This window comes from Callorhinchus milii, unplaced genomic scaffold, assembly GCF_018977255.1.
Source record: "Callorhinchus milii isolate IMCB2004 unplaced genomic scaffold, IMCB_Cmil_1.0 Scaffold3, whole genome shotgun sequence".
Taxonomy (NCBI): Eukaryota; Metazoa; Chordata; class Chondrichthyes; order Chimaeriformes; family Callorhinchidae; genus Callorhinchus; species Callorhinchus milii.
The window spans coordinates 73,821,078-74,026,649 of record NW_024704744.1 but is presented as its reverse complement, the minus strand read 5'-3'; the positions used below and the strand labels follow the sequence as shown (position 1 = coordinate 74,026,649).

Sequence of the window (205,572 nt, the reverse complement as noted above, 5' to 3'; positions counted from 1 at the left end):
GCTTGTTTTAGGATGATCCTTGCCAGGAATATTCTGTCCAGAACAGAGACACGATTAGCTGAAACTCAAGAAACACTGATAACCATCACGCCTTTTACAATAGTCAACTTTTCCTTTTGCAACTGTCGTCTGTTCATTTTAAAATCTTTCAAAAGAGCACAAAACAGTCGGGGATACATTTCGTTTCCATGTGTTGCATCCAGTTACATCCATCAGAACAGGCAACTTGGACCTCGTTTGACAAAATGATGTGCATCTTGGCTTCAATCCTATCGGTGGCTATTTCGAACAGTTACCTACTTCACATCAGTAACTGTAAGGATGGTTGGGGGGAAAGAAAGCGAGATTGGAAGTTGTTAGGGAGTAGAGGTGGGCATTTGAACTTGTATATGGCTCACACTATACCTGGTCAGTGAATGATTGATGCCTACACTGGCTTCCCAAAGCGGAAACATCTTCCATTCTCTTTTGTGAACATCCTTAACATTGACAGGCACACAAAAAACACGAACAGCTTAGAAACTTTGAGCCAAAGTGCCACATAGTTGTCCCATAAATTACATGGTTGCCTGCACTAAATGAAACGATCACAAAGGAGAAAGAGGCTGACATCACACACAATTATGCACGCAACTTTAATGGTCACATACGGATCTCCACATAGAAATCTGCAAACATTTTCTATATTGTTGCATCATACCACTATATATATATATATGTGAATATATATATTATATATATATACATACATAGAGAGAGAGGGGGAACATTTCCCAATACTTCATGGAATAGGAGCGGTTAGGAAACAGCTGCAGTAATGAATGAACCAGATTGCGACCTTCAATAAATGTTATTGACACAAGGAGAATGTCAGATTACAGTGTTTGTTCACACAGCTTCTCATCTCCTTGTTCGGCCGCTGTTCTAAATTTCACCATTCAGCAGGTTGATTTATTTAGTGTTTTATTAATTTATCTCATTTAATATACATTATTTTATCCTTCGATTGTTTTAGGAATTGATTTTGACACATATGATATATGACTCAGCCTAAACCCTTCTTTTTCTTGACATTTTATGAGGAGGAATTAAGTTACAAAGTTCATTTAAAACAAGATTGGAACTGCTGACGATCTATTCGTTTTAAATCAATTTACCCACTCGGGTGGAAGTTTAGCTCTTGTGAAAATGGGCCCTTTGCACATTGATCAGCAGCACATACTAACTTTAAAAATCAAATTCAGATTTATTTGATGCTTATCGTTGAAGTGAATAGAATTCCAAAAAAAATTACTACAAAAATGTGATGAGGATATATTGAGTGTTTTTCATACCTGGCATCACTCTCCACTGTGAGGACTGGGGGCACTTGCTCTCACTCATCATACAGACCAAATACAGCATTCCTACTCTGACTGTTAATCTTTGCGATTCAGTTTGCTTACTGTGTTCTATTTTTTCACTTTTTAGTTTACAAATATTAATTTGTGACAGTTCCTAATGGTAATGCTGAACCCCAAACTCTGCCAAAGTCCAGCAACAAAAACCCACAAATAAAATGCCAGGTTTTCTACAATGGGCAGCATCCATCAAACACTGGGGAAGCAAAAATAGTGAAGTGTGGTGCTGTTATTTTGTGCCAAGATCAGCTAAATTTACTATAGTTGTTTACTGTATAGAAGGTGTAACAATATATTAACTGTTAAAAAGCAAAGCTTTAATGGCAAAGCACTTTGAGTGGGGTAGGCATCTGTGGATATTTTCTTGTGGTATGGTACAGAAGGTTGAATATGTCACGGATATGGGACCAGGTACAAAGGGAATCTTTAAATTAGAGCTAAATTGATAAATGAGAAAACATAACTATGCACAGAAGGTGGTGAAAGGCTTTAAAGGAAGAATCATTTAAGATGCTTAAAAGAGTGCCAAATATTTTGGAAGTATGATTTCATAAATTGTCCTAACAGGATGAAGGGCTACCTTCTGCACCTATACTGTATTGCTAAGAGCAATGACTCGAAGGAGCAGGGTGAGGTTTGTGACCATGTGCTTTGTGTTATCTGTGAAAGACCTGTTGGACTAAATGGCCTTTGGTTGATGTGGTGGAGTGGGGCTTCCATTACGAGAAATCCTTGTTCACTCACTTCGCAGATTTCAATAGGGACCGTAATGAAAACCTAGACACAGTCCAACACATAAATTCCGTCAGTCAACCGATTTGTCTCATCCTTTATTCTGTTACTGTATTTTCAAATATTTGCCCAGAACCTGAGAATCTCGACAACAACAACATGCATTTATATAACGCCCTTCAGATGGGGTAGTGTCCCCGAAAGGCAAGACTTCCATCAATATGGTATTGCAGTGGCTACCAAACACTGGCTGGGAACACATGCACGTGAGAGTACAAAGTTGAGCAGCTGGGTTCTCAGTAAATGGGGTGGAGAAGGTAAGGAAAATAGCTATAATGAAAAAGTGGCAATAAAATAATATGAAAAGTCAACAAAATCAAGAGAAAAGCAAAACTGACTGGCCAAGAAAGTGGCATATAGATTTCAATTTGGCTCATTTAGTAGCATTCTTACCCCTGGACTAGAAGATGGTGAGTTAAAGCTTAACGTTGGGTCTTTGAACTTAATGTAGACCAACATTCCCACTCCAGTGTAGGACTGGGGCAGTGCTGCAACGTTAGAGGTGCATGCTTCAGCTGAGATGTTAAAGTTGTTTCTTTGGGTGGACGTTAAAGCACTCATAACACTTTAGAAAAGAGAGGGAGGTTCTCCTGGTGTCCTGGTCAATAATCATTTCATGGCTGATTGTTATTCATTTCATGGCAGTTTGTGGAACCTTGCTGTGCACAAATTGGTTTGCCTACACTTACCCAGCCGCAGCATTTACAGCAATTTCCTGTGAAATGTTTTGAGACATTGAGGCATTAAAGAGATATCAATGCAAGGATTATTATGAAAATCAAAGAGAAATAGGAGTACAGTTACTTGTTTTGTAAACTGTGTGATATTTTCTCTTAGAATCTGTTGGTGATTGCTGTACTTCAACACACACTGATTAGCATATCGCAGCTTACTTCAATGTTTTTGGATATCACAAGAGAGGTTCAGCATATTGTTGAAGAGCTGCAGGTAGATGTTTCCACATTTAACATGAAAACGCATCTCCATCCATTGTACGAAACTAGTAGAGTTTTTGAACATCCCCCTTGGTGTAACTTCTATCCCATTCATGTGCCTCCTAATTTTCTTATGTGTTCTGGCAAGGATGCTAACATTTTTAGGCAAAGGGTAGACAATATTTAAATATTTTTTGATAAGAGTTTTGTAAGCAGCATTTAAAATCGCTTGTCATGATGATCTGCCACATTTTCCATGCAAGTTATGTTGAATACATCTGAACACTGTCCTTTCACTTCTGGGACCTGGCCTTAGAATGTGACACTGCAGTAATGTTGTTTTCATCCTGAACATTAGTCTGGGAGTTCTTAATGAAAGCTCCATTGTGTGGTTAAATAGTTTTTAAAAATTCATTCCTAAGCATCAACATCTTGCATTTGGGACACAACCAAATAATTACAATTGATAGAATTAATAACTCCTTCATTATAAATCCATCAGAGAATGTTTTGAAGCGCTATCAATGAGTGAGTGCATACTGCAAAGTCTTCTGCATTATGACTATCACTACTTTGCATATATGTTACGCTCTATAAGATAAATCAATGTTATATATTTGAAAAGGTTTTACATGAATTTCTGTTGATACAACAACAAAGTTACATTTATATAGCACCTTTCACTTCGTGAGGACATTCTAAAGCGCTGGACAGTCAGAGTTTTGGACCCGAGCTAAGGGTTGGGAGTGGGGAGGGTGGAGGGCAGGTGAGGGGAAGCAGGGTGGTCGAAAGCACGGTCAAAGAGGAGGGTCTTGAGATGGGTCTTGAAGGAGGCAAGGGAGAGGGCGAGGCGGAGGGACTGTGGGATAGAGTTCCAGAGGGTGGAGGCAGAGTGGCAAAAGGCCTGCCCACCAATAGTGGGGTGGGCGAAGCGGGGGACATGAATCAGGCCGGAGCCCGCTGAGCGGAGGGAGCGGCCAGGATGGTAGAGGTTAGGAAGTCGCAGAGGTAGGTGGGAGCAAGACCATGGAGAGCTTTGAAGGTGACGACCAGGAACGTGAACTGTATCCTTTGTGTGATACAAACCACAAGCATTTATATAGCACCCTTCACACTGGGTAGCATCTTGGAGTGCTTAACTGTGGCTTGATGCTAAGCCAGGGAGAGGAGAAGTGACCATAGACACAGTCAAAGAGGAAGGGCTTTGGGGATGGTCTGAAGATGGGCAAGGATGGGGCAAGGCAGAAGGATTGGAGCAAGGAGTTCCAGGATTTGGTGGGTAGTGGCTGAAAAGACAGTCACCAGTGGTGGAGGGGACCAGCAGAAAGCCGGAGCTGGCCAAGTGAAGGGGGTGTGTAGAGCAAGTTGGAGAGGTGGCATGCATTAACACATGTGGATCATCAAATAACACATGTAGAATGGTAATACAAAAAATAAAATCAGGGTTTAAGCTACTTTATATTGTCTCTTTAAATTGCAACAGTAAAAACTTTTATTACCTGCAGCAAGTAGAGCAGGCAGTTAAACACATTAGAGGGTCATGTTAAAGGCCATTAAGGAGGAATGACTTGTTAATTCTACCTGCGCAAGTGGAGAATTTTAAGACACTAAAACTGACTAGTTTTGTTAAGTCACTTTTCACAAAATAAGCCCCTTTTCAGTTGGATTGAATGAACTCTAAATTCTGTAAAGAACATTATTTCTGTGTAGAACATTAATACTGTAAATTAAGATGGATGATATCATTTGTGGACTTAATGAGAAAAACATGGGTTAATCATATACCCTAAGTTCCTGAGAGGATTTTTGCACCTGTTTATTGTTAAAAAGTCTTTGTTTTTAGCTATTAGGAACTAAGTGCTCTGAGACGCAACTTCTGTGAAGAAGCTATATAACTGCAAATTGTTGTTGTAGTTTTGTGCAAGTTTTGAGCTAATTATTATAGGTCAAAAATTATATAAATATATGGGTTTTTGGAACCACATAAACTAAACTTTGTATTGTTGGCAAACGCAAAATAACAAGTGAAATCTAGCTGTGTAGTAAATATGAACAAGCAGAATAAATGACTAAAACGAGTTATGCATTTACATTAATTATATTAACTAAAAGAAAAAATAAACTATTTGGATCTCCAATAATCAGCCTGGGTCAGTTGATAGCATTCTTGCCTTTGAGTCAGAAGGTCCTGGGTTCAAGCCCCACATGGGGACTTGGAAGTCATATTGTCCAGGCTGACACCAATGCAGTGTTGTGGTGTGTGTGCTGCATTTCTGAAGGTGCCAAGATCCTTGTCTGCCTGTTCACGTGGACATTAAATATCTCATGATACAATTCAAAAACAGAAGATTGTTTCTCTTGGTGCCTTGGCAAACAATCCTCCAAATAAAAATTGCTTATCCACTCCATGACTGTTTGTGGGACACTACTGTTTGCAAATTAACTCCAGTGACACCAATTTACAGTAGCTCCAGTGAAGCACTTTCAATAACGTGATAATTATGCCAAATGCAAATAACTATGCCAAATGCAAGATTATTATTCCTAGATCCCAATCCAATGCCTTCTCTGACATGTGTGGTCACTCACCTGAGAATGGAACCTCTGACAATGTTTTCCCCAGGCTAGAGGGAGAGGGAGTGGAGGCAGAGATGAACGACCTCTCCCACCTCCACCCATTCATAAACAAGACATCTTGCAGGTCTGCTACATCTCCAGACCGCTTTCCTCATCTCTCCAGTATTTGGGCTGTCATGTGTTGCTCCATCTTAACTTTTCCCTCTGACATTCCACGGAAGTGGTGCGGTGCAGTTGCATTGCTTGCTGTAGAGTGGGACCCGTGGGGCTAAGGCTTTAGGAATGAGGATGTCAGAGAGCCATTGTTCCCCTCAGCCTCTCCACCCTCTTTGTTGGTGTCATCATTGTGGAGTCCTGTAGCTCAGTGGTTAGAGCACTCGCTTCGCAAGTGAGAGACCTGAGTTCAATTCCAGGCAGAGGGCGAAACCTTGGGCAAGTTTCCTTACTCCACACAGAGCCTAATAATAATACCTCCAAAAAAAACCAATAATAAATTGGTCATTTTCAATCTACGACTGTTTGTGGGACATTGCTGTGCGCAATTGGCTGCCGCGTTCGCCCACAAACATACAGTCGATTCATTTTACAGTGTGTTCTGTGAAGCGCTTTGGGACGTCCTCCCGACGTGAAAAGCGCTATATCAAATGCAAGGATTATTATTATTATTATTATCATCATTTGCATTCAAATCTCCCTGTGGGGAACAATGCTACTGACATCCTCCTTACAGGTGTCCCTCCTGCTGCTGATTATGCTGAGGTGTAAGTGCTTGGGCTCTTAGAAACAAGGTACAAATCTGAAACTTAAAGCTAAATGATTATCATTAACAATATACCTGGTCAGCCATAGTTTGAAGCTTTCTGATATTTTCCTCTCCCACCGGGGTTACCACTTGAGCTATGATCTCCTTCACTGTTGTCAGCTCTTGTATCTGTGGAACCTCTCCACCTACCTACTGAAAAATTGCTTTAAGATTTAAAAAATTATATTGGATCACAGTCCAGGCCCCTTTACTCAAATATCTTTTGTCTACTGGAATTTTGACCCTATTGAATGGAGCTGACCTAGGAGCACGAGGAACCACCACATGTTGACCAGCTGTGAGTGAACCTTTTGAAAAGATTGGTTCGTAAAGAAGCAGCCCGGCAGCATCTTATTTTCTCTTGACAGCAGATGCTTTCAGCACTTCCTGCAGCACATCAAACAATCCTGAATCACCTCAAGAATCAGTCTGCAGCATTTCACTTTTTCCAATATCACAAGTGTAATAGAATCCCAAAGGTGTTGCTTTCCAAAGCAGTGATCGTGACAATTGAGAAACAGCAGGTTGCCAGGCTAAATGAGTGTCTTGTCCCTCCTGCCAGTTTACTATTATGTGAAATCTTCTTTCCAGAGGATTACAGAAGCTGAATTCACATTACAGCAATCACACTCCTGCATGTTTATATTTAGATCAATTTTCACTGTATGATTTCCTGTTATACAAATGTTCAGCATTATATCTGAAATAGGTAAGAAACAATAAATACGTTCTACTGCAATTTATATTTTGGTTGCTATTGTACTGTACTAACATAATTGCTGCATTAATGTAAGTTCGTAGGCAGGATTCTGTAAATACTACAGAAGAGCCAAGTCCATTTAGCAGCATGAAGCATAAAAATGCTTTAGAGGGATTTCAGTGCTTCAGAGCGAGAGATCAGGGTCATTCATTCCTGTTAAGTCTGTAACCCTGCAAATAGTACTGTCATTTCTTTAGCAACACATATGCATTATCCTGGTGGCAGAGGCAACCCACTTTGGAGGGCAGAGTCTGAATAAAATGTGAGAATTCTCCATATCTGCTTTTTTGATCAGCGGACAGAGCTTGCATATACATACCAAATGGGAAAATCACATTTGCATAACTTAGTTTTATTGGACCATCGATGTATTAAAACAAAGGTTTCGCCTTTTTGCACTTTAAATGCATTGGGAATCTGATTCGTTTACACGAGAAGCAATCATAAAGTCGATATTCACACAAATACAAATTAGGTTGAAACCGTTATTTTTATTGAAATCATTCTTCATCACAATTCGCATAACAAAGGTATCCTGAACTTTCATTTTAAAAACATTATTTGATATATTAACAGTGAGCTGTTCTCAATTTACAAATCATATTTTCCAGGCTGCAAAACAGAGGGATTCTGAATGAATAATTCATATAATATCAAAATGGACGTTTGAGATCAACACTGGTTGATTTCATACATTTTTGATGAAAAACAGATTTTTAAGATAAAATCTTTGCATACACTTTAAGATACCTTAATCCCACGTGGAGTTTAACTGACTGGTCTAGATCATTTCGCCTTCCAATCAATTAGTTTAGCCACTTGTTTTAATTCAGTTTATAATATTTAAGCAGAAGAGAGGAGCTGCAACTTCTGAACACAGCACAGCTTGTAATGCCTGGAACACATGGCAATTCTTACTTTCTCATTCAATAATTGTGCAAGTGACTTGTGTTTGGTGGCATTCATGATCAGTGCACGTTAGACCACTCTGTGGGAAATATTTAATCATTATGAGACAGTAAATTAAGAAATCTTCAGGAGCCAGGCAAATAAAATGAATACAGTAAATCTTAAGAAGACTTTTAAAGCTTCCCTGATATGCTAATGGATAAAGGCACTGCCATAAACTCAGTTGTATAGGGTGCAGTTTAAATTGTTGCTTGTGCTGTTAGCTGATCTTCATTGAGGGAGCAACTGAAGTTGGCACAATTGGCTGCAGTTCCTCTGGGTTAGAGTAGGGGAAAATGAGTCAGGGTTGCTGTTCCTGATCCCTGTCCAGAGGCGAGATAATATAGCAGAACCGTCCCCCACACAAAAAAAGGAATCAACCATAATTAGAGGAGGAAGGAAATTGAAAGAAAGAATGAGGGTCTTCCTGTTCACAAAGACAACTTAATAGCACTGGATTCCTGTTTCCTACCACGCTGAGCCTCAGAGTAGCAGAAAGTCGTGCTTTCACATGGGTAGAAGAGAGAGAATCATCTCTAGGAAGCTGCTGGACATCAAACCACTGGCTACAGAGAAGTATTGGCATAGTTTAGGAAGCTTGCCATCTACACATTTTACATTCTTTTTTGTAGAAATAGTGTATAGGGATCGATCTTACTTTCCAATTATACCGTACTGTTTTGATGCCAAATGTGTAGCACAATGCTGCTGATGGTGTTTGACTTGTGTGGTGGGACCACCTGGAAAAGCTTGTTACACTGTCAATGCTACATGTCGGTAACAGTATAACTTCCCTTGTTCTGCCGCCAATGTTTTTTTTAATAAGCATTTAACATTGGAAAGCTCAGGCCTGGTGCATTGACTAACCCATCCACTAACTTTAGAAACCTTCCTGACAGGTGGAGGCTGATAAGCTGAGCTTTGTGTAGCGTAACAGAGAGAAATAATAGTGAGAGTTTGATGAACAAAATTCTGTTCACAAAATAATATAGACAAAAAGGTGCTGCTGCGCCAGCTAAGAAATAACTCCAATGTTAATATTTTATATAGTTGATAACATGGATAACCTGCTAATGCTCCCACTCTAATTTAGCCCAGCAAATGTTTCTACAAATGCAGAAAAGCACTTACTCAAAAACTTTGGTCACGAAAAATAGATATGTTGTGATGAAATTTGGAAATACAGTTTTCAGACTTGGAAGTTAAGATTTTAGAAAGCTCAGGATCATTTGAATATCAACCTTTACCTTATCACATATCTCTGCTGTGTCTTCAAAAGTTTCAGCAGATTGAAGGTCAAAGTTATAGTATCTGACCTGTAATAGAAACCACAAATTTGTTGCTTATAACTTTTCAGTGAATTAACTACACACAGTATTACAGCACTAATTATTGGTTTTGAGTAAGTCTGGACAGCTGGACAGGATGAATCTATTTCACTTCAAATGCAACTCTTATTCTTCCGTTTCCACCCCAAATCAGGGACGTGATTTATTGGAGGCTGTAAACTGAAGTAACACGATCCAAAGAACTAGTAGTGTCTTATGTGAGGCACAAAAGGATCATGCGATCCTAAATGCAGTTATTCAAAATCTGAATGCTACTTTGAATCGACATTAAAATGTGCGTTCAGTGAAACACACAATATTTTCCTGGGTATGATTTCTGTAATTAGAAATTAATTTTCTAAGCAACTAGCGAAGCAATCCACATACACAGCTATAGAATTAGGGCAGTAGTATAATATACAAGCAGAGTTGAGGATATCAATGTGAAACGTTGGAATGAGAGTTATAGGATGAAACTGTAGTCAATATTTGATTTACTAAATCTTTTGTCTATTTGACAGTGGCAAGACAAACCAGACAAGCATATAAAAAGTTTGGCGTTAAGCACTAAATATCTTCTATTGCTTTTTATGCCTCCAAAATAGCAAACCAAACTCATTCTGCCAAGTATTGCACTCAAGAAAATAAAACTCAATAGGTTATATACAGACGGTTGTACTTAACATCAATTAGAGCGAAAAAAAATCCGAACAGGCCCAATATGCTTTGTAAATAATTATCTGCACAGGATTAATTATAGTTCAAATTTGGAACCAGTTTTAAATGACAGCTGAAATAAAAATTACATTTTCCCTGTTACTGTATTTAGTGCTATTGCAACGGCAATCCTATAATTTTATGAAGTTATAAGATCAATGTATTGACATATGTAGTTTCAATTTATAGCCTTAAGAATTTGCATTTGCAACAGTAAAATAAATAGAGATACAAAATATTGGTTTGTCATTAGTTGGATATTGCTTAAACCCAGGGTTTCCAAACTGGAGCTGGCAGAGCCCTGGGGTCTGTGAGATGGTTTCAGAGGCCATGTGTTTCATTTGTCAAGTGGCGATATGTCCTTCCCCGCTGGTGGATGAAGGCAATGGGTTTTTGAGGAAGTCGGTCCAGAAAGCCAAACTGAAGCGAGCGCAGAGCTTCTCGCAGTACAGGTCTCCAGGCAAAACCATAGCCCTGAGCCCTCTATCTCTGCCCAAAGCTAAGGGAAAAACAAGGGCTCTGTTTCAGCATCAGGCATAGCATCTCAATATTTCATTGCTTTATTTACTTTTTAAAAAAATTCCATTCAGCTCTTATTGCCTGGGCTCTAGGCCGCCAAATATGTTGTCTGTGTGAAAATACTTTGGGGTAAAAGGGAATCATCATCAGTAAAAATATAACTAGTAAAATGTTGAAATGACTTCTTCAATTAAACCTAGGGTTGGTGACTAAAGGAATACTATGGAGTTCAGGCTTTTTGAGGGTTGCGTAGTTAGATAATAGAGAAAAGTACAAATTTGCAGAGAGCAATGATTGTGTATTTGTTTCTTTCTCTCCCCTCCCCACTTCACCTGTCCCTTATAATTTGAGAAGTGTTATAATGAACCAACTCAAGTTCTTACCTAACCTTACAATTGTTAGAGCACTTCTGCATCTGGAAAGTGACTTGCGAGTATCATTGACTGGAATTAAACCACGATATGATGACTTGTGCAGAGATTACCAGGCACACCATCCCATTATGCATGCAGAAGCCAGAGTTTGTGTGATATCTACATTAAAATTGCAAGCATTACTTTTATTTATTTTCTTTAATTCTTTTAAAATGTTGTTGCAATTAAAGTAAGGTACTCAATTTCTCTGGATTTATTGTATGGGTATCCTCAGTCAGGATGCCTAATGTCAAGGGAGGTTCTTGAGCCCAAAATATTTGAGAACCCCTAGCTTAAACCTTTTAGCAACTAAAGATTTCAATAGAAAATTAAAAGAAGCACATTACCTTTGTCCAAGAATGCTGTGAAATTAAGAAATGTCTGAGGTTATGCACAATTCTTTAATTCTACTTTGCAATATTTATCATTAGAAAGTTACACAAACATTACTTAAGAAAACATTGTCCTTTACAAAAAAAAGCCTCTAAGAATATTCATTATTCGGGTTTAAAAAAAGGGATTAAGGAAACAAATAAACTAACTTAAACTAACAACAAATCCCAATCTGTAAAGGTACATTTTCCAGTTGTAGCATTGTATGCAAGGATGCCACATGAAACGGGAATTACTTTATCACTGAGACTGTGTCTCCAATTGTATGATCATATATACTGAGTACATTGGGTGGTAGATCGCCTGAGGCTCTGCTGTGTTTTCAAAGCACAAAAATTCACTCAAGCTAACAGCACATGGTGAAAGAATCGAATTATAACTTAAAAAGACTGCCTTTTATAATCTGCTTATCAAATATTACTCCATATTTACATATAATAAAAATAAAGTGTTGTCCATTGGACAACTGAAGAGCACATTCACTTGACGTGTACACAAAGAACAAGTGCAACAGAAACAGTACTGCCACATAATCCATTGAGAAACACATTGGTTACATCACTGCAGAACATTTGAATTCCCATCACATACACATAAAATAATCCCTTTCTGTAGGTAACAAACCTTGGAAATTTAAAATGGAAAGCACAATTTTTTTCTCAGTTTACAGAGTCCTCAACATAGATATAGTTTCTAATAATAAACTACAACCCTTATGTCAACTGAAGGAAGCATACAGGAACACAAGGATACAAAATGAAGTGCTCTGAGAGCAAACATTTGCATACAAAAGGTTAACAGAACTACTGTTCCAATTGTGACAATCTTCAAGCACTATGATGATATTCCTCACTATAAACAAAGCTCCACATTAAGAAATTACACCAAATGGAGCTGTGCTTCCTCTATTTCTTCTTTATTGGTTCCATGCATCAAAATGGTGAAAAATTACAATTCGGAAACAATTGCCAACATGCAATGTTTTTGTTGTTGTGGCTCAGATTAGATTTTAATCCCCAAGGGCCTTGTTGGTAATGAGGACGCAAAACCTCAAACTGCATAATGATCATCTATTGAAAACATTGACAATGAGCAAAATTGGAATGATGTTTTTACTGGAGCATCACAAAGGTATTATAATGTTTGTGACAATAATGGTCCAATTGGGAATGGCGACTAAGTGTTTAAACATAACATGGAAAAGTTGAAGAATGCAACACCGAGAACAGGAACCATACATTTTATTCGTCAGTGATGGGTGAGATTTTAAATTTAGATATACGATTTGCAACAGGCACCCAATTAACTGGCAGAACTACACATAAATCGTCCTTACAACTTACCACATCATATTCCAATCTGCTATCCATGATATGGTTTAAATTTCTGATTTAATTCTGATAAAGGGTCACATCCCAGACATTACCCCATCTTTCACTTTCCGATTAACCTGCTGTGCGTTTCCTGCACAGTGAGGAATTATTCCACTTTGTTTGGATATTTGGTATGTACCATTCTCCTGTGATACTTGTGCTTGTAAATCTTTAAAACGGCAACATATTTCATGTTCAACATGTATTAAAAAGACCAAAGTTTGGCCTCATAAGAATCTGAACATTATTCTTTCCTTGATTTAATGTTACAAATGTGTAAAATATTTGAAGCAAAATGCAGTGCAGACTTATTTTATAACAACCAGAACAAATAAAAATAAAGCCTTTTTCTAAGCTTTCCCAATATACAACTCCTCAAGTTGAATGCAAATTTCCTAGCAAGAGACTCAGGGTGAGAAGGTGTGACCAGGCAGCTGAGATTCTTCCAATGATTCTGGTGCTTTTCCCAGTCGGTCTAGCAGCAATTTTCAAGGAATAAACAAGTAGGAGAAAATAATTTAGAAGTATGGGGGCGCGGGGGTGGGGTACACGAGGAAACTGGGTAAACGAGACAAGGTAAACACAAAATCTATTTTGCAGATATTGAATATACTGAGCACATATTTGTATTAAAAGAACAAAAGCACAAGAACAATCTGTGCCTGTTGAACAAAGCCTTTCTTCTGCCAGGGGTGTGACACCCACACACACATACACAGACTAAGAACCCTCTCTTAACGTCTCCCCTGTCCAATCCTTTAACTTTTTAAAATATAAAGAAACACAAACTTCAATTTGGAATTAGAGCTCAACCAATAAACTGTCACTTTTTTTTAAAAAAAAGTCCCGTCTATTGTTCATATACATTTCAGATAAGAAGTGTTTTTCCACTTGGTTACAATATTGATAAAAGACTTCAACCAACAATAGTTAAGCTTCATGTTGCACAGTTTAGAGTGTCCAAACTGAGCCACATTCATTTGTAGTGTCTCAGACACCAAACATACCACAGTAAACAGGCAAGTGTGATAACTTCTGATATCGTCTTCATGTGGCTTCTGGGTCAACAGAAACATAATAATGTTACACATGACATTCCATACCATGATTAGTGAAACAGCCCAACCAGAAAAATCAGGCATCCTCCCAAATATGGCTAATGGGATTACCATAAGGCCTTTAAACCATAATGGCTTCCTCTGAAATGTACAGTGTTTGAACTCTGAATAGACTAACATTGGGCATCTTCTGCTGAAAGAGTAAGATCTGGAACACTGCTTTCCTGCACCTGGATTACATTTTACATCAAAGAAAGATGAAGGCTTCAAATTCCATTTGAAGTGGATGTTATTTTAAGACAGAAAATTAGTTAGAAAAACAAAGAGGCTGAAAAGCAGGCCTCTGTTTATCACAGGTCCATTTGAGGTCCTTCAGTTTGAAGATTTGCTGAGTGAACTGGCAGAGCGGCGAAGTTTCCCAGAGACTCTGCTTTTTGTGGCACGTGGCAGTGGTGGGGAGGACTGATCCACTGGGTCAGGTCCCACAGTTATCGACACTTCAGTGCTGAGACTTCTGCTAAGAGAACCTGAAAAAGCATAATCATTTGGTGAATTAAGGTCCATTTCCCCAAAAAATGAACAAATGTGTCAAAGCAATTATTAAAGAAATGCTTGAGTGATAAACATATTTGCCACCATAAAATATGAAATATTAGTATTGCACATCTGGTTTGCTTAAACTGCTTACAGTAATGGCTGAAATAAAATAACGATGTAGAAATTATCTTGTGAAATAATTTAAGCATATCCAACTCAAAGTGCCACCAGTTTATTACAGTAAAACTCGCATAAGTCTGATCTGCATAAATTGTATAATTGTCATACATCTGCCCAAGTCCCGTTCAAGAGTTTATATTCTGTGGAACGTTGATAGAACTCATATTTTGCATAAGTCATGTTAAACGTATGGTCCCAAATGATGCGTCATACGAGGTTTACTGTAATCACTTCCGAATACAATGTGTACATTTTAGCATTAAACATTTTCTTGATAAGTTTGTGTAAGATGTTCACAGGAGAATTGATTTGTTACAGTCTAAGACTTGCAGTATTTTTTGAATTGGTACAGTTTTAATAGAGCGTCTAAAGTTTCTCACCTTTTGATGACGGTTTCTGAGGGAAATTCTACAGAAATGCATTTGGAATAACAGACAGAAGAAATCACAAAACTTTGGAGAAATTCCAAATACTCTTTGGACTGTTTGATTTGAAACAAGATACATGTAGTGATATATGTAGTTTGCTTATTTACAAAACAAAGGGAAATTCCAGATTGCGTTCTTTAAATAAGCTAAAATGTGTTAGAGCCAACAGCAGATTGTAGTCTACTCAAGGTGAAAACATTTAAAAAGGCTTATAGGCAAACATGTCTTTTACCAAGTGTAAAAATTGTGTGAAATGTTATAAAACAACAGGAGAGTGTAAGCTAGCAACATGCCAATCCTTTCAGAATGCACTACAAGAAGCAGCAGCAAAGGTAGCCCCAGGAGAAATAGCAAGAAAGAAAACAATTTCTCTGCAAGAGAGCAGCATAAGGTTGACAATACTTGTGGACAAATTATTGCATGTTTATGGCTTTTTAGTTACACCATCAATAACTGACTAGGGAACACACTCAACCTTGCTAGTCTACTAATGGACTGTTCTTTTATAAAGAAAGAACATGTTTACATTCTATAACTTTCAACTATCTGAGTTGCAATAAAGCTCAAAGTAGAGATTCGGGGCAGTTTTGTGCTGTGAACACAAAATCACCATGAAAGAAGGCAAGGAATCTAAATTTTGTTTTGAATTTTACATAAATACCCGTGACCCATGCCTCCTTTGGAAAACTGAATTCAAACTCAGGTCTTTACAGTTGAGCATTAACAATGTTAGTCAGCTGCATCGCAACAATTCTCAATATGCAATTCTAAAAGGATTTGTTTAAAAAAAGGTAAAATTTACAATGCAATCAATCCCTCATCTCCATTCTATCCACTCATATACTCAGTAAATCTGCCAGCAATGCTGGTGGGAGTATGTTTACCCTTAATTTACCATTGACATACATGACTGGATTGGACAAATGAATGCATGCAGGCTGTTTGACCTAGAGTGGTTTCACAGTTGAGTTCAAACCTGTTCCCACCAAAGCTTCACAGGTGCATGGCTCCCAGAAAGACACATTACTATTTAACCAGAATTTTGTTTGGTGGCTTTCATTGAGTTGCTAACCACATCCAAATCACACTGGGACTAAAGATGGATTTGAAAGGTGCAAGAAGACTGTGAAGCTTTAAAGGAAGCTACACCCTGCTCACCTCTGACAACTTCAAAATTTGTCAAGGATAATATATTACCTAGTGGTCGAATTTAGTAGGAGCCCTGCTTGTTAGTCTGCAGAGGAAATCTCTTGGACTTGGTGTTAGTCTATCCTTTAGGTAGTAGTGGAGCTGTGTCTAACCTCTGCAAGATTATAACTGAGGCAACAACATGATAACTGTTGTTATCATATAAGTTTCACACTCTGGTGTGAAACTACCCCAGATAGTATAATCACCTGAATCTTGTCCCTTCTATGTACCGATGACCATTATTTGCATGAACACACAGGAAATGTGTGGCTTGTATATTGCCAATTCAATTCCATGTACAATTCATTTCTGATTGAGGAAGTCCTGCAAATGTCTTTGTGTTATGGCACAAAAATGAACGTTTTCTGAGAATTTTGTTCAAACAATCCTCACAAAATTGCGTATTGCCTTTCAGCATTTGACTACCATCAACTGTGACCATTACTGCTGTTAACATGTCAATCCCTTCGGTTCACCTGTTCATTAGTCACAAGTTTCTTTCAACGTACTCCAGAAAACCCCTCCATACATCCTCAATCCATCTGCTTCCCACGACTTATTTTTAATACCAAAGATTGTTTTTCCCTCCGATTGTTTTCATATGTAAATTTTACTTGCTCATCTTTCATTACAGAAATTAGAGTGTCCCATGGTTTCAAAGAATGCAGATCCACTGCTGTCCTGACAGAACATCTGTCTGACATCAAGTCCTGGATGAGAGCTAACTCACTACAGTTGAATGTCAACAAGACCAACCTGATTGGCTCCCGTCAATGCCTCCGCACCTCAGGCACTCGCAGCATTAGCATTCAAGGATGCACACTCCACCTCACTGAGCCAGTCTGGAAACTTGGCGCCTTGTTTGACCCCAACTATTCTTTCTACCCCACATCTGTGCCATGACCTGCTGTGTTTTCCTCCACCTCCACAACATTGCCCAGCTCCGCAACTGTCTCACACTGCAGGCCGCTGAGACCCTCATACACGCTTTCATAACATCCAGGGTCGACTACGCAAACTCCATTTATTGGCCTCCCCAATTCCTCCTTCCATAGGCTGCTGAACATCCAAACTCTGCATCCCATGTCCTCTCCCTCACCAGGTTGTGCGATCCTATCACACCCATCCTTGCCAGACTCCACTAGCTTTCCATCACACAAAGGATACAGTTCAAGATCCTGGTCCTCACATTCAAATTCTCCATGACATTGCTCCCTCCTAGCACTGCGGCCTCCTAGGCCCCTCCCAACCTGCCCACTCCCTCCGCTCAGTGGGCTCTGGCCTGCTTCACATCCTCTGCCTTGCCCGCCCCACCATTGGCGGGCGGGCCTTCAGCCACACTGCCCCCACCCTCTGGAACTCCATCCCGCAGTCCCTCCGTCTCGCCCCACCTCCCTTGCCAACTTCAAGACCTTCTCAAGACCCTTCTCTTCAACCATGCCTTCGGTCACCCTCCTTTCCTGCCTGCCCTCCACCCTCACTGATCCCAACCCCCAGCTCTGGTCTGAAATACTGATTGTTCAGCGCCTTGGGACATCCTCCCAACGTGAAAGGCGCTATACAAATGTAATTTTGTTGCTGTTCAAAGCCTTTTCATGCAACTAGTAAAGCCCTCTTCAATCATTAAGCTTCTCAGCAATTGTAACAGGAACATATTCAGTTTTTTGCAGTCAAACATCCATTCTTTAAAACAACTTCTACAATTTGAGAAATACATTTTAGTGAATGGACTGGCAAATCTTTATAATATAATAGTTTTGGTTTACAGTACAGGCAATGGAATGGGTTAGAAAATCAAACGCTGAAATATTTAAATATAAATTTACAGAAGTGAAGGTGGAAGAGGGGAAAAGTAGTATCCAGAACCATTTTCACAAATGTGAAAATTTCAGGACTAAGGATTTTTTCCTTTCATTACAAAATTACTGTAATTCCAACATCACCTTTCATCCCTGGATTAGATTAGGATGACATTTCACATAATTAAAACTAATTAGATTAAATAATTGTTTTGAGTGACTGCATTGCAGAAAAAATAGCATTTGGTTTTCTGATCCTTTATCATGCAAAATTACCATTTATAACCCAATAATCAAAATTGGCCAATGTCATTAGTAAGTTGCTTTACAAAGAGAGAATTTGCATTTTGCAGAGTGGAGTTCTCTGGCTGAATGGTTAGAGCACTCGCCTCACAAGCAAGAGACCTTAGTTCGATTCCTGGGCATGGCAAAATGTTGGGCAAGTTTCCTTTCTCCACACACCTTTGTTTACTAGTAGTAAGTAGGAACCCGATTATTAGTCAATTGGCGAATCGCTTTTCCAGGGTAATAATCCCTTAATAATAATTTGACTGCTTGTGGGACACTGCTGTGCGCAATTGGCTGCCATGTTTCGTCCACAAAAATATACAGTGAATTCACTTTAGAGTACTTTCTGTGAAGCGCTTTGAGACATCTTGAAGATGTGATAAGGTGCTATATCAAATGCAAGGAATAATATGTATAAAAAGCTCCTGGCCCACTAGGAAATGTTGATGCCATGGGGAGATGCAGCAAGTTACGTAAACGAGATTGTGACTTAAGAGTTTTTTTAAATAAAGTGCTCCACTGTTACTCGTCTTCAATTTGATCATCCCTGAACATACTAACTACAGGTAGTACTACAGCATTTGTACAGGAAGCCACTACAGCACTTGTTTAAAATGGTAGACTTTCAGCTCACAATCTCAATCGCCATTCCAGTGGAGTATTAAGGGAGTGCTGCATTGCCAGAAGTGACGTCCTTTGGATAAAATAAGAAACAAATCTGCCTGTTAAGCAACTCATGATACTGTTCAAAAATGGAAGGAAGCTTCTTCCGGTTTCCTTGCCTTCGATTAAGATCACGATAAGTAAGTCACTTCACACTGTTCATCGAAATTGTTGTGCACATCTACAAAAACAATCACTACTGTTGACTGTAATCACTTATGAAGCACTTGGGAGAAATTTTGACATATGGACAATATTAACTGTAAGTATCATATTAAATGTGAACTGTATGTTTACAGAGTTAATGACTCTCCCTTTTCTAGTAGCAGTGTAAGCTATGACTAACCAGGCACTGAAATGGGGCCCACAATTATGTCGGCATGTCAGAAGTTAATAACAACATTTTAAGAATGGAGCAGTGGAAGTGGCTCATGTGGAATCTAAATACCAGGATGGACTGTTTGGTCAGAAAGGCCTATTTCTGAGCACGTAATTCAATGCAAATCAAGGGACACTATTTTGTCATGTTGCTTATTCTTCATAAAATAACTGCTTCAGGACATTGCTGTGCATAATTGACTGTCACGTTTTCCCCACAAAATATACAATCCACTTTACAACACATTCTGTGAAGTGCTTTGAGATGTCTCAACGGTGTGATATGGCGCTATATCAAATGCAAGGATTATTATTTGTATTGTTATTAAAAGGAAAGTTAGTTAATAAAGCATTTTCTCATGTCATTTGTCACAGCTTATCCACCTGTGATCTCCATTACACAATCAAGAATAGTGTTTTCCTACCAGGACAAGAGAATCAGGCTGGAATTTCTAAGTGGATGAATGCCAAAGGCATCTGAAGATTAAACAAGAAACCTGCAGTATCCTGTGAATAACAGATCACGTGTCTCTTGCTCTCACAGCCTTCCTCTCCCCCACTCCAAGCACACTTTTGCATTTGGGTCTGGGCATGCAGATGCTTGGATATCTGAGCAGAAACCCCCTTGTGGGATGCATATGGAGTTTATATATCCAGAGCCTGTGTAAATGCGAAACCAAAAATCTGGGTTGAGTCTAAACTGCAGAACACTAGTAGTCATAATTTAATATACACCAAAAAGATGATAATAAACTGAAATGGCACAGTTGTCATTCAAAAATGGTTGTTCAAAACTTTAATGGCTGTTTGCTATTTAAGCCTTCCCATTGAAAGTAGAAAGGTTAACTGTTTCCCATCCAGGAGTGCAATGGGTAGAAGGAAAATTGAGTGGATTCATACTTCTGACAGTCTGATCGACTTAGCAATTGAAAATAAACTTTTTAAAAAGTTTTTTTGATGTGGTATTTTAGAAGGATTTATCCCCCCTCCATGCATTTCAGTTGTAATGATTACCACTTTGACCATATTAAAAAGAACTCAAAGAATGTCGATAGGAAACTCTTAAGGTTGGTAAAAATTCAAACGCGATGATGCATTCAGGTTAAAGGAAAGGATTATTTTATGCACACTATTTGGGAATCGTCTGGAGTAGCTTATAATTCGGTAGTCTATTTTAAGTCAGTGGAGTGGAGGTAAAAGGAGAATTTATTGCTGTGCTTTTCTTGTATTGTTTAAAAATTATTGAAAGATTGCAGAGTTTAGATTACAAAACAATCACACTGCATATTGTAAGAAACTGTACATTTCATAGAAACAGAATTTGACATCATTTAAACGTTGGAATGTATTCTAAATAATTTTCTTCGGATTTCAAAAGGGGAAAATATGCTTAACAGCATGTCTAATCCTGATTATTACTTAGTGGAATAAGAAGAATTTAGGAAATCTTGGTACTGAAGATGACTGTGATCTCAACTGCTAAACTTGCAGTCATTAAATTTTGTTCCAACAATATCACTGAAGCACGTAGGTGCAGGCAGTCAATATAATACACGGAGCAGGCCTTATTTAATAAATCAGACTATATTTACTGTGACCATCTGCTGATAGGTACTGTACCACATACTTGCAATTTTGTGCAACTGGTGCAATTTTATTTAAAGTGTTTTTGAGGTAAAAGCAAACTGCACTTGTGAATTTTGGAAATCGCAGTTCTTGGTCCACAGAATCCCAAATCAGATGATCAGCAGGTGCTGCAGCGACATGCAAGTGCCTCCATTATCCAGCTGTCTACCATTCTGCAGAAAGCATTTTAATTGAAATTCATAGATACTTATTCATCAAGGTTGTGTCCCATTGTAAAAATTTGTTTTCTTTGTTCAAAATGTATTTCTCCATTTGGAGGTTCAATTAACAAGGGCAACAAAAGACAATCCCCACTACAATTTAACATCTTCATAAAACAATGGAATAAAATAAACAACTGCGCTGAAGTACATCTTATAACACAGACTTTATGCTACTAATTTTGTTCTAGCGGCAACTAATATTGCAAATGGCTGTTTTTTATTGTTCCGGATCTGTTCAAGATTCAATTGATCTGCTGGTGCCTATTCATACAGGAGATTTTAGTCAATAAGGAAAAGTTGCCGAGTCAGAGGTAGTAGGCCCTGCTACGCAAGCCTACTCGATGAAGATGTTGTGCACACATCAATAGGCATTAGAATGTCTTAATGATCTCTGTTGGCAGAAGTAACAGAATAACAAAACTGGAGCAATGTCACTTTAATTTCATGCAAATCTCAAGCTTCTGCTAGTTATTTGACTGGCAAAGAAAATTACAGAATGTTCCTATGACATTTGCAAACATCTCAACTTTGTTTAATACTTATATGGCTCTGGACCCAGGGTATAAAAACAATTTAAACATTCTAGGCCCTAGAATCTAAGGGAATCAAAAGAAAATTTCAGCTGTGCTCAAATGCTCAGACTTGTCCGTTGGTGCATTCTGAATTAAGTATGAAGTACGAAAAAAGTGAAAAGCTCTCACTTGCACTGATCCACATCTGCAATTTAGCTTGACACTGAAGCTTTTCCTACATTTGTATCCGCTATGCTCAACATTCACTTCTCAATTCAGTGGTAAACGTGCAACAGCTTTGGCTGTCTGTCTGCTGTTATTGGCCTGTTAGGTCCTGTAGCCGATGGCAGATGGTCCGAAGAACACAATCTCACCAGGCAAGCATGAGCAACTTTCCTGCAAGATCCTTCACAACAAAGAGACTGATTGCATTTATAAGTCTGTGGTACAAACAGGCAGGCATATGTAGCGCAGACACACCTAGTTAGTTTTAAGCACCCACAACATTCCATTAGCCTTTATACAAGCACATTCCATCAGTCAAACTTTCCTTCTGGCTACTCGTGCCATGCAATCAACCCTGAAACACTCTGTGATCCAAATCTGATTGACTGTTAGGGCAACAGCTGCAGAATAGAGGAGAGATAACCGCAAACTGATAAATGCTTCCTTTCATAAAATATCATAATTCTACCCACAATCTGTCTCACACAAACTAATTGCTTGGTCCCTTTGTTACACTAAAGTTATGTTAGAATGGGGGGGGGGGGGGGGCAGAAAAAACATTGTTTATTCATCTCATCTAATCTAAATCTGAACAATTATTGAAAGCAAACACATATACTGCTATTCAATGAGTGTTAATACAAACTCCAAAAGTTTAAGGAGCATAGCTGATTTGTGAATAATCAATATGTAGTACTATGAAACTAAATGATCAAACAGTGGTACTGTGAAACTGACATTTGTTCCAACTGTAGGTATAGAAGATGTTTTATAACACTGGAAATGGGTCCTGAAAAAATTATTTTTCATAGTACAACTATATAAATGACATTCAGTCCTGTTGCTGGCACAGATGATGGGTCTCTATGCCAATAATTACAGAAGCTGTTATTTTTATTCCCCTATCTCTTCGAGCGTTAAGGAGATTGTCACAAGTAAATAACAAAATATCGCATTTGATATTGTGCCTAATCGCACTGTCAAAACATCTCAAAGTGCTTCAAAGGATTTATTGTAAAGTATCCTAGCTATGTTTGGAGATAGGCAGACAGAGAAGAGCAGTACATGATAACAACCTTACCATTTTACTAAATATTTTAAACTGAGAAACTTAAATTGAGACTGATGTGGACTATGCAGAGTGGTGAGAATTGGGTTTGCTGGGAGTCAGAACTGTGGCGATATTAGGACATTGCAGTATTCTGAAGAGTTCCTTGAGAGCACACAACATACAGCAGAGATGTGTGGAGCAGTGGTAAACAACAGTAGCGTCGGACTCCTTCATGTTAGAAAATGTCTCTCTCCACTGACTCGCCAAGTCCCTCCCAATTCCGCAGGCCTCACTATGCTCCACCAATCCTCTGCTCTTCTTCTGTGTGTATATATGCGCACACATGCCTCTGGCTGTCAACCTGACCGGAGCTGATTATCTCATGACCTTGCCCAATCTCTTTTTCCTATCTCCTTTCCATCCCCCAGTCACCATGCACCTTTCTGTGCCACACCACCCCCCCCCCACTCTCACTACCCCCACCCTCTTCACCTATTCTCCCGACCATCCCACAGCCTCCCCCTGCTGCAGCCTGAACATCATCTGCGTGCTCACCACAGTACCCACCAATGGCTATCCGTCTGGCCTATGCCCCCAATCTCACCATAAGGACCCCTACCCCATCATATTACTTGGGTGTAGACCTTTCCTTCCCCCTTCCCCAGTAAAACTCCTCTGCTGTCCAAACCCTTCACATTCGCCCTCAAAAATGTCTGGTTTTGGCCTTGGCCAGCCCCCAACACCGCCCAATACGATTTCTAAATCATCCAGAACTCTGCAGCCAACATCATAGCAGGAAAATCAGACTACCCCTAAACATATCTGAATATCAAACTTTCCCCACTATAATCAACTGGGCACAATTGATGAAATAATACAATATCATCACTTGCAAAACAAATTGTGGCAAAATATAATGATCTCTGCATTTTGATATAATGCCCGAACACATCAAATATTTCCTTCAGAGTTTACTCTGAAGTGCAGTGTATATGTAGGCAAATGCATCATTCAATTTGCATCAGCAATTTAATTTGGAAGATTGTTGGCTGTAATACATCTGTCTGAGTTTGTTTTAAGATCTCCTCTGAAGGATAGCACCTCTGACAATGCAGCGCTCCTCCAGCAATACAGTTTACTGTTATCTTAGACCATAATTTTAAAGTCACAGCATGAGGCTTAAACCCACAATCTCCCGACTCACAGGTAAGTGTACAACCAACTGAGCCAGATAGACACACAGAATGGTTAAACAGCTTTCATATGGCCTCCAGTACCAAGTAGAATAAGAGTCCTATAATTGTCAGCCATTCCTTGTTATTATTTTGCATATATTACAATTTATGGAAGAATTAACACTTTTGGTGCAATTAATGCAACTCCACTAAAAATTAAATCCTAATAATAATGCTTGCAATTGATATTACGCTATTCATATTGGAAGGACGTCTCTCTTTACAGGATTGACTATAAAGTGCACTGACTGTGCTACTTGCCCCAGATTCTCTTTGGAAAATATTTCTATTACATACCAATCTTCCCAATGACAGACTAATAATACCAGGGGATTATTATGTTGGGTAAGAATAAAAATAAATAAACCTAGTTTGGCATTTCAAAATAAGGTTGCCAGTTCAGCAGAAATAAAGATGAAAAATGAAAACAAAATTTGCCTAACAGATAACAGAACACTAGTACCAGAGGCCATTAAGCCCGTTAATTTTATTTTTTGGTTATTAAATGCAATTAGTTTTAAAGGAATCAATTTTGGAGGACACTTTTTCAAATAAAATGCATACATCTTTTAACGTAAATATTACATGTATCTTGTGATGGATTCTTTTATCTAGCTCATCTCACACAACTCCAACTGGAGTAATAGATGATGCTAAACCCATGTGAGATTTGTCACTGTCCCATGTGCTAACCTGGAATGCGGTCAGGCTGCAGGGTGAGAATGCACAGCTGCAGACTGCCCAGTCTCTCATGTAAAACATGGCGCCCCCTGGCAGGGGCAGCTAGAATGCCGTGTTGGTTGAAGAATTTGGCTTATTATTAATGATACGATCACAATATTAACACTATGTTCATTCACTTTACTACTCTGGATCAATAATTCAGATTATAAAAACTGAAAAAATATAGAAAAAAGTTTAAAAGAAAGTACACAAGTGTAACATTTTCAACAGTAGTTTAGAAGAATCAAATATTTAACCAAAGAAACACTGTGTTTTATTATTTATTAATTCTTACAGTTTTTTAGGATCTTACCCTCAATAGCTTTATGTCCTGTTCACCATTGTTTTTTGGGGGAAATCAAATCTACATTTTGCATTTTCAAAATTTCTACATTTTCCCCAGTTCAAGACTTTACACAATAATCTACACTTTGAAATTTGATATGGCCATGGATAAATGCCTTTCTGGTATTACTTTTTTCTAACTTTCGTTGTGAAAGGCTGATAATCTGCCCTCGTCCTAATTCAGTGTATTGTTGAAACAGTCCAGGATGGATAAGGTGATCTGCCCCATTCTGTTCTCATGCCACATTAGTACACATTGCTACAATTAAATAACAGGGTCCAAATTGCAGTGTTTTCCAATAGAATATCTTAAGGAATTGTTTAGAAGTCTTTGACTCATGGAAACTCTGAACACTTTTGGCTACTGTAAGGAGATACCAGTAGCCTGTTTTGAATTTCTTATTGAGGAAGTTTGTTTGCTGCATTTTAGAACCCAATTTTTAAACAAGGGACATGAATGTAATAAATGGAAGCTTTCGTTTGCAAAACACTGAACAAGTTTTTTTTCTCTTCTAATATGAGAGGATTCAATGCTTTTTCACAACTTGCCCTTTTGGGACTGATTATATTTTATTTCGGACCACTGTGACCTCGGTAAAGATTAACACAAACACAGCAGTTCTTGGTTTGTGTAATTGATTGCGTTCTTTAAAAAAAGTCAGAGAAATCCTACAAACTGCTTGCACATGCCCTTTGGTGGTTGCAGTATCTTCTCTCCACTGGGTGACATCTGTTCAGGGGACTTGGTTACCAAATTAAGCAGAATGATAAATATTACAAAAAAGGTCAATCTAGCTTGAAGTACATTACCATCTTTCACAAAAAATCCTACACCTGTCATGCTCTTAGATGAGGTGCTAATATGCTAATGAAGTCCTTAGAGGGTTAATCACTGCAGTCCATCAGCTTCGGGCTGGCTCCTCCTATTTCTGGCAGCAGCAAGCAGACTGTCACATTCCTCATTTCTATCAGTGAGTTTTAAATTGACCAGACAAACAAGCAGAACCAACGAGCTAGAAAAGGTCACACCTGGCGTGTGGTCGGCCTGCTCCCTGTGTCCAACGCCCCACCCACAATTCTCCAGGTTTATGCCACTCTGTCTACTTCTCTTTTGTGTTTCCTTCCTTCCCCAGCTGTTCCATTCAGAAACCCAGGCTCAGCAATCTGCCCTCCTGAAACTACTTATTAAGCCAAGCTGGCTCGAAAGACGGGCTCAGCACGTGCCACTTCTTATCTCTCCAGTTTCAAAATCCAATTGCGTGGTGCTTAAAATACAAAACGTAAATGGACTTAACTCCCAGTGGTTCCCCTGAAGCAATCCAAACAAAAGCATGAGTGACAAAGACATTCTCCAATATGGCAGGTGTTAATGTCAGATTCAGCCCCGGGCACACAGGCAAAAGTATTAGCTTTCAGTTAAAGCTCAGACATGCAGAAAAAGGGAAGTACCATTAGTATAGCAGTATTGTTATTGCTACTACCTAGTCAGGTGTTAATTCCCAGCACCACTCGTTTCAAAGCACATCATTTTTAATTAGTAGCTGTGATAAGGTAGCAGTGAAGCTAGCTTTGCTCGCAACATAAAGGACAAGTTTATTAGTAAAGCATAATCAACAAACTGGCGTGATGCACTTATTGTACCCAATATAGTGGGAGCCTTACCTTTAACAATTACTGTAATCAGACCTTTAAATATTTAAATCTGAAGAGAGAGGGAGAGACACACAAAATACAAAATGAATTGAATACAAACAAAGCAGTTCTAACCAAATACACTAGGATTGAAATACAAATGTCAATTTTAAAATAAAAAAGGATGCAAGCCTAATGGGAATGTTTTATTCAAAATACTCCCAGATTGCTTAGAGGAAATGACTAGGTTTTTCTTTTTTTCCCTGTCATAAATGACAAAATCTTTACTTGCCCTCCCTTAGGTCAGTCTGATGATGACACAATGGGAGGGAAGCTTGGACATATATCCAAACTGACTTTGTAGGAAATAGTGGGGAGTGTAACTTCAAATAGACTTGAGTGTAGAACTAGAACAACAGGACACCATGCCATTGTCTGGGGTAGCAAAGAACCTCACATTCAGCTTGCCTTCTCATACCTCCAGGTTCGTTCTTAGGCACGTTTGAAGTGTTATTTTGGAAGCAGGAGGTGCATCAGTGGTATCACTGGACCTGACTGGCAGGGAGGGAAGATCTGATCTATACAAAACCATGACAAAAAGTTTAGGAGTTATATAATTTTTTTCTTATAATTTGGGAGAGTACTTTGAATAAAACTCAACTATGCACCATCCCTGACCCTGTATTTATAATCACATATTCAACACATAAGTTAGATTTAAATGATGCAATTCAACATTGAAAGGAAATTATCTAACTTTTTTTAAAAACTGAGAATTAAATTAATAATATTAAATCCTAATAAAGTTTTACCTTAGTCATGTATGCCTTTTCAAGTACACAATTAAAGTTAAATATTTAAAAAGAACACAAAATTAATAATGGATAATGTATTGTAAACGATCAACTAGTGATCACTTTTTGTCACATAAGGTTAATTCAGGGAAGAAAAACATTGTATAACTGAAGTGTAAATGTACTGCTTGTACAAACCACAAATGGAGAGGAATGATTGACTCCCAAGTCACATACAGCTAGTGGAAAAGTCTTCTTCATAACACTGCCATTTTCCCTATTGTAGGTTTCCTTAAAGGGCAAGATTAAAACCTAATTGGCAGTAGTCTGTAAAATGTTACTATAATATGTTGTATCCATAACAATTACAGCAGTATTCAGAAAGGGAGAGGGAAAGGAGGTGACACCTGCTTCAAACACAGTCATCATACATGAAGGTACATGCATACATACACATTTTAAAGCATTTACTGAACTCAGAAGATGAAAATTGCTTCAAATTGCTCGCTTTACCACATTCTACAGACAGGGATGTTTGTTCCACTCTAAAACAAGACATTTTCCACTGCAATTAAAAACGGTCACATTGACAGAATATGAAAACAACATAAATGTAACTTGCAGGTAAACAATTACATGGGGGGGGGGGGTGGGAATGGGGTTGTCCTGAAAAGAAAGTGATAATTAATAATACTTGTCAGTTGAAAGCCATCTTCCCCCTTGAGAATAGCAGTGAACACTGCTGTGTAATTTCAACACACTCTTTTCTGAACGACTTTGAATAGGGCCTTTGTAACGCCAGAGTACGACAATTTCTACTGCGTACTGTTAAATCATCAAAACAGTGACAATTAGACATTTTAATCAACAACAGAGATTATTATATTCTTCTCTTCCTTTTCAATACTATGTGAAAAAAAATTCTGAATCATCTCTTCCACACAAAATACAGTACATCACAACACCAGTGAATATGAAACCAGATTGGCTTTGTTTTACCATAGCTGCTGCTTTCTCATATGCATTATGTATGAACCACATATAACTACAAAAACAAAACCTCAGCAATCTCATTGCTGTCTTGGTTAAGATGTAATTAAGTAATGAACCACAATGTTCAATGGAGCAATGAAAGTTTAACCCTTGAGCAGCTCTGTAGGCACTGAGCCACTTATGGCCGCTTGTGCTCGAGAATGATCTACATTTGGACCATTACAATCTACATTACATCTACTTTGCTGATCAATTTATTTTACATTCAATTAAAGTACCTGGAGATTTGTTAAAAAAGAAATTTGAATGCAATAATTTCTACATCCTCATGATTACGAAAAATCTCTTTTAACAAAAAGCCTCCAACTCTTTTTTTTTTGGGGGGGGGGTGAGGAGGAGAGAGGGGAACAGTGCTGGGAGGCTATTTGACTGCTCATAGGAGAAGAGAGGGGGCAAAAAGAGGAGACTCACAAGCAATGTGATAGTTCCCATGATAGTCCATACAAAGTTACCCCATCTTAGCCAACCAAGGTAGTGCTGGGGCATGAGAATGGATTTCAGTATCCATTAGTGAGGTTTCCATCTGTACACTCTTCTGAAAATATGCATACAGATGTCAGGTTAAGAACTCAGCTGTGATGGTCCTCCTTGGTTGAATAGCCTGCCAGCATGTACTGTCTGGCTCAAGTTTCTGAAGCTTGCTGGTACCTGTAGAATTCTAGCATGAACGTCAGTAAGTTACAGAAAACTGAAGGCATTTAAAAAAACAATTGTAGCCTTTGTGGTACACCTCTCGAGCTTGAGGTAATATTCAAATATTTCAAGGTGTTATATAAATGCAATATGGAATGGTATAAATGCTCTCCAAGTACTTTAAAGAAAGCAAGATGAAATATCTCATCTCGAAAATAATATTTTATGGCTTTGTGGAGTATCAATAACAAATGGAAATTCTTTAACCAGGGGAGCTAAATGGAGCACCATGAATCAACAACAACTTGCATTTATATAGTGCTCTTCATGGAGGATAATGTCTTGGAGCACTTTAACTGGGGTACTGAGTCAAAGGCACTTTACAGTGAACAATATGACAGTAATTAAATCAGCTCCTCCACAAGACAAACACCACAGGTTGTGCATAACATGACAATTTTGAATCTGAAGTCTTTTTAGGTCATCTATTTATGGATGTTGAGTCTTTTGTACACTGGATAACGCAATGTCAGTAAAGAACATAATTGAAAATGACACCAATCTTTTTATTGCCTTAGCAACCTCAGAAACTAAATCTCCAGTATAGACTCAAAAAGCACAATCTCCTATTAACTGACTGCACTATGGAACTGTTTTTTTAAAAAAACACCATATTCCACGTTGACTGTCTTACCGTAACTGCCCTACATTTCAAAATCTAAAGCCCATGGCTACCTGGACTTTCTGTGAAAAATTAACAGTAAAGTTTCTTACCTTTCTCTACTCTACCTGATTCAAAGCTCAATAAAACATTGGTAAATGAGCGTAATGAGGTCCATTATGTTTATTCACGACAATGCACTCACTATGCAATGAACAAAAGGCCTAACAGCCATAAATAGATGACCTGAAAAGACTTCAGACTCAATACGTAAAACAGCTGCTATATTTGAAACTAGTTTCATTCAGATCATTTAATTTTTCTACATATTGCAGCTTTGAAAATGACAGAAATTTGTCCCATTCGATATTATTATTAAATAAACCTCCAAAGAACCACTTCTACTTTACCAATTGCTGATTGCTACCCTGTGTTGGAGGGCAGCTCTGCATTACAAATGTAAAGGTGCTGTTGTTTCAGTGCCCATGGATCGAAAACCTAATTTGCAGCTGAAGTTCCATCTGAGAGTTTGGACAATAACTGGAAGTGCATCAGGCTGATCTATGGGAACTCCATTCTGAGTACTAATACATTAGAGTAATAAACATGTGGGGACTCTGCTGTACTTGTGGTAATGAACTTGATTCACTATTGTCAATCTAGGCAACTCCAGATGCAAATATTGTATTTTTTTTACTCTAATGCTAATCAATATTGTAATTATCTGAAATAAAGACTCCCTGTTACTGTACTGAAGCTACTTCTACGGTTCTATGGTTCTTTTTACCAACTGCTAATGCTCCATGAAACCAGAGCAACACACCACTCTGCCAACTATGCGAATAAGCTTGACAATGATTCATAAACCAAATCATTCTTCTGTTACAGCAGATTGAAGGCATATAAGCAGCAGATTATCAACACATTTCACTGTTCATCAATAGTTCAGTCCTCCAATTAAAGGCACTATGTCAGCTGCTGGGGAAGAAATAGGTTCCTGGTAGCAATTTAGTCCAGCATCACCATAAATGCACATTACATGAATGTTTTCTCTTGTAAAATTTATCAGAGACATTTTGGAAAAGCTTCAAAGTGGTTATTCTCATTAAATAGATTTGATATTGCACTTTTGAAACTCTACAGAAAACTCTTCTTATATTAGCAAAGGATAATTCACATTTTTATCTCCTTCATCATCAAATGTTGTCCTCTGAAATGCTATTTCTTTTCTCATACTACTTTTCTGTCCTCCTCACTTTCTCTTGAAAATGTTAAACTTTTTTTTAAACTTCTACTGGAGTATGCTCTGCAAGGCATTGCTGTGCAATTGGCTGTGTATGAATCTTGAAAGTGCGTGCTGGTAGCTATTTGTGCATCATAGCTGAAACCCATCATGTCCAGCACGCAGACTTTGCATAGCAATCTGGTGCAGGAACCCAAAGAGTACTCAGCAGATATGAATTTCGAGTCAAGAATTCAATACGACCACTACCAATGCTACTACCAGGCTTGCCCTTTCTCCTCTTTTTGTAAGGCGATTCTGGGTGTCATTAAAGCTATTCAGTTGTCCTCTTGCAGTAATGGAATACATAGCTCCTATGTTTCTGAAGCTGTAATGAAAGTGCAATAGAAGTGAGACAGTTTTTTTCCCGCTCTGTTCCTCTTCCTGTTCCTAAGAGAATGATTATGCGATTAATGCTGGCTATCTTTGGTTCTGCCAGTGTCAGTAAGCTTATCTGCAAAGCCTGCTGCTATGGACGACCAATACAAGCATGCAACTCTTATCTACTTACAAAGCCACAAATGCACACTGACATTAGCAAACAGTGCGCTACAATGACGCATGGCTGATCGTATTAGTCAACGTTTTATACTTCAATCCAAATTTCTAAATGGGTTGCAGTGAATTTAATTTATTTTCTTTATTTTATGGCTTTAATGTAGAGTGTTTATTAACAAATATGTGAAGCTGAACAAGAGCAAATAATTGAATAACACGCAGAACTTTATTTAAGCCTCAAAGCTGAAGAATTAAGTGTCTCATTACAAAAGGGGCTGACTAGTTATGCATTTTCTTTGCTTGACAACTGAACGTTTACAAATGTTTCTACACTGGCATCCAAACAGCTTCATTTTATCAATGCTTATAATGCATCCTCATTGGAACAAAGTCTTGAGAACCAAAATATTTTACATGATACAATATAGTGGGGGTAATCACAATAATTGCTTCATAACATACAGTAAAGAAGCATATTGGAAGGTATCCCTAGTTTTATAGGCCAGATAGTGTAATAATGCATTAGACTTTCTTCCCTGGATTTCCTGAATATATAATGCTATTAGAGTGAACAGTTTATTAATTGCTGTTTAATTAATAAAGATTTACTTCTCCAATTAGATGTTAGTAACTGTCCAAACGTCACTTGTTGTCAGAAAGTATGATTTTCTTTTGGACATACTATTGCTACGAGGGATACCCCAAAAGTAATGCCTCCTATTTTCTCACAATTCTTTAATTGTTACTTTACAAAACTTAACATAGACCCAAAAGAAACGGTTTTTAAATACACCAGTGCAGATATTTTCCCACAAAATCACCATCACGATCTGCACACTTCGCCAATGTGAAATCAATGCCGTTATAGTAAAATAATGTGCCAATGGCCTTTCTGGTTTCCTGTGAGACACGGCTAACATTTGTGGAACACACCGTGCACAAACTTTAGAGTAACCAAGGTTACCAATAATCATGTCTACGGCACAATGACCGATACCGAGACTCTCACTCAACTCCTGCTGAGTGATGCGTCGATCTTTGTGGATCAGTTCATCACCTTTCTGGGTATTCTCTTCATTAACAACTGTTGCCGCCCGCCCACTGGGAGACCCATCTTGAAGTTCAGTTTCTCCACTTTTCACATGATTTATCCAGCAGTTTACAGTACTCGCATCAACACATAACTGTCCATACACTTTCATCGAGCAATGGTGAATCTCAATCGGTGATATCCCCTGAGTAAATTCAATTACTGTTGTCTGCTTAACACGAGTATCAATGCTAGGTGCCATTTTGGACTGCTTTCACATACCTCCATCTGGTTAGAAGTAAACAAAACTTTCACAGCAGGGGCGGGATATATCAAAGTATCTTGTGTATGTTTTTCATTACTAGATCACTTACCAATCTTCTCAAAATAAATAAGAGACATTACTTTTGGGGTGTCCCTCACATTACTAAAACTGCACAATTGGCAATTAAATACTAATGCAAATACAGTGAACTCCTGATAATTTGACCCTTGTTTAACTTGCCGCTATGGTTTAAGTCATCAAGCTATCAATATCCCAGCTGCATTTATTTATTTTATTATTTATACAGATGCTCTAACTGGCCACTCTGGATAACTCGTCACTAAATCATTTACCCTTGGAGTGATGAGCTGGGCCAATAGAAAAGTACAGCTGCACCTTTTACGCTACAAAGACCCTCGCAAGCTACAAACCCAGCATAAATGTAGTTTCTGGCCCACGGCTCTCTCCCGCTGTTTAACTGACGTCACTGTGCACGGAGCAGCTCCGGAATCACATGTGCAGTGTGGTGCAAGTAGCAAATGGGCTACGCTTGGGAGGCCCTGCTGTTTTGTGTGTCTCTATGTGAGTGTGCTATGTCTCTTCTATATGTGTGTATGTTTATGAGTGTCTGTGTGAATCTCTGTCTGTGTATGTCGCTTTATGTCTATACGCGTGCTTGTGTGTGGTCTCTTTCCCTGAGAATATGTCTCACTGTGTCTGTATGTCTATCTATATGTCTGTGTGTCTCTCTGTGTCTCTGAGTGTGTGTGTATGTGAGTGTGTGTCTCTCTCTCTGAGTCTGAGTGTGCGCGTGTCTCTCTCTGTCTGTGAGTGTGTGTGTCTGTGAATGTGTGTGCGTCTCTTTGTGTCTGTGAATATGTATCTCTCTCTCTGTGTCTGTGAGTGTGTGTCTCTGTCTGTGAGTGCGTGTGTCTCTCTCTGTGCATCTCTCTCTGGGTGTCTGGGTCTGTGTGTGGTGATTTGCAGGAGGTGGTGAGCTCCTGAAGACTCGCTGGCGTCCCCATTACCCCCCATAAAATTGGACCATCCAGTTTATGTTAAAGAAGTAATCAATATATAGTTTTTGTAACAATCTAATATTATTTCCTTGTTTAGTTTTCATCAACAAAGTTAAAAAATGCAGTAGTAAAATATACCTCAATAGCAGCAACACCAATCAGCTCTGCAATTTTCCCCGCAAAATTTACCAAAGCCCTCCGCAATTTCCTGCAAGGGTTTGCAAAAAAAATGCTCGCACTTTTCTATTGGTCCAGGTGATGAGTTACCAGGAATTTACTGTGCAAAGGTATCAGAAAGCTTCAGAAAACATTTCTCTGACTAGTGTGGTTTCTGTGTCTTGTAAATTCCTTCCCCCTTCCATTGGTGGTCTCAATGGGTTTCAGAAATCCAATCAATACTCTGGCTGCAGTATTAATCTTTTTTAACCAGCTAATTACAAAATGTATTTAAATCTCTAAGTTTCAAAGTTCAAGCTTTTTAAAAGCTTGTAGCACCACTGCGTCTTTAACTGCTTTTTTTAAAAAAATTAACTGATGTTCAGCACCGCAACTCATTTAAGAAACAGCTTTATGCTGTCAAGTGAAGATGGTAGGGTGAGTAGTCTGGAAGAATGAGATAAATGGGTCACAAGAGTTTCTTCATGCAAACCTCTCTTGTTGTTTGTGGAGCTTGGGGTGAGAGCTCTTCTTAGCCCCAATTAAGAGGGTCAGTCAGAGCAGAAAATGTAACCCTGGTATCCTGTTCTGAATGCTCTATGCTGGAACTAAATGTTATCACTTCCCAGGAATATTTTGTCTTAACAAAGCACAAGTAAATTTCAGCCTGAATGCAAAGATACTTAATGAATAGGAACAAAGACACGTTAAAGTCAACAAGCTAATCTAAGGATTCTACTCGTCACTTTGAAACATTTATAATATGAAGGCATATACCCTGCAGAAAGATCATGAATTTTGAAGAGCACTTGCATGATATTTTGGAAGGAAGTCAAAAGTTTAAAGCAGTCAATTGAACATTTTTAACTTTTATTTGCATTTAGCCTTGCCTCTCAATAACTGACGTGCATTTCACCTGGATTCTAGAGCATTACTGTGCAAGCCTCCTTTACAAACTGAGCAGTTGCATCATCAATATGAAATATCAACAACTCCTGTGCTGTCAGATCGTGCACCCTCAATTGACTACTAATTCAGGCAAAGTCCTGTATAACACATTCACTGCACAGCAAGTAATCCGTACCCTACACTCCATGTGAAGACATTATTCTCGGCAAGTTCATTAACCTAGCTGGATTGGAAGGTTAACCAGCCAACTGAGAGAAAAGGCTTGAAAATTGATGAAGGAACAGCTTTGATACAAAAAATTTAAATGAGCACCTTCATTTCTTTTGATATTCATTAGTTTATTATAAGGAAGAAAGATGGTCTTGAATTTGTAAGCGTTTATCTGCAGAAAATTGGTGTACATCTGTCACTGAAATGCTCCATAAATAAAAGAATAATGCAGACTTACCCATGTTACTGAGCGAGTAGCTTGGGGTAGGGGAGAAGACTTGAGCTGCAAAATCTTCAAATGTCATGATCTCTTTGTGTTGCTGAACTATTGCTTCAACGTACTGAGCTCTTTCTTCATAGCTATACAGCAGGTTAAGGATATCTCCACCAGCACAAACAAGTAAGCATATTAAAAGTCCTCAACACCATGATTAAGCCCACTTTAAAAGTGAGTCCTTAATCAAAACATATATTACATTTTGTTAAGTGAAATCAAATACTTATAATATTGCAAACTCGATTGTTCCATTATTATACATCTACTTGCAGTTTTTCCTTTTATTTAATAGCACAGGTACTATAAATTAAACTACTCAGATGAATTATGTTCACTGAAAACAGATGTCACACACAATAACCAGCATGTATAATTACATCAGTAATACAACAGTTTTGTAAATCATTTGTAGTTTCACTTCAGCAGAATATATTTTGAAATACCTAAATAGGAAATGAGCGCTTGAGTTGAGGAAAGTAAAAATGTCCACTCATATTTACAAGGCTTCTATTGTTGCACACATCCTCAGAATTTAACATGTTGACAAACATTCATCCCATACTGTAAGAAAAGGGAACATCGAGCAATATTATATTTTTTAAGGCACATATCCTCTAGATTACTTCATGGCTGTTTGTGGGACCTAGCTGGTGCATATGGTTGCTGCATTTGCCTACAAAATAGTCACTACACTTGACAGTAATTACCCATGAAGTGCTTTAAGACATTTTGACATGTTAAAGCGCTATAAAAACACATGCTCTTTCTTTCACATGCAAATCTCTGTGCAAGCAGTTCAATCCTAAGTGAGGAAGTATTTTTCCACAGTCCACCTTTTAACAAAAATCTGGCTGCTATATGCCATAAACCTTGAATCAGTCAAAACCATTTAAAATGAACTTAACATCGACATCTTAGGAAGAAGTCAATGCACCACTGCACAGTATACAATTTCAGCAGCATCAAAGTTCATAATCAATGCACATCAAACCTGCCACAAAATATTATTTAACCTAAGTTTAAAACTAAGAGAAAATAGCAGCAAAATACCACTCTCCCCCATACAAGAAATGCACTGTTAAAAATCTGATGACATTATCTGCAATAAAACACCACTGAATTGCTTTCCTATGACCAGAGTAAAACTTGGAAGTGGTGCGGTAATCAAAACCAGTCACCAATAAGTTAAAATCATGACAGGGTTCAACAACCTGGCAGCTGCCCTAATAGGACCCCTGCTTGTAGCTGCTTTTCATGATGCATTGTGGAGAGCTTTTATTTTCTCTCTTTGTGTAAAGTTCCACAGAAGCAGTAACAAAATACAGTAATAAATCATGCACAAAATCCTGCTCCTTGTAAAACCTGATGCCATCCATTCTCTTTCAGAGCGGCAAGTTGACGGACACTGATTCAGAAGCACTCAAACAAAACCAGACTACTTAAGAGCATTTCATGAAAAAAGTCTGAAAATAAAATGAATAAATTAACCTCAGCCATTTGCTCCAAATGTTTTACTTTAGTTGTGTAGTAAATGAATAATTGTCTCATTCTTCAAATGTTTATTTTTTGGGGGTGGGCTTTGGGCGATATGAAATTTAGTAGAAACATTTTCTGGTAAAAGACTTGTATGTGATATGCAAGTAGACAAGTAGAAAAATCTTAAAACAGTGCTGAGTGAAACACTCTCAAAGGGTCAAGTTGTGTAAGGTTGATCAGTGTACACCACACCCCAAGTTATTTTATTTCACAATTCTTTCTATGCTCATCAATAAACGTTATAATTGAAACATGGGCCAGAGTTTATTTATGGTTAGGCCATTGTCAAAAGAGACTCAAAATTCTGATGACCCAAGTTAATGAATAGCCTGCTTAATTTGGGAAGAGCAGGGGCACACATTCTCTGTCAATTCTGTAGGGACCAACTGATGCCATTCAGAAGTCATTAGGAGCCTTCTTTTGCTGCAATACATGCTGGCTGTTGCTAGGCCTCTTCACTCCATATTGCCACAGCAAGCCACTGGCCTCGTCAACAGCAGGCTGTTGGGCTGGTGTGTCCGTCTGGCGAACAGGCGCTTTGACACTAAGCTGGCACGTGCTGGCGCAGCAGGAGTAGGCTTGGGCGTGACAAATTGTTGAAAGAGCTCAGCTAAAGTTGAGGCCGGGAGCCACCTGAGCCTCAAGTCCTCTATAGGCCTGTCATCAGTTGCCAATTCATTGCTTGGCCAATAGTCTGTAGTCAGCTTCTGGGCTGAGTTTAAACAAGGCAGAAACAATATAAAGCCCTTTCAGGAGATGGCTAATAACACCCTGCTGTTTAATGAAAGGCCCTGCATAACTAACACATAAGCATACAATGCAGCACACAACTGCTAACAAAACAGAGACATTCACTAAATAATGTATGCAAAGACAGTAAGACTCGGGGCTCCAAATTGATGTAGACCCAAATGATCTAGTACAATAGTCAGTTCACTTATGAAGGCAAGCAGCAGCCACTAATGTGGACCGTGACAACATGCATCATTTTGAAGGAAGCAGCAGGAACAATGGTACATTGCTGCATGTATGAGGACTTTTATCCAATTTATGCCTTAACCCTTAAAGAGCTCACAAATCTATTTGTTATATATAAACCAAGATGGAACTTAAGTCAAAATAATTTAGTTCATAAAAGTAGCAGATTTTAGTTTTTCTTGAGGTTGAAGGAACAGATTAAAGCCATCCAATTTACTTTTATAACCAAAAAAAACCCTGTAAATCGAAATTTCAAGATGAGTTACTCCGAAAATGAACTTTTTCCATTTTATGTTTAAAGCAGCTTTAGAAACACAAGGATGTTTCAACCCCTTTACAAAACGTTTTTTCTCAATACTCTACATATACATATTCCAGTCAGTATGTACTTATTGGATAATAATCTAAAATACTGAGGGATGAATGAAATATTAATATTATCAGCATTAAATGTGATTACTGTTTTAAACGAGAAAGCCGATTAAATCAAAATGATGAACAGAAGGATGAGTCCGTTAACATTATCACAGCCTTAGACAATGACAATAATTCAAGATGTGATATGCAGTTACACTCAATGTAAAGAATACTGAAGACATTTAACAAGAGATAACCATTCTTCTTTATGATGCATAAATGAATTTTACAGAAGGAACGATTATCAAATTTTACATGAAAAATTCCTTTACAATTCAATTAATTCTTTATGTTGCAGCTTAGAGGCCAACACAGAGTGCAAAAGGCACATCGAGTCCAGATTGCCATAGCAACTGGTGCCAGTAAGAATGAGTCACTTTGGGGGTAAGTGCATTAGTGAACAACGTAAATACAGGCACGCAAAAAGGGCACTTAATGAGAAATCCATCAAATGATTAATACTCAATGAAAACAAGGAAAAGTAGTAAAAATGAGGAAAGGTTGGTCGTGCAGGATTTTTCCTGGTCTTTGTAAAATCAAGCTTTAATAATAATAATAAAAAAAATCAAAGCTAAATGATAAAATAACTCAACTGCATAGCACAAAATGTAAATAAAACCATATGGCACACCAGTATCATAAATGCACATGATTTTTGCAGGTCTGCTATTGAGCATTCTTGAACAAATATTGACTGAAGTAGGAACAGATGTGATTTCTGTCAGATAGGATACACCTACGCAGTAGGAACAGTTTGCTTCATGCTGGATAATTTATCAGAACTAGACAAAGCAGTGAAAGTAAAATTTGACAATATACAATACTGTGAACCCGGGGCCTATTAGAAACGGGGGGGAAAAAAATCTTGATTTGCCAAGCGATTTAAACATGGTAAAGAACAAAAAAAGCTACAACAATCTTCTTAAGTCAGCATTGGTGCAGTACTTCCTACTTAATAAAATGCTCGTTTAGCTGTCAAAATTACAACTCTACTTAAAACTGAAACAGTACCAATGAAACAAGTCATTTTGTTATATGGGACTATTTTTTTTCAACCAGATAACCTACACAGTGTGAATTAATTGGTGCAATTTCAGAAACTGCAGTACAACCTTTAGTTTTACAATAGCCATCTCGGTCTACAAAAGTGCTGAGAGACCACCTTCGGGAAGCAGGCTCATAGATCATTGGCTGCAATTTATTTGTACTGCCAGATCCTTCTGCTTCTTCCGTTGAGTTTCTTTTGACTCCACTCCTGTAAGTATTTTATCGTTCAGACTTTTACCTGAAAATCAATACTTCACATTTATTAGCGTTAAACTGCCACTCCCTTTACCCGACCATTTTCTAGTCTATCCAAAGTCCTCCTAAAGTCTGATGCAATTATTGTTTAATTCCTCCCAATTTAGTATCAACAAACTTTAATGTTTCCCTCTTATATCCACGCATATTGCAAAACACGGTGGTGCTTTATAGACACCAGAGCACAACACGAGTTCCCTTCACTTGTTCCATTCTACCAGTCTGAGAAATATCCATCATTTCCTGCTCCTCTACACTTCGTCCCTTATCTAATGTGTTCAACATATATCAAAAGAAACAGGATAGTAGAATTGGCATACTTTTCAAAAAAAGTGAGGACATTTTTGCAAAGATGACTTTCTATCTTTAACAACAAATTGCATTTATATAGCACCTTTCACATTGGATGACGTCCCAAGTTGCTGGATAGTCAAGAGTTTGCATCAGAGCTGGGAGTTGGAATCAAGTGGGGTGGGGGCGGGAGGAAGGTCTTGAGACAGGCTTTGAAGGAGGAAAGGGAAGGGGTGAGGTGAAGGGCTTCCAGGATGGAGGGTGGGGGTAGAACTGCTTGTTCCAAACAAGAATACACAAAATTTAGTTTTTAGTATCAAATAATAATGATGCTTGCTTTTGATATAGCCCCTCATCAACGTCATTGAGACAACTCAAAGCGCTTCACAGAATATATTGTAAAGTGGATTGACTGTATTTTGTGGGCGAAACATGTCAGCCAATTGTGCAGAGCAGTGTCCCATAAACAGTCATGGATTGAGTGGATTTATTTTGAATAAATAGTCTTTCGATTGCAAAGAGCAGCTCTTACAAAATAAGAATGTAGTCAAAATGTTATCCTTAGCAATACTGGTATCCTTAGCAATACTGGATAATTATATTGAGTCAGCAATTATTACTGTATCCAAATGATTATAGATGATTTCAACTAAAGGTCAGCTGTATGAGTGATGTCAGAATACAAAAGTATATCACTGGTAAGTGATGATAAATGACAGGGATTAAATGCAATAACCCAGGTTGGACTTGGAGGTCGAGGGGATGGCCGGATGAACCCCAGTGTCAATTTTAGATGCAAATTGGTTTTGCCAACATGAAGTAATTATACTGAATAGAAGTGCCCTGTGCCGATTGACCACAACAGTAACCTCAGGCTATCTGTACATCCTACCTTCTCAACAGATATTTCAGATGGCTGTGATAATTTACTTCTATCTACTTTGTTGACTGCTCTCAAATTATGTTCTGTTATTCCTCAAATGTTTGGAATGGGAGAACAGCGCCCCCCAACACTTAATATAATTAGCCTTGCATTTGATGTAGCGTAATTGAGATGTCTCAAAGCACTTCAGAGTATATACTGCAAAGTAATTTGTATTTTATAGTCATTGGGCAGCATTTCTAATCTATATGCACCTCCTTGACATCATCTGTTTATATACAAATGTCTGGTGGATTGATATCCAACTCTAACACTGCTGTCCTGACAGACTGACCGTCAGTCAGACTCATGTCCTGGATAAGCCTGAACATCCTTCAACTGAATGCCAACTAAACTGATACAATTCTGCTCAGGTGCATCCTCAATTCTGGCTCTGACTGCACCTGTCTCCCTCCGGTTGCTCAGTACATTTCATGGAAACAGAGTGCAATTGAGAGGTTTTTTTTGATCCTTGGCTTTCCCTTAAGCTTTTTAACTGGTCATTAAAAATGATCCTTGCATTTGATATAGCACTCACCACATTGTCAAGATGTCTCAAAGTGCTTCATAAGATTTACTGTCAAATATAGTGACTGTATTTTGTAGATGAACATGGCAGCCAATTTATGTGCAGGAAAGACTCATAAACAGCCTTGAAGTGAACAAACAATTTTATCTGGGGGAGTTGTTGACCAGGACATTAGAATTCTTTGAACTCTCCAACAAGGAATCCTTGATAATACTCATGAGTTTATCAATGTGCAAATTTATAAATATTTTAAAAGCCAATATCCTGCTTAAAGTGATATGAAATAATTAAAAAAACAAGGATTAAACAATGTTTTTAGATTCATTATGTGGTAATGCAAAAAAAGGTTTCCTTCTATAAGGAATTAATTATTGTGTGACATAAATCAAGTTTTGTGTTTGGTGTCCACCCCTGATATATTCTTTCCAGTCCTGAAATTTTGGGGATTTCTAACTGGTCCAGGGCAGTAAACTAAACACTTTAAAATGCAGAAGTGAGTATTTGTTTGAACATTTTATTAAAATCAGAATTTCCCTCATATCTGTCTTGTGGTTTTCTCCCTCTTCTTTCACCATGTTATATCCTCAAGAACAAAGGATTCAACCAATAATTACTATTTTAGCAGGAAAAACAAAAAGAATGTAGATTCACAATGTATAAGTAAACAAAAATTGTTGAGGTTCCCCCCGGAAATATTTATACCAGATATGACACATTTTGAATTTTCTTCAGAATGGAAAATCATCAATCCCAAGCAGATAAACAAATATGTCCAGGATTCATGACACAATCTTGCTGTAAATGGGAAGTCAACACAATGTTAATGTTCATTGCATAAGAATGAAATTACCCTGCTGTCTGCAGTCACAGGAATGAGCAGCATTATGGGTGAATGCAGACTGGAATCCATAGAATGCAGGATTTGGAAATGTCCAGCAAGGTGGCATTACTTTTCTTCCAGATGTTCATGTTGGGACTGCCTTCAGTGATAGAATACCAAGCAAGTAAATGCAGACACACGCCCTTAGCTATTGAGCCATTAAATTGTAGAAGGCTACTTCAGACACTTTTCCTTTTAACCCATTCCAGTAGTGGAATATCCTCCTTGCAAATAAATACTTCCGAATGGTGTCAAAGCATGCCTTTCAATGCCAAATCTGTGCCTTTTTTGAAAATATGATTTCTGATTTACTTTTTCAATCCCACTGGATATTGTATACATATATTTCCTCTTACCTTGCTTTTTAGAACTGTGCTCTTTATAACAATCCTCATATTTCATATAGCACCTTATGTCAAAATATTGGCAGAAGCGGTAGCCAATTTGCGTACAACAATATCCCACAAGCAGCCATAATGATCTTTTTTTCATCTAGTTGTTTCTCATAGTACATCCCTCTAATATTGGAATCAGCCTCATTGCTTTCTTCTGCACTGACTTTAGCATTCGGGCAGCTTCCGTATGTTGTAGTGGTTACCATAATTGTTTGCTTCAGGTGTTGTCAGACAGTAGACAGCTTCAGCATAAAATCCAGGAATTTGAACAGGACTTCATGCTAAATTAGCAATGCATCCCACTATGCTGTTTACTTTGTTAATGCTATGCTTTGGACATGGTAAACAATGGTCAATAAATACCCTTTGCAGTATATGTAGGATGTAGCAGTTAATGGGAATGCGTCACAGGTTCCATCTACAGCATAAACACCATATACAATTACTGTACTTCCAAAATACAGTACTTTCCTGTATTAAACTTCATTTGCCAGCTATCAGTCCAAGTGAATAATCCAATAAGCTCCTATTGTAAGGTGTTGGCTGCCTTCCCTGAATCTGCAGTCTCACAGAGTGAAGTGTCATCTGCAAATTAAACAACCTTGTACTTATGAAAATCCACATCATACCTTGCAACAGGAAGAATTCCCAACAGGAGCACCTCGATAACTACTTTATCCCCTACGACTGTACCAAAGATATGGTTTGATTCACTGTTATCAGGTAGCATTTGGAAAAAAGCAAATAGTTTTAAAAGCTTCCAGTTTTGGAGGCATTTTGCTTTTTCAAAAACATTATAGAATGATTCACTGTATAAAATGATTCAAGTACTTAACATTTTAAAATATGTTAAGTAAAACTGAAAACGCGCAACAGTAGTTTGCAATGATGATGCTGCAGGAACTAGATCTGTTAGTTGACACCAGAATCTTAATTTGTGAGATTCTGCATATATCTGTCTTAAAGGAATTGACCTGTATGTGTACATGAGACAGATTTCAACTAAAGCTAGAATATTAAATGTGTTCCATTTATTCCAATAAATATCTCTAGAATTTCCATGTATAGGTGGGATGCATGAAACTCTTGTTTGGTTACTCTGAAGCAGGGTGATGGGTTTCCGCATTGTGTCAGACACCCGGCTAATCAAAAAAAATCTTATGTTTTTTGGCCAAGCTGCTTTGCACTGAATTTTTCTTTTATTTTATTAAAGGCTCTGCTGTATAAGTTTAAAAGGCAGTGAAGCTGTGGCCAACTTTTGATGCTGGAGCAAGTAACATTTCTTCCCACCCTTGCTAATTAGTTTGAGAAATTCAATTAGCCTGTTTGCCATTTTCAGAAGACCAAATTATGGTAGACAAATAAGAGCAAAAAAAAAGCAACTGCATTACTGAAAATTTTGTAGACCATGTCCACCCAGAACATCTTATGATAACTATTAGAAAGCGCTGTATGTAGCATCTAAGTTTTTTTTACAATACATTGCCTGGGTGTACAGTTGACTAACAAGCTGTCTTGACAAAACATTTCCACCATATAGCCTTGCTGTGTGCAAATTGGATGGTAAGTTTGCCTGCAAAAGCACAGCCATTACACTCTGCAGCATTTACCTATGAAATGCTTTGAGACATTGATGTTAGACACATGCATGTGCAAGGATTATCATCTGGCTGGTCCAAAAGTATATATTCTTTTGATATTGTGCCTTATGCCAAAACTATCAAAGTAGTTCACAACATTTCTGTAAAGTGTAATGACTGCGTTATTCTAGAAAAATGCGGCAGACAATCTGCACACTGCAAAGCCCATAATCATGAAGTGATTAAGCAATTGTTTTATCTGGGGGATTGTTGGCCAGGACACTAGGAGAAACTTCTCTTTCTGAATAGGATCTTCAAAATCCCCTTGAAAAGCACCAGGACCTCAAATTAACACTCATCTGGAGTACACTGCATTTCAGTGTCAGCCAATTAAAATCTAACTAGTCAATTTACCAAATTGCTATTCAGTTCCCCTGTGAATTGTCTAAAGCAATCTGCCTCACTTTGAGATAGACTATTCCAAATGTTTCACAAATTCACTACTGTGTAGTAAAGTAACTAAATCTGAACCAGAGATGTCACCCCCGACTATTCTGAGTTGGAGACCACAACTAACTAACTTCTGGCAACAAAGAATTACCATACTAACTCCTTGTATCCAATACTATTTTCTGTACACAGTTCAACCTTCAAACATGTCTACTCTTCGGACAGGCACCTGCCTGTGGCGCTGAGACAGCATTTGGTTCCAAGTTGATGTAATCTATTGATACAGGTCAGGGAAGCCACGGAATGCTCATATGTCAGGCGCCATGAAGTACTCCCAGGAATCAGGAGGAGTGTTTAAGAATCAAATTATAGACCTTATTTTAATGCTGGTGAGGTCTGAGGTAGAATTTTACTGTTCAAGAATGTTGTACAAGTGACATTTTCTCAATTGTGGTATAACTGTCATAATCAGTACCTGTGGATCCAAATTAATTTTGTGGTTCCCAGAAAATAAGTTTCCAGGAAAACAATTAATTGTAATGACTGAAATTTTTGATCACAAAATATATATTTAGCTCAAATTATACAGACTGTCATAAACTGAGGATTTAATGGCAGTGGATAAGATAGGACTTCAAAGATGTACAAGCCATAATAAGAGTAAACATCATAGCAATAATATCCAACCTGTGTAAAATCAATTCAAATCATAACACAAACTTTTTATGCCTAATCATTTCTTCTGAGCATGAAACAATGCTTTAGTGCTACTTTGACAATAAGTGATGTACATTAAATGGCTTCAATAACATTCGATATAGCAGGAGACCTGCTCTCAAAAGGTAATTGCTTACTGAAAACAAAGGGTTAACCTGCAGTATAAACTGTGCCAATGTGAGAGCATTACCAAGCATACCGCAGATGCCCATATCCTGTATGGAATGCATCCCTCCAAGTCATTAGAATGCTGTAAACATCTAATTAATTTCATCAGATCACAAGCCTTAATGAAGTGTTAACAGCCAATGCAGTGGGAGAATATGTTCAGGAGGCATATGGAGCTGCATTCATGTATAGTAAAATAATCCCATTTCCTTCTAAATCCTTGCCCAACAGGTATTCAATAATGCCACCAGTCCATATGGCTACATTACCTCTTCCCTCTATTTTAGCTATGAAATCAGATACCTCTTCCCAAGGTTTAAAAAAAAATTCTGAGCGACTTAAAAATGACAAGGTTTGAGTTGTCAAGAAAAATAACATACTGTCTCTCTACATGGTTAATTCTAAAATGTATCCGATTGGTTATAAAAAAATGCTTTCCTTTTTGAATTCACTCAATGTTTCGAATGGGCTTTAAACAGGATGCAGGGTAAACAGCAGACAACACAACATAAAACGGCAGCATCAGCAGCAAGCATGTTTAATCAACAAATTACACTGCTATGTCTCGCTTTTCATACAAACATACTCATCTTTTGGTATTATTCAAAAGGAATCAGTGTGACCAATATTACATTTACAGTCTTTAATTTATTGAGAGAAAGCAAAACCTTTACTTTTTCTAAAAAATTTATTTACAAAATAAATGTGGTTTCAGTGGTCTGCAGAGAACCAGTGGTCTTGCCAGCACAGAAGCAGTGCATGGTTGTATGAATCTGGGGCGCTGACTGTTGTCACAAAACAACGTTAAAATGATGGAGCTCTCCCAACTACTTACTAGCACATTTATTCTGTGCTTCTCATGTCATTTTATATAAAATATACCTACTGATGCTAAAAATGCAGTACAGATTATGAGTTCCATGGAGTGAAAGTTGGCCACACTAGTATGTATTGCAGTATAAATTCAATACAGGTAAATGTAAATTCTATCATACAGAAAGCAAAATAAGAAGCACATCTACGCAACAAAATAGAATGAGTTCAGGTCAGAGGACTCATTCCTCACCATATTCAAACCGTATGGGACAGCAATGAACAAGACAAACAGGTAATATTGCCAAATCAGGGTTTCAGATGCCCAGAACTCACGCTCAGCAAATACAAGGTCCTGGTTAATTGAAGTAATAGAAGGGGATTACCTAGGCCAAAGAGACATTGCAGAGGAAATCAACAAAGCTGATCTGTGGTGGTAGAGGGATGACGTAAGCAACAATTAGATAAAATAGGGCTTCTCAGCCTTTGAAGAGACATTTTAATAACAACATCACAACCCTTAAATTTGATATAGTGCCTTCATGTTGGGAGGATGTCTCCCAAGTGCTTCACTAGATATACTGGAAAGTGGAGAGTATGTCAGGGCGAATGTGGAAGGGACCTAAAATGTTTAATAGTATTGTGAAAATCATCAGAGAACACTTTAGATATTGCCAAATTAGACAGTCAAATTGACTTCAATCAAATGCATTATTTTCATTGAAGTACTGTAGTATAGGATTTTCCTTCCAAAGTCACAATATGCCAACCTTCAAGCTCTTTTTCACTGAGCTAAAATCAAATTAAGAATCCTCGCATTCTCTCCTTACCTAATACATCTTATCTCGAGAGTTCATGACTGTAAAACATCCTCCCAATCTTTTAAAATTCAATCCTGATCTAACCTGACGGATGTGTGGTGTCCTCTCAAATTCCTTCAGCCTTGGTTATGTTCTGCACTGTAAACCTGGCGTTTTATTCAGGGTTTCAGATGAAATAAATATGCCTCGTTGCTAGGTAGCTTGCATCAGTTCATAATCATATGGTCAATGTAAATCATGTCAGCCTTCAGCACAACATAATAATAATCCCTCCAAAAACCAAAAACAATAATAAATTGGTCATTTTCAATCTACGACTGTCGTGGGACACTGCTGTGCGCAATTGGCTGCCACGTTCGCCCACAAATATACAGTCAATTCATTTTACAGTGTGTTCTATGAAGCGTTTTGGGACGTCCTCCTGACGTGAAAAGCGCTATATCAAATGTAAGGATTATTATTATTATTATAACATGGAACATCGGACAGTGTTGACTGGTGAAGCTCGTTTAGGTTTTTTTAAAATGAAATGTAATGCCAATTCAATAACAGCAACTTTGCAAAACCCATATTTTGGTATTTTTGCGAATTAACCATGTTTACATTGAAATGACTGTATTTGGCACAATAGAAATGAGTCCAGTTGTTTCTTAAATAATAGTTTCTCCTCGCTGAGTGGAGCAAGATTGAACTGTTCAGTAATGTGAAAACTGGCATGCAGGCATGTTGGTGGAAAGCTAATGTCCATTGAAGCAGTTGTCCATTACCCCACTACTCGTCAGGATCCACAGTCTCTCAGCAGATTGATTTCAAGATCCTCAACCTCACCTACAAATCCCTTCACACTCTAACACCTCCGACTCTCTGATCTCCTCCTACCTCACTCCTTTGTTTATCTCCTTTGCCTGGCTCCCTTGGTCTTGCTGTGCATACATGCTCTATCGACACAACCGTCATGGGCAGAGCTTTACAGTTCTATGCCCCTAACCTCTCCCTCGACCTCTTTGTGTCTTTAAAACCTCCCTCTTTAACTGTGCCTACGTTTACCTCCCCTTTCCGGTTGGCATCCACTCCCGCCACTGTAATACGTTTCTACGTAAAGGGTACTATATAAATGCAAACTGTTGTTTTGATGGAACCTGGTTCTCCATATTCTTATGCCAAATGGACTTCAGCCCAATATTTGCTGCCAATTATCTACTTTTTTTTTAAACAGTAGATATGTTGGCTGATGTATATATAACATGCCTTCATTACACAATATGCTAAACAAGACACTCAAAGCAGTTTACTCTGAGCGATTTCACTGTGCTGGTTTACCATGGTGCAAAGCTAGGTGTCATGTTTGTAAAACTTTACTGCACTGTTTTTTTTAAAAACAGAATAAAAGTTAGACAACTGTTCTGACTATTAGAATAATGGAATACCTAACCAAATATTTAACGTAAATAAATTCTAAATTAAAGTAAATTTTAAATTCACACCATTTAGTTTAGGTATTAAACCAAATATAAACTCTAGACAACTGTATTGACTATTAGAATGATGGAATACCTAAACCAAATACAGGTATTAGTGTGAATTTAAAAATAACTACTTTTGTCATAACAGCTAACCTCTTAGCTTTTAAAACATTCAGCGACTTACTGCAGATCATCCTGATGCAAACCCTCAGTTTTCATTGTGAACAAACCTATAAACTGGAATTTTGGTGATTAGTGCACTGTTAGGGCCCCCAAACGTAACACTAATTTAAGAGATTTTAGATATTACTTGAAAAACATTGTGGACAATTATATCACTTATACTTCAAAGTCCAATAGAGTGCCATGATTATTGAATATCTGCCCTTTTTTTAAAAAAAAATCATAGGTACGGAGCTGAAAAGATTCAATAGCTCTGCGGTCAAATGAACTGTGGTAATATTTTTAGCTTCAGTGTTCCAAATGACGTCATCAAATCCAAGGGGATTGTAGTTGAGCAATCTTGCTGTTTGAAAATCAGCAGGTACGGAGTCGTAGCCTTGCCTTCTGACTCAAGAAGTCAATTTGACTATTCCTGGGAACAGCCCTGATATTTGATTCTTAATCTCATTTGAAGCCAAAGCTGCATTTTATTTCAATTAGCTGGGATCCAATATCTCTGTATTAAGCATCAATTGAAGAGAACTAAGTTGAAGGATTTCCTTGCAGTGAAATGAATGTTCACATGGGCTCTTTGGCCTGGAAATTGTGTGATTTTGGTCATCAAACCAAACTTTTCTCATGGGACTCTATTACTGACATCCATGAGATAATTTGAAGATTTTGAAACTGGATGCGGTACTCCCAAAGTACGGAGTGAGCAAAGTAATTGAAATTCAGTCAAAAAAAAACATATGGAGACGAGAACCTAAACTGATGAATTTGCAAAGTCAGAAAACCCCCAAAAAATGTAATGTTGATTTGTAATGAAAATTTTAGTAAACGCATAAAATAATGGGAAAATAACTGATGTATGAAAAAATGAACTGCTGTAGATGGTGGGGAAAAAAGGACCTTAAACATTGATGCAGAATGAGGCTCTCTCTATCTTCTTCTATCTATTCTAATAAAGACAAAGTATCTGTGTGTCCACCAAGAACGCAATAACCGATTGACGTAGAGACACAATTTATACCTCATTGGAAAGATCTTGAATGGGGGTGCAACATGGGCATATTGTTTTTTGGGGGATCGTTGATGAGCTATATTAAAAAGTGCTTTAAGTAAGCCTCCAAAAAGGTATGCATGGTATTCTGCAAGAAAGTAGCAACACAGGTCACACATCCTTCTAGAGAGATATATCTATCTATACAAATAAAGACAAAATGTCTGTCTGTCCAACTGCTTGATGTAGAGACATTTTTTATACCTCATCGGAAAGCTCTTGCGTGGGGGTCTGCCATGGGCATATTTTTTTCCAGGAATCTCCTATCGTGACCTAAACAAGTTCATCACAAATGTACAGACTCCAAAGGAGTCCTCCCAACAGGAGTCCACTCAACAGGAGTCCACCCAACAGGAGTCCACCCAACAGGAGTCCACCCAACAGGATATGTGTGCAAATATGTGAACAAGGGATGCTGATGAGTTCAATAGCACATTTTCTTAATCTTCTTAAGGGATAAAGATGCCTAAGAAGTGAAGATCATGCCTTTCAAGGTCAAATATAAATGCCCGCTGAAAGAGAAAAAAACGTTTAAATGAAACTGGTTGCAAGCGTATACAGGCAGTGTATATATATATATAGCTAGTATATATATATATATAGCTAGTATATATATATATAGCTAGTATATATATATATACATATATATACACACACACCAGGAGGAGGCAAAGGGTGGCTCACATTGGCATAAAGCCTAGAAAGAGTGTGAAAGTGGTTCTTCTGCTTATTGGATGTACCTTATTTATTAAAGGAACATTATCCAGGATTTATTCTGCATTTAAGAATTTTAATTGAACACAACATTTAAGTGTTTGGGGGCTGATGATTTATTGCTGTGAGAACTCTATGCTTTGTTGATACTGCTTTAAAAACTGATACTGCACAAACAGCATGAGCTAATTTAGAACTTGATTATTTTTACTTCAAAACTAGCAGGATTTGAATTCGGCCATTGTTCAACTTGTTAGAGAAATACCCTATGAGAACTTTATTATGCTTTGACTGAATTCAAAACCTGCAATAGCCAGGTTAATCTTGTCTCTAATATCTGCCCAACATAAAATGAGGTTTGTAGTGCTTATGCCTCATGTTTGGTGAAGCATATATTTTCAGTAGAGCTCAGGTACATCAAAACTATTGTGCATGGGGACAGCAGGTGCTGATTGGCAATTTGCAGGCATGTGTGAAAAGGACTTGTTGTCACGCAAAGTCTTCATGTAAAAATTATTCCAGTGGAAAGATCGGGATGAAAGCACTTGCTTCTTCCCTGCGATTACAAGAGACAAATCCCTAGGCCAGCTTTCTGCTGAGATCAATGTAACAATGTAACTGGTCCCATTTTATCACTATATGTAGAGGTGCCGATGGTCATGTTGTCTAATTATCCAACATGCTCTATGAGAAAGATGCTCATCAGGGGAAACAAACTAGGAAAAAGGGTATATGTACCTTTACAGCAAATTCCCCATGCACTTTATTACAGTTTTTAATTTCAGTTAAATTGCTGACAAGATACACCTATTCCCAACATTTAATGAGCTTTCTCTCCCAAGCCTATGGCAACAGGGTTTAATTGAACCTCTGGGATATTTTTTGTCATAAACCAGTATCAAGAGTTCCTCATTTAGCAAAACCTGATAATCAGCAGATAAACCCAACATCTTAAGTAGGAAAAAGAAGCCATATTGCAATCAAATGTACTTAAGCAATCATCAGCAGCATTGAGAGGCTATGTGAATATAGTTCTTCAGGCACGATTTTCTCAAGTTATAATCACATCCCAATATTATCACCACATTCTAACACTATCAATTGGTGGGACATTTCTCCCATTACTTACACAATAATGATCCTAATAGTGCTCTCTCTCATCACATACTACGACAAACCACTCCCCACCCCACTAGCTTTGTTCATAGTGGCATTTGTCTATAATTGTCGAACAACAAGCTTCTTCATGAATGACATGTTTACTGCAGTGGCAGAAAATGTCAGAATGATCAGTTCTTGCAGTACAATGGATAGCTTGGGAGTTCTGAACATAGATTTCTATAATTATTATTTATAATATTTTTCATAATTACAATGAAACACAAAACTATCAGCAACATAAAAATTACTCCCTTTCTGTGTATGACTCCACACATTTCCATATAAACAATCTTTTTATATGCCTTTTAAGATTGCTATAGTTTAACTTGCAAGTAGATTGCTGAACATCTGTGCTCCTCATGAATTATCGTCAATATTTTCCCAAATCAAATCTAAAGCAGTCAGGATGTATACCCATCTGTACCTGGGTAATTGGCATAGAGTTGATATAGATGGAAGATGTGAGCTGTGGAGTCTTATGAGATGAATCTTGTGGATGGTGCAACTGTGGAGAACCAGTGAGGGATATATCTGAGAAGTCAAGTCAGTAATGCATTTAATGCTGGAATTCTGGCACGTGTGAATCTCAACTGGCATGCACCAAATTATAAACTACATTACTTTGACTCAAATTTTCCAAATGCGTAAGACCCAAGTTCTTCAAACAGTGCCATTACAAGAATCAAAACCTTTCTTTGCCACTCTCTTCTCAACTGAATGAAAGGTTTCCACTACATTCATTTTTGTGTAGCAACCCAATTTTCTCCATCTGCTGTGGTACATGCCAGTCTGAATGGACAATATGACCTACTGCCAAATGAATCTCTCAAAACTGCAGCAAAACATAGCAACTCAATTTGGTTTTGGAAAGGAAACGCATGATTACATGCATGATTACATGAGCATCAAGCCCCACTCTCAACAAAATGACACTCTTAATTCAATGTTTCTTTATAGAACCAAGGAAATTACAGGATTGGACAGGGCCAGGAGGCCATTTGGTTTATTGAGTCAAATCTGATGTTAGCTCATCCACTAGAGATAACTACAGTAGAGTCGATTATCCACATTAATCAGGACTGGCCCCATTGTGGATAAGCAAACAATAGAGAAAATTGGACAAAATGTAAAATAGATGTAGCTACATCTGGAGTTATACAATTACACCAGTAATATACTGTGCTAGCCATGCTTTCACTTTCTCTCCCAATTTTTCATTCTCTCTCTCTTTGTTTCTCCATTTATGAGTCTCTCTCTCTCCCTCAAGAGTCTCAAGAACTTTCTACCTCTTTCTTTACAATAAATGATGTATGCATGTCAAAATCATTTGACGTGCATTCTCTAATCTCAATTCCCTCATCTCTCTCCACATCCTTTGGTATTGTTACTCTTCAGTATACTACAATTCCCTTTTAACTGAATGGAAAAGCTTCCATAAACTAAGAGCTCTCTGCATGAAAGTTCCTTCCGACCTTCCCCAAATCCCGAATTGATGCCCCCCCTTTAGTTACCAATTTAACAAGTTTTTAAAAATAGAAGAAAAAATATTTTAAGATGAGATAATTTTGAAAAAGTGTAGCATATATTCAATACAATTGCAAATGCACTATACTATAGGTTATGATATGCAGAATATAGATTATATGCCAGTGGTTTAGTGGGTGGGAAATAAAGAAATTTGGCAAAACAGTATCATCATGTAGGAACTGCAGAAGAACTGTAGGCACATGGCCACCCATTCAGACCATCAACTTAGGCAATAGCAGCTGGAAATACTCTCAAATCAATGTTCTTACAGTTATTTCCCCATCACAACATCTACTATGCTCAGTACATTAACTATAATACTTGTTTTTTTAAAAATAATAATCCTTATGTCTTATCACGTCTTCGAGATCTCTTAAAATGCTTCACACGATATACTGTAAAGTGAATTGACTGTATAGTTTGTGGGCAAAACACGGCAGCCAATTGCGCACAGCAGTGTCCCACAAATAGTCATGGATTGAGTAACCAACTTATTATTTTAAAAAGAATTATAGTAAATAAGACAATAAATAATTCCCCTCTCCAACCCCCCCTAAAAGCATTAAGACCAACTTGTGATGAGTAATGCTCAAATTGGCATTCATAAAATAAGTTGAGCTTTGCTCTTATGCTTTGAGTTATCAAAACTGTCCAAAAAATACAAGGCATCCTATATTGGTTTCCTATATTGATAATATTAGACATGTTCAGCCATTTTACACAACACTCTGGTGCAGAGGACTATTTCTACTGATGTTGCTTTGAGGAACACTGTAATATTTTGTTGCCTGAAAAACTGATGTGCATATATAGAACACTTAATTTAAACTTTAAAAGAACTCCATAAAAGCTTTTTCCCAGGGCCACTGGGAAAGAAACAGTTGGTCAGTTTTCCTCATACTGGTTTACACTGCACAACAGAACTTTGTATAGTGGCACAGCGGAACAGAAATTAGCTGGAATTAATTTGAAGATTATATACCAAATCCTATGAAACTAAAATCTCAGGGCTAATGTGTACCAGGCTACAGCCAACATAGAACTGTGGGATGAGAAAAATGGGTCTGAAATTTCAGTGCGATGAGATTTGCAGGGTCCAAACCCTGGAATGTCCAGCGCCTTCGGACGTCCTCTCGACGTGAAAGGCACTATACAGATATAAGTTTGTTGTGCTGTTTTATGAATCATCAGATATGGGTCGTGGAGGACAAAAACACATGCCTACGCAACAAACATTTGAAAATTTTAATTAAAAGTGCAATTATGCAGCACCCATGAAGAACTGACAGTGCAGATTTCTAAAATCAGCACCATGAACAGCTCCTTTTGATAAATGCCTCAGAGCAGAGCTCTGCCACCAGAATTCAACTTCGGTAACAGCAGCTGGAGTTACTTGTTGCTGTGGTGACAAGGAACTTGGGATTACTACCGATGTAGAAGCTGCCATGAGGGAAAATGCAAGACACTGAAACAAAGACTCAGATTCATGCTTCAGATTTTTGAAACTCTAGGAAAGACTGTTCNAAAAAATTACTAATTACGATTAATTTATTTAACTTGAATGCATCAGTTAATTTTATAAACAATGTAGGGACATGTTAGATACATTTTTTGATTTTTCTAAAATGCTGAGCAAACATGCCGATTTGAGGCATATCCAAATATACGACAAGGCCAAAGATTTCATTCTCATTCACATGCCAGAAAAGGAAATAGATGGAGCTCATTACTTTGCATTGCAATCAATCAGTTTTTGCAAGTGATTTCAGAAATGATTGTTCTATTCAAACAACTTAACTTAAAACAAAATAACTTGCCAAGGACCTTGGTAACTCAATTCAATGATGAACACATTCTACTTTGACACTCCAATTGCAAACCAATTTTAATCAAGTGTAGTTCATAATTATTCAAAAATGTAAATGTTATTGTACATCTAAACAACAAAGTCAAAAGAGATTACTTTATACACAAGAACAAGTTATACTGGTATACTCCAGTTGACTAAGCACCTTTTTTCCTCAGCTAGGAGACTGACATACTTAGAAACCCCTCACCATAAAGTGTCAAATTCTAGCTGAGAACTCCTAGAAGCAGTGTTCCTGTTTGTCAGTTTTGGAGTGTGAAACCCTCTCCTGGGGTCAAGGGAAGGAACACAAAGACATAAAATATAACATGTTTATGCCTGGAGAACATAAATACATAGAAGAGAAGGCAAACAACGTCAAAATCCATACTGGATATCTCGGCACGCTTCACAGAATATACTGTAAATTGTGCTTGTGTATTTTATAGGCAAATATGGCAGCCAGTTTGCACCCAGCATTGTCCAACAAACAGCCATGAAGTGAATGATCAATTTTATTTGGGGAATTGTTGGCCAGGAGGTTGGGAGAAACTCTTCTCTTTTCGAACAGTACCATGGATCTTTAACATCCACCTGAACAGAAAGGACTTCAGTTTAACATATCATCTGAAGCACAGCACCTCCAACAATACAGCACACACCCAGCACTGGAGCACCAGCCTAGACTATATGAGATCAAAGTCCAAATATGGGACTTAAACCCAAAACCTTCTAACTCAAGGGGTGAAAGTGCTACCACCTGACACATAACTCTACAGACATCATGTGTGTTAACACCTAATGCCTAATCCAACACTGTATTAGATAATTCATCAAATATTTGAATTCAATTTACCTTATTAAAAGGGCAAATATAAGATTGCCTCAATTTGCAGAAATGCCATGAGGTCAGAATGGGGCCTAATATAATACCGTAAATGGATTGCAATTCATTGCCATTAAAAATTATCTAGATTATCGCCAGAATCATTAAATTATTTATAAAATAGGTTGTTGCAAATTGACTGGAGAATTTAGGAAACAAAAGCTTTTATTGTTACAGGTTATCTTTTCCTCATTAGTTGAAATCAGCCAAACCCTATGTAAAACATATTATTGACAAGACACACTGAAAAATTACTTAGGACAATTGCCTTTTTAAAAAAAACTATCATGCAATACTTCCATCAATCTGCTGCAATTGTAGTGCATGCCAAGTGATCAAGATGATATAAATAACAACAGGACAAGAATGTGTTGGTTGACACTAAAAAATAAACTTTGAAAGACTGGGCAGGCTTTCCATGACCTGAACCTGTAAAAAAGGATATGAAAATCCTGACTGTTTTCCCATTACTCAGATCACTAATAAATAGGAAAGGTGAATGCTTCAAGGAGAAAATTTTGTTACTCTGCTGCATCATTGACTAGATTCAGAGGAATCCTCAAACAAAGAGACAATCAGAACAGGCCAGTGGAAATATGCAAGATGTTCATTAAAGAAACAAAATAGGCATTGTTGAAGGTCCCCGGTGCGCTGTTTTCATTGAATTCACATCACAGAGGAAGAATTACAGAGGAAGATAGTTTAGTTCACAATGAGACATTTAGACAAATATTGAGTCATTATTGTACCAGCATACAAGACATAACAACTTCAAATGCAAGAAACGGAGTCTGAAATAAAAACAATTGAGTAGTGCCAAAATATTCAACTTTAAAACACCCGTGTTGCACATCAAGAAATCAATTTCAGGACTTTGTTGCTTTCTAATTTATTGCTACATTTTAATTTGTTGAGGTCACTTAGGTTTATCAACTGGTATTATTTAATTGCTGCATTGTTTTAGAAAAATAAAACCATCAAGCTTAACTCAAGTGGATTGCTGATGATTATCAAGAAGAGGCTTGCTTCCTTTATCATATACAAGCGGTGGCATGACTGGCAGAAGGGTTCAGAGAATCATTAGCAGATGGGATCTACTATCAACTTCTCATAAGCTGTTCAATCAGGCATAATTCTGGTTAAAGACCAAGATTGCAATTTATTGCCCCACACTGAGACCAAAAGAACATCTTGTACATGGACGATGCAGAAGCGTATATGAAAAAAATACCTGCACTGAGGCAGTGATAATCTAGAGCAAAATGAGGGAGAAGGAAAGAAAGGCAACTTGCACATTTGCAACAGCCTTCTAATCCTTGCCCCAAGCCATACTGTGCAGTCAGCCTGTCTATTGCAAGGCAACAATTAAGCAGCCAGAGCAGAACACCTGGTACTCACAATCCTGAGCCTTCTGTGGCAGCTGACTGCAAACAACTCCCTGCAAGGTGGTTGTGTCTCTCATACACTTGCTTGCCAGTCTGGGGGTAAATAAAGACCATTTTTCTTCATCTTGTTATTCTGAAAGTGATTCATCCTTAGAATTTGATTCAAAACTCAAAACAAGTGTCAAAGCTTAAAATCTCAATATAATGTAACTCGCCAGGATTTTGAAGTCTATTGGGTACTAAATTTCCTTTGTATTTTTCAAAACAAAATGCTGTTTTGAAGAAAGTTTTGAAAAAAAATCTGTCTAATGCTGAATGTGAAAGTAAAATTAGAGGAATGTGCAAAATGATAAATCATTATTCTATGATTAAACTGAAAACTGTAATCATAAACTCCAGTTAAAAAAGCAACCCTTCAGAGGATTCACTACACAAAAAAATTATTGGGTTACCAATAATTTATAATAGCCAAACTACAGTCTGACATCTTGAAAATTGATTTCTGGTTTTAGATTTAAGTAAGATTTGTACCAACATATTAGGATATACTGTTTTATTTGGGGTTAAGAAATTGTAATTTATATTGTTGGATGTACTTTTTAGAAACAAAGCATAAATATGCTCCAAACATTTTCAGGGTATGAAACAGGGTGCTGAACATGTTTTTTTCTGCCAGTGTAAATCATCCACTCTATTGCTGTACTTGGTTCCCCATTCATTTTTCTATTGTGAAGCTCACATGTTGAAGAATATTATCCTACCTATTGCAAGATAAGACTACAAAGTGAATAAAATGCAATGCACCAATATGCAGCACTCAAAACAGCTCAAAACAATAGATGGCACTTGGGAATGAAAAAAGCAAAAGGAAAGCATTAGCACATCAAAGCCAGCTTGTCTGAAAGGATGAAAACAAAATTGCATGATGCACACTTTAATCTTTCTAAAAATCCATGTGCAGACTGAGCCTAAATGTATTTTTCACATGCTAATGCTTACAAGGACAGTCCTTACCCAGAAGAAATGAAATATAGACAAACAGGTTATCGTGGCCTTTGAACGGTATCAAAGTGAAAATGATCAAGAATTAACTGCTGCAGTATTTCAGCACACAATAGTTGCACCCTTTTTTTTTAAAGAAGTCTACAAAAAGAAAACATGGGGCTTTGATAATTAATACAGCTGCATGACTACCAAGAGAAAAAGCACAAATCCATATACTGTATAGAAAGGCTGGCATGCAAATCCTGTGCAGGACTCTGAAAACACAGGCTGCTGGAGGCAGTGCAATAGACATGTAAAAGTTCATTAATTAAACTGTTCTCTTGAAACAGATGGAACTGGCTAGCTGGACTCTAATTACTCCTAGCAGGAGCAGAGGCTTGCAGTTCTTAATGAGGTTCAATAAAACAGCTAATTGCACATCAATGACAATTAAAAGCACCCAATAAGACGAGTTGAGTCATCCCCGCAACAGGTCAGGAAATGTGACTGAAGACCAACAGGCGGACCAAAACATAAAGGGTGTTTTTAGATACAAATGTGTATTGCAAAAATCAAACCAACTAAATATGGAAATACAGGATAGTAAAATACTACAATGCTTTATTTGTATTGGACTAGTCCTTTACCAGAGAAGGCTAAGACCTCAGAAATCATCTATTTGCCAGATTGTTAATATGAGATCAGAGCCAAACAAACGTATTCCACACAATGCAGCAGGCACTTATACCCTGCATGAAAGTTAGCTACGAATCAGATTGGCTAGCTTCATTGAAACACTGTATACTATTCAATCTGGACAATAAGTATCATTGGTTATACCACCAATAAGTACAGCTTCAATTAATTAAAATTTGTGGAATCTAACAAAAATAAAATCAATTCATTTCTATTTCTTTTTTAAATTAGGCTGTCAAAAATGATCAACCATACAGGAAATATAAAACAGCCACGGCCTCTAATTTGTGAGGTACCTTGATCTATTAAAAAAACACTTCACACTCTAGTAAGCATAGGTCCATTGGGACATCAAATTTGCTATGCTGACTAAAGAGGACACAAACTTAAAGGGTTGGAAGGGGTTCGTATTAGTAATAAAATGAATCAAATTCATGTCTGTGATTGAAGAATACTTTTGCATTTTGTATGAAGCTAGACACCATATGCCATGCGGAGACCCTATTACTATATTCTCTGCTATCACCATGAGCCAGACACAATGGTAATCCCAATGGAAACAGTCTCCTCTCTGTAGTGAAGAGCAAGATCTCGGTGATCTGTGTACATCAGATACTGTAACAATCTGCAGGAACAGCTGGTCAGCTAATAGGGAGCATCATATGAAAAGGTCTAAAATGATAAACTGACTAGGTGTTTGGACACATGTAAACAAGGAATGGGAACTGTGCCATTGTGGAACCCTTTTCCACTATGCTTTCCAATCCTATTCCCCTCGTTGCAATTTGTAAACCAAATCAAATTTCAAAAGACAAATCTCTAAAATATATAAAATGTTTGTAAGAAGGAAAAAGTGTTTCACAGCCTATAGTAAAATAAATAACTATTTAAAAAAAAGTAACTATTTTAGTTCACCCATTTCATGGGGTGAGCCTGCTTCATCTTAGTTTAAAAGAGATAAATCGTAGAACAAGAGAACAAAATAACAAGCTTCAAATGTTTAGTTTATAAAAAAAACTAGAGCAATGAACTTGTTCTTTTTGAACAAAACATAGCTGGACAATTCTGAAAGTAATGTTTAAGAACCCTGGTAAGCTCACAACTGGAAAAGTAATGGAAATAATCATTAGAAGAAAACGGAACATTGCTGACAATAGTGTAATAGACAGCCAGCATGATTTCAAAAGGTAGAACTTGCCTGACTAACCTCACATTTTGAGATAACATCCCAATTTGCCAGAGGGAAGCCAAAAGGACCAGATTTTCAATGGGCCTTTCACAAAGTAACATACGAGATGCTGCTTTTACAAGCTGATGTCACTGAGTATTGCAGAAAAAATAATAATCCCTGCACCTTCTCACGTCTTTGAGAGGTCTCAAAGCACTTCACAGAATACACTGCAAAGTGAACAGACTGTATATTCTGTGGGCGAAACGCAGCAGCCAATTGCGCACAGCAGTGTCCCACAAACAGTCGTGGACTGAGTGACCGTTTCTTTTAAAAAAGGAATTATTACCCCCGGAAAACCGACCTGCCAATTGACAACAACTGGGTTCCTACTTACTCCTAGGTAAACAGAGGCATGTGGGGTAAGCAAACTTGTCCAAAGTTTCGCCCTGCCGGGACCCAGGTCTTTCACTTGCAAAGTGAGTATCTTTCAGACATCAAGTCCTGGATAAGGGCTTGATGAAAGACCGAGGCTCCCATCAAGCGCCTCCACATCTCAGGCCCTGACAGCATCACCATCCAAGGATGCACACCCCACCTCACTGAGTCAGTCCGGAACCTTGGTGTCTTGTTTGACCCTCAACTATCCTTTCTACCCCACAACCATGCATTGACCCTGCTCTGCCTTCCCCCACATAACATCTGGGCTCAACTATGCGAACTCCCTGCTTGTTGACCTCCCCAACTCCTCCCTCCATAGGCTGCAGATCATCCATAACTGCAGCCCGTGTCCTCTCCTGTACCAGGCTGCATGACCCCCATCACCCCACTCCTCGCCCGACTCCACTAGCTTCCCATTACACAGAAGATGCAGTTCAAGATCCTGGTCCTCACCTTCAAAGGCCTCCAAGGTCTTGCTCCCCATTGGCGGAGGGACGTCCTCCCGACGTGAAAGGCGCTCAATAAATGGAATCTTGTTGTTGTTGTTGTTGTTGGAGGGGCTTCAGCCACTCTGCCCCCACCCTCTGGAACTCCACCCCGCAGTCCCTCAGCCTCACTCCCTGTTAACTCCTTCAAGACGCATCTCAAGACTCTTTGACCGTGCCCTCAATCACCCTCCTTCCCCCACTGCCCTCCATCCCCTACCCCAATCCCGACCCCCAGCTCAGGTCCAAAACACTAACTGTCCAGTGCCTTGGGACGTCCTCCCAACATGAAAGACACTATACAAATGTAATTTTGTTGTTGTTGAGCGTTCTAACCACTGAGCTACAGAATAATGGATATGGATTAGTAACTGACTAAAGGGAAGGGGGGAGACGGTAGTCGTTAGGAGAGGAAAGTCAAAATGGGAGGGGAGGGTACTGATGGGGGGACCCCAAGAGTCCATGATGTATCCCTTTGTGTTCCAAGTAATCTCAAATGACCTGGATTTTTAGGCTGGGTACGAGATTCATTTGCAAATACCACTAATCCATGGTAAGTTATAGAAAAGGAAGACGCAACTAGGATCTTATGAAAAGTTTCACAGGTTAGATACCCTCATTGATCACTGGCAAATTCCAATGCAAATGACTACAAAGTACAGAATTTAAGAAGTAAAAATAGGAGGCATGTATTCCATGGGATAGAACTTGCCAGGGGGAATTTGAAAGAGACCTGGGGTGACTCGGTGCTCACTATGTCAAAACACTGCGAGGCATCCTAGTAAGGTAAACAGGCTGCTGACTGCATCAACTCAGATGATTTCAGAATCCTTCAATGTCTCATTTGCATTGAGTTTTTATTAAGGAATTCCATTGCAATGGAAGAACCAACACCGAGTGACAAGTNAAAAAATTGTATTAATAACGTTAACAGTGAGGCAACACTTGGGAGAAAAATACCAGTGCAGACATGATGGGCAGAATGGCCTGCTTCTATGCTGCAATAATTTATAATTCTGTAAGTATTCAGGAAGAAAAAACATTTATGGAAATGATAATAAGAATATACAGGACCAATGAAGGTCATAGCAATTTATCTAATCAGTCCCAAAGTATTCTGAGAAGAGAAGTAGCTTCAACTGTTTTAATCTCATGCATTTCTTCATTAAAATTTAGGAATTTTAGATTTGTTGTTATTGGAAATCTCCAAGAAGATATTCATAACAGCATTACAAAATAATGTTTTAATCCACACAAACACTAGAAAATTTGCATTCTTAAATTCCACAAGATATATACACTATAGCATATGTTCTGTTCAAGAGTATGGATTTGCTGTTTAATTTGCAGTTTTGGAATAAAACTCCAGAATGGATTCAGAGGACAAAGACGCAAAGCTATAATCTGTTTAAGATCAAACAAGAACTTCTTGCAATTATATATTACCCTTCATGTAGGATAATGTCTCCCAGAACTTCACAATGATGGGATCGAAAGATATGCACGAAAGAAGGCGGAAGGGAGGTGACCATTGATCAAATGTCCACATACATCGCAATACAACTGATGGGTAATCTCAATATTCGGTATCAGCCATCGACTCGTTTCCTGGTCTGAGCTACATATCTGTAAATACTGTATTCATCTTTTTGGGATAGTGGTGTCAACATTTTAGGCACCCTTCAATGCTTAAGTATCATGTTGAATATTGTTCACAGAAATTTGGGGGAAGGCTAGTCTAAATTGCAATATTTTTTAAAGAATTAGTCACGTAAATGGGAACTCATTCCAGAACGAGAACACTGCCAGGCCTACCCACAGCAACTCCACTTCGAGGCGATATTATGACATGATTTTTTACTATGGAATCCCATTACGAAATACGAGTGAAGATCTCATTATTACTGCAGTCTTATACTAAAATTAAGTAGGTTATACAAAAATTCTATTAAGTGGGCAGGAGCATATTAATAGTATTAATTAATAATATTAATAATATTAATTTAATATTAATATTAATACATTAACTATGTTTAAAGCAAAACAGCAGCAAGTGTCTACATTTTATTTTCGATCTCATACACCAGTGTCTATTACCACATCATTGCTGAGGCAGACAATATTTATCTGAGAAAGTTAATTCACTCAAAAGGAGTTTTAGCATAGATTTAAACGGTTTAATAATTCTTTTGCTCAACCTCTATTCTAGTAGAGCATAATAGAGTACTTTGGAATTATTTATATTAAAAGTCAATGACACCAGGTAATAGTATATATCTGTATGAGAACAATGATGATGAGACAAATCGTGTGGTAAGGTTTTGAGAACTTTATAGCATAGAGTCTTTACAGTTTCAATAACTACATCATGAGCTCTTGTAATGGTACCTAAAAGGTTTGCCTTGCATGAGTTATTACAGAGAAGAACAGATTAGAGATATTGATTTCTGCCTGGAGATGGGACTCGGTCTGAGATCAGCAGCAAGTAGCACAGACAGTTTGCAAAACTATTGATTCACTTTGGCAGTGAACCAGCACTTCAAAATGAAGATCAGCACACTTTCATCCCGGTAATGTTGCTCACAGGAATGCTCATCGGGGTGTTCTGAGATCAGTGTGACTTGTCTCAACCCTAGCCTCGAAATCCACAAGCTGTCTTGTAGTCACTGGTTTATAATGTCTGACACTGTAGGTGGATGTGACAAGTTACATCTTAGATTTTTCACTGGACAAGCAAACAGCAAGTGACCAGGGATGATACCGTTCGTCAAACCGATTATCCAGTTTTCCGCGATGAGTTGCAATGTCTCATTAAATGCATCAGGGAAAATGTTTCATCATGACAGTTTTGTAGCTTTTTGTACAGTAAGTGCCTGAACTATATCAGTTTCTGCTGAAATCATTCAACATTCAAATTGGCAAATATTAAAAAAAGATTCTGTAGACCGAGTCAAAAATTTGGTTTCCCAATATAATTCAGACAATTTAACAAAACAGATTATTCTGGCAATATGGAATTGTGTTCAGAATGATTTTACTAAAGTTCTCCTTACATGATAATACACGATTAATTCAAATGCTCTATTTTCCATCTGGAAATGAAGTTAGCCAAGTTATGAAAAATGTAAAATAGTTACTTTAGTAAAATGTTGGGAGTTATTTGTATTGACCTGTATTCCGAAGCTTGTTGTTAGAGATCTGAGAATTTTTTGCAATGAAACATTTACTCAGTATTTTGCTCCTGAACCCCCAGAGTGTACTGTAATGAAGCAAGATAGGTTGAGTATGGGTCGTACCTAAATAAGAGAAAGTTGGTTTCAATTCAATCCATTTGACGTAACATTTCTATATCGTACCTAATAACATCCATTATCACCATTCCTGATGACATAAAGATAAACACAATAGATTCAAGAAAATATTTCCTTTTCTTCAAGGTTGAATAGATTACTGTTTACTGGCAGTTCCTGCATCCACATTAATTTAAGACTTACTATCCTGCAAGTTAAAAGAATATAGCAGCAAACTCAAGCCGACTAACACAACAATTAATCATGCATCAGGAAATTGTGGATTCTAATTGACTATATTTATGTGTATACAATATTCCTGTTCTTGTTCCTCTGCAGAAACGGCTGCAGAATTCAGCACTGTCTGATGGTCAGCACCAAGTGGAGCACCTGCTTTCCTGTGATAATGGTTCAAATGCTAAAGTTTAGCCACTCGAAGTTCACGCCTTTCCTTCAGCAACAAAGGGAGGTGCATTCCCTTGTGAACCATGCACTTGGATGGCAGTGAACGATAAATGCCGCTCAGCAGACTGTGACAGCATGTGGCTACACTTGTGTCTGTTGTGGGACCTGTGGTGGGATTTTCCAAATGCTATCGCCACCACACCAGCTTCATCCTAATTTAGATTTTATGCATGGCTGAAGCAGGGGCCACAACATGAAATTTCATAAGTGGAAACTAATTAGATCAGATAAATATGGAATGACAACAGATGTTTTCACATTTAAATAATTTACATGAAACACTCTGTGCCAAAAATCCTGAACAGGTCAGGTAACAATTATTTTTTGTGTATTTTAAAAGCCTTAAATGGTAACAATGTTGATGATATGCAGATAGTATGCACAAAGATTCAGTTGGTGTATCAATTTTAAATCTTTTTAAACACTAATTTGTTTAATTTGAAAATACTACTTCACATTATAACTACAAAACTGAACCAAAAATCTGTATATTTGCAGAGAACAATACAAAATGTAATTTACAAATCTGCCAAACATACACGCAAGTAAAACGTGTTAGAATCTTGATTGAATTAGATATGCTTCACTCTTGTTCAGATCAAATTTACTGGCAGCAATACTTCAAGTTTCTTCTGTAGACTTGCTCATATCAAGTGTGCATATTCATATACGTGTCCCCATTAGCTGAAAGCATGCTGAATTAACCAGAACTTCATGGTAACAGCACAATGTGAACTAGCATTTTAAAGTTACAACTAGCCCAATCATGTTTTTGTCATGCAAAGTATCATTAACTTCCACTGATGTTCTAATTGTAGGTAGCCTTTTGTTTTAAATCAACAGCACAAATTATTGATGGCATTGCAACATGAAGTGGTCTGTTCCAGCATCCAGTGCAAACCTACAGGGAGAGACTGTTGTGTACCTTTCAGGTTACCAATCCTCGGCTAATGAGCTTCCCCACTGGCGCTATACAGCTCTTATACCAACTCCTTACACTTTTGTATTTTGTAAATCTCAGCCTGGTGCATTGACAAATAGTACTTTGCACATATTTTCTGCCCATTTAAAGATATTTAAAAAAAAACTGAAACATAACAATTGGCTTTAAATCTTATTCAAAAATTACATTTCTTTTGAAACACAGCTGACTCGAAGCTCACTGAAAAAAAAGTAGTTTGTAAACAAAATGCCCAAGAAGAATCCCCCACTGTGCTAATTATATTAACTCATTTCAACTCATTTTTAAAAATGTCAGTGCGAGTTGGACTCTTGTTAGTATTCAATGCAAATGAAGTGTAAAGATCTACCTTGCTCAGCTTCATAGTGATAGAAGTGGGTATGTAATCGCAACTCCCTATTCATCACTTCTACAATGAACCTGGTACAAAACTGTGTGACGCAACACAAAAGGTACTTACATTTCACTGGAATAAGTGTTGTCAGAAAGATAATTTCTTCTCTTTTATTCCTCTTCCACACTTCAACCTTAAAAAATTGTTGGGACGGGAAAAGAAATAATGCAGTACGTGATGTGATACTGATCACCAATGAGCTGAAAAGTCTTTAATAAGAACCAGAAGAATTGGATTTTTTGTAGAATTATTGGTGGCTACAATTCAAAACTAAGCTTCCTCATGGAGATAAAAAATTCATACCACGAACTTCTCACCAAAATTTTCCCAACTATCTTCATTGCATGGTCTTTTTGATTGCCCAAAAACAAATGTACATGAAAATCCTGACTATGGGAAATAAGTTTGGGCAGACTTATTTATATCACACATCTGAGAACTATAGTACTGCAAAATAGGCACAATAGTGGAACTTCAGTTACAAGAACACTACATTTTGAAGAACAAATCAAATATTTAAAGCTATTGCAAATTTAACTCCTGAAGCAACAATGCAAGATCCAAAAATCTATTTTACCTACTCATTTACTAACATTAGTACATAACATTTTTTTTAAAAAAATCATCAATGCACATCCTAGCCTCAACAAAGAGCAACCAACCTTCAGGTTGCTGTGGTAACACATCCTCTGACATTGTCCTCCAGTCAGCTGGAGTATTCAGTGTTCGTGGGCTTTTTGCCTGATCAGATTTCTTGTGCAACCTGCTGGCTACAGAGTGCAATCGGTTTTCTCCTACTGCTCTCCAATTGAAATGCAAATGAATCTCCTCTGATGATTATATTCTCCTTAATCTAACTGTCAAGTGCAGATGTAATCTGAGTTTACAGTTCCAGCAATAAAAGACATCAGAATAAGGAGATACTTTGCTCTGGTGAAATATAAAGAGTAAACAAGCATATTGCGGATTTTTTACTGTAACCTTGCATTTACAATGGTTACAAGGTGTTAAATAAATACGCTGTACAGACATTCTTTAATTCTCCATGTGATATTGCTAGAATGGAATTGGATGTTCCATAAGCAAAAAATGCTGGTTTATATTGCACATTGCATTGACAGCATATAAAGTAGCAAATTAGCATCCATGTAACAATGAAATATTTGAATATACCATCATGAAAATAATATCTACACTAGAAAGCTATAATTCCTATCATTTTATCAATGACAAATTGTCTCACTTTGTAATTGTTTACCAGGGAACTGAACTTAAACTAAGCCCATAAAGTTGCCCATAAATGAAGACAGTTACATTTCACACATTTACTTGTTTTTAAGGCTGAGTGACTCCTCATTTAATACCACTATAACTGATCCTCAATTCAGTGAAAAACACAGAGATCTCACACATGGCATATTTTAGAGAAAAGATCACCCTGGACAAAGAAATTCAGGCTGCATTCTCAGTACAGGATGCAGGGTCATATGATATTATTACTGACCTATATTACTTAAACTAAAAAATCTACTGTCAGCTCAAAATGTAATGCTTAAAACCTGTACTGTATTTAAAGTAAATTTACACACATGGTGTACAATTAATGAACACATTATTAACCTATGGCAATGATACTTTGATATTTAAGTATTTAATACATCAAAATATTTTTGGGACAATTGATGTCCAAACTAGAGTGAGTACTATGTGCTCAAGTGTGAGGAAATAATCCCAAATCAGTTAAGAGAGAAAAAACACCCATTTGTCAGAAGCTATTAAATTAAATCAAAATACTTCATTTTTCAATCAGGGAGTTAAATACATTGATAACACAAGACAGATACTTTAGAATGACTCTACCAACACAGTATTTCATAGAAAAGGATACAAGCCCTGGTAGAGGGGTATGAGAGTCTTCACAGCTCGACTGGCATTGATGCCTGTGACACGGACAAGACTAGGAAGAAGTTTTCCATTCACAATAGCTCCATCAAAGAGAGGACCAAAAAATGGGACCTGAAAATAGATGCACGGTTTACATTTGTGTCATTAAATATGCATGCTAATAATTTTCCAATACATATAATCTTCCAAAGGTCGCTGATTTTGGTATTTTAATAATAATCCTTCCATTTGGTATCGGGCCTTTCACATTGGGAGGACATCTCAAAGTACTTCACAAAATTTACTATAAACTGTAGCGACTGTGAATTTTGTAGAAAAATACAACAACCAATTTTCATACAGAAATGACCTGAAAACAGACATGAAGTGAATGACCAATTTTATTTGGGGGATGGTTGGGCAGGATACCAAGAGAAACTTCCTTCTATTTTCAAAAAGTGACATGAAATCTTTAACTTCACCTGACCGGACAGATGGTTCATTAGTTTTAACAACTCATACGAAGGACTGCACCTCCAATAATTGAGCACACCTCCAGCTTTGTATTATTACAGCAATGTGAGTTAAACGTGCCGAAGTAGGGCTTGAACCCACAACCAAATTTACAAATAATCAAAAAACATTCAAATAAAATTCCAGAGTGTATATCAGTTCCCTGATCTTATTTTATAACACAGCACTGCACAGACAATAATCCCTAGTCACCCTAGTAACATAAGAATCATCACTTATCCATAATGAATTGAACAGAAATCATAGCATGAACTGCTTTTCCTAAGTCTGTTTCACTTAAGTATTACTGTGTGCGTCTGTGTATGTGCGCACGTACGTCTGTGCGTGGAGGAAGATTTTCCAACCTACAGACTCATTAATGTTGATTCTGATCTAATCTAATATTGTTCAATGCTCAGACTCAAGTCAAATAGCTTATATACATCAACATTTGTGTCTTTTGAACATGCTGCTCTTTATTCTGTGTGACAGCTGAGATTTCAAGGCAGCATGTAGAGTTTATGGATGCAAACCCATAGGGTTATTATTTTATTATCCGCAGATAAAAAGATTCATTGGTGTTCACACATGGAGTGCTGCATTGGTCAGTCTAGACAAACAGTTCCGAATTCCAACAGATTTATTATATAAGCAGCATCTTTAGTAGATTCAAACCTCTGCATTTAATCATCCCTTACATTTGAATTGCACTTATGCAGGAAAATACCACACAAATCCTCTTTTTAAGAGTGCCTGATATTACACATGACAAAACTCTTGGTCTATTTGTATCTTTTCAGTATACAACATTTTAAAAGTAATCAATTGGAAAGCTACATAAGTCGTCAACATAAGACTCAACCTAATTAAAAGTGAAATGATTATACCATTTATCCATACAGTTTCTTAATAGGACTTCTGTATTTATCCTCTGACTTACTAAGAGTAAAAGCTTTATTAAATGGAAGTTTGTTTGGAAACTACCTTGTGGGTATTTCCACTGAAGGAGTTGTCAGTTTGGTAAGTGAGCAGCTCTCCTTGTGTAAACGACAAATACTACACTACCTAATTAAATATTCTATTGTTTTTGAACCAGGTAAGTTCGGTAAATCTAAAATACATCAACCTTTAAAAATCCAATGATGTACCCAGCCAGTTTAGGCCATAGAAGTAATTACTTTGTTTTCTCTTTGCCAATGTTCATTTGGATGCATGGCACCCACCACTTGGTAATAATAATAATCTTTGCATTTGATATAGCGCATTTCACATCTTCTAAACTTCTCAAAGCATTAAAAGATCTCTAAGCATTCTGAAATATTCAGAGCAAAATCCTATTTTTCACTTCTCCACAAGTGATCTCACCACAAAAATGAATATATTTGTTAAGTAAGTCAGTGCTCAGGACAGAATACAGAAATCTTCCCTCGCTTTTCCTAAATCCTTGATTGAGATAAATCAATGAGATTAATAATTCCCATATAGAGAAGGATAAGCAACCTGCTGGTATTTTGTTTTAGTCAAGAGAAAGTTTTATGAGCAATGGCCTTAAATTGTGAAACTATACTGCAACTTTATGATTATTTGTTCAATTACACATTGATAACTTTGCATAGGTTGGTTCTTACTCATATTTTGCGATAACTTATTTTTGAGTCATAACTATCTGCAATCAACAATTTACATTAACATAGCTCCTTTCATGTTGGGAGGATGTCTCAAAACCCTTCACAAATCACTTCAACGATCCAGAATTCTGCAATCCGCAACGACCCCCGCACCCTATCCCTCTCATCGTTTGATGGTTGAAGCAGGAAGTGTTGATTCTTTCAAACACAGATGAGATAGTTTTCTTTTAGGAAATAACATTATGGGATATAGTACATAGGTAGTTTGGGACATATGTGCATGCGACCACCAGCAAGGTGGAAGGCGAACTAGATGGACCTTGGTCTTTTTTCCCTATCCCCCATCTTTAAGATACTTGTCCTTACCTTATAATAATCCTTATATTTGATATAGCCCTTTTCATGTCTTCTAGACGTCTCAAAGCAATTCACAGAATATACTGTAACATGAATTGACTTTATATTTGGGGACAATATGCGGCAGCCAATTGTGCACTGGTTGTGTCCTACAAACAGTCATGAATTGAGGGATCAAATTATTATTTTGTTTTTATTTTTTTTCTTGAGTGACTATTATCAGGTGTGTGGAATAAGGAACCTTTCCCAGCTACATCACCACTGTATGTTTCTACTATATGCCTTCAAATGCCAGCACAGCCTTGCCCACCATACCTCTGTGAAATTCGACTGCTATTCTGGCCACTCCCTCCACTCCCATCAATCCTGGCATGCTTCATGCGTCCCACCTACTCCATAATCAGCAGCCAAACTTTCAGCAATACGCCACCCCCCCACCTCACCCAGATCTCTCCACCTCAGCTCCATCCCTGCTTTCAAAGCCCATCTAAAGACTTCTAATAACTTAGTCAGGAACATTGTGATTTGTAAGTCACTGGGAAGGTTGCTCTCATATGATAGTCCTTTGATTTAGTGCCTTTCATAAGGGTGGTGGTGGTGGGGGGAGTGAACGTCTTAATTCTTTTGGCTGTAAGGATCGATTGTAAAGTGTCTTGTAGGATTGTCTAAAGTGTACTGACTATTTGTCGGCTCTCTGTTGACTGTATCTTTGGCTCCTTCAGTTCCCCCATCCCTCCCAACGCTCAAGCTCCCACTCCCTTTGTAAAGCCTTTGAGACATTCTCCTCGAGTGAAATGTGCTGTAATGAGAGCAATTGTTTTATATTAAGGCACTAGTAAATATGCTATTTTTAATTCAAGAGTTACACGGTTACAGGATTAAGATTAAGATAGTACAGGTTCACATATGCTCGTCTCAGAGGCAGTCACATGCATTTCATCAAAGCAAGTAGGCATTTTCCTCTCGACTTCTTTGCCTGCAGGATCTGACTCATGACATGTGGAACAGACAAAGTGGTACAGAAATATAATATTTTTCATGAATCTGTAACTACTCCAACAGCTGCTTATTTTTAGCAGCTTCAATCTCTTGAAGAAAAATAAACTATAAATACAAGAGAGAGTCAGGCTTCCAATAATTATCAGCATTTTAAGCCACAAATTCTTCCATCTGGACATGGACTTATTGAACAAATAAATGGCACCTATTATCCTCCTGTCGTGCAATTACTACCGGATGACTGCGACAGTCATTGAATAAGGAGACAAAAGGAATAAAAAAGATCTCTTGCACCCAGGGAATTCCTCTAATTAGAGTTGGCAGCAAATTTCAACAGGAATTCAGTTTTGCTCAACATCTGCATCTGACAGCTGTCTTTCCAAGCAGGTCTCGTCAATGTAATTCTCTCAGGTTGTGACCTAAATATCTTGACTGAAGCTAGGAAATTTGACCAAACTGAAACAGGGATGTCTGAAATAAATCCAATGCATATTGTGCCAGTTACTAATTTGCATTTTCTTTCATGAAGGTTTACAATTGTATCCTTCAATATAACTTCATACAGTGAGTTGAAAGATGGTTTCATCATTGTACTTCAAACCTGCAAAGCATCAGCCGAGGAGTAATGAAGGAGTTTAGAATATTCTCTTTAGGAATGTTACATAAAACCGAGTACAATTAATTCCTTTTTTTAAAAAAAGGAAATCACTGGTTATGCCCACAAACACATGCTTTTGCAGTAAAAGCTACATCTTCTTTTGGTTAAGTGCAGAATTTAAATCTTATCTTCTGCAAATTGATGACTATCATATGATAGCAACCTTCCCAGTGACTTACAAATCACAATGTTGTTCCTGAATAACGCATTGTATTGCTTTTAATCTTTAATGACATTAAGTCTAATATATAAACAGTATATCTGATCAAAGTATCGAAAAGAAACATTTCTAATCTGAATTGAACATACTGAACTAGCAAATTTGCTAGCTTGAAATTAATATCAAAGAGTACAAACAATAATCATCCCAAATACTCAGCTGATATATGCAAGGGATTCAGTTTCAGAAGTGCAGTTACTTCAAATAGAAGAGATTGTTGCGTGAGAAGCATATGCCCGTATTTACAGTTGCTCTGAATTTTGTAGAAAAAAAGTAAAGCGTCTGAATTAATAAGCTGATGACTCTGCCTCAATTTCATTTAACCAGAGGTCTGGTAATATTAGACAAGTGGGGCCATTAACGTGTTGAACTTTATAGCAAATGGGTGAGAATTAATCTCACTTGACTAGCTGCAAACTAACAAGGCTCTGTGTCCTGGGGAACCCATGGTATGTCCCTAGTGGTATTTGCAGTGCAGTGAGCCTGTATGACATTCTTAGTCCTATTCTGCGGGCAGCTTCTGCTCTCATTGTTTGCTCTATCCTCTGTGCATCTGTGACGCGTGGAGACCATTCGTATTGACAGATTTCCTATTCTTCTGGAGTAAGTCTTTGTTTGATGGATGGGGTTGCAGTTCATGATAATTGCATCACTTAATTATTGAAGACAAAAACTGTGCAAATCAATGAGTGGTTGCCAAGCGGTGAACATAAGACAAAAAGGTGGATATTCGTAACAAAAGTGAAGGCTATTTGATCAGAAAATTCTTCTATAATGTTAATAAATAGAATTTAAAAAAATCACTAACATTGTCTACATATCCTGCCTTCTGTGCCAACAAAAAGGCTAACATCAGTTTCACAAATAAGCAGCATGTTTGAAACCTTGTCCACAACAATGTCTGTTTCCATGGATCCTGTAACTTGATAAAGAAAACCATTTGATGAGGGAAAGCAATTTAAATGTCACAGTCCACAAAAAACACAATATGCATTACTCCTAACAAGTCTCGTCCTCCAGGTTATCACTGGGATGAATCCCTTTTAATACTTAAGTCTGCAAATACTCGTGAAATTTGCAGACTAAGTGTTAAGTCTGGGGGGTGAAGAGTTTTCTTTCTGCCCACTTTCGTTGATGAGTAGAAAGATTCATTTTATTTGGAATAAATGAATTTTATGATCACCTTCAAACCTGGGTTGCTGTCTACATCTGAGCTATCCAAGCGGGAAGATGAAAACACTTTTGGGAAAAAATGTGAAACGTGATCACTACCTGATTTTATTAATCATTTGCAAGTGTCAAAATGAATGTTCTCCCACCAATAAGGACTGGAGGGGATTAGGGGACTGGAATACAGATAGAGTGAGTGTGTACGTGTGTGTGTGAGAGAGAGAGAGAGAGAGAGAGAGAAAGTCAAAGACAGGGGGAGAGGAAACAGTAAATCAACTTTGGAGGAGGCATGGAAGAATTCTCTGATCAAATACCTTTACTTTGTAAAAAAAAACTTTTGTGTTAACCTTTTTGTCCTATACTCACTACCATATTTTAGACTTCAATAGTTAAGCTAAATGTAAAAAAAAACTAGAATAACTAAGATGCACCAAGGCAATAAGATAGTTTGAGAGTTTTCCCTTTACACATTGGAGATGGCCAACGGTTGGATTGCTCCAAGGAAAGATGGTTGAGGCCAGATCACTGAACTTATTTAAGGAACAAAGAAACAAAGGGGATCAGCTGGGTTTTTTTCTCAAGCAAGAAGCAAAAGGTAGAAAAAAGAATTCATATTCTATTCTTATTTGAATGCGCAGATCATTGAAGACACGAGGATAAAATGGATAGCTATATTTTGAAGGTTTATGTTGCTCCGCTTTTGGTATATCACTTTGCTGGGCTAGTACTGTGGAGATGCTTCATCCTTGATCAATGTCAAAACCAACTGACATAAATGTTCATGATAGGAAATGAACTAATATCTTCAAAACCTTGGATCAAATCTTTGCATCAGATATGAAAGACAAAGCAATAGTTATCGAAGAGTGGTTAACCGGCAGAAAACAGAGAGTAGGGATAAACGGGTCCTTCTCAGATTGGCAGGTTGTGACTAGTGGGGTGCCGCAAGGATCAGTGCTTGGACCTCAACTGTTTATAGTCTACATCAATGACTTAGATGAGGAAATGGAGCTTAATGTATCTAAGTTTGCAGACAATACTAAAACGAGGTGGGAAAGTAAGGTGTGAGGAGGACACAAGGAGGATGCAAAGGGTTATAGACAGGTTAAGTGAGTGGCAAGAAGTTGGCAGATGGAGTATAATGTGGGGAAGTGTGAAGTTATTCACCAAGGTAGAAAAAATAGAAAAGCAGATTATTTTCTACAGGGGGAGACGAGATAGTGTTAGTATTCAGAGGCGCTTAGATGTCCTTGTACATCAATCACAGAAATTCAGTATGCAGGTACAGCAAGCAATTAGGAAGGCTAATAGCATGTTAGCGTTTATTGCAAAGAAGTTAGAGTACAAGAGTAGGAAAGTCTTACTGCAATTGTATAGGGCCTTGGTGAGACTGCACATGGAATACTGTGGAATACCTACGAGGAGAGAAACTAGGCCTATATTCTCTGGATTATAGAAGAATTAAAGAAGAATTATGGAAACCTTTAAGATTCTTAAGGTTCTTGACAGGGTAGATAGTGTGAGACTGTTTCCCTTGGTCGAAGAATCTAAAACTAGGGGTCATAGTCTCAGGATTAAAGGTCAGCCCTTTAGAACTGACTTGAGAAAACATTTCTTCACTCAGAGTGAAGGTATGGAATTCTCTACCCCAGAAGGCTGTGGATGCTCAGTCATTGAACATATTCAAGACTGAGATCGATAAATGTTTAAATCTAAAGGGATTAAGGGATATGGTGATAGCGCGGGTAAACGGAATTAGGTTAGTAGATCAGCCATGATCTTATTAAATGGTGGGGCAGGCTTGAGGGGGCAACTGGCCTATTCCTGCTCCTATTTCGTAGGTTCTTATGTTCTTATTAGACAATGGGTCTGATCTGCACTCAATTTTTGCCAATCTGATGAGTCTTCTCATGAAGATAAATACTGTAATTCACAGTCACTTGACATCTTCAACACTCTCCAAACAAGTATGGTTTTGATGGTGCTTACCTACTATAGCAAACACAATATGGGTGAAATAGTGGCAAAGCAACACACCTTCAACTGCCTGGGTTCAATATTTGTCTCATTGTTCCCTCTCAGGTTAATTAGTGATCTTGATCTGGATCACAAACAACTCAAATCTTCACAGTTTAGAATTTTGCATATGCTTGCCCAACACTTTTTTTGATGCCAAAATAAACACTAACATCATTGGAAACTTGGATTCAGAGGAGGAGATTTTGGGCAAACTGTGTCTTTTGCAATATGTCTCCCCCAGTTTTTCATGCATGAATGAATGAGGGACATTTGGGAGCCAACTCGGCAGGNTTTTTGGACTGAAATGCAGAATGTATTGCTGCTTCAGGCGGTCTGGATTGTTCAAGCTGCTGGAACCTCAATTCCTGGACCTTCCAAGAGATCTGTAGAATTTACACAGTGCCAAGTCACAACAAACTAAAAACCATCAGTTGTGGCTGGCCATCTGTCAGAGGAGTTGATGCAGATTTTGAAAACAGAACTTGTTCTTCATTGGGAAACAAATTAATATTTATGAATGCCACATAAAATAATTTTCAGTTTCCCGAGATGTAATCTGATTATTTTAAAACAGGGTCAAGACACATCCCCGGAAACTAATCAGTTTATCATGTAGAAATAAGATTCAAAATTATTTTTAACTGATCGGATGAAAAGTACAGCTTGCTGAATGACAGCCATCGTGAATTCAAGAAGCAGAGGTCATGTTTAAGTAACCTGGTGGAATGATTCTGTAAATATTATTGAATGACAGAAATGTAGTCCATGTTGAATGCCTAAGATTTCCAAAAATAATTCATCAACTATTAATGGTTAAGGAAGCATAGAATGGAAATAGAATCCTGGATAGAAAATGGTCTCAAACAGGAATTTGAGCATCGTAAAAACTGAAAATGTTTCAAGGTGGAAAGGTGTTGCAAGGAGGCTTCTCCAAATCTTGAAGCCATTGCAATTTTATAAATTATTTAAATATGGTTAGCAAAAGCAAAATTGGAGGCAAAGTAAATAAGTACACAAGAAGTATTTAGATATTTTAGGAAATTAGGTATGTGGCCTGATTAGCTTTATAGTTTAGGAGTTTAAAAAACAAAATATTGAGTATCATACTGAATTTAAAAAAATGAAGTGTACTGATTAGCATTTGCGTGGAAAAAACATTGAACCATCTGCCCATTGTGCCACAGCATTAAAAACAGCAAAACTCTTGTGCGATTGTGAGTGGGTCTCTCTCTGCTTGTGTGTGCTTTGGAGTTTCTCTAGCCATTGTGCTTAACTGTGTCTTTATTTCCCAATCTCTTATCCCTCCGTCTCCCTCCCTCACCTCATTCAAGGTATGTCTCAAGATGCATCTCTTTTGGGCATATTTCTCCTTCCCACCCCATTTGACTTCCACACCCAGCTCTGGTGCACAGCCAGCAGTGCTAAGAGCTTTAAGACATCCCTACAGAACATGAAAGGCACGATACAAAGGTAAATTTTTCCAATTCTCAGCGCACCATTAAATTACATACAATTTATACATTTTTGCTGACATCACAGCTCGATTCCAATTCTGTGAATAAGAGGACACATGGACACGTGTGTGGTTATGCAGCATTCCAAAGGATGGATTATAAAAAGTTTGCTGTAGCACCTCATCAGGTCTCTAGTTACCAAACACTTGACTTTGAGGTCTAGTGACAGTTATGTAGTAAAATGTAAAAGCTAATCTGTACCAACCATGTCCAGACAGAAATAAGATGAATCATCCATCCTATTTATTTGATTTCAATACATTTGGATGAGGGAAGAATATTTACCAAAACACTGGGAACTACCAGCTCTTTTTGAAATGGTTTTCACAGAAATCAGCACATGTGGTGCACAATGAGAGTTCTTCAAAAGGCATAGACATCTTTTATCAAAAACACAAAGTATTACTTGAAATTTACGAAGGATGTTTTGACAGAATAGCACTGCCTAGAGTTTACTTAATGAAGGAAGTCATGTTTTACAACAACAGTGCAACTTTCAACAAAGCACAATAAAATTGAACTTACTTCTGGCTTCTTTAAAATCTGTATGTAAAACATGTGATTTTTCATTGGATAGATGATGATCAAAACATCTCCGAAATCCGTAGGAATAATGCCCCTGCGGTAGTCCCTTGTATGCTCAGACCAGATGATGTGAATTTCATCATTCCCCAGGTGACGAAGCTGCAATGGCAAATTGGTTCTTGATTAATTGTTGGGATATAATCTGGCTTGATTTTACCATATTAAAAGGTTTCAATTAATTTTCACCAAATTCTATACAAAAGTGGGATTGTTTTTCCAGAACAATGGTTTTCGAGGTTTGATGCAAATTTGGCCACTTCAATTTGCAAATCTAAGTGTGTTGTATTCAGTCAAAATATTCAACAGTGCAATGATGAATATGTTGGTAACAATAATAAAATTTCTGACTACTAAAGTCGTATGCACACATGCCTAATTATCAAGATATCAGCAGTGATTTGTTTATCAGAAATTAAGATGCTTAATAAAGTTGAACTGTAAACTTCGTTCCAGTTCATTTCTCATTTCCGATTTTTATTTGAAGGTATGTCACAGTTTGCTGACTATTAAGGAAATGTGAGATTTATCACAAAACACTTTAAAAGGCCCCACTTTGATCTTCAAGCCATTCAATCCTAGCATATAAATGATAGATGCTTGGAGTTGACTAAGTTATGCCCAGTAGCAGTATCATCAAAATGGCATTACCTGCATGACAATTTCATTGTTGAGAATTATAGAAACTGATTTAATACCAACACTCAACAATTGGATCACCAGTCACCCCATTTCACTTCCTTCATTAATCTCTCATTTTATAGACACTCATTTTACAGACAGGGCCAAGTCCCAGATACCCCAACCAAGTGCAAATTCTTCTTCTTGCATGAGCGTCTGCAGACTATTTGTCTGTAGGTAATGATAAGTTTGACCCAGTGTTCACACACATACTTCCAGCAAGGAGTCAGTGAATAGAAATCAAGAGCAACAAACTGCAATCATAATGTATCTTTCACATACGAAGAATATCTTGAAGGGCTTCAAAATCCTGAACAATTTTTTTTATTCGTTTTCACCCAGCACTTGAGATTGACTGTGGCATCCCTACTGCTGCGCATTGGAGATTAGTTCATAGCATCATCCACTTTATTTTCATTTAATGTAAAGAAACACTGGACCTTTAATCATCTTTTAATCAAAATATCATTCACCTTATTTAAAGGCTAGGCTTTTGTTCTGCTTCATGAATCTTCTGAGATGNAAAAAAATCAAGAAAAACATGATTCTGCTAAACTTAAAAAAAATCTGAATCCTTGTTTGATCAGGCGCGTGCCACAGAAATCCATTTACTAATGCTGCTATTCTGACGGCTGTGAGCCGGGTGGCTAGCAAACCATTCATGACACTGGTCAAGGCACCATGCCCAAACGCCTGACCTCTCTTCTGTTAATTGCATTACAAAGCCAGCTGGCTCAAGTATGGAGTCGTCAATTTGATTGAAAAATTCCTGCTGTCAAGTAGGCATGGTTGCCCTGTTATTCAGTCACTCTGAAGCCTGACCACCCCTTTGTTTGTGCTACAGTGCACTCTTCCTCAAAAACTGAGTTTTATTTGTAAATTAACTAAGAAACTTCCTGCCAGAATAGCAATGCCTGGAGACTGATAATGTGTGCCTTTCATTCTGCTCCATTCTCACTGTAACCCTGCCAATTTGTTTTCCTGCTCTCGTCCTGCCTCAGGCTAAAAAAAGCCTTGTAAGACATAAGTGCAATTACAGTTCTTGGAGCCAAATGAATTGTACAAATCCAATAGCACAGCTCTGTCACAGCTTGCAACCCCTGTCGCGGTAAGATTAGCTGCTAAAAATCCAATCTAACAAAGCTAACAAATTTCTACTGTAAGAGCACAGGGTTCAGCATGGGGTCGGAGGCATATAACAAAAACGAGGGCTGCAAAACTACTAAACATTTTATGACAAATCACCTTAGCAGTTTTTGCAGCTCATTTAAAAAAAACATCAACTTGGTGATTTGGTGAGAGAGTTGAAGACAACTAAATGCTGATGCACAAATTGATTTTCATTTTGATCAATCCGATCAAAAAGTTCCATGAGTAATAATGCTACACTTTACAATACCAAGGAACAATACGATCATCATCTTTTTATTGAATCTGTGATGCTTGCTACTCATTTGAATACACATAACGTTTTAGACGGTTATATTTATTTGACTACTTTCAAGAAACCTACATCATTTTATACTGATGTGAACCATTTTCAACTAACCCTTCTTGTAGTAAAGGCTCACTCCAATACTTTGTGATCCTTTGAAAGTTTATTTGTAAATTGCAATCTAACATAATTTAGTTGCTAAATTCAGCATTTGCAAGATGCAGTCACTGTTTGCATAAATTCAAGAACATTTCATTTCTATACATTTCAATTTACTACAAGACCGAGGCCCTCCTGAATGGCTCCCGTCAGCGCCTCCACACCTCAGGCACTGACAGCATCACTATCCAAGGATGCACACGCCACCTTACTAAGCCAGTCCGGAACTTTGGGGTCTTGTTTGATCCTCAACTGCCTTTTCTACTCCATATCAGTGCCATGTCCAGTGCCTTCCCCCATCTCTGCAACATTGCCCGGCTCCACCACTGTCTCAAACCGCAGGCCGTCGAGACCCTTGTATAATATTCATAATATCCATGTTTGACTATGCAAACTCCATGCTTGTTGGCCTCCGCAACTCCTCCCTCCATAGGCTGCAGAACATCCAGAACTTTGCAGCCCGTGTCCTCTCCCGCACTAGGCTCCGCGACCCCATCACCTCCATTCTCGCCAGAATCCACTGGCTTCCCATCACACAGAGGATACAGTTCAAGATCTTGGTCCTCACCTTCAAAGCACTCCATGGCCTTGCTACCCCCTACCTCTGCAACCTTCTAACCTTCTACCATCCTACCCACTCCTTCTGCACAGTGGCCTGCAGTCTACTTCATGTCCCTCACCTTGCTCATCCCACCATTGGTTGGCAGGCCTTCTGCCACTCTGCCCCACACTCTGGAACTCCACCCCGCAGTCCCTCGACCTTGCGCCCTCCTTTGGCTCTTTCAAGACCCTCCTCTTCGACCATGCCTTCCGTCACCCTCCTTCACCCCCCTCCCCTCCCCCTGCCCCCACCTCCCCATGCCACTCCTCCCCACACCTTCAAGAGTGAGGTTGATAAGATTTTTAGTAGGTCAGGGTATTAAGGGATATGGGGAGAAAGCGGGAAATTGGAATTGGAAAGATTAGTTGAGGTACAGATCAGCCATGATCTAATTAAATGGCGAAACAGGCTCGAAGGGTTGAATGGCCTACTCCTGTTCCTATGTTCCTATGAACTCATAGGCTGACACTTCAGTGCAGGGGAGTACTACATTGTCAGAGTTGACCTTTTTCAGATGAGACACTAAAACACAATCCCGTTTCTTGTTCAGGTGGATGTTAATCCCATGGTTCTACTTAAAAAGAAAAGAACATTTCTCCTGGTATCCTGCCCAACAATCATCCAGTAAAATCGATCATTCACTTTATGGCTGTTTGTTGGAAATGCCGTGTGCAAATTTGCTACTGCATTAATCTACAAGTACAATCATTATATTTTATAGAAACTTTGTGAAATGCTTTGATAAAAGTGCAAGGACTATTATTACATTTCAGTGCTGAATCAGTGCTACACTCTGTCATGGGGACAAATAATTATTGTGGAGTCCATTGACTTGTTTTTATAAGCAAACATGGCAGCCATAACAATTTACATAGATACTTTCACACAAAGCGAACGACTCAAAATGCTTTACAAAGATTAAGCAGGTATCCGAGGTGGGAGGGAGACATGAGTGATAAACAAAAGTCTGAAAGTTTAATGAAAGAGGTTTTTAGAACTGTTTTGAAAGCTGACAGGGAGAGGGCAAAGCGGATGGATCTGGAAAAAATTCCAATGGGTGTTCCAGATATCAGAGAAACAGCCATGAGGTGATTGACCAACTAATCTGGATTAACGATATTTGTCTGCTATCAACCACAAATGTAAGTTATCATGTGAGCTACAGCCTAACCAACTTTTTTGCCCAACTATTCAGTGTATAAAACTGTAGAACAAATGCATAAATAATAAGATGTTTAGTGATAAGCACAGTACACAGTAGGCAGTACACAGTACACAGTAGGCAGGGCGAAACCTTGGGCAAGTTTCCTTACTCCACACGCCTAATAATAATCCCTCCAAAAACAATAATAAATTGGTTATTTTCAATCTTCGACTGTTTGTGGAACATTGCTGTGCGCAATTGGCTGCCGCGTTCGCCCACAAATATACAGTCAATTCACTTTACAGTGTGTTCTGTGAAGCGCTTTGGGACGTCTTCCCGACGTGAAAAGCGCTATATCAAATGCAAGGATTATTATTATTATTACATTTGAATTATTATGATTTAACCTAGCGTAGCTGTATGAACTACAGGAGTCCTGTAGTTCAGTGGTTAGAGCACTCGCCTCGCAAGCGAAAGACCTGGGTTTGATTCCCGACAGGGCAAAACCTTGAGCAAGTTTCCTCACTCCACACTCCTGATAATAATCGTTCAAAAAAGAATAGTAATAAAATTGGTCACTTCAATCCACGACTGCTTATAGGACACTTGTGTACAATTGGCTGCCACGTTTGCAGACAAATATACGGTCAATTCACTTTACAGTCTATTCTGTGGAGAGCTTTGAGATGTCTAGAAGATGTAAAAAAGGGCCTTATCACATGCAAGGATTATTATTATGTATACTCAACCAATTCTAACACCGCTCAAACGATATCATTTCTGGATTTAATATAGAAGATTCTCTATGAAGCCGGTCTCAGATATGGTCATAATGGAAATCAGTGTAATGGCTTCCGAGTTCAATGCAGGATGATACAGCAATTTGCCATGAGATTGAAAAACAATAAAAGCTGCATGTTTTTAAATTACAATTGAATTAGATTGAAAGCTACCAAACCTTTTATTTAAATAAGATCAGATCTTAGTATACTCAAGTTTTGATGCAATAATACTACCACGGAGTAAAATTTTACTCATCGTAAACTTCAGCAATTTTGATGTGCACTTGTAATGGCATCTCCCAATTCTAAGTTGCTAAATCTGGTAGCAAGAGGACCTGGAGGTTGCTAGTTCAGATGGTGCGAACTACATTTTAAACTAATTTCTGTAGTTTAAAGTAATCTAATAAGAACAAACAAAATCGTTATTTTTTTCCAAAAATAAGGCCTTTGGTCAATCAAATTGGTTCAAAGGGATGCATACCTTAACATTGTGAAGTGTAATGACTATTTGTGGATAAAATAGTGAAAGCTCCTTGAGCAATTTACATGTATTAGCATACAATTGGAAGATTTTTAACATGCTTAGGCTTTTGAAAATGTCAAATGCTAAGATCTACTAAAGATATTAACTTGGATTTTTTTTATTGTGGTTGATACCTGTGTTACATTTGAGCATTTTTAAGTATGCTCCACTGAATACAATACAGAGGGAGGATACATTCTAAAGCTATGTGGAGGGGATATTTAAAATCAGATAACAGGGGTCAACATTGAGGCAGTGATTAAGAGTCATAATTTGTACAGTTACAATGTATACATTGCATAATTAAGTATTGTTGATCTGTTTTTGAACTTATAGCCCAAATCTTCATTGCACTTGTTGGAGACAGACACATACTGCACAGTGCTCTGGGATTCAGACTCTCTTTCAAGTCTATATGAACGACAAAAAATCCTTTCACAAATGTTGCACAAGATTTACAAACCCACTTTATACATTAGACTGCGTTAAGTCAAATGCACTGAGCTTCAAATATATAAGTACAGCCAGAGTTAAGGCCATGACCAGATGATTTTATTTTCATTGAAGTTACCAGTGCACTCATTAGAAGGGAATATTCTCACACCATAGTTATAGCAAGTGCATTGCAAAAGTAAACATCACAACTGTTAATGATTAATTAATTCAACTAATTTGCAGCTGCCACTACTTTAAGTTGAGAGGTTTCCTAGGTACAAGCAAACAAGTTACTCTGCTGGGTCTTTCTGGTCACTTATCCAGATGCTGTCAAAATTATGCATTTGTATGTAATAAAACAATAATTGCAGTCTCAGCAGAAAGATTAGATTATGTGATTACCTCTATCGTGGCATATTCAATATGGAACAAAACTTTTATTCTAGCTAAGGGCCTGTCAACGTGCATTGTGCCTTTCTAAGCTCCACCACTCAAAACCTTAGTTGATTAATTTTAGCAAAGTGTGTTCATGAATTCAGTAGCTTGCCCATTACAACAACACAAAATTACATTTGTATAGCGCCTTTCACGTCGGGGGGACGTCTCAAGGCGCTGGACAGTCAGAGCTTGGACTCGAGCTGGGGTTTAGGACTATGAAGTGGGATCATTGTCTTACATCTGAATTTTTTTAATCATGCATCATAGAATGGTTAATGTTAAAGGATGAACAAATGTATCATTTCTTAGTTCTGCTATTCCATTTCCTTGAATTGGTGTGGGAACACATTAAAATAATTTTCGGCAAGCTGTCAAATACATTATGCACTAGTTTACATTCCTCATTCTTACAAAGCCTACCACGAGTAATATATTTCAGGAATATTTACTCAACTTCTATACCATTCATTCATCACTTTACCTTTTTTGTTATCGAATCATCAGAGTCCGATGGCATTCTGCTGGAAACATGGAAGATGACTTCCACAGTAGAGGTAGCGTAGTAAGGTGCAGTTTGCCCTGTACTGCCATTCCGCTGCAAACCGCCCATGAAACCACAATGTGTGGACAGGTTGATCTGGAGAACAATAAATAATCTTCAGAAATAGACAAAACTCACTCTCAATTTAGAAATAAAGTTATTGCAAATATAAGAAAGATTTTCTAGATACAGCATTTTGTTATGGTTACACTATTCTTGCAGCCTCTTGTAATGTGTAAATAATATGTATATAACGATATATTTTTAAGGGAAATGGGGAAGTCTGCCCCTTTAAATGAGTTCTGTGAGATATCAAGTTGTAAGAAGCTGCTTGAAGCAGTTACCAAGCAGCCTACAGATTTTGCCACAAAGCATAGATCCAGGGCTGCTTGATGGGATAGTCAGCTAACAAGCAACTTGCAGAACAATAATACATGGGCGCTAGCGCAGGAAAATACCCTTACATTCGCATCATACGGTGGGCGGAGCCACACGCCTATATAAAGCAATGCTTGGTGTTCCTATTGTCACCAACTAATGGTCATCATCCGGTATGTACTGACATGTACAGGACTACTGTACAGTCAGGGTTGGTTTTATAGTTCTTTTCTAATGTATTATTGTGCTGCCAGTTGTTATAGTTGTGTGATAGGTTTGCTCCCATTCTTGTGTATCTTCCATTGTTGTATTCCTTATATGCAAGGAAGACTAGGGTTGCTAGGTTTTAATAAACAGCTGTTGTTTCTACCGAATGTATCCCTGACGCTCTTTAGTATTCTAGACAAAAAAAAAGGAGTAAGCACTTTGGAGGGTAGTTGTCAACCTTGAAAGTCTACTTGTGCAAGCAGACTCCGATTAGACATTCCAGTTACTGGGCATTGGGATTCACTGGAAATACCTGTCTGTGCATGACTCTGACTTGGTTGAGTCACGTTTGAAATAGGGACTCACACCAGCAGGGATAGGAGAGAAGCAAAGTCCACTTAGTACGAAAGCGTTACCGCAATTTGCATTCAAGAATGTCCATTGCAGCCACTGTGCCTGTTTAAAACTTCAAACAGTTGTAATAATAAATAAAAATCCTTGCATTTGATATAGCGCTTTATCACGTCATAGTGAGAGTTTAAACAAAAGTGCAAAGATAAGACCATTTTATATTAAATCAAATACAATTTAGCACTCTACAAGATCTTGTATTCAACCATGAATAGTGTTGGTGAAATGAGGACAATGAGATACAATGCAGTAAGATTGCAATTAGACCACACTTATCCTCTAAACTTTCCATAGGTTGCTTAAGTGGGAGTATTCACGTTTTTTATTAATGGAAAGATAAACACCAGATGTTGGCTGCAATGTGCTAAACTCATAATTTTTGCTAACCAGGTTGGGGCATCAAATTCTGCTAAGACTTTGAATTGTGACGACAGGGATGTGCAGTAATTTTTTTAAAAAAAATGAAACATGGATCGGATTAAAACTGTGGAATTTTGAGTACTCAAAGTGCACATCTGTTCTGTATGAAATGTGTCAAATATATTCTCCAAATATTTGAGATTAAATGGAAAACTATCAACTGAATAGATCTAATAACACCGAATTTTATTCAATTCTTACGTTTAAAATTTCTGTCTTCTACCGCAGCTTTTTACAATGTTACAACACTCACATATTGATATTGCTTCACCAATAAATGTTTTGATCGTATCTAAAAATAATTGAATAATAAAAATTATACCATCAAATGGGCAGATTCAGCTCATCAAGCCTAAACTTGTGCTAGATTATCCACTGGAGCTAACTCCTTATATACGTGCTCTTTCCGGATATTCTTTTATAGGTTTTCTTTTCAAATGTTCATCCAATTCTTTTGTAAATATGGTTATGGTCTCCAACCCAAAATTCACTTGTAGCAAAGCATTGCAAAACAGCTTCTTATTGATAGGTTTCTTATTCTGCAACATTCCCAAATGATGTTTTTATCTTCCATATGATTAAATATTTGAACAAGGGGAAGTATCATCCACTGCATGGGATATTCATTGCAGTTTGATGTGATAAATATCATCATGGACTAACCAGCATTTCCATGTTAGCAATTGTTTGGTGCTAACACTAATCAACCGGGATGGACAGACAACCTCGTACGTCTGGAGAATGGTTTACGGGCTGACTTTTGTCTCAGCCCAGAAAGTGATTTTCTGATTGGTTACGCCAAATAATGGGACAATTTAGTTGAATAGGATTTCCTTTTAATATCAAGAATGTTTGGATACCTCCCAGCCGAGCCCAGATACAAAATCTTCATATGCTTGGCTTCCTCTAGTGTTTGAAAGGATCGAGCACTTGTCTTCTTGTCCTTCAGCAATGTAAAACACTGCAATTTTATGAGTTTCACGACTGAAAAATAAAATATTAATAAATGTGTCTCATTAATATTAGATTTTGAACAAGGAAATAAAAACATTAGGTTCAACACTGTCGTAAGAGATTACATATCGGAATTGGAGACCAAGTTATGATAAATGTAGTCTAATGATTGCACATTTTTATGAACATATTTATGGACTAATACTTTATATTATTTATAAAATATACATTTATAATACTTAATCCTGAGAGAATATTATTTTTGTGCACAGACATTAAGATTACCTAATGAGTTACTTGTATTTATTTTAAAGGTGACATCCCAGTTAGCCTCTTCAAAGAAAATAATTAATTTTCAATTACTTCTATTTTTAAAAAACAAGGATAACAGGGGTTTCATCAAATGATGCCACAGTACTGTGTATAACTAAGCAGATAGAAATTAAGTGGAATCTGTTCCATTCAATATTTGCTCCATGGGCAATATAGTGTATTTTTTAAAAAATGATTTTGTTTGTTATTTTTAATGAGAACATCAGGGTTAAATGGCAAAGTGTGCTATGTTAAGAGATGCAAATGATATTAGATGAAAACATACATGGTATTGTATGAAAAGAATACCAAAGTAAAGCTGTGTGTTTGCACATAATAATACACAAGAGTTTGTGAAAATCTGCATCTTTTGGGCCTGCCAGTCACATTTGGGTTGCAACACATTTCCTGTCATTCATTTGATTTAGAGTTTGGTCATAGTATTGCACAAAGTAGCTTTTACAGTGAATGCTCATTTTCCTATAGTGCTAGTTATAGTTCTGATAAAAGTCTGCTGGCTCATGAATGCTAACAGTGGTTTAATTTTTTTGAATTAGTGGGCAAAAACTCTCAATCTCCTGTAGACAGATAATATGAAGTAATGTCACATTTTACTTAGTTATTCAATTGCTGCTATTTACCAGTTCATAAATTAAGCCTAAACCCAAATTCCAGGAACATTTTTAGCAGATATGAAAATGTTGCAAAATTAAGCCTACTCACCATTGCCTGGAATCCAAATTTTTTAATTCCCTTAATAGCTTTGAATTTTTCTTCAGAAGATGAAAACTGTTCCTTCAAGCAAAACATATATTGTTTAAAATGGATAAAAGAATATCAATACAACACATATCAGCTAGTTCCTATAATACCTACTTAAACATTAATACAGAAATAATTGAATGAGGATTCATACTGTACGATGGACATTGGTGCCCAAACCTTTCAATGAAACAACAGTAATAACCATTTACATTTATATAATATCTTAAAAGTAGTTCACACAAATAAGTGGGTGCGTGGAAAGCAAGGGTAAGGGGGCTGAAAGCACAGTCAAAGAGATAGTCTTCAGCTGGGCTTTGAGAGCACAAGAATCTTAAATTCAACTTTCTGCACAATGGGGAGCCAGTGGAGCTGAGCAAAGATGGGGGTGATGGGCTTGCGGAACTTGGTTTGGGAAAGGAAGTATGGTGCAGGCTTCTTGATTGTTTACAGCTTGCATAGCGAGGAGCTAGGGAATGCGACAAGCAGGGCATGAAGAGACATCAAGCTGCTGGTGATAACAGCATGCATGCGGCAGGGTAAAAGGTTAGGGAAGTAAGCAGGTGACAACAAGATGGGCCGAATGGCCTTCTTCTGCACCATAAATATAATTCTAAATATTGCAAATTGCAAGGACCCTATTATTGGCTAGAATAGAATATAGATATAAAAAATGCAAAAACTTGAATGTAATTAGAATTTTGGAACTATATTATCAATCCATACAAAATGTCTGCCATGAAAAATTTGGGGGCAGTAGCAGAGTTAACCTTATTTGATTTTTGTTGTTCTTTTTTCTATTCAAATTCTAGTATGTACAAAATATTAAAAATCTGTAAAATTGTAAACTTCATTGGCTCAAACTATTAAACAGTAATTTTTACTGTAATATTTTCTTAGAATAATTTCACTTGAAGCCTATTTGCTTAAGGTTGTTAGTGAATGACAACCAACTAATTTCACTTCACACTATACTTTAATTCTGAAAAACTGCACGCTGATACTTCTTATTCTTTAAGGACTAATATTCAAGGTATGTAAATAATATGCACATGGATTCTTAACACCTGAGCTGAGCACAGAAAAGATGAAAACGCTGTTTTATCTTTCATAAACGATTCTATTGAAATATTCATACAATTTACTGAAAAAAATGGAAAATTATCAAACCTTTGCAAACCAACATCAAAGGTTTTGCAAATGCCTTCTAGAAAAAAACTCTTTGGAAACAATTCAGTTTAATCTTGAAACAAGCTGCCACAATGTATAAAATGTCATTGATGGTTCTTTTTTTACTGCTGCTGGCATGCATCAGATGCATTAATTCAAGATGCAACCCTCTGAGTGAAGATACTCACCAACCTCTCTCCTAATTTTTTCTGTTAACAATTCAGATATTTTATCCCCTTGTCAAGGATTCCCCATCCAAATGTAATATATTTTTCCTAATTTAAATTCTGTATAAACCAAATGTAGAAGAAAGGTTTTCTTCTTTGGATGGGCCACAGTTCATATTTTTCTCCTCTTTTCATGGCCATACTTACTATTTTTCCCACTCCCTTTTAGCGAAACCGACTCAGATAACACCAATTAGCTACTGGAGTGAATGCCTTTAAGTGCACGGTTGTACTGGCTTTCTTTTATTATTACTCTTTTCTACCAGTTTCACCAGCATTGATACCATTTATGATAGTTTTAGCAGGTTGACTGTTTAAAGGGTGGCACTTCCCCCCACCCACCCCAACAAAACCCCTAAAACATACATTATCTTGACAATAGGAAAAGATTACTACTTTAAACTCAATTTTCTCTTATTGCTAAATATGCTAAAGTGGACAATCGGTTTGTTCTGAATGTGAGCATTCAGCAGAACTGGGTAAATTTATTCAGTGGATTTGATTTGATCAACCTCTGTCATATTTTCAGTTGTAAGTTGTTTGTCCCAGAACAGCAAAGTACGAAAGTTAAAAATACTGAAATGTAGAAATGTGCTCTCCATACTTGTACCACAGTGCAATATCACGATTTGATCATAAGTGAGAAACGTAAACCACAAAAATGCATAGGTGCGAAACCAGATAGCCAGGTGTCAGCCTCTCACCACTTAATAATAATAATCCTTGCATTTGATATAGAACGTTATCGGCATTGAGACATCTCAAAGCACTTCACAGTATATACTGTAAAGTGTACATTTTGGGCAGAATGCAGCACTGTTCTTCAAATGAACGTTAAAGATCTCATGACACAATTTAAAAAGAGAAGGGTGTTCGTCCCGTGTCTTGGCCAACAATGAATATATAATGCACAAAGAAGCAGATGGTTAGGGGTTGGATTACAGTCGTGCATGGGAACACTCAATGATTTTCAGCTTGTGTTTATACTTGTGGCTATGGCACTTATAAACACACTAGCCCTAACCTCAGGACTTGAGACTTAAAAATAATTCATTAATTTTTCTATCTGCACAATGTCAAAATTTCAAAGGAGCATCAAAACTTTGAGGGAGAATACAAAAAAAAACAATGTGCCATTTTAAATATTAGTACAGTTGATATTGTTGCATTGTGTATTTATAAACAAAGGCAAACAAGTCAGTTAAAAAAAATTACAACGCTGACTCTTTAAATATTGCTGAATTCATTCTGATTATTAATCTCAAACCAGTTTTGCTTTTGTTCATTATTGGTAACAAAATAGTACCAGCAAAATAGTTCTTGTGAAATTTCAGCAACTTTGAAATAAAAGATAAATAAAAATGAGTTCCATTTTTATATAATAAATATCAAAATTAAAATTGGGGAACAATCTTGCTAAATAAGATCATCACTGGTCACATCACAAATTGCACCCCCGCCCCCAACTCCACCCTATTATATATACTGCTTTGAAAATGAAAAAGCAAAATGCACCACAAAGCACACAGTGTTATGTATCCTTGCTAACTTGAGCAGAAAAGCAATGACGTAGTACAATTTCAACCAACTTTTATACAGCAATTTAAAATGTTAGGATTCATCCGAACTGAACCTGATAATCCAATCATTTTATAGCTTTATGTACATATGGATACATCAAAAATTGTATATCCAGAATTCTATAAAATAGCTTCCGTGGGGAAAATCAAGCACAACATAGACCTCCTGTGATGAAATTTTGTATAATTCTATGTACAAGACAGGTTTGCAATCTGGTCTGAGGAACACAGTATGCATACGCAATCTGTGGCAAAAAACTCTGTTGGGAAATACATATTGTAAATGGTAGCTGAGTAAGATGGCATATGATGTAAAGAGGTTATGGAACGTATACATAAATGGGTTGAACATCTGTTGAAAACTAAAGAAAACAGATACTGCTTGGAGCCGTTCAAAAGCAGACTTCTAATGTTACAAGATGAAAAAGGATATTAATTTCACAAGTAATGCTAAAAGCACTATTTAAATGTTAAATGCATTATTTCTGCCATACTTCCCACAGCAATGGCAGGACTGGATTTTTGATTAATTTAATTTTGCATTAAGGATTTAAAGATAACACACTTTTTAATTCAGGTAAAATAGTCTGCAAACTGGTATAATTGTGACTAAAATGTTGCAGCATCAGAGTTAAGGAACATCTGGGTGATTTAACTGTATTATTTTGAAACTCCCACATGATGGGCTGATTGAGTTCAGAAGACTTGAAGAGTATTGTGAACTTGAACCTAGGAATCACTCTATATAACGAGTCAACAGTAATAACAATAATCCCTGCATTTGATATAGCGCCTCATCTCAAAGCGCTTCACAGAATATACTATAAAGTGAATTAACTGTATATTCTGAGGGCAAAACGCGGCAGCCAATTGCGAGTAGCAGTGTCTCATAAACAGTCGTGGATTGAGAGGCTTTTTTTTGAAGGAGCATTACACCCAGAAAAGTGAACTGCCAATCGACCAACAACGGGCTCTTACTCACCATTGGGCAAACAGGTGTGTGGAGAGCAAAGAAACCTGCCTACCATCTCACCCTTATTTGAACAGAAATATAATGGTACCTGCAGTTCAGTCTAGCAACAGATGCAAGGATGGTGCCTGGGAAACGTCATGGGCCTGACAGATACCATTCACAAAAAAAAATGCATTTTGATAAGGGGGAATTGGTACCTTCCAGATTTTTTAGTTTTGTTCATTTAAAAAAACACATCCAAGATTTGGGGCAGGCTTGATGGTACAGTAATCAGGAACTTACAGATCAAGTGCTCATTAGGTCAATTCCTGGTCTGTGTGGAGGCTAAATTGGCCTCACCCTTCCCAAGGTTAGGGAGGGGGAAACAAGAGAGAGTTCCTGGTTCCTCATAAGGATGGCTGTCATGCTCTCCAGAGATCAGTGGCACACTGACACTCACAGCCAAGGCTCACACGTGAATAATAGCCATGCAGACTGCATCCCTTTTGTTAATTAAAATGACCCTTCAGAAGTTCAGGGCAGTTTATAATTTGTGCATCCAATAAACTGTAATACAATTTAAATAATACCTTTCATGTCCAGAAAATGTCTTAATAGCATTCATACACCTGACTAGGAGCTGTCCTTCCATAGGGCTATTTTCATAATGATACTCCAAGCTAAATTTACAATACTATTGTCTTCTGATCATTTCTCCACCGGCATAATAAGGTTTAAAAAGTGAGACTTATGGCTGGTTGTAACCAGCAACACAGAAGCTGTTTTCTTTTGGTGAGTAGAGGAGGAAGGAACACTGATCAGTCTATCTTGGGTGTTCATGGTAAAGTGGGAAACTTGGAAAGGACACTGCTACTTGAGCAGCAGAACCGATCAGGATGACTGTCAGGAACAGAGAGTGATGAGGGGAGGGAAGAAAACATTATGATCTGAGCACCACAGCTAGTTCAAATTGTGGAAAGTGCAACAAAACATTACAAGAAGCGGGGGGTGAAAAGATTCATAACAGAACACCTCAAATATAATATAAAATAATCCTTGCATTTGATATAGCGCCTTATCACATCCTCGAGAAGTCTCAAAGCACTTCACAGAATATACTATAAAGTGAATTGACAGTATATTTTGTGGGTGAAACGCAGCAGGCAATTGCACACAGCAGACTCCCACAAACAGTCATGAATTTTTTAAAAAAAAAGGAATTATTACCCCTCGAAAAGTGATCCGCCAATCGATTAGCAACCAGGTTCCTACTTGTAAGGAAACTTGCCCAACATTTCGCTCTGCTGGGAATCGAGCCCAAGTCTCTCACTTGCAAGGCGAGTGCTTTAACTACTGAGCTACAAGACTCTAAATAACTGATAAATATCATGATTGAATTTTACTTTCAATTTTATTTAGTAGACACCTGAAAGCCATTCATAATTCAGCCGGTGGACTGATATAAAAGCAGCGACACTGGCAGCAGCATGCCCAAGTAAACTAAATTCATAATTGAGAGGTAATTGGAGCCCTTTATTCATTTAAGGAAATGCATGCAATTAGCAGCAAAGGGGTATTGCAGCGTGGAGGTCTTTGCCTGAGAAGCTTTTGACGGATGAACCACTCTCCTCATAGCATTTTTCTAAGGAGATAAGGAAGTCTATTTGGATATCACGACAATTGAAGTTACCAGAGAGAAAATCGCTGTTACTGTTATTTTCTGGTCCCTTATGTGGCACCAGTACAAAATCATGAAGGTTCAGCAACACCTGAAAGCGTTCCTTCATTGCAGAAGCTGCTATAGAATCCGATGAAACAAGAATAGTGTAGGCTCATCAATCAGTTAGATCCTTTTTGTTTCTTTGTTGTATATGATCAAAGACTTGCTTAGTCTTACAATGTTGATAACATATGAATTGAACATCCAATTAGCATTGAGTGGATTGTCTGAATTAGTCATTAACATTGATTCAATAATTATGCAAAGGAACTAAACAATTCACACAAGCAAAAATGGATGTGGCAAAATGCACCAGACTTGGAAATCTCATTAAAAATCAAAGATCTGACTTCAAAGAGAAAGCCTCTGTGATATTGAAATCTGATTTTGATATAAAGAGGTCATTCTAGCAGTCATCAAGTTTTCTGATTGCCAATGCAGCAGGCAGCTTCAAACTAGATTGGTAAACTCAGATAGATGAATGAGACAAAGAATTGACCTCTTAGAACAAAATGTGAGAAAAGAAAATCAGGTGCACCTTTCATATGGTTTTAAAAGAACCCAGGTACCCAGTTGTAGCTTTAAAAGGATTGAGCCGCACGAATGGGTACATGAATTGTAAAGCATTTTCCATTTGATAATATAATATATTGCATTGAAAGCATTGTTAATTCTGTATGTAAATAAATTTGTTATCTCCCTTTAGTCTATTAACTTCTGGTCCGATGCAATATTCTGTTCAAAGTGCATATGGTTGTGGGGTACGTGATCACATAAAATCTAGTCAGAACAATTGGTACAGGATAATTAACCCCTCGGGCATGCACCAACAAGGCTGTTATGCATAAGCATAGGTTCCAAGGTAGAAGGGGGAAAAAAGAGTTTGCTTGTGGGAATGGTTGCTAGGTTGTTAGAAGAGGTAACAAAATAGAATATTCCAAAAACCGTAAACATCCATCAAGAATCCTACTCTGTATGGAGATAAGCACTCAACACCAGTGAATCTAACAGAACATTCAAGGAATTCTTCAAGTCCTGGGGGCTGGGTCGGGGATGTTTGCTTATTGCTGTAAGAAGTGTGCTGGCGTTAAGAAAAGCACTCAGCAGTCAACACCACTTATTCTGGCATGGTTTCGGTGTTGATATTGGATCCTGGCTTGAACATTGGAGCTGAGCCAGGGACCGTTACTGTAGATGGCACTAAGATCCGTAGAAATGAGGGCATAACATTCACCAGTGACTGGTACTGTATTAACAGTGTCTTTTACGGAAATATTGGTCAATTGGAAAAAGCAGTTTTGAAGATGTGAGAATGGTGCAGTTTTCTCTGAAATATCTTGTCTCATTTTAGCATAGAAGTTCATGAAATGCAGCAAATGCAGTTCAATGAAAACTGAGCTGTGAATGACACAGGAAATCAGTTACCTGAACACATCATAAAACAAGTTGGAAGTTTATGTAGATTTGCTGATCAGAAGCTAATCTATATGGACGGGTAGCCAATTTGTGCACCAGGCCATCCAGTGAAAGTCCAATTTACCTGGTGGATTGTTGGCCAGAACACAAAGAAAAAAAAATGTTTTTGAACTAGAAGAATTGTATATACAGCACAACCAGTTACATACTCAGCTTCCCAGGTAATGCACAAGTTTCACAAGTGAATCTTCAAAAAAGTCTTCTTCTGTTGTGTAACTTGGCAGGCTAACAAGTTGGGTGCAACAGAGGCCTGACAACAGGTGCTCGTTTTGTAAATTTGTACATCCAACAATCACAGGATGTACAAATTTGTAAACTGATTTCAGTGGGTGCAATCCTTATGATGATATCAAACATACCAGTGAATTTTTAATCGAGCAAAGCAGATTTCCAAAACTGAAATGTATGGGAAATCAGATACACCTAAACCAGTCTGGTTCTATTCCTCACCTCATATAATGGTAGCCATGACAGATATAATTCCATTACTATCCTTCTGCTGTTATTTTGTCTGGCTCGGTTAATTCTCATCTTTCAGTGAGAAGCCGATGGGTTCAAACTCCACGTTTGAACTTTGAGCTCACAATGTTCAAAGACAACTGTCAACCTACACTCTCCAATTCACTGCTGGGGTTGAGCTGCATAGTCAGATGTGTTGAACAACAACAACAACAAGATTCCATTTATAGAGCGCCTTTCACGTCGGGAGGACGTCCCAAGGCGCTGTACAGTTGGGTCAGGACCCGAGCAAGGGGGAAATAGTCAGGGTGAGGGGAGGGAAGGAGCGAGGAGGGGGTAGAGAGTCGAGAGGGGAGCTGAAGGCACGGTCAAAAAGAAAAGTCCTGAGACCGGCCTTGAAGGAGGAAAGGGAGGAAGCAAGGTGAAGGCTGAAGGCCCGGCTACCGATGGTAGGGCGGCTAGAGCGGGGGATGTGGAACAGACCGGAGCCAGAAGAACGGAGGGTACGGGCAGATAAGTAGGGGGATAGTAGATCAGAGATGTAGGAGGGAGCAAGGCCGTCAATGGTCTTGTAGGTGAGGATGAACTTCAGATGAAACATTACATCAAAGTCCTGTCTGCCTGTTCAGGTGGATGTTAAAGATCCCATGGCACTACTTTCTCCTGGTATCCTGGTCAACAGTCACCCAGATAATTGGTCATTCACTTGATGGCTGTATGTGGGACAATGCTGTGCACAAATTGACAGCCATGTTTGTCTAGCAATACAGAATTTACAGTAAACTCCTGTGATGTGTTTTGAGACTCCTCCCACCATGAAAGCAGCTACATTAAATGCAAAGATTATTATTATTATGAGCAATGGCCATGAGATGGACAAGCATTATTTTTGTGAGTGCCACTGAGGTGATCAGGAATAACATGACAAGTATCCCGTTAGCTTAAACTGACACTTATTTTATGCAATGTTGAAACCCCCATGCACAACACACTGATTTGTTGCACATATTGGAGTCCTGTAATTCAGTGGTTAGAGCACTCGCCTCTCAAGCGAGAGACCTGGGTTTGATTCCAATCAGGGCGAAACCTTGGGCAAGTTTCCTTACTCCACATGCCTAATAATAATCCCTCAAGAAAAAAACCCAATAATAAATTGGTCATTTTCAATCCATGACTGTTTGTGGGACACTGCTGTGCGCAATTGGCTGCCGCGTTTCGCCCACAAATATATAGTCAATTCATTTTACAGTATATTCTGTGAAGCATTTTGACACATCTAGAAGAAGTGAAAAGTGCTATATCAAATGCAAGGTTTATTATTATGTAAAAAAATGTACTTTTATAATATTGTCAGATAATAAACATGGTAAATCTTACAAAGAAGTTCTCTGTACATTTGCCATTGTATCTCACTCCCAATTTCCTTGATGTATTTTGTAGATCAGAACAGATTTTTGCTCAGATCACCCCTTCTGACTATCATGAATGGAAACAATAGACAAATCAAAAGAATACAAATCTTACTGCATCAAATACCCCTAATAATACATGGACATTCAAGCCTCATTAATTTCTGACGATAAAATTCTTAATTGTTTCATGTTCAGTAAGGGATTTTCTAATCTCTTCATGGCAGTTTCGCAAGGTTCTTTCACAAGCTAAGGCAGTAGACAGCTCCACGGACACGCATCTAAATTACATGCATTGTAATTTATGATTAAGATGGGCATTGACCAGCAAACCTCTGTGTTAAACTGCACTCATTTCTACAAGCCTCCATCCTACAGAGAAAGACAGGCTCGTAAAGTGCTTAACAAATATTGTCAGGATTAATGACTGTTTTTGTGGCCAAACGTGGCAGTTATTTGTGCCAGCAAGGTCCCACAAACAGGCATGCGATGAATGACCAATTAATCTGGAGGATTTGTGATTTTGTTGGGAAAACCACCAGCCATCCAAATCATTACAATAACAATAGGTCCATTACATGGAAAGTGAGAAACCTACTTCAAATCACTCTATAATTTTCACTAAATAATTTCCATAACCCTGCTGATAATCCCATTTTGACTTTTAGACTGATTTATAAATAGCTTGCTTACCTTCGGTCCCAGGAATTCATTCCCATATCGTTAAGAAACAATTTGCAATAGTAGAACAGTGCCTGTGGTTCATGATGAACAGATTCTTTCTGACAGGCCACACTCATACTTGGATCTCTGTTCCATCTGCGAATGTACTCCTCCTCCTGATTGTTCTGCCTGATTATAGAATCAATGATGTCTCTTTCTTGTTCACAGCTCATACCAAGTGGTGCTGGAGAAGGCTCACTTATATTTAGCTGTGGATGGGGTAGGCATTCTGGACTGCTGTTACCCAAGTCTTCAAGTAGCTTATCAAGATCATCATCTTCTTGAAAAAGACCAGGGTCTGATCTCTGTGTATCTAATTGGTTGCCAAGCATCTTATTTATGTTTGACGATACTGATGTTTTACAGTCTTTACAACAAGGCATCTGATTGTCAAAAGGTCCATACAAAATCTGACCATCCCAAGAATACTTTCCAGAGATATCACGCACAATTACCCTTACGTCTGAGGCAGGAACCTTTGGTTCACTGCTTAAAGTCCTTTCTTCCTCTGCAGGAATCTGAAGGTAGGAAATTAGGGTGCTGTCGTTAAGCACAAAGAGTTGCAAATTTGGACTTTTAAAGACCTCAGCAGACAGATCGGATGACTCGACGTGGGGATTATCATGATTCTCACTAATGAGGCTGTAAAGTATGGCCGGACCTCCACTTAGTGGGTAGTGCCCCAGATGGTTGATGAGGTGTGCCATTACCATCCGCGCTGTAAGAGGGATCAGTTCCAAACTTCGTTTCTTCTTACCTGAAATACATATTAACCATACATAAATTGTACAAACTAGTATTGCCATTTGAAAATATACCGTTTCCCCTCTTCCTAATCACACCTCTGTCCGTGATTAAGTTTTTTAGTTTAATGGCAACACAACGTATGAAGTCCACACTCATTATTACACATGCTAATTTATGTATTATTCTCAACCCAAGACCACATTCTCTTTTGCTGAAGCAACATATTATGACAGATGACAGACGTATGACAGATGTAGCATTTTCTATTTTCAAAAAGACTGGCAGAGTTGGAGGGATACAAAGTAACCAGATTCAGTCCTGTTATCTATAGGAATCCTTGTATTTCATAGGAAAATGGCTTGAATAGAGATGAAGGAAAAACAATAAGGAAAGCTGTTAACCTACAGGGAAATCAGGGTGAAAAGGAGAAAAAATGTGTTCTGTTAATCCATTAATAAGTCATTGACAGGTTGCAGTGAATTTAAAAGCAGAACATTAGAGAATGTGTTCAACAGTACAAGCAGACTGTGTAACCTCCATGGGGTGTAACCAAATTAGCAAGTTTTTAAAAAAAATAATGCATGGGAAGTGGAAATGGCACTTGTGGATTAATTAGATGCAGCAGTCTCAAACTGTCTCAAATCAACAGGATATATATTTCACCATTCAGCAAATATTGTATTCCTTCCACAGCTTCTAGGCTTTATATATAAAAAACGGCTTCTAGTTGACATAGAAAATCAACAAGAAAGCTATTTATATTTTATTGTCCGTAAGAAAGTACTCACATTTTATAGCACATGAAAAATATCTCAAAGCTCTTTTTGGTAATTGTTAAAAACACTTATTGTATTCTGAAGGCTAATGCAGCAGCTATTTGTGCAAAGATCTCACAAACAACCATAAGATAAATGGCCAAGACACTAAAAGTACTTCATTTAAAGGCAAACTATGGGTCTAATATAGGACACTGAGATAAGTACTTTTTTTTAAAAAAAAGGCAAAAGAGAACATACTATAAATGGAAGTAAAGTTCAAATTATTATTAAATTCCTCCTTTATATGCATAATTCTGTACTGCTGAGAGCCTTAACATTTTACTAAGGTGGATAAATTTTGTTGATAACATTGCTGGTGCTCTCAAGATGCAGTTTCTCAAGAAAGAATGGCATTTGACAACATTTTACATGCTAATCAGGAGTTGTGATTTGCATTATAAAGTGGTGAATAATAAAAACATTCTCAGCACTAGCTACATTATAAATCACATCTTTTCTACTTCACATTAATCTACGTTAAAATAGGTGTAGTAGTAATAAAATATAGACTTACTTCCATAATTAATATGAATAGATTGCTAACCATTATAGGCAAAGTTTGTATGTTTGTACTGTAATATTTTTATTGTACTATGAAAACCTACCATCAGAATTTGCTATACAATTTAGTTTGTGAAGATCACTATGGAATCATTCACTGAAAATAGGGCTTGGTTTTATTGTGAATATGAGGATGTAAACAGTCCAACAAGATAGCTGTTAAACAAACCTTTACAGTGAATTAATGTATAATCACGGCAACCTCTTAACTTTTAAAAAAATCAAGGTGTGTGGCTGTGGTGGTAGTAAGCTATTATTACTGTATTAAAGAATTAACATTCACAGGAAGAGGATTTATATGAATCTGAATGAAAGGACTCTAATCCGCAAGAGCTAGTACGAGGAAGCCTCTCTGCTGGAAGTAGGCTGACAAGTGCAGCTCAGGAGGAAGCATTGTAAATTTGAAAAGGTGAAAGACTTGTCAGAGATGCACACCTTCAGTGACAGTAAGAAGACTAGCAATATCCTTGGAGACGTACGAATGAGTAGATTCAGAATTCTTGACATTTCCCAATGTCAAAAATGGATCGTAGTCCGTAGAGGACACATCAGCAAGGGTCAGGAGGTATTGACTTTGTTGGGTGAAGAGGTGAGAGCCACAAACACAGGAGTGCAATACCTGTAAAACATGGAGAATAAATGTGTGTTATAAGTCTGATATAAAGCAACCTTACAATCCAATTCAAGTAAACTGTATGAGGTCCAATAACACTACTGTTCACTGTTAATTTGGTTAGCAAACAGTGCATTGAAAAAGCAGCACAGTTTCCCTCTTCTGTCAACCTTGTGCCCTTTTACTCCTCCAGGAGCTAATTAAAACCGTGGCTCAAGTACAATAATTAATCATGGCTAAGACTGCATCTAGTAATTATGATTCTCTGGCGCTGCAATTACAAGCATGTGAACAGTGTAAAGTTCATCCTAATTAAATAAAACTGAGATGGGCTTGTAATGTGGCAGCTGATGGAATTCTGAATAAATGTCCATGTGGTATTTTACATTCAAACAACATCAATACCACTCATCATGAGAAGACAGCCCCCAGACATATATATTCAATATGTTTTAAAGAGGACAGTTCAAAATGTTAGAGCACTAATTTTTAAAACTCTGAACATGATGGGATTAAATTCCTACTAAACCAATAAAAGTAGAAAAAATATAGAAATCCCAGGATCCCTTATGGCGATGGTGCTCCTGAAAACCCATGATAGCAACCCCGATCCATCACAGCCCTTTAACATTTTTTGACGTTAAGGAATGAAATATTTCCCCGATTATAGCAACGAATTAGCTGAAAAACAGCCTTTGTGAAGTCCAAAGAGCAGTATGCTCTTCCCATCATCCATTTTGGATCTGGGACCATACAGCTGAAAAGTAAAATCAGTTAGTCAAGTAAACCATTAAGGCTGGCACTACAGTTCAGTAGTGGGGGAGATCTGAATTGTCATCCTTCAGATGAGACAAGATCCTATCTACCTATTCAGGGATACGTTGGGAGTTGATATGGTTCCATTTGTTATGGTATCTCTCATTTTGAAATATCTCTAAGTTCTTCTCAGAGTTGTTGTTAAATGTAATAACGGGGAAAAACTCTCTTTTCTTTTGAATGGGGTCATGGAATATTCTACATACACCTAAACATATATATAGTTTGATGTTGTAACATCTCCTTGAAGGATGCCACCACTAACAATGCAGCACTTCCTCAGTTCTATATGAGAGTGTAAGGGTAGACTGAGATCAGGGTCCCAATGTGGGGCTTGAACCTACAACCTTCAGACCCAAAGGCAAGGTTGCTACCAATTGTGCCTGGCTGATGCCTAGATCTTATGACACCATTCTAAAAGAGAATAATAATAATAATAATAATCCTTGCATTTGATATAGCGCTTTTCACGTCGGGAGGACGTCCCAAAGTGCTTCACAGAACACACTGTAAAGTGAATTGACTATATTTGTGGGCGAACGCGGCAGCCAATTGCGCACAGCAATGTCCCACAAACAGTCGTAGTTTGAAAATGACCAATTTATTATTGTTTATGGTTTTGGAGGGATTGTTGGTATTTCCCCAGTGTCCTGGCCAACAATCCTGTAGATAAATTCACTTTATGGTTGTTTGGGGGACCTGCTGTGAGCAAATTGGCTGTTGCATTTGATGACAAATACATAGTCATTGAACTTGATAGCAATTACTTGTAAACACTTTGAGAGATTCTGATGTTATACACACTATGCCAAATGGTAGGATTATTATTACATTATGATTTAACTGATGCTATTGTTTCGACAGTGAGAAACAAAAGAAACGAAAAGGGATTTTAATAACAAAAACAGAAGTGCTGGGAACACTCAGCAGGTCAGGCAGCACCTATGGAGAATGGAAAGTAAGTCAACGTTTCAGGTCATGGAACCGAAATGCTGACTCATTTTCCTTTCTCCACAGATGCTGCCTGACCTGACGAGTGTTCCCAGTGACTTCTGTTTTCGTTTCAGATTTCCAGCATCTGCAGTATTTTGCTTTAGGGATTTTAACATATTCTGTTTACAGTTTTACGTGGATATGCAAGCACTTAATTAAGGTATGGAATAATACTAACAAAGAAATGGTCACTCTGTTCCAAATGGCAGAATCAAACCCTCAGGGTGAATAGAGCTGTCACACAGTAACACAGCTTTCCCACACCTACTGAAAATGTATCCTAGCTACAGAAAACCACCTCCAAGTATGATACTACATATCTATTTCTCACATTCCTCATCCCTGTGGATGTCATAAGCAACACTGGGAATTATAAAAGGAACGCAACAGAGTTTGTTTTCTCTATCTCCCTCTCCCCCCGACCCCTCCAGAAGTAGATAGACGACCAACCACTTTTAAAATGTTTCTACAACTGTAGCTGGACACTCAGTGTATACATACCCTGTAAATATAGTCCAGCAAAGGTGCTCTTCGTGTTATTTGGTCCTCCAGAATAGATGCACTAATAGGTTCCAGGAGGGTTTCTACAGGAATTGCCATGCACCAATCCAAAAGGCAGAGCAACAGAGATACTATTAACTGAAAGGAAGAAAGAAAATATTATGTTATGTACCTCTTACTTTGCCCCTAATGTATTATCTTGCACCTGAAAAGTAGTAATAAAGAGCCTCATGCTTACCCTTTTATCAATATCCACTGATGAATGCTCTGCACTTGGCAGAAGAAATGCAATCGTGGCTACAAGGATCTGTATATAAAAAATAGATATTTCATTAAGACACAAGTGAAAATTACTAAACGTATGCTAACCATAATATATGCTTGATTATCAAAGCAACTCTAATTTCAATACATTCAAAAATGCTTGAAAGCAAGTGACTTACTTCAGTAATTTTCTTGGGAAGCTGAAACTCATACTTCTTCATCCTTTCCCAATGAGTCACCAGCAGCTGAAGAACGTCACAAGCTACTTCTGCAACAACTTTGTTAGAAAACTAGAAAGAAATAAGTACACCATGTCTGTATACTTGTCATAAAATTGTCAATACAATCTAATCCTAATTGTATCCTACGCTTGCGCAGCAAAGATTACTCTTTTTCTATATCTATTCCTATATATTGTCTTCTATTGTTTGCTAGCTTCTTGGAATCTCAACATGAAGTGCACTTCACTATAAAAGCTTTTTCCCTCAGCAAGTCTGCATAATGTACTGTTCTCATTTTTGAAAAGGCTCCATCTGTGGCAATTTGAGTTCTGCTTGCTTGCAAATGGCCATGTTGTGTTCAACCAGCAGCTGCAAGCAGCAGAAATTCAAGTTTCAAAAAATAAGTAACTAAAGAATTGAATTCAAAAAGTAAAGTGATTAATACTTAGCTTTAGATGGACATCAAAAGTATGCAGTTAAATTGCATCAACTGGATTACTATATTTTAAACTGATAATGGAATTCATGCATCAGGACACAATGTCTCTTCTTGATGCATCACTTTATAAGAATAAGCAATTCCACAAACATCAGAAGAGTTAATACTAATGTAATACTGTTTACTAAACACAAACTATGCCTACTAATGTATATTAAAATAAGTTTACATTTTATTCCAGTTTATCACAAAACATTAAAAACACATTTTTAAAAGTATTGCTCAATGGTACACTATTTTGAACACAACACATATTCACATATTCACATATCTGATTGTAAACACATAGTAACAGGTTCTGAACACTTACTACTGTTCACACTGTAAACAATACTAATAATATTAATCTTTGCATCTGCTATAGCGCTTTATCATGTTGTTGAGACATCTCAAAATGCTTCACAGAATATACTGTGAAGTTAATTGACTTTGGATTTTGTGGTCGAAACGTGGCAGTAAAATACTAGCTTAAACCACACATACATTAAAATCAGCAAATTTTCTTTTTAATGTAAGTTAGCAGGCTCTTCTTGAACTACAACAATTTGCGTTTATATAGCACTCTTCATGTGGGGAAGCATCCCGGAGTGCTTCAGTGACTGAGTCTGACTACGAAACAGGGGAGAGAAAGGTGACTGTAAGCACGATCAAAAAAGCAAGATCTTTAGATGGGATTTCAAGGTGGGGAGAGAGGGGGTAAGTCAGTCGGATCGAGGGAGAGTATTCCAGAGTTTCGGGGCGTAGCGGCTGAAGGCACGGCCACCGATGGTGGAGCGGAGGGCATGAAGGACAATTATGAGGCCAGAGCCAGACAAGTGGCAGGTAAGTAGGTTGGATAGGTAGGGAGCACTGTTCTCTCTGAGCTGTGTGTGCGCGTGGCCATACAGCAGTCTGTTGAGTGCTGTGCACTTTTTTTTAAACGGCAGCGCACACAGCCTTTAAAAATTAGAGGGAACATAGGTAGGGAGGTGCAAGGGAATTAAGTGATTCATAAACGAGTGAGAGGATCTTGAAGTCGATCCGTTTGGTGATTGGGAACAAACACGATTCATCAAATGAAAACTAAATTCCTAAATTCAGGGGAGGGGATGAGACCGTACTTCAGTTTGAAAGTAGTTCCTCATTTTACAAAATAAATTAAGTCTAAGTTGAATACTTTGAAAGGTTTAAAAAAAATGTTACTTGCTTGGAGGAAGTCTCCTTCCCTGCAAGGTTGTCTGGTAAAATTAATGCCCTGATTAGAGCATAACAACAAACAGGGAGTACATCCAAATAGCCTGAGAGCCAAATGCACCTCAACAGGGACATGGGAAAGAATGTTGGATACACTTTATCTGCAGTCTATTAATGATTCTCTGAGATTCTTAGTCATTCTCTTCATGGCTGCAGATAGTTTCCAACTGGTTTGTGGCACAAATAGCAAAAGTTTTTAATGGAATTTCTTTGGAATGCATAGGGATATCCCTAGTTAATGACACCAGTGGACCAGTCTTACACAGGAAGGAGACTCAAGTTGTTGCTCTCCATCTGAAAATGGAATATTTCCTAAAGCTTAAAAAATGTTGTTACAAATATTTTCTTCTATAAAATCAAGAGCGCATTAAAAAAACTCAATTTGTTATTCAAAAGAGTATATCTACTGAATATTAATATCGGTATGGAAATTATTTATACTTCAAATGATAAAAACAAGTTCTAAAATCAGATAAAAATGCAGATTTGGCTACATCTGTTAAAGCTTTGTGCTTGCTAATTAGAAGAAAAATGCCGACAGTTTATAAATGTCAAGTGTATTTTCATGAGTGTCAGCATTTATTAACAGGCAGATCTGAAGAAACTGCATCCTGTGAACATTTATAGTGTACCTGAATAATCTTATTTTTCTTTGAGCCAGTCACTCCTTTTAAATGCTAAACAGCATACAGAATTACACACTTCAATATTTTTGCAACAAAGATACTGCTAATACAGTGCTCATTTTTTTAATACATTAGTTATATTTCAACACGTGCAAAAATAAAGTACGGACATGGGTTCATAACTAAACCTCTATTCCTCATCAATATGTATAATAGTTGTACGGTAGGAGACAGCCACCTTTTTGCTTGCCATTCTGTTTTGGACTTTTTCTGACTTAATGGTTTGCATTTCTTAACCCAGAAGTTGCAAATAAAATAATAACATTGTTGAAATTACCTTGCCTGTTTTCTATTGAATCATCTGCATTGAATTAAAACCAAATCTGCAATTCCAGGTTGAATCTGTCGGTAGGCCCTTTAAATGTATAGTACTGTAATACGGATTGTGAATGTTGCAAATACTGACCTCATTATAATTAAATGGAAATATCTTGCACTTGAATGTTAACTATAATGAACGATCCTAGTAACACCACTACAATTTTATTTCCTTCAAAGTATTCACAATTAAGTCTTCTTTTCATGAAGTATGGCATTTCATGGGAATGGTATAAACTATTTGCCCACAAAATACAGTCACACCACTTTATAGTATACCCTGTGAAGGGCTTTGAGACATCGACAACATGATAAAGTGCTATATCAAATCCAAGGATGGTTATTTATAATGCATACACTATGTTAAATTCAGACTTCGACACTGTTAAGCTCTCCGGGATGCTACCCCACGTGAATGGTGCTATTTAAATGCAAGTTGTTGTTGTAAATTGTTGAGCAAAGTTTCCTTGCTCCACAAATGCCTGTTTACCTAGCAGAAGACAGCAATGTGTTTGTGAGTCGATTGGTGGATCGCTTTCTGGGGGTTATAATCCCTCCAAAAAATAATAACTTGGTCACTCAATCCATGACGGTTTGTGGGACACTGCGGTACGTAACTGGCTGGTGTTTTCACCCACAAAATATACTCAATTCACTTGCAGTATATCCTGTGAAGCGCTTTGAGACGGTTCAGCGATATAAGATGCTACATCAAATGCAAGGATTATTGTTAAATTGTTGATGTACTCCATGGAACACCACTCTGTTGACTATATTCAAGTTCATTTGCTTCCTTTTTTGGTGAGGGAAACAGGCGAATTTAAAATTCTATGGAAGCACCAAAATACCACTTTGTAAGTAACATTTATATGGAACACAGCAAGAGATAAAAGCATTGTACATTTAAACTACCCACAAATAAATTTACTGGGGCATTTTGCAGAATTGGCTTTAACTCAGTGTAATTTGTTTTAAAAAAAAGCAGGCAAGATAACATCAGTAAATTCTATCATTAGTTCAATACAAAAACATCAGTTCGCATGTCACAATACTTGTGACATAATATTGCAGAGTTGAACAGAGCACAGTGACTGTAACTGTGAAACTTCCAGTCAAGCTTTTTTTTTTGCAGTTTGATGGCTCAGGATTTACAATTTGCTGGTAATGAATTTCACTGAATATTTGCAGACCAAAAGCTATAATTAATGCAACAAAACCAGTTTATGAATATCACAAATGGGACCCAAATTTTGTTTGATATTTTATTTCCAGTCTTGATTGTGTTACTAAAGCCAACAATGTGCAAGTTGCATCTTAATTCATTTTAAAAAATGATTTACCTACCGCTGGGAACAAAAATCTCATTTGATTCTATTAATCGAGTATTTGCACTTTAAATGATGAGTATGTCGTACCACATTACCTTAAGTGTCACTCCTAACACATTCAATGCATCTTTGACCTGAGCATGGTTTGTGCACTCCACCAATTCTTCACAAATCCAGATTCCAATACTGCACACTGCTATACATCTAAATACAATTTAAAAAGTTGCACATTAAAAACTCAAGTTCAACGCAACGTTCTTCTACTGGGATAGAACAGGTTTTTTGCCCATTATCATAGCCACTTATGCTCTCCCAGATCATTCAGCTCTTTTTGCGGGTGAGCAAATTGCTGACAGATAACTTACAATGTGTATTAAATTTATAAACTGGTCTTATGTACTCCATTAAAATATTCTCATTAAAACTTAATTTATTGAGTACAATATGCCTTGTACAGAACATTACATTGCACAAAATTAATGTTACAAAGATATTTTGTACCAAATAAAATCCTGTTGAATGCTGGCTCCAACAATAAATGTGCTTATAAACTAGTGGCTACCCTTGGAAGAGGGGTGGGGGGGTAGGGGTGAAGTAAGCTGTCTCCTTGGAGATGATCTGGCTTCAAGTGACGCATTTGGCAGTCTCGGTCGTTTGGTCCCTGATGCAGGCAAGTCCACAGTACTCAAATTCAAGGCCAGCCACCCTTGTTCGTCGGTAGGAAATGGAGGATCATATGGTCACTGGAAACAGGGATTCTTTCTACTTGGTTCCTGTTAACCTTGCAAGCCAAAGCCCAACAGGTAAGGTGGACTTAGCTGGATAAGTAGCTACGAGCTTGCCAGACAGTGTTTTCAATGACAATCGTTTCTGTTTAAACGTCAGGAATATTGAACATGTGGTCCCTAAGCCTTGGCCCTCACCAACCTGAACCAGATACTTAGGTAAACTGGATACCCTGCAGAGAGAGTGTCTATTCCATTATAGACAAAGTGAAATTCCATTTGTAGGCACATATATGGAACTCAGTCTAGTTTGGATATTCTTAAGCACGTTGATGAGTTTCTGTACTGTCAAAAATCTTTCTGTTCAAATTAAAACTTAAATTAAAACAAAACTTATTACCATTACAGTTTTTCTGAACTTCTATAGAACATTTGTATTAATGAACAGCATAAAATTCTCTTCTTACCGTGCAGTCTCACAAGTCTCATTCCTGGCATTCCTCATTAGAATGTTTATCAAATAATCCTAGAAATATATTGGAATATTACCATTTTTTAAGGACAACTCTCCTAACTTATTTTCAGTTTAGTCTTACATCATGAAAGTTAAAAATTAAACTTACAATTCCCAACAGAAGACTTCTCAAATAACTGTTAAATCATAACAAAATGTACACGGCACACTTTTCAAAGTTAAATACTGGAAGGAATTCATTAATGCTCATTCTACAGAAACAATAAAAGATGAGGAATAAGAGAACTTTCATTATGAGTGAAATGATTAAAAAAAACAGGAATTTATACTTAAAAACTTGTCCTTTGCAAGAATTTTTGGTAAATGTTCTTTTTTTAACAGGGAAGTAAGCATAAAGGATAGATGACAATACCAAAAACAAGGGCTTGAAGGAAATAGTTGACACAAAGCAGCAAAATGTTTCCAAAAACAGATGCTTGCTTGAAAGGGCAGATTGAAGACCCATTATTTGACAGATCAAATCACTTAAAACACTAAAGTAATCAACTGGTGCATTAAGATCCACTGACCTCATTAAAACTGTATGATAAAATAATAATTCCTAGGTACTGTAAGAAAGTACAAATTCCATTTCTACCAATTATTGCATTTTCCATCATGATGTTCATAAACTTTGGTTCTATGAAGCCTATTTTGTACTCTCAAAGGGTATTGGTGATATCTTATACCAATACAAATATTTTATGATAGAGAATTCAGAAAATGATCACTTCTCATTCTGTTTTAACATATTTTAAGGTTATTCCAAAATCTGAATATTAAACAATTCGATACGGCAGTAATCAGACAAGTTGTTCAGCCTTGCCATCTGGACATAAGTATCTAAATCCTCTTGAATTTCATTCTAGAAAATAAAAACTCAATTCAATGCCCTTAGGAAGCAGAACCTCAGTATACAAAGCTAAGCATTATCTGCATTCTCATCTTCAAGGGAAAAGTTGGTGATCCCATAACCTAAAAATGTACTTTAGAAATGCACAGCATTTAGCCATAAACATATCCTCAATATGGTGCTAAGTAAATATCTCTGAACAGCATCAAGAGGCACTGTGATAACAGAACATGATGTTCTGTTTTGTGTAACAAGATGGCTAGGTTCAAGGGCTCCTTTCCACTTATTCAAGACTGAGATTGATAGATTTCTAAAGGATAGAGGGATTAAGGGATATAGGGATAGGATGGGTAAATGGAATTAAGTTAGAAGATCAGCCATGATCTCATTAAATGGCGGGGCAGGCTCGAGGGGCCAAATGGCCTACTGCTTCTCCTACGTCTTGTAGAACCATAGAAATGTACAACACAGATAATTATTGAGAGGATAAATTTGCAAGGCTGCAGGGAGAGAGCAGGGGAGTGGATTAATTTGGATAGCTCTTTCAAGAGCCGGCATGGGCACGGTGGGCTGAATGGTCTCCTTCTGTGCTGTATAATTCTATAAATCATACCCTGTATCGGTGTTTGCTCCTCCAAGAAGCCATCCATTCTAATTCCGTTATTTCCTGTACCCTCTGATATACTGCCTCTACATGTTCTTGTCAAATTGACTGCTTTTGGCCATCTCTCCCCACCCCTTCCTCAGGTGCAAACCCTGGGCTGCCCTGCACCTCGCAATGTCCTTCCAATGTTATAGATTCTATATTGAATGGAAATTTTTATTTTTGTGTAAATTATTTTTCAAATTTCTCCATTGAACTCTACTCCAACAACCACCCCTCACAAATCATTCTATCCTCTAATAAACCTCTTAGAAAAGAATGCCTTCTGAACATCTCTTTTACTCCCTAGTCAGAATCTCAAATTCACACCCTCTTGTCCTCTAACAAAAATTAAGTATTTGTCACAATCAGTTCTTTCAAATCCTTTCATCAACTTAAATGCCTCTATCATATCACTTCTCGACCTAGTCTGTTCCAAAAGGAAGATTCCAAACCTTTCCTCATAGCTACTCTCTGCTATCACGATGATTCTAATAAACCTTTGCCACATACAGAACAAACTTGATTTCCTATTAGATTGTTCTAAAAGGTCATAGAAGCCAATTTGCATTTGTGTACCTTTCTACCATTCTGAGTGCACTATGAAAGAAAAGTTTTTAGCCCTAACTTTGTTAAATATCAGTTCTCCCATGATTTGAAACAATCATAATTCATGTCCTATGTAAAAAAGCAGTAACAAAAAATCCTTTAATCACCAATCTTGTTTCAGCATCATTGTGTATAGAGCAATTGGAAAAAAATGCGCATTACCAAATGCATTATACGAATTAATAGCAAAAAGCGCTTTGGCCCTTTCAAAATATTAATTTTAACAAAACATACAAACAATGGACCACATAGCTCAGCTCATCAAAATATTTCACCATCAGAACACAGAGTATGATGTACAATAATGCTGATGCAAGTACAACTTTAAGGTTTCAAATAATTTTCAATATTTAAAATAATGATAATAATAAAAGGATATGTGGAAAGCCTTGCGGAAGTTGCATTTTGAGGAATTTCAGTTGCACATTTTAGTGTAATTTCTTGGCAAATATTTTATTTTAATATACCAACTTATTATTCATTTGCCACACTGTCTTTAATGCACCAAAATTATGTGCGAGGACAAGAACTTACTGTTGACATGGTAAGATTTTACTTCGATCTGAAAGTTCCATCTATCCACCTGGTATGGACATTTAATTGCAAGTCACCTCAGACTCCCACAGCACAAAAAATAACAGATTAATCTTCCTGCCAAAGGAAGATTCTATCTATATGCAATTAGTAGAGCCAAATGTAACAAGATATGCAAGATCCTGATTGTGTGCATCTTTTAAGTATCTTGTAATTTGAATTGCATCATATATTACATCAACCCTCAACTCAAATAAATATGTTTCTTGCTCAAATCTTTAAATAAATAAAACAAGTTAATGGATGCAAAGCACCAGTGGAGAATTAGCATGAAAATAGCTAAAAATCTGAATTTAAAAATCTGATATTATATCTCAACTGTATCTTAGCAGCTGCAAGTACATGAGGAAAGACTTGTGTAATTTCTCGTTCCATGAAGTAGTGAATTGGATTGTACACAATCTCTGATCTGTATCCAGATAGACAAATGAAAGTTGAAATTTCATTTATAAATCCAGGGTAAGTAAATATGAGACAAAGTGGTAACATTGATGAGGTGAAACTGAAAACTAATATATGCCATTTGAAATAACAAAATAGTTTCAATATTTAAGCCTGACAATTAAGAATGTTAATTCATATACTAAAATCAAGACCTTTACTAATCAAGTTAATTCATTTTGCGGGAGTAGCCCAGTTTTCTAAGATATTCTTTACATATTTTTCCAAATTATCAAAGCAATTCTAAAATTAATAAGGCAAGCAGGTAAACAACAAACAAAAGGCTCTGAAAAAAATACATGTGGTCACAGCAACAGATTAATTGAAGCACAACACAATTTCAGATTGCAATGCTAATCTTTGGTGTAACAATTTTCCCTCTATTCCAGGCAGTTAACCTGCATTACCTTGATGTCTTCATTTCCTGTGATGATGTCAGTGGCACCAGCAACAGGCTGCAGCAGCAGCATCTGGTGGTAGAGATTAGGGAAGCAGACCAGAGAGCCAAGAAGAATCTGCGCTTCACAACGTGGAGCCTACACAATACACACCAAAATGCAGCGCATTTTAATAACAATTACATTTTTACAATAATCATATTTAGAACTGGACGGCTAAAAGAATTTATAAAAATAATTTTGATTTTTGTTTGTGTGAGAGGTGCTGTAATATTGGCAAGTATATGGTTTCTCATTCTTAGCAGTTTGATGAAACATCTTTGAGCTGTACTCTCTACCTCCCACATTAGCTGCCATGGTATCTGCTCTGAGCACCCAGTCTCACATTGCATTAATGAGAAAACACCTGTCTGAGTGGAGAAATCTGAACCTTGTTAGCTGTCGTGCAGCCCACTGGGACAAAATGATCATACTTACATCCAGGGTTTCTAAGCTGAGGACTTTTGTGGCAGCTGTGATGAAATCTCCTATCATCATGCTGAAACCAGGTAAACCAAACAGGAAAAAGCGGGGTGAACAGTGCTTAATAAGTGTATTCAGGACATCCTAGTTTGGGTAAAAAGATAAGAGGTTTATGCATTCAGAAAAATGATTAGTTACAAGATACAAAAATTAGATAATAATTGTTGCATTTGATTTTGCACCTTTCACATCACGAAGATGTCTCAAAGTGCTTCACAGGATATACTGTTAAGTGTAGAAACTGCATTTTGTAAATAAATATTTTACATTAATTTTTGTGCCTTGGGATGTCTTTCTGACATAAAAAGGCACTATACAAATGTAATTTGTTGTTTTGATTACTTTTACATTAGGAAAAAAATATACAAGAAACAATGCTTTAGAGTTAGATATTGCAATAGTTTGTAATCTCACTTTAATTAAGAGAAAACAATTGTTAAACTACAAATGTAAGCTTCATTCTAATGCAAAATGTACACATTTGTGCAATCTGACAGGATGAGCAACATATCTTGTGAAATCTAACTGAAAAGTATAAGTAGAATATGTATTAAAAAAAGCTTGATCTGACATTTTTTTCCTAATTAGAATGCAACCATCAATAGTTTCAGACCTGTCTCATTAAAACATAACCTATTTTACTGCTCTTCCTGGTATATTTTGAATGGATTAATTCCAGGGTAAAATTGATAAATTGCAAGAGGCTGATGGCAATTTCATTGGCCTAAAACTAGAACAGTCACTTAAAAACATACTAGCCAAATGTCAAATGTTTTCTTTAGCTAATCAATAGAAAACAAATAACCACTATTCAAGATAAAAAGTTGCTAACATCAAAACCTTACTCAAAGCAACAAGTGCAGTTATGTATCGAGCTTACATTTTAAAAAAAAATAGAAAGTCTACGCTGCATTTTAAATGCTAATCAGCGTACAATGTCATTCATAGAATGGGAATTGTAGCCTTAGCAAACATAGAACTTCCTTAACAAACATGATCACTCTAACTTGTTACCATAACTTGCAACTTATCTAAAAGCTGCAATTTGTCAGGGAAAACCCCAAGATGAGACCATCTGCCCTTTATCAAAAGGATCATAAAAATCAGCTATTCAAATACAGGCATGTTTTTCTTTCCTTTTAAAGCACAGTTCGGTAAATACAAAACGCAGCAGGCTGGTTGCTACCTGGTAAATGAATCACTTTAATTGAATGCTTTGTACATAGTGCTTCCAGAAATCCAAGCGGCAGTGAAAACATATGGCTGCAGCAACAGGCGGTTAGTGAGTGCACTTTGTTACTGTGGCAATCCCTTAGTTCCTGGATGATTGACCCTTGATGCACAAAATGTGCAAAACAATCCTGCTCATTATCAACTTCAAGTATTCAAATTAGTGCAGCATTTCATTTATTTGGGTGGGAAGAGAAGCAAAGTGATTGTAGAATAGCTATAATTGCCCCCATGATTGCGCATCCATGATTAGATGGGCATGTTTTTCTAAAAACAAAATTACTTTTATTACTACAGTTATTGCACAGAATTAATAAACACACACAAACACATCCCTGCGACCTTTAAACTCTAAAACAAAAATCAAAGCCCTTAAGGTAAGCAAGCCTATATGCAGATACGGGTATGAAGACCCTGCCAGCCATCATATAATTTTAAACTATTCATTTTTATCAACAGAAAAATTTCATCTGTAACCGTAGCATAAGTTATGGTGAAATATTTTAGTTCAGACTAAAGCTATCATAACATTTTTGGTCCTGTATATATATATTTCATGAAATGCTAAAAGAATATAGTCAAGAGAAATATAAAGTACATCCTTTCAGTCCAGTTAAAATAAGCTCAACACCTTGATTGGTTAATTTTGACACTGAAATGTGGGGTGGTCCACTAAATGTTATAGCATGTTTTGTGACCTTTTCCTACTGAGAAATTTCTCATTCTCATTTTGAGCTCCCAGTATCAGCATCAAACAATTCAGAGTCCAATACTGTATGTTTGAGGACAGATTCAAACTCACTCAATTCTACTGCAACTGTATCAACCCAAGAACAGCATCCACTATTGCAATACTCCGGTGCCCACTGGGATTATTATTTGACATCCTGTGCCACTCCAAATGAATACTAATAATTAAGCACAACTTTAAGCACAAGTCCACAACAAGTGGAAACTGGATTGCTGGTCCTCAAACCAATCTCACATTCCAAAAATAACTCACGGAGGCGACGTGTTTATCCCACAGACTGGGATGCAATCAAACCCAGGTACCAGGTCAAACCCACTGCACCAACCAGTCCTCTGCAATGCTACAACCAAAACCTCGGAGTAAGAAGACTAGATTCAAGTGACATGTCAGGATTTTGAGCACAATCTAGTTTGACACTCCATTATAGTGCATGGAAAATGCTGCATTGTCACCCATGCACTTTATGAAACATTAAACTGAGTTCCTATCTGCAGGTTCATGTCGACTTAAGACTCCATGCATTATTTCAAAACAGAATTTATCGTAGCATCCTGGTCAACGATCCTCTAGATAAAAATCTAGTCTTTCACTTTATAGATCTTTGTGAGACACTGTTGTGTGCAAATTGGCTGCTACGTTTGCCTGCAAACACACACAGAAAATTTCTGGAACGATTTGAGATGTCCACTCTATCAAATACAGGGATGCTTATTATTATTATTAGATTCATTGAAGAACTTTTTCCCGAGTCAGTGGGCCCCATGATAAGATAACTTTATGCAATCTGTGGAAGGGTGGGATTAAATGGCTGAATGGTCTTCTCGTTCCATGTTTTGCAGTTTTGATTGAAAAATATGCTTCAAGAATAAGTGCTCAGTGTAAAACAAAAAAGGGAAAAGAGGCAATATAATATGCTTGAAAATGATAAACTACAACTTGAGATTACACAAAGACTTCTTGTCATAAGTGTCTGCTCTACATTTATTAAGGAGCTTAATTTTATAATTAAATATTCATGGTTGGGTTTTCACAACACAGCTGCACAGAAAGTTTTTTTTAAAAAAAACACAAAAGTTCAAAAGAGCAACTGTTAGCGTTCCATACATCTTTATAAAAAAAATTCAATTTCTTTACATTCAGACTACTGTCCAAATGGCAGCAGTCTCCAATCAACTAAAGAGTCATACTCTTACAAAAATGAATGGGTTACAAAACGTCCTGTGTCATAGCACTGAATCATTCTGATGTTATCTGCTGCCAGCCTCAGGGTAAGAAAAAGGTCAGTCTTTCAAAACTGAATTTGTTTCACAGCGCACATAACGGAAACTTCAACGGTAAGACAGCTTCTTTGTTTTAAAAAAAATTAAGAGCAAAAACATGACGCCACTTAGAAGTCTGCAGGAAAATACAAGGAGAGGGATACTGAACCAGGATATTGCACTAACTCACTGGTTAGATTTAAGCACGGAGAATGGTGGCTCAAGTGAGGTACAGGAGGAATATTTGTACATGGAATCATATCAAAACATTAATTGGTGCCTTAGGGGATAATGTGTCAACTTCTAGGAAAATGAAGACTGAATTCTATAAAACATTTTATAATAATAATCCTTACATTTGGTATAGTACCTTTTTTGTGACAGGAGGAGGTCCCAAAATACTTCACAGAATATAACTGTTTTGTGGGTGAACATTGCAGCCAATTTCTGCACAGCAATGTTCCACAAACAACCATGAAGTGAATGACCAATTTTATTTGAGGGATTGTTGGCCACGACACTGGGAGAAACTCCCTCCTCTTTTGAATAATGCCACAAGATCTTTAATGTCCATTTGAACAAACTGGACCTTGTCTTAACGTCTCATCCGAACATCTCTAACAATACAACTTCCCCCTAGCATTGCATTGGACTGTCAGCTTAGACCATATGGGGCTCTTCTGACTCAGAGTCAGAATGCTACCATCTGAGCCAGCCAGTCTCACAAATGGTATTAAGTTGAGTTTACATTTGGAATAACATATAGTACAATATAATTCATGAATAACCACTTCAAAAAATAATTGGTTTATTCATTACTTGATTTGCATTACAGTAAATATGTGGCATATTTACACTTTCTATAATTCATCATGCTGAAGAAATTTCAGTCAGATCAAAGATCCACAACAACAAATTACATTTGTACAGTGCCTTTCATGTCGGAAGAACGCCCCAAGGCGCTATACAGGAATTATACAGGAGAGTAAATATGTCCACTCAGATTATACTGTGTACAAAAAATGGTTAGAAAGAGTCTCATCTGGATATAAAAATACAAACTATAAATCCTGGGAATCTAAAATAAAAACTGAAAATGCTCAACACAGAAAATGTTTTCCTTCAATTTGAATGCCACAGAAAACGCTGAGTAATGTACATATTCTCATATTTACAAATATTGTTATCCTTATTTACTGACTGTAAATATGTACATGGCCACCTGGTTCACAAGTGCATACTGCCAGTCGCGTGTATGATTTACAAAAATAAGCATGTGATATGTAGATTCAAGACATGATTCTGCCAGGTGCCTGATGGCATGCTCCCGCTCAATGCATAGTGCGGCCACTTTCTTCCCACACATGCATGTTCTGTAGAGAATTTCGTAGGGGTCCTGTAGCTCAGTGGATAGAGCACTCGCCTCGCAAGCGAGAGGCGTGAGTTCGATTCCCAGCAGGGCGAAACCTTGGGCAAGTTTCCTTACTCCATACGCCTGATAATAATCCCTCAAAAAAAATAATAAAATTGGTCACTTCAATCCATGCCTGTTTGTGGGACACTGCTGTGTGCAATTGGCTGCCGTGTTTCGCCCACAAATATACAGTCAATTCACTTTACAGTATATTCTGTGAAGCGCTTTGAGACATCTAGAAGATGTGCAAAGAGCTATATCAAATGCAAGGATTATTATATTACTGTTACTATTAGAATTGCATATGTAAGCCTGACAAGAATACTGCATGAGACCAACTCAGTTGGAGAGTAAATGGAACAGTAGCATAGAGAGCAGTGCCCAATTGCCAGGCTCCCTTCACTTTTGAGCTCTCTGAAAGTACAATATAAACATGTCATTAGGAGGCAGGCAGAGGCGGTACCACTATTGAAGGCATATGTCAACTCCATCACCACAGTGGTAAAGTCCTTCCAAGGTCACACAAGTTTCTTTTGTGAAGAGTGATGTTGAAAGCTAGGCTACTGAGACGGCAAAAAAGGGAACCAAAGTGGGATATTGTGACTAATTTTACTAGCTGCTGTGTAAATGGAGAGACCCAGCAATGCTTAAAGAGCACTGCTGTTTTAATTCACACCCCTACATTTATTATTGGCAGTTACTCATTTACAATTAATTACTGGTTGTTGATACCTCAGCCATCTGGCACCCTATGAAATGCTATTATTATCTAACAATTGCAACAGTGGATAAACTAAGCTTGAAGAATTCCCCAGATCATGTGGGAATTTAGAGTGATTGTTCATCAATCAGAACTAAAACTATTTCAGAATTTAATCTTTCTTTGTATTCTTCAGGCATATGGTTTAAAAGTTTTATTTTCAAATCATTCAATGTATGTTGTGTGCAATCAGTATTATTCTGTATATGTGTTTGTTACAATTGATCCAGGAGTTTTCTCTTGAAGCCTAGTTGTAAAATACATACATGTAAAATCAATTTTATAAGTAAATGCAATTTTCAAACAACAACAAATTTTGCACACCAGAGCTAGGATCAGGCTAATGTAGCATTGTATGCCATCTACAGGCAGAAATTAATACATCAGTGGTAGTAGGATTAAACCTGCAGAGGGGGTTTGTTATGGTACAAACACAAATTAATTCACTCCAACTTCCCTTTTCGATTTACAATTCGCATCCGAAATGTTAACCTATCTTCTCTTTCAGATGCTAATCGAGTTGCTGTGTATTTGCAGATTTCTTTTATATTCAAGAAATGAGTAACTTAATTCCTGTCAATCTCCAGGATTTCAAGCTAAAGTTTCCTGTGTGGTTTCTAATAAACTAGAATTCTCAAAACCACAAAATAAGCATTTAAAAGTAGACTGTACAGTAAACTGCAGGGTAGAGAAATATTCCATGATAAAGGCCAAGATTGTGATGGCAGAGCTGACAGACAAAGGTATAACATTTACAAAATTCAAGTCGAACAAGAGACAAGACATTCTCCATTTCGAGAGTCCTGGATAGGTTTTGATTAGTCCCTTCAAAATTCTGAACAGACATCAAATTAAGAATCAGATCAAAAGTTGTAACAACAAGTGTAGCCAGATGATCAAATGCTCCACAGAACTTAACGGCTCTACACTTGTACCGATTTTATACAAGGCCAATTGGTCAGTTAAAATAATGAAGATGCTTTTGTGCAGATATTTAATGTCACAATCAAATCAATCCCAAACAATATTTTCATACTCCATAGCAGCATTTCCAAACAATGCATCCAGCACTTAAAAATATTTTCTATATTATTTATTGCTTCATTTTAATTTTTTGAAGAAATTATTTTTCTCCTCATTCAGCCAACTATGCAGTGTTGTCACTTATCTTACAACGTATTATTAAATGCATCAATCAGGTGTGAAGTTTCCTGTTATGAAGAGTTGAATTAATATTGATATAACATCTCAAAGTTGATTTACCTGATCCTCATATACAATCCCTCTGTGCATCACATGATAAAAGTGCACTAAGAAATCGATGTTTGGCAAGACATCTTGACGCTTTGTCATTATGTCACAAATCAGCTTGTATGCCTGCAGCTTGCCCTCTTTATATTCAATGGACAGAGTTGTAGCCTAAAAATAAAGACACAATAATACAATTAAAATGCCAGTATTCTTTTCAAAAGCTGCAATTATCAATTTAATATGCTGCACCGCATTTAGAAATTCAGTCACTTTTTATGTGGCAAAAGAACAACACTGCAGAAATGAACATGTTAAATTCCAAAATTACCTGACCATTACATTAATTAAATGAAACAATAGGTAAAGTGATGGAAATTTTACAATTTCACTTCAGATCAACTTCAAAGTCTTTCTTCAAAATATGATTAGTACTGCCAATAATTATTGAAAGCGTTTTATTGTTTTTACCTTAAACAACCAGGAAACAAACATACGAAGAGGTGGAATCAACACTGGAGACTGTGGTGAAGTCTGATTATCTAGACTAATACCCAAGTTGTCTCTGATCTAAAAAGGAAACAGAAAGTCCTAATTAAACTTCTCCAACAAATAGTGACTTAATAAAATAATGAAACATACTCCATACATACTCCTTCAAATTAACCAGCTTTATTAACCAAGCAAAATCTACATTACTAATGGTTGTTCTGAAGCTTTCTTTGAGAAAATCAGTCTAATAACTTGAGAGGCCTTTAAAAGCTTTGATGCCTGAGCCTTATTTTAACCTTATTAGTAACATAGCAACACACCGCTGAATTAAATATTTTATCACAGAGCAGTGGATTTTTTTTAAATGATATTTATGCATAATAAAAAAAATCATACAAGCTGAATGACTACCGTCTCTTTAATCTAGGTTTCCTTAAATACCTTTGTTTTAAATCCAAGTTGTTTAATACTATCTTTCTTACAACACAATAGTGAAATTATAAAATCACCCAAGTAAACCAACAGAAACAGAGATAACTATCTCCTTAATTCACAGGTACACAATGTCCAAACCTTACAAAATCTATCCCAGTCAGTTAAGATTTTAACCATCTGTCTATCTTTTTCAAATACATTTAACACGAATAATTGAACACAGAATAATGACATTGAAATATTTAATACAAGTTTAGCTTGAACTAATCAGAATCGTTTTTAAATAGAACTAGGATGTGTAAATGCTTAGTTAATCGTTTAAACAACAAAATACCCTACGTTTATGTTGAAATTTTTATTCATAAACAGCGACTGTGAATTAAATGTGAGACATAGAACTCTGGATGTGATAAGAGTCTCAGGCTGCCCATAACAAACAGATCATCAAAACATCTCTGGAATTACCCGGAATTAATGTCGTCAAATTTGTATGCAAAACAATTCACAATCTGGAGATAGCTGTATATGGGTATAATAAGGAAAATACCTCTTGGTGACACGAAATAAGTAGAAGACTATGGGAGTGGGAAGTGGAAACTTGTAAAGTATAAACATCAGCATGAACTAGTTGGGTCAAATGGCTCATTTCCATGCTGCGACAGTCTACATAAATGTCTTATCCCATTTTCATTTCTATTCAAAAAAGGTTATGTACCTACACATCTGTTGCTCTACAATTTAAAAAAAATAAAATCAAAGGAATTGACAGTGTAAAAAGCCACTGCACAAGTTCACAGCAATGGGAAACATTTTGTTCCCATCTAAACATTGGCTAATCGCATGAGTCTTCAAATTCAAAGTTGCAATTGCAAATGTCAGGTACATATTCAGATTGATACTAGTGTATGCAAAGGTTCCATAAAACATGTTACAACAAATGTAAGTTTGTTTAATGACTGAGAAACAAAACAAAAAACTAAAATTGCATTTAAACTAATTACCTTAGCTAATTTCTGCCAAAGATCACAAAGATACTCAAAAACCCGAGCATGGATTTTAGGACAGCGAATGCAGTTGACATCCCCCAAGATTCCCAAAATTCTTCTCCATAACACGGCAGCTGCATCAGCATGCCAGCCAGTGAGGCTTCCTCCAGCAATGATGCTGCACTCATCTGCTAGACACTCACTACTGTCTGTAAAATGAAATAAAAATATCAAAATAGATTTTATGCTACATGAAATATTTAATTGTCCTGCATTGTATATTTTTTTTACACAGCATTACTCAAGCATTTAAATTTGCATTCATTATCAAAAGATCCAGAACATTACACGATCAATGTCTTGGTTACAATTTCCAGGTTTGTTCAAAGTGTCAATGTGTATAGGTGGCTCTGTGCGAATATGGTCTTAAACAATTGTTTGATCCAGTAAGGAGCTTTTGGAAACCGAGTAATATTGGCATTAAAAAATCCATTTGTCAATAGGTGTGAAAAGCTTGCGATACTAGATGCATAAGAATCCACTGCATAGTGCAAATGTAATCTGAAGCCCTTTCACATGAACGTTCAATGGAGATGATTCAACACAGCAGCACATTTCAAGTAAATTATGAGGAATAATGGGGGGAAAAAAATCAAATCATGCAACAAGAGCAATAATAGGCTTCCCTTTTTTTGTAAAACATTTGTCTGGAAGCAATAGTGTTGCTTTTTGGGACTAATTAAACCTATATATATATATTGTTATTGATTTCTTAAAACATCATGCACTGCATCATGCAACAGTTAGAGATACTGAATGTTACTGTTAATGCTGGTTTGAACTGCTCCCCTCAGCTAATTACATACTGTATGAAAGGTGGAACATTAGGTAGGACATGACATCAATGGAACCAAGATTATGAATGAACACACAAACTCAGATAAACAAGTTTAAAGATAGCTCTGCAAATTCTGATTCACAATTGTACACAACTGCTTGGCTTGGTAAAAAGCATAGGAGCATTCTACTACATATGTGGATTCTGACAAGACAATTAGGTTAGATTGAAAATCCATTTTTTTTCCCCATCCAAACTTCTCTTGTGATCTTGTTCAAACAAATAATATACAAGTCTACATGATGTTTATGGGCTTTAAGTTTAGAGATGCTACCCTACTTGAAAGGTGCTATATAAGTACAAGTTGTTTCTGTTTAATTCACAAAATAAATATCCATTTTTTTTCAGGTCTATTTTTTCTGTCAATAGGGTGAAAATCTGAGGAAAATCCATCGAAAATAAGTATTTATCTTCAAACATGCACTTAACATGCACATTCCGACTGTAATGCCAATTCCAGGAATAAGCAGTGTAAACTATTATGTCACTGTGCATATATTCTTGTAGCGAAGTGGATTTCAAGATGTGCATGCACTGCTGGAATCATTTTTCAAACACATTACTGGAACCAGAATTGCAACAGGGCAGGTTTTGGTTTGCACAGGCACAATTGCAACCACACCAAAAAAATAAGCTTTTAAAAATTCAATTCAGGTGAAAATCATTTTTACAAATTGACTTTCACTGAAAACAAACTCAGATTTATTAGTGCAAATTGGTTTAAAAAATGGCTAATGGTCCTTAATGATGTTGCACAATTTTTTTAGTGGTAAAGTGGAACACAAACTAACCTTAGGAATGTAAGGATCACAGTGGCAATATAATTCATTGATCGTGTTTGCATCCAATCTATATTATTTAAAAACTGATTCTAAATATTATACAATTCTAAATATTTACTCAGAAGACAAATAATTTGGGGCACATTTAAGCAATGAATGATTTTAAATAAAATTTAAAAAGATCCTGCATAGCAATCAATTGAATTTATATTTTAAAAATTACCACAAGCTGAATAATAAAACACTAACTTGTACCATTTAGGCACAAAACATATTCGCTATACAGTGACATTGTGTAGATGCAGTGATAGCAACAGAATATCTAAGCAACACCAATTCTGAACAAGTTTCTTAGATGTTTTATAATTTCGATGACCAGGGTCTAATTTTCAAAGGTTTTTTGCATTGGAACGCAGCAACCACACATCGGATATATAATAATATAATTGCAGATCTATTCTAACACATTAGAAATTGAATTGATTGTGGATTGATTATATTTTGTGGGCGAAACGCGGCAACCAATTGCTTACAGTAGTGTCCCACTAACACTTGTGGATTGAGTGTGTTCTTATCACATTTCTTTCAATTAGATAATTTTCAGCTAGCTTATTTCAACCATTTTAATACGTGCAAAAGGAGGATATCCCCAAATAGCAACCATATTCAGTTACAATCAATTTAGAATATTCTTTCCATTCTACTTGAATCTTAATTCTTAACCCCTTCTAATTTCCCCACAAGACGTCAAATATATATTTCTTCATCAACAGTATGAGATGTCAAGCCCAGGAAGAAACATATAACAATCATCAACACTACCCCATGGTTAGTCAAAGAAAGTGCACTGAGAAAACCAAATGATCAATGCCACCTTTTCGTCTGTTTCCCTCCCAAATAAATGGAAAATTTCACTATCCAATTGAAAGCTAGACTTGGCCCTTGACTACAAAAGTAGTGAGACAGGTGCTATCAATAGCTGTATGTGGAAAAAAAAGCTCGAATTTTTATCAAATGCACATGAAAAACATAAAAATGGACTTTTACGCTAATCAAACAACAGCTTTCACATTTTTTACACAGTTTCTTTACGTAATGATTGAGTTTGTTTCGTGAAGTCACACAGTATGTAGTCCAGGTTAGGATCAGGCTAAATTGGAAAATGAACAGTTTTATATGTTTGAAAAAGAGTAAGAATACTTGAAGCATAGAAGAGGCATGTCAGGTATTTTTCAAGGAAATTTTTTCTACTGAATCTGTTCACAGTAATGATTCGCCAAACTACCTACTTCGAATTTTGGGGTATTGGTAAATATTCTCTGCGTCAAACCAACCTGCATAATCAAACCTCTTAGAACAATTCAACCTTTAACACCTTCACAGCCAGTGTCAACTTATCCTGTAAACCTGCTAGAAGCTGAGCAAGATAGGAAAGTCAACTCCACAAAAGTCATCAACATCAAATACAACAAAGCTCTGTAACTCAGTTTGTCAGAGGTTCCCAATCTAGGTTTTCTATTCCCATTGCATTTCCAAATTTTAATAAAACTGGCTAATTTGTCATTAACTTCAACATTTTTAACAAAAAATGTTTATTTAACTAGCATTTTGTACCTGCAACACTCAGCTGATTATTCTAAAACTAAATTAATTTTCCCCAGAAGTGCAACTAGGGATTGAATTGTATCTTATTCAATGCCTTGATTTAGCCGCACTGTACTTACATTGCCAGGAGTGAAGCAGATTTTGGTTTTCTGTGCACAGAACACCAAATCAGGCTCTTAGCTTTTAATATTAAAGAAATGCTTGTGTGAGAATGGAATAGGCAGTAAGCTCGGTATTTTTTGCATCCAATTCCCAAGTATAAATATAGCTTGAGGAATAATTTCCTTCAGATGCTGTCAGAATCAAGTTTTAACTGTTTAACTGAAAGAAACTTCCTTTTGATAACAAATTTCACTGTCAAAACTACAGTCACACACCATAAAATGTTCACTAAAGAATTCTGCATTGCATGCCATAATAAATTTTCTCCTAACACACTACAGATACTTGGTCAATTCAGAAACAGCTTAAAGCTGGCATTCTAAGAAATTGATAACTAACAGTGAAAAAATTCAAATTCAGTAGCTGTGATTTTATAGACCATGCCATATTTATGGTGCAACATCACGGTTAACAGATTTTAAATGTTAAAAGCAAACCACATAAGAGATAGAAAAGTGAAGGAGATAGCACACTGTGAACAAGATGAAGATGTTTATAAAGAACATTTTCACCAAATCCCATTAGAAAACTTAATCCACCAGCTAAATTATGACCAAACAAAAAAAAATTGTTGTAGAAGACCCAAAAAGTACCCAGATCCTCAGGAATTTGCAAGACAGACTGGTGCAGTTTTTCATCCAGGAATGGGGGAGAGTCCTTTGATTCAGTTTGTATGGGGAAAGTTGGAGAGAGAGAAGGGAGCTGAGGCTGTGAGCAAGTTGCAGAGAGGGTAGGAAGAGCAGTATCAGAACCTATGGAGGAACAGAAAAATAGACGTTATGGATTTGTTCAAATCAATATCAGAATACTTTGCTTGCTTAGTTACTTTGTCCTAAAGTTCTTGGTATACAGGGGATGCACACAACTATTCCAAGCTACTTGCTCTTGCTGCTATTTTTCATTGGCACAAACCTACTTCATTTGGGACTCAACAAAAACCCTGTATGTTACTCAACAACAACAAAATTACATTTGTAAAGCGCCTTTCACGTCGGGAAGACGTCCCAAGGCCCTGAATTTACACACTTACTCTTCAATTCTTTCCGAATTAAATTTACAAATTAAATACAATTTACAAATTAAATTGAAAAATGACAGCAAGAAACAAAATCAGTAAAGTTAAAACTCAGAAGACATGAGAACAAAGACACAAATGCTGCTCTCTAAACACTACGGAATAATTAAAAATCTGACAAATGAGTTGCATCAATGAAAGAGTCAAATCCTTCAAACTATTTTTGGCTCCCTTTTATTAATAATGATAAAATTATTGCACCATGCAAGTTATTTCCACAGTAAATGGGATATTTGAAATTCTAGAAAGGAAAATTACATAATATAATTTACCAATAAAATGATAGATTAACTAACAAAATATATTACATTTCATATCCATCCAGTAAAGTCACTTTTTCATACCTGTTTCCATTATATCTTAAAAAAACATGAATTCAATGCACAATTTGCTGACTACTGTAAGAACTATTGTAAAAACATCAAAGCAAAATGTAACATGCTATTAATCAATATTTTAATACAACAAGTTCAATACATCTCTTGGAAGCATCCCCCTTCAAATCAGTTCAAGCAGCAAAATAGTCCAGGGTTGAATGAATCCGGTATTAGAGCCAAAATAATTCAGAATGCCCCAATTCCTTCCTCGGATTTAATATGTGAAAATTTTTTATACCATTCCTTGATAAGGATACTAAATACATCACACTACCTGCAAGAAACTACATTCCAACTCCCTCTACACCCAGAGCAAAAATTCCCGAGGTCCAAGAATTAGCAATGTTCAGCTAATTACCATCAGGCATTTCTGCTCAGATTCTTGTTGGAGAGAACCTGTGAAAGGGCAAGCTGATGGCATACAGGGGATAGAACGGTAACTTATGGTGCAGGAACACACTAGACCATGCTGAGTTGCTGGTCTCATGCGAGGCTGTCTGGGGTCAGTAAATTGGTCCTGGGCTTCTGCATATCTTTCTAAAATAAGCAATTGCATCTCTTTACAAGACTTCAGCATTTAAGAGGCGCACTTCAATGCAACCCAGTAAGTTTTCATGCACTGTAGAAACTGCACTTACAATAGGAAATCATATCATAAACAACACATTGCTAAATGAGCTAAACTCGCCAGGTGGGATGTGGAGCCTCCTTCTTCTATTCCACCTCCATTATTTTTTGGTTATGCTTCATCTAGCATGCTCAGTGTTTAAAATCACACAATTAGCCAAAGCACTCAGTAAATGTCAATTCAATGCATACATGGAGCAGCATATCAGAGACAGGTGAGGGTTTCTAGCACAAACAGCACTCACACACACACCTGCCAGCAGCTGCCTCACCCCTTCCACCCCGTGATGATTTACCTGTCTGCAACCTATTCTTCCTTTCACTGTAACATAGGTCCACTAATCTCTATTTGGCATATATTGTAGACATCACCTATAAATGTCAACCAATTGAAAACCAAAACAAAAGTTAAAATAAACCTTTACTAAAAATTGTCGCACCAGATCATAATTAGTTCATATAAAACAAATTAATGGTTTCAAATTAACTTAGACAGCTACACCTTTACTTATACAATGACATGCTGTCAATCAATTGGTGAAACCTAATAGATTCAAAAGCAAAACAGGAAGTTAGTATTTAAAAATATTGAAATGTACAGTTGATAACTCAAAAATAGATAAATCAATATCCTGCTTTACAAGTTTCATCACATGCCCTTATGCAACAAACTAACTTATCTGTTGTACATAAATACAGTATATTAATTTTAAAACTCATATATTGTAATTGGGGTTACTAGCAAACTATCAATTTATTCCATCAAAGTGGATTCCCCAACTCTATTCAATTGGAAAAAAAGAGCTTACGGAAACAAACTCCATATGAGAAAACACACATACAATTTCTACCCATACGGCAATATATTGACCATGATTATATTTTGCAACCTTAATACTAATATGTAGCTCTGTTTATTGTAGATTTGTCAGGATTATGATTCTTCAGAAAGTGGAGATATTTTGCAGAAATATTTTCAGGACAAAGTACTTTACTTATAAATGCATTATTAAAGTTAGAACACATATCTAAATTTTGTTTTCATATTTTTCTCTTCATGCCATTTCAAGTACTCAGTTGTATATGCAGACACATAGACATTCTTATCACAGTTTAAGTAAAGGTTAGGTCATGAGGTTAGTTGGCGTGGAATACAGTTTTGTCTTTGAATACCTTTTTGTACGATTCAAGTGAAGGGATGAAAATAGACACCACTAAAAATTGTAGCTGTTTTAAGTACTTACTAAAATTTATTTCAATCAAGGTGGACTTTGTGTAATGTAAATTTGAAAATTATTTTGGAAATGAGGAACTCTGGAGACCATTTCAATATTGACCATCCTTCTGAGGCAACGGAGCTTTGTGCGTGCATCTTTACAGAATCCTTTATAAAATGCCAACTGCATTCCTTAAACATGTTGTAACCTTGTTGGAAATATTCTCAATGCAAAAAAATTTCAAATTACACACCAAACATAAAGTGTCATTCCAGCACCATATTAAGTTACAAAGACCACAAGATCTTTCCTCGTCTTGAATACCTTTCTTCGCGCCAAGAAAATACGGCAACATGCAATTTATCTTCAAAACTATTAACCCCACACCTGTTTAGCTTAGAATGCATTATTGAAATTCAAGAATATCTTAATTTTGTTTACATATTTTTCTCCTCATACCATTTCAGGTCTTCAATTGTATCCATGGATTTTCTTATCATAGTTTAAGTCGAGGTTAAGTCATGAGGTTAGGTGGAGTGAAATAGTTTTAATCATTTTGTCTATCTTTCTGTACAATTCAAGTGAAGAGATGAAAATAAATACCACTAAAAATTTAAATACTTACAAAATACTTATGTTTTAAATACTTACCAAAGTGTCATCCCAGTATCATATTAAGTTACAAAGATCACAAGATTTTTGTAGAAAAGTGCAGACATATTTGCAAAACAAATTGCTGAGTGCTTTGCAAATCTTGCAGGAAATTGCACAGGGCTTCGCGAAATTTTGAGTGGGGAATTGTGGGAAAATTACGGGCATTGATTGGTGCTATTGAGGTACATTTTACTGCTACATTTTTTCACTTTATTGATAAAAACTAATAAACATATTAGATTGTTGCAAAAAAAAAATTACTTCTTTAACAAAACCTGGGTGACCGGTGGGGTTTTTTTTTTGGGAGGGGGGGGGAGACGCTTTCGTTGGAAAATGCGGAAAAGGTGTGGCTGCACTTTTCTCTATTGGCCCAGGCTTATCTGTAAACCTATAAACTGCAGAAGCTGGGCATTGGGCAACAAGACACTGTTAAAAATACAATAGTTGTGAGCATGTTCGAGGTTTCTGAAATGCTTAATGACACACTAGGCTCAACATACAAAAGTACTGTTGTATGTTGGGAAAAATTGTCCGTTTGGTTTCCAACAATGGGTAGACACAACAACCCTAACAAATTTGCATGCAACTTCGCAAAATTGTATTGCTAGGATTCAAGGCTAGGTGCGCAGTTAGAAACTGAGCCAGAAAGCTCAAACTTGACCACAAGGAAGTTGGTCCAAATATTTGGAATTTGGACATGTAGTTTTGATTAGAGATATTGTAAAGGTAGAGAAAATGAGAAAACTTTAGTGAGACTCAGACAGAATGAGACCAAGAACAAACAATTAAATGCCCACGCACTCCCACACAAAGACATTCAGAAAGAAACAAAGGAGAGAAAGAGGAAAAATAAATCAGAAAGTAGAGAGCAAGGGAGAGGGAGAGAGAAGAGCTGGCACAGTGTAGTATTGAACCCTTGATAGAACTGTTTAGTTAGCACTGCAGGCAATTTGTATTTTATGATATACCATCATCTTTTGTCCACAAAACAGTCACTGCAGTATACCAGTATATTTACAGTATATCCTGTGAAGTGCTTTGGGACACCCTCCCAAAGTGAAAGGCACAACACCAAGTGTAAGGATTGCTATTATTTATCTACACCATTTTCTTAACCAGAATTAGACCCAATTCGAACCCAGATCATGAGAGACCTGGGTTCGATTTCCAGCAGGGTGAAACCGTGGGCAAGTTTCCTTACTCCACATGCCTGATAATAATCCCTCAAGAAAATAAAACAGTAATAAATTGGTCACTTCAAACCACGACTGTTTGTGGGACACTGCTGTGCACAATTGGCTGCCGCTTTCGCCCTCAAATATAGTCAATTCACTTGACAGTCTATTCTGTAGACACCTGGAAGCCGTGAAAAGCGCTATATCAAATGCAAGGATTATTACTATTATTAATTAATCTGGATCACCTGCTGTACACAAGTCACTACACTTACAGCAATTACTATGAACCCTGGGTCACCACCCAGCATGGAGAACAACAAAGTTGTTGTTGTTGATGATGAAGCTCTGAAACGTTTCAATGTTAGGTATTATACCAGATGCAGGGATACTATAGTACTATTAAATGCTGATATCACTGGGTCTATTGGCTGTGACAAATTAAATGTTTTAAATAAGGATTCAGCAGTAGTGGCAATCACCCAGCAATGCTTCAACAGCACAAGCAAGCCATTTCTGTTGATGCGATCAACAGTATCCATAGTTTAAATTGGAAATTTCAGAATAGGGCAAATAAAAAAACAGGGAATACTAACCCAAACAGAAATTGTGATTATTATGTTTCCTCTCTGCCCAAGCTCTCCTCAAGAATTGGTGTTAAAGATCACCTGTATTCAGTCATTACAGAACAGTGGATTCATGAGAGTCATTCAGGGCAAAGGTATTTTCTTGCAGTACATCTGCTCTGAATTGTTAATGGCAATGGAAACCATGTGTTTTGGGCAGAGATATTATGTGTGTTGACTTTTTGGAAGGTTGTCAGTCCCTGCTGAGTATATGCTTTGTAAACAGACTGAAGCTGTTGCTAGCAATGATACAGAGCAGACATTTTGTAAGAGGGATCATCTTGCTCTCAATCAGTTTGACTCCTTCATAACGAATGAGCACAAAACTGTGTGTAAATTTTTGTAACTTTGATTACTGAGGAAACCTGGGGAGGAAAAAGAATAATGATCTTGGATATACTTGGGTGGGAACATACAACCTCTAAATTACACCAAAATTAAACTAAAACTAGAGCTATACAAGTTCTTGCTTTGTGATTGAACAATTAGCTTTTAAGGGGCCATGTTTTGCACATCTATCTATATTTAGTGGTGCAAACTGCTGGCCAAATGCACCCGCATGTTCGAAGGTGATCTTCGTAACTGGGCACCAGTTTGAATCACTGTGGTCATGTATCTGTGCTGTAATTTATACTGTGCTTTTCTTGACAAATCAACCTAAACATGACATCAACTGCCCATTGTATCTTTGTATTATATCTAGGTATTTAAAAAACAGGCATATAGAAGCAGAATGGTGTTAAGTATGGTTAGATGACTGAATGAGTGGGGTAAAATACAAAAGATCTGACCTATGAGGTCTTGGATCAAATATGGCCTATGACTTTCACTTGATAATTTTGGACATTTTAAAAAACATTTGGAATAACTGGAAGACATGTCTATTGTGCACTGAAGGTTTGAAATCTAGCAAGATATTTTTGAGAATTCAATAAACGCACTTCATACTGTGGCACCGAACTGCACAAAGCTAGACTATCTGTGATGAAATGTACAGTCCTAGCTGTGGAATACTACTCAGTAAAGGGGGACTTGGAGAGGACAATACTGGAATCAAGAGTACTGCAATGCTGGGACATAATCAGTCGTGTTCCCTGTTCTGGATTGCTACCTAGTAAGTCCATTTGAAAATTATCCAGTCATCCTAGCTTGAAATACACGATAAGTCAGATTCAAGATCGGTCCTGAAGACCATTTAAAAGCCTGCCATCACGCACTGCTGAGGATCACGCAGGCATTTAGATCAAGTACAGAGGACTCCCAGTGCTTATGGGTACTATACCGCAGCACGATTTACTGTAAAGAATTTTTCTAGAAAAGACAAGCCTTTTATATTACATGAGACTTAAAAGTACATTTCTGCATGAATCAAACACAAACCACATTAGCTCAATGACACACTACATTAGTGGTATACCACTCTGCTATGCTGCGGAATTGGTTGCAGATTTATTGTCTGATTCAATACTTGTCTTTCAGACCTGAGCTACACAGGAGTTCAAAATGAATCTATCAGATTTCCTGCAAGGAGAGAAGGTAGAGAAAAACTAAAATATTACAGAAAACAAACTGGAAGCAAATTTTAAGCACAAGAGCAGATTTGTCCACAAAAGCTGAGGTAGCCAACTGCACATGTGCCTAGTGAAAACAAGTATTACAACTTCATTATGGGGAGGGCGGGGGGCAGATTTTAGCCTCACTATACTGGTAGTTCAATAAACAAATCACAGGACACCCAAGAAATTACTAAAAAATCTGGTTTGATATTTAATGAATAACTCAAATTTCCAACAATGACAGAAAGGGTAAGGTTTAATCCATAAATTGAATAGTTTCAGAATATATAAACTCGTGTTCAATTACTATCACAAACTCTGCCCAACTTTATTTCATACCTGTAAGGGTGCTGGCATCAGAAGGATATAACTGCTGCCAACTGTGTGACGCATCAGCGTCAATAACAACATCAGTTACCACAGCTTCTGATTCTTCATCGAAGGTCTTCCAGGGAGGTAGGGATACATCTGTTTCATTGAAGCTACTAAAACCATTGGATGTTTCACTACTAACGCTCTCACCTAAACAGAGAACAAAGCAGTTGAGCTGTTTTCAGTTTAATATTCAGAGTGGACAGATTCCTTCTCCAATGACATTGTACTAACTCCTTTGCTAAATCTGTTTTTAAAACGTCCAAGTTATCAATGGTTAGAGAGTTCCGGCATTGTACTGCAAAAGATTGCCATCAGAACACAATTTAATTTAGTCTAAACAGCTGCTTGTTTCTTTTTTTAAAAAAATAAGTTTTTAAACAACCATTTCTTTCCAAATTATCATATTAATTCATAAGCAGACCATAATCACAAACGAAAATAGGATATTTGGGCGATCATACGGTTCCAATTACAAAATATACTGAGGAAAAATGTGGGGAAAAATTGCCATCTAGTGGCCATTCCCGGATTAACCTATTCCAATTTACCGTGCAGCTTACAAGTAACTGCAGCTCGTCCATCTCACTTGCTTCTCTATATCTTCCCCCAATCCCCATCAATCTCCATCATTTTACCCAATTATATCCAAGTCTACTTTTTGCCCACACAATGACTCCTCCTTCTCTAATGTTTGCCAGTATTCACATTGGCTGTTCATGTGACTCAAAATGGGAAGAAGACATTTAAAATGAAGTTACAAAAAGAGCTGGGTAAAGGTCCTGAGAAACACACAGGAAAGCAATAAAAAACAGACAGGAGGACAAAACAATAAGGAAAATACTGCAGACAAAAAGAGCAGCAACATGGACAGCAAAAAATTATGACCCGAATATTACAAGCAATGGAAAGAACCTTCAACCGCTTTGATCTCAATCTTCAAAACTCTCCCTGCTGTTTTCTCATTACAGTATAGAGTTTCTTAAATGAGTCGAGTCTTCAGATCATTCACCCACAAACACAGAAGTTATTCAAGCTCATCCTCCATGGGGATTTGGGGGAAATTATGGCTATGGAAAGCATTAGTCATCTCAAAGGGCTCAGATTTTCAATATCAACCAACTACCTGAACTAGAGCCCAGCAGTCCCATTCCAAAACATAATTCATCATCAAACAGGAGGTGAACAAACATGGATTTGTTAAGAAAAAGAAGCAACATTTCAAAACTCACTTTTATTTCTCAATCTGAATTTTGCTTGAGATGGCTGGACAGTATCTGCATTACTTTCTAGCTCACCGGGGCTACTGCTCCTCCGTATTGTTATCTATAATAAGAGTTATGCAGATTGTTCTTGTTTAAATCCAATGACAGGCCTTTTACTACACATATTGCATATTTTATAGACCAACAGAATTCCATACCTTTCACATGGATGTCATGTTTAACCAAAGATTAGTGTAGTCAAACAATTTAATGTATAGGTAGGGCTTCTGATTTTCGGTTATAACTGAAAAGCCCTGATAACCACCCCTCCATACAAAAAATATTTTAATTGGTGTTTATCCAAAACATACCTATCCTGACATCGACTGTGCATGTATTACTCTCTTTCGCCACCTCTTCCTCGCCCCTCTGTGTTTGTTGGTGTGTCTCGTGATGCGTTTGTAAGAGGAGGGAGGCAATGTGCATGTGTAAAGGTGCCTTTCTCCCCCTCCTTGTGCGCAGGCGCGTTTGAATCTTATATCAATTAAGTGAAAGCATCCTCGCCCCAACCCCCGACTTTTTTAGAACTCAAAAAAAATTGCGAGAAAGAAATCCTGAAAAATCAAATTTTTTTAATCCCTATATCCAGAAGCCCTATCTATACATAGGGCTCATTTTTCAGGGTTTAAAATGTTAATTTTTCAGAGTATTTTGGAGTTCTTAAAAAAGAGGTATTTTCAGGGCTTACAGTTAATTGCAATGAGAAGATTCAGATGTGCCTGTGTACATGGAGGTATAGCCGCATGCCTTCACATGAGGGTGCCTCTCTCCCTTCCGTGTGCACAGGCTCATGCAACCCAGACTTGCCTGTGCTCACAAGGGGAGAGGAGGTGACAGAGTAACACATGCACAGTCAGCTTCAGGACAGTTAACCAACTGTAGTGTTTTCTGGAATTTATTGGATAAACACCAATTTTTTTTTAAGTTTTGTGGAGTTTTACTGGGGTTTTTCTGTTAAAAGTGAATTTGGTTTGAAAGCATAGCATTGAAAATAATCATGTGGTTAAAACGTCTTCATCTTTAAACAAGATTTTACAAAAGCATTAACGAAACAAAGTAAAAATTATATAGCAATACAGTAATAAATTGAATGCCAAAATCCAGAAAAACCTAAATTCTATGATTAACCACACAAAGCATTATAGCATGATATCTGGCATTAAGTCATTCAGTATATCTAAGCTTTTGATCCTTCTGCAGTATATTTTGACGTGCAGCAACTGTCAATTTTGTTTATATCGCCTTACAACAGGAGTGTCATCCTCTTTTGCCCCAGTTTTTCGGTTTTCTGTAACAGTTGTCTTTGACTCTGAGTTACTGAAGCTGGCTGAATGCTCCCTTTTTTGCACTGCAATATAGAACACAAAATAGATTATGTTTGCATATTATGGTATTTAAATAAACAAATAAATCAATCTTTTAATTTGTTCAAAAGATTTTGAGATTTACTGATCTCAACCCATTTCTCTTTCACATTCTCAGCCAGGTATGAAAAATAGCTGAAGGCACATTAGCACCATCTCTCATACCAAATATTTCAGTGTTAAATATAATATGGCAACAGTCAGTAAAATATAATGCTATTTGACAAAAACAAACGGTGAGATATTTCTACTTTTGAATGTTACAGATTGCATTAGCAAATCTTCAGTAGCCATTAACTATGTCACCTTGAATGCAGGTTCAACATAGAAGTGAACATTTCTTTAAAACATTTAAGTTAAACAAAATGATAATTCGAACATGCATCAGTACTTCTTTAAAATACAACAAGAAGTCAATAAAATATGCCTGCTTTAATCTCTTTTTCCTCCTTATACAAATTACCTGGTAAGAGATCAGAACACAGTTGGTCTGCAATATCAGAAGTGCTGCTGCTGTGTGTAAGCTTCTGTTCTCCCATCAGAGGGTCTGCATCTGGTAGATTTTCAGCCTGCTGAAACTCTTCATCTTCTGCAGCCACGTGCACATACACAAAAAGCAAAATAAGAGTAAAAACGCAGACAATAGTTCAATTAACTCTCAGGTTATCATCTAGTCCAGACACGCAATGCACTCCTCCCTAAGCTGATCAGTTTTGTACACTTTCAGCTACAAAAATATCACTAATATTCCTGTCAAACTACTAGTTAAGTGTCAAAATGTACATCTTTATAATTGCAACGTTTGATACACCAATCACAAATCAACCCCCAACTACATAAAATCATTTAAAATATGATTAAGTCTTGCCCTACCATCCTTCTTTTAATAATAATAATCCTTGCATTTGATATAGCACCTTACCACATCTTCGAGACATCTCAAAGCGCTTCACAGAATATACTGTGAAGTGAAATGACTGTATATTTTGTGGGCAAATCAACAATTCTCTCTTCCTTCCTATTCTGACTCTTCATTTCAAATTTTGTGAAAATCACTTTTAGGTTAAACTTTGTAAAATTAATGTTGCATGATAACAGACTTGAATTTGGGCCCATTTTTATAAATTAACTTACATATATAGAGAAATTTTCTCATTTAACAATAGCTGAAACATTACGATTCAGTCTACAGATTTATCAGTAATTTTTCCCCAGAAAGTGGTAGTTATATAAAAGAAATGTAAAATAAAAACAGAAGTCACTGGGAACACTCAGTAGGTCAGGCAGCATCTATGGAGAGAGGAAAGTAAGTGCGCGTTTCAGGTTGATAACCTTTCCTCAGACATTAACTCATGTTAATTCACTTTTCTCTGCATAAATGCTGCCTGATCTGCTGAGTGTTATTATTTACAACACCTGCAGTATTTTGCTTTTGTTAAAAAGAAATGTAGCTTTGAAGATAAAGTCCATACATTTGTATTCCATACTAGTTTCCTTTAAATGAATGGCAAGAACCATCAGGAATTTGCTTGAGATACTAATTATTAACATTAATCTAAGCATAGATTGAAAGAAAAAAAATTGCATGAATAAACTGCAAGCTTTACATACTGCAATGACGGCTCCATCAATGCAAATGTCATAAAGGTGGAAAGAAATTAAGAGACAGTATAAAGAATCACAGCTTTGAGTACAGTACCTGACAGTTTCTGAGAAGAAGAGGCATGAGTGATGCCAGGTAAGAGAGAGCTCACAGTATGAAGCAGTAGAGGAACACTTTTAGTGCTTGGTAAAGCCTCACAAAGATGCACACAGTTGCTGATAGACTGGCTTCGCTTAGCTTCCAAAGAGAGAAAGCAGGCAAAGGTAATTAAAACATATACTTGAGAATACAAAACAATGAAGGTATTACAATTCATTATAGATGTCATTTCATTGCAGTCATTTCTGTTAAGGCAGAGGATTTCACTTCCATACATGATAGGAACTTAACTGGCACGCTGTTAATTGTTAAACCCGGCAGTTGTACACAGCAACATCTCACAAAAAGCCAGGGAGTGAGTGACCAATTGGGGGATTGTTGGCTAGGACACTGGGAGAAATTCCTTCTCTTTCGAACAGAGCCATAGGATCTTTAATATGGATCTTGTTCAAAATATCATCCAAAGGATGGTGAAGGATTAAGTGCAACAAATCTCATGCAATGCCTCTTATGAAGCATGGGGTCAAGCACAGAAATATTCCTATTGTGACTCAATGACAGAATGGTACAAATAGCAAAAATGAACAGTAATAGATCAACAGTTTAACCATTACAGAAGCATGTAATCACCTACTCCTTCCTCCCCATGATGTTTTGGCAGAGACATTATAGTGATGCACTGCTAAGCCCCAAGACTCAAATTAAAAATGTTAGCTGCCTAGAAAAATATTTCTCTAACCATCTCCCATTCTTAGAATTGCTTAGAAGCAAAATCACCACAGACTATTAATGTTTAATTTATGGGGTATGGGGATAAGGCAAGGCAGTGGGATTAAATTAACACCGCGCTCTGAGACCTGATGCAGACTCAATGGGACGAATGACCTCCTGTGATGTAAATTTCCATGATTCCAAACCATATTTTGATGATTTAGCACTAACATAATGTGCTATTTATGAAATTAAAGTTCAGGAACCATCAGTCAAGTGGTCATTCTTTATGTGTAAGCAGTTGGGTGTTGGTAAGGTCTTGACAGTGAGCAGCATTTTAGGAAATTTATCCACATACTCAAGCCCTGAAATTTCATCCATTCTTAGCCAGTTACGAACATTTTGCCTTAAAATTCAAGTTTGCACTACAATTGTGGAAACTTCTTAAATCTAGTCTTAATTTGGAAGCTGGTTTTCTGGAGTACCTAACATGAACTGGTTTCCAACTTAGACTGAATTCAAGAATTGTCCACATTTCTACCGGATCTTAATTTTTTAAGACCAAATGAACAAAATTCAGCCCACATCAGTTTCTAGCAAGAATCTCTTAATTGTGAATAAGAAATCTGTCTTATTTTCTCCTCTGTACCTTAAGTGAGGCTGAGGCCAATTGTAGCATTACAACTACTGCCCCTCATGAGATAGACTCTTTACATGACAAGTGAATTTTTAAAAACAAAAACTTAATTTAAATTCTGAATGTTCCCCCCCACGACTCCAACCCCCAGCTTGGTTGCAAACTCTCACTGTCCAGCACCTTGGGATATCCTCCTGACATGAAAATGCGCTACATAAATGCAATTTGTTGTTGTTGTACATTTACTCAATCCCTCCGTCCTTAGCATCGTCAGCCATGATTTCAGTCACGATGCCAAGAACCTCTGAAACTCCCTTCCTTAATCATAGTCTTGACTCTTATTTGCCAATCTTCACACCTAAAGACTTTCCTCTTCGACTGTGACTATCACCTCCCATTTCTCCCTGGCTTGGCATCAAAATATGTCATTGTTAAGCACTCCTAGACACTATCCTGGGTGATGGGCACTATATAAATGCAAGTTGTTATGTAAAAAGCAGCCCAGAGCCTTAACAAACTTTGGTGGCAAATGAACAATTTCATCTTATTGCACCAAATGCAGCTTTTCTTAAAAGGGAGCACTCATTGCTGAAGATTAGTCCATCTGGCAAATCGTACTGCTGAAAGTAAAGACAGAAAAACAATTCCTGGAACTTGGAAGGTGCATCTTCAGTCAACAATTATCCATTACTGGTTAAAGTCAGAGACATGCGAGAAAGACTGAATTAAGCTACATAAAGCCTCTGCAGTGAAATACAATCTGATATTTCAGTCAGAATGATTGCACTGTAGTACTTTCTTTCACATGAAGGTTTCAAATGGTACTTTCAATTATACAGACAAAGAATTAAGAAAGGCATTCGTTCTGTGCCAAAATCCATACAAAGCAAAACATATTACTCTGATGTTCACTGCATGGAAAATCCAATTAGATAAGCTATTCATCATAAGGGAAAGTGGAGGTGGCAAATGTGCATTTTCATCTTACTTGGACCAGATGCAGCATTTTTTTTAAAAAAAGGTACTCATTGCTAAAGATTTGCCCATCTGGCAAATCTACATGCCTCTTAAGAACTAATTACATGAAACCATGGTAATAAGGATGTTAAGTACAAACAGCCTGGTCTAAAACAAGTTTCTAGGTTTGATGTATAAAAAGTCGACACTGATTTACAGATTTGGTCTAAGTTTAAAATTAAACATGTGCAAAAATAATTCTACCGTCAAAGCTGAAGAGATCATGAAAACCTAATCACATAAACTTGAAGCCTATCCACACAAATGTAATAGCCAACAGGGATAGGTTTATTTACCATTAGCTTTGTAACCCTGACTCATGCTTCTGTGGCACCTAAGAAGGTAAATACACACCATCTGCTTGGCTTTTATCTTTTGGCTTTACTCCTTAAGAGGAAACTAAAAAAATGAAATATCTACAGTTTCATTAAGCCCTGCCGACAATAATAAAGACCTCGTTTATGATCAACAAGATCCACACATTACTCTGGTCGTCTTCAGAGCGTACAAAGGAGAACCTCGATAGATAGCTCCCCGCTAAAGTAATGTAGCAGGATGACAAGAACCTTGTGATTGGTCTGCTCTCCTGCAATAGACAGGATTTGAAAAACTATAACAAAACAGCTGTACAAATCTGAGCCTAGTGTATACTGCTGCAGTGCTCTTTTCACTGGAATTCTATTCAGCTCTATCAATCAACAATGACATTCTGATAGACACTTAGAGCAGCGTCTGAAAACTCTCCACATGATGGAAATGAAACCCAAAATATACAAAGCAGAAAACATTTAGTGTATGGACCTACCGCTCAATAAAACAGTATAGCTATTTGTCAATTGGATTTTTTTTGTTGTACCATTTGTTTGAAATATGCAGATATGTTTTAAAAGTCTATTTGCTATGTGTAAAACAAATCTACACTCATCAGTTCACTTTTATTCAACTTAATCAAAAATTGTATTGACTTTATGAAAAAAAATCTCTGAAATCAAATAGGTTCAGAAAACAAATGCAGAAGAAAAGCACCTCAATCAAATAATGAATCATTGTATCATACTAAAAATGACTATTCAACAGTTTTAGTATGATCAATGATTCAAACGATGCGACAGTTTGAAACAAATATTATAGTTTGAAAGTTTGTAGTGGTCAATATGCTGGCCAATATCAGTCAGCTTGCCATCAACAATAGAATTCCAAATATAATAGATAATGTATTTTGTTTAATTGTTCTAGTTATAAATTAACATAAAATGGACACATCAGTTCTGAAAGCACATTTCACCACTTTAACCTGTAGCATGCACATGCATTGCGCTTTCCTGTTCTGGCAATTCTGTCCACCAAATTGAAGCAAGTTAAAAGCAGGATATTTGTTCACATTCTGATGCAACTTCGCAATAAGTAAATGTTCTTGTTACAGTATAAAAGCTGTCAAGGACAGGCCATTAGTAATATGCTGGGCAATAGAAAAGTGCAAAAATAGTTTCTGAGCATTGTGGGGAGGTTTGGAAATTTTTGACAAATTTTGCAGAAAATGGCAGGGAGTTGATTGGTGCTAGTGAGGTACATTTTACTGTCGACCTACATTTTTTCACTTCATTGATAAAACCTAAACATGAGGAAATACCACATATTAGATGGTTGCAGAAAAAATATTAATTGCTTCTTTAACAAAAACTGGGTGGCCTTTTTTTTCGGTGGGCGGGGGGGTGGAAGAGGGGTTACACCAGCGAGTGTACAGGAGCTCTCAGGGCCCAGCACCGCACACAGACTCAGAGAGGGAGACACACACACAGACACAGAGAGACACACTCGAGACGCACAGAGAGAGAGAGACACACACTCAGAGAGACAAACACTCACAGACACAGAGACGCACACATTCTCAGAGAGAGACGCAAACTTACATAGAGACACTCACAAACGCAGAGACACACAGGCACACCCAAAAACACACATAGGGGAAGGAGACAGACATACTCACACAGAGAGACACACACAAATGCATACAGGGAGACATACACGCAGACAATCACAACAGGGGACCTCCGAGTCCAGAGCCCACAGTGACAACAGATGAACAGCCGGGAGGCCCGCGGGCCAGAAACTACATTTATAACGGGTTTGAGAGGAGGATGGACGTTTGTAGCAGATTCTGCTGGGGTTGCGACCGCACATTTCCATTGGCCAGGTAATATGGTAGTTTGCATTAGTATGGGTAAAAAGGATAAAATAGAATTTATATAACACAGTAAACCTCACACAAGTCGGGACCATATCATTTAATATGACGTATGCTAACCCCGCGCTGCCGGTAAACTTCCATAAGTCTTACCAAATCTGATTTAATTAATAATCTACACTGAGCACATGCAACTCAATGCAGCTGGTAAGTGCACCTGCAGCAATTCATCACTGCAGCCGGCAAGTGCGGGAGTAATGGAAGATAGGGGCGCGGCATTATGAGTTAGGGGATGAGAAATACGACAAATGCTAAGAAATCTAAGTGGTTTTGTTAGGAAATTGAATGGGGCTGTATGTACAACTTCGGCGACTGTACGATTTATAAAGATAGAATTTCACTGCCTAACTTCTGCATTTAGGTACTTTTATAAAATAAAGATTCTATATTTACACGATTCTTCAAGATCTTCCCAAATTATGCACTTTCTAAATAATCTCATCTCTTTCATCAAACGTACCTGTAGCTTTCTGACGAACAACATTTCTGGCCTTTTCAACTCCTGGGGCACCTGAGGTAGTAGCACTTCTGAATCGCATATGTTCTGGTGGGCAATCAGTTTGAGTTCTCCAACTCAGGGAAAAGGATCGACCCACTCCAGTTACCTTGTTAAGATCTTGACATACACCTTAAAAAGTTAATGATGCACAAAAAATACATCAAGAACGGTTATGTACTTTTTTTAAACTGAAGACTGGTAACTATACCTTTGTTTATCTTTAAATCTAAGATCAAATCTGTCAACTAAGACAGAATAAGTTAAATAGCAACACAAAATACAGTTGTGATGAATCTTGTACAGTATTCAGCACAAAATAAGGAAGAGCATGTCACCATCATCTTGGCATCAGATTGGACACAAATCTCCACTCATTACGCAATGGTGCTACCAGTTGGGATTGAGCAGTAGCTGATTCCCTCTACATACTAATAAAGGTGGTTTACCAAACCTTGGATATAATGACTGGGTATTCATGAATTCAGACTCCAGACCAGATTCCACGCGTGAGTTTCCTCATCAGCTGTTCAACAGATATTTGCCTTCAACACAGTGGAAGGACCTAAACAGGACAGCTTGCAACATGCCAGCCATCATGATGTTCTAGAGGTTCAAGTCCAATGACACGTACTGAACGCCATCAGATCCTCTCGTGGGAGGTTTGGCAAATAACCAGCCTGCTGGAAACCAACTCTGCCTCCAGGGAATTCAGCAATAGGACAGTGTAGACTGGAGCCCTCCCTCGCTGCAGCTGCTTCCCCTTTTAACCACAAATCCACAACACTGCTCACTGCTTAGTCCTCAATTTGCCAAATGGGCTGAAGGATCCCTTCCACTACCTGTAAGCGAAGGATTTCCTTCAGCCCATTCGCCAGGCCCGACTCACAAATTGAATTGTTTGGAAATAAGACTTGTACGTCACAAGCGTAACCTGCATTCATAATAAATGTTAAAATTAATAACTCCAGAACAAAAAAGCCTTCCCTTCTACAAAAAACTAGCATCCTATATTATTTGGAAGCAAAATTAAATGACAAATTACCTCTCCCTCTTTGCTTTTTTTCCTTCTGCTCACTCAGCTTCTCCAGTGGTAGGTCATTCATGTCCAGACCATAGACACATCTTGCTAACACCACAGTAAGTGAATCCATAATTTTTGCCCATTCAATAATCAGTTCATTCCAGGCAGTAAGAGAAGACAGGACAGAAAGCAGCTCATCCCATAGTTCACGGGAGATAAAAACATTTAAACTAGCCCGGATCCAGGCCACAATGAGAGTCTACGGAAAAGAAACATTTGTAATTAAGAGTTCAAAATGATAACAAAGTTTAAAATAATATGATATTCAATTTAAGACAGGATTCTACCACAATAAGCATCAATGCAAGCTAAAGTAATCCAATCCAGTTTTTATTGCTAACATCACAATAAAGAATTAATGTGAACCTTTCTAAAACAATCATATGAATACAGATTGTTTTGTGCTTTATAATATCAGGTTTGCTGCATATATTGATGTTTGTACAAAAACGTTTAAAAAGCATTAACATGGTGAAGACTTCTGTCATTTTTTATTCTATTAAGTATCAAATTGTCGATCCTCCAGTAAACACCAAAATCATATCCCACTTAAGATCAACACTTTGTCTGACAAGTTTCCTTTGTACTCTATTTTACAATACACGACCCTTGGGAAAATGCTATGTATGAGATCCTGTTGCAAGAAAATAGATTTGAGGCATCATCTTGCACCAGAACTATAATATAGATTTAAGATTAACAAAACTTGAGTAAGTTTAGATTGCAATTTGCAACAGGATCCAAGGGCCATGTTCATGTCATCCAGCATCTGTAGGGCGTAATCACTTATAATGCATATATAGTATATGATAATACACACACTTCCAACAATAGTCCATTTGAATCTCAAAGTCCAATTTATAATTAATGCTCCCGACTATTATCATTAAGAGTTGAGAAAAACTCTTCAATGCAGAAACCAGTGCAATTTAGTTTTAATATCCCTGCACCTTGCCCTTTCTTTATCTTCAGATCGCACATGAAGACCTTCCTCTTTGACAGAGAATACGGTCACCTCCCCCTAGCTCGGCGTCATGCACCACCACTGTCAAGTCCTCTGGAATGCTTTTTTGTGTGAGGGGCGCTAAATAAATGCAAGTTGTTGTAATATATAATAGAACATCACATGACAGCTCATTTAAATAGTGTCTGGGCTGTCAGGTAACTTAAGAACATTTTTGATCAGAGAAACTGCATTCACTTCACAGCACCTGCACTTACATTGGACCAGTTCAAATGGATATCCCGGTAAAACCATGTCCCGAAGGCAGTCTCATGTGTCAATCTTCAGTGCAAATTGCTTCGGAGTCACAATCTCACACAATTAGTGCGTGTTTTTTGCAGCAGTTTAACAAAGGATAAACTAAGCATTGAATTACCAATTCGAGAACTTCCTTTAAGGTACCAAAGTAGGCTGAAGTAATCCAAAACTGACCTCAGAAGCAATTAGATCTAATTAATAAAGATAGATCGCCCCATTGAATTCATATTGAACTTATGAACCAAAACAAAATTGTCATCGTTTCCCCCTCCACTCCCTGCCAAAAAAGCATCTGGCAGTTTCCTACTACTGACTGACTTATACTTAAAATCTTTTGCCTAAACCTTCGACGGTCTCACGCACTGGAGGCCAGGAGCACATTCCAAAACATGGTATAACTGACAATGCTATAAAATTACATTCAAAATAAACACAAATTAGTTCAAAGCAAGACAATATTCAAACATTTTGTGAAAAAAACAAGAGACTAACTACATCTCATTTGTATATTTTACCCGGAAAAGCAGTCCAGACATATTTTCTGCAAAAATATCCCTTTTGTGCATATCCAGTGGTTTTTGCATAACTGTTTCAGTGATCTTGAGCAGGACTCGCAAAAGCTGTTCCCTAGGAATAAAAAGAAAGTTTAAAAATATGCCTGGAACAAGTCGGTAATACAATAGAAAAATGCCTCCATCAAAGCTAACACATCCCAGAGATAACTCACAAATCTTTGACAATATCTAATCAAGCAATTTTGCCCATCCTCAGCCAAACCGTTACACAAACCAATTTGCAACAATGTCACATCACACCCACAGGGTGGCAGCAGAACATGAAAGCTATTTTTTGAAAGGATCATGTGGGTCAACTCAAATGTTGTTGCCTGCTGTGAGATTCAAGGAAATAGTCCACTTCTAGGTTGAATGATTCAAAAATAGACTCAGCAAGGTAGCAGAAATGGAAGCAATAAAAAAATATTTTATTTGATGTCCTGAAAATTTAATAAAACATTGTTACACTAGAGAATTCATTTTAGCCTTAAAGTATCCTTATATATTCAACATAGCTAGAATTGAGTGTAGGAATCATTTCTTCACACAAATGATTGTAAACGTAGAATTCTGCCCGAGAAACCTGAAGAGACAGAATCGATCAGGATGCTTAAGAGATATTTTATTAGAGAAATTCAAGGGTATGGCAAAAAAGGGTCATCAGAATCAAAAGGTCTGCCAAAATCTAAACTGGTGGAAAGGGTTCAATGGGCTAAAAGCTCTCCTCCTGTTCCAGTTTTCCTATAGCTCTTAAATGTTAAAAACAATTATGCAGCACATTTCCTAAATTCAGAACATTGTATTTATTTGAGGAAATGTTTTAAAAACAATGCAACTTGATCTCAAGCTTACCATGTCTTTCTGCTCATGGTTAACTCCATGATCATGTGCCTGTAGATGCTCAGCACTGCCTTGCACACATCCATCTGATCGGCCATGAACTTGGGAATATCAGCACAGGGTTCCAACAAGAATACATTTGCAGAATTTGTTAAAAACACCTTTTAAAATAAAACAGATTACAATGTACAACTTTTCTCTTTTACAATCTTGTTACTTGATTGCTCTGAACCACTTTTTTTTTTAAAGTTTTTGTAATTGCATGACACATTCAAATCATAAAAAGCACAATTCCTCTTATTATTCTCCCTCTGATACACCAAGCTTTTATAACTTATTTTCCAAATATATTTTTATGCAACCTCTACTTAGTTAGTTCATTTGAATACAAGATGACAGACTTCATCTTTCAAAAAGTGGTCTAAAGAAGTAAATACTTCCTTCCTAAACACCCTATAATAATAATAATAATCCTTGCATTTGATATAGCGCTTTTCACGTCGGGAGGACGTCCCAAAGCGCTTCACAGAATATACTGTAAAGTGAATTGACTGTATATTTGTGGGCGAACGCGGCAGCCAATTGCGCACAGCAATGTCCCACAAACAGTCGTAGATTGAAAATGACCAATTTATTATTGTTTTTGGTTTTGGAGGGATTATTATTAGGCGTGTGGAGTAAGGATAATTATTGATGCAATTTTATCTCCTTCTGAGATATATCGCAGATATATTGATTTTTAAAAAAAAATGTATCCCTCTCCTCCCCTTCTTTTAAAGCCATTGATACTTTTTGTCCTTCTATTGGTCAGCTGGATAAGGTACCTGAGATTGACCATGTCATCCAAGTTAGGCTATTAAGATTATCTGACTGCAGAGTATCACAATTTTGTCTATTCTAATTCCCTGATATCTACAGACCAAGCCCTTCTTGCACAAGTATTTGGAAACCTGCCCCTCCTCCCCACACACACCTTTAAAATATCAAGATAACAGGAGAGATTTGATGAAGTTTTAATGAAGGATCTTCAGCCCATTTGATCTCATCTTTCCAAAATACTCAGAATATCAATCTCACGGGCCACACATTATCCATGCGCAAAATAGTCAGGTGGGCTGCATGTGGAACAAGGGTCGCAAGTTGGCAACCCCTGCATTACAGCATTAAACAATGTCTTAATAGGGTTTGGGTGCCCTGCCCTTAACCACGCTTCCTGTTAACCTGTAATATCCAGGCCCCTCAACAACATCAGCAAAGGCCTGTGGATAGGTTGCTAGCGTGCCTTTTGAACCATGGCTTATGTGGCAAGATCAAAGGAGCACTCAATGATAAAATACATAGAAATATTCAGCTCTTGCCTGTAAAGTTGCCTGAGTACCAGCTTGAATGTTTGCATCTTCCTCTTCAAAAACACAACCCCGGTTGATGGCATTTGTAAATGAATATGTTCTTCCCCAGCTAGATGTGCGCCTGTGCCTGAACTGCTCACCAGGCTATCAAAGCAGAGAGAAAAACACATATTAGGTGTTACATAATGTCAATGCTAGGATGTGCTGTATTCCAACTAAATCCTTTGCCAAGACATCCATTGCATCAGAAAATCACTGCATCTTGCAGGAAATGACCTGTGTAGATTTATCAATGAATAAACCGGTTAAATGGAATATCTAAGATGAGTTTTCTTTCAAAATATTCTCCCTGAATAAAGAAATGCAACAAAACTGCTCTTCACCTGCAATTAAGGGTCCATTACAACAATACCTGGGATCTGCAGAGTTCTTATTTACTCTGGTGAAATTTGTTGCGGAAACTATTCAAATTAATTTCAAAGTGGCTTCAGCCAGGAAAAGAGAAGGCAGCAGGAGCTCTGGGTAGGCATTATCAGGAGCTCCTGTTCTCTTCTCTTTTGCTACACTTCCTTTTCATTGAAGTGCAATTCATTGTAGTCTGTAAGTGCACATGCACTTCCCACAAATCCCTACCCTGATCTGTGGGAAATGGAGTTGCTGCATGTACACTTACTGTCAAGTATTGGAATCGCAGTAAAATAAGTTATTCTGCGCATGCAGCGATGGGTTTCCCACAATTCAATGCAGTCGACTAATAAGTGCACAAGCATCGACGGGTCAAGATGTCATTTCCTGCGATTCAATGCAACCGGTAAGTGCAGAAGTAATGGAGGATAGGGGAATGGCGTCCTGAGTTAGAGGATAATTAATACAAAATCTAAGTTTTGATAGAAAACTGAATGGGACTCGGTTGCATGTGCGACTTAGGCAATTATACGATTTATAAAGATGAGACTTACGCAATCTTTACTGTATTAGGGGACTAAAATGTGATTTAAATGTAGAAATACTTGAAGCATCAAATATGAATGATCTGAGTGTGCTGCAGACACATACCCACCATTCCCACCAACACTGCTCTCAATGCCACCATGACTATAGCAAGGGGTGGGGTTACGTATTTGATTGCCAGTAAGAGGGATAGAGTTTATGTGAACCCACCTACACATCTGGGTAATCCATATTTGATACTTTAGTACAGGCTAAATTTAAAATTGCCTGTTATAACACAATGACTAATTTAACATAAATATACTTTGGTTACCTTTTTACCATCGGTCTGTACTGAAGAAAGATGATTCAAATCGTCAACAGCATCTTCTTCAATCTCCATTTTTTCTGGTTCTGCCATAAATAAAGGTTTATTTTCTTGCAAAATCCATTTCCGATATACCTTTATTACATTCTTTGTTGCTGATGCTTCACAAGATGGTAAACGAAAAGCCTAAAAATAACATACACACTGAGTCTTTCAATTTCTCTCAGAAAACTTTCATTTTAACAATCATTACTGTATATTAACAGTGTCGTCAAAAGATGCTTACTTAAACACTGATACAAATGGTCAATTTTCACAACACTATACCATTTCATACAGAAACTATTTACAAGATGAACTTAAGGTCACCATCACATCATAATGGAGCTCAACTGTAACTTGGCTGAACTACTAATATAATTGCTGAGCTATTTAAAATAATCTAATGATCTATTATTGTGAATTTAGTTTCAAATAAGACTAAACTTCCTGAAAAACACTGAAATCTGCTGGTGATGCTATTTTGAAGGAGTTTATGTGCCAAAAATCCAGATAAATCCAGTCTCTAAGTGCAATGATAAAAGCATACGAGAACAAAACAAAATTACATTTGTATAGCGCCTTTCACGTCAGAAGGATATCCCAAGGCACTGGACAGTCAGAGTTTCGGACCTGAGCTGGAGGTCGGGATCGGGGAAGGTGGAGGGCAGGGGGGCGGAGCAGAGTGATCAAAAGCATGGTCGAAGACGGGTCTTGAGAAGGGTCTCGAAGGGAGGGGGCGAGGCAGTGGGATTGTACTATGGAGTTCTAGAGGGTGGGGGCAGAGTGGCAGAAGGCCCTTCTTAAATCTGGGAACAAATTTCAAGTAGAAACATATACAGTACGTGAACATTCATGAAACAATATTTCACCACTAGAGGGTGCTGCAATTCTATTTAATAGTTGTCTAACAACCTATTTAACATTTTCTCATTTAAATGTGAAGGAACATGAGGAAGTTCGATGAATTTTACTGTACCTGTGCATTCCAAATACTACAACTTACAAAGGTCCCAACTGTTCCTGAATATTTAGTGTACATCTACACCCTGAACTAGCACACTGTCTGCTTCAGAACAATGTACAGACAACATGGGAAAAATCTGAACGCATCAAACAGTTTGAATAGCAACAAAACTAGTTGTACTCTGAATAGAAATGTTAATTTTACATTGCAGTCTGCAAGAGATGTTGTCTCAGATGTTAAAATTAATTTTACGAAAGCATTACGTTTGGTACATGGGTCAGTGTCCCCCAGTGAATCAACTTCAGCATTCTTACCCTTGTCTGCAAATCGCTTCACACCCTTGCACCTTCCTACTGATCTTCTAAAATCCAACTCTCTGCATGATCCTCTGCTTGGTAAAATTGGGCTTGCTGTGAATTCTCCACTTCTCGCCACCCCAAAATATTTATAAATAAAAATATATAATGGGACGTTCTCCCGACGTGAAAGGCGCTATACAAATGTAATCTTGTTGTTGCAATCCTTGCTGAATCACATCGTCGAAACATCTCAAAGAGTTTCACAGGATATACTGTAAAGTGGAGTGATTGTGTATTTTGTGCATGAAACGGCCACAAAGTACACAGTCACTCCACTTTATTTTGTGCTGAGAAATGAGAATATTCAGCCTTCTGCTCACCACTTTGATATTACAACCCAAATCATTTTCAATCTGCAAACACCATGTAGTCATTGGAAAAACATACAGACCCAATCATAATAAGTAGGCCATTGGATCCTCAAGGGAAATATGCTCGGCCCAACTCTGTTCACAAATGACTGTTGATGTATTTAAAATTAGCATGGTTCTGCCATTTATAGACAACAGGCACCAAAATCACTGCAGCGAGAAACTGACAACATTGATTAGAAAGTAAATAAATAGCACAATAAGTCTTGGTAAGACCAGAGGCAAAAATAGAACAGTGGAAATTTTCAAGAAATTTTAGTTCTAATTGTCACTAACACCAAGATCAGCATTCTGGAAAGTTTATCTCTGACTAGGAAATAATACTGCATATTAATTCAAAATTATTTAGGTTAGTGCACTGCAGGAGGATGATGCTGTCCATGCCAGAAAAATCTGTACTGTAATATATTTTGCAAACTGTGGGGTATCATTACCTGATACTCATTGTCTTTTTCATACAATGTCAACCATTAGATTAACCATTTGTTGCTCGAGCACTCATTTGGTATAAGAATCTATGAGCTACCAGCTGGCACTCTAGAAACATCTTTCATTTTTCTGTACTTCCAACAATCAGCATTCATTATACTTTCACTGGATTGATGTATACCAACTAATATACAAAGAAAGTGGAAGCTACTGGAAATTCCCTGCTCTGCCTAAGAGCTATAACACTCTGTTTTCATAAAACACATCGGCCGCTGACCTTGATGAGAAATGATAACAAGAAGGCTAGAAGGTTTAAGTATCTGTCTGACTTCAGGTCAAACAAGCAGTTTTTTGATGGAAAGCAAACAACCTCAGCTATTGGGAGTTTCAGTAGCTCCTGAAAATGACATGTCACCTTATATTAATGAACATTGCCATTAATTCTGAGTTATAAATTGTTCCTTTTATCAGATAAATAAGAAACAGAAGAGAAACCCACATAAGTGGAATTTTCCTTTACAAATCCAGTAAATATCCCTTGCCTCTGTTAGCAGAGCATTTAGCACTTTGTACTTTCGGCCACCGACAAGTAACATTCAGGTAAGAAATGTCTTGGGAGTTTTAATGTTTGCGATGTAAAAGTCTCATAGCCCAGAGAAACTACTGTATTTAAGCCACAGAATAAAGAAAAAACAGCATATGCAAAAACAATGTTCAAATAAATTATTCAGGACATTTAGGCTCCAGCTGTGATAAGCTATTGACACCAAAAAAAACATTCATTATTTATGTTTTCGTGCATGGCAAGTGTTCATTATTTATCATAATTATTTAATTCAATCACTATTTAGAACTCACACTTGAATATGAGCATGTTTTACTTAAAGCACATTTTCAACAAGGTACTTATACCAGTCACATTTGTACACTTTGTGCTGATTACCTCATTTTTTTTAGAATCATGAAATGTTTCTGACCTGTGTCTGAATCTAACCCACTCGCAGGATTAAACTTCATTGTACGACTCCCCAACTAAAGTTCTGCACTATCTCAATTTCATTCCTAATGATCAGATATCCACAATGCTTGGAATTCAATACCAACTTGAAGTTGCGTGTAGATGCCACTGAAATTGAAAAATCAGGTTTATGTCAGGTGCATTATTCCTCCGATAGCAAACAATTACTTGAGAGAAAGAGAGAGAAAACTCTCTGCTTTTAACTATTTGTGGTGCCAGACCTAGAAAAGCTCAATACAAACACTAGGTGACACAAGAGGAAAACTATATTCTATTGTACAGAACCAATTTGCTTCACTTGATAACTAGAAGACACATAAGGCATTAACAACAACAACAAAATTACATTCATAGAGCGCCTTTCACATCGGGAGGACATCCCAAAGCACTGAACAGTCAGGTGTTGGGACCAGAGCATGGGGGAGGGGTGGTGTAGGGGTAAGGAAAGGCAGAGAGGTGGGAGGGTAACCAAAGGCACGATCGAAGAGAAGGGTCTTGAGATCGGCCTTGAAGGAGGCAAGGGAGGAAGCGAGGCGAAGGGACCGTGGGATGGAGTTCCAGAATGTGGGGGCAGAGAGACTGAAAGCCCGACCACCAATAGTAGGATGGGTCGGGTGAAAGACATGGAGCAGGCCGGAGCCCACTGAACGGAGGGAGTGGGCAGATTGGTAGGGAGTCAGCAGGTCAGAGAGGTAGGAGGGAGCAAGGCCATGGATGGCCTTGAAAGTGAGGACAAGGATCTTGAACTCGATCCTCTGGGGGTGGGGAGCCAGTGGAGTCGGGCGAGGGTGTGAGTGATGGGGTCACGGAGTGAGAGTTTTCGATGATCTGCAGCGTGTGAAGGGAAGAGTCGGGAAGGCCGATAAGGAGGGAGTTTCCGTAATCGAGCCTTGATGTGACGAATGCATGGATAAGGGTTTCAGCAGCCTGAGGGGCGAGACAGTGGCGGAGTCTGGCAATGTTGCGGAGGTGGTGGTAGGCAGTTCCGGTCATGACGCGGATGTGGGGGAGAAAGGACAGTTCAGGGTCAAACAAGACACCCAAGTTCCTGACTGGCTTAGTGAGGTTGAGTGTGCAGCTGTGGATGCTGATGCTGCCGGTGCTCGAGGTGCGGAGACTTGCTGATGTTCAGTTAGAGAAAGTTGTCTCTCGTCCAGGACTTGTCGGACAGGCAGTCGATCAGGACCCAGTAGTCCTGGAGTTGAGGGTGGAGGCAGAGATAAGAGTTGGGTGTCATCCGCATACATGTGGAAATTTACCCCATGTCTGTGGATAATGTCACCGAGGGGGAGCATGTAGAGGGTGAAGAGGAGGGGATCGAGGACAGAGCCCAGAGGAACACCGCACGAGATGGTGCGAGGGCTGGAGGAGAAACCGTTTGCTGTGATGAAGTGGAGGTGGTGTGAAAGGTAGGGCCTGAATCAGTCAAGGACAGAACCTTGAAGGTTGAGGTGGGAGGAGAGGCGGTGGAGGAGGATTGAATGGTCCACGGTGTCAAAGGCAGCAGAGAGGTTAAGGAGGACGAGGGAGCCCTGGTCGCACATGATCAGGATGTCGTTTGTGACCTTGACCACCACCAACAACAAGATTCCATTTATAGAGCGCCTTTCACGTCGGGAGGACGTCCCAAGGCGATGTACAGTTGGGTCAGGACCCGAGCAGGGGGGAAATGGTCAGGGTGAGGGGAGGGAAGGGAGGGAGCGAGGAGGGGGTAGAGAGTCGAGAGGGGAGCTGAAGGCACGGTCAAAGAGAAAGGTCGTGAGACCGGCCTTGAAGGAGGAAAGGGAGGAGGCAAGGCGAAGCACTGGGGGATAGAGTTCCAGAGCCTAGGGGCTGAGAGGCTGAAGGCCCGGCCACCGATTGACCATAGCAATTTCCATGCTGTGGGCAGCAAGGAAACCCAATTGGAGGGGTTCATGGAGGGAGAGGAAGGAGAGGAAAGAGCGAAACTGGGAGGCAACGGGTCTCTCAAGGACCTTGGATAGGAAAGGGAGGTTTGAGATGGGCCAGTCGCTGGATACCTGTGATGGTTCAAAGAAAGGTTTCTTCAAGGTGGGGGTGATATGGCTGTTTTGAGGGGGGAAGGAACAGTGCCAGATGACAGGGAGAGGTTGATGATGTCGGCAAGTAGTGAGGTGGAGCTGGGATTTAAGGAGAGGGGTGGGGATGGGGTCCAGGGAGCAGGTGGTGGACTTCATGGAGGATATGGTGGCGAAGACAAAGGAGTTGACAGGTTCAAAGGTGTGGAAGGAGGGATGGGTAATTGTCGGAGTGTGGGGTGGGGGTAGGGAGGGAGTGGAAGTTGGGGGGCAGCTGAGCGGAGTCCCTTGAATTTGGATTCGAGGAAGTCCAGCATTTTCCTCGCAATGGGAATGTAACTGAAGTGGTGTACATGTACACTTATGGGAATGTTCATTGTGACAAATTACTCACAGAATTGATAATGACCTAGGATAATTGTCAATAAATTATTTCCATAACTGAGTTAAAAATTTCTGGCAAGTAGACGCTTTTGCCATTTTTAAATGGTTGCCTTAAAATACTGCTAACACTCAGAGCTTTATGCGCATTTGAGGAGCATTGCACAGAAAACACTTGAAGATACTCTTCCTGGGTTATGTGTTGTGGAAATGCAAAGTCAAAGAATCTTAACAGTGGCATTTGTTTATTTAACTTTCTTCTGTCTGAAACTTGTGCTATTTTAACATTAAAATACCAGTTTTGAAAAGAGTGATACGTTTATTGGTTCACCACTCTAATGGCACCATAATCGTTCCGTTATTGCATTGGCCTTTAAACTAAAACAGTATTTAATTTAAATTAATATAACTGCTTGAAAAATAATATCTGACTTAGCATTATACAAAGACTGCAACCATAAAAAGGGAACAATGTTGTAAATCTGAGGCTACATCACATTAGATGTTTAAAACAAGGCAGAATATATCAACATCTTCAGCACATAACCTGGGATTCTTGCATCAGTATTTCAATACATAGTTAATGAGCAGAAGAGTTTAAAAATGTCACTTTTTAGTTTAATTGCTACTAACACAGACTAACCTGGTGAAACACTTCATTTATAAAATTCACATTAGCTCGATTGGAAAGTAGTACTTTCTGAACCATCTCGTAGGCTGTTCGATGCTCTTCTTCAATGCTGCAGATACTGGAGGCACTGAGTCTTCTGTCAGAGAGTGTACTGCTGTTGGAGTGGGATCGATCTTGTTCTGAAGTCCCATTCGTCTCCAATTCATTGGCTTTGTCCTGAGTTAATGGGTTAGCAGTCACAGACTGCTTAGTCCACAAAAAGATTAAAATAAAACAAATTAGATGTAGGAAACACATTTTCTGCTCGTTTTGTATCCATATTCTCCTTAAACACGAAAATAAGGATAGTTCACCCATGGTCATCTCCCAGTCACTGTAACTACTTGGTAAATACAGAAGATATTCCACAATGGTCATGGTCTCATTCCCGCCACTCCCTTCAACAAGCAATTTGAATAATAGTTTTAAAATGTTACCCTCTGAAGAAGTCTCTTATGTGAATAAATAAAACTGGAATTTTAACCTAGTCCTTCAAAAGATATGCAGATAAGTTAAATGTTACTCTAATGGATGAAAAAATTGAAATATTTTGAAGTGCCTTAATCCCGAGTTGTAATTTCTCCAGTTAGCGGATCAATCCCTAATGCAAAGGCTCTGCAACACCTGCTTCAACAAAACCACAGGTACTCATTGAACATGTGTTCATCTACTATCCAATTCTATTCTTATCCACTCCTCTGCACGGCACTTTGCTTAGCTAAGACTGGATTGCTGCACGTCATGCAACCACTCTGCGCTACTATGCACCATCATGGCCTTTGCCTTCAGCCACTATGAGCCTACAAACTCACCACTTCCCATCTTACCCATCTATAAATCCCACTTTAAGTTCTACCTTGTCGAACATGCCTATGGTCACTCGTGTCTCCCTTGTTTGGCATCCAAGCCCGCTGTTCCTGCTTGAAGGGTGTGTACATAACCCCGGGTTGCTTCAGCAATTCAGTTTTCAATTGAAAGTGGGGAAAACCACAATGCAAGGATGTTGTCAATAGTAAAAATAAATTTTAGATGCTTCTAATTTCATCCAGCAGCAAATCATTATGAAGAACGTTATGCCAAGCACGTTTCCCTGAGGGATCCTTTTAAAATCATGACCCAGTGTTTTGAGCTTTGAGGAACTGATTGAGCCAGTTTAGCCATTTATTAGATTTGTTAGAAAACACTAGGTTTCTCAGAGTCAAGTACCCTAACAAATGCTTTGCATCATGATCTACAGCTGATAGTACTGGGCAGAAAGAAAACTGTCCATTGCTGAAACATGAAATTTAAAACATCACAAGTAAACCAATTATCTCAAAATCGGCAACCTAGATTTATACAGCGCCCTTCATGTAAAATAAATCTCAAAGCAGTTTACAGAATTAAATCGGAAACAAAGTAAATTTTATGAAGGCAAATTTGCATCCAGCTATGTCCTACAAACAATGGAATGACTAGCTAATTAATTTGAATATGGAAAAAGGATGAGGAAGGAACAAAAGGCAAAATAATTAGGAGAAAAACCTCCATGTTTCTACAAAACAGCAAGAGGAGGGTCCTCTACCAACAACAACTGGAATTTGTACAGTACAATTGAAAAGACAGATGGGATCTAAATGAATTACGTAATTAAAAACAGATTGTATTCTTCAAATAAATTATCAATCCAACATTAATGACCATATAGCAGGTTAGCAGATACCCAAGATTTCAGAATAAAATTGGCAGTAGGCATGCAGTTTTAGGAGGGGTTTCCGCTAACTGGAGAGTGAGAGGATGGACTGAGAAGGATAACAGCAGCAGCAACAAAATAATTACATTTGTATAGTGCCTTTCACGTCAGAAGGACGCCCCAAGGCACTGGACAGATAGAGTTTTGGATCCGAGCTGGGGATCAGGGCCGGTGGAGAGAGCGGGGGGGGGAAGCAGGGAGATCGAAAGCAGTCGAAGAGGAGGGTCTTGAGATGGGTCTTGAAGGAGGCAAGGGAGGGGGCGAGATGTAGGGACTGCGGGATGGAGTTCCAGAGGCTGTGGCAGATTGGCAGAAGGCCCTCCCACCCGCCAATAGTGGGCCTGCTGAGTAGAGGGAGTGAGCAGGATGGTAGGGGGTTAGGAGGTCGCAGAGGTAGGTGGAAGCAAGACCATGGAGGGCTTTGAAGGGGAGGACTAGGATCTTGAACTGTATCCTCTGTGTGATGGAAAGCCAGTGGATTCGGGCACGGATAGGGGTGATAGAGTCACGGAGCCTAGTGCGAGAGAGGACGCAGGCTGCAAATCTGCAGCCTATGGAGGGAGGAGTTGAGGAGTCCGACAAACAAGGAGTTTGCATAGTCAAACCTCGATATATGAATGGAATGGCTTCATGGTTAGTGGGAAGAATATTGAAATGCTTGAAAACTGTGCAAGCTCAGATGGCACACTTAGTCAGGAATTAAACCCACTAGTATGTAAGGCTTATTACACATGGCAATGTATTTGCCGACTGAGCAACTAGGCCTTCCCTACTTTAAAAATAACAAACTTCACTTCTATAGCACCCTTCATGTCGGAAAGACGTCCCAGGGCACTGGACAGTCAGGGATTTTTGAACCTGAGCTGGGAGTTGGGGTCAGCAGGGGTGGAGGGTAGCGGGTTAGGGATGGTCTAAGGCACAGTGGAAGGGATTGCAGGATAGAGTTCCCGAGTGTGGGGGCAGAGATGCTGAATTCCTGACCACCACTAGTGGGCGGGAAGTGAGGGGGACCTGTTGCAGGGCTGGTATCTGCCGAGCGGAGGCAATCTGAATGTTATCATACAACTATAAGCAATGGCGATGAGAGAATCTCAATTGAAGCACTTCATCTCTGCTTTTTAGCCACATCGCAGTATTCTTTGCTGCAAAATATTTCTTACAAGACAACACTATGTACCAGCAGGCCACACTCTTAACGAGGCTTCCAATAAAATAGTATACTTGAACAATTCCCGATGTTTAAACATACCTGAATAATTTTGGGTAGCATTTCCCCACCATTCTTAGTATTTTGACTTGTGGTGTATTTCTTTTCCAGAAAGAAGGTCACAAGCCATTTAATAAATGCCACCCTAGCTGCCAGGTACTGGTCCCTTGTGCTGTAATTGCTTTCGTTATTCCGTGCTGGAATATAATATGGTGCTGGCCTCATTTGAGGAATTTCTAGCAAAACACAAACAATCATTAACATCCCTTATTTCTTTTGGACTCATCAGAAAAACAGAGAAGCAGGATGATATAGTTTCACATCTCAATACCAAAAAATAAAAAATAAATCCATTTCAATGTTATATCACTGGAAGTACACCAAATTGAAATAACATGAAGGTGAATTTTAATGACTTGGCATGGGTGGTACTATGGGATTGTGAAGAGCTCCATACACAGTCTGAGAAACACAGAAATAAAATTGCTGAGAAATGTCAGATTTTAATGACTACACTAATCAGACAATTTTTTATAAATTAGTTAATGAACTAGTTAAATGGCCTCTACACAGTTCTCATTAAATTATTGGCACTTTGAGCATTAAATTGCTCTCCATAGAATCTGAGGCTCAATTTTCCATATTTAAAATATGGAGAGGGAACGGGCTGCAGAGTTCTGGATTATCTGAAACCTGTGGAGGGAGGAGTTTGTGGGTGTAATGGTCATTATAGTTTTGTTTGAAAATAACAATAAATATTTGTTCTAAATAACTTTGGAACATTTTACCTGCACCTAGCACACAGTTTTAGCATTTACTAAAATGGAGCACAACTGAAATAGAAATTCAATAACATATGCATTGTTTTCCTTACCAAGTAAGGGATCATAAAGGTTGGTAAATTTTGTAAAGGATGGAAATAAGTGGAAAAGATAAAACCTCTTAAACAAGGCAAAAAGAAACTTAAAACCACTTTCTTGTTTTTCTTTACTCTTCCATTCCAAGCTTGCAGCCTTTAAATGGGAAACAAAATAAATATTACTGCATAATATTTTTTAAAAATTCAAGACAACTATATTAAACAGAGACTTTCCTTTGCAGCTTTCAAAATATAAGATTTTACATGATAATATGGGGGAATCCAGCCACAAAGCATGCATAAAGCATTGAGATCAGGCCTAATAAAATAATGTAGAAATAAACAGAATCTGAGCTTGGTTTCCTCCGTCTGTCCCCTCCACGTTCATCACTCCTTGAAGATTAACTTTCTTCTATGGGAAGGTATATACTTCCACTATGTCGTAATTTACATTTGTTTTCCATTATGAAGCAGCATTGCATTGTGAAGTTAGATAGCTGATCTAATAGGAAAATCAAGATTCTGATAATATTTTCTTACAAGAGGAGAATTTTGATTTTATAAGATGTAATCAACAAACTTCAGTGAAAAACTATAACTGCATTTTGACTTCTAAAATATAAATGAAGATTTTAGGGCATAGCGAAAATGGATTAAGAATACATACAATAGACGGAATTGCTTCCTTCTGTGGTGTAAACTTTCTATAATTATACTCGTAAGAGAGATCACATAAGTTACATAGACAATGATGTACTAAATTTCCAGCAAGTTACTTTCTTCCTAATTTACATTTAAAGACAAATGGAGTCACCTAATCGTTAGCTACATATGCAGTACAATATCACCTAGAAGGTTTACATTTTAATACCCCTTCCCCATAAAACAACTCAGGGACACTATTAGGCCGCTGAAACTCTTGTTCATACCTTCATCCCTCCAAGCTCGACTATACAAACTCCCTGCTTGTCGGCCTTCCCAACTCCTCCCTCCACAGGCTGCAGATAATCCAGAACTCTGCAGCCCGTGCCCTCTCCTGCACCAAACTGCACTGAAACCACTCCTATCTATCTTTTCAAACAAATCTGAATATTTTTCAAACTTACCTGGATTACCATGTATTTCAAAAGGGCTTGAAGAAAGAAACAAGTTGTGTCATCAGATAGCTTTTCCCCCAAAACTGGTGGTAACAGAGGAGCAATCTCTTCTGGAGCAACTTTTGCTAAGTAAAATGGATAAAGTACTGATGATTATAATCCCTCCAAAAAAACAAAACAATAATAAACTGGTCATTTTCAATCCACAACTGTTTGTGGGACACTGCTGTGCGCAACTTGCTGCCGGGTTTCGCCCACAAATATACGGTCAATTCACTTTAAAGTCTATTCGGTGAAGCGCTTTGAGATGTCGAGAAGACGTGAAAAGCGCTATATCAAATGCAAGTATTATTATTATTAGCTTAATTGTATGTTGTTGCAACCATAACAATGACGACCAACGCAGGTCATGGTTTGCACATTAGAAACCAATTACTCTCATCCAGCTATTAAAATGCTTCTATTCAGGTCCTTGAAAACAACTCCTTTAGATACATAGATATTATGACTACCAACATTTATATGACATGCATTCTCATGCATTCTGTCAAATAGACCTGCCGGATATTAAACCAGATAATGTGATGCATGTGTATTGAGAGTCCAAAGCTTCCCCCCGCCTCCATAAAAATACCATATTTGACCATCTGCTCTATGGAATTTAAGGAACTTTATAATTGGCAGCCAAAACTTTTTATATTAATGCATAAGTCAAATATTGATATTTATTGATGGAAACTGCTTTTACGGTTGGCTGGCCTTTTCCAGCACCATTTATGAAATTAATATGTATTCTATATTTAGGAGATAGGCTATGGGGTTGGAAAGTTCACATGACCACCTGAGCAAAACAAGGTCTTCTATTCTTACAATCCATATATGTTGGAGATCTTCTGCATATAATATTCATACAGCAAGCAAATCAAAATAAATCGTACAAGAGATGGGGCTGTGTGTGCATTATGTTGATATGGGAGATTCGAGTGATGCTATACATGGAGGCAAGACAATCAGGTTGTGGCTCTAAGAATTCTATGTGAACTATGTTTCTGCAGTTTTAGTCCAGGTCTACGTTGGCCCATCAACAAGCTAATTCCAAAAGGTCACAAAGATGACTTTAGTGAGAAGTAGAAAAATTAAATTACTGCAAGGAGGATGCTCTTCCAAAGCTGGGTTTACAACAAATTGCTGGGAAAATCTATACATACATATATTGCTTATCTTGACATGTAAATGCTTGATGCTAAAAGAAAATAAGAAAAATATTCCATTCCTGCAAACTTCACCTTGATAAGCATATTGTGTCACACATACAAAAGACATCACCATCAGGAATTTAGGTTAATAAAAATTCCTAATGAAATTCAGAGTCAATCGGGAAAGGACTCTACAACATCAAATTTTAAAAAGCAGCAGAAACTGTAAATGAAACAGGCCAAATTAACTTTTTCCATCTGCAAGAACAACAATAACAACAAGATTTCATTTATAGAGCGCCTTTCACGTCAGGAGGACGTCCCAAGGTGCTGGACAATTGGGTTGGGACCCGAGCAGGGGGGATATGGTCAGGGTGAGGGGAGGGAAGGGAGGGAGGGAGCGAGGAGGGGGTAGAGAGTCGAGAGGGGAGCTGAAGGCACGGCTGAAGAGAAAGGTTTTGAGACCGGCCTTGAAGAAGGAAAGGGAGGAAGCAAGGCGAAGGCACTGGGGCATGGAGTTGCAGAGCCTAGGGGCTGAGAGGCTGAAGGCCCGGCCACCGATGGTAGGGCGGTTGGGGCGGGGGATGTGGAGCAGACCGGAGCCAGAGGAACGGAGGGTACGGGCAGGTAAGTAGGGGGATAGTAGGTCGGAGAGGTAGGAGGGAGCAAGGCCGTGAATGGCCTTGTAGGTGAGGATGAGGATCTTGAATTCGATCCTCTGGGAGATGGGGAGCCAGTGGAGGTGAGCGAGGGTGCGAGTGATGTGGTCGCGAAGCCTGGTACGGGACAGTACACGAGCTGCAGAGTTCTGAATGACCTGCAGCTTGTAGAGGGAGGTGCCGGGAAGGCCGGCGAATAGAGAGTTCCCACAGTCCAGCCTTGAGGTGATAAAGGCGTGGACCAGAGTTTCAGCAGCGTGAGGGGTGAGGTAGTGCCGTAGTCTGGCGATGTTTCGGAGGTGATGGAAGGCGGTGGCAGTTGTGGCGCGGATATGAGGAAGAAAGGACAGCTCAGGGTCAAACAGAACACCGAGGTTCCTGACCGGCTTTGAGAGGTGGAGAGTGCAGCCTTGGATGCTGACGCTGTCAGCGCCTGAGGTGCGGAGGCGCTGACACGAGCCAATCAGGAGGGCCTCAGTTTTGCGCACGGGGGCAAATTTTTCCTGCAGGATCTCCATTCAATATTTTCTGCAGTGCATAGGAAGAGCAATAAAGGAAGAAATGATACACCAAACACGTAGTCTGCAAATTTATAAAGATAAGCACAAATGCAAACAAAATTGAAGTTCTCCAGCTCAGAAGCAGGGAGGCGAACAGACAGCTTAAATGTAATTACAGTACTTGACACAGAATGGTACATATGTGGAACGGAATTACCAGAAGGTGGAGAGATGGATTGTGGCAGAAAATTCAAGTAAGATATATTTTGGTTGAAGAAATTAGTTGAGTGATATGAAAGTGTAGTGTAGGAGGATGTAAAAAAGAAAAAAAAACACTTTGGACTTAAGGTGGACTGCAAAAGCTTTTTTTGTGGGACCTTTACAACAACAACAACTTGCACTTATATCGCATCATCCTCGCGGGGTAGCGTCCCAGAGAGCGCTTAACAGTGGTGGAGCTTGACTCTGAGCTGGGTGGGGGGGGTGGCAGGGAATGCGGTCGTAAGCACTGTTGAAGAGGAAGGCTTTCAGGCAAGACTTGAAAAGGGGAGAGGTGGGACAAGGTGGAGGGATTGTGTTCCAGAGTTTCGGGGTGTAATGGCTGAAAGCGCAACCTCCGATGGTGGGGTAGAAAGTGAGAGGGATGAGCAGGAGGGCGGTGCTTGTCGAGCGAAGGCGACGTGTTGTGGATTGGGGAGAGAGGTCAGAAAGATAGGGAGGTGCCAAAGGGTGAAGGGATTTGAATATTTGAGGATCTTGAAGTCGATCAGTTTGGTGATGGAGAGCCTGGTCAGAACTGGTGAAATGTGGGTACTGAGTTTGATCCGGGTAAGTATGCTATACATTCCTATGTTCACACATTTTTAAAGTTGTGAAGGGCAATTGTATGTCAGACACCAGGAAGTATTTCTTTACACAGAAGGTAATTAACAGTTGGTTTCCAGAAAGGGTGGCAGAGGCCAGGATGATGGACTCATTCAACAAATAGTTGACTGTTGTATGGAAAATCAGTGGGATAGGAATTCTAAATAAAATCTGTAAATATATAAGGATAATATCTGTAAATTTACTCTGATGTACTTCAATAATATTTCATTACTCACCATCAGACATGTTGCATGTGGGGTTTATAAGCGTATCTAAAGTACATGGTCCAATCTGTGATAAAACAGCTGGAAAACCAGGGACTAGACAAGCAAATATCATTAACTGTTCATCTGAGCAATTCTCTTGCAGTGCTTGTATCCAAAGTAGGAAGAGACGAATCCCTTCACATCTTATCTGAAGAGGGAAGGAAATCACATCAGTTATTTCAATTTCATTAAGCTTTACCATTTATAAATCATTGAGCAGGGTCCTACAGCATTTAGAATTAATTAGGTCATCACACAGATAAAGGAATTTTGACCACTTTAGTGAGTTTGTACAATACAATGTTGAAATGAAAAAGACTGGAACAAAATACTAACAACATGATTGGGGTAACTTTAAGGTAAGTTTTCCACTGTACTGAGCGTAAATTGATCTTACACCTGAATTATTATACCTCATTTCATATCTACAGTACATATCTGGAGTGGAATTTTAGGACAGAAAGAAGGGTACTTTAAAAATAATCAAATTCTTATGCAATACAATTTTTAAAAAATTCAGTGTGAGAGACATCAACAGGGCCTTTCTCAAATCATATGTTCACCAACAAAAAAGACCTACCTTAACTGAGTTTCCAGTGTGCAAAAGTTTCTTCAAAATTGAGCCTAAAAGTTTTCAAATAAATTTAGGTTACAAATTAGCATAGATCAATTAAAACTATAAATAAATTAGTCTATACAATGACTTAATATGAATAGTTTACACACTGAGCACAGAATGGAAAAAACACTGACTGAAATTATTAAACAACTTAACGTTGGAGTAATTTGAAAAAAATCAGAGAACTTAATGAGAATATAAATATCTGTCTCAGGATTTTTAAATTCAGACATACTACTAAAGCCATGTTGAATTTAAAAAGCACAAATGAAGATAATCTCCACCAGAAGGAACAACTTTATTGATTATACTTCAGACCACTTAGATTGGACTATTTATGGTTTAGTCTACCCTAAAATTTCAGATATGTTGGTAAATTCTTACATCAGATATTTAGTTATTTTATGCCTGGAATCACATGCGATTTAAAATGTTCACATAGCTGGCCACTATACTTAAATATTGGGGGGTAGAGGGTGAAAGAGGAATCGAGAGTGGTCTCTCAACAATTTTAGGGAACATACATGTGCAATCCACCGGCCAATTTTGAACACATATCTTAGTAATTCACTGCTTAAACCATTCTACACAAAGAAAATGGTCAATAATTCTCATTTCTGATAAATGAGAATTCTGACATTGTCTTTATAACCAACTAGCTGTACCTGTTGCAGCTTTGTTTGCAACCAAAGAATCCAATATGGAATGTAGGTTGGTACACAGACAGACATGTCATCTTTATCTATACTCATCTGGGAGGACTTCTGTGGGAGGACTTTGTTTTTCAGTTTCATTTAATAGGCCTTCTCTATTTTGTCTAGCATTTTTACTTATCCTTGAAAGGTTTGATTTTTGCTCAGGCATCTTTATAATAATATAAATGTATAAATTATAATCACTGGGACATCCTCCTGACATGAAAGACGCTTTAAAAATGTAATTTTGTTGTTGTTGCCACGGCTTAGCTTCATCTATGTTCTTTATTTTGTTCCTGCCGCCGCTTGGCTATGTGCGTGCTCTGTGACGCAGGATGCCACAGCGCCATCGTCAGCCGGCGCAGCCACCAGGTGTAACTGCAGTACATGTGTACGTACGTAAGTACGTACGTACGAACGTGCTCTGTGACCCACAATGTCACAGCACCACTTTGACTCGCAGCCACGAGATGTAACTGCAGCGAAAAACGCAAAACAGATAACTCATAAACGATAGGAGATACCCGAAACCAAATATACCCGTGTCACTCCCAGACACAAGACCTTCCCAATGAGACATAATTCATGTCTAATTCAGTTGGTTATTGAGATCCTTCTTGAAGCGCAGACAGACATTGTTTTATCAGTATAGATCATCTACAATGTGTTCAACTCTAAATTGTTGATCAATTTTTGGCGTGGCCTCCATCAAATCTTCAAATAGGATGTACCTTTTTGCTGCTGCTTAAACCTAATAATTCTTACTAACAAGTCAAGATTCTGAACCTCATCTGTCAATGCCTGCACCAAATATGGCTTTATGGTCAATTTAAACATAGTCATCTGGTAGCTTGCATCAATTATGTCAGTGTTTATTTTAAATGCTCACTTGAAAACAACAGTTAAGATCTTTGTTTTACAGAATTATTTTAAGATGCAGTATTGAAGTGACTGAAGCTGACACCTGTATAACTGGAAACCAGAGTAATAGTCACTTACATATGCTACATAAGTTCTCTATCCACTTAAATTGTGGAAATAAGCATGATCACCCTCACGCTAGCTGTTATTCAGCAATAAAATGTTTATTGAAACTTTTTTCAAAATATAAAAACAATACTTTTAGTATTTAAGCAGATGTTCAATGCCACTTCTGGGCAAAGTTAAATTGAGCAATGCCAATACTTTCTAAGCAGCAGGAACCTATTTTTTTTTAAAAAAGTATCTCTTACATAATGCTTCTCACATTTATAGGATTACTAGCCGCCAGCAACTCAGATCACGGCACTCATTAAATTTGATGACTTCTGCTATATAGTTTCTAATTTTAGACCCAACGTTTCATTTTTGATTGTCTAACAAATTATAATTTGAGTGAAATAAAACAGATGCAGAAGTCTCTTTTGTAAATGTCTTCCTGAAATCAGATGCAATCTGCTGCCCTTTTTCCTTGACCGTTTGCTTACAAGTATTATTCATCTTTATCTGGCATTCAGTGGGGAGAGTCAGCACTTAATTACAAAGCCAAGGTAATTACAGGAAAGTGTGTTGCAGTTGAGAGGAAAACACTTTGTTTAAGTCAACGGCAAGTGGAAATACGCATCATGAGGTTAATTTACTTGTGTCCCATACGAAAAAATACAAGGCCAAATATATTAATTCACAGAATTCTAACATTAACACTGAAACAACCTATAATGGCTGTCATTAGCACACAACAAATAAAGTGCATGCAACAAGTCTAATGTAAGTTTTGCGAATGGAATTTTGTATTGTTTAAAACCAACAACAAAAACTTGCATTATAATGCATTTTGCGTCATCAGGATGTCTCAAGGCACTGGACAGTCAAGGATTTCCACCTTAATTGGTGGTTGTATTCAGTAGCGGTGTGGGGTGGGACGGGAAGACACTTGAAAGCGCACTGAAAGAGGAAGGTCTTTAGACACATCTTGAAGGAGGCGATGGAAGAGGTGAGACAGAGAGACTCCGAGAAGAAATTCCAGAGTGTGGGACAGAAAGGCTGAACTCAACTGCCAATGATGGGACGGTCAGGGTGGGGTACTTGAAGCAGGTCAATCCCTGCTGAGTACAAGGAGCAGGTGTGTTGGTAGGGTTGGCGAGTGGTTTGTAAATATCCCACAAATATATATGATTCTTCTTACCTATGCTGTGAAATTGCCATTTGCTGTTGATCTTCTCAGGAAGAAGTTGAAGTATTTTCTGTCAGGTAAATTGAAGATTGAAGAAGGTAAATGGAAAATTACAACAAGATGCCTCATGCCTCCACAGCATTTTTACATACTACAATACATTTGAATAAGGCTACTTACTTTTCATCTTACACTCTATTTCTAAATCTTGGTCTTTTGAGTTAGAAGTCTTGGTATGTATAATTATGGGTTCCTAAGAAACTAGATAGATAAGAAAAGCTTTTGTTCCATAGTTCCTTAACAAAAAACAAGGAGTGTTTTTTTTAAAAAACAGAAAAAAAGTCCACATTTAGACGACATATGCTGAAGTGCAATACACATTTGTATAAAAATTGCATGGATTCCTGTATAAATCTAACTGTTCCAAATCACTATCTATAATAGAAATGAGTACAACAACAACAATTTACACTTGTTTTGCACCTTTCACGTAGGGAAAATGTCTCAAAGCACTTTACAAAGATGGAGTGGGAGCCTGAGCTGGGAAGAAAATAGGAGAGGCAGGGGAGATGTTGCTGAAGGCACAATCAATGCACTTTAGACAGAGTTTGAAGGGGTGGGGAAAGAAGCTAAGGATAGCCCAGCGAGGGAGCAAATGTGGCTACAGAGTTCTGTATTTTCTGGGATGTGGAGCTGGAAAGCATGGAACTGGGGAGGCTGGGGAGCAGGGAATTGGAAAAGTACACACAGACATCAGTACTCAGAATGAACCCATATCAGAACACTTTCTTATGACAGACTTAAGCAAATCAATAATGGAATTACTTGAAAAACAGAATGAAACAGTAGAAATCTGAATGCTTCTGGTTTTGTATATCAATAGAAATACAGGGAAATCTCAATCTGGGTTGCGACTAATGCCTCTGTGCCACATTTATAAGTGATGTCAATTCCTTCACGAATGACATCAGCGGCTCTTTCTATGTATAACTAGAAACGACATCAACAGTTACTCGACAATGTAAGACAGCTACTTTTTTTTAAAAAATCACAGGAAGCTAGTAAGTGAGATTAGTAAGTGATGGAATCCAGGTGCACTTTGCTTCCGGTCCACAGCAGACTTCTCTTAATGAGGCAGCGCTATAACAGGATTCCCCTGTATGAAGTTGCTGCAGAATTCCAACACCACAATTAGTCCAACTGAAGCAATCTGTTGCCTCATAGCCCCATAAATTGAAAAGTACCACATTCCTGCAAAAAACTGGGCTCTTGAACTTTGACATAATGCTATTCAAATCTGTTCATTCCAATTAGGTAAATGCAGATTTAAGAGTATGTTGTATAAAGTTATGATATGAGAGAGAAGACAGACAATATAATTTACAAAGCACCTTTCACATTGGGAGGACGTCTCAACGTGCTCGACATAGCTGTCCGGTCGCCCAAGCTGGGAATGGGAACCAAAATGGGTGGAGAGGGGACAGATGACTGAAAGCACTGTCAAAGAGGTACATCTTGAGATGGGCCTTGAATGAGGGGAGGGAGCGAGGATGGATGCACGCACACACCACACAACTCATGATGTATAGTATTTTGTAAATTGAAGGCTATTTATATCAAACTCATTTAAAGCAATGTTTAAAAACATTTCCATTTATCTTTATTATGAAAAAGACCATTCTTCAAATACATTTATTTGAGAAATCTGATACATTTAATGCAATTCAAAACCATTTACTCAGGGGAAACATTGAGTACAACATTTGAAACAACTGTGGATTATGCAGCTTTAAGCAGCTGTTTTATGGATGTGGCAAACTGCACTGAGAATATGTATCCGTTATTACTACTGAGCATCCCTGAGACCAACTGCCAATCAAATATGTTTGACCTTTAGTCTTTGGCTTACTTTATTCCATAATTCTTTCACAAATAAGAATCCTTCCTTGTTCCTAAAAATCCATTAACACCTCTAAATTTCAATCGTCTGTTTATTTTTCCGCTCTTGGAAGAAACCTACACATTTACAACACAGGCAATGTTGTCTCTAAATCACTAAGATTTTTAAAGATTAGGTTTTGGGGATCATTTCAGCCTCACTTTCCAAGTTACAAATGCATCCTTCCATGACCTGGTAACCTACAACATTATTAATTCAGAATACCATTCAATACTTATTTGCTCTTTTATCCATCCCCATTCTATACCTAGAACAATTCCTGATTTAAAAACAAATATTGATGGGATAGCCCATTACCTTCTTTTTCAAGCAAGCAACTACCTTCATGAAATCAAACTGCAAATAAATAATTGTTTCAGGTCCATGGACCCAAATATTGTTATAATAGGTTAGAAAAACAAAATTACTGTCAATAAACATACACATGCTCAAGCAGCACTGCTAGTGTCATTTTCTGAAAAATGGCTGCCGCTGCAGGCTTCCAATGGTACAAATGGCAGACATCTCAATTCTCAGGCTATGCACTTCATGCAAGAAATTACATCAGCAGGAACCTGATGACATGGAGATCACCCATTTTTAATGCAGAAAGACAGCCAGTCCCGGCGCCAAAACCGACCAGTAATTCAAAGAGCATCTACCTTATAATGGGATTCTACAGCAAATTGGTCTCCATTTGGGCTTGGCCCTTTATGAGACCCTTTTTTCGAAAAAGTATTAGAGTCCTTTGCCAGACCAGCCATTTAACAACATTAAAACTAATGAAAGTACATCCATGTGGACTTAACAAAAATATGCAGAACTTTCCTCAGCTTCCACTGAAATCTTTTTAGAGGAGAAAATATAAATGTTTCCTGCTCTGAATCCCTTCCAGCTGTATAAATGAGATGAGTGTTTCAGTACTACTCTTTCAGCAACAACGCATCTGTCAAAAAAGTCTAGCCTCTCAACATTCAACAAAATCTGATTTCGATGTAGATGGTATTTGGAGCTCCCGCAGGTCATCAGGTCACCAGCTTACCAGAGCTTATCTGCATTAGTGTAATTTAGATTTGTTAGTAAGTTTAGTTACAAATAAAACGATACATTAGAATCTCTTTCTCTTACTTAAAATGCCACTCACATGCTGAAAATTAAAAAGGAAATTGATTTCAAGACAACTGACTCAGAAAACAAACGTGCCTCTGAACGTGCATTTCATTTATGCCACTCACTTCCGTCATTCATTCTATTTCCATTCGAACAGCCCACCCTTTGTCTGAACCATTTACAGGTTTGTAGGCAAATAGCGAACCGACTCCAATAGCTTTTTTGCACTACTGGTTTTCCAGTGAATACACTGGAATGCTTTGCAGGTTGTAATGACCTACCTTGAGGCAGGTGAAGTCTTTCAGCAGCCATATTCCACTTCTGCCACCAGAGTTAACAATATCTAAACTCCGTTTTTATAAGAACTTACATGTGGCATAAGGACAGCTTGGGATTAGTAGGTTCTCTGCAATTAAACTATTTGGCTTCTTGATTTAGCAGCTGTATCTAAGCAATTCTAAGGACACATAATTGCGATGCCCGGAAAAGGTGATGGAAAAATAATTATTGCATTTGATGTAGCACTTGGGAGAATCAAAAAATTCTGCACAGAATACTATGGGTGGTGTATCTGATACACCACCTTTCCTGTCCATAGGATCTTCTCCCAGATAGCTGTACTGTGAAAGCTTGTCCCCTGTATGCAGAAGTTTAAATAGAGAGTAAACAAAACACTTCCTGATCTAAAGTTGATGTATTAGGCCCTGAGAGTTTAGATTTTCATAATGATATAGAAGGTTAAATTCCTTTCTTTTCTGCTTTTAGCAACCACTAGAACCAACTTCTCAGTTATTTGTTCTTACTAGTTATCGCCAACAGCATTCAGTTATCAAGTCTAACATATAACTTCAATAATCATAAAACTACAATTCCCAAATTAACCTGTGCTGGTAAATTACAATGAATAGTTTAATTCCGGTGGTGGGGTGGGGGGTGGGAGGGGGCGGGGAGAGGAGATAAGGCAAAGTTACACGGCCTTTTCATCTCTGGGACTTGGGTTGGAATCCATCTCGTACTCGGGTGGTTGCTGACCATCAAGGGCTACACGTACAGTTTCAACTGAGTTCTTAATGGATATGATACACAGCAGAACATTTCCCTAACTTTGGAATTAATTGGGAATGTTATTCAAAAGTCACAGGATGCCTGCAATACAAAACAGAACATAATCCTTTGGTGCAGCAAAAGGCTATCCTTCTGAGTGAAAGGAAAATACTCTGCGCCAAGGCACACTTAACTTAAAAAGTGATTTGAGGACACTGGATATCTGAAATGAAAAAGTATTGTATTTCATTTCCCAGTCTTAACATTGCTCATTTTATGGCAATATACAAACACTCCTTTTGAAAAAAGGCCAAGTGAATGAAATACAACATTTGCCATCAACATTATAATCTTTCTATATGAAGTCCAAAGACTCACAAGATATTTTGAAAGCTCTCGCTAAAAATGTCTTCTGACTATATGACCTGTGCATTTTTTCTCTGAATAGGTCCAAGTCATTTTTGTTTACAGTCTGCTACCTATCCTCAGATGAATCTCTTCATTCACACATAAAATAATTGCAGTATTTTAACATGATTAAAAAGTACTGTTTTCTGGAAATTAACTGCCAGTTAACAATAACTAGCAACATTTAAGCTATAGCAAGGCCATCTTTATGTACTTAGGAAGAACTGTAATGCAAACCAGCTGTAATATAAATCCACCAAGAATTATTCATACTGATTTCACACTCCTGTCTGTTTAGAGAACTTAGGCAACTCATTGATATTGTAGCTTGGACCCCTCCACAACGAGCCAGAGAGATACTATAACACCGAGACTCTCACAGGTTTATTCTAAGGTGCTGGGAAGCCCCAAACAGTAACAGAAACACATGGAGAGCTGCAGGTACCTGGGCTTGCTGTCAGTGCCTGCCACTCCTCTTACAGACCTGCACACTTGTAATCTCGTTTTGTTCCCCAGTGTATCAGAAAGGATTATTCTGGCTTCACTTTCTCAATCCCATTTAAAATATTATAAAGTGTCAGCCTGGCTGATGGGATAAATTGGGTTAATGCAGCAATTTATTTTTTTAAAAGAAAAAACATGCAGGAGTCAGTTTCCAAAACAAAACAAATCCAATAACAAACAATGAAGAGGTTAAACAAACAAAATTGCCCAGTACTGCTCTTGGCAAAATCCTGAAAAAATGGCATACATTTTGGAGGGAACAAGATCCAAATTTCTTCACCTTCAGTGCTGCTATATAATGGGTCAGAGTATTATTGGTGGATACATTAATCAACACAAGAAAATATGGAATGGTAAAAATCACTCTCCCCATCAACTACATTCCTGTCACAGACAATGCCCGATTTGATGTATAGTGGACTTAAGCAAACAGGTCAGATCTCCAGAAAGATACAACTGGGATGTCAATTTTATGCAGTATCTTTTGGGTAAATCATGAATTAGACATGGTTAAAAATGTCAGGAATCATGAGATGATACTGGCACCAAATGGCCTTTAAGTTACTTTTTTTATATTCAAACACAAGAATCTTCATAGCTGAAATTGGCCAGATAAATTAAATCAGAATTGCACACATTAATTTAGAGAAAGGTGTTCAAAATCAGCATTTTTCCACCAAGTTAGTGTCTCCTGAATTTGTTTTGTCACAGATCAATATAAATCAAATAATTCACACACTTGGGACAAATGCACTAAGTCTGCAAGCAGTCATACACTGCATTGACAGGATGAAGTCCTTTCTACTTAGGCAATCCCAGTTTACATTGAAGTTCCCAATGCGGAGCAAAGGAATGACCTTCAGAGAAACATTAGTGCAATTAAAGTTCCACTGGCGAGTGGGTCGGTAACCCGAGGACACTGATTTAAAATTGTTATTAAAAGAAACAGAGGGGAGGTGAGGAGAAATGTTTTCACACAGTGAGTTGTTTGGATCTGGATTACATTGCCTGAATGGGTGGTGGAAACCGATCCAATAACAACTTTTAAGAGCGAAGTAGAGAATTATTTAGGGAGGACACGCTTGCAGGGCAATGGGGAGAGAGCAGGGGAGTGGGATTGATTTGGATAGCTCTTTAAAAGAGCTGGCAAAGACACAATGAGCCGAATGGCCTCCTTTTGTGCTGCATAATTCTATGATTCTATGAAGTGGTACAATACTGTTGCATTTTAAACAAGAAAACATGGAACAAGAAATACCCATTCAAACCATCAATTCCTTCCAGAGGCATTGCAAGAACTACTATCTATCATCATGAGCTTCATTCCATTCAGCATCTTCTTCAGAGAAACGTTCTGCGCAGAGGTCTACCTGTACATTGAATAAAATTGACCAACCAGCTGCTTTTTTTTAAAAAAACTCATTCTTCTATACAGATGCAGAACTCCAAAATCAGGAGTTTTTCTTACATTACTGGTAAAATGTGAGGTAAAGCAGGAGTTCAAACCAGGTTCCCTATGCATAATTACTGTACTCTTAGCTTCTAGCAATGTAAGCAAAGTACTAAACAGTTAATGCAAAAGAGTATCCTCAACTTTTATAAAATTGAGCTGTAAATGAATACTTCGATGCAAATGATTTTGCATATCGCAAATATTTTAAAGAGTCAGCCATTCAAATTACATGGCATCAGATAGATGACTTTCTATTGATATTTCACCAAAATTATTTAGTTAAAACTTCACTAGAAACTAGTTACTAATATCACAACCTATAATAGTACAACAACTAACATTTATATAGCACCCCTCACACCCTGAGTGCTTAAAATACACAGTGCCATATTTTCTCAATTTTGCATCAATTTGAATACACCATTAAAATCTACATAGAGCATTCATATATTCTTTTCCACATTCAATTTCTGCTGCTAATACAAGCTAATCAGAATAGACTTTCAAATAACTATACTCAAGATCCTGGGCATCTCAATTCTTCCTTATTAAATACACACATTTTATAATCCATTCTCTAAAGAATTCCAGTTTTCTCTGACTGAAATTAAATTAAGTTTTCAAGCAACCATTATTTCCTGTTGGATTAGCAATTGACAAGTTTATTTACATACTTGTAGATGTACAGAAATTCAACATTTATAAAGTATCTTCTTGATACACTTCAAAATAGTTTCCCTGAACCCCTTTCCTTAAACACGTGAAATTCACATAGAGAAACTCATCACGTTTAACGGGCTGTAAAGGTGATTACAATCCATATTCAAAGACTACACATTAAGGGCTATTGTAAATGTTTGTGACTCTTATTGTTATTATTGTATCCCATGTTACACATCATACAATTGCCCCAATCATTTGAATAATTTCCTGCTCGACTACTGAACTGGTTTTCTTTCAAGATAAAATAAGGCTATATTAAACTCAACAAGTTTAAAATATGCACATTCCAACAATAATTCACAAAATGGACAAAATTAAAGTGCTCGTTATGTAATTTATTTATTAAAAATTTAATACCCAGTTCTTACTTAAGTTATTAAATGAGGCCATCAGTAGAAAAAAACATTAAACTGTAATTTATGGATAAAGATGTACATGCTGTTCCCATTAAGAACTTTTTTCATGAATAATTGATGAACAAAATACATACCTCAAACAGAAAGAGAATGGAGTCCAGCTCCTCCCTCTGTGACTTATTCCCTATCCCCAAAGAGAAAAAAAATTATAAAATAGATAAACAAATTTCCTAATAAGAAAACAGCACCTGAAACAAAAATATCAAGATACTTTATAAAAAAAAGTCTTGACAGTAGAAATTTAAATTAAGCATGATAGTAATAATAATCCTTGCATTTGATATAGCACCTTATCATGTCTTTGAGACATATCAAAGAATATACTGTAAAGTGAATTGACTGTATATTTTGTGGGCGAAACGTAGAATCAATTGTGCACAGCAGTGCCCCACAAACAATCGTGGATTGAAGTGACCAATTTTTTTTGAAGGAATTATTATCCCTGGAAAAGCGATCTGCCAATCAACCAACAACCGGGTTCCTACATACTGCTGGGTAAACAGAGGCATGTGGAGTAAGGAAACTTGCCCAACATTTCGTCCTGCGGGAATTGAATCCAAGTCTCTCGCTTGCGAGGCAAGTGCACTAACCACTGAGCTACAGGTTTCCACGATTCTTCATGATCCTGACTCAGTGCATACCAGGCACATTTAAAAATGTGACAGAACAACGCTTTTGACCAAGCCAGGGTATTGATTTCTGTTTCAACATGTTGGCAATCCAACATATTACATCACTGTGCAAGCTAATTTAATAATGTACAAAATTATCATTTGGAAAGCTGAAATGCCAACTAAAAACAAGTAACAGTATATTCATAGTATCAAGATTTCAGGCTCTTCTATTAATAAGAAAAAGTAATTTGCAATGAAACCTTACTAGTCTATCTCTTTTTTTTGTCCTCTAAACATGCTGCTTTCCAATTCTGCTAAAATATCTTCAATTTACTACTTCATATCCTGTGTATTAATGAGCAGCAAAACATTTTGTAAAAAAAATGCCTACATTTTTCCTTTTGGAAGGTCACCGTCTTTTGAAACATCGCCTCTAGCCATCAAAGTAGGGCAGGCAAGCTTGCAGAATTCTCCAGCCATTCAGTGATCGACAAGAACCGTGTTTATTAGTGGCCTGACATTCCATGAGTTTTCCGCTATGCACCTCCAATGGAATTATCTGGACTCCATGTCTAATCTCTTGAATTTTGCTAATCTTATCCTCTAATTCTGTAATCAGTTTAATTTAAATAAACTGCTCAAATCTTCTAGAATCATGGCTATTTTCAAGATTTAGATCAAATACCCTCTCCTCTCCAATGAAAACACTCAACAGTCTCAAATCATTATTTGGATCACTAAGTCGAGAATCATTGCGACTATAAAACTGTCACAGTTTTCAGCATGTTGTTCTTAACGACCAGTGCAAAAACATCCCAAAGCTTATCAGTAATTTGTCGGATCGGTAAATTGGGATGAAAGCAAGTCCCTCATTGAAGCCAATATTTGAAGCCTCATTATTAAGAATAAGGATTCACTGAAAGTAGCCAGTTAATATGGCAGGTCAAATAATTTCATCCAAATCCTTCTCCATCTTCACTAATGGATATCTATTTCCTGTCCTTGCAGTGTTATCCCATGGTAATAAAAATATTATACACAGAATATTTTATACATATATACACACACAGTATTTATTTATTTTCTAGCAAACACCAAAAGAGAACTTTGAGAAGTTCATGAATGAGGTAGTTCCATTTCCACTGAATTGTGCGCTAATTCTGATACTTTTTCCTAAAGATTTGCAACATAATAGAAGCCCTGAAATCACAACACAATCTTTGTAAGATCTAGTGGTGTTCAGGAGACAATTTATTTATATAAACCAATCAAATGAATTTAAAGTTTAATTACTCTACATAAATATTTTTTCTACTCAAGAAGTTGGAGAATAATCAAGATTCTTACCTTTTTGCTTTAAGCTACTTTCCAGTGTGAATAGGTTTTCAAAAAAGATAAAATAAATCTGAGAGTAGTTGGTTTCAAAAAACTGCTTGAGTTCACTTCTTTCTAGAATGTCTGTAACAAATATAAAAATAAAATTTTGGTACAAGACAGGAGAGGTCTACGAGGAAATTCAAAAATGCTTAAAAAACATAATGACAAATACAGTTATGGACAATGTATTGTTTTAACTCTAAAATTAAAAAAGACATCCACAAGATCTACAAAGAGGGAAATGAGCATCAATTAGCCTTTTAAAATAAATTACATAATTTTAATAATGTTAACTTCAAACACAAATAACTATCTAAAAATATATCTTAAACTTACAAATACAACGTATTGGTTCCAACAGAAAAATATTTCCTTAAGCTTCTTTATGGTCTTACAGATACCACCTTTCACCTTTGATAGATTAATTCTGTTCTTCTTCTCCTCAACTTTCTGAGTCTCATGATCTCCTCTGACCTCAAATGGATTGCTCAAATGTGTTATTTATAATTACACAGAGCCTCAATCAATGGTGCTCCTCAACATCTCCAGTTGTGTCTTGCTCCTGCAATCTCTCTTGGCTTTTAAAACCCCAATTTGACATGCCCATATTGCTTAATATTATTGTTTCTTTGATATTCTGACGACAGTTCTCTAAAGAACCTGTAGTAGGACAATGCAATCAAAATAATACTTACATTTCATAATCCTTGCATTTGATAGAGCACGTTATCATGTCTCACTGACACCTTCCCCCTGACTGAGGCCACACCACCTGGCTATACCTTCCATCACACCCCTTGACCTAACCACCGTGTTGGTGGGGTGGCTCTCATCTCCCGGTGCCCGCTCGGCCTATCCCCGTACTCCTCTGGAATCATTCCCTTCTTTGAGCACCTTACCCTCTACCACAGGGGCGGGCAATTATTTTGGCTGGTGGGCCACTTCACGGGTTTTGGTAAGGTTCGCGGGCCACACACTTAATATAGATGCGAATGCTTAATAATAGCTCAAAATCAAGTCTTACACTTTTACATGCATAAAATGAAGTCTATATAATTGACATTCATTAAAATTAGGTTAATTAAAAGCAACTCATGGAGCGGACATTTATTTGATATTTATTCATTTATTCACATAGAGTGAATAGAGTCTATCACCTCTCCAACCTTTCCCTCAAAATTCCCCTTATCTACCGCCCCCCCCAAGCCCTCCCCCACCTTCATCCCTGACATCTGCACCCTCCTACCTTCCCTCTCATTTTGCTCTAAACACCTCCTCATCTTTGGGGATTTCAACCTTCACTTCAACCCTCTTGCTCTACCTCTGCTGACTTTTCCTCCCTTATTTCTTCCCTCAGTCTCCCCCTCCACATCCATTCTGCCACCCAACCCACCTCCATCTTATACTGCCCCTGGAATAAAAACTCCCCCCCCCCCTCCCTCTTGGCTGCCTTGGGAGTAATCTGAACTCCTTTCCCTCTGGGCATCCGCCCGAAATGACCTATCCTCCTCGGTCACCCTTTTCCACAGCTCCCTCTCGTCCACTCTCGATTCCCTCGCTCCCCTCTCTTCCTGAACTGTCTCCTACTCACGCAAATCACCTTGGTACACCTTTGCTCCCTTAAAGTCCAGGCGCATTCCATTGAGCACACCTGGCTTAAATTAAACCTAACTGTCCACCGGCAGATTTGGCTGGACCATGTCAAATCCTACCATTCCTCCCTCACCTCCGCTAAATCATTGTTCTACTCCAAGACAATCTTGGAGGTTAAGGACAACCCCAGGCTCCTTTTCTCCATCACGAACCGACTCCTCCGCCCACCTTCTCATGTCTCACCCATCCTCACCTCAACTGCCTACTACAAGGCAAGGCTGGACTTCTTCAAATCCAAAGTCGAGGGAATCTGCTCAGCTGCCTCTGCATCTGCTACCCCCTCCCATTCTCCTCCTCCCACCCCAGCTCCTACCCCTCCACACCTTTGACCCCGTCTCCCCCTCCACTCTCATCACCACCATATCCCGTATGAAACCCACCACCTGCTCCCTTGACCCCATCCCTACCCCCTCCTTACCTCCCAGCTCCACCTCCTTGTACCTCTACTCACTGACATTGTTAACCTCTCCCTGTCCTCTGGTACTATTCCCACCCCTTTAAAAAATGCTGTCATCATTCCTATCCTTACAAAACCCTCGCTGGACCCTTATCTACTCTCTAACTACCGCCCTATCTCCAAACTCCCCTTCCTCTCCAAGGTCCTGGAATGAGTTGTTGCTTCTCGGCTTCGCTCCTTCCTCTCCTGCCACTCCCTTCTCAAACCCTTCCAATCGGGCTTCCATGCCGCCCACAGCACAGAAACTGCCCTGGTCAAAGTAACAAATGACATCTGTCCATCTGCAACCAGGGCTCCGTCTGCCTCCTCGTCCTCCTTGCTGCCTTCGACACCATTGACTACTCTAACCTCATCCATCGCCTCTCCTCTCATCTCAACCTCCACAACATTTTCCTTGATTGGTTCAGATCGTATCTCTCACACTGCCTGCACTTCATCTTCTCAAACGGCTTCTCCTCCAGCCCCCGGACCGTCTCGTGCGGCAGTTCTCAGGGCTCGGTCCTTGGTCCCCTCCACTTCAACATCCATATGCTCCCTCTTGGTGACATCATGGAATTGACATGGGGTCAACTTCCACATGTATGCAGATGACACCCAACTCCACCTCTCTGCCTATAAAACACCAAATCCTGGTTGAGAGCTATCTTTCTTCAGTTGAACATCAACAAGACCGAGGCTCTCCTGATTGGCTACCATCAGCACCTCCTCACCTCAGGCGCTGACAGCATCACCATCCATGGTTGCACATTCCACCTCGCTAAGCCAGTCTGGAACCTTGGGGTCTTGTTTGACCCTCAACTATCCTTTTTACCCCACATCTGCACCATGACCCGCTCTGCCTTCCCCCACTTCCGCAACATCATCCGGCTCCGATACTCTCTCGCACCGCAGGCCGCCAAAACCCTCATACACGCGGCCATCATTACATCAAGGCTCAACTATGCAAACTCACTGCTTGTAGGTCTCCCCAACTCCTCCCTCCACAAGATGCAGATCATCCAGAACTCTGCAGCCCGTGTCCTCTCCCGCACTAGGCTCCGCTACCCTATCACCCCCATCCTTGCCCAACTCCACTGGCTTCCCATCACACAGAGGATACAGTTCAAGATCCTGGTCCTCACTTTCAAAGCCCTCCATGGTTTTGCTCCCCACTACCTCCTAAGCCCCTAGCACCCTATTCACTCCCTCCGCTCATTAAGCTACAGCCTGCTTCACGTCCCCCGCCTTGCTCACCCCACTATCAGTGGGCGGGCCTTCCGCCACTCTGCACCCACCCACTGGAACTCCATCCCGCAGTCCCTCCGTCTCGCCTCCTCCCTCGCCATCTTCAAGACCCACCTTAAGACCTTCCTCTTTGACTGTGCTTTCGATCTCCCTGCTTCCCCACCGCCCTCCCCTCTCCCCGACCCTCAACTCGGGTCCATAACTCTGTCTGTCCAGCGCCTTGGGACGTCCTCCCGCCGTGAAAGGCACTATACCAATGTAATTTTGTTATTGCTGTTGTTGTCGAGACGTCTCAAAGCGCTTCACAGGATATACTATACAATGTAGTGACTGTATTTTTGTGGGAAAATTGACACCTTATCACATCGTTGAGAACGTCTCAAAACGCTTCACAGAATATACTGTAAAATGGATTGTCTGCATTTTGTGGGCGAAAAGATTTAGTTAAATATTCAGTTGTCTGGTCAGTCTCATTTTGATTAAAAGTATTAACCAAAGAGTCAAAGAATTGGTAGGCGGTGCTTTCAAGTAAAGCAGGATAGAATCACCCATTCTGCAGCAAGTGAATTCAGTAAGAGTAGGAAATAATATGCTTGTACCAATTGTTTCTCAGAATAATGGACACTGTTTTAATGTTCTGTTACAAATGACTGAATCAAACTTAATTCTCAAAGAGGATCAGGAGGGATGGAGACTCATGTGGAGAATAAATACTGGCACAGACTAATTGGCTGAAAAATCTGTTCTACATAAGGTTTATCTATCGTAAATTCAAAGTTATACAGAAACAACGAAGCTGAATGTTGGAAATCTCCAGCAGGTCACAAGGATCTAAAGGAAAAGATGCAGGAACGTTTTAGTAAGAATCCTACATCAAAACTGCACAGATACTATATTCAAGTTGAATCGTCCTCTATGCTCCAATTCTCTAGTGCAAAACTAAGAGGGTTTTCTATATTCATTGGTCATTTAAGGTAGACATATTAATCAAAGCTGAACAGAAATATGTCACAGTACACTGTTCAGCCGTAAAATAGTTCACACAGAAGAAATGCACGAGTACCATCTAATCAAGGTTAAAAAAGTGACCCAGTTACTACTGCTGCAGTGATGAACAATGCATGTGCATTTACCAGCTGCACTGAATTAGGCATGCATTGTAAATTGATTAAATCGGTTTAATACAACTTATAGTTTGCCTGCTACTCTGATGTTGGGCAAGTCATCATAAATGTTATGGTCCCAACTGATACGACTTATGTGAGTTTTACTGTTTGAGCAAGAAACACTGATTATGTCACTTTTCAAAGGAAATGACACCAACGATGCTTCTTGAGCATGATGGAAATACAAAGTGCGTAGGAAACCACTTCTGAAGCAACCTGACAAAGGTTTTTAATCATTGGGTCATCCTCCCAACGTGAAAAGTGGTTTAAAAATGTAATTTTGTTGTTATTGCTGCAGCTTAGCTTCATCTGTGCTCTTTATTATGTTCCTGCTGCTGCTTGGTTAGGTGCGTGCTCGTGATGAACGATGCCACAGTGCCATGATCAGCCGCCAGGTGTAACTGCACGATGCCACAGAGCCACTTTGACTCGTGGTTGTAACCCGAAAAACGCAAAACTGAAATACATTTTAGGTCATAACTCATGAACAATAGGAGATGCCCGAAAATAAATATGCCCGTGTCACTCCCAGTTACGAGACCTTTCCAATGAGGTATAAATCATATCTCTGCATCAATCAGTTATTAAAATCCTCCTTGAGGTGCAGACAGACATTGTTGTTTTATTAGTATATATAGATAAAGCAAACGCTTAGAGTTATTGGATCCAGAGCTCCGTGAAAATCCCCTGTAATTTGCTTCCTTATCCTAAGTACATAAAGCAATGCAAATCTTCATATATCCACAGTTATCAAGTTCTACTGACGGCCGTGAGCTTACTTTCTCATTAAATACTTTATGCCTAGTTGCTATGCAGTCACCTTTCTTTGATCAGATGGATACTTTGTGGAAAACCTTTCAATTATAACAAGTTCTTAGATGAAAGGAAATCGTAAGCATCATTGCACACAGCAATTTGAAGTGCAGGTTATCTTCAGTTGCAATAAAAGCATCTACTTCATTTTTCTTAATATTCAGGAGTAAATGAAGTTTACACAAATGAGGTTTCACATCACAAGTGCCGAGTGACCTTAAAGAATAGCTGGACCAATATTAATGTCTAGCTAAAGTGAAACTTTCAGCTAAAACAGAACTTGAAATTCAAATATCACACATCTAACAGTTAACTTGGTATATCAGATTGTGTCCAGTACAGTTGCTTATATGTTCAGGAAAATAGACAATTTCAATTCAACATGCAGGTTGATGGATTTAAAGCAAAGCGAGTCAAATTGGCTGAATCTCCTTTACTATAATAGGGCTTTCTATGTTACTTTGCTGTTATTTCTTCATCGAAAAAATTCAACTCGCCCGTGTGTGTATTTATTGTCACTCCATCCCAATGACCTGGCTGAGATTTTAAACAAATATGTAGGAATTGGAGCAAACTGATTCTCACAACAGATTTTGGCACAGCCAAGCACCATCATTCACCCATTCTAAAGGCACATTTTCACTCAATACAAGGTCTCCAATGAATGTTTCATGCAAATGTTATATAGCGAGCTGTGGGAAACATTATGCTGCAGGTTTTAAAAACAAGCCAGAAAGTTTAAAATGGAAACAAGTCATTTGCCAAGAAATATCTGCTTCATGAATCCTTCACTCAGATACTCTGTTGTTAACTATGTATTTAATCTTTTTTAAACTAAAGACCAAATTCTAAAATAACTTGAAACAAATTTAAATATTTAATATTAAAATAGTACACCTCAAATTACTCATTCTGGAGTCTAGCCAAATTCCTGTTTTATCCTAAACCAGAAGGGAGTGTGGGGACTTTAAGATATTCTGGAAGCATTATTGTATCGAATTTAAGATCCTCATCCTCACCTACAAGGCCATTCACGGCCTCGCTCCCTCCTTCCTCTCCGACCTACTATCCCCCTACCTGCCTGCCCGTACCCTCCGTTCCTCTGGCTCCGGTCTGCTCCACGTCCCCCGCCCCAACCGCCCTACCATCGGTGGTCGGGCCTTCAGCCTCTCAGCCCCAAGGCTCTAGAACTCTATCCCCCAGTGCCTTCGCCGCCTCCTCCCTTTCCTCCTTCAAGGCCGGTCTCAAGACCTTTCTCTTTGACCGTGCCTTCAGCTCCCCTCTCGACTCTCTACCCCCTCCTCGCTCCCTCCCTTCCCTCCCCTCACCCTGACCATTTCCCCCCTGCTCGGGTCCTGACCCAACTGTCCAGCGCCTTGAGACGTCCTCCTGACGTGAAAGGCGCTCTATAAATGGAATCTTGTTGTTGTTGTATCTAACTGAAAATGAATTGACATATGGGGATGTGGCCTTAATGATACTTTGAAGTGCTTTCACCAACAGCATTAGACTTTGTGGTGCAGAAAAGCTATGATTTGATTCAAAGTTATCGTTACCTACCATCTGTGTAGCATTTCAAACAACTGCTTGATCCATTCTCAATGATGCTCTTGGGAATATTCTCTTGGATCTTGGAATAACTCAGAAAAAGATTTGCTGGTGACAAATATAGCACAGCATTTCTTTGCTGAAATAAATGGAGCCTGGTCTCAGATTGGTTCCTTGTGAACTGTTATGTTCTTCAGGGTTGTGTGCAAACACCAGATGCTTTTAATTGCCCTGCAGAATGATTTAGTATGTGACAACATAACACATTCAACACTACTTAACCTTTGCTTTAGTAATTTGCCTACAAAAACAGTCACTATATTTGAGAGCAATTACTTGAAGCATTTTGATATACTGTATTTCAATGTGATGAGTTATCAAAATGTAAGCTCTTTCCCATGTCATTTCAGTAGCATATGTAGAGAATCTTCTCCGTTTGCATCCCACATACCATACTTCATTGCATAATCCTTGCATTTCACATAGTGTCTTTGGATATCTCAAAACATTCTTGAAGCGCTTCACATGAATTACTATCAGTGACCATGTTTATAAGCAAAGTGAACATTTAATTTGCACCCAATATCACGCAAACAGCCATTGAAATAAATGTTTTTTTTAATCTGATTGGCTCCCATCAACACCTCCACACCTCAGTTACTGGCAGCATTACCATTCATGGAGGAACACTCCACCTCACTGAGCCAGTCTGGTACCTTGGCAGCTGGTTTGACCCTCAATTGTTCTTTCTATCCCACATCCGTGCCATGATGCGCTCTGTCTTCCCCAACATCGCCTGGCTCCGCCACTGCCTCTCCCCTAAGGCTGCTGAAACCCTCATCCACATATTTATTACACCTAGGCTCAACTATGCCAACTCCCTGCTTCTCGACCTTCCCAACCCTTACCTCCACAAGCTGCAGATCATCCAGAACTCTGCATCACGTTTCTTTCCCGCACCAGGCTCCATGACCCCGTCACACCCACCCCTCGCCCAGCTCCACAGGTTCCCCATCCACCAGAGGACACAGTTCAAAATCCTCACTTTCAAAGCCCTCCAGGTCTTGCTCCTTCCTACTCTGTGACCTGCTAAATCCAAAATCAACTGCTCCACATCCCCAGCCTCGGAGGTCGGGCCTTCAGCTTCTCTTCCCCCACCCTTTGGAACTCCATCCCACAGTCACTTAGTCTTGCTCCCTCCCTTGCCTCCTTAAAAGCATGTCTCAAGACTCTCAACTTCAACCACTCATTCGGCCACCCTCCTATCCCTACCCTCCCTGCCCTCCCCCCCCCCCCCTCACCGATCCCAACCCCCTGCTCAGATCCAAATCCTTGACTGTCCAGCACCTTGAGACGTCCTCCTGATATAATAATAATAATAATCCTTGCATTTGATATAGCGCTTTTCACGTCAGGAGGACGTCCCAAAGCGCTTCACAGAACACACTGTAAAGTGAATTGACTGTATATTTGTGGGCGAACGCGGCAGCCAATTGCGCACAGCAATGTCCCACAAACAGTCGTAGATTGAAAATGACCAATTTATTATTGTTTTGGGTTTTGGAGGGATTATTATTAGGCTCTGTGTGGAGTAAGGAAACATGCCCAAGGTTTCGCCCTCTGCCTGGAATTGAACTCAGGTCTCTCACTTGCAAAGCGAGTGCTCTAACCACTGAGCTACAGGACTCCACTATGATATGAAAGGCGCTATACAAAAGTAATTTGTCGACTATTGTTGGAGACAGCAGGAAAAACTACTTTCACTTTTTTGAATGATTCCATAGGATCTTTAATATTCACTTGAACAGGCAGATGGGACATCAGTTTTAACATTTCATCTGAAGGACAAATCTCTAACAATGCAATACACCTCTAGAATGGCATTGGAGTACCAGCCTAGACTGAGCTCTAATGCGAATCTGGAACACAACCTTCTGAGTCAGTGGTGAGTCTTACTAACACCTATGCCAGGCTGAAACAATCAACAGTTTAATCCCTGGGTTGAAGGGGTTTAACTATGATGACAGGCTTAGCTATGATAGGCGGCTGGTTGACAAGAGGTTATATCCTTCAAAGTAGATAAGATTAAAGGGCAATTTACTTAAAGCATTTAAAATAATGCAAGGAAATTACAGATTTGGTAGATGGATCCATGACAAGAGGGCATAGCCTTAAAATCAGAATCAAGAATGGTTAGAACTGATGTACAGCCACAGGTCCAAAGTTACAAAGTTTGTTGGCATCCATGGAACATATCCAATGCCTCAGGAGGGGGCAAACCAAACAAGAAGTTAAGATTTAGCAAATGACCCTACATATTTTGAAAGGTGAACAGAAATTCAAGTATGCGCAGTTTCCATGGTTTTTTGTTAGAAAAAACAGTAGTTGAGCAATACACTTCAAAGATTGAACATAAACACCGGCAAGATCACAACAATTTAGAAAGTACGCCCAAAAGGAATTTAGTGTCATTGGCAAAGGTACCAAAACACAGACAATGTGATAATCCCAGCCAAGTACAAGAACAGATTTCCTCCCTTTGTTAAGATTCACAACATCCGTATCAGCAATCGCCCATACAATACATCAAAAGTTAAAAAAAATATTACTGCCAATGAAAATTATTGACAAAACAGCTTATGAACCAAGATGAATGAAGAGACTGGAAAATTGAACTATGTGGTTAGCACTTCATATTGTATAAAATAATCCATTAGTAGAACAGGAACAGCAGTTCTTTCTCAAATAGAAATTGTGGAGTCCTGTAGCTCAGTGGCCTCACAAGCAAGAGACCTGGATTCGATTCCCGGCAGGGCGAAAACTTAGGCAAGTTTCCTTACTCCACACTCCTGATAATAATCCCTCAAGAAAAAAAAAGCAAGAAAAAGAAATTGGTCACTTCAATACATGACTGTTTGTGGGACACTGCTGTGCACAACTGGCTGCCACGTTTCACCCACAAATACAGTCAATTCACTTTACAGTATATTCTGTGACGAGCTTTGAGACGTCTAGAAGACATGAAAAGCACTATATCAAATGCAAGGATTATTATAGAATTCTTGGCATTCCTGCACAAGTATAATGTACCATGAAGGAGTTTCACCTACACAAGATGAAACTCCTCCAAGGTGGAGGAGAACACAAGAACTTGCTCCAGTTCACCTTCCAGCATCCTGGTAGTTGCTTGACATGTTATGTCCCAAACTATATACTGTATCCCGAGATATTATTTTCTAGCAGAAATCTATCTCATTTGTACTTGAAACACCAACACTTTCTACTTCCACTGTCTCCCTAAGGAGCCTGTTCCATAAGTTTAAAACCCGCTCACTGAAATAGTGTCACTGCAGATTTGTTCTGAATTTACACCCCTTCAATCGCATGCTGTGTCCTCTGGGTTGACTGTTTAGTACAAGATAAAACAGATAAAAGATAAAACACCTTATCATGGTCTACAGTTAGTCTCTTCAGAATCTTAAAGACCATATTCATATTGCCCCTCAATCTTCTCTTCTCCAGTTTGAACATGTCCGGTTTACCTAATCGCTTCTTGTAGTCCAGAACCTCCAACCCCTCAATCATTTTGGTAGCCTCTCAATCACTGCAATATCCTTTTTATATTGCAATTTCCCTCCCTTGTTCTTCCCCATTCCTCCGCCAATGATTGACAGCCCAATTCCAGTCACTTGTGAAGGGCTGGAATCCACTGTCAATCGCAATTGGACTCCTTCCATCTACATCTGGGAGTTTCTCATGGCTGATTGGAGGCACTGGACCCACAGAAGGCCCAAGTGAGTACATTCAGCAGCGACTAGTGCGGCATTTTGTCTGGAGTAACTGGATTTTCGTCCGAATCAACCAAGGTACTAGAATAGGTAAGAGTACAAATGAATCAGAGTCGGGTGCTTTGTTCGATTTACCTGATGTTTTGGGTTAACCAGAGTCTGGCAAAAGCGGATTCCACTGTACCTGGCCACATAAACCTGATTATCCTCACTCAATATACCCACAGAAAGGGGATGCTGGATAGCCAACAAAACAGGAATCCTGACTGATGTGTTTCTTCTGTTCCACTGAGACCAATGTTTCCAAATACCATTGTGGCCTAGAGCAGGATCAAATCTGATCCACATAAAAATGGAGCCATTGGAAAAGCTTCATATACTATGTTATGACAATTATGAGAGCAAAAAACACAACTTCAATTTATAGCACCCTTCAACATGGGTAGCGTCTCAAAGCGCTTAACAGCGATGTAGTTTGATGCTGAGCTGGAAAGAGAGTGAGGTGATCAAAAGACAGTCAATGAGGAAAGTCTTCAGGTGTGATTTGAAAATGGGTAAAGAAGAGGCAAGACGGAGAGATTGCGGCACGGAGTTCCAGAGATTCACGGCATTGTGGTTGAAAGCATGATCAGCAGTGGTGGAGCAGAGGGGACAAGGGATATGCAGAAGATCCGAGCCAGCTGAGTGAAGGTAGTGAATAGCAGAGTGGGGGAGAATAGGAAGGTGCCAGGGTGTGAAGTGATCTGTAAGTAAGAGAGGATTTTGAAATCGATCCATTTTGCAACAGGATCCAGTGAAGCCAGACAAGAAATAAGATGATGGAGGAGGACATGGGTAGAAGAGTTTTGTATCATTTGGACCTGATTTATAATGGAGGTGTGAAGACAGGTGAGGAGTGCATGAACTCAGGTTTCAGAAGGGTTTGAAGTAAAATAGGGGTGAAAGCAGACGATGTGGCAGAGGTGGAGAAAGGCAGTCTTGGTCAGGGACCGGATGTGGAGTAGGAAGGATAACTGGGAATAGAGACCAGTTGCAGCAATGCCAGCAACATTAAATTATACAACCCTACTTTACAAAATGTGGAAAAGTAGTGCTCTTCACTCTTGATCTAAAAGTGGATGCACAGGAATCTTCTCGACAGAAATTAAATGCAAGCTGCACAAAATGTAAGTATATTTACAAAAGGATGTGAATGGTCAAAGGCCAAAAGGTACAAAAGTCGAAGAATTAAGCCTCAAACTAAGATAATTCCAAACTTTTAGCAGCAACAATTTGTAAGATATTTAACTTTATTCTTCATGGTATCGTTTTTTCTATTAATCTTTACCCAACAGGTATAAATATTTAACTTTTGCAGCACTAACTGCAACTTTTACTTGGAAACGTCAGCATACTTCAGTAAAACTCGCACAAATCTTATTTTTATGTATAGATCATATAATCACCTAAGTCGTACATTCGCTTGAGTCCCATTCAGTTTCCTATCCAAATCATTTAGATTTATTTGCACTTCTCGAATTAATCACATCCTAATTTGTAACTCCGCTCCCATAACCCTCCATTACTCCGGCACTTAATAATAATACTTGCATTTGATATAGTGCTTTTTCATGTCTTCTAGACATCTCAAAGCGCTTCACAGAATATACTGTAAAGTGAATTGGCTGTACATCTGTGGGCAAAACACAACAGCCAATTGTACACAGCAGTGTCCCACAAGCAATCATGGATTAAAGTGACCAATTTATTATCTTTTTTTCTTTGAGGGATTATTACCAGGCGTGTGGAGTAAGGAAATTTGTCCAAGGTTTCACCCTGTTGGGAATCGAACCCAGGTCTCTTGCTTGTGAGGGGAGTGTTCTAACCATTGAGCTACAGGGCTCCACGGCTGCCTTGAACCGTGGGAAATGACATCCTGACCCGTCACCGCATGCGCGCTAACTGTATTCAATCGCAGGAATTACAGGTTGAGTTTTGGTATATTCAAGAGATCACTGTCATGTTCAATACACTTTGCATTAATTTACATCCTGATGTGAACTGGGAAAAATAGTTCAAATTAGATATAATGGAATTAATCAAATTGTCACAATTCAAAGTTAGTTTGAGCAAGTCTCAAAAACTAGCAGTGGTACTTAAATGGAAATTAACAATGCCACACAGTACAATTTTACATTTATGGTGCCTTTCACATCAGGGAGGACCTCCCAAGGCCCTTGACAGTCCTGGCTAGGCACTAGAGCTGGGGGTGGGATCCAACAAGGGTGGGGAGAGGAAAGACAAGGGTGAGATGAAAGGACTCCAGTGTGGAGTTCCAGAGAGTGGGGGCAGAAAGGCTTAGGTCCCGACCACTGATGGAGATGGGCAGGGCGAGGGACACAAAGAATGCCAGGGCTAGCCAAGTAGATGGAGCGGGCAAGCTGGTAAGGTTTCAGAAAGTCATAGGCATAGGAAGGGCAAGACCATAGAGGGCTTTAAAAGTGAGGATGAGGATCTTGAACTCGATCTTCTGAGGGAATGGGGAGCCAGTGGAGCTAAGCAGGCGTAGAGGTGATAAGCTCACAAAAGCCTAGTACAGGAGACAACACAAGCTGTAGAATCCTGAATAGCCTGCTGCTTGTGGAGGGAAGAGTTGGAAACTCCAGCGAAAAGAGAGTCAAGCCTGGACGTGACAAAAGCAAGGATTTCAAAATAAACAGCTGCATAAAAAATATTCTACCGAATATCCTTCCTCATTCTTAACTTCCTAATTTTTTAAAAGTGTATCCCTGGTACTTGAACCCTCAAGTGAAAGTTGGCCTGGATTAAATCAGCCAACTGGCTAGCTTCAAAATCTATTTTCCAAGCAAAATACAATTAACCTCTTTATCCTGTTCTCCGAACTTAAATTCCTAATACCCAAAATCACCTTGGTTGATCTCATTGTACACTCTCAAGAGCAATAATATACTTTGTATCAATAGCCATTTGAACTGCACACAGTATGCCAGGTGGCAGCTGACCAATACTTTACACACCAATAACATGCTCTTTTAATTTTTTTACTCTTTCCCCTCACTAATGGATTCCAGTATCTTCCTAAATATAAAACATCTAATTTTTCCCCCTAAATTACATTTTCTAAATCTCTACTCGCTTTACATTCTCAAATTAGCCATAGCCAATATAACCTTAAGAGGGTGAAACCTGCAAAACAAATCCAATTGCCTGCGTGAGAATTGCATGCATGAGCGGTTCCTAGGCACGTGAATTAACAGAGTCAGAGAGAGAGGGAGAAGTGAGGGAGGAGAAAGTCAGAAAAAAAAATTTTGTGCAATTTCTGTTATAACAGCCATGGAGAATACTCCATATGCTAATATTGTAAATTTAGGAAAAACATGTTATCATTGTGAATAGGATAATTTTAATAATATTTTTCTAAATCGTATGAAAAGTATTCAGTGCTCTACAATTCCCATTATAGTTTCTACTTTCTTTTCCAAATATAACTATTAAAGCGAGGATGCAAAAGTGTGGTTGTCTTATAAGTTAACTGAGATTGTCTTATACTCAGAACAATACACAATTTGCCTTTTTATTTCAGCCAATCACTAGTCTATTTGAAAGATTTATCCACAAGAAACATGCCCTTTCTTGATCAGCACCTTGCAAGATTCTTCAATTTAAAACATGCTTGCTTTTTTTCCCATTCCTTGCCTCCACACTAATTATTTTACATTTACCCATATTGAACCACATCAGCAACTTAGTTAACTTAAGAATTCAAATCTCTCTCAATGCAATTCAAATGTTGTTCATTATTTTCTCTGCTTTCTCTTTTTGACATCTGGAAACTTAGGAGATTTTGCTTAGAATACCCTCTTTGAAGTTGTTTATATTAAAATTTGCTCAAACTGACCTCTATGAGATCTTGCACGTAATTACTTTCCAATTTGAAAATCTGCTAATGGTTGCAGGAGGGTGTTCTGTTTTAAGTCAATTATATTTTATCCAATGCTTGCTCGGCCTTCCTTATCTTTGACATTAAATAATCTAAATGGAATCTAAGTGGAATCTTGTCAAACTTAATTTCCAGACATGCTTAGCATTTCTAATGCTCAACAACCTCTCACTAAATCCAGACCTCAATTTCTTTTAAGAGTCATGGTTGCAAATTGTCCAGAGGAGGTACTTCATTACATACTTTGTATAAGCATGTTATTTAAAATGTTTCTTGTTATTCCTGGATTGAAGAAACTTACCCACCACTTCCACAGGAAAAATGAGCATGAAGAAAGTTTCAACCCTGCCTAAATTTTACCAAAACACAATTATTTTTTGCCCTTTGTTTGCTGCACAAATATTTGAAAATATACCGAAGATGTTTTTCACCCAATGGAATTCCATCCCAGTCCCTTCGCCTCCCTCCCTCAGCTCCTCAAGGCCCGTCTCAAGACCCTCCTCTTCGGTCGCCCTCCTACTTCCTTGCTCTCCACCACTCCTGATCCCAACTCCCAGCTCGGGTCCAAATCACTCAGTCAAGCGCCTTGCGTCTTCCTCCTCATGTGAAAGGTATAATTTGTTGTTGTCTTTACATTAAAGGTTTTATTGCCTTGTCTATTTTTTTTAAAAAAGTTATTGAAAAACTTAATTATTTTAACCTTTTGGCTGCTGATGGCAGAATGCCAGATTAGAGAAATGGGACCATAGAAGCAATATTTTTGTGTTTCTCTCCCAGAAACATAACCCATAAGAATCATATAGAGAACCTGCTTCAAATTATGCAACTGCATCATTTATTGTCACTACATTTAAGCTACAATGCAAACTTTAAATAGGCAATGTAAAAATTCATACAAATTTTAAAACAATAATACAGCCAGCAACTAGGTAGATCTCTGTCTCTGCACCCATGTGCACGGCCCATGAGTTTCTCTAAACCTGTGTGTGGGCCTGCATGCATCTCTGCATCTGTGTCGGCGCGTGTGCGTCTCTCTCTTCTCTGTCTGTTTGTCTGTGTTCATCTCTCCTGTTATCAGTTCGAAAGTGATTGATAGGTTTTGCTGCTATCTGCCGCCTCACACCTCTGTTTTTCATGCCGGGTTAGTCCAAGCCTGGGCTCCAGACACACGGTGCCAGATGAAATCACCCCTGGGCTGAATGTGGACCACGAGCTGCCAGTTGGACCACCCTGATATAAGGTAAAGAACCACGGAATGGAGGCAAGCAACACATAAATGTTGGTTTACAAACAGGGAACAGAGCATGGCTGTAAACAGAAACTTTTGAAGATGGAGAGAGATTAATTGCAAGGAACCAGAGGTTTAACACAATTAATTCTATCTGGTAGATTTATTGAATGTTTAAAAAGCCTTCTGTTTATTCCCCAATGCTGCTTTTCACATCCCAATTTACCAAACTGGCTCAGATTTCTCTTCACTACATTTTAATGTAGTTGTAATGAATTTCTATTGTAGTCTCGATAACCATTCCTTGAAATATTTTCTACTGTAATTCCCAACCTTTTTTATGTTTGAAACCAATTGAAACTAATTTTATTATCTCTTGAAGTCAGTTCTTTTCAAGAGCAGTAATTTTATGGCATACTCCTTTTCTACATATCTGCAATAACATTCGAATTCTGAAAACATGTGATCCCTGAATTCCAGACGATTCCCTCATGCAGTATACCTGGCCATTGGTCTAGATTAGATCCAGAAAAGCCTCCAATGACATCAACAGTTCACCAACCTAAACAGAGAACAAGTTCAGCATCACATCCAGAAACATGGCCCTCCCTCCCCTCACCCTGCCCATTCAGCTTTACTTTATTTTTCTAGCCAATACCTGGGGCACTAGAAAAGTGCAGAAATACTTGCCAAAAGTTGCAGGGAAATTTTGGGGGGAAATGTGGAAAATTGCAGGAAGTTGATTGTTGTTATTGAGGTACATTTTCTGCCAACCTATATTTAATTTTATTGATAAGTAACACATATTAGATTGTTGCAATTTTTTATTAATTTCTTCTTTAAGTCTATAAACAACCAACTGCCACGTTCTTTTATTGTACTTGATATCTTGCCATTTTCTACTGCTGCATCAAGGTCACATAATTTTAGTTCTACAGATTCAATATCCCCTTTTCCATATCATCACTTCACTTTTCTTATCCTTGTCTCTTCTAAGACTTTGAATTTATCACTTTTAATCTCCCAGTTAACCACACTTGTTGTTTAAATTTCATCACACATTTCCTTTAACGTCTGTGCTTCTAATTTTGCATGTTCCTATCACTAATGTAAAATATATTATTTAGCTTTTCATTCTCTAATTTATTGTAGTATATTTTAGCATTTGTTCTTTATCAAACATATCATTTTCTTGTAAGATTTTCCCTTGTAACCCGAGGCATTCCCTCATCATTCCTGCCCTCACTGCCCAACTCCTCTTTTGCTCCAGTATAAAAAGATACTTTTCTACATTAGTAGCTAGTTTTCTGCTCCTGACAAGATATGCAGATGCTATAGATGACAACCTATTTGCAATAAAGTTATAGAAAAAAATTAACATCTTCCATGACAGCACACTACCTGAAATTAAATGTTTATTGCTAAATAATACAAAGTTAAGGTGAGAATTCTGCAAACGGCTGGAAGGATTTTCTTCATTCATAGCACTGCAAAGTTGGAAAATGCTATGTTTGAAATTAAAGTATAATCTTGTGCGGATTAATCCATGGAAACAGTGCTATAATGAAGCAGGGTGGGCCCTACGTCTCACTGACTGAGTTATAAGTGAAGAGGGAGAAAATAACCAACTTCCAGTCATCAGGTCGCTGCTGACGTCACTTCTTGCCCATTGTGCACATGCCATCTACACTCCGGAAGCGTCAGTAATTTAAGTAGAACTTCCTGTGCAGAGTCTGCACATGCGGAACACACAACATACTAAGTGATATCCGTCACAACCTGACCACTGAGAAGCCTACAACTTTTTAGCACAGGAAGCAGGCTGATCAGTTGAAATATATTGTTTAGTTTGACAGGAAGGTGAAATTCAGACCTCTGCTCTTTTTTATTTAAAGAGAATCCCTACCACAATCAGAAAATGACAGCTTTATAATGTTTCTCCAATGGCAGTTTCTATATATTGTTTCATTTCATCCAAGTTCTGAAAGTAACAACCCTTCTGATTTTCTACACTTAGGATCAGAATTGACTGATGGCCAACTCCAGGTACTTGCTGCTTTATATTAGCATTTAGGAGACAAATCATCCATAATTAGGAGGATTCAAAAGGTTCAGGAATTGCAGACAAAAACATTTTCATTATCCTAAATAAGGTAGCTGCAAAGAAGAATAGCCGATTTAGCAACTAAAGGTTGACATTATAACCTATTCTTTATAAATTTAGAGTCAATGTCCAATCAAGGTCCCCGTGGGCATAAACTACAATATAATAGGTATAAACTTGTAGTATTTTTAGTGAATGCAAGTGTGCTTTACAGATAGAATGCCTAGCGGAAAAACGTACATGCCCTGAAGGCACCAGTTGACTCAAGATAACAATGTACAGTCCAAGGATGGGTACAACACTAATCAAGCCAACAAATTCAGCAAAATGTTCCGATAAAATACAAAATAACTACTGCTGCATGCCACTGGAAATTTTTGCTATTTATTCAATGTTATGTAGACCATTATAGATTGGCTCATTTTACTTCAAGGTCGGCAAGTTGTCAGATATACATTCTAAAAAAATGTAATTACAAAGTTGATCAGATTGTTGCTTTCCACAGAAGCCTGAATAAAAGAAAAATGCATTAACTTTAAAAGAGACAATAGATATTAAAATACTGTATCCGCTTCCATTACAACAATATTGTTCCTACATCCTTTAATATAAACATGAATCTCATACCAAATAAAAGGGCTGGTAAAAGCGAACATGCAAGATAGATTTTACCTCCAAATTAGAATGGATCTCTTTTTGCTCTCCATAAACTTTCAACATGACAATGGACCTACCTCTGTGTCCTTTATCTATATTCCTCTTGGGTATATTATCTTGTCAAATATATCACACCATGAACGTTTTTTAAAGAGGTTTTAATGGACAAGACTTATTTTAACTTAGTTTAAATGAGAGAAGAATTACCTCACTATTTCCAATCTTGCCAATGGATGGGCAGGATTCTTCCCAGAAGAACGGAGAAATTATAATTAAAAAATACACAAGAAACAGTCTTATTTTGTTCAATCGGTATGCCTTTTCAGGGGGAAGTGTAGAGGAAGAAATGCTATAAATTAGTTTTGAATGTTTCAGTTTTTCAAGGATGAACATTACTCAAAAATGTCGACCTCTTTATGTTTCTGGGTGCTAAATATAATTTTCTTTTCTTCACCACTCTTTCCCCCCACCTTATGTGGAAGGAAATATGTAAAGTTCTTATAGTGGATAATATTTATCATAGAATCAGTAACTTGATTACTATTTTTGTTCATCAAGACCCACAGTCATAATGAAAAGCAAAGCAAAATTTATCAATGAACTATGAGAAGCTGGAGGGTTTTAAAAGCAACCGCTGATGAAATTCTATCTTTTTTCACAAGTAGTATGCCACTGATATTTATATCAGTTAACAAGTAGGTCATTGAATTAAAAGACCTTAATGACAATTTTACGCAGGTAACCAAAAAGCTTTAAAACTTTTCAAAGTTGGTTCAATTTAATCTATATCAGTTGCTCCTTGAAAGGAAGTACTAATCTGGAAATTAATCTATATCAATTGCTCCTTGAAAGGAGGTACTATTCTGGAAATTAGCACTTTTTCCTGATTTGAATCCAGGTGAGGACCAGCAGAAAACAAATTATTGTTGGTCCGAGAGAAAATAGCAACTGTACAGACATTCAGACTACATAATTCATTTTAAATGATTTAAAAAATATATATCCACCTCTGGGATCTGGAAACAAATTCAGCCCATCAAATGAGTGTTCTGTATTGGCTCCTATGTGAAATGCCTTTGAGCAGTCTTAATCCCATTCCAAACAGATGTGCCTCACAGCATAAAAATGCCTTAATTCAGCAATAACGGGGAATTTCACTCAGAAGATTCTACAGGATGACTAACATGGGTTAAGTATCACACAACAAGATGTTTGCCAACATGATTGGGGTCAGATGATTCTGGTACGGTGTGGAGAGTTTATCAATACCTAAGCATGTTCAACCTGCCCTGGTAACAGAAAAAGTAACTTTTACTTTGTTCCATCATTCCTCATTTCATAAAAAATACAAATAGAAATGTAGAGTGCAGAAAAGGAGTCTTAGAATCGTACAATTATTCATGCACAGAATTGGGCCATTGGCCCAAGTTGCCTGTGCCAGCTCTTTGAAAGAGCTATCCAAATTAATCCCACTCCCTCACTCTCTCCCCATAGCCTTGCAAATTTGTCTTTCCTAAATATCTATGCACTTCTCTCATGAAAGCTGTTATTGAATCTGCTTCCACCACCCTTTCAGGTAGTGCATTCCAGAGCCAAACAACTCACTCAAAACATTTCTCCTCATCTCCCCTCTAGTTCTTTTGACAACTATTTTAAATCTGTGTCCTCTGGTTACCGATCCATCTGCCAGTGGAAATAGTTTCTCCCTGTTCACTCTATCAAATCCCCTCATAATTTTGAACACCTCCATTAAATCTCCCTTTAACCTTCTCTGCTCCAAGGAGAACAATCCTAGCTTCTCTAGTCTCTCCACATAACTCAAGTCCCTCATTCCTGGTACCATCCTGGTAAATCTCCTTTGCACCCTCTCCAAGGCCTTGACATCCTTCCTAAAGTGTGGTGCCCATAACTGAACACAGTACTCTAGTTGAGGCCTAACCAGTGTTTTAGAAAGGTTCATCATAATCTACTTACTTTGGTATTCTGTGCCCCTATTTATAAAGCCAAGGATCCTGTATGTTTTTTTTAAAAAATAGCTTTTATCTACCTGCCACCTTCAAAGATTTGCTTATGCGAATCCCCAGGTCTCTCTGCTCCTGCACCCCCTTTAAAATAGTACCATCTACCTTACATTGCCTCTCCTCATCCTTCCTCCCAAAATGTATCATTTCGCATTTCTCCCCATTAAATTTAATCTGCCAATTGTCTGTCCATTTTACCAGTCTGTCTAAGTCTTCCTGCAGTCTGCTACTATCCTCTTCACCGTTTACTACGATTCCTAGCTTTGTATTATGGTCATCTTTCCTCACCCCTTTGCCCCCCCCACACCTCTCCCAGCTCTAATTGTGTGAAGCATTTTGAGTCTCCTCTCAAGGTGAAAGGTACTATATAAATATAAACCGCTATTGATCATGGACAACGTTAGATAATATTTTTAAACACTGAATAGTTTCTACACCTTAAAATAATAAAAAAAAACTTGAATTTGATATAGCACGATTTATGTAAAGAGACTTTCTCAAAGCGCTTCACAGAATGCATTATGAAGTGACTGGATCTTGTAGGGGAACATGGCAGCTGATATAATAATAATAATCCTTGCATTTGATATAGCGCTTTTCAGGTCTTCTAGACGTCCCAAAGCGCTTCACAGAATATACTGTAAAGTGAATTGACTGTATATTTGTGGGCGAACGCGGCAGCCAATTGCGCACAGCAATGTCCCACAAACAGTCGTAGATTGAAAATGACCAATTTATTATTGTTTTTTTTTGGAGGGATTATTATTAGGCGTGTGGAGTAAGGAAACTTGCCCAAGGTTTCTCCCGGCCTGGAATTGAACTCAGGTCTCTCGCTTGCAAAGCGAGTGCTCTAACCACTGAGCTACAGGACTCCACACAGCAATAATAATAATCCTTACATTTGATATAGCGCTTTTCATGTCTTCTAGACGTTTCAAAGTGCTTCACAGAATATACTGCAAAATTAATTAACTGCATATTTGTGGGCGAAAGACGGCAGCCAATTGCACGCAGCAGTGTCCACTAACCAGCAATGAAGTGAAGTGAATGACCAAATTTTTAATTTGGGGATTGTTAGCTAGGACACTGGGAGAAACTCCTGTCAAGTGTCAATACACAGAAAAGCAGCATTTAAGTTTCTGAGTTGACTTTAGCTATATTGATTGAAAACAACAAATTAAATGAATATAGAATTGTACAAAACTATAGAATTCGGAATTGAATATTGACCCAAATCCTTATTGCAAAACAGTTGTAGACCTACTTAAACTGTCACTATTGCATAACATACAATTTCAAGTCACACGCCTTAAAAAAGGTTTGCACATGTAGTCATCAGGAAAAGTTCACTGAACATTCGCCTTCCTTGACGTATAGCTTATAATATACAAATTAGCCTTAACAAAAGACCGATTATGTTCAGACACCAAAGAAAACAAAAAAAATCAACAGGAGTGCGGCAAATTTTAAAGAAGAATGAAAGATTAGAGCGCAGGTAAGGAGAATGATAAATGTGTAAATATGTGGCAAATGTTAGGAAAAATATGAGTCCTTAAATTGTAATTTTCTCTAAGGAGTGGAGAGACTGGAGTGCAGATTTGAAAAGAAGACAAAGCCATAAAGAAGGCACATGGAATACTAGTGTTTATATATAATAAATGTAAAGGCCATGGAATTTAAAATAAGCAACAATAATTTACATTTATATAATAATCCTTGCATTTGATATAGGGTTTTCACGTCTTCTAGACGTGTCAAAGCGTCTTACAGAATATACTGTAAAGTGAATTAACTATATATTTGTGGGTGAAACGCGGCAGCCAATTGTGCACGGCAGTGTTCCACAAACAGGCGTGGATTGAAGTGACCAAATTGTTATTATTATTTTTTCTTGAGGGATTATTATGAGGCGTGTGGAGTAAGGAAACTTGCCCAAGGTTTCGCCCTGCCGGGAATTGAACCCAGGTCTCACTTGCAAGTCGAGTGCTCTAACCACTGAGCTACAGGATTCCATAGCACCTTTCACACTGGGTAAGGTCTCAGAGCACTGCACAGGGATATGGCTGGACACCAAGCAAGGGAGGGAGGGGGGAGAGGTATGTATCTATGCTGTTTTTAAAAATAAATTAAAAACAAATAATTCAAGTAACACAAACAACAGATGTTTGTAAACAGAAAGATATCTCACAGGACATGAAGTGCATTAATAGTAAATATGGGTCTGTCAGCTATCAGCTGACGAAAAGAAAACACAGGCCTGACATTTGCCAATTGTTTACACATAACTAATGCAAGTCATAATATGCCTCTTGACCCATAAAACCATGTTTCTGTTTTTACTATCAACACCCTACCTTTGTAACCTCTAGATTCAATTGACCTAGCGCAACATAGTTTTGAAGTGTTACAATCTTACCGAGAAACAAAATATGAGCAACTTCTAGTAGTTCAAAGCAATTTCTCATTAAAAGATACACAATAACAAATGTTGACACCCAATTGTTCTATTCTCAATAGAGGACTGAGGTATCTATTTGTATATGGGCAAAGAATAGAAAGGCCCTGCTTCCCCATCCCATCAAAATGAATTCACTTTCAGTCTCAATTTTAAACTTTAAAATCCTCAGTCTTTATCTCTTTCTCCCACNAAAAAAACTCACTTGGGCTATTTCAACCTTGGTTTNAAAAATAATATTATATCTACAATCTGAAACTACCATACATATTACTATACTATATGAAAAACATCATATTGTCTAATGCAAGAAATCATTTAAGACTATCTTAACTTCAGCATTTGCCCGTTCGTCAAATTAACTGTTCCATGAATAAGGAATACTGAACTTCAATATTACCATCTCAAGAACATTAAGAATTCTACACCTATACTGTAATCATTTTATAACATTTAATGCAACATAATGTTTTTACAAACTTAGTTTAAAATTAACTATTTACTTCAAGTCACCAGTTCTTGAACCAGTGACTTCTTCCAGCATCCTGGAGCATCTTTCTGATGTGAATGGTCCTATACAAGTGTAATTTGTTGTTCTTCATCTGACCCTCCAGACCAACCTTCCATTACCTCCCTCCCTATTCCCCAAAATATATGAGAGACCTAGTTTAACAATGTACATAAGATTAAAACTAAGATGACTCTGAAACGTCCCATCAACAATACAGCAGCATAAATCTGCTTTTTTAAAAAAATTCAAGACATTTTGCTGCAACAAAAGCAACAACTAAAATTAATTTTACACATTGCAATTTCACTTCCTACAATTCTTTCACAACCCTTAAACTATCCTATTTCACAGATTACAACAATTTAACCTACACTGCAACTTCTATTTTAAACAAAACAGCAGGTAGGCAATTCAGGGACAGGACACGAGCGTCACTGCAATTTGCGTAAAAATGTATTAAAAAAAACTTTTTCACAATAAAAAGGAGGAACCCTATAATTGCACACAATCTTTCCATTGCACACTTTCAACGGAGCTACAATGGAGCAGCCGATTCAGAGAAACAGACAGAGAGGGAGGGGGGGAAGGTTGGCCTGGAGGGTGAGGAAGAACTGGAATTGCATCCCTGGTGGCATTGCTCCACTTTACCTTGACAGGAAGTCAAGGCAGGTTGTTGGAGGAAAAAGGGGGGGGGGGGGGGGGAAGAGAAGGAGGGCGCACACGGCCCTGCCTGCCTCCCTGCTCTGCCTGCCCTCCCTCCCCTGCCTGCCTTGCCCTCCCCTGCCTGCCTTGCCCTCCCTCCCTGCCTTGCTGCCTGCCCTCCCTCCCTGCCTTGCTCTGCCTGCCCTCCCTGCCTTGCTCTGCCTCCCCTCCCTCCCTGCCTTGCTCTGCCTGCCCTCCCTGCCTTGCTCTGCCTCCCCTCCCTCCCTGCCTTGCTCTGCCTGCCCTCCCTCCCTGCCTTGCTCTGCTTGCCCTCCCTCCCTGCCTTGCTCTGCCTGCCCTCCCTCCCTGCCTTGCCCTGCCTGCCTTGCCCTCCCTCCCTGCCTTGCCCTGCCTGCCTGCCTTGCCCTCCCTCCCTGCCTTGCCCTGCCTGCCTGCCTTGCCCTCCCTCCCTGCCTTGCCCTGCCTGCCTGCCTTGCCCTGCCTGCCTGCCTGCCTTGCCCTGCCTGCCCTCCCTGCGTTGATGCCTTCGCTCACGTATGGAATCAGGAGAGAAACAAACACAAGAGGAGAGAGAGAGAGAGAGAGAGAACACGATCCATTACAGAGGACCGTCGCCGCGAAGGCCTGACCTGACCTGACCAGCCCCCCACCCCCGACCACCACCACCGGTACCGTTTGCCGGTGTCGGTGCGGCGGCGGCGACCCTCCTCCCCGCCCGCTCACCTACGAGAGCCCTCAGGTGCTTGAGACGGGTCAGCACGTCCTTCTTCGGGTCCAGAACTTTCTGTGCAGATTTCTTGACGTCTCCATGGCCCTTTCTGGAAAACATTCCCGGTCCGGAGCGAAGCGAAGCGAGCGGGCGGGCGGGCGCCGCGGGTATCCACCAGCCCTGCTTCACACGCCGCTCGGCATCCCCTCTGGTCGCGTCTCCGGCCCAACCGTCTCTCCCCCACCCGCGGCTCGCGCGCCGCTGCCGCTACCCCCTCCCCCAACCGCCACCAACCGCCGCCTCCGGACGGACGGACGGACGGCCGTTGCGTTGCGTCTGTAAACACGGAACCGAACCCGCGACGCTCTGCGTCTGACGTCGTGCGGCTCGAGAGGGTGGGATCTGCGACGTCACCACACGTCCTGCAGGACCCCGCCCTCCCTCTGTCATCAACCCCTGTCATGGACACCTGGGAATCCTGGCCAAGGTCTCTGCTCTCCCCACCACCACCACAACAGCAGCAGCTTGCACTTCTACAGCGCCCTCCGCACAGGGTAGAGTTCCACAGTGTGGGGGTGGGGCCGAGACGCCCAACAACCATACCATACCCGACCGCCAACGCAATGCCGGGGGTGGGTGGGAGCGCGACAACAACGAAATGACACTTGTGTAGCGCCTTTCGCGTCGGGAGGGCGTCCCAAGGCGCCGGACGCTCAAGGGTTTTGGACCCGAGCTGGGGGTCGAGGTGGGGGAGAGGGGAGGGCGGAGTGGGGGGGGATGCGGGGAGATCGAAAGTACGGTCGAAGAGGAGGATCTTGAGGTGGGTCTTGAAGGTGGCGAGAGAGGGGGCGAGACAGAGGGACTGCAGGATGGAGTTCCAGAGGGTGGGTGCAGAGGAGCGGAAGGCCCGCCTGCCAATAGTGCAGGGGACCTGAAGCAGGCCACTGGCCGCCGAGGAGTGGGAAAAGATGGGCTGATACAGGGTTAGGAGGTCGGAGAGGAGTCAGTGGAGCAAGTCAGTGGTGATCTTCTCGTGTGGCCCAGAAGGTGTTTTGGTCGTCAACCGGAAGTTCGACACAATGGGAACACATCACTGTGCTTAAGAGGGTCCAAACCCAACTACTAAGAGTGCCATATAGGTTTGGAAAGTTCCATTTGACTGATAGGGAAGTTATCACAGACTTGCACCATTCCTTACGCTAGTTGATGGGAAATGCTTCTCCAAGAGATCAGGAGATCTATCTTCCGAGCACATTTCTTATGAGGGATCAGTGTTGTGAACACATATAGTCGGTCAGAGATCAGGAATTTCCTTTATCTGTATCAGTGGCTGGTCCACAGTTGGAAGAAACACTGAATAAGAAGATTGTGAGTTCAAGCCCAATGTTGAGACTTGGGTTCAAAGGCTGGGCTGGCACTTTGGAGCTTGAAGGGAATGTTGGATTGTTGGAAGTTTTATTTTTGGGATGAGATATTAAACTGAGGTCCCGTTCTTCAAGTGGTTTTGTTGATCCCGTGATACTATTTAGAAAGAGAAGACAGTTTTCCCAGTGTTCTAACCAACAATAAATAAATAATAATAATTTGGTCACTCAATCCACGACCTTTTGTGGATACTACTGTATGCAATTGGCTGCTGTGTTTTGCCACAAAATATATAGTCAATTTGCTTTACAGTATACTCTGTGAAATGCTTTGAGATGTCTTGAACACGTTATTAGGCACTGTATCAAATGCAAGGATTAACAATTCACTTAACGTGGCTCTTTGTTGTGTTCAAAATTACAGCCACATTTTTCTTTACTGGATGTGACAGTAATTTCACTGAAGTGCTTTTGTTTTGACTTGAGAAGGTGCAAAAATGTAAATTACTTTATCCTGTATACCATGACAGCAATACATGACAACACACTGTAAATAAAGAACAATTGCTCTTTATGCAACAGGAAAAGCTGGGTGTTGTTTTCATCAAAATATGTAGCTGCGATATTTTTGTTGGGATACAGGAGCTTGTTTTGCATTATCATATCGTGGCGTCCAATAAAAGCGGGAAGACAAAAGTTGAACAGGTTTACTCGGGATAGTTTTAAAACTAAACAGTATTTACAAAATAATTATTTGAATATTTCAAGAAAGCATTCGTGTCTACCGGAGCCCTCCATAGACAAAACAACTGGAAAAATTTTAATGGAATGGCCTCATAGCTGCAGTAATCTCTGTTCTTGATATGAAAAATGATCTGTCTCATGATTCAGGAAGGAAAACAAGGAAAGCTGGTTATCTACAGGAAAATGTGACAAAAGAAGAGAAAGGAAGAAAGCACAGGAAACCCATGAAAAATGCAGGGAAAATGCATTGTTTACAAGAATTGCTAGTGTTATTTAAAAGCTTTGAGATTATACATGTTTAGTATCAGTTGTTTTCTTTTAAGCAGGTCAAAGAAAACAAGCAAAAGGAGTATGAAAATATGCTATTGTTTATACAGGAGTAAAAACATCTAGAAGATATAATGGAAACAGAAGAAAGATATATTCAACCCAAGAAATAAATAATCCTCACATTTGATATAGTTCCATTCACATCGGGAGGACCCCTCAAAGTGCTTCACAGGATAAACTACTGTATAAAGTGTAGTGCTGGCTTAAAGAACTATAGAAAACTGACTTTAAAGTTAAAATTTAACAATTTGCCAAATTCTGATTATTCCGAAATATTAAATAAATGGAGTAAATCTAGACAGAAGGGAAATTTATTTTCATCTATGGGACAGTAAGGAAGAAGTCCTTCTCTTTCTGGGAAAATTATGTACTATGCACCCAGTTGTATATGTACACAACTACAAACCGAAAATTTTCAACTCAAATAGACGAGATTCTTATTCAGAAGCCTACCAGTATATAATAGAGCATCGTGGTATTATCATGAAAAGACAAAGTATTCCTTGTTTTCTCTATTTCCAATGGCTTCCAAGGCCATTAACAAAGGATGACAACTTGTTTTGCATCTGCAAGATTAAGGTTTTATTCCATGCATGAATGGGGAAAAAATTTGGTTGCCCTGCTTGAGCTTTGCAGATAACTCCTTAAAATTTTACATCCTGATTTGTTATTATTATATTCATATATACACCTCTTAGTATCAGAGTTCCAAGTTTTGTTGTTATTGTGCAATCACTCACATAGCTTTAGGTCGGTATGTTGGACCTCAGAAGTAACTTAAATTATTTCATACAACTGGTTTAAACCATTTGGTTTGTTTGTCACTCAAAACTAGGGTCTGCTCTTTTACTCTCCCAACCACCCACCCACCCACATACACAACATACGCATAGGAGGACAGAATACATACACAAGTAGTCTCCTTTACTCTTTGCAGCCATTGTTTATTAATCATCCATTAATAGCGACATTGTTTCTTAGGATAATCTTGCATACAATGCGTTCCTTGTTGCAGTTTTAACTGCATTATAAAATAACGGCTGCTCTTGACTCCTGTGGTGCCTTTTGCTGTTGACTTTGTAGGTCAATATGGATAGTCCTCGCAGAGCAGAAGAATGCTTCACTGAAGCTGGGTTTATTATTCAAAGGGTACATCAGAGCAGCTTCAATTAAAAATAGCTATGAAATACCCTGTTTGATGACCATTACATATTAAGTTATTCCTGTTTATATTGCACAGAAAACTTGGCAGGGAAAATTGCATTTTTATAGCTACTTATGTCAAAACATCTAAAAATGCTTATCAAAGTAATCAAAAGTAATGATTGGGGCAGGGAAATAAATGTTTTTTTGGGGGGGCTAGTCAATTTGCAAACTTTAGCAAATGCTGCTCTCTTTCTGCACTGCATTGCTCACAGTGATGGTTTACAATAACAACTTGTACTGCACCTTTTATATAAGGTGAACATCTCAAAACATTTAAAATGTTATTGAATAACTGGTCAAATGGGTCCTAGAAAAATATTGTTACGTTACAGATAATTAGGGCATAATAATTCGTTAAAAAAAAATTGGTCACTCAATCCACGACTATTTGTGGGACACTGCTGTACTCAATTGACTGCCGCATTTCATCCACAAAATAAACAGTCAATTCACTTTACAGTCTGTGAAGTGCTTTGAGATGTCCAGAAGATGTGATAAGGAGCTATATCAAATGCAAGGATTATTATAATTATTATTGCCAACAAATAGTCTTGGGTCAATGTTCTTGGGGATCTCTGCAGCTTTTCATAAAGGGAACCAGCTTTCAAGCAATAAAATGGTTCAACAAGACATCTCAAAAAAGACCAGCTCCTGATCTCCCAGCTAGCAATATATAGCTTAGTAAGATTGTCTTTATATAAATTCAAACTTCAATCTTTGTAATCTAT

The 205,572-nt window shown here is 38.2% G+C and overlaps 1 protein-coding gene across 1 annotated transcript; it reads right to left on the bottom strand.

Moving 5' to 3' along the window:
* Positions 1 to 7,737: 7,737 nt before the first annotated feature.
* On the bottom strand, positions 7,738 to 201,442 carry ralgapa2 (Ral GTPase activating protein catalytic subunit alpha 2). The gene is made up of 41 exons (XM_042333340.1): positions 201,215 to 201,442; positions 176,234 to 176,344; positions 174,347 to 174,396; positions 166,688 to 166,745; positions 163,790 to 163,833; positions 163,180 to 163,357; positions 159,731 to 159,846; positions 158,640 to 158,778; positions 157,808 to 158,001; positions 154,800 to 155,030; positions 148,560 to 148,739; positions 147,305 to 147,439; positions 145,959 to 146,107; positions 145,068 to 145,179; positions 143,253 to 143,490; positions 142,172 to 142,339; positions 137,099 to 137,239; positions 135,863 to 135,988; positions 135,283 to 135,383; positions 134,003 to 134,096; positions 132,738 to 132,920; positions 125,685 to 125,843; positions 121,660 to 121,853; positions 120,203 to 120,301; positions 119,747 to 119,902; positions 113,025 to 113,153; positions 112,557 to 112,685; positions 108,963 to 109,021; positions 107,866 to 107,974; positions 103,665 to 103,775; positions 103,460 to 103,528; positions 103,222 to 103,359; positions 100,734 to 100,917; positions 98,143 to 98,929; positions 88,418 to 88,489; positions 87,289 to 87,412; positions 84,953 to 85,108; positions 78,217 to 78,375; positions 68,618 to 68,745; positions 35,801 to 35,922; positions 7,738 to 14,542 (listed from the first exon to the last, which is right to left on the bottom strand). The coding sequence occupies exons 1-41, from the start codon at positions 201,318 to 201,320 to the stop codon at positions 14,388 to 14,390; spliced, it is 6,093 nt and encodes a 2,030-aa protein (XP_042189274.1). The 5' UTR covers positions 201,321 to 201,442; the 3' UTR covers positions 7,738 to 14,387.
* Between the last annotated feature and the right edge of the window lie 4,130 nt (positions 201,443 to 205,572).

What these genes read in the sequence shown, in the direction of transcription:
- ralgapa2 (XM_042333340.1), bottom strand. Translation starts at nt 201,320, where the DNA reads ATGTTTTCCAGAAAGGGCCATGGAGACGTCAAGAAATCTGCACAGAAA. An exon ending in ACCATGAGCAGAAAGACATG is followed by an intron (nt 145,180 to 145,958) that starts GTAAGCTTGAGA and finishes TTTTATTCCTAG; the next exon opens with GGAACAGCTTTTGCGAGTCC. An exon ending in GTGTTCTGATCTCTTACCAG is followed by an intron (nt 135,384 to 135,862) that starts GTAATTTGTATA and finishes TCTATATTGCAG; the next exon opens with TGCAAAAAAGGGAGCATTCA.